Source organism: Trachinotus anak, unplaced genomic scaffold (assembly GCF_046630095.1).
Source record: "Trachinotus anak isolate AG129_WGS33_773 ecotype Australia unplaced genomic scaffold, CSIRO_AGI_Tana_v1 ptg000010l, whole genome shotgun sequence".
NCBI classification, from domain to species: Eukaryota; Metazoa; Chordata; class Actinopteri; order Carangiformes; family Carangidae; genus Trachinotus; species Trachinotus anak.
In genome coordinates this window covers 3298034-3580780 of record NW_027273861.1, presented here as the reverse complement: position 1 = coordinate 3580780, position 282747 = coordinate 3298034, and the positions used below count along the sequence as shown (strand labels likewise).

General features: G+C 41.5%; 19 protein-coding genes and 2 long non-coding RNA genes across 41 annotated transcripts in view; 10 read left to right on the top strand and 11 right to left on the bottom strand.

The window, feature by feature from the left end:
- lama3 (laminin, alpha 3) overlaps window positions 1-1303 on the top strand; it is a 15004-nt gene extending 13701 nt beyond the window's left edge. The window contains exons 35-37 of one of the 2 annotated variants that reach the window (XM_071486965.1): window positions 1-20; window positions 116-180; window positions 285-1303. The exon at window positions 1-20 is cut by the window's left edge and continues 94 nt beyond it. In XM_071486965.1, coding sequence (XP_071343066.1) covers window positions 1-20; window positions 116-180; window positions 285-320 — 121 coding nt within the window. In that variant the 3' untranslated portion in view covers window positions 321-1303. Of the gene's footprint in view, window positions 21-115 lie in introns of both variants that reach the window. The other variant, XM_071486964.1, reaches the window with a different exon arrangement.
- A 3995-nt stretch (window positions 1304-5298) lies between these two features.
- osbpl1a (oxysterol binding protein-like 1A) lies at window positions 5299-32128 on the bottom strand. 3 transcript variants are annotated; one of them, XM_071486931.1, is made up of 29 exons: window positions 31864-32003; window positions 29071-29200; window positions 28912-28997; window positions 28756-28830; window positions 28487-28598; window positions 28227-28312; window positions 27575-27719; window positions 26476-26543; window positions 26333-26377; window positions 23596-23669; window positions 23335-23398; window positions 23139-23240; window positions 20800-20925; window positions 20595-20676; window positions 20291-20397; window positions 16377-16539; window positions 14318-14504; window positions 13443-13518; window positions 11041-11175; window positions 10808-10905; window positions 10513-10695; window positions 10301-10408; window positions 9302-9391; window positions 8298-8424; window positions 7931-8044; window positions 7733-7856; window positions 7552-7642; window positions 6682-6702; window positions 5968-6207 (listed from the first exon to the last, which is right to left on the bottom strand). In XM_071486931.1, the coding sequence occupies exons 2-29, from the start codon at window positions 29192-29194 to the stop codon at window positions 6105-6107; spliced, it is 2916 nt and encodes a 971-aa protein (XP_071343032.1). In that variant the 5' UTR covers window positions 29195-29200; window positions 31864-32003; the 3' UTR covers window positions 5968-6104. The 3 variants fall into 3 exon arrangements, with proteins under 3 accessions (XP_071343033.1, XP_071343032.1, XP_071343034.1); XM_071486932.1 differs by lacking the exon at window positions 6682-6702 and having other exon boundaries at window positions 5299-6207; window positions 31864-32128; XM_071486933.1 differs by lacking the exons at window positions 28487-28598; window positions 28912-28997; window positions 29071-29200; window positions 31864-32003 and having other exon boundaries at window positions 28756-28792.
- A 266-nt stretch (window positions 32129-32394) lies between these two features.
- Window positions 32395-52465, top strand: impact (impact RWD domain protein). 4 transcript variants are annotated; one of them, XM_071486927.1, is made up of 11 exons: window positions 32395-32570; window positions 33800-33928; window positions 34026-34078; window positions 34208-34270; window positions 34421-34506; window positions 38943-39080; window positions 39167-39261; window positions 43631-43704; window positions 44763-44853; window positions 49921-50055; window positions 52106-52465. In XM_071486927.1, the coding sequence occupies exons 1-11, from the start codon at window positions 32523-32525 to the stop codon at window positions 52163-52165; spliced, it is 972 nt and encodes a 323-aa protein (XP_071343028.1). In that variant the 5' UTR covers window positions 32395-32522; the 3' UTR covers window positions 52166-52465. The 4 variants fall into 4 exon arrangements, with proteins under 4 accessions (XP_071343028.1, XP_071343029.1, XP_071343030.1 ...); XM_071486928.1 differs by having other exon boundaries at window positions 49921-50136; XM_071486929.1 differs by lacking the exon at window positions 49921-50055.
- Window positions 52466-53940: 1475 nt separating this feature from the next.
- LOC139626551 (histamine H3 receptor) lies at window positions 53941-59545 on the top strand. Its single transcript, XM_071486926.1, has 3 exons — window positions 53941-55294; window positions 55823-55989; window positions 58586-59545. The coding sequence occupies exons 1-3, from the start codon at window positions 55018-55020 to the stop codon at window positions 59441-59443; spliced, it is 1302 nt and encodes a 433-aa protein (XP_071343027.1). The 5' UTR covers window positions 53941-55017; the 3' UTR covers window positions 59444-59545.
- An 11448-nt stretch (window positions 59546-70993) lies between these two features.
- Window positions 70994-75341, bottom strand: LOC139626552 (uncharacterized). Its single transcript, XR_011692336.1, has 2 exons — window positions 74714-75341; window positions 70994-72266 (listed from the first exon to the last, which is right to left on the bottom strand). It is a non-coding gene; the product is annotated as an uncharacterized lncRNA (long non-coding RNA).
- LOC139626553 (uncharacterized) lies at window positions 72312-74790 on the top strand. The gene is made up of 3 exons (XR_011692337.1): window positions 72312-72507; window positions 72934-73082; window positions 74679-74790. It is a non-coding gene; the product is annotated as an uncharacterized lncRNA (long non-coding RNA).
- Window positions 75342-91176: 15835 nt separating the features above from the next.
- Window positions 91177-107858, bottom strand: LOC139626547 (protein-glutamine gamma-glutamyltransferase K-like). Its single transcript, XM_071486921.1, has 14 exons — window positions 107754-107858; window positions 101111-101400; window positions 100835-101026; window positions 97288-97539; window positions 96081-96199; window positions 95876-95983; window positions 94447-94624; window positions 94220-94358; window positions 93921-94113; window positions 93590-93743; window positions 92624-92908; window positions 92152-92312; window positions 91909-92045; window positions 91177-91800 (listed from the first exon to the last, which is right to left on the bottom strand). Exons 2-14 carry the CDS (start codon window positions 101397-101399, stop codon window positions 91641-91643), a joined length of 2367 nt encoding a protein of 788 aa, XP_071343022.1. The 5' UTR covers window position 101400; window positions 107754-107858; the 3' UTR covers window positions 91177-91640.
- Window positions 107859-110593: 2735 nt separating this feature from the next.
- On the bottom strand, window positions 110594-119412 carry rabggta (Rab geranylgeranyltransferase subunit alpha). The gene is made up of 17 exons (XM_071486922.1): window positions 119313-119412; window positions 118922-118958; window positions 118661-118771; window positions 117857-117981; window positions 117561-117748; window positions 117154-117411; window positions 116891-116974; window positions 116664-116746; window positions 115368-115463; window positions 114286-114391; window positions 114124-114175; window positions 113947-114035; window positions 113737-113825; window positions 113536-113652; window positions 113320-113433; window positions 113088-113175; window positions 110594-111319 (listed from the first exon to the last, which is right to left on the bottom strand). Exons 2-17 carry the CDS (start codon window positions 118922-118924, stop codon window positions 111171-111173), a joined length of 1752 nt encoding a protein of 583 aa, XP_071343023.1. The 5' UTR covers window positions 118925-118958; window positions 119313-119412; the 3' UTR covers window positions 110594-111170.
- A 1161-nt stretch (window positions 119413-120573) lies between these two features.
- LOC139626546 (GTPase IMAP family member 8-like) lies at window positions 120574-129890 on the bottom strand. The gene is made up of 6 exons (XM_071486920.1): window positions 129735-129890; window positions 126792-127511; window positions 124850-125548; window positions 122453-123232; window positions 122193-122339; window positions 120574-122106 (listed from the first exon to the last, which is right to left on the bottom strand). Exons 1-6 carry the CDS (start codon window positions 129748-129750, stop codon window positions 121886-121888), a joined length of 2583 nt encoding a protein of 860 aa, XP_071343021.1. The 5' UTR covers window positions 129751-129890; the 3' UTR covers window positions 120574-121885.
- Window positions 129891-129986: 96 nt separating this feature from the next.
- LOC139626550 (uncharacterized) lies at window positions 129987-139771 on the bottom strand. 3 transcript variants are annotated; one of them, XM_071486925.1, is made up of 8 exons: window positions 138576-139768; window positions 137646-137684; window positions 137251-137544; window positions 135069-135359; window positions 134642-134914; window positions 134497-134538; window positions 132444-132528; window positions 129987-132336 (listed from the first exon to the last, which is right to left on the bottom strand). In XM_071486925.1, the coding sequence occupies exons 1-8, from the start codon at window positions 138604-138606 to the stop codon at window positions 132216-132218; spliced, it is 1176 nt and encodes a 391-aa protein (XP_071343026.1). In that variant the 5' UTR covers window positions 138607-139768; the 3' UTR covers window positions 129987-132215. The 3 variants fall into 3 exon arrangements, with proteins under 3 accessions (XP_071343026.1, XP_071343025.1, XP_071343024.1); XM_071486924.1 differs by having other exon boundaries at window positions 129987-132360; window positions 138576-139762; XM_071486923.1 differs by having other exon boundaries at window positions 129987-132528; window positions 138576-139771.
- A 484-nt stretch (window positions 139772-140255) lies between these two features.
- LOC139626545 (capping protein, Arp2/3 and myosin-I linker protein 3-like) lies at window positions 140256-171319 on the top strand. 2 transcript variants are annotated; one of them, XM_071486918.1, is made up of 40 exons: window positions 140256-140968; window positions 143696-143790; window positions 146520-146570; window positions 146663-146722; window positions 147844-147965; window positions 148096-148190; window positions 148501-148571; window positions 148682-148755; window positions 148833-148908; window positions 148989-149077; window positions 149839-149933; window positions 150665-150751; window positions 151246-151355; window positions 151460-151537; window positions 151657-151733; window positions 152256-152360; window positions 152518-152587; window positions 153718-153862; window positions 153953-154049; window positions 154267-154321; window positions 154790-154962; window positions 155064-155132; window positions 155558-155651; window positions 157167-157265; window positions 157364-157483; window positions 157577-157690; window positions 157766-157941; window positions 158097-158184; window positions 158299-158418; window positions 162335-162401; window positions 162747-162934; window positions 163250-163329; window positions 166437-166613; window positions 167116-167320; window positions 167406-168136; window positions 168279-168381; window positions 168462-168588; window positions 169951-170022; window positions 170208-170315; window positions 170628-171319. In XM_071486918.1, the coding sequence occupies exons 1-40, from the start codon at window positions 140911-140913 to the stop codon at window positions 170666-170668; spliced, it is 4662 nt and encodes a 1553-aa protein (XP_071343019.1). In that variant the 5' UTR covers window positions 140256-140910; the 3' UTR covers window positions 170669-171319. The 2 variants fall into 2 exon arrangements, with proteins under 2 accessions (XP_071343019.1, XP_071343020.1); XM_071486919.1 differs by having other exon boundaries at window positions 140257-140968; window positions 153718-153799.
- Window positions 171320-185976: 14657 nt separating this feature from the next.
- On the top strand, window positions 185977-194811 carry nrl (neural retina leucine zipper). The gene is made up of 5 exons (XM_071486914.1): window positions 185977-186235; window positions 188653-189459; window positions 189568-189846; window positions 191562-191777; window positions 193098-194811. Exons 2-5 carry the CDS (start codon window positions 188842-188844, stop codon window positions 193257-193259), a joined length of 1275 nt encoding a protein of 424 aa, XP_071343015.1. The 5' UTR covers window positions 185977-186235; window positions 188653-188841; the 3' UTR covers window positions 193260-194811.
- A 727-nt stretch (window positions 194812-195538) lies between these two features.
- LOC139626544 (GTP-binding protein REM 2-like) lies at window positions 195539-202414 on the top strand. 3 transcript variants are annotated; one of them, XM_071486917.1, is made up of 6 exons: window positions 195539-195752; window positions 196172-196232; window positions 197479-197788; window positions 197921-197994; window positions 199339-199516; window positions 201775-202414. In XM_071486917.1, the coding sequence occupies exons 2-6, from the start codon at window positions 196179-196181 to the stop codon at window positions 202065-202067; spliced, it is 909 nt and encodes a 302-aa protein (XP_071343018.1). In that variant the 5' UTR covers window positions 195539-195752; window positions 196172-196178; the 3' UTR covers window positions 202068-202414. The 3 variants fall into 3 exon arrangements, with proteins under 3 accessions (XP_071343018.1, XP_071343017.1, XP_071343016.1); XM_071486916.1 differs by lacking the exon at window positions 195539-195752 and adding an exon at window positions 195934-196016; XM_071486915.1 differs by lacking the exon at window positions 195539-195752 and adding an exon at window positions 195953-196057.
- Window positions 202415-204998: 2584 nt separating this feature from the next.
- On the bottom strand, window positions 204999-215727 carry paics (phosphoribosylaminoimidazole carboxylase, phosphoribosylaminoimidazole succinocarboxamide synthetase). Of its 3 annotated transcripts, none has more exons than XM_071486908.1 (15): window positions 215314-215727; window positions 214574-215071; window positions 214427-214486; window positions 212850-213455; window positions 212070-212147; window positions 210562-210719; window positions 208943-208985; window positions 208650-208847; window positions 207157-207335; window positions 206875-207054; window positions 206652-206765; window positions 206452-206535; window positions 205656-205836; window positions 205399-205557; window positions 204999-205308 (listed from the first exon to the last, which is right to left on the bottom strand). In XM_071486908.1, the coding sequence occupies exons 1-15, from the start codon at window positions 215708-215710 to the stop codon at window positions 205142-205144; spliced, it is 3102 nt and encodes a 1033-aa protein (XP_071343009.1). In that variant the 5' UTR covers window positions 215711-215727; the 3' UTR covers window positions 204999-205141. The 3 variants fall into 3 exon arrangements, with proteins under 3 accessions (XP_071343009.1, XP_071343010.1, XP_071343011.1); XM_071486909.1 differs by having other exon boundaries at window positions 212850-213440; XM_071486910.1 differs by lacking the exons at window positions 210562-210719; window positions 212070-212147; window positions 212850-213455; ... (1 more) ...; window positions 214574-215071; window positions 215314-215727 and adding an exon at window positions 209074-209214.
- ppat (phosphoribosyl pyrophosphate amidotransferase) lies at window positions 209599-220499 on the top strand. The gene is made up of 11 exons (XM_071486912.1): window positions 209599-209732; window positions 216171-216237; window positions 216496-216702; window positions 216928-217040; window positions 217627-217772; window positions 218024-218096; window positions 218184-218335; window positions 218460-218587; window positions 218679-218900; window positions 219765-219885; window positions 219991-220499. Exons 1-11 carry the CDS (start codon window positions 209605-209607, stop codon window positions 220164-220166), a joined length of 1533 nt encoding a protein of 510 aa, XP_071343013.1. The 5' UTR covers window positions 209599-209604; the 3' UTR covers window positions 220167-220499.
- LOC139626539 (uncharacterized) lies at window positions 220453-224343 on the bottom strand. The gene is made up of 9 exons (XM_071486911.1): window positions 224156-224343; window positions 223949-224012; window positions 223547-223602; window positions 223415-223448; window positions 223293-223318; window positions 223135-223210; window positions 221455-223011; window positions 221321-221363; window positions 220453-221229 (listed from the first exon to the last, which is right to left on the bottom strand). Exons 1-9 carry the CDS (start codon window positions 224231-224233, stop codon window positions 221217-221219), a joined length of 1947 nt encoding a protein of 648 aa, XP_071343012.1. The 5' UTR covers window positions 224234-224343; the 3' UTR covers window positions 220453-221216.
- A 320-nt stretch (window positions 224344-224663) lies between these two features.
- Window positions 224664-233673, top strand: aasdh (aminoadipate-semialdehyde dehydrogenase). The gene is made up of 14 exons (XM_071486913.1): window positions 224664-225148; window positions 225256-225376; window positions 226107-226402; window positions 226510-226702; window positions 226795-227036; window positions 227112-227209; window positions 227290-227462; window positions 229621-229951; window positions 230040-230158; window positions 230252-230942; window positions 231026-231189; window positions 232028-232153; window positions 232244-232375; window positions 233252-233673. Exons 1-14 carry the CDS (start codon window positions 224910-224912, stop codon window positions 233645-233647), a joined length of 3321 nt encoding a protein of 1106 aa, XP_071343014.1. The 5' UTR covers window positions 224664-224909; the 3' UTR covers window positions 233648-233673.
- A 117-nt stretch (window positions 233674-233790) lies between these two features.
- On the bottom strand, window positions 233791-257317 carry cracd (capping protein inhibiting regulator of actin dynamics). 2 transcript variants are annotated; one of them, XM_071486906.1, is made up of 9 exons: window positions 257117-257317; window positions 244618-244786; window positions 244066-244198; window positions 243833-243988; window positions 243367-243573; window positions 240941-243233; window positions 239953-240143; window positions 239687-239840; window positions 233791-237478 (listed from the first exon to the last, which is right to left on the bottom strand). In XM_071486906.1, the coding sequence occupies exons 3-9, from the start codon at window positions 244105-244107 to the stop codon at window positions 237318-237320; spliced, it is 3204 nt and encodes a 1067-aa protein (XP_071343007.1). In that variant the 5' UTR covers window positions 244108-244198; window positions 244618-244786; window positions 257117-257317; the 3' UTR covers window positions 233791-237317. The 2 variants fall into 2 exon arrangements, with proteins under 2 accessions (XP_071343007.1, XP_071343008.1); XM_071486907.1 differs by having other exon boundaries at window positions 243367-243570.
- Window positions 257318-259890: 2573 nt separating this feature from the next.
- Window positions 259891-262567, top strand: chst14 (carbohydrate (N-acetylgalactosamine 4-0) sulfotransferase 14). The gene is made up of 2 exons (XM_071486905.1): window positions 259891-260501; window positions 261192-262567. Exons 1-2 carry the CDS (start codon window positions 260208-260210, stop codon window positions 262017-262019), a joined length of 1122 nt encoding a protein of 373 aa, XP_071343006.1. The 5' UTR covers window positions 259891-260207; the 3' UTR covers window positions 262020-262567.
- cep135 (centrosomal protein 135) lies at window positions 262560-271754 on the bottom strand. Of its 4 annotated transcripts, none has more exons than XM_071486898.1 (26): window positions 271507-271754; window positions 271029-271156; window positions 270733-270923; window positions 270489-270656; window positions 270176-270317; window positions 269963-270047; window positions 269737-269865; window positions 269354-269569; window positions 269163-269228; window positions 268880-269030; window positions 268551-268780; window positions 268290-268445; window positions 268067-268204; window positions 267346-267423; window positions 267032-267183; window positions 266701-266816; window positions 266453-266607; window positions 266131-266186; window positions 265868-266036; window positions 265643-265753; window positions 265295-265480; window positions 264954-265163; window positions 264599-264801; window positions 264389-264493; window positions 263217-263372; window positions 262560-263019 (listed from the first exon to the last, which is right to left on the bottom strand). In XM_071486898.1, the coding sequence occupies exons 2-26, from the start codon at window positions 271139-271141 to the stop codon at window positions 262998-263000; spliced, it is 3504 nt and encodes a 1167-aa protein (XP_071342999.1). In that variant the 5' UTR covers window positions 271142-271156; window positions 271507-271754; the 3' UTR covers window positions 262560-262997. The 4 variants fall into 4 exon arrangements, 3 of the variants coding, with proteins under 3 accessions (XP_071342999.1, XP_071343000.1, XP_071343001.1); XM_071486899.1 differs by having other exon boundaries at window positions 264954-265154; XM_071486900.1 differs by lacking the exon at window positions 262560-263019 and having other exon boundaries at window positions 263213-263372.
- A 144-nt stretch (window positions 271755-271898) lies between these two features.
- The window catches only part of exoc1 (exocyst complex component 1), a 10978-nt gene continuing 129 nt past the window's right edge, over window positions 271899-282747 (bottom strand). The window contains exons 2-20 of one of the 4 annotated variants that reach the window (XM_071486901.1): window positions 281976-282107; window positions 281759-281889; window positions 281481-281640; window positions 280202-280389; window positions 279845-280072; window positions 278847-278979; window positions 278650-278759; window positions 278031-278099; window positions 277227-277376; window positions 275680-275788; window positions 274961-275005; window positions 274405-274568; window positions 274195-274308; window positions 273822-273901; window positions 273361-273589; window positions 273033-273216; window positions 272749-272948; window positions 272431-272625; window positions 271899-272339 (exon numbers count right to left, since the gene is read on the bottom strand). In XM_071486901.1, coding sequence (XP_071343002.1) covers window positions 272187-272339; window positions 272431-272625; window positions 272749-272948; window positions 273033-273216; window positions 273361-273589; window positions 273822-273901; window positions 274195-274308; window positions 274405-274568; window positions 274961-275005; window positions 275680-275788; window positions 277227-277376; window positions 278031-278099; window positions 278650-278759; window positions 278847-278979; window positions 279845-280072; window positions 280202-280389; window positions 281481-281640; window positions 281759-281889; window positions 281976-282099 — 2766 coding nt within the window. In that variant the 5' untranslated portion in view covers window positions 282100-282107 and the 3' untranslated portion in view covers window positions 271899-272186. The remainder of the gene's footprint in view (window positions 272340-272430; window positions 272626-272748; window positions 272949-273032; window positions 273217-273360; window positions 273590-273821; window positions 273902-274194; window positions 274309-274404; window positions 274569-274960; window positions 275006-275679; window positions 275789-277226; window positions 277377-278030; window positions 278100-278649; window positions 278760-278846; window positions 278980-279844; window positions 280073-280201; window positions 280390-281480; window positions 281641-281758; window positions 281890-281975; window positions 282108-282747) is intronic. The other 3 variants (XM_071486902.1, XM_071486903.1, XM_071486904.1) reach the window with 3 other exon arrangements.

Below are 282747 nucleotides of genomic sequence, written 5' to 3'. Positions count from 1 at the left end.
GGATTCACTTTTCATTGGAGGTAAATCCAACAAACATTTCACTGAATGTCTTTTATAGAATGTCATCTTCCATGAAATAACCCTGATCAGGGTTTTCATCTTTTCTTCCATTAAGGGACAACAAAGTACAGCCAAGTTCCTGTGTCCTCACCTTTTGTGGGCTGCCTGCGAAATGTGAAGGTTAATGAAAGGCCTGTTGCATTTGAGACACACTCCAGGGTGGTTGATCCTGTGAGCGTCAATAGATGCCCTAAACACTAATGACATGTAATTAAACTTCTCAGACCCCACAGATCCAACAAGCCATGAAGCTTTGCTGAAACCAACAAAACCTCATTTAAAATTGTATTCACACAAAGACATCAAAAAATATCAGCTTGAATTGACGAAACAACACTCAGGCAAGAAGTCTTCATTGTCACCAGCTGATGTGGAAGTGTCCATGAGGAAGACACAGAAATAAAGTACTTTTGATCTCATATGGCGTGTTTCATTTTGCAGTGTTTGTGCAGAAAAGGTTATTGCAGTAAAGTAAAAATGGTGATTTAGATTAAACATAGTTCACATCCCCATCTGTTGCTGCAGACACCTTGAAAGAAATTCTAAAAAAATATGCAAAAACTATTAAACCTGTGTCTGTGTAAACATACAGCCTACTCTCTTCAGCCACTCTACAACCTACCAGAGACTGACTTCCTCAAGGCTGTCTGTCATCCATTATTTCCTCATACTATTGTGTCTGATGTACATCTGGTCTTTTCACTTGACCAAACCATGCAGAGCAGAGTGAAATACAAAAAAATCTTTCCTGCTGGGTTTATTTATCTTCCACTTTTACTCATACCAAACAACAAATCTCTTGTCCTACAGATTCACATCAACATGTAGTATCTTCTGAACCACACCTCAGGTGCCAAGTTATGGTGAAAAAAGAAAACCAATCATAGTTGCTCCCTAATCAGATTAAACACAAAATACGTACCTTCTGCCACTATGTGTTTGATATTAGGGAGGGGGAGACACAGGGAAAAAAGAGAAAAGGTAAAAAAAAACTGATGAGCAGCCTGAGGTGCAAGCAGTACCCTGACACAGCACATTGCAGATTAAAACATGGAAAATCAAAACTATTCAAAACATTAAACAAACAAAATTAAGGCAAAATGTAAACAATTCTAACAACAGAAAATCAATAAAACTTATCTCTCTGAGAGATTCAACATGGTGCACATACAAATTTCTCCTCTGTCATTGGCCCTCTAACACACACGGTGGAACCATCTTCTGCAGGCATCACAAGATATATGTAGTGCAAAAACATTTTAACGGTTGTGTCTTAAAATAAACATCAATGTAAATACACCAATATTAGGTAAGAGGATAATGCTGTTTTTTGAGGTACTGTTTCAGCTTGCCACTTGGGGGAATATTTAGAATACAAAAGTATTCACATCCCCACGTTTTTTAAATCTGATTTTCCGGATAAATTTGCAGATTCAATGTACATACAGTTATTAATTTAATACTCTTGTAATTTGTAATTGTTGTTACTGTCACCTGGCTAGCCACAGCAGAAGTCAGGTTCAGTGGTTTGTATTTTAATCTTCACACTGACTTTGAGATGACATGAATTATAATAATTTTAATTCAAATGAACACTTAGTAGCTTTATCTGAGCTCTTCAAATCACCAGCACGTTCTAAAATGTAATATCTGCTGGTGGTAACACTGAACAAAATATTTGTTCAGTGCAGCAGCAGGCCAGACAAGAACACGAGACCAGACAAGCTGGTTAAAAAGGCTGGGTGTGTGCTTGGCAGGAGTCTGGCTGTCTTGGACAACACCGACCATCCTCACCACAACATCCCTGCTGAGAAGCAGCTTCAGCAGCAGCCAACATTTCATCTCTCTGCACGTTTTTGGGGATGGCCCCATCTGTCCCAAACTATCACTTTAGGATCCAGATGTCCAATGACTCAAATCCTTCATCTGATTAAAATATAAATATGAAAACGACCAAGGTGTAAAAAGTGTATCTGACTTTAAAAAAATGCAGACACATAAATGTAGGGGATATGACATCATTGACAGGCAACCAAATGAAATGGAGCGTTACCATGATTAAAATCAGGTGTTTCTCTAGGTTTGCGAATTGATGGAAACATTTGGGATAATGAAAGAACATAAGCATAAAAAATATATATCTAGTCATTTTTAGACATTTCAATGTGGAAAAGTTACATACACTCCTGATCAAAATCTTAAGACCAGTCTAAAAATTGCAAGAATTTGCATTTTGCACTATTGGATCTCAAGTAGGTTCTAAGTAGAGCTTCACAATGCTAAAAGAAGAAATGGGAGCAAGAGACAAAATAGTTAGAGCAGGCAATTTATTGAAAACAACAATTTAACTGAAATAGGCTGTTCAAAAGTTTAAGACCACAGCCTTTAAAAGCCACAAAAATTTGGATCTCATGTTATTTTCTGTCAAGTATTCACACTGTCAAGACCTCCTGATGGCAAAGGCAAAAAAGCTCACTGTCTATGAACGTGGTAGGATTGTTGAGCTGCATAAGCAAGGCCTCTCACAACGTGCCATCGCTGCTGACGTTGGACGCAGTAAGACAGTCATTTTGAATTTCTTAAAAGATCCTGAGGGTTATGGAACAAAGAAGTCTAGTGGTAGACCCAAAAAAATTTCACCAGCACTGAGCCGCAGGATCCGATTAGCTGTCTGTCAAGACACGGGATGATCCTCGACCCAAATTAAGGCCATTACTGGTGCTGACTGCAGCCCAATAACCATCAGACGGCATCTGGGAGGGAAGGGCTTCAAAAACAAAAAACGTCTTCAAAGGCCACATCTCCTTCAACGCCTCAAAATTGCCCGCTTTGACTTTGCAAGGGAGCACCAAACATGGGACATTGAAAGGTGGAAGAAAGTTTTATTCTCTGACGAGAAAAAATTTTACCTTGACGGTCCTGATGGCTTCCAACATTACTGGCATGACAAGGAGAGCCCACCTGAGATGTTTTCTATGCGGCACGGGGGGGGCATCCCTCATGACTGAGGGCCCTCGTCTGTGTGGTAATGACTAGGTTTTTCAACAGGACAAGGCTGCAGTTCACAATGCCCACCTGACAGAGGACTTCTTCCAGGAGAAAAACGTCACTCTTTTGGACCATCCCGCGTGTTCCCCTGATCTAAATCCAACTGAGAACATTTGGGGATGGCTGGCAAGGGAAGTTTACAAAAGTGGACGTCAGTTCCAGACAATGGATGCCCTTCGTGAAGCCATCTTCAACACTTGGAGCAACATTCCCACTAGCCTCCTGGTAACACTTGCATCAATCATGCCTAAACGAATTTTTGAAGTGATCAACAAGAATGGTGGAGCTACTCATTACTGAATCCTTTTTTGACACTTTGATTTCTGTTTTGAGGGGGTTTTCAGGTTTTTTTGAGCTATGGTCTTAAACTTTTGATCATCTGATGAGCAGCCTGTTTCAGTTAAATTGTTGTTTTCAATAAATTGCCTGCTCAAACTATTTTGTCTCTTGCTCCCATTTCTGCTGTTAGCATTGTGAAGCTCTACTTAGAACCTACTTGAGATCCAATAGTGCAAAATGCAAATTCTTGCGATTTTTCAACTGGTCTTAAGATTTTGATCAGGAGTGTATTATAACTTTAATAGAGAGAGCATATGATATAGTATGGGCTAACGATGATGACTCATGGAATCCAAAGGTTATAAATACAATCTGAATGGAGGCTCTTTCATTACCTATGATGCACAGATTCTGTATTTTCTGTGTGATGGATCATTAATAGCAGTAGATTTGACATGCACACCAAAACTCTTGTAACAGGCATTATTACAGAAGTTGTAAGAGGAAGAGGAAGCTCTTATCTCCAGTGTGGCTTTATGGGCCTGTTGACATTTCTCTGAATAGATTACAATCATCCAGCCTAATTTTTCTAAGAATTATACCAGCATCTCATCAAAAAGCAGAACACTGTCTGTGATGGTGCGTCGATCACTACTGTGAGCAACCTACCAGTTAGACCTCTCAGTCTTTCTGTGTTTCCTGCCGTTACTCTAATGTTATTTCACAGCAGGTGAGCCTACCAATCCAGGATCTATCCTTTCTTATTCAATATGTGTTTGGATAGGCTCCAGTCCTCTGCAACCACTACACTGAGTACTTTATTTGGAACACCATGCTAATACTGGGTAGTTCCTCCCTTTGCTCTCAAACAGTCTCTGTTCAAGATGTTGGAAACTTTCCGCTGAGACTCAGCTCCATGTTGACATGATTGCATCACATAATTTCTGCAGATTTATCAGCTGATGCTGCCAGTGTCCTGTTCTACCGCACCCCAAAGGTGTTCGACTGGATCCAGGTCTGGAGACTACGGAGGTCGCTGAAGTTCACTGAACTCACTGTTACGTTCATGTCTGAGACGACCTCTGCTCTGTAACCTGGAGCTTTGTCCTGCTGGAAGTAGCCATTAGAAGATGGTGAACTGTGGCTACATCAACAACACTCTGATAGACTGTGACAGTCAAGCCATGTTTGATTGGTATTAAGGACCCAAAGTGAGAAAACATTCCCACCCCCAGCCTGGACTGTTGACACAAGACAGGTTGGGTCCATTGATTCGTGGATTCTGACCCTACCATCTGCTGCAGAAATTCAGATCCATCAGAGCAGGTTTTCCAGTCTTAATCTGTCCAGTGTTGGTGAGTCTGTCAGATCAGTCTTGACAAAATTAATAAAAAACAAATAAATAAAAAAAAGTTTAGTAATGATAAGGAAGAATAGAGCAGGGGACACTGTGTGATTGAATCATAGAGTAATTTGTGGTGAGGCTAAACTAAAATCTAATACAGTCAGTGCTCACAAGTTCTCCATTTGTTTTCTTTTATATTCAACGAAATTAGAAACATTTGGTTGAGTAGACAGAAGATCATGTTAAAACATTAGCATTAGTTAATATTTGTTTTATTTATTTTATAGCTTTTTTCTCCTATTGTTCCTGGCTGTTTGTTGCTTCTACCTGCACATGAAAGCGTTAATCAATTGATGTAATTTACTACATACCAGACATGTCTCTTATGTGCTCGACTTTTGTTTCAGATGTTGCATCAGAATCTTTTTTGTACATGTTATATAACTAAGTGTGGGAAAAGTGGTCCACAGAAACCATTTGATCAGATCACACTTTATTTTCAGATTCCTCTGAAATGTGTCGTGCATTCCTGCAGACCTGACATAGATGATAAAAACATTCATGAATGCACTGAAGTGTTTTATTTAGGTTTGCAATAAAATACAATAAAAGGAGGCTAAACACGCTACATCATGTGACCCACTTTGGTTCATCTGCCTGACAGATTGTATGATGCACAAATGTTTGCGTTTAATAAACTCAATACTTCTGTGTATGTTATGATGTATAGAGGGAAACAGAGACAGAATGCAGTGAACAAAACGATAAAAACAATCAAACTTGTGCCTGTCAGCTCTTGAAGTCCGTTTACATGCATCATAGTGATTCAGAAAATATACTGTTTTGTAACCCTCATTTTTTCACACGGCAAAATGTATCAGGAGAAATGGCCAACACCCATCAGTTTCATATTAGCTGAACTGCAGGTGGTTTTGCAAGTTTAACACAAGTCCAGAGGAAATGTGAAAGGCATGATGAGGTCAGTGATGGTTGGATTAGTGTGAAGTATGTACACAGATTTACAGTTAGAGTCAAATCACTATCATGAACATGAACAAAAGAAAACAGATGGACACTAAAACCCTCATCAGCCCCTCTCCACTGTGCTAAAAATCCATTATGAAGAGAAACAATCTGGTCTCGGTATAAATACAAATACTACATTTCAAAACATTGTCAAACAACTTTACATTTCAGATCTTTTAAATATTGATTATTGACATATTTATGCACAGTTTTCCATTATAAAGTAGATTAAGGCCACGCAGTTGAAGTACACTGTTTGCATATTGCTTGTAGTTACTGTAGCTGTTCCATTAAAAAAAACAGTTAATGCTGCTCTGCACAGGTGACACCGTACAGGAAGTATCCATTAGTATATGTCTGGCAGCTGGTTGTATTTCCTGTCCCAGTATCCACCAGAAAAGAGCCAGTCCTGGGAGTTGTTGTGGGGATTTTGTCCCTGTTGAAACCACCTGAAAACACAGCACACGCCAGCACACACGCACAAGAAGTCATTCAGTGACACCAGCCAGAAAATCAGATTTCAAACAAATAAGAGGAAGCGAGGAAGGAAGGTCAGGCATGCTTCATCATGGCGTTATGGGAAATCTGCATGGTAGTTGACAGTTTTAGATGTTTGCTTTGACTAAAATTAATTTAGTATTGTTATATCTTTGGTGTTTAAAAGAAAGGAGGGAGATGATTCAGGGAGAGGACTCGTGTGGTGTTTGAGTTATTTCATCTAGTGCCACTAAGTGGAGCTGCCATGCTGGAAGAGTAGATTAATCACATTGTGTCCAATCTGGGATTCTCTTTCATGTCGAAACACAGTCACTGTATGATTCAAGTTTAGAGAGTAAGACGTGTTTGAAACACAGACAGTGCAAGGTCACATGATCACATCACACATTTCAGAAACACCACTGAAAATAGCAAGCAGCTCTAACCTTGGACCCAGGGCAGGACTCCTTAACATCAAAGCGAGGATGCAACAGAAAAAACAGGACAAGTGAAGAGAAAATGGACATTTAGCGCCAACGTTTCAAAGCAACAAAGTATGAAATAGCAAAGAAAAGATGATAAAATTACAGCATTAGGGAAAGAAACTAGATGCAGCCACAATGAAAACTGCATATCAAGTAAATGTAACTTATAGTATATGAAATTCAAAGGTCCAATATTGTATAAGGGTAGATGTGCATGTGTTTCTGATTATAAAGCAGGTCTAGGTTCTATATTATTACTGTGAAAGCATCAAAGCCTCAGTCCACAGAGAAATGCACACAGCCTGTATTCAGAAACTGAGCCTTAAAACCAGCCGTCAGGACTTCTGGAACTTTGTGATGTCACAACAAAGCAGTCACTGCTCTCAGCCACGCGTCAAGCCCCGCCCACCTGGACCCACCATCCAGCCTTGCAGGATTTGGTTTCTCTGAGTGTTTACCTGAAATCTACTATATTTTTATTGGATCACTCAGAAAACAGCCAATCAGAAGAGAGGCTCAGATCCTCTCTTCTGATTGGCTGACTGACCTGATACTAGAGCTCCAGAGAGAAGCCTGAGAGAGGAGATGTAAAACTACACTGAGATGGTTTTTGGTTCTTAAAACCACAAATATATCTTCTGATGGAGATCAACACAGGAGAAGTGTAAAATATGGGACCTTCAAACAAAGGATAATTGGAGCTGACAATATTCACCATTTTTTAATATCAAATATCAATTATTGACATTTTATGGACACAGTTGTTTTAATATTTCTTGGAATTGGTTGGTCCTTACAGTGACAATTACACAGTTTCTCTAACAACCTCACCTTGTCTTCCACTCTTCATCAGATTTGGAGCGGTTTTTGCGAGCAGCTCTCTGTTTTTCCTCAAGCCTCTTCTTCTCCTCACTGGCGAGATCTATTTTATAATCATAATAACAATAATATTCAGATTGCAGTGAGAGCATTATTCTATTTTCAATTGCAGTAGGGTGCTAATAGTTATTACCGATGTCACCGTTCTCCATGGCTCGTATATCTGGCCTCAGTCTGCAGTCCGTCTGAGGAATGACACCCTCCATCTCTTTGTGCAGTTCGTTCAGCTGCATTGCAAACGACGTAAAGCTGTACATCTGGAATTAAAGAGTATTTTGTGTATTAAAAACATTACAACACACTTCTTGTAGTCTACATTGAGCAGTCAGACCTGGGCAGAGTTGGCTGGCCTTGGTGCGATTCTCCACAGCAGCTGGCTGCCAGGAATCCCCTGCACAGTGTCTGCAGCTGGTGAAGGAACCTCCTCCTGATCCTCACTGCAACCCTGCACACAGAAATAATGATGCACTCAGTAAGTTTTCTGCAAGATGCACTATTATACTGTATTACTTCATGTTTATTGCCAGAATGGTGTTGATATGGATGTTGGCAAAGATCTTCTCATAGCATCATTTTACTTGACTTCATGTCATTGGCCTTGATATTTTCCATCAGACGTCAAGCTGCATTATTCACACGGTGACTCATAATAACAAACTGATGTGAGTCCCTGCTGTTCAGGAGAAAACACTTCATACCGCTTTGCTGCCTTTTTTCTCTTCTGCCCCTTTCTTGTCATTTTTCTTATGTGCTTCAAAGGCAGCAGGGTCGACAACATACAGGCACTCTGTCCATTTCCCATAGAGAGCACAGAGCTTCTTTTTGCTGTGGAAAAAGCACATGCACATACAAATAACCTCAGGCCCAAATGATCATAATTTTAGTCAGTTTTTGCCTCAAAAATTCAACAGATAGGAATGCTCCAAAAATCAAAAAAAGCACTTTCCTGCGTGGCTTCACACTGGTAGGCTTTTGAAAATGTCAGCCAAATGAAAATCCCAGTTCAAAAGAGAGTGAAAGAACCCAGGCAACATCAGACATCATTATGCTGAGGGAGCACACTAGATTTTCTCATCTCTGCTTGTTATCAGCATCTCTTGTTTCTACATAACTTCCCTTACTGTCACTTTGTGTATCTGCATATCTCCTTGTGTATCTCTGCACCTCATTGCATATTTACCCTTGTTCTTGTGGTTATGCACTAGGCTTGTGTCCAGTCATTCATTTTGAGTCACTGGCTCTGTTGTGTTACTGCCTTGTTTGACTGATCCATCTGCTCTCCTCTGTCTTTGTTGCTGTGTCTGCTTCAGAGACATGTTAGCTGCCTTCTCCATTAGTTGTCTTTTGATTTTCATTTTTGGACTAAAGCTCCCATCCCTCAAGAGATGGTTTTGATGGCAATGAATTATTAATTGGGTGAATTGTTAATTGATCATTTGCATGATGAGTAGATTTTATAATGGGCTCTGATGTCATACTTACAGAGTTAGAAACTGGCTCAGTGTGATGAACCCGGCCAACCTACTTAACTTTGTATGTCCTGATTTTACAAATGAAGCAGATTTAAGCAGCTTATTCAATCATATTTGCTCCAAAGAGTATGAATGAATATGTTTTGGCGGGCATCAGTTAGATAAACAAATCACCAAAGACTGCTCATATAAATGACTTTTTGAACATCATGCGTTGCTGTAAGCCGTACCTTTTGTCCAGAATATACCCTTCAACTTTGTGCAGTTCTTTGCCAAACAGGCCACATGGTTTGAAATTCAGGAAGCACCTTTCTCCAGTTCTAGGTGAAAAGAAAACAACAGAATGTATCTTCCCACTGTCTGCAGACTAACTGATACCATTAGACTGTAAATAAGATGGATGACGTCACCTGTAGGTTTCTACAAAGTGGTTTTGGGCAAACAGGTGAGGTGTGAGTGGAGCAGAGACTTTGCTCTTTATGCCAGTTTAATAACTGCGGCAAGCATATGCAAGCATCCTGTTAGCATCGCTGGGCAGCTTTCTCAAAGGCTAACCCAAGGCTAATTAATTTGCTGGCTAATTAGCTAGTTAATGAGCTATGCTAACAAGCCAGGTATGGTGAGTGCAGACACCAATACCTGCAATACCTGGCATGACAAATCATCCAAAAGACACAAACATGGCCAGATCAAGTTCATTAACTCAAATTAGTGGAGGTGACTGAGCAGACAGTTAGCCACGAGCTAACTGTGATAGCACCCACCTGTCACTCAAAGCAGGCACGCCCTCAATTATGCAGAACTTTAAGCCTTAATAAAATGTAAACAGGTGAGTTATATAAAAATTCACCCCCATACAGTTGTCATGAAGGAGGAAATTAGCTCTAGAGACTTTTGCACTAGGCTGTAAACATGTTTATTTCTGACATTTTAACATGAGACTCAATGGGGACTGACTCACTTTTGGAGCCAGATTCTAGTGGTCATTTAAAGAACTGCTGTTTTTGGGACTTCAGTGTCGGCTGTAGGTTACTGCAGTATCATACCACTTATCTGTTCTGTCTGTTTTCTTCCTTGTTGATCAGACTTCCTCATAATATTTACATAACATTTATTACATTTACCTGACTTGTTCTACTTAATAAATATATAGATGTATGATCTTTGGATGAGTCCAATAGATATGTGCAAACATTCTATTTACTGACTGCAGAGTTTGGTCTTCTTACCTGTGGTTGATCACCTCTACATTTCCATACTGCTCAATCCACAGCTGGCCCACAATGATGTTGTGAACACAACATGTAGGATTTGTCCATGTGTAGGCTTCATTGTACCTGCAGAGAAAAATAACAACTTGAGGAAAGTGCACAAGTTTATGAAAGATAAACTTTGATGTCAGTGACTTTTTTTTTTTTCTAAATCAGCCAGACGTTCTCACTTGGGCAGCTCCAGTGTGATGATACCCTTTGGCTCAGCTTCCACACTCTTGCCCCAGAACTTGAGTTTGGGGTAGATGGATCCATGAAACACAAAGTCTTTTTTCAGGCCCTCAGCATGGAAGGCGCTGACTGGTGGGTGGTGGCTCACCTGCTCCGATATGAGTCTGAAGCCCAGATCCTCTCTAGGAGACCAGGGAGACAGAGGATCACAGTTATGATGTGAGTCTGGTAGTTTTAGTTAATGCATCTTAATATATAATCAGTGTTGAACATGAGCTGTATTGTCCGACTTACCTGACCAGTTCATAAGTTTCTCCCAGCAGGGGGTTGAAGGGTTTTCCTGTCCGCTCCCACTGGGAGGCCACAGCGGACACAGCAAATGCAGCCACACACTAAACATACAATCACACACAAAACACAAACACATGCACTAAACCACAGAGCTTAAGGTAGAATACGCTAAAATATGGTTTTGCAGTTTAAGTCATTTGCACATGATACATCCAGGATGTTACAGAGTGATCTACCTTCATCCTCTCAATAGAGTCTGATGAGGCGTTGGCCTGGTGTATGAGGTACGTGTGCTCCATGTACTCTGTCAGACGCTGCAGGAAACTGAGCGGCTCGTTGAAAATCACTGGCATTGTAATCTTGGAGAGTTCCTGAAAGACACATGAGGAGGAACTGAAGGATAGTGTTTCATAACAGTCTCTCGAAAGCCTAATATAATAATTAACACTCAACATATTAATATGTGTTGAGTGTTGAAAAGGCACCAGGGAATTTTGTTCTTCAAAGATCCTGTAATTGTGTTCGTGTGTCATTTATATGTAAAAAAAAAAAACATCTGTATGTAAGTGTAGTGTTGTATCTACTGGATCCTTCTTTGCTGTTTTAGAAATATAATGTTCAGATATAACATTAATGAGCCTAACAGGTTTCTGACATTCCTATAAGGATTATGGTGCCTGAACTCTTTCAGCACCTAATCTGGAAACACAGAAACCTACACAATAATGCTTTACACGCTGCTACACAAGCTAAAACACATTTCAGGTTCTGTGAGGCTTAGGTACAGTGGGGCTTTGAAGTAAATGCTAATTTCAGCTGGAGAACATGCTTCCAATGACAATGCTTACACACTGATGTCAGGCAGGTATAACTGGCACCATGTTCTCCATTTAAACCAAGTGGCAACCCACCGTGACGTCACCCATTGGTTTGTGAACTGCTGTAATTTGTGTGTCGCCATCTTGGTTTTTTGAAACCAGAAGAAACCATATTTGGAGGAAAAGGTGGAGCTGAGGAGGAGTGAGGGGTGTATCTGACCTGTTCTGTCCTCTATCCTGATTCTCTAGCAGGTCACCATGTGTGGTGCAGTCTGTCAATCACATGGTAGCCCCCACCCTAATGCATTCCTCTAAATGGAGCATAATTTAAAAAATGAACATCATGTTGTATTGAAGCAGACTTGAAACTAGAGACTGAGACCATAAACTCATCAGGAAAACGTTAACTGAGGTAATAAATCAAGTGAGTTGTCGAGACATTTTCCCATAGATTTCAATACAATCAGACTTCTTTTTACAACCAGTAGATGATAATTGTTAGATAATTATTAGAAAGCAGGTTTAAGGCTCTTCAGCATTGGCTTCACTTTTCAGACCCAGAGTCTACGATTTAAACCTACAGAACTGATTTGTTTGTCCACTTGGGGGCAGCAGAAAAAAGTTATAAACACAATACTGACATATCATCACCTTTTTTTTTTTTTTTAAGATATTTTTTTGGGGCATTTTTGCCTTTAATTGACAGGACAGTGGAGAGTGAGGGAGAGAGGGGGAATGACGTGCAGGAAAGAGTTGGGCTGGTCGGGAGTCAAACCGGCACTCGCCTGCTAAGAGCATCAGTTCATGTGGTACGCGCCCTAACCACTCTGCTATCGGGCCGCCCCCATATCATCACCTTTTATGTTGTTACAATAGAAGTCTGCCAACAGTTGCTTTTTTATGTATCCAACAGTTATGGAGCAATATCCCAGGTAGCATGACTGTCAGATGCTAGTTCAACATCTGGAATAATTATAAATCACACACACAGAAAATCTTCCTGGCTGTCAGCAAACACTGGGGGGTCACAGCTGGAATCAACCCAAATGTGTATTGGTCAAACTCGGGCCAAGGACCCAGGCATGTGTTGGGTCAGAAGTTTCATTTACTACCTGAGATTAGCATTAGCATGATGAATTTAAATCCAATATTCCTTCTATTTTAACTCTGTTTTCGGTATCTGGTTGTTTAGCCGCTAACTGCTCCACTATGTGCATCAGCTGGCCTCTAACTGTGTGAAAACTTGGTGAAAACAGCTGTGACCAAAAGCGACACTATGTTGCAGGCCAAACATCTAAACTGACACTCACTATAAAGCTCTGTAAAGTCGAGAGGAGCTGCACATTCAGGTGATAATTCTCTGTAGGTTCAGCAGTACGAGCAGCTTGTTTCATATGGTCACACTGTGACCACTGTCACAATGTCATTTCATACACTGTTATTATAAAAATAATGATTATTATCTTATTATTATTTTTAGTCCTAACCACAGGGGCCAGGGTTCAAAACTGACCCATGGCCCTTTGCTACACGTCATAGGAAAAAAATGCTGCAAGTTTTGTGATGATTGTGATTGTGAAGTTAAAACATCACCATCAAATTAATTCTGAGGGGAACATGAATATTTCTTTCATTTAATTCCATAGTAATCCATCAAATTGTCAAGACATTTCATTAAAACCCAGAAATGTGACCGTCATAGCGGCCAGTCGGTATTAATCATCCTTTGGGGACTGACTGACTGAGCGACACTGAAATCTGTAGCTATGCTGCGAGCATGGCTAATAAAAATGACACATAATCATTATTATTACTCTCACCATGCCAATGCAGTTCCTCAGGATACTCCAAATGCTGAAGTCATTTCTTGAAAACATCGGTGCGGGTAAGCTGGTCCTGAGATAACACACATTAACACACAGTTGTTTGTATGATAGACTAACTTTGACTTTGTGCTTTTTCTCTACAAATAGACATTTTTCTATGGACTAAATACATCAGACATATAATGGCACTTCTTATTAAAGTGAATATAGAGAATTAAAGCCTTTAATGTATTGTGTGCCATACTGGAACGAAGCCCAGTGAGACAATATCAAAGGTGAATCATCCATCAGTTGCATTTATCTCTTCTTAGTGTAACAGATACAGACGGTGAGCAGGTCAAACTATTGTAAACGAGTTTGGTTAATATACCACAAGAATATGACATATAAACCATGTAAAAATAACAAGAGAGGTTAACTTTAAGATTAAATTTAAAATGCACTCGAGCTGTTTGAGGGATTAGCCAACATGGGATCATACTGCAGACTGATTATTGCATTACACTGTGACCTTATCAATATTTAATGAGTCCAACACAGAGCTCCGTTCTTTCAATGAACCTCTTTCTCCTGCCTTCACCAGGCTGGTCCAGACTCTAAATTATTCACAGAATGAAGTGGAAAAACCTGAGGGAGGGCACAAAAATTAAACACAAAAATCACTGAGCAACCAAAACTTTCACAGCTGTTTGTGAAGTACAACGGCCTCACACAGTTGTATTACAGCAAGATAAATAAAAAAATGCCACAATAACAGTATGACGTGAGGAGACCGGCTTTGTGGTGAGTCTGTTCATCTTTTGATGAGAGGAGGATAAAAGCTCAGGGGGTCAGCGGTCCATTTAGGAGACTGTGGGGGCACAACTGACCTATACTTTGTGATCCCGTTGGGCTGAGTCTCGTCCTTGTCGCCATGGTGATCCTCCTGCAACATGCTGGTGGGGCTGCTGCAATGGCTGCTTAACATGACAGAGCCTTCGTCCTCCTCCTCGTCCTCCTCAAAAGAATGGCTGGCCACCGTCTCAAATCCGCTCAGGGAGTGCTCCGAGTCCGATTCTGACGGAGATGAACACATGGAGACGATTCAGTGCAACCGTAAGAAAAAAAGATGGATTCTGAGTGAATACAGATCTCTGGTTGGATACAATTATCTGTTAAAGAGCATAAACTCAAAAGAGGAATATAGTAAAATGAACTTACTCCAGTACCTGTGGATATTTTTCATAGTTTTATAGTAAAAACAGTGTCACCACATACATTATATCAATTACAGACAGTGTCGGCTTCTTGCAAATATATGTATTATGTAATATATGCATTATGTCAATAGATTAAGAGTGAGAAACTGCAGTGCAGAAATGGCTAAAAATGGGTAAAGTCATTTAGAAACAGCATCACCATTACATAATTTGTGCACCAGAGAGCACTGACAAGTTTTGTTTTTTTTTGTTTAGTGCCGCATTGGCCTGAATATGAGAAAAAACTTATCTCTGGAAATTAGGGTTCAAAAAGTGAGAGTGGTCTTATAGTCAAGGACAAGACAAATGTTCAGATATTCTTTTTGAATGGAGAGAGTATCAGTGTAACATGGTCTACTAGAGAGAGCGTTTAGAGCGAGTCATTCAGACATAGTCAGCTCTCAGTGTTTCAGAGAGGAAAAAAATTCATGACAACACAGCGTCTCCTGACGTCTTTACTGCAGAAATGAACCACAGAGAAAATCTGTCATGGCTGACAAGCTCAAAGATGCGGAAAATGGTAAGTGTCCGACCGAGAAACTTTCCCAACAGAATGACCACACTGTAGAAGTGTTTCCTATCCTCAACTAGAACTAACGTGTCGTTGCAGGACATATGGTCACAGTCTCCCCTTCTGAGTTACAGCGTTAAATAATGGCCACATTTGTTTTTGCAGAACATTATGATGTCACAGTTAAGTTGACCTTTAACCTTTTGGATTTAAAAACATTGTTTCTTCATTATTTTATCAGGTCACAGTGACTTGACCTTTGACCACAAATTTCTAATAATGATGTTTGTACCAGATGTCACAAAATCCTCTCAAAGCATTTCTGATTTATCACATTCACAAGAATGGGACAGATGTGAGGCCACAGTGACATTAACCTTTGACCTGTGACCACCAAAATCTGTCGCTGTTGTCAGCGAAGGCATAAAAAGACTTAGAATCAGTGTCTACATTCTTTAGAAAAAAATGGTGCATGTTATGTTTTAATATAAAAAAAATAAATAATTACACTCTAAGGCAAATGAGTCACTATCATCATCATCATCACCATTTTAATTAAAGCAGAAGACAGAAAAAATATAACAAAAAAATAAATATTTTTCTCACTTCTATTGAGAAAAAGTAGTATTAGCATTAGTATTCAAAGTGTATGTTGGTTCTGTTTCTGTTACACTTTAATTTGATTGTGGGCTGCAAGAAGGAAAACAAATCTAGAAATGATTGTTCACACATAAAAAAGAGAAATTCAGATGCTTATGCTCAGCAACAATGAATGCAGATCTCTCATGCAGCTCTATAGATTTATATCATGTTCATGTTCATCTGAGGTACTGGTTACACAAGGTGTCCACACGTTAGTATCATAAATTAGAGAAAAGTTTTTAGATACAGAATTAATACAAGCGCCTCAAGCATCAGTCAGGCCCATTTTTTAATGCTACTCCACCATGCAGGCTTTTCATACCAAAAACAACATGTGGAAATTTTTTTCTCAACACACCCAGGCAACTCTGGAGCTTACGTCACGCTTGACGAGCGGCAAACATACCACAGACATTCACTGGCAGGAAAAAGTATTCCAGCGTCCTGAAGGTGAATGACAGAGCGGTGAGCGTGACCTGGAGCTCGTCATAGAATCTCCTGCATCTCTTGAGCGTGTTTGATAACTTGTCAACTCACCAGACACGGCGTCGTGGAACTCATCCTCACTGAAGACGCTCCGCGGCGGAGATCCCTTGACGACGGATTGCTCAAGTTCGTGGTGCTCTGTGGCCAGAGTCTGCAGCGCTTCAGAGAGGATCTTATTCTTCTCCACCTCCTGCTCCAATTTCAGACTGCGCACCTGAGCTCGCCACAGACACACAAACAAACACAATCACACACACACACACACACACACACACACACACACAAAGACAAAGAGACTCATCACTCATACGTACATCAAACATAAACCAACATGAATTCTATCTTCCACATTTAATAACAAATAAATATTCTCATCTCTACCAATTTTTTTTCTAACTCTGGTTACAAACAGAAGAAAATGTGCGTGACCAGATGGGTTGTGATGGCTGCAAATAAGCAACATGTTGACTGACTGATCCTCCCCTCTACTTCTGTCCTCTCATTACCAGACTCATGGAGAGAGACAGAGATGGAGCTGAGAGGGACAAGCCATGTTTACCTGCACTGGGGAACAGCTGCCGTCTCAAATGGCCTGTTGGAGAACATGATTCCCGTGGAGGAGATGGGATCAAATGACGGATAATGGACCATCAACCAAACCTCCCCTTTACAGAGGACATTAGTGTTGATAATATGAAGATTCAGCTGCACCTTTCTGAAAAATATCACTCCACTCCAGGAAATTCCTACTGCTTGACCCCTCCACAGGTGCTGCTGGAAGTGCAAACCTGTGCTGCAGGAGCTGGAAGTGACTCAGTATCTTTCCCTCACAGGGAAATGAGAACAGGCCCTGCTGTTTTCTTCAGACTGTGTACCATCTCGTGCAGACTGAGATATGCTGTACATGTCTGGGTTGTTCCTAGTAAACACAGGCATATTCATGCTGAGTTCTGAGATTGTGGGAGCCCTTTATCGACTGCTCTGCCTCCGCAGATCACGGTTCAAAAGGCTGCACAGCTGAGCGATTGAGACCCAGCCCAGGTATGGACCCTGACAGCACTGGACTGGCTGTTAAAGCAGAAACATTCAAATGGTTTTTGGCAGCCTCTCTGCACACCAGCAGAGTCCATTCTCATGGACACAATATCTCAGTAACACCTCGACAGAACTTCTTTAAATTTGTCACAAATGTCCACTTGGACTCAAGGATGAACTGATTAGACTTTGGTAGTCAAAGGTCAAGGTCACAGTGACCTCACAAAATGTGGTTTTGGCCTTCTGAATGGAATATCTCAGTAATGGGGCTGGCACACAGGACGCAATTTGCACTGTGCTCTCCGCTCAGGTCAGCACATGCTTTGTGTGAGCTGCAGAGGACAGAGCAAACATAGGCTGAGTTTTCCAAACTTATGGGACACATCACTACGAAGTGGGAAGCTCCAGCTGTGTGTTAGAGCACAGACTGTGTGCAGTTTTAGAGTCTATCGTTGCCAGCAATACAGATGTATCAAGAAGGGGAGCAGTGAGAAAAGACTGTGGGGTCCTCAGGTACAGAGAGCAGCTTGGAGAATTTAGTCTTGTGAAGGAGCTCTGTTTCCAGGGCAACCAGTTCAGGTCTACTTTCCGTTTACTTTCCACCCTGTCTGGGTGCCTCATTTCTATTGGCTGTGCAGGTGTTCATCACAGCACACAGCAGTCAAAGTCACAGGCAAGCTTGCTGAACTGTGCACTGTGCTGCGCTTGCGCTTTGCTTGGTGCAGTGAGAAGCCATTGCAAAGAATGGGTTTCAGAGCACAGTGGGGCTGTTGCAGCGTCCTGTCTGAAAGACATATGACAATTTCTTCAAATTTGGTACAAATGTTCACTTGAACTTAATGACAAACTCATTAGATTTTGGTAGCCATTACTCAAGATTTCATGCAGCAACTGTGACAAAATTTTCACACAAATGGTTAATATTTTATATGACTCTGATTTAAAGAGTGACAGAGGCATACAATTTTATTTTTTCCAACACCTGGTGAATAATTCAGGCTTTGGTATATAACACTTTTGTCAATGTCTTAGTCTAAGTTAATATGCAAATTTCATGTTTCAGATACAGAAAATGACAGGCGGCAGGCCGACAGAATGGCATGTAAAAAGGCCTGGTTCTGTGCTTTATCATATGATGGTGAACACACCTTTATTTACATATTCAACAACTCAAGTGTGCATTCATAATTCATAACTGCATTCAAACGCAGCGGTGCATCAAATGCAGCAGCTCTATTGCTTATCAGTAAACAGACTAATTCTCATTCTGATGTGACGTCCAGATAGTAATCTGGTTCAGAGAGGTTGCTCACGCTCTCAGATCTTTAGTGGCATGACTGAGAAAGAAGACAAGGATCATGATGAGACATTACCTCTTTGATACATGCTTTACATTCCACACATCATCAGTGCACATTACTTTAAATTCAGGAAATTTTCAAACTTTTTTCAATCTTTCTGCTCATATCCATATGCACATGCACAGATCACTCAGTCCCACTTGTAGGAGCAGCACTGAGCATTAGTGGTGGGCAATATGAAGATGTACTGAGGGACAATACAAATTTGTTATGATGTTACTGTGGCTACATAATAATATAACACATGAGCAGGATTGGTTATGGCAGCAGTTGAGCAATATTCAGCCATGCTAGCAGCATGTCAGCCTGTCTGATGACCACTGTGGTACAGACTGAAATAATCTCAACAACGATTAGATGGATTTTCATGATGTTTTGTACAAACATTCATGGTTCCCAGAGACTAAATCCTACTAACTTTTGTCATCCCCTTTTTTGCCACCATTAAGTTGATATTTGTGGTTTTGAGTGAAATGCTTCAACAACTATACTAATATAGTTAACGTAACTAATAATAATAATAATAATAATAATGATAAATGATAATTATAAAATACTTTATTTATCCCTATAGGGAAATTCACAAATTTTTATGTGTAAATATCTATGAAATTTTTCATTAGCCTCAGCTTTACTTTGTGTTTAGTTTTAATTAGCAACTGCTAGCATAATAACATGCTAAACTAAGATTGTTAAAATGTAATACCTGCAAAATACAAAATACATTATCATATTGGCATTGTGATTGTGAGCATGCTGAAGTTAGCATTTAGCTGAAAACACCACTGGGGCTAAATACAACCAGAGCTGATAGAATGGTTGAGACACTTTTTGCATTAATATAATTAATTATCATAATATCTGTGAGGTATTAAATTTGCAAAAGAAAACTGGCTTTCGTGCTCAGCTGTTTCATCCATTAACACTTTCGAAATTGATTTTCCAGAAAATGTACCATATCACAATTTAATCAATATCATAATGCAAAAAACATAAAAAACAAACAAACCATAAATCGATTTCCTCCATATTCACAGTATATTACTAATGCAACTTGTTCTTTCCTCTGGAGGGATGTAACCTACCCACTGAATCTTCCATTAATCAAATCCATTGAATCACACACAAGATCATAATCACTGCACCAAGCTGCTTTTGTGAGGAGGTGTGAATTGTGCCAACGCTTTCTTATGAAACATCATATCCTTTAAAACAACATGATTATATATCTGAGGGTCAGAGACAGACATGATCTTGTTGATTAAAGTATTTATATATGTTTTTAAATGTTCACTTAAATCACATATTGCTACATTTGAAAAACTCAACATCAGAAACTATGTCCTGTTCACATAATCCAAAGATTCACTGAAATCCATTTCACCGCCATTTTACTGGGCTGGCAAAAGCAAAAGTTTTAGAGCTGGACATTCTCAAATATCAGCAATATCAGAAAACCATTGAGTATAATTTTACTTTATGATTTGAGTGAACTCACATAATAACCTGAAATACTGAACATCAGTTGTGTAGAGGAACAAACTCTGTCCTGGGGAAGCTGACACTTACCCCTTCCTGTCTGGAGAAGAGGCTGAGACAGACACTGAGACTGGAGCTGGTCTCACTGGACAACTCACAGATTTTTTGCATCTTCTGCAGTATGGTTGATGGAAAGCCTGAGGGGGCAAACACAAAACATTTGGCACAAAATAAAGATAATTGAAAAAGTCATCCAAGTTGCTTAAAAAGCAGAAGGACACACTGAAGCAAATGTGAAGTCCACGAAAAGCTACAAACAAAGCTAACCTGTGTGTGTATTTATGTGTGTGTTAAAAAAAGACAACTTAATTGACAAGGAAATACTAGGTCTTACTTTCTGCCAGCCTGTCATTTTTCAGCATGGACAGGAAGGCTGCCACCTCCTTCTCCAGCTTCTTTTGGCTGGCCTCCGCTGCCTGGTTCCAGAGAGATGAGAGGAGATTTGCAGATGAACAAAAAGCATTGGCACCACAGATCCTCATGCTATGGTATGTTATGACATACTAATTACTGATCTTTTCTTTTTTTGTTCACAGCACCTGTAGGGAGTCTGTTAACTCCCCAAGTGACATGACTTCCTCCTCCTCCTCCTCCTCGCTGCCAGGCTCCTGGGAGCAGTAGTGTGTGCTGTAAGCCGAGTGCTCTTCCAGCGCTTCCAGCCATGCCTGGAAGACAAGAACAGATTCTTCTTTGGTTTGTCATGAAAATCAAACAAATTAATGATTTAGTCAACATACTGTGACCTTGGTAAGCGAAGGAGTGGTTCTGAGTTATTTAGAATAAAAGTTTTCACATCCTACACAGCAAATCTTAATTCAAGTAACATGCAATTTCAAGTTATTCTAAATATGTCATATCAAAATCCTATAAAAGCTTTTAATTGGGTGGATACTGAGACTCTTATGGTACAATAAGATAAAATAAATCTATGCAAGCTGCTAAGGTTTTAGAGAAATCAATGATTTTGTACAAAAAAATAAAACAGAAATAAATAAAATTACTTTCTAAAAGGGAGTTACGGTATATAAGATACCTGGGCACTGGCAACAGTTCAGCTATGTTTTAAAGGAAGAGTCTGACATCTGCTTATTTGCTTTTTAGAGATAAGTCAAATGAGAAGATTGATACCACTCTTATATCTGTCCATTAAACATGAAGCTAGAGCAGCCAGCAGCCTGTTAGCTTAGCCTAGCACAAAGACTGTACACAGGGACCTAGCAAAATGCACCAACAACACCTCTTAAGTTTACAAACTGACATGTTACATGTGTTTTGGTTTGATCGGTACAAAAACTGAAGAGTAAAGATGATGAGTTTTCCCCTTTCCAGTTGTTATGCTAAGCTTAACTAAGCTAAGCTAAGCTAAGCGTCTGTTTGCTGAAGCCCATATTAAATGCACTGACATTAGAGTGGTATCAATCTTCTCATCTAACTCTCCACCAGAATAAGCATGTTTCAACATCAGCTGTAAATTTAGACAGGAAACATCACAGCAGCACAACAGATCAACAACACCATTCAAAACAATGAAAAATAAATTTAAAGAATTTGTCTTTTTCTCCTCGCTCTTTATTTCTTTTTTCTTTTCAGTTCTCCTGTCATATAAAAATGGACGTTGACGCCGGCTCTGGAAAATGAAGCCAATGCGGAAGTGCCTTAAACCTGCATTCTATCGAATGACCGTCAGGGGGCGACACCACTGGTTGCAAAAAGAAGTCCAATTGTATGGAAGTCTATGAGAAAATGACCCTACTTCTCACCTGGTTTATGACCCCGGTAAACATTTTCATAACGAGTTTATGGTCTCAATCGCTAGTTTCAAGTCTTCTTCAATACAACATGATGTTCATTTTTAAAATTATAGTCCCATTTAATTTAAAATAGATGATAAAGTAGGGTATGCATTGGGGTGTGGCTAACGTATGATTGACACATTTTGGCTTGTCAATCAAGAGCAGTCCCTTTTCACAGAACCAACGATATTTAAATTTAAATATTTAAAAGTTTACTTTGACTTATGGAAAATGACTTCGGATTCAGCAGCGCTGCGTAGCCGAAAGATTGATGCTGTTGTCAGGTCGACAGTTTCAAAAAATCAGGATGGCTGTGGCCAAATTGCAAACTTGAGGCTTCAAAACGGCAATTCGCAAACCAATGGGTGACGTCACGATGGGTTGCCACTTGGTCAGTACCCAGCTGGAGTTATCCCATCAGTGTCTGGGCTTTGAATATTGTTACTATTGTTATTGTGTCTGCTTGAAGTTATTAACACCTTAATCCAGTCAGGGAGCATTGTAGCGTTAGCACCAGATACTAAAATGTTCAAGAACCAGCAGCTAGAAACAGATGTTATCAGATTACAAATTTAAATTTTGTTCTTTATTTCTGTAACAGCAGTTACTAATAATAACAGTGCTCAATGCTGGCAATCTTAAGCATGAGCTATGTATTTACCTTTAGCAAGCTAGCTGTCTAGCATGGTACCTAATGGTATAAATCAGTTTTTCACCACGTACAGACACAATTAAGTGACTCAACTTATTGTACCATTTACAGTGTTTTTAATAACTCATCAATCTAAGATCTGTCTACATTTCATTATCTTTTCAGGTGCTTTAATGCTTCCTCACAGAGAGGTAAGGTGGCATGGAAAAGAGATGGAAGCTGATTGGTTCCTCTGTGATCATTCTGATCACTGATTGGTGCTTCACAGGTAGAACCTTCCAGAACAAAGTGAGTGAATGACTTTGGAGATAAAACCTTTACTTTTGCCATATATTTGGACCATTAATGCATACCAGTAAAAACAGACACAAAACTGAAAATATCAATAATTTGTCAAAGAAGGTCAGGAGCATTTGAGGTTACTGAAACTTACTTTTCTTGTTGCCTCAGGGTCATTTTTTGGCGATACCTTGAAGTGATGCACACTGTCATCGAAGCACTTGAGAGTAAAAAAGCAGTAATCTTTAGCTCGGATCTGGAAATGAGAACACAAAGAATGATGCCTTGCGAAAAAGTTACACACAGAAATAGGTTTAAAAATTTAGTGCAATTCGTAAATGTTGGCTTACCAAGCAGTGGGCGTTTGTCAGGGACTTGCAGCCTTGACGTTTCACATTAGAAGCTGCATCTGACCTTAATATGAAAAAGAACAATCTGTTTTGTTGAAGGAATGTATTGCAAGAATAAAACAGAGAATCCTTTTATTATTTTTAACTCATTCTGTCACCTCCAGGACCTTCCTAAACAAAAGTGTGCAGTTCTTCCATTTATCTACTGTGGAGTTGTTTCCACATGTCTGATTCAAGGAGCAGGTGAGAGATGCCACCTACTGTTTTGAGTACCAGGATAAAACCCCATCCTGAAGGACGACCCAGTAGGACCGCCAACCAAAAAATCTGGAGCTCTGCAGGATGACACACAGAAGAAGAATAAGCAGTTTGATTTTCAGTGATTTCTAATTTTTGTGCAGTGCTTTTTAAATTTAATGGTGGCTGAGAGAGAGCACAGCAATTTGAGAGAACACATTAAATTGGAAATACTTTAAATGAAATTGACAATACTTGTGCTGCATTTATACACACTTTGCAAATGGCAAAAAAAGTTGATATATAAAAAAAGACACACCAGCAAGCTAAGGTTCTCTCACGGATTAGCTCAGTAGGAAGTAAAAATGAAGTCAGTTTTTAGGGTCTCTCTGTACTGTGATTACTGGAAGCTGCCGTAATCGCCTGTTTCTGACTTTTAAATAGTACTCATGCTGCATCCAAGTGGTAATTACAACTGAGAGTATTCTCAGCTGTGGATTAATACACATTTGGTGCGTTAATATTTCCAGCATCAGGATGGTGTGAATGCAGCTGAGTCAAAATTAACTACAGTGGATGTTTTCATTGTAACGAGATATTTTCACTCAATGAAACAGTGGCTGAAATTATTTGCAAGCAGGATACAGTAAGTTCATTGTTGCTTTTGTATTCTTAAAGCTGCTATAATCAATATTTTTCCGTACACAACGGATCTGATTGTTTTGGTTTTCCATCTGGCAGCTTTACAGCTTTGGTTCACTCACTACTCTTGTAGTAGGGCTGGGCGATATGGCCTATAATAAATATCGCAATATTTTTTGGTTATATTGCAATACGCGATATATATCTCAATATTTTGAGAGCTCCTCTAAAGCACTTCACAAACGCAAAATTTAATCCTTTCATGCATAAGATTACACCAGTATGATGATTGTAGTCCCTGAAACATCTGTCAGCATTAAAACATTCTTGTTTACTGTATATTCATGAGTGGTTTCTATTGGAATAATTTTTAATTTAAATGCAAAAAGTGGGAACTCACAGCCAGTTTGTATGTGACCCTGAACAAGAACAGAGCTCACAACAACAAAAAAAATGCATCAACAAGATTCCCTGGGAAAGACATTTAACCCAGAGCTGTTTCCTTTCTGAACCAATTCGTCTGCCTACATCTTCAATCACCATTTCTGAGGACGTAAAAACACACTTCAACACTTCACCTCTGTCGCTCCCCAGATACAAAACCCACACACACCCAAAGTTAGCAACTAGCTGTCAACATCATGGTGCATTAAGCAGCTAAAGAACCAAATATTTATACATAAGTCGACAGAAACATGACTCCCAATGAATGCTAATGTTGGATGAGTAACAGTTAAAGAAGTAACTGTTGCTAACATGTTAGCCACACCAACTAAAATGTGTCAATATGTCTGTGTATACAGCTTGTCCCCCACTGCCAGAAAAAGAACAAACAAATAAACAAATTACAGGTTATTCCAGGTTTAAACATCCGCTAATGTTGACAACAATGGCGGCTGGTGCTGAAAATGTTTGGGGGCCAGTAATGTGGGAAAACAAGATTGAATGTAAATGAAAAAAAGCCATTTGACCGGTGATATTCACCCTGTAAAGCTGCACTGCACCATTCACCTGGCTGACGATAATACTAATTACCATCTTTGCTAGCTTCGTTTTTTTCTAAATTAAACTTACCAATTATATTCTATACTCTATTGGCTGCAGCTGTGTTTAAGAGGCTCCATTCAAATGCAAATGTAACTATAGGTCTCTTAAAGAGCAGACATTCTGACACGTTATAGCAGGACAGGCACATGTAGCATTAACGACTCTGCTGATGGCTGCATTTGTTGATTAAGGTGATTCGTTACACGTGTGTTTTTCTTGCTCACGTCTAAATGTGTGCAGTGAAAAAGGTGCACTATCACACTGTGTGTGTAACAGTTTGTGCTTTTCTGCTTCTTGCACAACAGCCACCCATCACTCTGTGTCAGCAAGTCCGCAGTGTCTCAGTAGAGTCTGTGCTATCTCACATTGCTGATGTGATGTCATGTCGCATGTCATTGACCCATCATTGACATTCACTGAAGCAATAATGCCCAAATCCAATTCACTGTGGAGACTTACTTCCTACAGAACTGTTTGAGACACATTCCAGCTTTTCTGGGCCCTCCTTTTTTTTTTAATGGTTATTTTTCATAATAAAAGCATTGTTTCTAAAAAACAAAAAAACAAACCTTGGGGACAGGCAGAGTTTTATCCTTGATTCTTTTCACAAACACAAAATAACTAAGACAACATTCACACACACATTGTACAATATCTCATATGATGACGAGGCCCTCAAAATGAGTTAAACTGTTCAATAGTAGTAAATTCACAAAAAGACAAGGTTAATGTGTTAAATTAGATGTTTTAAGGAATATTTTTCCATATCTCTTGTAGAGCAGCAGTAGTGTATAAACTTATAAAGAGCATTTATAGAACATTTACTGCAGCAGTTCTCAGCAACATAAAAGTTCCTGTCATTGGTTTATCAGAGTGATGAAAGGAGTTTTAAAACATTTAAAAATCATTTATAACCTGGTAACACGGGTAATGTGGGACATTACGAAACATATTGCAACATGTTTGTTTTTGCTTAAGTTATCTGTAGAAACAGGTTCTCTAAACGCAGTGCATGATGATAATATCTCTATTTTGTTTGTGCTGCTCTCTCAGCCAATAATTCTGAGTTTACCTTCCACAGGAATCCTTCGTACTTCTTCACATGGTGGGTCATACCCTGCAATGCACAGATGAGAGACATGAAGAAAGTAAGAAAAGTAAATCAAAAACAAATCAAAGTAACTTTAGGGAGTCGACTATCTGCTGAGCACTCACTTGATGAACGCTGCCTTCAAGGACCTGCTTCATTGCTGTATCGCTGGCCAGGTCAAACACTGTCTGGCCTGAGAGTTATGGATACACAAGACAAGTACAACAGAAGACATATATACTGTGAGGAAAAAGTGCTGCTTGGGTAGTGACAACTGTTATAAAAGTCAATGCGTTATTTACATCTAAACCAGCCCCAGCTTGTGCCTCTCACGTAATTACTGTCTTTCCATTTTTTGCATTGATTAGGTTCAAGCATATACAGTCTATGGGTTCAAGTGGCAGAAATAACAGCTTTGTTCTGGCAAAAGTAATTTGAGGTTAAATACAATTCTGCAGAAATGAGAGCTGCTCACGATGTCAGTTGTTATTTTTGTGGGTGGGGGAAAAAGTGGAGACAAACCTTGTGAAATTAGTTAAAACTGTCTTTCACTCAAGACCAGAACTAATATTATTTGGTCTTTTGAGTGTGGAGATGTTTGGTTTATGAAAAGCTAAGGATGGTGTTATTGTATGTTTTTCCTACTGATATTTTTCCTCACAGAATAAATGACTTAAACCCACAACACAGTAGTCTGTCTCTCAGTACTTTCCGTGTCTGTAATGAGGTTCTAAATCTTAAAAGAAAACACAAAACTGGTCACAAATGCATAGTTAAAATTTTAAAACAGTCAATTTCCTGAAACAGCTGGTACAGAAGTATTTATCTAATGTTACTCATACAGGACTAATTAATGCATTTTTATGGGCACTAGTTTCAACTGGGGATGAATACATACTTGGTAACTAGTGAATAGTTACAGCAGCAGAACAGTGTGTGTGTGATTGACTCAAAATAAAATACAGTGTGTGTGTTCATGGTAATCAAAGAGCAGGTCACCCAGTGTGACGGTGTGACTCACTGGTGTGTTTTAAAAGTCGTTGGAAACAATGGAGCTCTGTGGCACAGAAGGATCAGACGCATCAGGTGTTGGCCACGCTTGTTAATAGAATCAAGTCATTGTTTGTTTTGGTCTTTTCATGGGGAAAATGTGGAATCTTGGTGAACTCATCCTTTAAAGACAAGAGTGATTCTTGCCTGTCAGCTCTCACTGATGGTTCTTACCGTTCTTGTTCTTGATGTTGGGGTTGGCTGCACTCTTGAGCAGCTTCAGGGCACACTGTCTCTGGCCCCGATAGGCCGCACAGTGCAGCGGAGTGTTACCCAGCAGGTCTGTGCAGTTGATGTCTGGAGGCTTCTTCCTGCTGAGCTACAGTGCACACACAGGACGTAAACAGCTGGGTTGTCTGGACCCAAGTGTCCTGTGTTTCCTCTCATGAAACTAAGAACTGAAGCATAACTCTTTAATTTCTCACACTGTGGCCAAAGGCTAGAATAATAGAGGCTGCAATTGGCTCTCCAAAGCTTTACTCCCACTGTTCAAAGAGTATTTTTTTTTCTTATTGAGGTTGCCATTTCCAATTCTGTTGTTGTCACTAAAGAGGGCGTAGTCACCTGTAGATTTGTTGTGACTTGTTAATATGCAAAAGCAGTTGAGAGTATAACTGTCATTTCAGATAGAAATAAACCTAAACTAAATTTAACACACAACACTCCCTTTTCTGCACCGCATTAAGTACAGAAATTACCGCGGATGAACACTCAAGACATTCCCCATTATTATTGGTCAAAATGTGAGATTTAAGTGCATGTTTGACTCTGTAACGTCATATCTTTGGGAGCTGTATTTCAGGTTTCAGGCGAGTGTGGCACTAACCAGTTGAGTTAGAGTTGGAAGATCTCCTTCTCGTGCAGCTTCTAAGAGTTTCTCCTCCAGCTTTCTCTCCTCTGTTCTTTCAGCCGCTGGCGTCAGCACAAGGATGAAGCGGCGTATACAAGAAAAAAATGTAGGATTTCAGAATCTATACATTGTATAAAAATTTTGTATGAATAGATATTAAAACATTTAACACTGAGATTTCTAACAATAAAAAAAGCTTTCACAAAATTAAATAGATGACAACGTGTCTCTCTCACCTTCCAACATGCTTCTGATCTCTGCATTTTGAGTGACATCTTTGGGAATCTGTGCTGTCCCATTGATGACAGTAGCGCATGCATCATAGTGCAGCAGCAGCATGACAACCTCCTGATCAATACGTGATTGATTGATTGATTGATTGATTGATTGATTGACTGAATGGATGAATAAATGCATGCACAAAATCATACTATCAACAAAGAGGTGCAAAGATTAGAAGGAAACTTAAAATCTGAAAGGAAGGACTGACAGCTCACTGACGTACCTTTCTTCCTGTGAAGGCGGCTTTGTGCAGCGCTGTGTCTCCAATGTTATTGGGCAAGTTGACGTCCGCCCCTGCCTGCAGAGTGTAACAACACACCCGTTACACATGCACTAATGTAAAACCTACAGAATGGTGGATTTAAAACCTGCACTCTACCTTAAGTAATTCCTCCACTACATCTTTGTGTCCAAAGTAACAAGCCAAGTGAAGAGGTGTCCATCCCAGGTTCGACTTACTCTTGCCTGAGAAAATGTTACACACTGTATTATCACAACAGACTATGACTGATGTTATTCCAATGTGGTAATCATGTACCTTTGCAGTTGATGTTGATCTGTGCTTCTTCCCTGATCTTTGACATGAGGAGCCTCTTAATCCCCGGCAGATCTCCGTTCCGGGCGCAGCGCAGGAACTGCTCCTCTGGTTCCAGCTCCTCCATGGACCCCTGCAGAGGAAATGTTACAAAATGGTACTTTTTAGTGCTGTGACTCAAGCTATATGGGGTTCATGCTGCTTTTAAGTGGCACTTCAGCAATTTTGTATGTGACTTCCACAAAGTTAGGGGTCAGAGGAAAAAGAAAAAAAAAAATCAGTCAAAATTGAAGCAGATATCCTGCCTTTGGTCCAAGCTCCAAAAAAAAAAAAAACAAAAAAAAAAAACAACTGGATTCTTAATTTCCCACAATGCAACTGAATAGCATCTTTCAGCACACCCTCCCTGTCTGGTTAACACCTAAACGTCTTTTAAACTCCACACCCAGTGTTTGTAACACAGGCAAGTCGAAACCTAGTGTACGGCACATTTAGTCAATGTGCAAAACTGAGGGCATTGTGGAATTGCTGTTAACTTTCATTTCAGCCTAATGTCAGCTGGTTTCAGCTCTCTATCTGTTTCCTCCTCCTCTGTGCTCACATATACAGTATGTTAATACAGCCAAATTCACAGTAAAGCTGTTCTCATTTACATGTTTTTCTGATTTTGTTATCAAGTTTGAAATAGTGATTGAAACACAACCCCTTAAGACTACATGTTACATGTCATTCCCAAGCTGCTGCTAAAATCCTGTCTGACAAAATCACCAAACACGCAAGTTAAAGACAAAGACTGTGCTGTGATTTCTTTTATTTTTACATATAAAATGATCACTCAGAGAGACAGACAGAGGTGACAGAATATTTTTCTTCTTTTGTATCTAGCAGAGCACACATGCCCCGCCTCTCTGCCACACACTGCACAGAGCACAGTGTCGCATCACTGGTGACTCTCCTCCAAGGAGCCAGAGTTTGTCCAAAATGTCGCTAGATTTGTCAAAATGGTGCTTTCTTGAAAAAAAAAAGTCTCTAAATCTAGAGACAATTACTCTAAGTTGGCAACACTGCAGGCTGTAAACGCCCCCTAATAGAAACTGTTTGTGCCAAGTCATTTTGAAAGAGCAATGGCCAATGTGGAAACTGCAGCTCAGTCATGTGGTATTCAACTGACCAGTGGTGGAAATACGATCACTCAACTCAGTCAGTCAGTCAGTCAGTCAGTCAGTCACGCCAAAACTGTGTATGTGTGTATGTCTCTAAATAAAAGCAGAAATACCCCTGATGACATGATATCATCGTGACATCATCAGGGTCATTTTCTCAGACATGACACAACAGTTTTTATAGTTTTAAGTGCTCACTGTGATGAGTGAAGTGAACTTGTAAAAGAGAAGTTGCCTAAGTTTAAATTGCTTATCATCCTTCATTTTTCAGGACACATGAGGAAAAAGTCACATGAATTTCTTTTGTCAGGTGGTGAGCAAAAGACAAGAAGGAAATCAGAGTTATTGCAAAAGGTGTCGGTCACCAGAGCAGCCTGAAACAGGAAGGAAACATGTTCTCCCTCCCTCTCCCCTTTATACAGCCTCAGTCCACATGACACTTTAGATTTGTGATCACAATGGTTGGTATGTCAAGAGAAAAAAAACTTGCTTTCTGCATTGTTATGGATGTCACGTGGCATTGAGGAAGGATTAATGACCCACATCGACAAGATAAATCAGACGCTGTGACGTCTGCCGGGCGCAGAGACTGAAACAGGTTTACCTGGGACTATAAAACTTGTGACACTAACGGTTACTCAGCATGTCTTCCTACTGTCCGCTGCAGTCTCAGTAAAAGATGCTCAAACACTCCCTCTACACACTGTAACTGTATGATCAGAGTAGTTTAAAATCTTTCTTCATTTTCCTTTGACTCTTGCATGTTTTATTTTTCAACTGCAAAATGTCCCAATTCTTTAATAACCAAATTTCCTTTACAAATACTTGTTAATGTCATGTGCTTATCTAAAAAAATAATATTGCTATTGGATTTTTACAAACACTACATTATGCATATCAATAGTGGCCATTTGGCTGAAATATTTTAATTAATTGAATTATTCCCCTATATCCCCGAGTACCCAGTTTTACACAAGAAAAGGCTAAGACTGTAAAAAAGTCCAAAACAATACAAACTGTTGAATTTACTCTGTCATTAATCATGGCCCCTCAGATTTGTCTTGTGACCCTTGGAAGGGGGGCCTGAACCCTGATTGGGAACCACTGGAATGAACTACCACACTATATATATAAAAACTTACAACAGTAAAATACTACCTGCACATTGTTACATCAGTATTAACAGTAATTGTATAATAGTATAATATTATTTTATAATAATGTATCAATCACAGCATCTAGTTTCTTGCAGAATGAGTACTTCTACAGAATTAGGATTATGAATGTAGATTAGGATTATTTTCATTTATAATGTAGTGTTTTTTACAGTAGTGTATATTTCAGTAGGCTACCGAACGGATCGGAATACTTACTCCACTGACGCAACTTTATATTTGCTTTTCGAGACTGTGTGGAACAAACATAAAAATGAACATGAACTCTTTAATTATAAAATATATATGTAATGTAACATAATTTCTTGGCCAGCGCAAATCCTCCCATCTGTAGGGTGCATTTGAAATGAAGCCAGGTGTTTGCCTGCAGCAGCTGTGACAGATGACAACATAGTAGAAATACATGAGATAACACATGATGATGAGGAGGCAGGAAAAACAGCCAGCCACACACTTACTGCTTCTACTAGTGCAGTCCTGTGAGGTGAAGTCCGGAGCCGCTCTCACTCAGGCCCCCGGTGAAGCTGCATGTGATGATTTAAGCCCCTCTGAGCCGTTTGCTGCTGCTCTACTGCGGCACCGGCAGCCGACACGCACGGACACACACACACACACACACACACACACACACGTCGTTTACCGTCTCCAATCGACGCTGAGATAACCGATGGCGAAATACAGCTGTCCGTGTCACACACACACGCATACCTCTGTTTTCTGTTTACACTGACATCAGCTGATCTCCCAGAACGGAACTCGCGTGACGAATCATTCGCGACTTTCAAAATAAAAGCTCGGGTAGTTATTTCAAATGCGGAACAACACTAAAATAAAATTCAAGTCGCACACGCTGTTAAATATTATCTTTAGTTTAACAAAAAAAAAAATCATAAACACAGGTAAATTCTTTGTTCTTTGCGCTGCAAAATCCGTACAAATGTTTTGTCCTTTGCTGTGTGAAAATACAGCAGAAACCGGAAGACCAAACACCCGGAAGCAGTTTACACTTCCACAGCACACACAGGTTGGACTCCTACATGTAGCTCATGTGCTTGTGTTTGATCTTTTCCGCTTTTTTCACGTTTTAAGAGCTGACACTTGACGATGAGATGAACAAATGGCCGACATCATAAATCCGGAGAATGAAGGAGATCTTCAGTCTCAAGTAAGATGTCTCTGCTCTGATAGACTGAAGACAGGCTGGAAAGTTGTGTTCACTGCCTGTTTTCTTTTTGAAGTGGCCCTGCAGCAGAGCTCGTCCGTGGGCAGGTGAAACAGAGGTCCAGCAGCAGACGGTTGAATTATAATCACTGACAACAAATCCAGGCTGAGGGCCCTGAAATTAATGGCTCAAACAAACCATTTCAGCACCAGTCTGAGAATCACAATGGTGGTGTAATTAAAATGCGCATGCATGAACTACTGTGCATAGACCATTCAGTAAAGACGGACACACACACGTTTCCCAAGGTGCTTGGATTCATGAACACATATGCCTGTGATGCTTGAAGCTTAGCAGGTGCTGCACAGAGACCACAGAACAAAAATTAACACCATCATAGGAAGACATAGTTAAACCTGTGGCTCTGTGTTAGAACAGGGCTTCTTTTTACCCAGTGTCTCCAGCTTGTGCCTTTTAATGCACTGACATTACATTCAGATCACAGCATCCAATTTACCTGGAACAGGAACTCTTTGAAAAACACAGGATGTTTTTTTTTTTTTTTTTTTTAACAACACTTAGCACTGTTCTGAAGTTATTTACAGAACCATCAAGGACTCTTCTAACCATCTGGATTAAAAATATTTCATGTGCTGCACAGTATGAAAAGCTTTTAAATCCTTTTCCTCAAGACTGCGGATACAGGTAGCCAGAAATGTCATGTCTACTTCATTTGACATCATTTTAACAAAATAATATGAAGATGCTTCTTTGTATGAAAATATTAAATAATATATTACATCAAAATACACTAATAAAACATTTCATTTTTTGTACAAACTGAGCACAAACATATGTTATTTCCTTATTCCACCTTTTTTAGGGGGGTTTAGAGAAAAAGTCAAAACTGAGGGAGTTAGTTAAAAATCTTTTTCTCATGCTGCAGTGGGAATTTTTTTTTTTTATCATCCAGATGGTTAGAAGACTCCTTCAGGATTAGACGGTTTATTTCCATTAGCATTAAAGCTGTGGTGTAGTACTGTGTGCTTTGGATGTGTCTGTGCAGTTGAATTTGGTGATATTATTTCCAAATACATTATTGTAGGTTGGAGTTTGAAGCTTTCAGCACATCACTGGTCCAAATGCTTAAATGACTTTAGGGATTAATTCATACATGAAATCCACAGACTCACTTTGATGCTTTTACTTTGTCATGGCTTCCTCCCTTTCAGATTGAAGAGGTGGAGGCTCTGTCTTCCATATATGGTGACGAATGGTGTGTTATAGATGAAGCATCCAGAATATTTTGCATCAAAATATCCAACAACTTAGAGGAGCCAAAACTGACAGCATGTTTGCAGGTAGAGGAAAAGAAAACCAAGCACATCAGTCACAAGTCTCTCTCCTTGCAGTTTGTTTATAATCCAGTTTATAATTGTTTTTTTTCTTACTGATCAGATAATTCTCCCACCTGATTATCCGAGCGCAGCCCCGCCCATCTACCAGATCAAGTAAGTCAATTTGCCTTTCAAATTTAATCTTGTGGCGATCTGCTGAACTGATAACAAGCAAAACACGCCACTCAAAAACCCACTCCTCGTCCTACTCAATGACCCTCTGTTTGTTCTCGGCTTTTGTAGTGCAGCGTGGTTGCGAGGCCCTGAGAGGGCCAGGTTGGCAAACAGCCTGGAAGACCTCTATGTGTGAGTGCCTCTCATAATTTCTGACTTCACGAGGAGGTACTGTAGGATGACAACAAAGGCCCCTCACGACTGTCTCCAGTGCGGTCCCTCTTCAGATGTGAGGAGAGACAGTCCACCCTCATATATTTAAAAATATTTAAATCTCGACAGGGAGCACATGGGCGAGAGCATCCTCTACCTGTGGGTGGAGAAGATTAGAGAATTCCTGGTGGAGAAATCCCAGAGCTCAGAAACAGGTGAGGTGTGAAAAATGAAATTCATGCTTGAAGGCCACACTTTTCAGAGCAGTTCATAAAAACGGATACTTTAAAAACGGTTATCAGAGTTTGCTGTGGAACAGCGAGTCTAGGCATTTTGGACCGTTTTGTTAAGCCCCACCCCCCTGAGAAAGTGTTGCTACACATGTCCAGCGCACAACATATATACGATGTGACAAATCAGTCATTTTTTAGACATTTGACTTCACACAGGAGCGAACAAAGCGGGCTTCCCATGTTTTAAGAGATAATGAAATGATGTCTTTCTCTAGCACTCTAGCACTATAGCTAGCTAGCATAAACTAATGCCAATGCTAACACTTGATAGAAAACTGTCTCTAGCTGATTGGTTTCTAGTTGATTTGCTTGAAAACAAAGACTCTTACAAAGGGTCTTAAATATACATTTGATGGCTACATGTGAACATGACATCGTGCTAAAACATGGAAAAAGACAACGTCCCCATAACCCTAAAAATCTCTTCAAAACAGAGTATGTAACTTCTGCCGCTAGGTCTCTCTCGCTCAAAACAAATATAAAAGGTGTTGGGTGATGTCATGAAATAGTGTGGGATCATGGGAGTCTTCACCACCATTGGTGTCAGCTTCTCCTGGTTTGGATTCCTTCAGTGTCGTTGAGGATGTTTTTACCTGGAGCTGAATTCTCCACAGAGGTCTCCTCCTCTCCTCAATAAACAGACCAGGGGACTAAAACTGTTAAAAGCACTAAATAAAGCCGTTTCACATTAAAAGTCAGTGTTTCACCAGCGCTCTTCGGCAGACACAGGTCGTCTCTGAGCAGCAGGGAGCTGAACTGTCAATGACCGAGATGTCAAGGAAGGGTTGGGAGCTGGGACTGCTGCTAACCTTTGTTTAGATTGTTTTGACCAACAGCTGAATTATTCACAGAGGTCTGATTTTGTCCATAACAAATTGAAACTGGTAAAAAGACTGAAAAAATCAGTTTCACATTAAAAATCAGTGATTCACCGACATTCTTTGGCAGACACAGGATGTCTCAGAGCAGCAATGAGCTGAACTGTTGATGACTAAAATCCTAAAATATATTGTTGAAAACGATCAAGGTGTAAAAAGTGTATCTTAAAAATGTGACTCAAAACGGGATAAAAGTACATTTTGAGCTTCTGGCAGACAAACACAACACTGACACGTTCATAGGAGATATGATGTCATAGACAGGTGACCAAGGGAAACAGACCATTTCGAATAATTGTACACAACTCAACAAAATATATAACATATATCTAGTTGTTTTTAAACGTTTTATTGTGGAAAAGTTACATATTATAAATTAACATGACCCTTGAATGGTTTGGATGTTTACACAAACCGTGGTTAACAAACTCAATGCTCAGTATCCTGACAGGCCTGCTGTCTCTAGTTATGGTTGTTAAGCTGTGATTGGTCAGTCTCTGCTCAGGGGTGGGGTTTAACAAACAGTCTATTCCACGCTTTCTAACAAGCAAGAGGCAAGATAACATCCACACGTTAACAACCTGTTCATCATCTGGTCAGTTATTAAATGATTTCTTTAAACCAAACAGAATTAAAAGCCCAGATGAATCTATTGCCGTCCATCTATGATGCTGCTATGAAGCAGTGACACAGATATCTGATGTGATCTGAAGCTGTGGTTAGATGAACACAAAGGCCTGTGGGGGCTTTAAAAAAACCCTCTGTGTCAGACTGAGTTAAGATCAATATCTGTGTAATGTCTTTTGTTACCTGGGCAGAATCTGTCGAACAGTAAAAAGAGTGAAAATGTCCCAAAGGTATCAGTGTGAATCTGCTATTCTGGGGTTGGTCTGGTTTTACTTGGTTATCTATAGCCAGAGACCAGCAGTGTCCATTATTGAGGCAGATGGTCTCCTTTGAGCAACACGCCTGAAAAATATTAACTCTCCTCCCTATTGTTGTGGAGCACAAATTGTCCTCTCTCTGCCTTGCATGTGGCAATAAGTGTGACTGTTCGCAGCACTTTAGCTCAGAGGTGTAGGTTTGATGGCTTACTCCCATTCAAATGACACGGACACGGTGGAGAGAGGGAGAAAAGGAAGCGGGGGTGGGGCGGGGAGGGGTGGGGGGGCTTGGGGGGGTGTTGTGATAAGGCAGAAGATGCACTTTTCACAGAAAAGGAAATGAAAAGGGAATAAACATGACTGTGAGGACATGAAGAGTAAAGAGAAATAATGGGCCTGATGACGAAGTTTGGTTGAATGAGACCAGACAGCAAAGGATGAAGGAAAAATATCAGAGCGAATATTTGTTCACATAAATATGATGGCCCACGTACTTTGAATGAGTTTTGGCAGCTTGTGCAGACTAAACAGTACAGACATTGCTCAGCTCTTAGATTTGTAACCAGCTCAACTTTAATCATATCCTGTTTTTATTATGGACGTCTGAGATTGAGCAGGGTCTTTGCTTCTCTACCTGTTATGAAGAACATTAAATCACAGGTCTGGTGATATTCTATATTTCTCTTATAATCAAATCCCATTAAAAAAAATTGAACAACACCAACAATGAACTGATCCTACCATTAAGTAGATTCTATGAAATGCTGTGTAAACCTCTATTTTATTACTGCGGTAATCCTGAATAACTTTTAGTTTATTTTATAAGTACGTTTATGATATTTCTGTCTGTATCTTGGAGCTCTTTTAAGCCAGTGTGTTCAAAATGTAAAACAAACTAGTGACATGTGTCTGCTATTAAACGGTGTGGGTGTTATCTCTGCAGCACAAGCAAAAATACTTTGCTTTAGAAAAATATTGAACATTGGACATTTAGGGTGTAATCTCATACACTACTCATTACTGGGGAAAGTAATAATATTAGAGTGATTTGTTACTGAGTAATGCGATACTGCCCAACATCGGTTACAACTAACCCAGACTCTTGTAGCCATGGTAACAGCTAAAACATTAGCATTGACAACAAGCATGAAAAACATCTACACAGACACACAGTAAAAATGATTTAAGTCCAAAAAGTTTAGCTACAAAGTAGACAGTACTGTCATAAAAATAAATGGAGTAAAAAAAAAAACATTTCTTATCTCAACAGTATTTTTTTCCCTCTAAAATGGTCTGTTTCAGCCACAGGGAGCTACTTCCTCACATGTTTAATAAGAACTAGATTGAGCCTGTATAGAGTGAATCAGCTGATTCCTAACTTGTTGCTGATTGGAGAAATCGGAAGAGTCACACATGACCCTGTTAAAACCATCCCCGGTCTGATTCTTTGTGTTGTATCCGTCAAAAAACACAGTGGTCTAAAAACACTTTTCTTAATAGAAAAAATGGTGGATTTTATTTCATGCTGAGTAGTGTCTGTCAGCCATGTCACCTGAAAAAAAAACATCTGCAAAGCTTTCATCTCATTGCTTTGAGTGCAAGGTAATGACTGAATTGAAACACTTTCATCAACCCAGATCTTGTCTCATGTGGGCTGTGGTGGTTTGACAGTGACAGAATGATATTCAGAGAGAGTTTAGTAAGAAAATTTGCCTGAGGCGGTGAAAACGAGGAGGATGTGACCCTCGTCCCCAGTGGAAATTATGCTCTTGATTGTTTTCCAAAGCTCATCAATGAGCCACGCTGGATGAACATGAGCTCTGAACTTTATTTTCAGATACATGATGGATACCATCCTGCTGCCAGAAATACCCCACACCACCAAATGTGTGTTATTAAGTCACAACTGAAAATAGTCCCCGACAAATTGACTGATCTGAGCCTTTTTTGAAAATGAAAGTAAGGCTGTGTCTGAAATCACTCCCCATTTAGTAGATAGTGCACTGGATTTACCTTCATGTCTGAGCTGGGAGTGTAAATGTGTCCTCTGTACGTCCAGGGCATGTTCACTACTTTCTGCCCACCATCCCACAATGCGGTGCTCCATATTTTCTAGGCATTAGAGCCAGACTTGTGCGACTCGACAGCTGTGGGTGGTGATGCATAATGATGGCCAAAATCTCACATTATTGCTCACTTCTGGGTAATACGGTGGCCCCGAGAGCTCAACGCACTGCAACTTAAGAAAACACATGGAAAACAGACAAAACACAAACAAATTCAGAAAACATCTTCATCAATTTGAAAACACATGCTCCATACATCACTTAACACTTGTATGAAAAATCTAATATTTCTCAACTATTAGTTGCACATACTCGTCAGATTTGTAGGATATGTGCTAAAATGGATGTCAGCATCTGCACTAGTGCGGACAGGTTTTAGTCATTTGTGTCATTATGAATTGTCTGTTGGTCATTTTAGTGTCAGTGTTTAGGTGATTTGGTGATAATTTGCTCAGGTAGCACCAGGGTGGGGATTGAAAAAAAAAACCTGTCCTTTAACAAGGCATACATTTTTTTTTTACCTGCTTCAGTTGATCAATCAGAGAAGGTGAACATGACAGCCGAGGAGGAGGTGGACGGCGATGATGATGATGATGAAGACATACCTGACTTCAGGACTCTCAAACTGAACACAGAAAATGTGCATCTCTTCATGGATCATGCAAATGGTACCACACGTTTTGTTGCGTTGGATTCAGAGGGGAATTTAAACACACAGCTCCCAGGTGTGATGTCATGTGATTTTATCGTGCAGATGAAGAGGTGCCTCCGATAAAACACGGAAATCCGATCACAGACCGACGCAGCACCTTCCAGCCTCACTTAGCACCTGTGGTGACTCCCAGACAGGTACAGCACATGAGTGACTTTTTTAATTTCCAAACAATACAGGAAAAATGACATAGTAATAAAACCATACAGCTCCTACAGTATGTATGTCGCCCTGTCTGGTTTCAGACCTATGCTTAGCACCACCTCTGCTGTTACATTATTGTTTCTAATATGGACTAAAGGAAGCATTGTACTGCTGAAAAGGTGTAGGCTGAAGCTATAGCTTATTACACCCACCCTCTCTCACTACAGGCTGATGTATAGTCAGAGGAGATAGGAACAAGGAGAAGCAAAGATTAGATGCTATACTATTAAAAAGTAATAACTGAACATGAAGCAGGATTAGGAGTTCCAGCATGTCAAACATACGGAGACAAAAAGAAAGAAAAGAAAAAAGTCCCCCCCAAAAAAAAAGAAAAAAGAATTTCACTGCTACATTTGTGCAGTTCTTAATTCATTGTCTCAACTCATCCACAGATATGCACTTTCTTCACATATTTGTCCTTGCCATTGCTTTTTTAAATTAAGCTTTAATTCAACTTATTCCCCGAAGGTCATATGGGCTCTCCCTGGTTACAAACAGCCTCTGAATACAGTTTGCGAGTTAATTATTTTGTGCTTCATACATAATCTGTGTAGTTTTAAAGTCAACCAGATCGTGACATTGTAAGGCATATGAATGAATACATAGTGGGTTAGTTGGTTCATGATAATCCGATTGACTGATGATTCACATAGTTTTCTTCTGCAGCATAAAAACTGAGTTTTTATAAGTGTTTTCCCATATCTCCATACAATAGATAACATAGCCTAGTATATGTAGTGATATCTGGTTTAAAATGTGTTTTGCTATGTGTTGTATGTGGCTTCCAACATAACAACATATACATACATGCATTTCCTCTAGATGGTTTCAAAATTACCTTTCTGAAAGATTTCAGTGTGTCAAGGCTGGAAATCAGACTTTTTACCAGTAACAAAAGGTGTTTCACAAAGATCAGTTCTGGGCTTTATTTACAATCTATTAATTATATTGTCTCTCTTTTCTAACCGACTGTAATGTCCTGCTTTATGCAGATGGCACTATTCTGTATTGCTTTGCACATCCTACTGTTGACAACCTACAACATTCTTTCAGTGCCATTCAGGATGCACCAACTTAAAGCTAGTGCTTAATATAAGCAAAACCAAGTTCATGCGTTTTCCTAGAGCAAGAGATACTGATTTTGTGAGTCTACACCTACCCACAGTCACAGAGTATAAATATGCAGGTATTGTGCTAGATGAATCATTTATATTTAAACATCATATTAAAAATCTCATTGCCAAAAACCTTTACAGAAACAGATCCAGCCTCCCTTTGCATTGCTGAAGCAGTCTTCCTATCAGAACTAGATTATGGTGGCATTACCTACAGTCATGCTGCAGCTTCCACTCTCAAACCTCTAGACTCAGTTTATCAGTCTGCTCAGATTCATTACTGGTATAACAAAGTTGGCTGGTCCTCTCTGGCACAGAGGCTTGTTAAACACCTGTACCTTTTAATTCATAAAGCCCTTATTGGACATCTGCCACCTTGTATGACATCTGTGCTGGACTGGACCACAGGACCAGACCAAACTAGCTCTACTAACTGTCCTGTGCTTCAAGTCCAACCCTTTTACTCTGAACTCGGAAAACATGCCTTTAGTTTTTGTGCCCCAAACACACTCTCAAGATCGACACACTTGCTACCCTGATCTCAAACCAGCTCACCTCAGTGAGCAAATACTTTGACTGAATATTGTCCTCTTTTGAATTTAAACCCAAACGTCTGTGTATCTCGACATCATTGCAAATGAGGGAAACCTCGGTGATCTTTGAGACTGAAAGAAATAAATGAGAAATGAGAAGTTAAACACCTTATTTTTCTTATTTTTTTTAACTGTGAAGAAGACAGCTCATACATGTTTCAGTAGAAATTCTATGATGAGGCTCTTAGAGGAGGAGGAGGATTTTTTTTCCCCCTTATTGAAACATCTGGCTCATTCCTGCGTGTTCATCTCATGCTGGCTGTCCGGTAACACACCGGCTCGTCTTAAAAGCTTCCACCTGTTCCGAAGTGCTGTTTGGACCAAAATATTTACAGATGCAGCCGTCCTCAAGAGAGCAGATGAGCTGAATAAACCGAGGCCCAGGCAGGATTTACATGTTGTCTTCTCATAATCTGGAAGGGTTCATTTGTTTAAGTTTATTTCTCAATTATATCAATTGAGAAATAAACTTAATGTCTGAACTGCTACGTTCGTCACTTGAAACGCTGCGTTCACAGATCCTTGAGGATCAATTAGAGACACAAAACAGTGGGATACAAAAACATGAACAAAATGTGAAATTCATGGTAAATATAGTCATCTTGTAGAAAAGCAGAAATTAAACGAGACAAGTGAAAAACACTGGAGAGGCAGAGGAGGGAGAGTCCAAATCATAGTTTACTGTTAAAATGTATTTTTAGCCTGTTTTATTTGCATGAAATGTGCCTCACTAAACAGTTGACTAATGCTGCTGTGCGTGAGCCAGACAACACGCTGACGTCATCTGCGCAGATACTGCATCATTTTCAATCTCACTTGGTTTCGATGTTGACTTCAACTTCTTTTTTTGTCCCATAAAAAAGTCGGTACAGCAGCAGCATTAGGGTTTGATACAGTGTCTGAGCTAAAGAATACAAAAACATAGCATGCTGCCCACTTCTTCATTTCTTGGTCATGGTCGAACACAAAAGAAATAAAAAAGGTAAACAAAAATCAAGTAAGAAAGAGAAATGAATAAAAGTAAATATAGTAAATGTGTTTCATTGTGACAAACAGATAACCAATGAAAATAAACTGAATTGAATTGATTTGAATTGAACTGAAAGCTTTATCGTAATTGCACAAAATAGTACAACGAGATTTGCTGCGCAAAATCCAAAAAACACTCTGTACATGCATACACACTCATTCACACACATTCTCTACATTTTCAATAAATAGTGAAAGACAAAAAACATCATATTAAGTGCATCTACATCATAAGAGAACATCAATAAGCACTGTCTAAAATATTGCACATAGTGTCCCAAGATTATTGCACAAAGTATGACCACAGTGATTTCACATCAGATGAGCAGATAGTGGTCTAGTCCTGAGAGATTATGAAAGGTTGTAGTGATGCAGAGGTGGTGGCAGCAGGAAGGGAGAGTGTTTACTGAAGATAAAGTAGTAATAATAATAACAATAACTATAACATTCAAAGCAAATAATTTTCATATGATAATTCCCCTCAGGGTTTCATATGAAAGAGGTTTGTATTTAACACTGTGGATATACACTCACCGGCCAGTTTATTAGGTACACCTGTTCAACTGCTTGTTAATGCAAGTTCAAACTGAGCATCAGAACAGGGAGGAAAGGTGATTTAAATAAAAAATATATATAAAAGAGAAAATATCCAGTAAGCAGCAGTTCTCTGGAAGAAAGTGCCTTGTTGATGCCAGAGGTCAGAGGAGAATGGCCAGGCTACTTCGAGCTGATGGGAAGGCAGCAGTAACTCAAATAACCACTCATTATAAATGGGGTATGTAGAAGAGCATCTCTGAATGCACAACATGTTGAACCTTGAAGCAGATGGGCTACAGCAGCAGAAGACCACACCGGGAGCCACTCCTGTCGGCTAAGAACAGGAAACTGAGGCTACAGTTCACACAGGCTCAACAAAGCTGGACAATAAGAGATTGTAAAAATGTTGCCTGGTCTGATGAGTCTCGATTTCTGCTGCGACATTCAGATGGTAGGGTCAGAGGTCAACAACATGAAAGCATGGATCCATCCTGTCTTGTATCAACGGTTCAGGCCACTGGTGGTGGTGTAATGGTATGGGGGATATTTTCTTGCACACTTTGGGCCCTTAGTACCAACTGAGCATCGTTTAAACGCCACAGTCTACCTGAGTATTGTTGCTGACCATGTCCATCCCTTTATGACCACAGTGTACCATCTACTGCTTCCAGCAGGATAACGCAATATGTCAGTTCAAATCATCTCAAACTGGTTTCTTGAACATGACAATGAGTTCACTGTACTCAAATGGCCTCTGCAGTCACCAGATCTCAGTCCAATAGAGCACCTTTGGGATGTGGTGGAACGGGAGATTTGCATCTATTATATCAATATGGAGCAAAATCTCTGAGGAATGTTCCTTTTTGAATCTATGTTCCCTAGTTGAATCTGTGCCACGAAGAATTAAGGCAAAAGGGGTCGACACGGGTTGGTGTACCTAATATAGTGACCAGTGAGTGTAGAAGTGTGTGAGAGTGAAGTGATGAATATGTCATGATGTTTATTGTCCCACCTGTTGTGTGTTGCAGGTGAAAATAGTCCTGGAGAAGCTGTATGAGAACAAAAAGATTGCCAGTGCCACTCATAATATTTATGCATACAGGTCAGTAGTGTCAGTGTTACGGCTGTCGAGCCGTGTGTAGGTGTGGTTGTGTGTTTCCCTCCTCTCATTCCAGGTATCCGCCTTCTTTTTCCCTTCCCCCGTTCTCATGGTAAGTGAACCCACCAGTGTTCACTTGACTAATCAGGTGGCTGGGGTATTAAAAGCTTGAGGAGGAACCTAGTCGGTGCCAGTGGGCCATTCGGCAGCTTGAGTGCTGTGTGTGTGAGCTGTGAGCAGTTGTTGTGTACCGGATTCGGTAGAGTTGTTAACCTAAGTTTAACATAGGTCTTGGTGCTAATTTAATTCTTTGTTATATCTCTGTTTCTGGCAGAACGACCACTTCCTTCCAAAAAAGTCCACTTTTCGTTGATGTTTCTTTGTGCTAGTGATTGTAAATAAATTATCTTTTTCTTGTGAACCTCCGCTTTCCTCCTCTCCTTGTCCCTGGTTTAAATTTGTGTTACTCCCCACATCCCCTGGCCACATAGGGATGTAACAGTCAGATATGTATATGGTGGGGTCCAACAGTCTCAGACCACTTTCCCATTCAATTGAATGGGAAATATCTAAAGAGATATATATTGTTACATCTACCATGGCTTTGTAATGCAAATAACGCTGACACCTTCAGGTTAGTTTCATGCTGTGTCTCATTAGAGGAGAAAACATGAGATAAGTAAAAATGCATGCCCTATCTTTCTTCTCTAAAGGGCACATTACTGCAATTAAAAGTCAAAAAATAGCAGTTTTCTGACAGTATTGTGTATTATGTGAATAGGTGTGTGTATGTGTTTCTCTCTGTGTGTTTTCTTATGCACGCCTGCCTGTGTGGGAAAGGGCTTTTTTTTTTAGCGTGGTCTAATGAAGTGAGTGTCGAGCTGTTGATGCACTGTCTGGGTGGTCATTACTCACAGGGAGGTGTTGACATTTAGACCACTTTAAAAAAAAAAAACTTTTCCAACGAAGAGGCTGCTGGTGTCACGGCATCATTTTCAGACCAAAACGTTTCAATGCTCCTCTCTCCTAATGCCAAGTTGTTGTGATTCTGTCTATTGTAGGATTTACTGCGAGGACAAGCACAGCTTCTTGCAGGACTGTGAGGACGATGGAGAGACAGCTGCTGGGGGGAGATTGCTCCACTTACTGCAGGTTATCATTCAATTAAGGAAACGAACAGATGAATTTTTCAGCTGCTTACTAAACTGAATGTTGCATTTGTTAGACACAAATGACAGGAGAGCTGATGAATATCAGTGCAGTACACACAAAGCTTTTGCCCAGAATTAATATCAGAACCACATGGCAGTATCTGCATCCAACTTGATTTTGGCTTTTGCATCTTTAATTGGTGTCTGTTCCGAGCTGCCTCGCTCATTTTCAGTCTGCATAATTAGATGTCTGCTGTGGCTTTTAAGCTGGTTTGCGCTGCCTCCGACAGCGCACTTCAACCTCATGTTTTCTGTGGTAAAGTTGAACCAACTTCTCTCTCAACTCTGCATTGCAGACTGTATTAGTTTTAGCTTTAGTGTATCTAATAAACTGCCAGCTGAGTGTATACTGTGTACATCCGGTGTGTAGTGTGGACCTAGGACACATTTAAGCACAGTGGTACCTGGAGCTAAATGCTAACATGCTCACAATGACAATGCTAACATGCTGGTGTTAAGCAGGTTTTTTTTTTTTACCAAAGTCTCTGTCTTTGTTTAACATGTTAGCATGCTAGCATTTGAGAGTCAGCACTAAAAGCACAGCCGATTTTGATGGTAATGTCAGGTTTTTCAGGTACCGTAGGTTTTGTTGTAGGTTAAAATTTAACCTAATTATGGTGCTTGACCAACCACCAATATTTCCAGCCCCAGAGACTCGGCTGGTGTGCAGTGACGTCTTCAGATTTCTTGTGTCATCCCACCAATAGTCTAAAACCCCAAATTTACTTTAATTTAATCTGATATCACACAGAGAAAATCAGAGGATGTTTGTATTTGAGAAACTGGATTCAGTAAATGTGAGTAGAAAGTGAATTAGGCAAAACAAATCAAAATAGTTTCCAATTCATGGTTTGATTGACTAAGTGATCATTTGACTAATTGCGGAAAACGTTTTCACATTAGTTGAAAGTCATTATCACATCATGAAAACATCACCAGGAAGCAAACCAGTATGCTCAAAGAAAGGGGGTAATAATCAAAACTACTAGATTTTTTTTATTAGTCGGGTTATTTCATCACATTCATTAGCCATTTATGGTTGATTTTTGTAGCACATCATTATCATTGTGTCTTCTGAAGTCAGAGTCATGATGTGAAAATGTTGAAGTGGCTCAGAGCCAAGTGTTAATTTATGGAAGTGTGCTTCTGCAGAAACTATATAACTACACAGAGTCTTTACAGTTTTACATGGGAAATGACTGCACCACTAGTATTTACATAATGTATACATATCCACTCTGTGCCTCTCCAAGGAAATTTAGTCCCATGATTGTACCTTCACAGTTATTAATCTTTTCATTTCACATATCAAAGAGGCACTTGTCACTGGCTTGTGCTTTCAGATGACACCATGATTCACACACACACGCACACACACCCCCACACACACCCTCACAACACATAAATGTGCAGTTGTCCACGGACTTTTTGTTTCCTCGTAATATTGAGTGAAGGCCAGTGAAAGGTTTGTGACAAAAGAGAAAGTTTGCTGTAATCACAGCTTGCTGATGACTTGTAGTAGTTCTGTCATACTCATTAACGGAGGGTTCAGAGTCGTGTCACAGCTTTTCCAGATGAGATTTATGACTCAAGTTAAAGTTCATACTCATTCATAAGATGAGTGCAGTCGTCTCGCCCGGTGTGACCCTTTCAGAGAGATAAATTGCTGTGAAATACTGCATTGGATTCTTGGTTTGTATGTCACTGTGATCTGTTGCTCTGAATTCAGATGAATCGAATCATCATTGACTAACAGTGTTCCCTGTCTTTGCTCTAATTTGGGAAATATTTTTAACCATTTGCATATGTCATGACTCTTTAGAATAAAGCTGCCCTAAGAAATACTTTTTTATATTAACAATAGGTGAGATGACTGTGTGTAATGTGAACCTTAGACGATTATCACCAACCCTCTGGTTGTCCTCAGCTGTACGTAGTGTTGTAGTGTCTTTCAGCTCATTGTTTTGGTTTTAAGAGCCACTTTACTGTTTTGATTCACTCTCACAGCTCACATTAGTGTTCTTGGCAAACTAGGCAACTGTTTTCCATAAGAAGCTTTGATATGTACAATGCACCCAACAATGACAGACACCGTTAGCAGCTAGCTGGTCAACATAGTGGAACATTTAGTAACTAAACAACCAGATATTTCCATCAGGAGTTGGTAGAGACCAAAAACAGAGCTAAAAGAGAGGGAATATTGGAAACAAGCTCTGAGTCTGCTGGGTGTGTAAAAAGACTTGTTTGCCATCACAGCTGAATCAACTGCACAAAGTGATTATATGTCACTATTGTGTGACTATTGCTTGTTGCAGTGCCCCCAAGTGGCCGAAGAATAAATTAGAGGTTTGTATTAGTACATATCACTATACAGTTAACTCAATCAAAACATTAGTCTAGACAGAAAATGCAAACTCAGACACTTCCCCTCATATATGCTTTTTTTTTTTTTTTTTGGCTGGACTGGCCACAGGCCAACGCTACATCTATGAACTGACTGAGTGATAACTGAGTGATGAAGTTACACCATTGGTCAGTTAAAAGTTGGACTTTTCCCATTGACCATTGCTCTTTCAAAATAATTTGACGCAGTTTCATTTACATCATTATGGGGCGTTTACAGTGGATCCACAACAGTTTTCAATTACTGTATTTCCTCAAAGAGTGACCAGGGCCTTGATTTACCTCAGCCGCAGAAGCTAACCAGCCTTTATTAGAGGGAGGCTTTTATTTCTAATTCCCTCTGTTTGATATATATCAGCAGCGGCTCAGGTCACGTCCTGGAACAGGCATGTGGCACACTCTCAATGAATGACTGACAGACGTAGAGGGCTGGTAAAAACTTTATGTATTTCTATGTCTTTATAGAGTTCTCCTGGTGCTCCTGACTGTGAAACAGTCTATAGTGCAAACAACAATGAAATCATAAATGGACTTTCACTGTCAGTGATCTTCTGTGACAATAACCTGTTTATTTCTATGTTGACCACATTTTCACTGTTGCATTTTCAGATCATTTTCTTTTAAATACTTTACTCTACTTTACAAATTGTTTTGACAGGCCTGGCCATGTGGCTCTGTCCATGGTGCTGAAAGGGGGGTTTAATTCTGCCATAAATTAGCATTTAAGCTTTTGTTTTGTTGAGTATAATTACCTCCCCCATGAGTCCGCGTGAGGAAAGGACAAGGCAGAAGGTCAGACTCGGAAGGAAATTCTGCCCTGAACTTATCCACTGGCACTGGCCCAATGGTGATAGTGGGAGGTTGGGATTTTTTCTCAAATTGCAGCCTGCGCACACCCATAAACAGTTCAGCCATATACTATGTTTTTATTTAGTCTTGGACCACACAAGATGAGGGCAAGAGCAGATTAAAAGACGTACTATCAGGTCACTTCCTGCAGCTGACTGACCTACTGTAACTGGAGTGATAGCATCAGGTCCGCTGTGTTTCTGCTCTTCCTTCTGAGCAACATGCTGATTAATCTTCACACTCTGAGCATGCTGAGCTATTTACATGAAGAGCTTTCTCCTTAATCTATTCTTCTCTGGTCTCTTCGCCCACCACCAGGCTTTCTTCCCATTTCCTCACTGAGATTCTTGCTCTCTGCTAGTGAATGTGGAAGTGTGAGGTGATGAATAAAAGATGAATAGTGATTAATAGTGTCAGCAGGCAGATGTGGATGAGTGTCCTCCACATGACAGATTGTCATTTGAGCCAAATTATCTCTGTGATTTTAAAGGAATAGTCTGGCATTTTGGAGAATTAGCTTGTTTTTTATTTACTTGGAGTTTGATGGGATTAATGTAATAAGATGAGCCCAAGGAAACCAGAGAAGACAGCTAGCTGCTGTTAAAGGTTTTTTTTGTTGTTGTTTTTTTTTTAAATCCTCTCTAACAAATTCTAATTTTATTTGTTGTCAGCTAGCAGACTTAGTCAACAGCACAACCAAGAATCACCTGAGTTTTGATGCCAGGACTTTGAGATGTTGTCAGGTGACACTGTTGTAGGTCAAGTCACCTGGTGAATAGGCCCAATATTCACTTTCCTATTTGCTCTGCTTTTACCTCAGCATCTAAATGCTCCACTCTGCATGTAGCTGGTTCACCAACTGGACATTTAATTGATGAAAACAGCTGGCTGCTGCATCTGGAAGCAACATGAATGTGAATGCTGTGAACTGAAACAGAAATGGTGCTTGCAGGACAATCACTACAGCGAGGCAGAAGATACTGGACCAACCTTTGGAGCTGAGGGTCACTGCAGTGTTTGGTGATAATTATCTGTGGATTCACTGCATGGAGCGAAGCCTTTCACATACACGCAGACATTTGATCCATTGTTAATAGGGTGATTACAAGATTACATTACACATTGCAGCGACAGGTGTGTGGGATCAAAAAAATCTTAAAAACTGACTCTTGATCCATTGTGAATGTAGGAAAATGTAGATTAGAGAAGTTTTATTGTTTTCTTTGCTATTATTTTAATGGTCTTTTTGTGGTGAACTATTTTTAACATGCCTTTTATTGGTTGGAAGATTCTATATCTATATTGTTTGAGTTTAGTTACAGTTATGGTTTTATTTCATATTATTTTGGGTGGATTTATATTTGCTGTAAACAGTGTTGGTTGATTATGATGGAAGGTCTGTGACTGCCGTGATTTTATGGATGAATAAATTAGACCTTGAAGTTTCTCCTCTAATCTAAGATAAACATGTCCTGGAGCTACATACTGAACACACACAGATGAAATAGAAATTAAATTTCTCATCAAACTGTTGGAAACAGTGTCCGGCCTTCAGGCTGAGACTGGCAGCTGAGCCAGGTACATGTAATGAAGACTCACTCACTGTATCACATCTGGTGTGAGATATTTTTGCTGCTTGAATGAAAATGGCGCCGAGGAAATGGTGTTGTGTCACACTTTCAGGTATTTGTCCCTTTCCTTGGCTCTGTCATATTCACACTCATTTCACATATACCACGTTTGTCTCTCACCGCAGATTCTGGACGTGCGTAACGTCGTGGTAGTGGTGTCTCGATGGTATGGAGGTATTTTGTTGGGTCCTGACCGCTTCAAACACATCAACAACTGTGCGAGAAACATCCTGGTGGAGGAGGGATACGCTGCCTCCTCGGTGAGACGCTCTCTGGGACTCATATATTGCTCTGTCATCTTCCTCTGACACATCATCAGTCAGGATACCTGGAACAACCAGGTATCTTGTACCTGGTATCTTGTAGCTAATTTGACTTATAACCCCAATGTTCCTCCAGTTATCTTGCCTTTCTGAAAACCAAAGCAGAGTCAGAAAGTCAGAGTTATTCCAACAGTGTTGGTCAGTATCAGGTTACAGGTTATAGTGAGACACAGATGTATTATAATAATAAAGAGGGTCTGTTTCCACAGTAACTTCTCAGTAGTTGTCATGATAGATGGTTCATTTGAAGTGTCTGGTTGCCACTTGTTCTGGAGATCAAACACTTGCTCTTCGCTTTCACCAGCCTGAACTCAAGGCGCAGTCTGCTTTGAAGCTGTCTTTGTGTTCTGCAAAGTTATTCCATTGATAGCATTATTCACCTTTGAGCCGCTGCCATAGATAGATTAAAGGTACTGCAAACCTATTCTTAAACGTGTCCTACTTCAAAATCCCAACAACTCACTGTGAATTCCATACTTTATTTCATTTCTACCTGACAGCAAAGGCTCTTTGCCTCTGTAATTAGAGGCCACTGTCTGTAGATGGAGGGACTTACAACCTCTTCAGAATGGTTTGTTTCCAGTTCATGAAGTGCTTTTGTTTAGTTGGCTGACTGAACCTTATCTAAGGCTTTGTGGTTGACAGGTTTAAAAATGAAGAGCAATCATTCAGACCTGATCAATCTCTACAGTGGATGTAATCAATGACTGAATCATTCAGCAGATTGAATCTGCTCCTAAGCAGATTAAAAAAGCTCAGAAGACACTGTGATGTGATGTTTAAAGGTTAAGTTGAGATCAGTTGTCACAGACTTCATGACAGTCCATCCCGTCGGGTAGAGGTTGAGTCAGAGGATTACCAAAGTCATTAGGATTCATCAACTGGGAACCACCAATGTCTGTACAAAGGGTCCTGGGAATCCCGGGAATCCATTTATTTTTAATTTCAAAGAAGTTTTTGAGCATTTTGTTTGAATTTATTGACGACAGGAGGAAGATGTGAGAAAATAAGAGGAGAGTTGAACAACACACAACAAAGCTGGACATAAACTGTGGATGTTGTGGTTTTCTGGTCACCGCTGTAAACTCTCGGTCACCAGGGTGCCTCAGTCCGTGCTATAGTTGTCAGGACTTTTAAATATGAACCAAAGTGATGGAGTGACAGGCGGACACTGCCATCTCTAGAGTAATGCTGCCAGCCAGGACTCTTGGAAAGAGGAAGTGTATACAAGGAAGCAGAATAACATCCAGAGTTGACCCTTGAGGTACACCATCTTAAATCTTCGTCTATGATGGGCATAAGGGATTTTCTATCATCCAAGTAAGGAAGAAAACAGTTGAGGTCCGTTCCTGATATTCTGCCTCAGCCTGTCAGTCAGTCCTGTGTACAAAGGTCTACTGTGTCAAAAGCTGGACAACAATTTGTTCCAGTATTTTCAAGATTAATGGCAAATTAGAAACAGGATATTAATTCTGTGGAAGAGTGAGTGAAGACAGTTTTACCAGAGGTAAAAGCTAAATCAGATAAAATCTCTGAACACTTGGACTAGAAGCAGGAGAAAACTGGACTAAGAAAATAAGATCTGAACCACCAGTTTTCCACAGTACTGGAGAGTAAATTCATCTACAGCCACACTGCTAACACCATGTTAGTTATGAAGGAGCTGTATGAATATTAAAAATTTTTACATTTCAGTATTTGTCATCCTGCTGTATGTTAGATAATTATCATTTATGCTTGCTTCAAGTAATCATTTGAATACATTAAAACAGTTTGGAGCGTGCCAATCAGTACATTTTAAATTACACATTTCCGTAAGACAGCGAAACACAACAGGAGTTCAGGCAGAAGGTGTCTGGAAAAAAACTGAGTCAGGGGCTTTAAAACACCGCTCACATATTAAGCATGGAAATAGCTTTGGCACCATTAAGCGCAATGCAGATAATTATGTCTGTTCGTTGTCTAATCCTTTCCTCTTGTTTCACAGGATGAGGCCACCAGATCTGGAGCAAAGACCAAAAGGCCAAAAAGCAAGAAGACAAAATGAATTTCTAGAAAAAAAAAAAGACATTTCTGCAGTTTTTGCTTTTTAATTAAGTGAAAAAGTTGCTTTTATCTGAGTCAGATGTGTTCGCAGAGAGACAAGCAGCAATTCCTTGCAATTAGGGATAAATTCTTCAAGACAACTATGGTATTAAAATGTCTCGGAGTTGTTATTTCAGACAGTCGCTTTAACTCTTTATTTATATCGCACCATTTTGTCAGGAAGCCTTGGAATGAAATGTTTATAGAATAACATTTTTTCATTAAAACAACCAAACCACGGGGATTTGTACAGAAACTGTGACCTTGACATAAGCAGAGTGTGCTGTTTCTTTATATCTCACACAAGGATTATTGAGCCACTTTATCAGAAAACAACATAATCACACACCTGAAGGGATGATTTCGTTCAGGAGACATTTCTCATCATCCATTTTGAATTCTATCGCTCCACTCCCTCTGGATTTTAATAAGGTCCTTGCTCTTATAAGTGCTAATTTGAAATGAAATGAAATTCAGGCACAGTTTTTTCAGCGTTTCCGAAAAATATTATCACACATCGCAGCTCAACAGAATGAAGTTCACGGACACAAACACTCTCACACATGCACTTGCATAATTCACATGTTCATGTCCACAAGTGCATTTAACGTCCACTTGAGACCTGCTAAATATTCAGCTTATCACAGTTGCCTGTCCCCTCGGAGCGTTTACCTCTCGATGGCTCCTCTGGGGTTTACCTCACCTCTTCATTCTGGTGTCACTTGATCCCTGGAAAGAAACAATCTGCATATTAACCACTCCTGCGTTGGCTTCAGGCAGCAGAGGACTGTTGTCTAAAAATATCCAGGGCTCATCTGTACACTTGGCAGTTTGGTTTCCACCGCCACAACTCAACTGCTGCGATATAAAAAACAATGGACTTTTATCTGTGTTCAGTATCTGAAAGGAATAAAACTTAGTGCATGAGCCAATGATCATTTCATTTAATTAATAACGCAGTAGATTCCTGATATTTCCTTCATGTCTGAGCTGCTCATTTCAGCCATTGAGAATAATTTCAGCTACTCCACTCAGCAGAGAGCTGTTTCTCCCTGACAAGGTGTCAACACATTCAACCCATCATATCAGCCCCCAGTCGTATTTTTTAGAAGCTTGTGAAGAACTCATGCAGCTAAGTGCATTCTCCAGGCTGAAGAGAATAGTTATACCACTGAGGAGGTTTCAGATTTCGTTCATGCTGCTGTCGACTGTGACATTACACACCTTGGGAGAACTAGGGCGTATGCCACATGTGCGCATATGCTCGGAGCAGGTGAGTCGCTGGTTGGACTCCCAGTGTCGTTCCCCTCTCTTTCCCCCTCATTTCCTGTCAGTCTACACTGTCCTGTCTCATAAAGGCACAAAAATGCATAGAAAATAACAAAGCTTGGCTTATTAGTAGCAAAGTGCTAATGGCAGAAGCTCATCACACAAAGTCAAAAAACTCTGTCCAAATAAAAGAGCCTCTCGCTGGCTGGCAGTTCAACATATTCAACATAATGTATTTTGAAATTCAGAAAAATATATATATCATGAACAATTTATTTATGAAAATTAGAAAGATTAAAATAGCATTTCATAAATATTTGATAGTTCATTTTTTCCCCAATATTTTCAATTTGGTTCTTTATTTTTAATTTATTTCTATGCTTTTTATTTCATATGTATTTATTTGGTATTGAACACTTTTCAAGTATCCTTGGTATTAATTTGGTATTTAATTTTCTTCTTATATCTCTTTCTTCACTATGTGAAGGTGCACATCAGGATACAGAAGCTGACACACTCAGATTTAAGATGAAGCTTTTTCTGAAATTCAGCTGACTTTTCATTTTGCAGTTCTGATGCCTTTCTTAAAAGCATAGGATACCTCATCATTAGATGTGGCCTATTTGGGGCACTGGGCTAAATGATCTGGAGTAATATCTATATCTGGCCTCATCAGGACTATGACTTCTGAATCACTGCACTGAGGTGTAAATCTGCTGGTGATGACTGATGATGATGATGATGTCTGCTGCCTTGCAGACATCCTGCTGCCTGCAGTCAGCCTGCTTCAGTGTCTGGACCACTTCAGCTACTTTGATCAAAGCCTGAACCTTTGATCAGCGGCTGAGCGACCAAGAGGCAAAACGTCAAATGCGCAGAAATCATCTGATGAGGACCGGAAGTTGCCCGGAATTTGTCTGACCTATTTTATTCTCAGAAAACACGCGTGGCATTTTGAATTTAGTGTTAATTGCACAAACGTACACATTTCAGCTGTTTTAACTCCCTCTTCAGCCACATGTTGACCGTGAATATTATATGTTTTGATAGGTAAGGAGTTTAGAACAGCCACTGTAATTCATAATTTAAAATTTAATTAATTTGACACATTAAAATAGCTTCTTGAATGCATATTTATAAAAATAAAATTGAAAACTATTGCTTATAATAAAGACGCAGAGGTTTATTTTTGAAAATATGACCGGATATAGCACTTCTTATGTATTGGATCAGACTTGACGTGTGTGACAAAAGCAGCTGTGAGCCCCTCGGAGCCCGCACATCCAGCAGCCACCGCTGCGGACAGGGGGGAGAGAGAGAGGAGGGAGCACCCAAAGGGAATACAGTTATTATTCATCATTACACATAATCTCCCGTTTCATAAAGTCGTGTCTCTATAGATCACAGACCTAACACTGGAAAAAACAATGGGAGATTTGGAGAAAGTGTCTTCATTGAATCACAGGTTCTCAGTCCTGTTTGACTCCTTGGTAAAGTGGAGCGGACGGTCTGGGCGCGCAGTGGGACTCGATCCTTGTTCCTGAAATGAAAAGGGTCTACCATGATTGCGGCTGTGCATTAACTATGGGCGCGCATATCCTGGAGTCCAACTCCAGCGGCAACTTGACTCCTGCGGTGTCCGAGGCTGGGACCGTCCTCCCGGGCTACCTGGTGGTGATCTTATCGGTCCTGATGGTGACTCTGGTTGTGGTTGTGGTGGCTGGGAACGCGCTGGTCATCATGGCTTTTGTTGTGGATAAAACCCTGAGGAATCAGAGCAACTACTTCTTTCTGAACCTCGCTATATCTGATTTTCTCGTGGGTGAGTTGGTGCATCTTCATCTTCTTCTTCTTCTTCTTTGTCTCCCGTGGCAGGTCGCTCAAATTCGGCTTTTGTTCCTGCCCATGAATGAAAACCCACAAAAACACTTCTTGTGCACATCCCAAACACGTTGTAATTGTCCTACAATATAATTATAGTGAGTCAGTATTGTTCAGCGGTTTGTTCATGGCGACCTTACATTCCTTTGTGCCTCAGTATTGTGCTATTAGGATTTCTCTATATAATTTTTGTAAGGCTCCCACACCCCTCTTACTGTGCAGCATTAGATAAATCATTGTCTTCTCTCTCTCTAAAATAACCAATGCAGACTGCTTTTGTTTCTAAAACGTCTGTCACTCACTCACTGTGGCGATTTTGTCTTGGTAACATGCAGTGACCAGGTCATTTTTTTATCACATGGTCTCACATCCAGGTTGTCAGGAGAGGTGTCAGTGTTGATGCTGTGTTTGTTATGGGATTGAATCATTATGCACTGTGTGTGTGTGTGTGGTTGTCTATCTGGTCCAGGTGCTTTCTGCATCCCGGTGTACATCCCGTACAACCTGACAGGCCGGTGGATGCTGGGTAAGGGTCTCTGCAAGGTGTGGCTGGTCATGGACTACCTGCTCTGCACTGCCTCAGTCTTCAACATCGTCCTCATTAGTTATGACCGCTTCCTGTCAGTCACAAGGGCTGTAAGTATAGGCTGTGTAGGTGCTTATTATTACACACACACACACACACACACACACACACACACACATGCACAAAACTGACATTCTACCACAGTCAATACTAAAAGGTGTCACATCCAGGGGCAGGTAGCTCTGCAGAGGGAAGTCATTTACATTCACTGCTTTATTCCTTTACAACAGTGTCTAGCTTTAATCTATAATTTTGTCCATTCAATACTTGAACTGTCTGGGTTAATCCGATGAGTAAATATGGTCAACGCACACATTGGCAGTCAACCTCAGTTGTCCCTTCAGATTATTATGAATTATAATTCACTTAAATGGGCACTCCACTGTTTTGACACGTTCGTTTTACTTGAGGAGCTGCTACCCAGGCCGTGACTGAAACACTCCCCGTTCACTATACAGCTCACAGGGATAGCTGTGTCCCAATTCAGGGGCCGCATCCTGCAGAGGCTGCATCTGAAGACTGATTTGGTTGTCCCAATTCAAAGGCTCCTTCACATTTGGCCAAGAAATATGACCCTTTTTTCTTGAGCAACGAAGGCTCCAACAGGTGGATCCTTCATAGCCCAGCCTATCCCACGATTCATTGTGCACCTGTAATGAATGCAAACACCAACAGAGAGCCCGAGGATTACACTTTTAAATGTAAGTATTGGGTTTCAGCTGAGTTAACGGTAAAACTGTTAAAACCAGGGGCCTTAAAACCTTGAGTTTTCATGAAAAAAGTTGCATGTCATCAAGGTTGTTAGGTTACAAAAGCCACACTTTGTGACGCAACAGTAAGGGCGGGCACATCTGGTGACACAAAGTGAAAATCCTCCGTACACCAGATCGTCTCATCTACGATGGCTACAAAGGGCCACACCTTCGTAAACTGCGTCCTCTGGAGCATGTGGCCCCTGAATTGGGACACACAGGGATACACAGGGGAGTAGTGAATAAGTGAACAGCTGGGTATTGATAATTTTATGGACGAACCAAATTGCTTTTATACTATCAAGGATCAAAAAAGGTCTCGTCATTCAACACCAAATGTTGATACCTAAGGAGTAAATGAATGAATTTCATCAGCGTCAGTGAGCCAATAAGAATTCAGCATGTTTGGACTAATGCTGGTGATTGGCTGTTTATTTATACGAACATGTTTGAGAGTGTAAAGAGGCCGAACTTAAAAATAAAACTAAAATAAAACTCAACTTTGTATCCTAATGTGTGTAGTTATTTTTTGTTAAAATAGATTCGATAAAATTGGTATCGAAAAAAGTATCATTAAAAATCGGTATCAAAGGAAAGGGCTGTATCAAAGATTTTTCAACAATACCTTGACTAACCCCGATGATGTCATTGTGATGTCATCATGATCATCTCAGTTTGGGACTGAAGCTTTCATTCTTCAGCATCTTGTAGGAGGTGTAAGGTTTGGAAGAAGTGGGGGTCTAATCAGAATCACTATTGAGTTGCATTTTGGGAAATGTAGGCTGTAGGGATTTGGGAACTTGGCTCATACTACAGACAAATATTTACAATATCTCAGCCTCCACAGGTTTGATTCCGACCACTCTGGTCAACCCCCCAGCATTAAGCAAGTGAAAGAAAAAATAGCGAAAGCATTTCAACCAGAAACAAAAAACAACCAGATATTTATTGCCTCATCAGTGTAAAACCAGATTTAAAATCCAGTCATTTGATTTTTTTTAACATAGTGCCCAACATATAGTATTTATCATCAATTATAAAATTAAAATTAAGAGTAAATCTTCAGGTCTACCAGACAACATGTCAAATTGTGCTTGATTGGGCTAAAACTGAAACATTTTCATGTGCATCATTTTTAAAGTCGCACAGCCTGTGTTATTTCTAATTTACTAAATTTGATAGACCCAACTTTGCTTGTGGCTACTTTTTTTCCTTGTGATTGCTGGTTTGATCTCAGTATCTTAGTATGAAATCTTATCTTTTTTTTTTTTTTTTCTGGCTTTATGTAATTTAAAATGGAAACGTGTATTGCTGTGCCTTTGTAATAAACACTGGAGACTGGGGCCAGAATCAGACAGAAAGTGGATTTGCTCTTTAACCACAGTCACATTAGCAGGATCAATGTCTCACTTTGACATATCCAGCTGTTGCAAACACGGAGACATTTGAGGGCGTCAGGCAAAGAAAAGATGACAAAATACAACAAGAAAAAGGAGAGAGTGGTAAAAAGAGGAGCCCTGCTTAATGACAGAGGTTAGACTGAGAAGAGGTGAAGTGAAAATGGAGCAGGGGAGAAGAGAATGAACGACGGGTGATGAGGGGGGAGGAGTGGATCAGGAGAAACCAGATGTCTCTTTCATACTCTTGTGTTGCATCAGTGAATGTGGCTCTCGTCCTGAATATATATGTAAGACCCTCTCGAGTGGCTTTCACTCACAGCATCTCTCTGCTGCTATACAAACAGGGCTTCATTTGAACAAGACACTCAAGCAAGTGCATTTGTCAGCCTGTTATTACTGTGTGTGAGCAGCTGTGGCTGTGTGAAACGTAACAGTGGAGTTGATGTTCAGGGTGTATCACTCTGAGTTACTCTCGTGCCTCTCTTTTGGCGCAGGTTAAATACAGAGCACAAAGAAACATGACCCGCCAGGCTGTGTTCAAGATGGTGGCAGTGTGGGTGTTGGCCTTCCTCCTCTATGGCCCTGCCATCATCTTCTGGGAGGCAATCGTCGGCCAGAGCATCATCCCGGCCCATGAGTGCTACGCAGAGTTTTACTTCACCTGGTACTTCCTGCTCAGCGCCTCTACCTTCGAGTTCTTCACCCCGTTCGTGTCTGTGGCCTTCTTCAACCTCAGCATTTACTTGAACATCCACCGCAGGAACAAGAGCAGTGGCACCTGTGCCGAGGATGACACCAAGACTCAGAGGAACAATAAGAGGCACAGAGACGGAGGAGTCTGGTCTGTGTTTTTTGTCAAAACTCGGAAGGTGTCGTCCAGCGAGCCCACTGCTATCTCTGCAGTTATCGAGGATGATGACGTCCTGTCCCCTTCCTCCAGCGGGGACCCAAATACCAGTCAGATATTTATGCAGAGAGAGAAGTTCTCTCCTAACAGAAAACACTCCAGGCTGTTTCAGCACACAGCTTCCTGCATGGTGCCTGGCCGTAGGACACATGTGTCGCGCCTTTCCCGAGACAAAAAGATTGCCAAATCTTTGGCCATTATCGTGTGCATTTTTGGGATTTGCTGGGCTCCTTACACTCTACTAATGATTATCCGTGCCGCTTGTAGTGGTGAATGTGTGGCAGACTACTGGTACGAGATCACATTCTGGCTTCTGTGGCTGAACTCTGCCATCAACCCATTCCTGTACCCTCTGTGCCATAGCAGCTTCCGAAGGGCTTTCTCAAAGATACTGTGTCCTAAGAGACAGTCAGTGCAGCCTCACGTCGAAGCTCAGTCTTGTTAGATGAACTCAATTGCACTTCCATGCTTTGACAATGCAGTAACTGTTGTTGGTCAAACACTGTAAAAATCCATATACTGTTCTTCCATCAAAAAAAAAATAAAATAAATACAATAAAATAATAAAATACAGGGGCTAGTTGCACAAAACACCTTAAGTTCTTTTTACGTAAGGTTTTATTTCTCCTTAGATTAAGGGTGTTATCTTTTAAAAGATTGCTTTAGTTAAGGAAAAAAAGTTAAGGCATTCACAGTGAGAGATTTTACAGCGGTAAAATGTAGGTAAGAACATAGCTCAAAAAATACATAAAATAGATCTGGTCATTTTTAGAAATTTTTATGTGGAAAAGTTACATATGATAACTTTAAGTATAAGATTAAGGTAAGGAGAAATTCTTAAATACTTAAGTGAAGAAACCTTAAGGAGAAGACTTAAGGGTGTTTCGTGCAATTGTTTTTATTTTAAGGAAACCTTAACTCAGACTTTAAGGAACATCTTAACTTTAGGTTTTTTGTGCAACTGGCCCCAGTTTTCAAAAATGAGACAAGTGTATTAAAGTGAGTGTTGTACGCATGTTTGACAGTAATTTGACAACACAATGTAGTCATGAAAAGCAGAAATTAAAGTGCCCCAAAGGGTCTGTGTCAGATTTTGCCAGATGATGTGCATCTTCACTAACCTTCACAGGCAGTCTCTGTATGTCGGACAGGAAGTAGTGATGGGATCTGGCTTTCTTACCACTGAGTTCTTTATGTGGTGAGGGCTGTGAACTGATGATTTACACTGATTGACTGTAATTACCAGGATTTAGTCTAAGACAGCGATTCCCAACCTTTTTCAACTCATGACCCATTTGAAAATCTTAAATCTTAATCTTCTTTCCTTTAACTCATCCTTTTGCTAACCAGCTATCCATTTTGAGACTCCAGTTTTTGCCATAGATGTAACCTTTTCGCGCACAATCACACTGAGATAGCAAACAAGCATGCAATGTGATGCAGCATAAAAGTTCCTGTCACTGGAAATGAAAGTTTTTAAACATTTTTAATGTTTTAAATGAGCATTGGAGCATTTTGTTTTAAAACATAAAAAAACATTGTATATATATATATATATATATATATATATATATATATATATATATATATATATATATATATATATATATATATATATATATATATATATAAGATGTCTAAGATGTGTGAAAACTACAGCACACCGAGCTGTGAAACTGTGGTCTGTCTGAATGGAAGCGCAGCAACAGCCTCAGTGATGACCCAATTTTCCACGGGTTTTCCGCAGGTGACTACAAACCCTTTCTACTTTTCCTTAGATCAAATTGACATGAAGGAAGGTTTTTATGGTTTTATAACGTTTTATAACCGCACAAGAAACTCTTTCACTTTGCATTTATATTTACTCATTTGGCTTCAGTGCAGTAGGAGACCTTGGTGTAAGTTGTTTTGAATCCATAGCTGTTCATTTAAAAAAGGTCCTTTGCTCGCATCTTCAGAAAGATACTCAGCAAATTCAAGCTTTTGATTTCAAGCAGCAGAACTCGACACAATGACAAATGTCTGCAAAGTTCAGAGCACCTGGAAAGAAGAGAATAACCTGTATTTGTTTACTGAACACTGAGTGTGCTTTTATCGCAGTGATGTTATTTAACATTTTATCTGAAAAGTAGGCGAGGGGCAGGGTGAATCAGCAGTTACCTGCCAACACTGAAGCACTTCATTTTAAAGCAGCTCTCTTGTTGATGTTCAAACATGTACATGATTTTAAATGAGCAGCATTCAAACTTTTTGTACAATAATCTCTATGGCAAGCTAGAGTGTTGTGTTCTTTAAGTGCAGTATTTATTCAAAGACTTGACTGTACTATCCAAACTACTACTTGACTCTACTTTGTATCATGGCTGTGAATGTGTGTTGGTGTAAGTGGCCAACAAAACAATAAAAAGAAGACTGACAACAGTCTTTGTAACTGTGCATGTTATTGGAAAGTCTGGAGGACAGGTAGTGTTTGACATTTTGGGACATACATTCATTCAGTTTCTTGGAGAGAGTTAGATGGGAAGATGTCTATACGCTAAATATGAAGCTACAACCAGGAGAGAGTTAGCTTAGCATAAAGACTAGAGATGGGAAAACTGGCTCCATCTCAACATAAAAAAAAAAAAATCTTAATCTCTTAAAATGCTTACCGGCTCCTTTAACATTGTCTTCACACAGGCACACAGCTGCTAGGTAGCTTAATTTAATTTAATTCAAGAGAAAGGGAGGGGGAAGAGAGAGACCAGGAACAGCTATACTATAGGTAATGGTGATATCAATAATATTCATAAATAACAGTAATAACAGTAATAATAGTAATAATGAGTGTTGTAGTGGCAGATCTGGATCCTGCTGATCCAGAATCAGAGATACCTGCAGAATGAGGAAAGAAAGACAGAGAGGACAGAGAACAAAGTTAATGACATGAAGTAGTGTGGTGTAAATGTGAAGAGAGAGAGAGAGAGAGAGAGAGAGAGAAACCACTCAGTGTATCATGGGAATGCCGCAGCAGTCGAGGTCTGTAGCAGCATAACTAAGGGATGATTAGGGCTCACCTGAACCAGCTCTAACTATAAGCTTTATCAAAGAGGACAATTTGAAGCCTGATCTTAAAGGTAGAGAAGGGGTCTGCCTCCTGAACCCACACTGGGAGCTGGTTCCACAGGAGAGGAGCCTGACAGCTGAAGGCTCTGCCCCCCATTCTGCTCTTACAAACTCTGGGAACCACAAGTTGACCTGCATTTAGAGTCTTCTGTTAGGATAATAGGGAACTGTGAGCTCTTTAAGATACAATGGGACCTGACCATTAATAGGTGAGAAGGAGGATTTTAAATTCTATTAACTGTTAACTAAAAGCTAATAGACTGTTTGAAGTGAATAAACATGGACTGCACAACTACTTCACTTATTGTCTGGACCAGGTGTCAACCCATTGTGACATCACCCATTGGTTTGTGAGCTGCTGTTTTGAAGCCTCAAGTTTGTAATTTTTCTGTCGCCATCTTGGTTTTCTGAAACCAGAAGAAAGGAGCTGAGGAGGAGTGAGGGGTGGATCTGACCTGCTCTGTCCTCTATCCTGATTATCAGGCAGGTCGCTGTGTGAGGTACAGTCTGTCAATCACACTGTAGCCCCACCCTAATGCATACCCTGTCTAATGGTCTATTTTCCTCTTCATGGAGCATAATTTCAAAAATGAACATCATGTTGTATTGACGAAGACTTGAAACTAGAGACTGAGACCATAAACTCATCAGGAAAACATTTACTGAGGTAATAAATCAAGTGAGAAGTAGAGACATTTTCCCATAGACTTCAATACAATCAGACTTCTTTTTACAACCAGTGGAGTTGCCCCCTGATGGTCATTAGATAGAATTCAGCATTGGCATTCATTTTTATATACAGTCTATTGTCTGAACAAACGTTAAAGCTCACGAGCTGATAGACTCATAAATCCACATAAAACTATCATTTATCATATGTACAACGTATTAACAGATCTAGGGTAGCTGTTTCTCTGTTTCTAATCTTTACGCTAAGCTAACAGGGGCGGCTGTTGGTCAGAAGGTAGACCGCGTCATCCACTAATTGGTGCTTTGATTCCCAGCTCCTCCAGTCCACATTTCAAAGTGTCTTTGAACCTCAAATGTTGTATCATCGGTGTGTGACTGTGTGTGTATGTTGAAAAAGTAGTGGGAAAAAATGCTGTATGAGTGTGTGTGTGAATGGGTGAATGTGGCTGCCATTGTAAAGTGCTTCAAGTGGTTGATAGCACTAGAAAAGGTGTATATCATTTACCAAGTGCAGTCTGCTACCTGTAGCTCGACTGGATAATCACGAGTGGCATCGATCTTTTCAACTCTTGGCAAAAAAGTGATTAAGCTCTTATTCAAATCGTTGAAGGACGAACTCTATGTATTTTGTCTCTGGTTGCTGTGATAAGATAAGACAGATATTAGCTGGTTCAAGCGAGGTGAGTGGGTGGAGGAGAATCGTGTGCTGTGTGGATCGTACTCGACTGTTGTCTGAGTATGATACTTACCTGGCTAATAACTGTTTATTACACAGAAGAAAACTCACATGAGATGTAAAGGATACTGATGTTGTTTTAAAAAAAGATCCTCAAAAACCCAAGTCTTCACAAAAGACAGTGAAAATAAGAAGTTCTTGTTTTGAAGAATGCTTTCAAGCTTTTATTATCTGATAACAAGTACAAGATAAGTGAAAGGCGTGACAGAACTGCAGGGCTTTGACCTTTGCAACATATTTTCAGCACAGATGAACAGAATCTAAATATGTCCAGAAGAGCATCCTCAGGGATTTAAGACCAGGAAACAACACTATCGCTCTGTGCTGTGGGAATGAAGTGGGACATTTAACTTGAGAGATAACACAGACCCCTGGAGATTGTTTAACCCTGGGACACGCACACTGCAGCAGCAAATTCATGGTGCTGAGAGAAGTTGTTCTAACTGGATGATGATGTATTTTATTTTTTCCTTCTCCCAGTCAACAAATTCAACATTAAGTCTCGATAGTCAAGAACAGTAATAAATACTGCACGGAAACAGAAATATAAAGCATGCAGTGTGGGTAAATTGTTTAGATGGTAAGTTCAAAAAGTTCAAAAGTGCATGAGCAGCGTGCCATTTTTAACACAGGAGATCATGACCTTTCAATGCGTTTAATGCCTTCTGTGAGCAGCATCTTACACTCTGGAAACACTCCAATCATCAGATTTTCCATCTTTACTTTAAGTGGCTTTTGTTTTCACAAAGTTCCTTCTATTCAAACTCAATCCAATTTTTTTTAGCTCTCTCTCTGAGAGCTCTTGAGAATAAATGGATTTTTCTGTTGTTCTGCCACTGACCTCATTTTATAATAATGGTTTAAATGTAGAGGTTACTGTGGGTGTGTAGAAGGCGCTTCTCTCAAACAGACCCAAAAACATTAAAAACACATGAGAAATGAATGACATTAGTGATTCTCAACATGCATTTGTTGGAGTGGAAGGATACAAAGAATGTAGGAACACAAACGGGTTATAAAGTCAGTTTGGAGGCATTTTTTATTTCTTTAAAGGTCAGCTGAGTGTGAGATGAATCCACTCTGGTTCAGGAGACCTGTGCAGAGACACAGGTGAACTTGCAAATAGAGAACAATTTGCTCAGAGCGAGTATTGACACTGTTTCTGTGCACTGTGGGACACTTAAGAACCAAATATTCACAGACTTTCACAAAGAAAATTGCAAGCGGTTCACATCCTCCTGGATCACATTGGGATTGCACTGGGATACAAATATGGTGAAAATAATATGATTGTTATTGAACCAAATATCTGGTGAACACAGATGAGATCCTCAAGGACAGGAGTGAATACACAGACCCCTGGCTCTTTTTTGTTGTTGAACAGATGCTATTTGAAGAGAGACGCACAAATGTAGCTTCTGCTCGCCGAACAAGACAACATGTGTTTTGAAGGTGATAAGCTACAAACGCAAAAAGTCAAGTGGAGAAAACAAAAGACATAGAAAACACCATAAGATTGTCTTACCACAAGAGGTAAAACAACCTCTCATCGCTGCATTTGAAGGAGCTTTTGAAATGGGACAACCTGGTTGCGCCACTGTGATGCAATCAGACTTCAAATGCCTTCCGAGGGTGTGGGCCCTGAACTGGGACAACTGTGAGAGTGGTGAATCTACCTTTGTTGCCATTGTTACTATAATAATGGTCATGGCTTTGTTAGGTTTAGGTTAGGTCACTAAAACTACTTGGTTAGTTTTGGGAAAAAATTGGTGATTTCAGTTAAAATAAGTACTTCCTCAACAACAGATGGTGTTTGTTGTCATGGTTACAAAGATAACAACGTGGTTAACTATACTGAGCGGTCATGGATAATAGAAACAACATGAACTGCTACTTTCACATGGGAATCAAACTTTGCTCTTCAGGGTCACACTATGGGTCACAATAACCTGCTGCACAGACAACTTATAGGCTGGTTTTTCATAGGACAGTCTCAGTAAACATGACTTTTTCCATCTTGTTTCTGTTTAAGTAGTTTATTGTTGAAAACCACTTTCCCCCTTTAGGCCATCTTGAATTAATTAAAGTAAAATTGTAGCTGAGGGAAAATGGGAATTTTTTTCAGCCAGATGTTTGTTTTTTATGACTCTGAGTAAACTTGCAGATGCTGCTCTCTAAAGTAAGAGCTGACCTCAGAGCTTTCCCCACCTCAGGGTTTGTGCTCATCTGCAGTTATTGGTGAAGTGGTGTCTGGCTGAGTGACAGCCAGTGAAGGGACACCGACAGGAAACATCCCACTTGTCTCTCCTTTGACACTGGTGGACAGGGCAGACAGGAAATATTTGTTACAAACCATTAACCTCAGTTGTCATTTTATGATCACTGACGTTGGATATAGACTGATGCTCCCTTTTCAAGTTTTCATGTCAAAACAAGAGCCACCAGAGTACTAACATGCCAAAGTTGTTATTTTACAATAACACTGTATGACAGTGTGAAAAGTGCTGCTTGTAGTGATGAACCTACAGCACATTATCATCTGAATCTGCAGCTCCTCTCTGCTTTAAGGAGATTTATACTGAGTTTCAGCCCATCATTCAGCTGCCTGCGATATCACTGTTTTAGTTCACTCTCATGCACTTTCATTTTTTTGTACATAGCAGTCACCGTACACAGCAGAAAGACATAAACTTTAAATGTAGCACCAATTATAACTGGCACTAATCAGAATTAGAAATAACTTTATTGATCCCTGCAGGGATATTGATTTGTTACTCAACACTCAGTGAAGTGAAACATTCAAAGTGTGCAAATGTGCAAAAAGTAAATAACTATGTGCAAGTCATAATCAAAGAGTGGACAAAAGGGCAAAATGGAAACATAAAATAAGTAGATTAACAGTAGTTTAACAGTAAATTAACTGTCATGTGCAAAGGTGGGGGGGGGGGGGGGGGGGGGACTACAACACTGCAGAGGGTGGGAGACATTCCTGAGGGAGAAGAGCTTTGACAACATCCTGCTCTCTGTGGTTCCATGCACAGGGTCCAGCTCCACCCCCACAGGACTGAGCCAGCCCTGATTCAGTTTGTTGAGTCAGTTGGTGTTGGCCGCCCTCAGGCTTCTGTTGATAAGGTTGTTTACCAAATGAAAAAATGTCAACGTCATCGTGGTGCGAGATGTGGGGTTATCAAGTCAGCAAGATTCATCTTCTGTGGTTCACTAACGTCAAAATACCAAATTTCAGTACCGACAAACACTGTAGTTTCTTGAAAGATAGGGAACACAAATAGAGAGCGCATGTGGCAGTTCATGTAGATTGATTGTTGCCCCTTTTTACTGATGATATTATTTAAACATTTCTAAGAAAATTACCTTTCCTGCTGATTCAATAGATTTCGTTGCAGCGGAAAAGGACTGTCCATGGCAGGACACAGAGCCATCTATCTGACTGGAGAAATCAGATTTCAGCTTTAAAAAAGACAGCCTGCTGGATTTCACCTTTTGACAGAACAGAGGAGTGCTAGATGTTCTTGGCACAAAATCTTTTTAATAAATCAAAGTTACAGAGTGTGGCACTGAAATATTGTATTGAAGTATTATAGACAAGCAGAAATAACTGCAAATACCCAGAGTGCTTGTTAAAACCTCTTTTATTTATCCACAAAATGTCATATTCATATATAGCAGCAAATTATATTACACACTTCATTCAATTCATTCTCACCAGCAGTGGTTTGGTGGTTGAGGGCTTCGCTCAAGAAACACAACAGAGAGAGTTCTCTGAATGGTTAAAGGGCAATGCAACTAAATTTCATATTATTAAACTGTACCTCAGTTCACCAAGACAATACCATCTCCAGTAACATCATTACTTTTTCCACCTCCATTATCTCCATCACAGTTTGCATCACCTGGGATTTTGCACTTCAGTGAAAGTCATTTTTCCAGTCAGAAGACAATTTACAGGGGATATGGTTCGATGGGTAATTTTGATTTGAGAGCTAAAGCAAACTGATCCTCTAATACAATGGTCCTAATGTTACCTGCTCTGCTTCAGAGAGATCCTGTTCCCAAATTTAGACTGAACCATCCAGAGCCACAGACACAAGAAAAATGAAATAATGAGTATGATCAGGTTGCCGAACAGTGGGTTTGACAAACAGAGCCTGACACTGTAATACTGCTGCTGATATCTGAGGCATTAATCTTGCATTTTACTCCAGTTTGCTCATGCAAGACGAAAGAAACCCTCTAATACATGAGAAGTGCAGTAGACTGTGCTTCTCTATGTTATTGATTCTTTTTGTGTGTTTATTTTATTCAACCAAAAAACATGGACATCTGACATCTTGATCTGATAACCTATTATTTTTCCAGATCAAGTGTTATTTAAATGGTCAGCCATCTGTTCCTCTCAATTACAGTCTCAACCAAATGTCTGCTGCTCTCTGTCAGTAGAGTCTGAAAATATCAGGCAAACAATTATTTAATTATCTTAAAGGTCCAGTATTTTACACATTTCCTGTGTTTTATCTGAAGTGTTGATCTCCACCAGAAGATCTATTTATGGTTTTAAGAACCAAAAACCATCTCAGTGTAGTTTTACATCTCCTCTCTCAGGCTTCTCTCTGGAGCTCTAGTAACAACAGGTCAGTTGCATGGTGGGTCCAGGTGGGTGGGGCTTGGGGTATGGCTGAGAGTGGGAACAGCTTTGTTGTGACATCACAAAGTTCCAGAAGTCCTGACGGCTGGTTTTAAGGCTCAGTTTCTGAGTACAGGCTGTGTGCATTTCTCTGTGGACTGAGGCTCTGATACTTTCACAGTATTAATATAGAACCTAGACCTGCTTTATCATCAAACACATGGACATCTACCTTTAGACTGTATGGGACCTTTAACTGGTTGTTTATCTCGAACACAGAAGTTTTAAGCTTTACAATTAATTTGCGCCCCCCACATGGGGATTTTTTCTTTGCCAGCATCGTTTCTGTATAAACAACCCTGAGAGGCAAGTGAATTGTCTTCTAGGAAGAAAGAAAGAAAGAAAAACCTTATAAAAATGTTCCCCTGCAAAAAAACACATCAGTAGCAGTTACTGATGTGTTTTTTTGCAGGGGAACATTTAAAAGCCCTTCTTTGTTGGCTTTGCCACTGTTCCCATACAGAGGTGAACTACAATGTTTTGTGCTCTTGTTGCTTTCCATTTGTTGGCTGATTGATCACTTTTGATCTTGTTTTGTGAACGTATCCAGCTCAGAGGTCAGCAGTGAAAAAAAAACATCCAGATGAGAATTCAGAAAAGTAATTCACCTGGCATGAATATGCAGATGTCATTTAAGGTGATGGCACACCTACCACCCCCACCCCCCCACATTGTGGCATCTGTGACTGTGAAACATGACCTGATCATAATCTTCAGCACCAGTCTCTCAGTCTTCTGATTGTCAGGTTTCATTTTCAGATTCCTGCTCATCTGAAGACAAAACATTGATTTTAATCTGCACAGCAAGGTGTTTTTGTCCTATCAGCTTGAGGCCTTCAATCTGTTTGTAAATCAGCAATTAAGTTGACAGCTAAGTATCTACATGAATGCAGCCATTAATGACAACAAAAGTAACCTGAAATATGCACCAATGACACAATGAAAAGCACATGTTGGAGCTTTTTTGTCCAATGTAGTGGCTATTATCAATATTCTCATATTAACAGGATTACTTATATGTATATGGAGGCTTGCGGGGTCTTCTAACTAACTCTTTCGGTTTTCCGGCTTGAAACCTTATGGCTTTGGTTCACTTTCATGGCAGTAGCACTGCTGTCGCACCTGCCGATGCTCCCATTTTTCCCAGAAGTCTTTGTATTTTAAGGTAATCTCCCAGGGCGCTCCTGTTTTGTTGTTTCTCTCAGGAAATGCCAAATTGTGTGTGAAACACAAGCTACACACACAATCCACACACATACATACAATATCAACCCATCTGTTACCACAACCTGGCAACCCACAACCTGATTGAAGTAGTGTGTGCAGCTGCTCTCTGCGCAGGCAGGACATCTGACTGTGGAATTAATGAACTGTTGTTAAATGAACAAGTTTAACCAAACCTGTTAATTTTATGTTGATCTAATGATAAATGTTAATATGGATGAACATATGATGGGATTTTAATCTAAATATGTAAATTAATCTTGTGATGTGTTTATTATACAGTCAATCAATTAATGATCAATCAAACTTTATTTGTATAGCACTTTTCATACAATAAAATGTAGTACAAAGTGCTGCCTCAAGAATAAATGTTGTTTAAAAAAAAAGGTTTGCCTACCTCAGAATATTTTTTTTCCTTCCACAGGATCTAGCTTCACATGTTTAATAAGAACTAGATTGAGCCAGAGACAGTGGAGAAAGGAGATGGTTCATTTACAGTCATTTCCTATATCTGTGTCACAGGCGTTTCTCCACCTCCCGCCCCCTTAGACCAGCAGCAGGTCTGAGTCTGTTCACTCCAATGGGTGAAGTGGACGTCATCACAGATTATGACTGATTCTTTCTCCCCATGGTCACTGAAATAAATAGTGGGCCCATTTTTCACAAACCACAGATTTTCCCAACATTCTGTCACTAAACTGTTTTTTCTCAGACCGACAGATCTGGAGAAAATTTACTTTGTTCGAAACCTGTCTCTGTCTCAGCAACAAATTCTTGCAAGATCTTCTGACATCCTTTTCTGACTGGGTAACCAGATGTTTAAAGGGACCAGAGAAAGTTATCTTTGGACTGACCACATGACACCATGAATAAAAAGTTAAAAGTTAGATCAAACTTGTGTTTCCTCGCTTAACAATTGTATTATTGTCGTTATTATTTAACTGTTTTTAGAGGAGAAAACAGGGAGTATTAGCATATTAAACTGACATGATCTTGTTCTGGTTTGATCAGATGTCAAACTAGCAGACACAAACAAGCTGCAAAAAAGTCGCAAATCAGTGTTGTGTTGTCCATTGTTGTACTCTTTTGGCATGGACGAGCAATCCATTGGTTATTGTTAAAAAAGCTTTGTGCAGCAATACATTGTAATAACAGGAAAAATGCATCTGTCTTGTCTTTCCAAAGGATCCAGACAGGTGAGTCTAGATAAGCTTAGATATTAATATCAGTTGCAGTCACATTTTATGCCAGTTGTCCAGGCCTGAATGAGTCAGCTCCTGTCGTTTTGCAATGGCCTTGCTAGATTTAAAATACACAATGAACATATAAAACACTCAGTACAGAACAAATGCAAATGATGTAAACGATATACTTTACCAAGTCATAATCTGGAACAGGACCACTACGCAAAGACATCAAATCGGCAGAAACAGCAATGATTCTGGGGACAATAACAAGGAAGTAGGACAATAATGTTTAGCTATAGGCACCGCTGGACATTTGGAGTGGTCAAGTAGTAGGACAGCCTATGAGGTGTCTTGAGCATTTAGTCAACAAAAGTGCTTCTTTCATTTTCAAACATGTGAAGCATTTATTTTTCTTTAATGGTGAAAAAATACACATGCACACAGGCGACATGCAAAGTAAGACCAGAGGCATTAGAAGGAGATGGCTGGTCTATGTCAGAGGAGCAGACCTGTCAATCCACCTCCCTCAAGACGCCCTCAGAAAAGGAGGTTACAAGGTCTGTGAGACCCACTTTGAATTTCACAATTTACATCTAAATCACCACATCCTACAATCATCTTTGAGAGACAGGGAATTACACAATAAAGTGTGAGTGTGAAGACAAGAAGTCCTAATGAGAATATATTGTATGTTGCAGCAAGAGAGAAACAACTGATGGGCAACGCTACACCAACGGTAATAAACTGCCTCAATCCCCCTCCATCAGCTGGTGGTAGACATGTGCTCTCTAGAATCGATAACACAGGTGGGTATTTCCCCTCCCTATAGTTGAACAGCACAAAAAACAGGTGACAACATATGCACACCAATTGTTATGGAAGGAATAGACCAGTGTAATTTCATTTTGTTCTTGTCAATTTTTTTGACCCAAACCTTCAATGCATTTTCTCTACTCTAAATACTCTACTCCTGCTCTCTCCCACCCACAGGAGCTCACAACCAGGAAGCCATATGCTCCTATTGCATGCTTTAATCTTTAGAGCTCACAATCACATATTTCCAGCTTTAAATATCACAATGAATTACATGAAAAACAGGGCTTACACCTACTTGTCTGCATTACTTCAAAGGGCCACAAGCTGTATTAATCTATCAATGTACAGTAGTAAACAGAGCAGTGTTGTCCCTGAGCATCTGCATTGCACATTACACTTACACTGGTTCTGTGAAGTCCATGAAAAAGTTCAGGGATTTAAGTGTCCATCACAACAATGAATTACTCTGACAAAAACAACAGTAAATCTCTGTGGCTTATTTTAATCCCTCTATTTGACAGCTCCTTGACTTCTGGATACGAGCTATAATCTGGTGGTACTAGATGGACCATTTTAGTATGAAACCTGCATTGTCGGTTTTTATAGACCATGTTGATGGTAAGAAAAAAAATAAAATGACACTGGCCTTATCTTATAATAATCAGCTACTATTTTCTTTTTTCCTATGAAGTTCTGCACATGTACAAATGGACTGGACAGCCCTTGAGCTACAGGACAATCAGTAGATGAGCTAGTGTTCAGGCTGTATCTTCATTTTCTGGGGACCTGAGGGTTGAAGTGGTCAGACCTGCAACAAAAGACAAACACAGAAAAACAAATAGATTATACCCATGCCATTTTAAAAATGTGCCATTGAACTTGTCGTCTGTATGTACAACAGAACGCTACTGTTCTTAGTTTCAGCAAAATCAATTTATTATCATTATTTTTTAGGGGGAGCACAGAGCAGCAGCAAGAGACAAAAAGCAGAAGAAAGAGCCGAAGTAATAGAAGAAATAGTTGAAGTACACAAGGACACAGTAGTTGAGGTAAGGTGGTTGTAAAAACATTTACCAATTTATAACAAAAAAGAATAAAGAAAGAATACAATTTATACCGATAGAGTTCAGGTAATGAGTTATAATTGTTAAGGATGAACTGAAGAAGGAAAGGGAGAGAAGACTGCAGTCTGAGCAGCGACTTCAGAGGAAGAGTGAGGGAAAAAGAAAGTTTAGCACACAGCTTCATAAACAAAGAACCAGCAAGAAGAGAAAGAAACACGAACTCAAAGCCCAAGTTAAATACCTAAAAGAAAAGTAGACATTTCTTACAACAAAGCTGAGGTGTAACTGCTTTGTGTGTGTGTGTGTGTGTGTGTGTGTGTGTGTGTGTGTGTGCGTTGGGTTTTTTTGTCTTAAGTTCCCTCCTTCCTTTAAAAATAAAACCTTTGTTTTGTATTATCTCACGGCTTAAAGCTGAAGAGGAAAAGAAAAGAATAAGACAGCTGGGTGTGCAGATTTTTCATCACAGCCCTAACGCCTGCAGGACGTTGAGGAGGCATTTAATTCTTCCATCACCATCCACACTTCAGAGCTCCAGCAATACCAACGTAGGCCATTTCCATGTAAGACCAGTTTCAGAATCTTAAGGATCATAACATAATTATAGACCTAGAGTTATGTGCCAGCTGTTTATAATACTGTTAAACGACATTATTTGAGACGTTCTGAACTATTAATATGTTTCTGTTCTATTACAAATCTATGACAATGCAGCAATCACCCTGTTTCACATGTTTTTAAAATCAATTAATCAATCCATTCATTCCACTAACTGGCTATTGCTCCTCCTCCTCGCCACTTACAGCCAGGTTTCCTTGGTTCTATCCTCAACCAGACGGCAGAGCTTACCAAAGCCATCTGAGCTTGTGGTGTCATTAATTATTGATGAGACAGAGATCAAAGAACACCTCGATTATAATCAGGCATTGGACAGAATCAATGGGCTCACAGCTCAAGACAAGGTGGCTAACCAAGCCATGGTAGTGATGGCCTGAGAAATGGCCTCAGAGAGGAAGCAAGTGAGTTAATGGTCATTAGTTTGAGTCTATAACATCACAGATATAGAATACAGTTTAGTTCACTTAAAGGGGTCATATTATTGGAGAGATACATATGGTATGCTATTATAAAGTACCTTGTGTATTTAAGACCAATAACTGTAAACAATGACTTTACGCACTTTCATCTCCTCCCTGCAGAACACAGGAGCAGAAACACTGTCAGAGGCAGTGATGCACCTGAGAGAGATTGGTTTCACAATAAAATCCAATTAGAGGAGCAAACCACATTGTGTGAATACTTAATGGTGATTCTGTAAAACTGTGTCTCTCACAACAGGTCATTTCTGTCGTCTGTGATCTGTGATCATCTTCAAATATTAAGTCACTAATGCTGTTAGTCAGTGGATGGTAAAAAAAATTCCACTTATATTTGATGCGCCTCATGTTGTTAAGTCAGTTTGTAACAACCTTAAAAAACATGACCTGAAGGTTAGTGTCATTATCAAATAGAATATGGCTAGCACACGTCTCAATGTTTGTTCCAGTACAGTCTTCCTCATCACTCAGTGAGAATACAAGATGACTTCCGTCTCGTCTGGCCTGACACATCAGAGCCAGGCAACACTACACAAGCTTGCTCTTCCTTGGGTGTGTCCATATAAAAAAAGTCAACAAATAGCTTCCGAGTGAAAATAGAAATCAATCAAGTATATTCGAATCACCATGGCGATGTGTTGTCTGTCATTCCATAATGAATTCCTGGCACTGTGATCAAATTTAAGTATTGGTAAAACATGTTTATCTGTGTGTTACAAAATCAATGGCGACTGTGCACACAGAGGTTTATAGCTCCACATGTGCAGGACAAAGGAGCAAAGGAGAAAATTAATAAATAAATAAATCTTGTTATCTCTTCAAACCTAACATACTGTCTCTGTCTGATAACGGCACCTTCTTGCTCAGCACTGTACAGAGTAAGACTTCATTCCCTGACCTCGAACTCCAGTCAAACCCCCCAACACTGTCTGCCACCTGTGCACTGACAATTAATGTTTGCTCACTCTTTTATAAACTGTACTTCATTTTATTTATACTAGAAACCTGTAAATTCCAGCAAAATCAGAATTGGTCTAACTCATGCTTATGTGTCATGTGAAGTCTGTTACAGAGTGTGAAGAACTGACTTGACTTACATATCTGGCTGGCTGATCAGAGAAGGCGGACCCACTCCTCTCCTCCTCTTGCAAATGTCAGGAACTGCTGCTTCACGTCAATCACACCGACCATAGCTATGCTGCAACTCAAATATTTTCCCAAGGAGGAAAATATTAACACACGATGCAAATGTAATGAGCCATCCAAGATCTTCCAGGAAACAATCATTAGGATGGAAGCCAAGTTAACAGGGTCACTGAAAGTCCACTGGGCAGAGGGCAGTCTCCACGAAACTCTCTGTCTCCATCCTCACAGAAGCACACCCAGAGCACACATTTGCTCTGCCAGGAAAATAATGTTGAAATATACAATGTGCAGGATAGGAGCAGAGTTAAGGCAGGGCAATAAAAAAATACATACAGACAACACAAGAGCCAAGACAAAACTGAAATGTTTCGCTAGAAAGTTGAAATCATCCAGAAGAAAACACAGTAGCATACTAGATTTTGGTAGGATGAAGGAAATGGTCCTTAGGATTACTGTCCTGATTGATTTGGAGACACCAGCAGTTACTGCAGGTAATAGCTTGTGCGGTTTTAGACCAGAAGTCTAAAGAGAGTCAGCAAAACAAACTACGCCATTCCTCCGTCCTTCTGTGAGTAACCATGACCCCATGCAAACAGCAGGGCAAAGTCAAAGGAGTTGCTTACCTGGCTGAGAAGTTGGAGGTGTGCAGCCTGCTGCCACAGCTGACTGCGGCTGCTCCTTCTTCAATTACTCCCTGAAACATTTCTAACTGATGTTCTCACAGAAAACGCTGAAAATTACTGTTGTCATGTTTTGTTGATGCATTTTAATGAACGATTGCGGTTGGTGTTAATCTCACAGACAAACACATTACATTTCGTGCAATAAAAGATGGCTGACAACACAATATTGACTCTGTGCTTTTCTGTGCTGTTTTTCTATGCACATTTCAAGGTAGCACGTGTTATTTCGATCATAACCAAACGTTACAAGTTTAGCATCATTGTTAGCAAAAATCGAAAAGTTCTGTTACAAATCCTGTTACAACTATTCCTCTGTGCCAGTATGTCTTCGTATAGTTTGAAGACTCAGAAAAATCGCCCATATTTTGAAACCTTATTGTTGGCAGGGATGTGTTGTTTACTGTTACAGCCTCGCTAAACAAACAAAGGCACCGGAGACTGACGCATATAAAAAGGAGGCCAATAACTCTGGTTTACCAAAGAAAAAACAAACAGATTTATTTTAAACAGAATAACATACTTAAAGTGTTAAGAAAAACAAAAAGGGAGTGGAGATCCCAGCCAAAAGAAACAGAAGATGAGGACACGCTGAGCCAGCCACACCATGGGCCATCCTACCCAGCTCATCCCCTCTAAACTATACCTGAAAATGAAATCGAACCCATACTAAAATCAAAACAAAGACCGTAACCTAGACTACCGGTGGTCTCCAACCCAAACTAAAATAACAAACTGACATAATAAAGCCCAGGTCTCCTAACCAAAAAAAAAAAAAAAGTAACTTAGTGACCAGTGAACACAGTGCAGCACTAAGCAGCTGAGGAGCCTGATATTTACTCAGGAGTTGGGAGAGGTCAGAACGGAGCTTTAGAGAGAGAGACATTTGTTACTTCGATGCACACAAACATGACTCTAAATAAATGCTAATGTTGCTCTGTACTTGCAGGATGTGTAAACAGCCAAATGTGAGCTCACACATTACTAACACAAAGTCACTGTTGTGTTTACAGCTTGTTTCTCCTAATCAGCCAAAAAAAAGAGACTTGTGTACTTGTTAGCAAACAGTTGCAGGTGATTTACACATCCAGCAACATTAGCGTTCATTCAGAATCACGTAATCTGCTCCAATACTCTCTTTTAGCTCTGTGTTTGGTCTCTACCAGCCCCTGAGGGAAACATCACAGCTACCCAATGAGCTGAAACTCACTATAATCCTCTGGTAAGCTGAGGGAGCTGCAGATTCGGGTGATGATAATCATCTGTAGGTTAATCACTGCAATTGAAACTGCACATTATGACACACAGTCATTGTTATTGAAAAAAATATATCTAATATAGCTGTTTAAAGTAATTATTATACAAGAGGGAAACATAATCTTTCATATCAATGTGCTGTTAACTTCCAAAAATGAGGCATCCTTTATGTGTGTTCAGAGGTGTTACTAGGATGTCATCTTTGAGTGGGCATTTGGATTATTTGGGTGGGCAACAACAAAAATGAATAATAATGTAAAGGAGAAGCACTGACTAAGCACACCCACACCTTCAAAATGGCCAATAGGAAAGCAGTGAATTTTTTTGATGACCAATGACAAAATTACAGAAAACTATGAACGCTCAAAAAATATTTTTCTATTTTTTTCAGAGTTTTCATTGGATGGGCAGATGATTCCTCTGGGTGGGCAACACCCACCCCAGCCCACCCATAGACACGCCGCTGTGTGTGTTGTCTTCCAGACAGCTGAGAGACACTAAACCTGAAGTGCTGCTTTACAGTTTGTTCAGAATCATTACAAGCTCAGGTTCTCAGCCCTTGTTGACTCCTGTGTGTGTGTCTGTGTGTGTGTCTGCCACTAACAAACAAATCCTCTTCACTGCTACTTGTGGATGATGAAGCTGCAGACTCTGTGTTTACTGTGCAGCAGCCAGGAATCGAATGAAAGTTACCTCTCAGTGATCTCAGAGGATCAGAGATTCTGAAAGAATTTTTTTGTTTTGTTTTTTTGGTTTTTTTGAAACAGGCAAACATGATTTCAACCCTTCTCCTGTCTCCCGTGACACACTGTCAGACCTCAGATGTATTATGTACCTCAACATTGCAGCAGTGTTTACATCAGCCTGCAGGGATCACATCTTGAGACACACAGCTATGTGCACTTTCACACGTGCTCCAACAATACAGACATTTCACATATTATCTGCAGGGACTTCATAATAGGTTGAGTTTAATAAAAAAGTGTCACACAACCAGCAGTGGGTTGTGGCTGCTCTCAGTTCCTGCACTGACAGCCTCTACCCCTGTAACAAAAACATATCCTGTCCTCCTGTGCTCTCTCAGAGAAACATCTGTTCTTGTGCAACAATCTGACAGATTGCAACACAAAATATCATAAATACAAACACTGCTCAAGTCTTCGCTTTCCTGCTTTTCCACACACACAACTCACTGTGACTTCAACTCCTCATTAACTTGTCGCTTAGCACAGCACGTTTGACACACACAGCGAGGCCTGTAGAGATGCTGTAAATCGCTGCTCCGAGTTGTGTTGTAACTGAAATGAAGGAACCTGCAGAGCGAGCCGAGCGAGCATGAATTTTGAAACATCGTCCATGAGCAGGTAGTCTCAAAGGAGGCAAATGCCAACAAAAAAAAACAACCATTTAGCATGAAGAAAGAAAACCAAGAGCCCTGAAGGAGCCGTATTGATTCCACAGCCAGTGGAGGTGTAAATGTTACTCTCTGGGTATGTGTGCACACATTTTATCAGTAAAGAGCATATTACAGTATCGATGGGTGTTCATCCCCCATGTTCATCCCCCAACACAAACAAGAGCGGGCGAATGGCAAAACAACTTTATGTTTCTCATGTACCAAGATTTATGTTGGCTTGAATGTGTATTAAATCAGACTTTGTAGTCCAAGCCAGGAAAACTATACATCAGTGTGACCTTTTCTATTTTCAGAAGTCCCCATCCTCACAGAGATCACAGAGATGCCCATTTTTCACATTCAGGTTTTGACAGAGGTGGACAAAGTGCACAGCTCCATTATTTGAGTCCAAGTATAGATCCTCCTGGTGAAATATCAATCCAATACAAGTGAAAGTTTTTCATTCAAATTTTCACTTGACTTAAAGTACAGGAGTAGATGCTTTTAAAAATACTTGAGTATTCAAAAATATTTTTTTATGTCAACACATTGTTGTTGTATTTTTCCAGAACCTAATGACTCTGAAACAACCTGCCAATCACTAGTCATTCGAATGACTGACTGTAGAGCCTGCAGAATAAAAAGATGGTAGAATATGATATAAAGACTGTGTGTGTGTGTGTGTGTGTGTGTGTGTGTGTCTATGTGTGCATCAAACAGACAGTGGAATTGCTGCAGAAACAAACAAACAAGAGACAACTTAACCTAGTTACACACCTCAATCTTTAAAACTGTGCAAGAGCAACGTGACTGACGCTGTAGGATTCACAACCCCACTAAGACCTGCTAGCATCAGGCTTTTGTCGCCTCTGGAAAAGGGTACAATCAACATTCAGTCAGCACAGCGCCCGGGTGAACCTGCTCCTTTTCTTTCCTCTTTTCCTGCTGCAGCGTCTTTCAGTGCACACAGCACTGCAGACAAACCTGTCACCTGCCCAGCCCGGTGCTGTTCAATCAGAAACACGGCACTGATGAAAGAGTGAGCTGCAGCCCTGGAATTAGTTTGTAAAACACACAATCACCGATTCACGTGTCTCACATGGAGGCTCTGACACTTTTACAGGAGCAACAACTCAGAGATGAGACAGATCCACAGCAGCTGGCAGCTCACTCTTTCACCCCTGAGTGTGTGCATGTGACGACGTCGCTCCCTCAGTTGTGTGTGTTCTCAGTCTGAACATAAATGCAAACTTGACTGGCTGTGGAAAAGGGTTTAATCAGCTTTTATTAGCAGGTTTACCCACATTTATAAAAAAACCTGCTTATACCCACTAACTTTGATGGAAAAAGTGTTTGCGACATCACACTTTGCAAAATAAAAGAAAATGAATTTGCTGAGTAAAACTTAGCTGCAAAGTAATGAGTACTTCATAGTCAAAAGTACAATATTTGTCTTTTAGGTTTAGTAATCATAAGTTTCCAAAAAATAAAAACAATAAAAAAAAACTTAAGTACAGATACTCGAAAGATATACTTAAGTACTGCACTCAAGTAAATGTACTTTGTTACTGTCTACCCCTGGGTTTTGCACATTTGTATCTCAGTCCTCCATCCCCAATTACTCGCCTGGGGCGTCCGTATTATCTCTAGGAGTTGTAAAACAGACAACAAAAACAAACCAGGCTAAAATACAAATTAGTGAAAATAAAAATCACACTTTTGAGTGAAATTTGTGCATAAGAATTGTATTTCAGGTGGAAATCCTTCCACTATCAGCTTATACGCACCTTTTTTTGTTTCACTGTCTCATAAGTGTGAAGACTCCAGAGCTACATCCACACTACTACGATTTCATTTTAAAAGGGCGTTTTAAAATGAAAACAATCTCCGTTTTATCTCCATATCAGACATGATCTACGTCCATACTAACACACCTGAAATCACATACACATGTGCCCATTCACGGACAGTGGGCTTGCACAAGCTGGTGTAAACAGGACATAGATTGTCTACTCTCAGGTGTACTCAGCTGATTAGATGCAGAAAATACTACAAACAAGAAAAGCAAAGGCAGTTGTAGCATTAACATGCAGGAATTCAATGAAAAACACACCAGCTAGCAAAGACAACCAGGTCAGTAACACTACTGTTACTGCATGTTTTCACCACTGGTAGCCGAGGCTGATGAAACCTAATCAGGGAGCATGTGTCTACGTCATTGTTACAATGCAGCCCCAGAGTTTTCAAACTAGCAGCAATGTTTCCAAAACGCTCAGTTTTCATTGCTCAAAAACTCCAGTATGGACAGGAGGTGAAAACAGAGCGAAAGAGATGCATTTTAAAATGAAAACGAGAAGTTTGGATGTAGCCCAAGGTTCAGCACAGCTCTGACGCTGCAGCCTCTTTGACCAACACAAACTTTTCTCTCTTTGTTGCTTCAACAGCAAATCTGTCAAAGTCCTCCTCTCGGTGTGGGTGGGGTATCTTTTCATTAATGCAATCTGATAAATGTGATGTAGAAAAACAACAGTCTTGGCTTCATCTGACTAAGGTTTAACAAAACATATATAGACAGTCCCCTGGCTGAAGCTCCCCACCATGACAGACAAAAGTATGGAGAGTAAATGGAGAGACAAAGACGTCTCTACCATGGAGAAAATCACAGCGAGGTCACAGAGGAGGAGACAGTTTGCAGAACCATTACTATGAGCAAGGCCACAAACCTGCTCACCTCCTTTTTCTTGTCTTACTGTATATTGTTTCACTGTTTTATTTTTTTGTTTTTATTTTTTTCAATTGTGTTTTTACATTAGTACACGGGTTTGTTATATTTTAGGGTTAAGCTCCAATTTATGTTTGGCAAATGCTACAGTTGCAGGAGTGTTAATTTAATGGCGATGTGAGTAGTATTTGATGGATTGATATATAGATTTACTTTGATCATATACTTCTCATTTTGTTGTATCAGGAAATCCCATACAGAAAAATACTACATAATATATTAATATCACATACATACATCCTGTGGATATATAAATATATACATTTATAATATATATGAAACATCCATAGTAAAATTTATATACATAAATATCTATGATGAATGTTTATGGTATAACATGTTGCGACCATATGTGTTAACGATATATACCTTACATCTATATTAAATACAAATATACATGTGCAGAGTGGTTAAACTGTGCTCATGTGGACAAACAGTTTCTGAGAGTTCAGTAGAGAAACAGCTGCAGGGAAGAAGCTGTTCTCTGCTGGTATGGGTTCAGAGGCTTCTCATCGCCTCCTGAGGGCAGTTTTGTGCAACCCCAGTCATATGACAGGGAAGGAGGAGACCGTCGGGATATTGAATTGTTGGCAGTCAGTCTTACACCTTACTATGTACTGAGGGAGTTCTCTCACATTTACATTCAACCATGGGTGGAGCCTGCAGTCGTGTGTGATGTCATTCATGAGACTGTTGCGAGAGTACAGACCCAGCATCCCTCTAAACACTTGTTTATAGTTTTTTTTTTTTTTTTAAATGAGACCAAACAGTACATTAAAACTGTATGAGACCAAACAGTACATTAAAACACTATTTTCAACTTAAAAAATAAGAAAACTGCAAAAACTGTGGATTTAATTTTAATTTTAATTTAATAAAGTGGATGTAATGCCCCCTGGCCGTATAATTGTTGTGTATGTATTATGACTGCGGTTTTTGTATTGTCTCTTTGTCTGTATCAATGCTTTCTCTGCTGTGACATCTATGCTCAACCATGATGTTGATGAAAAAAAACAAACAAAAAAAAAAAACAGACCCAGCACCCTGATGCATTCATTGCAATATCAGGTGATTTTAATCATGTCGCCCTCCCCTCTCACCTGTCTTTGCTCAGTATGTTGACTGTCCCACGAGGGAAATAAGACACTTGATCTGTTGTATGCAAACGTCAAAGAGGCTTACACTTCTTCAGCTCTACCACCACTTGGCAGATCAGATCATAATCTGGTCTTTCTTCAGGCTACATAAAATTACATAAAATTCTGTTTGGACACTATGATACCAACAAGAACTGTATACTGCTTCCTAAACAACAAACCCTGGATCACCAGCAACATCAAGACCCTCCTTAACCATAAAAGGAGGTCTTCAGGGTTGGCGACAGGGAGAAGCGTAGGTGTGTGCATCATGAACTGAAGAGGAGATTAAAGCAGGTGGAGAAGGACGAGAAAAGGAAAGTAGAGAGGAAACTGCAGCACAACAAGAACAACAGAGAAGTGTGGAAGGGGATGAGGACCATCACTGGTTATAAAGAGAAGAACAGCCAGGTAACATCAGGTGATGAGGACAGGGCCAATGAGTTGAAGCTGTTCTACAACAGGTTTGACACAGTCTCACCTGTTCTCTGTCCCACTGCTTCAGCTGCAGCTTCTCCTACAACTGCAACTTCCTCCACACTGGGGTCAAGTCTCCTGTCCCTTACAGTGGATGAGGTGAGGGCGGAGTTTAAGTGGCTACGTCCTGGAAAGGCAGCCGGCCGGGAGGGTGTGTGCCTGAGGCTGCTGCAGGACTGTGCAGCTCAGCTGGCTGAGCCTCTGCAGAGGATCTTCATTTTAAATCTGCAGACAGGGAGGGTCCTGGTCCCAAAACATCATGTCTTTTGCCGGTACCTAAAGTAGGAAGCCCAGCTGAGATAAATGACTATAGATGGGTGACCCTCACGTAAGACATCATTAAGACCCTGGAGCGGCTGCTTCTCCACCTTCTGAGGCCACAGGTTGAACATTAGACCCCCTACAGTTTGTTTATAAGGAGCATATTGGAGTGGATGATCCGTCCTCTACATGCTCCACATGGGCATTCTGTCTCCACAGGGACATTCTTACTTGGATGATTCAGGTGGTTACATGAGGATTACGTTCTTTGATTTTTCAGTTGCCTTTAACACCATCCGACCCCCCATTCAGGAAATCCGTCTCTGTCTAACTGTCTGTCTGTCTGTCTGTCTGTCTGTCTGTGCTATAAAAAAGTAAGGTCTTCACCTTACCCTGTGCAGAGCCTTGGGATAATGTATATTATGTTTTTGTGCTATACAAATAAAATATAATTAAATTGAATTGCATTTTATTGACCCATCCATCCACCTCAACCTCCTCTTGATGTGGACTACGTCACCACCCTTTTCCCTTTGCTCCTGTCATAATTACTACATCCGCTAGATGTTGCCTAGCAACATAACATAACTATGGGTCTATAATAACCTGTTGCACAAACCTATGGGCTCGTTTCTTACTGTGTTGCAGCGACAGGGACAAACCTCAGGCTCCTCTTTGACACTGACACAAATGCTTGGTCGCTGTCTTCTACCACAAATTGTTCTGTCTCCACCTTCACTTGTTACCCCCACCCCTCCAAAGCATACAGTGATGTTCCTGAACCCCACAGAGGTTCAATCAAAATACCCTCAACAATACAGAGGACAAGTTTGAGTGAACTTAATGAACAAAGTGCTTCTGTTACACACAGAACAAATACCAGTGTCATAACTTAATTGGTTTATTACTCAGGGAAAACATCAGACATAGACATCAGCAAACATGCATACAGAAAATGACTGCTGGCACCAAGGTACAAACACAGAATTAAAATATCAGGAGTGAAGGAAGGCAGATTATTCAAGTGGGGTCACTGACGATTTTAATGAGAAGAAAGAGTGGCTTTGTGTCAGCTCGAATCATCGTCTCCCTGTAGACACAGCAATGAATCTGAATATACTGGCAGCATAATGTAATCTATTTCAACTTCCGCCCTGTCTGCCACTGGCCTTTAACAGCACGTCCAATCAGATTACAGCTAACAGAGAAAAGCATCTCCTGTTAGTCCAGTTTTTTTATTTTTTGTAAAATATAGAAATTATATGAAGACATGCTGGCACTGAGCTGAATCATATCGTGATAAAGTGGCCCTGGACTGATTTAGCGATATTTGTAGAGGAGAAAGTCCATTAACTGTTTAGTAAAGTTTTCTTTGTTTTATATCATTATAAATGTAATATTTTAAGTTAGCAAGCAGAGATAAGAAGATATCACCTTAGAGGGTCCTATTTGACATTTTTTGTCAAAATTGAATTATAGACATATTTTTATTCTGTGCCAATCTATTTACATTATGTGATTTGATTTCAGTTAGATAGTTTGGTGCCCCAGAGTAAACATTTCTGATATAAAACAAAAGCCAGTACTGTCTTTTTACTGACCTGCTGCACTTACTCACTGCCTAACCTAAAGGAAAATCTAATTGTCCTCTGCAATCTGACAAAATATTTAGCACTGACCTTTATACCCCACCAGCAATGCTTTGTTCAGTAAGAAAAAGATGATTGATCATAAAACAAGAAATAAATATCATATATATGTCATAGAATGCACTGGATTCAACTTTCTGATACATGTAGACACTTTGTTACAACACTAATGTCGTGTTTTAAAACAAAAATATGAGTAAACTGTTTATGGTCCATGAAATTCGTTGCTTCTCTCCATGTTTTGCAAGGTAGTACCTTACAATTGCAAGAAGTCAGCGAGTTCCCACATGCAAATTTAAACATAAATCTAAAACATATTTGTGAAAATTATATATGAAACCTATAAGAAATTGGAACATTTTCATATCTTGACATATATGTCTCAGCTATACAACCAGAATCAGACTTGTCCCTTCCATAATATATGCTTGAATTCATAGGAGCAGGATATTGTCCTCCTCCGGTCGAGGGGGATATAATATATGATAATGTATCTTATATACGACATATACTATATACCCAAAGCCTGTTAGTATTTGTTGATATTGTATGTGTTAATATCATATACAGTATGTCTGAGATCACTTTCCCAGAATGGGATGATAGACATCTTTAAAATTAATGAGAAATGAATAAGAAAAACATATATGAGCATATAGATATAAATATATATTTATATATATTATATATATGTGTTGCTTTAATAGACTTGCATATATACATTAAATACATATTATTAATATATATGGTCAGAACATGTTATACCATAAAAAATTAATCCTAGATATTTTTAATATATGTGCATATACAAATTTTATTGTCATTTTTAGGTGACATATATGGCAACTTCACTCTTGATATAGAGACATATACATGTCATATATTAAATTTCTGTAGGGGTTATTTACAGGTACAGGTTCTTGGATTAAAAGGACCTGTTAGAAACTAGAATCACTGCCTCACGGTTGTTTGCCTCCACCACTCAGACCAGTTTCATGTTACTTCCCTGTTTATCCAGAGTCAGATAAAATATTAACGATTTGTGTGAAATTTTGTCATAATTGCTGTGTGAAGTCTTGAGTAATGGCTAAAAAGTGTTTTGTGAGGTCACATTGACCTTGACCTTTGACCTTTGAATACCAAAATCTAATCAGTTCATCCTTGAATGTTTGTGCCAAATTTGAAGAAGTTCACTGAGACATCGTGTCCATGAGAACGGAATGGATGGACAACCTGAAAACAATATGCCTCCAGCTCTGACTGTCGCTGGCACAGAGGCATAAAAAACCCGTTTACAAATTTGAGTTCGATATTGTGCCTGTCAGATTCATTTAGTCTGTCTGTCATTTTCATATATGAGAGAGACCAGTTTTCACTTTGGCTATTTCAAATGCAAAAACTTTGAAGCTCAATATTTCAAAACCAGGGGGACAAGAAGATGTCACCTCAGACTCCAATGGACATTTTTCAGTATTTTTACATTTTTTAGACTAAATAGTTAATTAAAAAAAAAACCCTGAGAGACAGATCGATAGAACTTCTACCTTTAAGATCAGGCTTAAAACTGTCCTGTTTAGTAAAGCCTAGTTAGGGCTGGCTCGGGTATGTCCTGACCCATCCTTCCCATGATTCACTGGGCACTCTCTCTCTCTCTCTCTCTCTCTCTCTCTCTCTGTCTCTCTCCCTCTCTCAGTCCTCATTCTGCAGGTATCTCTGCCTCTGGAGCAGCAGGATCCAGATCCACCACGACTCATCATTACTATTAACCACTGTTATCTGTCATTATTATTGATAACACCATTACCTACACAGCTGTTCCTGGTCTTTCTCTCTCTCTTTTCTCCTCTCTCCTCCCCGGCCACCCTGAGCCCGGTTCTGTTGGAGGTTTCTTCCTGTTCCTCCTCCCCCCTGTCGCCAAGCACTTGCTCTTTGTGGGAACTGTTGGGTTTTTCTCTGTAACAACGTAAGGTCTCGATCTTACCCTGTAAAGTGCCTTGAGATAATGTATATTATGATTTGGCGCTATACAAATAAAATTGAATTGTATTGAATTGAACAATGATCATTAAATTCAGCCCTAGACATTTGTTTTATGTACCACACTCACATTCACTCGACAGCTAATTGTGAGTCTGAATTTGTTTCACCTATAAAAGTGATCGATCACAGGCCGCAACACTCTTCACACTCTTCATCATCACACCATCGCTGGAGCCAACTCTCATCAGCTGTTTTCATCAACTTCATTATCTACTTCATTATGTAAAGCATCAAATTCAAATGCACATCTGCAGGGGGCAGGGGGGGGCTGTCACTCACGTTAAGCAGCACACACACCATCAGCAGCATCTGACAGATCCAGGCGCACATTAAAACCAACGTTTAAATAACGACTTTAGAGGGTTTAGCCTTGTCGAAGGCGTTCACTCTAGCTGAATGATATGCAGCACATTTGTTTTTACCTATTAAGCTTCGATGTTCTAGTTTCTCGCCCCTTCTTTTGTGTTGCCCATGTCCTGCCTGACCATCAGGAGTGAAATACTGGTGACTTGTGTTAATGGAGGGTATCCAGTCAGGAGTCAGATATTATATAATGTGGCAGGAGCACGTGAGAAATATGAATACATCAGCAAAGCTGGTGTTGGCCTCACACATACTGACAGACTGCATTTGTGGTACTGAGGCTCTGCACCCTGAAGAGTTGAACTGAACCAGGTCTCCCACACTTTCTCTACCTAAGAGGACTCTAGAAAGATTCTAATAACACGGCTACTGGTGGTGTTCACAGATTAAATCACTCTTTATGCATATTTCTTCACAGGAAAAAGCTTTTAGACATTTAACTCTATGTGCTCTTAATCTACCAGAGAAGAAGAAACACCTGTACAATGGAATATAACAGCTCTGCAATAAAAAATACCTCAATTAAAGTTATGACATTGTATTGAGTTGTATACTTATAATGTCCCAAATGTTTCCATCAGTTCTCAGACCTGTGATTTTAATCATGGTAATGGTCCTTTTCATTTGGTCACCAGCCAGTGATGTCATATGATGTCATACTGAACATCTGGATCAGAAGTTATCACAGAAATAATCAAAACAAACGTAACAGCAGTCTCAGCTCCCAACCCTTCCTTGATGTCTCGTGTCTGCTGTGAAGCGCTGGTGAAACACTGACTTTAATATGAGACCTATAGAAGACCTAAGACATATATGTGAACATTTTATATGAAACTTGTAAAAGATTTGAAATTGGAACAATTTCATACATTGACTTATGTGTCCAGCCCATACAAATATGTATGTCTATAAATGTTGTGTTTACATTGTAGACATAAGTTTAAAATAAATGGGAAATAAATATGAATAAAAATCAATAAGAAATTCATATATAAACATATAGAATTTATATATGTATGTTGATTTAATAAACTTAATACAGTATATAAAATAAATATATATTGTTTTTTTTAATACTTTCTGTATTACTTTTTCAAATAGACACTGCATTACTATAACAATGAATAAGCACAAGACAAATAGAGATCAAATAAAGAAAAGGGGAAAAAAACATATATGTAAACCTACAAGTATTCAAAAACAAAAATAAATCAATAAGTAACTAACAAATGTTTCTCCTATAACTAGCAATTGTCAGTGTCCTACTTCATCCCTCCACACAGACAACATAAAGCGAGATGTGCCAGGCCTAATAGAGGAGCCCATCAATCATCCTTAGTTTCACTCCACTGACTCAGTAAACTCTCCAAGCCTGTGTCTTCAAGATAATTAATAAAATACCCCCACACTTTTTTAAAGAGCTCTTGTTTTCCTTCCATAGAGTAAGTAATTTTTTCTAAGGATATACAGATAGACTTACAAATACTGGGTCTATTTACATTTTTCCATGACAATGCTATCATCTGTTTTGCTTGTAACAAACTTTCTCTTTCTTACTTAAATTGTATTATTTGGGGTAACAACCCCCAAAAAATTGGGCTCTATTGTTAATTGTACAGATAAAATCTCTTCTGTCATATACATATACTGTTATATACTAAGGCAAGTATTTGCTGTTTGAGTTTGAGCTTCTTTACAAGCATCTTCCCACTCAGATATAAGTAAGACATAAAATCCAAATACTATACCTTTTCCTGTACAGTCCTTTAAGATATAACAGTGAATAGAGAACTGTATCTAGTGAAAGTTTTTGTTTTGCTCCAATGAAGCTTCTGATTTGTAAAAATTTGAAAACATTTTTTCAGGGAACGTGAAGTGTAATTGCAAGCTTAAAAAGGTATTCTTAACATATCTGCTCTGAACATGTTATAACATGTCAAAGTTCATCACAGATATTTCTAATAAATGTACACATACATATTTTACTATGGCTACTTCATATATAAAATACATTTCTCTTGTCTTACCATATCTAGAGGATGCATATATGTGATAATAATATATCGCCTTATAGGCGACATATATGGCAACATCACTCTTAATATAAGGACATATGTCGTATATAATATTTTTGTATGGGCAAACTCAGAATGGCAGAAAACACACCAACGTCGGACCTTCATCCCATTATAGAGAAGAACATGTCACAACCCCTGCTCAGTCACTTGTCAACTTGTGTCTGATAATTTTGTCTCCTTGTTAGTTGGAGTGGGATCACATGCTCCATAATGTTGGAGTGTTTCTTTCATGCACCTGTATGATGAAGCTGCACTGCCTCTCGGTTAAACCCCAAACACAGTCACAAAAAAAGATGCAATCCTTTCCTGGGCATCTACTTTCATCCCAAATTAACTACTTCTGAGGTGAGTGGGAAGTAGGAAAATTTGAGTTGAGCTCTCTCAGTGTTCTCTTCATGAATGCAGCATGAGATTCCTTATGGAAACCCTCCACTGCCTGCCTGGCATGTGTTTGAAAGTAAGTAAGATAAACAGAAAAACTCACCTTACTGGCAAAAACAAAATGTGTCAGTCTAAACCAGCAACTGTGACACCTGTGACTTAGTTAAATGGGAGCACTGATGTTCGCCACTTAGCACAGGAGCTATTTACACCCTAATGAAGCTGGATGTTGTAACTGAAGGTTGGACAAACTCAGGTTGAGGTTATATGGAGTCAATGCATGCTGGTTAGAAATGTTTTCTGACTTGACCTGGTGCTATGCAACATCACCATGTCACATGACATGACATAAAGCCTAGTGGGAGGTGGCTGCAGTTTCCGGGTTGTGAAGGCAGAATTTTGTCTGAATTGGCTTAAAGCTTCACTGACACGAGAAATATGTTCTATGTTTTTATTCTAACATGAACTACAGATCCTTATTTTTTATGATTGTCTCTCCTAAAGGGTAAGTTTATATGATCTCCTCCTTCTGGCAGCAACATATGAGCACCAACACTATAGTTTTCAATTCCAGCAGAAAGCTGTAAAAACACTTTGGGTCAGAGTTTGTTATTTTAAAAAAAGTACTGCCCTTATAGGTCATATTCTTTAATTCTTTATTCTTTTAATTTAATTTATTTTCACCCTCCTGGCAACATGCTGCCCCCTTTTTTTATAGTATTCTCATATCTATGGACATAAAACAGAAATAAATAAGAAATTGTATCTGATGTGTGACCTTTACCACAAAAACATGAACTCCTCGCCCTCAATGATGTCGATGTCAACACACTGATGTAAACTTGTGTCTGGCCTGAAAATGTTTTAGAACATTTGGGTGGATAAACAGAGTGTATAGGTTTTGATATTAGGGTCCAGTCTTTTAATCTCCACCCCTACAGTCACCAGCAGTTCATGCTGACAGTCAAGTCAGCTGAAGTCGATGTCAAATGCACCTATAGAGGAATGAGTCCTACAACCTGGAAAAAACTTAGCTTAGTTTGAATGTGTTTTTAGTCAAATTGTTAACACAGGCTGGAGACGTTTTAATGTTTCATTCTATGACGTAAAATACATCAGTAAAACCCCCCAGTCCTGATACATTCAAACTTTTATCTGATGGAGCACATTTCATGGGGGCTTGGTCCTGGCTGTGGCGGCCCGGGTTCAGGTCCAACCTGTGGCCCTTTGCTGTGTGTCATCACCTCTCTCTCTCTCCCTGGCTTTCTTGTCTCTCTCCTGCTGTGTCTGTCAGAATAAAGACAAAATAATAGCCAAAAAAAATAGAAGCTTTTATGTCACTTAAGAAAGGCCTGTTGCTAACAAGTGGCTAAATGACACTACAGAGGTTGTCAAGGATGTTACACGACATCATGCTATGTTTCCTTTCGCGTACTTCCATGCTCACACTTCATATTTTGATTGCACAAGTGCGTTCACACTGAGAAGGACGGCAACATGCAGTGCACTACAGTACATGAAGGTCGCACTGAAAACTTGTGGAAATGGTGCCTGAGCAAGGAGGACACGCCGACGGTGAAGATGGCCACATAATCTCCATGTCACATGACACACAGGACAGTAAAGTAAGTCAGTAAATAACTTTAACTCTGACAACAGTGACCTCACCTTATGAAATGATCAGAGCAGATGCAGATAGAGGTGGCTGTTCTGCTTTGGCTTCAGGTTCCTCCTGAAGAGCAAAGCAGGAGCACTGATTTTATTTATCTTTGCTCTACCCTAGCACTGTTCTGCTGTTTGCCCTCCAACATGGCGGCACAACCCCGTAACTACTGGCAACCACCTGGGATTCCAAGGGAAACAGACACTCTGTGATGCAGGACACGAACACCAAAAACAAACTGGACACATACATTTTGAATTATTTATGTTTTAATAATACAAGAGCATTTGCATTTGACAATTAAATAAAATAATTCTTACACGGCAATGTAAACAAAATAAATACATGGTGTATATAAATATGAAACTTGGTCTCGATGTAGAGTCTATCTTTACAAAGGCACACTTGTGTCATTAGAGCTGCCATGTTGTGTAGACCCTGTGGGACACATGGTTGCACCTTCCTCACCTGCATATTGTAGAACAACGACACAAGATCTTCCACAATAAGATGTAAAAACAATTTAATTTGGGTGAGGGCATAACAGGTTCTGTGTGTTTTGAGAGGACGCCACGTATTTTCTTCATTGGCCAGTGTGAAATTCTCATGCAGAATAAAGCAGTGTCATATCCTCCTTGTATATTTAAATATAAAATTTCCATATACATTACATGGAAAATACTTCACACATTCATTGTCAGAGTGACTCAAATTGCTATAGACCGGCGCTGCTCTTTTCCCCCACAGTAATGTCGGTCACGCCGTGAACCTGAGTGAGCTGCTTGCAGTCCAATGAAGCCAGTAATTTCCTTCGTCCAGACAGTGTGGGGATGAAGTGCTCAGTGAGAGACACGGTGGCATGGCTGCCAATATCTCTGAGGGCAGGACAGGAAATGACAGTGGCAGTCACAAAAGAGAAACACAGACAATGTACTTAAGAAAAAAAAAACAGAGCATGATATAAAATATATTTCTCTCCTCACCCATAATGAATCTTTCGAGCAGTAACGAGGCCGAGTCCTTCCACGTGGAACATCACAGCTCTCAGCACCTGTGGCAGGGGGTTGGTAAACGAAATCTCTACTGCCGTCTTCTTTCCTACCACGGCCTTCCCGATCAGCTGTGTGACAACAAAACCAAGACAGAAAACAAAGTCAGACCTGAAATGATATATATTTTTAATCTTGTTAACAGTATTATTTTCCTATAAGATGTTTAATACTGACCTTTATGATGAGGTCTGGGGTCCTGAGTCGGAAACTGAACTGAGTGGCCAGGACCTGCTTTGTTTCTGTGACCCTGCCAGACAGCGTCAGCATCAGGGCAGCCTGATCTATCAGATGGTCCTTGTAGTCTTTGTAGTTCAGAGCCCACTCCAAAATCTTTTCTGTGTACAGGAAATGACAACAATATATGTTGTTATTTTTTTCTTCATCTGTCATCTTCAGTATTGTCTGATGTTACTGAAAATGTAGGCTATTTAAACATGGTTAGCTTTATATTATTGTATCAAGACAATTAAAGCAGTAGCTTGACATTTAGGGAGGCACACACTACTAAATATATTTCCCAGCATAAAATGTTGAACTCTTCCTTTAAGCAGGTTAAAAAGGCTTTGTTCTCTGTTACTGTTTTCTGCAGTTTGCGTCAGTTACTACCAAGCCCTAAGTGCCTCAACCTCCATCTTCATCCACCCACCCTCGTTGGGCAGCATGTCCATGTTTGCGTTGTCCTTCCTGACCGTGGCCTTGTGGACACCGGTGTAGTACATGACTGATGCCTGGCTGTGCAGGATGACTGTGCGCTGCTCTGAGCTGCTGTTTCGCAACTTAATGGTCAGCTCTGCATCACCTCCCATTGTAGGACCTTCACCCTCCATGGTCACCTCTACGGAGATGTCCTCTGCTGTGGGAGCCGAATAGGCCTCTGCTTTGGTGCCGTAGCGACATGCTGTTTCCACAGCAATGCGTTCCGCCTCTGTGCCTGAAATGACCACAAATGTCAAGTTAAATCAATAAGCGATACAGTAGAAATACTGATATCATAGGTATAGACTGTAAATAAAGATGGACGCAGCCGCTGCGTCGTGACCGACAGGTTCCTGAGGAGTGGTTTTAAAGCTCAGACTGAGCTGCTCCACCGTTGCCACCTTGGCAGTGTCTGACTCCGCCTAACTCTCGGCTAATCCAAAAATGGGCAAAGAGGTGGGGCGTGGGAGGAGCTGAGACTTTGTACATGCCGGTTTGTAGCAAAGATATGCTCACCCACCTGTCACTTAAAGTGGCCACACCCTCAATTATGCATAATGGGGTGAACAGTTGAGTTATATAAAAATTCACCCCCGTACAGTTGTCATGAAGGAGGAAATTATCTCTAGAGACTAAATCATTTTTTTTTTTTTTTAGAAAATGGATGGATGCATGGATGTATCAGGCTGTAAACAACTTTATTTCTGCCATGTCTGGACAGTTTAACACGAGAGTCTATGGGGAATGACTCATTTTTGGAGCCAGGCTCAAGCAGCCGTTTAAAGAACTGCAGTTTTTAGTGCTTCTGTGTTGGCTTTCATCCCCAAAGGCTGCCGCTTGGTCATAGATCGGGGTTTTGTATCCCATGTTGTGTAAGAAGTTAACATTTCAGTGCGTGCATTTTGTTTGATGATACCTTCAGGATGTTTGTAAAGATGTGTGATGTCACTGCGTTCATCAGAGCCAACGGCTTTGGTGCTGATTTTGTGGCCCACAGTCTTTTTCTCACTGTAGATTTGACTGAAGGTCCCATCTGCGTTCCTTTGCCAGTAGATTTTATCACTGTTTACCTGGTGCACAGAGGGGGAGAAAGAGAAATAGAGAGGGAGATAGAAAATAAAGCCCTGAGCAGATAAAAAAAAGTCCTGCTACCATGTGGCTCATATAGTACACAAACAAAACAACAACTAAAGATTAGTTAGTCGTTAATAAGTGCTTTTATAAGGTAAATTATGTACTCCACAAACCTCAGCAAACACGAACGGACTGTCGTGTTTGAGGTAGACCTGACCATTGCGTACAGCAGCAAGAGAAGCGGGGCCACAGCGGAAGGTGCCCTGGCTGGTCTCCTGGGGCGTGGAGTCAACCGCTTGCCAGCCTCCATAGCCAGGAGGCAAGTCTGGACGAGCCATCCAGCAGTCGTTCCACACGTGGAAGTTCCTTCAGGAAAAGACGTGAAGGTCAGGCTTGATAAGTACAGTGTTGTGTAATGTCATGTAAAGTGTGTTGAGTGTTGCAGTATTACAAAAATAGTGATAGAACACACCAGATGGAGTCAGCATTGAGGTGGTCTATAGGCTCCAGCTTCTCGTCCAAGTAAACATCTGTCGTCAAGGAGACGTCTGTGTCATGAGCTGAGCTGTAATTGGTCACAGTTCGACTGGGGACGCCCAAACACCGCAACACTGAGTGACAGGGGATCAGAGGTCAGTGTCTGTGCTGAGAGAGACTTAAACACACGATAAGAAAAAAAAGCCCAAACAATGAACTTACTTGTAGTGGCTACACCTGCAAAGACCCAGCACTGGCCATACCTAACAGGGGTGCCGCCATTTTTATGGTATTGCTTCAGGATTTCCACACTCCCACTCCACACTGTGGGACTATTCCCACTGGAATAATTTCCTGACCAGTTTCCCTGCACGACACCACGGTCATCAAGGGAATTGATCTGCATAAATGAAGACAGTGGTTTTTGGTTTTGTTTCTTTTTTACATATACTTTTGAATCTGAAGCAATAAAAAGAAAAATAGAAGCCCTGTCCCTGCAGAAGGAGGGAGTCCTCATGCTAACAGTCACAGACAAGACTAAGCATATTTTCTTTATTGTCTTTTAGGTGCTTTTTATGCCTTCATTTGACAGTGAAATGAACCTGCCGCTCAGGGCTTTTTATGCCCATGTGGTATGCATGCTGACCATCTGGCCGTCGAATTGGCCTCAATTCTACACTTTCCTCTCTGATGGGAACATGAGCAAGAAACAGAAATTTTGTGCTTTTCCATCTAGTAGACATTGAGATATTTTACAGGATTATTGAAAACTCTGGCCTGCTGGTGGTGCCAGAGGAAGGTCAGAGGATCACCACAGTCATCAGGATTATAGTGACCCAGTCTCTGTACCAAATTTCATGGCAATACATCTAACAGCTGCTGATATATTTCACTAAAAGAAATGCCAATCTTATGGTTACGTGAGGGAAAGCTAAGGAGATAAGCAAAGTTAGTCGGCTTTATTCTCCGTGGACCATGAAAGTCTGTTTCAAATTTTTAATGCCAATAGTTGTAATATTTCAGTCTGGACTGAAGCAGATGCCGGTTTGACAGAGCGACATTGTTTCCCTTCACCCATGCTCCTACCATGGTCAGAAATGGCATGATTAAGGCAGTAGGGCAATTTTAAAGGTCTCATATTGTGTAAAGGTAGATGTCCATGGGTTTTTGATTATAAAGCAAGTCTAGGTTCTATATTAATACTGTGACTGTGCCAGATCCTCTCTTCTGATTGGCTGACTGAGAGAGAAGCCTGAGAGAGGAGATGTAAAACTACACTGATGGTTTTTGGTTCTTAAAACCACAAATAGATCTTCGGATGGAGATCAACTCTTCAGATAAAACACAGGAGGAAAATGTAATATATGAGACCTTTAAACACTGTAGAGACTTTTTGTCTAAATGTCCTATTTTGTACTACTGCTGAAAAAGAACAAAGAAAAATCCATCAGCCTACACCCTATGATGCTGCAGCTATCCCGCTGACCCACTACTGTGATGTGTGGAGGCTGTTATCATGTCCAAAGGTGGTTGAACATAACATACTGAGCAGGGGGCTCTGTTGTGGTGCTCAGTGTACACTGGCACATCAGGAGGAGAAATATAACCGCAGGTAGTTCAGGTGTAAAAAAAAGAGCTAGCGCAGTCTCACCATGGCTGAGATGATTCGCACCACATTAACAGGGTCTCCCCAGCCAGATGGAGGTGTTCCACTCCTTTCCAGCACGAAGAGGCAGGCAGCCAAAATCCCGTCATCAAGCTGAACCCAAGACAGAGAAAAACACAAAGTAGGTGGAGGTGGCCATTTAGTTTCTGCTGCTCAGTTCTGATGTGGGAAGATAACACAGCCCACTCACCTGGCCATAGTTCCAGGTCCTCGCTCCAATTTGATTCTCTGTGCCGTAGTAGATTCGTCCAACATCGTTCAGGACATACTCCTGCCGCTCGTCTTCAGAGTGCATGAACACTGTGTCTTCTAACAGAGAGCAAGAGAGAACAGCTTTAAAATAACATAAAATCACCCTGAGCTGTAGATGATCTGTCTAAATACTAAAATGTGTCTCTTGGCATGCTGACATAAACCTCAGCGTTTCAGTTTTCTTACTTTTGTTCACAGTTTTTATGGGATTTTTTTTTTTGTCATTTGCAGATCTTGTATCAGTAGCATGTCACTAGTTTTACTGTGGTAAAAGCACAGGTAAAACAAGACACCTCACAGCACAGAAGACCTTAATAAAGTTTGACTGTTTGAGACTGTGTCTATTTGACAGTGTGTCTCACAGCATGGGGATTGAATCTGTATTATTAATAAGCAAACGTCTTATCAAAGCTTTATTATGCTTGTTGTTTAAGCATGGCTCTGCCTCCCACACATTTTCTCAGACATGATTGTGGCCTTGTCAGGATTAAAAACTTTTAAGATTGACACAAGATGTACGAGTGATGCTGAAGTTGCCCTATGAGCTATTTGATGGAAAATCACTTTTATTCCCTTTTATTGTGATGTGAACATTAGCACCAGTGTCCGGTCTGTCTGTTATATATGAGGCTGGTTAGCTTAGCTTAGCACAACAAATGAAAACAGAAGGAAACAATTAACCTGGCTGTGTTCAATGATAACAAAACCCACCCGCCAACACCGCTTAAGATCTTTAATTAACATGTTGTGCCTTCTTCAAAAGCTAAACAGCAATTCACTGGAAAATTTCTTGGGTCTGAGCAGTTACTAGGCAACAGGCAGGGACTTTTGGGAAGTTAGTGCTGTTTTCTATACATTAAACAAATTAGATATAACATGTTGGTGCTGGTAGGAGGACATAAGTTAGCTGTCTCCTTCTGTTTCCAGTCTTTGTGCTAAGCTAGCAGGTTCTAGCTGATATATTTAAGGGTTGGGATGAGAGTGATCAATATTCTCATTAACATGTTTGATAACATTGATGTTGTATTGCATATCAACCAGAGATATGAACTTATATGTTTCTTGGAAAGTGTTGCCCAGTGATCCAGCTGAAGCTGTGACAATATCACTTGTATAATATAATATAACTTTCATCCTATGTTTACCTTCACACCAGGGGTTAAACAACACGTAGATGTCATTAGCAGGGTCATGTTTGGAAACAGACTGGCCATTTGTGCTGCTTGTTTCCACTGTGAGTTGATATCGGCCAATGATGGCCGTGGGTGGAGAATTAACTGACAGCTTCATCCTTTTGTCTTCCTGTGACACAACAGCAGCCTCCCAACGATTGTTCTCCAACTTCTCCGCTAGAGGGATGATGACATGGGTTCCCTTTGACACCATTGGCAGAGGTCCTGAGGAGGTGAGAGGAGACACACAAGGAAGCAGGGCACCACACAGTTTAATCACTGTATTAATTTTTCCATAATTGCCACACCTGCATTCCTACCATACGTTTGTTTGAATAAACAGAAACCAAACTGAATGAATAGCACCTGTACTGCCCTGACAAGGTGTGCACACACAGCACACACAGCAGACACACACACACACACACACACACACACACACACACGCTTCTGCATCCTGGGAATAAACAGAGATACCATAATCTTTAGTGAGAACTACAGAAACACAGCTAAAATACTGTGACAGTGGATAACTACAGCCCTCACTGGTTTCAGCCCACTATCCTCAGTGGGTGTCACTTTGTCTTTGTTCGCTGCGTTTACAAGTGACTTAACAGAACCCAGCCACTAAACTGCGATTTCACCATGACATTCATCTGGACAGACGGGCCACTGAGTGTGTAAGAACTGGAACCTGAACCTGCCTCCAAATGAATGAAAAAGAAACAACCATTGTGAGCAGAAACGTATGAGCCACTGCGTTACACCAACCAAGAAACTGAAAATCAATACAGAGACATAACAGTCACCAGCTGACAGCGAAGCAGTGGCTGTGCTTAGTGTCTGATGCCAAGGCCAGGTCAAAAGTTCCTGTTGTACTTTCAGCTTCGTTAGCCATATTGAGGAAGGATCACACCGTTTTCACCTGCTTCACAGCATTTATTGCTGTCTTCACAGCACTGGGAACCACATCAGTTGCCATGGTATATCATACACTTGGCCGCGATTCCTCACTAAGAAAGATTGATTTTTAAAGTAAAATGTCCGTCACACAGAAAGGTAAAGACAGTCCCACAGGAAGTTACTTCACAATAAAACCAGGGCATATAGCTTACAATACAGGTGTGTGCAACATTAACAAAATACATAAGTTGTAAACTTCATCTTGTGTGAACATATAAAAGCAAATAGTCTTCTAATCCTAAATTTAATACAAAATAATATGTCTGATGAGAGCACATAACTTAACAGTTCCCCTTGACACTTTAACAGTGTCTTGAAAACTAAATGTTTAATGTATAGATAGATATTTGCTGTAGCTCCTCAGAGCATGACGCCTGTTTTCTGTCTCGCCAAGAGTTTGATGAGGAGATCAATATCACTCCAGTGACTGCAAGGAAGTTACTGCTCCTGGCCAAGAAATAAGAAATACACATCCTCCCGTACAACCATGAGTAATTATTACACTTTGTGTTTTTGCAGATATGACATGTTAATCAATGAGCTTTGGTTTTCGCATGTATTAAACATGTTAATCAGTGAGCTTTAGAGGTGCTGGTACCTTTAGACAGATCATGGCAAGCTGTTTCCAGTTTTCATGCTAAGCGAGGCTAACCATCAGGATGTGAGTGTGGTATCGATCTTCTGATGTGACTGTTGGCAGCAAAGTGAATAAGCCTATTAATGTGAATGGTTAGACACAACCCTAAAGCCCAAACTGATCACATTAATATTTATAATAATAATCCTTAAAGGGGTAAACCTTCTCTAATCTACTCCCCCGTTAGGCTGGAGACACACTGGCTGTGCAGCGTGTGCACAGCAGCTGCAGAACATCTTGGTTTTCATTTTAGCAAAAATGTAAACAGGTTAGAGCAGACTCCCTGCGTGACAGCGTGATCAAGAGATTTGGCACACACGGCTCACAGCAAAAATAGACGGAGAAAAGACCTGTTGATAGTGATATTGGTATCATACCAGCAAGATTACAGAAAACTGACACTTTTCTGTGTCTCTGCTGAATCTGTATATGTCACAAGCAACTATTTTAGCAGCTGCATGTGGGGACAGTGGCATTTTGGTAACATTTTCTGTCAAAAATAAATCAGAAACTCATTTATAATGAAGAGAAATCCAACATTCAATTATCCTGCAAAAGTAGAAAGATAGAGCTAGCTAGCAGTAGCAGCAACAAAGCAGTGTCAAAATTTCACATTCTCAGCTCTGCAACAGGTAAGTTTGACAGAAACTCTTAGCAAAACTGTGCAGTTCAGCCTGCCCTGCGATTTCATTCTGTGAGGTGCTATGAAAAATGCAGCCCCTTAGCAGAGCTTTGAAACACACAGCAAACCACAAAGTCAGAGCCTTCGCTGACCTTCATCTGAATTTAACAAACTACTCTCTGTGGTGGTAGATTGAGCTGTGATTACTTTCACGCCGCAGGGCTCGTATTTCAGAATAAACTATTTGGACTGAGGACAGGGTTGTGCAGGCACAGCTGAAAATAGTTTGAACTGAGATATGAATGGAAAAATGAAAAATGCCACTTTCCTGTTAGAGTTCGTTTTGAAATGAAATATCCACCATTTGGAGAGCGGTGGCATGATCTTCAAAAGAGTAAAAATTTGCATTATCTGCAGCTGCTATTGTCCTCCTGCTTATTGCTGTGTGACAGATGGCTTTTTAATGTTACTGAATGATTATTCATGACTATTGTAATTTTTGTGGACTAAATAGGATGGAACAACGTGCATTTTTTTTCTCCCTCTCTCTCTCAAAAATAATGATTAAAAAAAATAGCTTTTTTTTTTTTTTTGCACTTAATTTGCAAAACAGCAACCATACATTAAACTGTGCATTTTTCCTCACTCATCAGCAATAAACACAGGTAAGAGACAATGTAATTATTCTCTTCAAGCTTCACTTATCACTTACAGCTGTAATTGTAGGATCTATATTGGTCTGTGTCTTCTCTGCCTCCTTGCACACAACACAAAGGGAGAGGGAGCAGGGAAAGAAATGAACTGTGGGTAAACAGGTGGCGGACTGAGGCTCAGGCAGTTGGTAGTGGCAGTGTTGATGGCAAATTGTCAACAAATGGGATTTTTAGTTAGAGCAGGACTGAGGACTCAGCATCTGTTGAACTCTCTACCTGGAGCATAGCAACCAGAATGGTTACCATAGCAATGGAAGGTACCCATCCATCTTTAAATCTTACACAAGCAGCTGAATGAATGGCATACGGCACATGAGCCCAGAGGCAGAACTTCTAGCTGACCCTGAACCCATCCGTCCTCTGTTTCCCATGACTGTCCAATGAAAAATGAAAATGAAAAGTGTGGACGTAGCCCACACACACCCATCAGCTAGAACTGAAGTAGTCTACTATTTCAGTGCTATGTAAGTCTCTATCATGTTACTCTGATGTCTGTTTAAAACCAAACATGACATAACACTCTTAAATGTATGCATTGAAGATTCAAATTCCAGATTAACAAGCACTGCACAGTTTCTGACTAACCTGTTTTAAGCTCAAGGTGAAGTTTGTCAGTGTTGGCGTTAAAAGGTCGAGACAGTGTGACCCACATCTGGAAGTTCTGCCCTCTGCGGATAATAAAGTTATCACTTTGGTAGAGATTTGTATGGTGCTTCGTGCGATTCTCCCCTGATTTGCTTTTCATCAGGTCCACTGATCGCACTTTGAGAAGGAGTCCTGTGAAGACAAGGACATGAGAGTGGGAGGTCTGTCATATGGTTGGTATTTACTGTGTGTGACAAACAACATGATTGTAATTACCATCAAGCTCGCTGTCATCAGTCTCAGGCTTCTCGCCATTTGTGCCGTCCTCCTTATCTGCGTCATCAACCCCCGTGACCAAAGTGTCTGTGATGTCCTCGTCATTTGTCCTGGGACAGCAGCACGGACACACCTTTCGCAGCCACTGCTGACAGGCGTTTTCTTCCTGAACATTGTTTTCTTCTGGTTGTTCTGTTTCTTCTTCTGTGTCCTCGCCAAATCCAAGAGTGACAGTTGGAAACCGGCCCACTGCAGCTCTGTTTCTCATTGACCACATCTCTATAGGCATCCTGAGAAAAGATAAAAACACAGTGAGGAAATCTGGGGCCCACCACCACTGTTCACGCTCCAGGTGAAAGAGCAGAGTCTATTGAGATGGTTAGTGAGGACACATCAGAGAGACTCAGCATTTTGTTGAGGATGAATGAGGAGTTTTTTGTGACCAAAATCGGCAACTAGAAGATGTAATTGTAAACATAGTTCTTTGTTTATGCTGTTTATTAGCTTGTAACTGCCTGTGGCTGACAGTGTTAGCAGCTGTGCTAATGCAAACTCCTCAGATGAGGAGTCTTTTGTGACCAAAATTGGTGATTAGCAGACATATCAGAATGGTTAGTGTAGTTAGCATCTTTTATTTGTTTATGTTGTTTGTTAACTTGTAACTGGCAGTGGCTGACACAATCTTAGTGGTTGTGCTAATTTAAACTCTCGCTCTCTGTACTGACAAAGAGTGAGTTTCTGGTTTATTTTTCCCGTCCCCCATTCCCGCTCCTCACACGCCCCACCTCTTTGACCATTTTGGATTAGCTATTGGCCATTTTGAGGTACTGCCACGATGACAATGGCGAAGCAGCCCACTCTGAGCTTAAAACCGCTCTTCAGAAACCTGTGGCTGATGTCACAGAGGCAACATCCATCTTTACTTACGGCCTATGCTTTGTATTTGGCAATCCAGGATTTTGTGCTGGCCTGCATAGAACACCCTACATTGACATTTTAGAATATATGTAACGTGAGTAGGGTTGCAATTCATTAATAAGTTAATGTGTATTTTTGTCTGTGTGTAGGTTAAAAAAAGAAGAGCAGGTGCAGTGATGGCATCTGTGGAATCCAGAGGGTGGAGCTGAAAACCACGCACTTACGTAGCCCATAAAGTGTATGAACACAGTTACCAAGTGGTGAAATTAGATAAACAAAACTGGTTCCAGACAGAGGCTGAAGCCAGTGGTTTTCTGTCTCCTGGTCTGAGCTATTTGGCACAAAGTTGCTACAACAGAAGGATCATCCTATTATCTCTAACACTAAATCACAGTGATACACACTCTATAGAGCTGGAATAATAAGTGAATTTTAATTACAGACAAAACAGTTCATTGGACACAATGGAAAAAACCTGGGATTATCTATGTTTTACATTTATTCAATAGCCACTCTAAGCACTTCTTAAGCTTCACCCAAATAGCAGATAAATATAAATTACCACACAATCAGTTCTGGAGGTATGACCACATGCAAAGTGCTTTTTCTAAAAGGTAGGGAAGCCCTCTTAACCGCCCCACGGGCAGCCCGATTAAAGGCCTGCTGATTAGATCATTATCATGTTGAGGCATTGCTCCCAGGATCCATCATTTACTACAGGAACAATTATGTGAAGAAACAGCGACCTGGCTATGGCCATATCTCCTGCAGATTATGACTCATGTTTGAATAGCATTACTAGAATGTATATAGAAATGGACAATAGGTTTATTCAGCTGAAAATAATAGACAGATAGCATCGGACACCACAACAACTATATAAGTAGAACCTAATACCAGTAAATCCTAGCTAGAGATATGAGGGAAATTGTACCTGCAAGGACTAGTGGAATAATATCCAAGAGATTATTTTTTAAATCCTAAACAAAAAAATTCCAAAACTCTGAAAAACGGTTTCTCTTGAGCTCAACCACTGAGCTCCAGGTCTCCAGCTTTTCCTTCTTCAAAAAAAGGTGGATTATTTATCTTACAAGAGCCAAACAGAGACTCTGAAAGAAGGCACGCCTGCCCCATTACCAAGAGTGGTCCACAACAGTGATACAGTTTGCTGCTTATAAGAGAATGATGTACACTGCACTGAATAAGCTTGGTCAGTGCATGTCTATGTTGGGCCCTTTCAATGGGTTATCCAGTGTGTCAATGGACTTGTCATGACTGGCTGTGTGTTTGTATTTTTCTTCCCTCTCTTGTGTTTTCCCTATTGCCCCTGTCCTTGGAGAAAATGTCAGTGCGGTCTATGTTTTGTTTTTTGTTTGTTTTTAAGTTTTATATGATATCTGAGTGAGTGGGTATTTAGTTTTGCTGATTCTCCGATTAAGTGAATCAACCCGCGTCTGTCTTATTTCTGTTAAAGCTTTTCATTACAAAAAAACATTAAATTCTACCTTTAGATAAGATTTCTGTGTGCTGCCTCCAGACAATTATTAACTTGTGCATAATGTCAAAAATCTTGTAATGGAACTATTACAGTGGTTCAGATGTACCACCAGATGTCAATGTAAAGTCAGAAAGATCTTTGACTCCAACCACTTGGACCAATGTTCATCCCTCACTTTTATCTGTTTCAACCATTTATCAATTTAGCTACTTCAACTTTATTATTTTTAGCTGAACTGTTTACTATTTAACCATTTGTCCATTACATTTGACTGTCTATTTTAACCTTTTACTTGTAGCTAGAGTTAGTATTTCCACCACTGGTCAGTTGAACTTAGTTGGAGTTTCCTCATTGGCTGCTGCTCTTTCAAAATGAATTGGCACAAACTGTTTCTATTAGGGGATGTTTACAGCCTGCAAAGTTGCCAACTTAGAGCATTTGTCACTAGATTTGGAGACCTTTTCAAAAAAATCACCCAGTGACAAATCTAAAGACTTTTTGGACAAACCTCAGCTACTTAGAACAGAGTCACCAGTAAAATGACTCTCTACTGTTGTCAGTGAGAGTAAGAGAGGTGGAGCAGACAGAGGTTGTGCTCTGGGTGAGAGACAAAATAAGAAAGATGTTCTGTCACTTCTTTCTCTCTGATCGATCACTTTACATGTACATATAGCTGAAATCACAGCACAGTCTTTGTCTTCAATATATTTTTTGGTGATTTTGTCAGACGACATCATGGTATGAAGTCCGGAAGTTGACATGTAGTATTACATGTCTTACTGTACATGTGAGCACAGAGAGAAGGAGAGAAGCAAACGGATCCACACGTGGTCCAGCCATGTACTAGGCTTTCACCTTGTCTTGTTTACCTTTAGTTATCAATTCCAACCATTTATCAATTACATTTAGCCATTTAAAACCTTAACTGCATCACCATTTATCAATTACTTTCATCTGTTTAAATAAATTAACCTTTACTTTTAGCTATTTAACAATTTATCTGTTATCTAGCAAACTAAATGGTTTACTTAGCAAACCATTTTAACTATAGCTAAGTTTTCACACAAATATTAATAGTAATTTCAACACATAGTGTCCAGGAGACTAAATCGATATATGTGTAACATAGTACAACACAGAACAGTATGTACTGTATTGTGTCACATTCATACTCCTCCTCTCGTCTGTGCAATACTGATACAACTAACACATTAACTGAAATTATTGTTGCCTAAAGACATATTGATGATGTAACTACAAAGAGGAGCTGATCATATGACTTGCATGGTTCTCTTGCATTAAGGGGAACACATTGTTATGCACACTAATTTGCTCCACTAATAATGCTTACAACTTTTTTGAACTGGTCATCCTAGTTCTGTACTCATAAAGAATTATCCCTCATGGCAGGAGAGCAGGAGAGGAGGCATGGAAGCAGGAGGGTGCTTCGACTCTGATACCATCAGGACACATCTGGAGCTGATTCACTGATGCTTAATTACACTGAGTCACCGAAAGCATCCGGGAGATTTTCTGGGGGAAGTGAGCATGTGCTCCAATTTACAACTGTGCTATTAAACTAATTAACTTCTTTGTGCAAAAGCTCAAAGCGCCATGTCAGCTTTGTCAGCTCTTAACTGAGGAGATTAGAGTCACATTTCTCAGGTGAACTGATGCAGAATCAAAGATAAACTTAAGCAGAAGATGCATCAAATCCATCCTATTTCTTTGTCACTTTCTCCCTCCGTCCCTTTTGCCTCTTCTTTGCTGATCACACTCTGATTTGACCTGCTTCTTTCTAGTAGCAATTCCACATTCAAGCAATAACAAGACTGACAAGGAATTCACTCCTTATTCAAATACCGGTGAGGCTGAGGCAGTGAGTACAGACATACTGTAGTAGGTGAGGGAAGTGAACGCCGCCTCACAGATCAGGTCAGGATTATGAGTCATATTCACTGTTGACAGACAAGGCTAAATAGAGCTTAACAAACATGCAACAACAAGGTGCACAACCTGAGAAACATGCTAACTACCACTGTATGTACAATGACAGCTTGATATAATTTATTTTTCTGTGACATGAAAGTGAACAGTACAGAGAACCACAGTTACTTAGCAGCTAACCCTGAGCTTGAATAATATACAGTATACTGTACGTTTTACTGTCAATGTAAGTCAAAAAAGCAGATGAAACATGTTTTTTTTTGTTTTACCAGGTTCACCATGTTAGTTAAGCACGTTAGCATGTTAACATGTGGTCAACATTTGATAACTGATAGCTGCTACAATTAGTCCATTAATTTATTTGCTCATTGACAGAAAATGTATCGGTAATGTAGCAACAGGATTTTCAACTTTTCTTTATGTGTCAAACAAAACAAGCAGTTTGACCTTGGGCTATAGTGACTAATTATATACATATTTTTCTGATATTTTTAAGGACAAAACAATGACCTCATATGCTGCTATTTTGTAAATCTTTGTAAATATTGAATTGCACACATGATATCATTATCTATTATTTATCTTTTTAAGTAATGTTACTGACATCTTGCAGTTTTTCTTTCTTGTACTGTCCACTTTGCTGCTGTGACACTGTAAATTTCCCCATAGTGGGATTAATAAATGACTATTTTCTATCTTTATCTTAATCAATGAATTAATTGAGAAAATAAAAGGTCAACATTTTCTTTATCGTTATTTAATTATTGGATCAATTCAAATTTGGACCTGAAGATGAATCAGTGTTCTTACAACTCATCCTTAGGAGGACATGGATGTTTGAACCAAATTTCATGTTGATCCATCTTATAGTTGTTGGGATATTTCAGTCTGGGCTAATTTTGTGGACTGACTGATGGACATCACCATCCTTAGAGCCATGCTGCCACCAAAACTGTTCAACTAAATGACGCTCTGTTTCAGCCTTAACACTGATGTATTTTCATCTCCAAATCACCACAACTATTACAGTTTGGAAGCCTGAAGTTTACTTCAGTGTCGGCCCTCATGAACTGTCAAATGTGGAAATAAATTCCACCACAGCGCCTGCCTCAGAGCCAAGAATACAAGAAGGGGTCAAGTATACAGCCTGCATAAAACCGCGCTCCATATGGTGGAGATTACAGTCTGTTTGCAGGGTATCTCAGACCCAGAAAAGCAACCCGCCCCCACAGATCAACAACAACAAACCTCCTTGCAGCTGCTTCCAGTAACCTGCTAAATAAAACATAATATGTTTGCACTGCACTGTTAACCAGCACAGTGAGATGAGGAGGTACAACCATGCCTGCACAGCAGTGAGAGTGACAGTGTGTGGCACGTTGTGGACGATAAGACGCCTGAAAATTCTCATCATTTCATCACCTGCTGTGTTACAGAGCAGAGTTTCTCAGGCTCCCGCTGAGCCGTGACACATGTCAGGGTGACTGATGTATGAACCCGTACAACTAAATCATACATGTAGATCTGGTAAATGTGGTCAGATGTCAGATGAAGTTGGTTTGAGTTCACTCCGATGACATCAGCAGCAGATATACCCATGCCTATTCATCAAAGTTGAATATTTCCCTCCAGGAGGGTGATGATCCACTATGCATCCCACAGCTACACTCATGACCCGTTTGCCTCGCGGCCACTCATTTTGGGCCATTAAGAGAGAAACAAAGGGACCTTCACAGAATTAAAGCAGTCACAGGGTTTAATTTATAATGCTGACTTTTTATTAGATCCTCAGGCAAGTAATGTAAATGTGATATCTTTCACATCAATCTGACTACATTGCCTTATCACAGAAATCTCTTCCAAACAAACATACTGTCTATTATACTTCACAGCTGTCTCATGCAGTTGTGAGTGAAGAAAGCAAATCCATTCAAGACACAGATCGACAGTAAGAACAACATTGCACAGTTAGTTAACATGCAAGAGATGGCAGTCATTGACTATTTCAGGGTATGCATTATCATGGCCTGGTAGTTAGACATAATACACAACTTGATTTGTAACCTTTTCCTATAAATCAAGTGAATTACATGGGCATGAAACAGGAACAGGACAGCAATAGGAGAAAAGCTTGAATGTGTTATTACATTAAAATCATTATATTACAATGCATCATTAATCTGAGCTAATTAGATAATCTTAACGACATAAAGTCACAATAATCAGAGGCCTAACTATCAGACTGTATTTAGACAAGCGTTACACGTGAAACAGACTCACTCAGTTCAGTGGCAGAAGACGTGTGACAGTGCTGACTGGAGGAAGAAATCGTCTGTTCACTGCTACATGTTCAGGCCTCCTTTAAATACTTGAATACTTGTGAGCTAAGCCAGACAGGACACGCCTTCAGACAGGAGGCAGGTCAGATATGGTATTTCTCAAAAGACAACAACTTTGGGTAGGGCACAATAAAGAGAGTAGGCTATTTCTTTTTCTCGTCATCCTCACCTCATCCTTGTCTTTTATTGCACACCGTCCCCTACTGTGAACTTTATATTTACTCCATATTAAGAAAAAGTGTGTTATCTCTAATCAACCAATGTCTTGTTATTGTCATTATTTATTACAAGGTATATCTTCATGATCATAGGTGTAAATATCTGACAGATAAACAGACTATTGTTATTGTTATTATAATTATTAATTGTACTAGAGGTATTGGTGTCCAGCCCTGTTTAGGCTTGTCTCTTGTCTTTGTCCTGAATTTATTAATTAATTTATTAATTCATGAAACAACCTCCGTTCCACTCAAGTGTCCCAGTAAGCCATGACAGTGTGACAATTAGGCAGCATGCACAATACCAGGATCCTGAAACAGAGGCAGCTAAATGGATTTCAGAAAATATCATTAGTTATTATAATTCACACCCTGTGCTTCTCCTACTGTGACCTGTCAGAATGTCTTCTAGGGACAAAAAAGCCTACAAATCAGTTTAAGTGGTGAGATTTAGTCAAAGTTGGCCCACTCCGCTGTGTGGGAGGGTCCACACCTTATTCACATAGTTTAATTCTCCATAAGGGAGCGGGTGCCCGCCAGCTTTTGTCTAAACTCTCATGGTTCTGACAGGAGCTGGATAAGAGTTATCCCCTCTGACTGGTTGAGTGGGTTTTCAGCATGTTTCTCAACTGTGTGACAGGTCAGCTCTGAACAAAAGCTGCCTCTCTGTTGCATAATTTAGGGAGATATTGAACAAGTGTCAAGTCTCAAAAGGAGGATTACATCAATATTTTTGTGTTGCCATTAGACATGGACAAATCAGCAGATAGGAATGTGTGTGTTGGGGACAAGTGAACAATATATAATTAAACTAGTAGTTTAACTATGATTTTCAGTACCTTGTTTGCAGTGATTCAGGTAGTTAAATTACTCCTTTTTGGGTTGTTAACGACTGAAACTACAAATGATTTTGGGCCGTAAAAGGAAGACTTTTTATTTTGCCATTACTTCGCTACTGTAACTGAACCCCCTTTACCAGCCCAGACCACTGTGAAGGCAAAAGCCAAGGGCAGGCATTGCTCAATGGTCACACAGCAACAACGTCATCATGGGTGAACTGTCTGATTTCAGCCTGAGGCAGAATCATCATGACCATTTCCTGGACTTTCCCTATGAACAGTGGGGTATTTTTATTTTCTTGGTTTGTGTATGACCTGTGAACAAGTTGGTACTTTTTGCAATATACTCAATTGAGTGGCATTTTTTCTTTGCATTTGACTTCTTAATTATATTAAGTTAGAATTTTGTATCACATATACATTGTCAATTTGATCATTTTTGATCAGATTTCTCCCTGGTGTATCTTTGCTGTAGTTCAGCTTCTTCCAGCGTGAAGTTATTGGTAGCTTTTTAAGCTATGCTTTTAAAGTAGCTTCTGCAACACTGCAGGAATATCATTTGAAAACCTCTACCAGCAAATATCTATAAAATATTACTGGGATAATTTAGCAGGGACAGACTGGTCAGTTGTAGCTCTGCTACAGATGACGCTGTGGGGATGTAAATTTCAGTCCATAAAATTTTGTCCAGACATTAATGGTCCCCACAGAGGCCTACTGACTTTATTGAGTCCTGAATGTTTGCTCTAGCACCAGCAGGAGATTTACATTTGTGGATTCTCTGAATCTCTTGACAGCCATTGGATGAAACCTTGTGCTCATGGTGCTCAGATGATGAATCCTAATGACTTTGCAGATCCCCTGATGTTTCACTGGCGCCACTACAGGTTAATTTTTAAATATTTTTAACAAGTATTTTGTTTGGACTGTCATTAAATTTTCTAACACTCATGATCCCAGGATGAATTAAACCAACTTCGGTGATCACGTGAGTCTTCGTCACTTTGTCATCAGGTCAAAATTTTTATTTGTCCAATGCTTTGGTTTAATAGAATTATGTTGTATTAGCATCAGTTCATACAAAGTTAAGATTATGAACAAATAAATATTCCCTGCTGAACATTAGCAGGTTAGCATGCTGATGTCAGCTGTACATACAGCTGTGTTTGGTCATGAGGATGGTTGTAACTGCAGAATTGGTCACAAGAGGATTATGGGATTATAATGTTGTGCAGTGACAATATAACGCCATAAATAACGTCCATTTTTATTGGTTAGTTTTTTCAGACACTTCTGTATTAGGTTCTAAATTACGGCTTTCAGAAAAATCTTATTATAACTTGCAAGTTGATTTGAATGCTGTTTTTCAAATGACCCAGCACAGGTGCTAGCATGGCTGCTAGCATGGCTGCAGGCTTTTAGTGCTCTTTCTCTATTGTGTAATTTCCCAGTCACTTCAAAGATTTATTATATTTGTCTGTTTTCTTTAGACACTCCCAGTGGACGGTTTTTGCTTAAAGGTTTGCCCGTGTAAAAATGACATCAGAGTAAAGCAAACACCAACCTGTTGACATGCTGGAAAGTCACATCAATTAAAATGAAGAAAGGCAGTGGTATAACTTAGAGCTGAATCAGGTGACACTCCTAGTGGCCCTGTCACACCTTGACAATATTCTATCTATTCATTTTTATTTCACAATCAAAAAAACACAAAGGACGCTTACTGGAAGGCAGTGACACAATGTGTGCTGTTTTATTACTGGATCTGTGACATACTGTGCAACAGTATTTTGTCGTATAATTGCTTTACACAAGCTTTTAAAAAAATGTGCATGAGAACTACACAATGCTCTGATGATCAGTTATAAGCTTTTCTTCTAACTCAACCGTTTTAAAGCTCATAGAAGCAACAGGCCGGCATTGCTGCACGCCAATCCATACAGTCATTTACTCCAATATCAGTGTTTCTGCATGCATTTGGTTGTGTTTTATTGAGGACATCCGTACACACACACAATTAAAGAAGAGCAACATTGGTTATTGAGCATTCACACACAGACAGTTCACTGAAGGTCTTAGAGAGGTTTCTGACATATGAAGCATGAGGCTTTCAGACTCACTGGGGCTGCTGTGACTGACATTCTCTCAAACAAGTGGAACAAACAGAGTTACAAGACATTTGAGAGAGAGAGGAAAAAAAAAAATACACCCACTTGCTCTTTCACAGACAAACATGCTCAGGAAAGTGAGGGACAGGGAATGACAGGACGATGGTGGCACTGATTGCTGCCCTCAGTCTGATCAGAGCAGGAGGTCGGTGACTGACGGCAGCAGCTCGGACAACTCCGACTCGACGTTGGTCATCTGAGTGACGGGGTTGCCACGGAGATCCAGGCGCTTCAGCTTGGGGCAGGAGGCCAGCGGCTGAAGATCTGCCAGTGTAGAGATTTCTGTGCATGTGAGTTAATGAAAAGACCTCGTGGGTGCTGTGGTGAGTGATATTGGTAGCAATGAATAGAAGGAGATATGACTCACACATCCCCATCACTAGTGTCAAAGTAGGATTCAGATGTCAAATGTGACGCTGGGATATGAATTAATTTATTTTAATTAGACAACAAAACTTGAACGTAGCCTCAGTGTGGGAGCCTGCTGACATCATTAACTCCTCATGAGGCAAGAAGGGGAAGGAGTTACTGTCGATGATGTGTTCAGTGTGTCATCCCTTCTCCATTTTCCACTGAACTGAACACAGGAAAACAAACTGAAAAACATTTTAGCTCCAAAGGAGAAAGATTAAAAGTCAGTGGTTACCTTGAATCCATGACACTAAAATCTACATATCAAGCCACAAATCTTGGTGTAGTTACAGACTCTGACCTAAATTTCAACAGCCACATAAAGAAAATTACAAAATCAGCCGACTACCATCTGAAAAATATTGCAAGAATTAAAGGATTTCTGTCTAAATATGATACAGAAACACTTATTCGTGTGTTTATTTTCAGCAGTCTGGATTATTGAAATGGTGTCCTCACAGGTCTTAGTTTAAAAAAAAAAAAAAAAAAAAGAAATCCAATCAGACAGCTGCAGCTCATCCAGAGTCCTCACTCACACCAAGAAAGATCAGCACATCACACCAGTTAAATCACTGCACTGGCCTCCTGTGTGTCAACTGATACATGTCAATAAAGTACTAATCTCTGATCTACTTGTACGATATGGAGCATCCAGGCCCTCAGGTTCACCTAAGACAGGTTTACTCAGTGTTCCCAGAATCAGAACCGAGCCAGGTGAAGCAGCTTTTACTGTAGTTCCCTCTCACCTGTGCAACAAGCTTCCTGAACACCTGAGATCTGCTGAAAGTGTCAGCTCATTTAAATCAGGGCTTGGGGCGCCTCAGTGGCTCACCTGGTAGAGCACGGTAAGCGCAGTGGCCCAGGGTTCGAATCTGACCTGTGGCCCTTTGCTGCATGTCATTCCCTGTCTCTCTATCTCTCACTGTACCTATAAATAAAGGCATAAAAAGTCAGGAAAAAAAAATAAAATAGGGGCTTAAAGCATAAACACTATTTGCTGCAGCTGCACATAAGTGACCCTCTTTTAATCTTGTGCCATGTTTGCATGTGCTTGTTTTTAATGCCTTATTAGTGCAGCACTTCTTTTAAAATGCTGTCCTGAGTTTCTTACTTTTTTTTACGCTATTTTAATATGACCTATTTAAATATTTTATTCAGTCTAATTTGTTTTTAAATCCTATTTATCTAATGTCGTCTTAATGTTCTATTTGCACCATATTTCCATGCCTCTGTAAGGCGCTGTGAATTACCTTGTGTCTGAATGGTGCTGCATACATAACCATGCCTTCCCTAATGATGATATTTGTTCTGTGAAATTGCAACACTGATTTTGTAAAAACAAATTATTCATGCGATGAGCTGAGAGTCTCGTTACCACTGCAATTTTCTAAACTCTATAAACACCGTCCTTGTGCGTCGTGCGTATTTTGCATCACACTCTTCACACTCCATCAGGTGATGGCACCTGTTACTGAGGCTGTTTTGCAGCACTGAGCCTCGCAAGCACATTTCAAGCACTGTGAGAGGAGCATAGGAGGATACAATATAACCGACAGTGGTGCTGCAGGACTGACAGATCCAGAACCAGTCGTTCTCTAACAAACTGACTAATGAATATGAATCTTCGATTGAAGGATACTGTTATTCTTCAAGTCCACTTCCTCCAGTTTGGGAAGCCGATACAGTCCCTCCAGATTTTCTATGCAGTTGTTATCAGCCTCCAAAACCTGCAAGTGTGAAGAAATCATTTAATTGCAAAAAAAAAAAGTAGTCAATATGCATCTTTCCTGCTGTTATTTACTGATTGTTAAACACACAAAAAAAGAGAAAAGAGAAACTGTCCATGTGGATTTGAATTGCAGCTTCATCACCTCTAGACACTGCAACATAGCGAACTGAGGGGGCAATCGCTGCAGCTGATTGGAGGACAGATTGATGTGGGTGACCAATAACAGCTGGTCCAGGTGGCATAAAGTGGTCAGGTTCTGTTGCCAAAAAAAAAACAAACAAAAAAAAAAAAACATAAGATGACTTTTCAGAACATCAAGATAAGCAAATATGATTTCTTGTCATGATTCTGAACCAACCTTGTCAGAGATGCTGAACACACGCACTTCAGCGTACTCCATTTTCAGGATGGTGTTTTCAATCATAAACTTGCTGCACAGGTCGCTGTAATATGCAGAGCGCATGGAGTCGACTTCCTGAGGGAGAAAAGGAGAGTGTCAGTCGGTGATATCTGCCGTCTGTCCGGTCAGGACCACAGACTGTATAATGATGGTTCTCACTTTTAGCGTTTGGAAATGAGCAAGCGTCTCCTTCTCATATCCCAGAGGGTCCAGCGCCCTCATCAGGAGGATAATGGTCAGTAAGCACCCTGCCAAGGCAGTGAGAGTGGTTCACCATCAGCACTAACAAATCCCAATATTGTGTATTTACTCATTTGCTCGGTAAAGAATGTGGAGCCACATGGATGTAATGAATTCAAAAGCACTTACACTTATTGAGCGGCTCCAGTTCTTGTAGCTGATTGCACGACTGTAGCTCTGACTGTAACACTGAGGTCTTCTCTACTGAGAGTTCACTCCTACAGACAAACAGCTCACTCAGTTCTTACTCCTTTAAAAAAAACACTACACTGTGTTGTTGCTGCTGCTGCTGCGCCAAAACAGTACCTGAAAAGTTCCTGATCCGTAGCAGAGTCCCGACAGTAACTCTCAGTTCGACCTGGGGAAGTTAAAACAGAGCAATGAAGCTTGAGGAAATACACATATTTGTAATCCAGATATATGTCAAATCCAGTCAGTGGCTGGATTTGTAATCCAGGTGATGCACACCTGTGTAAAGAGCACAGTCTCTGTGCGTGTGTTTCTCAGTCCAGTGCACGGTCAGATTGTGTTCGTTGGTGATGTCGCTTATCGTTCCAGGAGGAAGATCACAAATCTGAGTCAGTGTTAAGGTTAAAAAAATATATTTCTTATTTATTTAACAAATGAAAGATCATTAATTAGCCACCTTACAAAAATACATAAAATAAAACCCACTCAGGCCTGCAGCATCAGTGTGCATATCAAATCCCTGCTAGAGTATCATGACTAAAAAGATAACATCCATGATGGAGGGCCAAACATTAATTTAGACAACATCGGCTTTAATAATAAACTAATTAAGATTTGTACAAACCAGTAATAAGTCATCAATGGATGATGATCATTTGGATTCTTAAAAAAAAAATAGAATCAAAATATAGTGAAGGTTAAGTCAGACTGCAGGTGGATGTAACTTTCTCAGGTTCCACCTACAGTCACATCTGGAAAACATCCAATTATGAATGATCATAAATCTGGAATGAAATTGTAACAGCTGTTAACAGATCCATCTCCATCACATCTGACAAAGTGATGAAAGCTGTGGAAAAGGCTCGTCAACAGACCTCGAGTTGTGATTGTTTTAGCTAAAATATATAAAACCCACTGACCCACATTAACTGTAGAGTTAGTTTTTTTTTTTTTTAAACAGAATCACAAGTGGAATGACAGCATTTTTCCTGGCTCCTGGCCACAGGAAGCTCCTCCTGTGCGGAGCAGCACTGCTGCAGATGAATTCATCAGAACACTGATGATCAGAACACATTCCTTCTAAAGTCCATCTACATCAACTGTCTCGTCTTTCTGATTAAACCCTAGTCCTCTGAGTCACTGAAACCTGACAGGAAGTCCTGCTTCACTTCTGGAGGCAACAACAACATTCCTCTTCAGCACATTAATCAAAGTTTTGTGATGAAACTCGCTGCACATACCACAGCGGCTTATCATCACATGGTATGTGTGGAGTGATAAGAACACAATGTTAAACTTCAGCTGCACTCAGTGACAGTGAGGTAAACCTCTCATTGCTGAGTCACAAAGGGAAAGGATACCCAGACCGGGCTGTGTTTGAAGCGCGGGTGGACACTCCTCCACTCCACCCTCTGGGGCTGACCATCCAGGACCAGCAGCAGGCCGACCGACTGAGCCTGACAGACAAAAGGCAGAGAGAATTGAAGCAGGGCACCACACAGATATTATATTTATTTTATATGTAAGTTTTTTTATCAATGCCAAGTTTATGTTTTCATAACATACAGTCAGCACACCCTCATACAAGAACGTTTATGTGTCTTTATTCTCTGAATGTTACCTGTTCATGAGCAGGTGTGTGTTCCTCAAATCATTAGTATCATCAACACAACTAAAAAAAACTGCCCTGAAGAGCTACCTGACCAAGTTTCATTCTCAAATTACCAAAGAGTAAAAAGGCTTTGAATGCCCCCCCGCCCCTGAGATAAGACTTTTTTTTCTCCCTGAAACTTCTGTTTTAAAGTGTTTGGTTGGTGCAGTTTAACCTGTAGGAGTGAAAACGAGTTCACAGCATCTCCTGACGTCTTTACTGTAGAAACAAACCTGGGAGAAAATCTGTCACAGATGATGAGCTCAGAAAGACTGAAGTCTGACAAATGTTAATGTCAGAGAAAATAATTCAGCGAGAGGAAAGGACCACAGGGAAAGTGAGCTGTCTGCAGACGTCTGCTGCTCTCTGATTACCATCAATTTAAATATAGTTACTAAATACATAACACCGTTACATGTGTTTGGTTACTCCCCAACACTGGTGACACATACAATACACATGCTCCCAGCTGCTCATGTTATTCATGTTGTTGTGTTGTGAGGGACAAAGTTTTCCTGCTGGGAGACAAATGCAGCCAGTTCTCTGGTACCTCAGATGTGTCTCAAGTGTAGCAGTTGCATTTTAAAATGTCCGAGGAGATAAGGCAGAATTAGTGACTTCTTTCAAATTACTTCTTTAAACTCGTTTTTATACTTGCTTTTATGTGGTGTCGTCTTTTTTATTGTCTCTGTATTGTCCTTTTACTGTTTTACTCTTTTATACTCCTATTGTATCTCTTCCCTTTTAACTTTATTTCAGTCCTGCTTTTGTGGCCTTTTTATATTACCTTTTGAGCCTCTTGCCTGTCATTGCTTGATTTGACTGTCAAAGCACTTTGTAAACTCTGTTTTTAAAGGTGCTATATAAATAAAGTTATTCATTATTATTATTATTAGCATTATTATTATTATCATTATGTTTTGTGCTGAGCTGCAAGTTAGTTGAGCACAATAGAAACGTTACTATTAAAAAAAGCAGTGAGAATGAGAAAGCTAAACAAACTCACATTAACAGGCCTGGAGAAGGCAACAGCTACTCTCTCCTCGTCCCGACTGACATACACACAGCTGATCATCTCCTCACGTTCCGCTGTTAAAAGACAGAAACGTTAGGACTGAGTAAGTTACGTTTGATAAACGAACCTGATCATGTATAGCACATATTAGCATCCACAGGAAAACTGGTATTTTCATACATATTTGTACATATAGACACAATGACAGACAGGCATACCTCTGCCTAACAACCATCGATAGTAGAACCAAGCACTCTGGTCGTTGGGGTCGGTGAAGAAAGCATTCTGTACGAGCTCATATTCTGAAAGAAAAATGGCTATAGTTAGATACTAAATGCGGTGAGTTAAACACACCAGACTTCACTCAGCAAAGTGCTCCCAATTACAGTCATTGTAAAGCCTCAGACTGCCCACTACTGGTGCTGTTGGGTATTGCTGACTACACAACTAGGACATTTATTTGCTGAGTTGTTAAGTTCACCTTTGAGTAGCTGCTCTTCACAGACACGATGAGAGTGAGTTTGCGGAGAGGGTGGAGGGGAAGTCTGGGGAGGCTTGCGGCATGGTGATGGAGGCTCAGGAGACTCTGGGTGGAGAAGCGGCAGCAGGGTGCTGCGGTAGTGCCAGCTGGAGTAGTTGGAAAAGTTGGAGCCAATAAGACGATCAGTGAATGCCAACTCCTGATCAACGGGCACACCAGAGATCTTCACAACCATCCTGCGATAATCCCAGCAGTGGACTGGTGAAACCGGAGAATATGGTGTAATAGAGGTTAATCAAAGCATGGAAATAGGTCAGGGATGTACCATATATCATGATAAACAGACAAGATCACATCTCAACATCCTCCATTTTCTTGCTTTTTCCCTTTTCTACTCCATAACTCACAGTTGCGGTCATCCAGGCTGAGGCAGCGGTCACACAGGCTCAACTCTCTAGCCCAATCCGGTTGTGGCAAACGGGCTGAGACCCAACCACGGTGGTGCCAGCTGCCGTAGGACTTTGGGTTCACCTTCAGGCAAGACTCCAAAAATGACAGCTCGGCCTCGTAAATCTTTTGCACTTCATCCTTGTCCCTGGAGCACACAAGGGGAAACAAGACCATTATTCTTCTGTTACACTGAAAATAATTTACCCATCATAAAGTGTTAAATGTTACACTAAATAAATAGTTATGATTTTACTTCACACTCTCCAGGTGCATAAGAATCTCTCTTCTGTAGTTCCAGAGGGTTGCAAAGTCAGGATTGGATGACAGCAGCTGCTGGGTCAGCTGGAGAGCCTCATCATCCCAAATACCCTCCTTCCTCTGTCACACAGGAGAAAGTGAGGAGTGTAGGGAAATAAACAGACAGACAGACACAGGAAACATAAGAGAAATGAGGGCAAGAAAAAAACAAACAAAGCTGAAACAGGTTCTGCTCAGCCAGTGAGAATGTTCACTAGATGCTGAGTCTGACATGTAGGTGAAACACTGTACTTCAACTATTATGTAAAGGACGGAGTACGGTGTACTTATGTAAAGGGTACAACTTGTGTTGGTATATGTTTTGCTTATGGTAAACAAATCCAAATAAAAGACTGAAACCAACAGTGCCTCTGTATTTGTAATAGTTTTCATTTTTAAAAAGGATCAGTAATTTCCTTAAATAGGACACTGTAGTTTTTTTTGTTTGTTTGTTTGTTTTTTTGCACAGGAGTAAATAATCCACTTATTGGGGACTATTCTTAGTCAGACATTTGGGGCACTACTGAGTATTTACAGCAGCAGGATAACATGTGGGACTGAATCAAAATAAACCACAGTGCCCATGCTCATTGTAATAATGTGGTTCTAAGTTATGTCGGGCTTTAACTATGCAGACATCATAAGATTGCAGGATCAGTTCAACGTTGCTGTTGATCTTCTCACTTGATTTGGGGACAGCAACAAAAATATAGACCAGCACCAGACTTATCATGTAAAAACATGTATCTATCTAACACACCTTAGAAAAACAGGCATCTCGTGCAGCCACGTATATCTTCAGTTTCTTCTCTCGCTCCTTTCTTTTCTCCTCCTCCTGCTGGGCTGTAGATTTAATTTTCACTCGTCCATGCTGTTAAAAGCAAAAAGAGAGGCAGAGCAGGTACAGTTTACTCTGCTGCTAAAAGGTTACTATTAATCATTTATAACGCCCTCTATATAATGTAATGCAGTGGATATACCTACATTCCAAAAGCAAATAAGGAAATGATCAACTTCTTACCATGCTTTCTGTTTGTGAAGGAGATTTCTGCAAAAATCTGGGTATATGGGCACATGAAGGGTGATAATCAGGGTTAGGCCTGGTAGCATTTACATGACAACAGATGCACAGACAGCTGGCACCCTGACACAAAAGTTACGACATGTCAATATCATGAGCTCAGCCGCTAGCTCGTTATCAGTATTCAGCCCTCAGTAAAGTCAAAACAGTGAACACAAGCAGCCTGAGTCTGAAGTTAGCTCGCTAATTAGCTCCGTTGTCAGCAAACAACACTGGGCTGGGCTCATTCACACTTCATTCAAACCAGCGCAGAATAACAATAACCTGATGTACAATATAACATTTCAGATAAACACAGAGCGCAGCGCTACTTATCTTAAAAAGCACGCACCTGGTTTTCTACCTGGCCTGGTGTATGTTTATCAGAGTGCAGTTTGATTTGTCATGTCACTATCAGCATTTCTAATGACTACAATTTTTCTCTTCCGGCTACTGAAAACTACGTCACGGAGAGTTAGGCCGCTGATATGCTGACTCTTTCGAGAGATAACCGCGGTGGTTTGAGGCCCTCTAGTGGACAGAACAGCAAACAGCAGCGCAGACATTTGTAAAACTGCTGTCAAGCTCATAACTAGACACTGTCTGCTGGTACATGGACATATATCTTTCAACTGCAGTTCGTGTTTTAGGAGTGAAATCCAACTAAGACTCCGTGGAAAGATGGAAATGAGGTGACAGGGCTTCATGTCCGCTAGAGAACCCCTGGTAAGAATTAGCTAAAAGCCTGTTTGTCTCCAGCCTCTTCAATATGTTTTGATAGGCTGTAAGTTACACGATTTTTTTGTCATACGGCATCAGAGTTTTCATCTATGTGTTTACAAAATGTTGTGTAAACCTTAAACAGCAAAATTGAATTGGCAGTTTGGTTAAACTGTTTGCAAATGAGGTTTGAAAACATTGGCTTCACTCACCATAGCACAGCAGTGAGTACAGCCAATATCCAAATATCCATATCTGTAGTGCAGTATGGCTCAGGCTCAAAGTCTCTCCCACAGAAAATGACAAATTTAAAACTCTCATCTCTGTCCATAATAATAAACAGGGGTGGGCAGGCTGTTAAACATTGAGAGCAGATTGACAGGTCACTGAAACTGTTCACAACAAGGTCTGGATTATTGTAGAATTATACATAGAGCACAACCATACTATTTGTTTTCCAATGCTATTTTTGTTTTAAACACACAGGCCTTATGCCTCTGAGCCCATGCCAGTAAGGGGAGACCTAAGTTGAACTGAGTTTGATAGTTAACTCTCTCTTTAAAGTTGATACTAAACTACATACTTAATAAAGAAAACAGGAACAGTTAATTGTCCTACATTTGCAAATGGATGATTTATGTATTGCTCTCTAAGATGAAGACATCTGACATGAACAAGTGGTTTTATGGGGATAGCGTAAATCTGTCTTCTGTTGATTTGTTGGATGAGTTGGTATCCTTAACTTCAGGGCATACCCTCTTCTGACAGGTGATAGACACAGACAACATGAGGGGAAAATGGGTTTGTCCTCAGAAACAGAGACATTTACACCTGAGACAAAGGGGCAAGCTTCTCCATCACATCACACTTAGAGTTTAATAAAGCAGCATCAATAAATCAAAAATATATTTTATTTATTGACAACCGTTTGATTGCAACTTTAAACATTTACAAATATAATGAAGTAACATTACCAGAACTGCTGTTCTGGTCTCAAGATGTCAAGACATTAGAGGACCATGATCTTTTTACCATTGAACCTCCAGTGCCCCATGCCCCATTTGCTTATTAATTTAGTGAGGCGTAATTAGTCTGTGGAAGACTCCAAGTGTACTCTGACATTGAAATGAAAAGACTGAATCTTTCCTTTTAAAAAAAAAAACAAACAAAAAAAAAACACATTATATTATATTTTTACCATCTTAGTGGAGATATTATGTATCTTCCACATAAATTGTCTCCCTTCCACACTGAATTACTCTGTGACAGATAAAATAAGACTGTAACAGTAAAGTAAAGTCTCTAAGTCAGATTCACAAATCTGTGTGCATCACAATGGACAATTACAACAAATAACAGACACCATGTTTACATGATAAAGACAATATATAGTGTTAATGTAATTTCATGCAGGTTGGATTTCATAACTACACTGTAGTTTTGTTTTGTTTGTTTTTTTTACTAGGAATCATGGTTGTTTAATGATTGGAAATTGTTATATGTGATATTATACAGTATTCTCCCCCCAAAAAAGAGCACTCCTAATTACAGCCTCCTAAACTACCACTGACTGGGTCACATGCTCGCTGCTCTAACGTTCAGGCCACTGCTACCTACTACTTACTATATCATATTATTAGAGATGAGCCCATAGGTTGTTTGTGTGGCAGGTGATTATGACTCATAGTTATGTTTTTTTGTTAGGTGACTTCTAGTGGCCGTAGTAATTATGACAGGAGCAAAGGGAGAAGTGCAGTGACGTCCACATCAGGAGGAGGTTGTTGTGGATGGAAGGGTCAACAACACAACAAAGATCGTCTATAGTTGAGGAAGTACTTACTTTAACCCAATCACGATCTCTTCCTGAACCTAACCAAGCCATGAACATTGATATAATAACCAAGGTGACGAAGGCAGGTACGGCTCTCTCAGTACAATCTGCGTGTTTATTAACCATGACAGCCAAGGTCCGGTATACCTGCCACTGTAGGGGCACCATTTCAGGAAACACTCCTATGGGTTGTATCAGAGGGTTTTAAAAAAACATAGTTGTTGTATAGTTGTTGGGTTGGTTTGGTTGGAGGACTGCTTGTATTTACATTATATTAATTCTTCCATGATGTTTCACACAGGCCTCCCCTGTTTACACCACTGAAAATTCCCTGAGTGCAGATCAGTATTTGCTAATATGTCTGTTGGGACTATTCATTGAAGAATATCAGCTCCTGCGTCAAAGTCCAAGTTGTCATGTGGCACCACAGATCTGTATCCTGACGACTGAGAGAAGTTGAGGGTCAGGTTGTTCTCTACATTTGTGCCGATCTGAAATGTCGACAGCCAACCCAGAACTTTGTCAAAGTCACTGGTGGACTGTTTCCTGTCTGGCAAAGACTCAGCGATAGACGAAGCTGGACTGTCTCCTTTCACTGGAAATTAAACAAAACACAATTACTGTGACATCTTGCTCAGCTTAATTATGAATGCTAGGGATAATATTATGATTTTTACTTACTGTCAGGAATCAACCAGTCCATGCTGCTGTGAAGAACATGCGTGGATCTCATTATGTCTTTATCCAGCTTTTCAATTTCCTGGCTGATTTTTGCATCTATGTTTTCCTCCTCCTTTCCATCCTTCTTCCTCAGACCAACACCTTTAACTTTCATTTTGGACATGTCACCAACCAAGATTATCAAAAGCAAAGATTATACATAAATTTAAATAATGATGGAAAATAGAAATAATTCATCCCAATCAAAGTTTGATACTCACTCAGTAGTTTGGGTTTAGTGCCGGTTTCTCTTCCCTTGATATCAGCTTGCAGCTCAAGCAGTTTTTCCTTGAAGCCCATCATCAGCTCCTGCTCTCTCCTCCTGTACTCCTGCTCAAATCCTTGCTTCAGCACATGTTTGATCTTCCTCCACCTGAACTTCACATCAATTCTCAGGTGGATGTCCCTCATGTCTGGGCAGAAGAGTTGGCCGCTGTTCCCTGCCACCATTTCCTCTATCTTTGCAAACAGCTCGGTGACCTGGCTCATATCAGCTTTCTTCATATTGTTCATGACGTGGTACCTGTTCTCACACTTGTCTACCAACCAGCGTAGAGCACTGTACTCCCTCTCAATGTGCTCCTCTACAGATTTATCTGCTAGCTTGTCTCCATATGTGAACAGAACCATTGTGTATTTCCAGACGCTGGTATCTAAAAGTTTCATGTGGTCCTCCAGAGAGACCCTCTGAACCTCTCTGAACGCCAGGTCCACGGGAACGACCAGCAGAACAGCATGAACCCCCTGTGGACTCAGTGAAAGACCTCTGACAATTTCTTTGTCCATCTCTTCAGTGCAGTGGATGGACTTACAACACCAGCCTGGGGTGTCAATCACTGTGATCCTCCTGTCAGCAACTTTCCCCTCCTCTGCTTTACAGTGCTCATTCTGATAAGTGGGAAACACTTCATTACGCAGGAGGTTATTTCCAGTTGCACTCTTTCCAGACGTCTTCTCACCAAGCATCACAATCCTCAGCTCCTGTAACTTATGTTTGGAATCTGGGAAGAAAACAAGTGTGTTACAGGGTGACAGACTCACATGCTCTATACATAGCACAAATGAACACTGGTGTGATAATGGTCAGTCTTTGTTGAGACTGTAGGAGGCGTTGGTTCATGCTACACCTAAATCAGATTATCAAAAGCAGCTACAAAAGTGACACCTGTTAGTTGTGTATGTCAAATTAAAGAGGCTAAAAAGTTACTGGTTGAGTTTCTGTTGCCTCAGTCATAGATGCTGCAAACACTATTTCTCAAAATCCTGAAACCAAGGTTGATTTGATAATTGGTGAAAACAGCAAGCGTCTGTTACTCTAGTCTCAGATTTTTGTTCAAAACACCATGTAACTCCATTGCTAGAGGCCACTGATTTGGTCAGTGATTCATTTCACTCTGAAGACGGAGGTAGCCTCTGTGATGTGAAGAGCAGTTTTAAAGCTCAGAGTGAGCTGCTCCACCGTCACCATCTTGGCAGTGCCTGACTCTGCCTAACTCCCAGTTAATCCAAAAATAGGCAAAGTGGTGGAGCGTGTGTGCATGCCAGTTTGTGACAAGCTCACATATCTGTCAGTCAAAGTGGTCACGCCCTCAATTTCGTCTAACTTTAAGCCTTAATAAATTTGTCATGAGAGTCTATGGGGATTGACTCACTTTTGGAGCCAGACTCTAGTGGTCATTAGAGGAACTGCAGTTTTTGGCACTTCAGTTTTGGCTTCATTTTTCAGCCCTGGAGGTTGCCACTTGGTCTTCACCCATATGTTTGTTTGTTGGTTTGTTTGTACTTGCAGTATGGCCAGGACTTTTTCATAACATTTTGTGACTGTCTGTCTGTATATCTAGATTTCACTTGGAGAGTGCAGACCACCACCAAGACAATGTCGAACAACGTACACTAGTCTGAAGAGGAAAAAATTCAAATTCATAGTTAATGATCCGGATCTACCCTAAAATTGATTGGATTTTTCCCTGGTCCATACCTCAACCCTTCCATCAAGTTTGGGGCAAAGCGGTTCAGTGCTTTTTGCGTAATCTTGCTGACAAACAAACAAGCAGACATTGATGAAAATATAACCTCTTTGGTGGAGGCTAAAAGAAACCTGAAAGCTATATTGACCCTTCCTGCTCCTACAGGTGCTGCTATTTATTTAGCATTTGATGAGCTCCACCTCTGCCCCACCTGCTAGCTCTTGAGTGTACATTTGCTGAGGGGGAAGTTCTTATCGTCACTCCCTAATCCCTGCAGTGCTGACCTTGTGTGGAGTATCCAGACAACAAATATCATCGCTGAGCAACCTATTCCACTTCCATGTATTCTGCAGTTTCTTGGTATTTGGTAGGATAAAGTTAGGAGAAAATAGTATAAGGCCAATATATTGGCCAGTTGACTGACATTGAAATTTGATACATACTTAATAGCACAACATGGTATTAATGGTATCAGTCACCTCCAACAGCTTCAACAAAAGCTGAACATTGCTTCACCAGTGCCATATAATATTTCTCTAATTTTGTCCTTGCCTATTATCTATTCAGTGTGTCAATGTGGAGACAGCTTTCATGATGCCAGGGCAATTTACTTGTGACACTAATGCTGGATGACTCTGAACCATACTGTACCTCTGAGAAATTTTCTTTTGGCCTTGGCTCGACTTTCCCTCAGTCTCGCCCTTTCTTCCACGCTTCCTCGTCTTTCTTCAATTGTCTTCAATTTCTGTCCATCAGGGACAAAATGGGTCCAACTATTTCCAGCTACAGTCTCAGTGATTTTCTCCAGCAGCTCTGTGATTTGAGTGCCATCATCAGTATTCTTGTTATCCATGACATGATATCTGTTTCCACACAGGCCAACTAGAGACTGTAAGGCTTCTCCCTCCCCTTCAATATACTCCTCTATGGTACGTTTTCCCAGCCAGTCTCCTCTGGTGAAAACCACCATAGAGTGTCTCCACACTTCCTCTCCAAGAAGCTCTACGTGTGATGTCAAGGCTTCCAAGTGTTTGGTACTGAAGGATGCATCTGCGTCTATCACCACCAGGAAGACGTGGGGCCCAGGGGGGCACACAAACATGCTGCGTACCAGTTCCTCTTTAATTGCCTCAGGGGTGTCACACTCAGGGAAGCCTTTCCACCAACCTGGGGTGTCAACAAGAGTTACTTCAGTTTTACCCACAAAACCCTGTCGGGCCACCGAGTGTGCCGTTCTTCTCCCGTCTTCTTGCTCTTTGATTCCCAAGATGCTGTTTCCCACTGAGGTTTTCCCAACGTTGCGGCTTCCCAAGAGAATCATCTGGAGTTTTGGGATGGACTTTATTTCCTCTGTTATCAGACAGAACAAAACTTGATAAGTCGTTTTTTCAGTTTACAATTTATTTTAAGCAATTGTATCCCCGAACAAGATTTTACAAGTCCACAATGGATAAGCAAAGTTTTGTTGTAATGAGTAAAGTGCAAAAAAAAAAAAAAAAAAAATTTAAATTAAGTCTAAGTAAGTCAAACACAGGCTCCTTCTTAATTTGCCTTTTATAACTTAATGAGTTAAGCTACTGTTTCTCTTCAGGCAAAGTTGTGTTTGCGATGGCTGAACACAGAAGGTGGACTCAAAGGCAAGACGTTAAAGTTCACAGTTTTACCAGGAAAATGAGATCAAATGTGACCTGGAACGAGGTGGGTACCAAAATAAAACAGGAACACAAATAGAAACTTAAGGGAAGAAGACAAAAGGGACTTAACTGACAAGATGTGACAATGTTGTCAAATAATTAAAATCCACAATTTCTTTTTAGGTATTAATTCATCTATTTTAATTAATTATATTATTAGTTATTTGCAAATATATTCATAAATCCCTTTTCTGTTATTGGTGTTTAAATGCATAAGCTTGTAAACCCTATTACTCCTTATTTTGCCACTCTGTTAAATAATTAACAGATTTATTATTTGATCCTCTATTTGATATATTTAAATCTTCATTTATAATGTCTTAAAATCTTTATTATAATTTCTAAGTGAGTGATTACATTTCTGAGAATTTTACAAGATGATTGGTACCAGTCTGAGCTCTGTAATGTAAATATAAAGCTGGAGTTAACAAGTGGTTTAGCCGAGCTTAGCATAAACAATGTTAACAGGAGGAAATAGTTAGCTTGAATGTAAAGTTTAATTTTTTATAGCTCCTTTGAAGCTCTTGGCCAGGACCAGTTGGCAGACAACCAGCAGACCCTTGAGGAAGTCACTGGTCAGGGTGGAACTGTTGTTTGTACAATTCATTTTTTGCACAGATTAATTGAACAAGATGTCAAGCATTAATTTGTGACCTTTTGGAGGGGCTGCTGGATTTTATTACCTGCAGACAGAGCCAGGCTAGCTGTTTCCACATGTTTCCAGTCTTTGTGCTAAGCTAACTGACTGCTGGCTGTAACTTCATATTTAGTGCTTTTTACAGAGAGCGATATCAATCTTCACATCTAGCTCCCAGCAAGGAAACAAGGACGGGCATTTCCCAAAATGTCAAACTATCCTTTTAACCTGGAGGCAGTGACATAGGAAGTGTCGCACTCACCTGGAATGAGGGATCTCATTTGTTCTCTTTGTTCCTCGGCCGTCCTCCGTCTTTTTTCCGCCCTTTCAAGCACCTCTCGTTGCTTCCTTTCAATGATGGTGAAAGTCTGTTCATCTACTTCATAGCAACTGCCGTTGTTGTACTGCACCATTTCATCTATCTTCTCCAGCAGCAGTGTGACCTGAGATGAGTTGCTTTTATCCTTATTATTAAACACGTGGTACCTGTTCCTGCACCTGTCTATTAACCACCTGAGTGCATCCCCCTCACTCTCTATGTGCTGCTCAATTATCTTCTCCCCAAGGAAATCCCCACAGGTGAACAGCACCATGGTGTATCTCCAAACCCGCTCCCCCAGGAGCTTCATGTGCTCCTCCACAGTCCTCCTCTGCTTCACAGAGAAAGCTGAGTCTATAGGGATTACAAGGAGAAAAACCTGTGGTCCAGGCAGACACTTGGACGGGTTGAGTTTAAACCTTTGCTTGTCCCCCTCTGGTATCTCTGTGAGGGAGAGAGAGCTGCTCCATCCTGGAGCATCAACCACGATGAGCTTCCTGCCCTCCACTACTTCATGTCTCACCTCAGACTGACCTGTTCTGGTTCGACCACACTCAAACCTTTCCTTCCTCAGTATGGTGTTGCCAGACGAACTCTTGCCAGCCCATCTCCCACCAATCAGGATGAGTCTGACCTCTGGCGGGGTGATGCTCTGTTTCTCCCCTGAAGTGCAAAGGAAAAACTTGATATGTACAAATAAAGAATGTTTGAACATTTCCCCAAAATATCAAGTTTTCAATAGCTTTGTGAGACAGCTTCCTTGGTTTGATGATAATGCATTTAGTTATGATGAAACTGGAGTAGAAACTTTAATACAAGGAAGTCAGACCTCAAACTGAGGAGGAGAATCTCAGGTGAAGTGAGAAAATCATTGAAACTAAAGTGACAAGGTTATCACATCAGGTGTCTCTGCTGCTTCAGATGACTGACACAAGAGGAATATTCTGCTAAACCTGTGCTTGTGTTGTCCCCTCAGGGCTTTTGCAGCAGTTATTTTTGTCTTTATTAATCCCTTCATTTAGTGGTCTAAGGAATAGCAGTGACGTGAGACAAAACCTGAAATATTTTTAGAACGACCCTGATCCAAAACCAATAATTTTGAGGCACGTAAAAAGAAGCTACAGGGAAGTAAGATCAACAAAATCATGTAACAATGACTCATGACCTTCCATCACTTGTGCTGTGTGATTTGTGATAAAAATATGCAACCGAAACAGAGAATGTAATGAGTGACTGGAAAATCCAATGTCCAGTGCAACACAATTTCCAAATACTTCATTTCTTAGTTGTTTATTTTATTTTATTTCATTTTTTGACAATGAAATATCTCACTTGTGGTGATTCAGTTTTAAGTTTAGAGGCTGTACTTTGTAGTAATATACTGACTACATAATAATGAAAGGAGTTTATAATTTTCTGTCCACCTCTAAAAATACTAGAAAAAATTATTCTACAGTCTCAGACATTACTATAGAGTAAAGTTACAGTGTCCACAAGAATTACAAATGCTGTATTTCACAAAAGTAGTTTTTATCAGACAATAGCCGTGGATGACAAGTATCTGTTTTTGTCATCACTTTACAAGAACTATATGGGGCGGAGTTTTACCAGTAAGGATGGGGATTACCTGATGGGAATCAAACAGGTTCCTGAGGTGCAGGAAAAACAATGCAGTCTAGCTGCTTTTTATTTGCCATCTTTACCATCACACTTGTTCAATAAAAGCATACCACATGCATACCTTCCTGTTGATCTGTTTTTGTGTTCCTTCTTTGCCTTTGTTTTTTATCTTTAACTGCCTTGCATTAACACTAAGAACTTACATAAAACTAAATACAACAGTAGTAGTGAAGTTTTTACACATTGTTCACTGTCACTGGATCGAGCAGATTTTCTCCCAGACCAGATTGCAGATTGCACGGAACATTAGTTACTGCAATCTGAATATTATTAAAGATGCATATAGAAACTAGGTAAAAACCTGTATATGGTTGGACGACCTTTGGTCAAATCCTTTGGTCAAATCCTGTCCCCTTTAGTAATAATGATACATGTAATAAAGTAGTTTATTTGCCGTAATGGAGTCCCATCAACCGGTAAAACCAGAGCAGCTCGGTAGACTGCCTGTAAGAAGAGGTGTAGCCCTAAGTCCTTGGTTGGCATCCATACACTGTCCAGTCATGTACCAGGTTTATACCCAGTTTGTTTAAAAAAAAAAGGCTCTAAATGTAGCAACAATGCGCTAAGTTAGCAACACTACAGGCTGTAAACACAACAAGACTGTATGCAACAAGACAAAAAAAAAAACAAAGCTAACACAGAGGTCTAACTGGTTTGCTCACACTGTACAGCAAAGGGCTTGTTAAAACATGTGAACCCTGTTCACAGCAAGTTCACAGCATATCAATTACAGACAGGTGACAAATTAAAGAAAAACTTTGAGATTGAGTTTTGAAAATCAGCAAAACTAAAGTGACAATAATATCACACCAAATGTTTCTGCTGATGTAGATGAACGGAACAGCTAAACCTATGTTGTGTTTTTCCCTTGGTATTCTGCTACTTATTTTATTCAGTTATTTTACTTTTTGAATCACTTTCATTGAGGAACTGGGTCTGAAGAATTGTTACTTTTTGACCTTATTTGCATTAAATTGTTAGTGAAGGCCAATGTCAAGTAACTGTTTGGTGGAACATTTTGGGACAAAATCTGGTTGATCAAGCAACAATGAATGAATGTGTAAGACCAATGTCAAATGTCAAAATGTTCCTCCAAACATTACATGGTCTGTATATTAGATATATAGATAAATAGATATATTAGATATATTGGTATAGCAATCTTGGTGATAGAATAAGCTTGACAGTAATGCTTAATTAACTTACCTGGATTATTTTCCATTTTTAGTCTGTTTCAATCAGTTTTTCCTCAGTGTCCTCAGTCAGTTAAGACCAACTGAACACCCTTAAGTGCTCTGCAGAGCCTGTTCTCATAGGAAAATATTTTTGAGACAACAAACAGCAGTGACCCAATACAATGAGACACCAACGCAAACAGCAATGCAAGGTGGCCTAATTGGTTTGACTAACTTCTATAAGAGGTGTGTCTGAACATGAACTTGTCTGATTTTTGGACTATTTTGGACCATGTATGGAAATTAGTGAGGAAAAGTCACAATTGTATTATTGAACAAAGCTCTGAGCTGAGAACAATTACAATGGGAGTAACCTTCGTCCTATATTTCTTTGCAGGACAGTTCAAGTTTAACATTTTTTGTAAGGCTGAACTCTCACTGGGTCTCTTTAGTGATGTTTTTGCAGTGGGCAGCAGATTTTCCTTCAGCATGTCTTGTTATGCTGGAAGACTCCTGTATTAATTTTAATAACCGCTGCCGTGTCACCTCTCTTCCAGAGCATATCTTTGGGACACCAAATATCTCCCTCAAACCCATTTTTCTTGCAGGATTTTGGCAGACTGATGCATAATTTAGATGGCATTGGGTGATCTTCTGTTAGTACTTTGTTGCCCATACTTGTGTCTGCACAATGACTTTTACTATTCATCATAAGAGTCTCTCAAGTGAAGCCCTAACAAATGTGCTCACTGACACAACCAACATTTTGAACATTATCAGGAATGAGCACATTTGTTTTTATCTCAGATTTCCTGCTCACTATAATAAAAAGAAAGTGATAAAAATCCACTCTAATCCTTTTCAGCTCCCAAGGAAAAAAAAGTAGAAACACAGTAAAGAAAATTGAATTATATCAAAACCAAAGACATAGTGCACGCAGTATACATATGCATATGTATTTATTTTACAGTAACATGTTTTATTAAAATTATAAAAATATTGTATATTCCAAGATGAGTCATGCAGTTCTTCATGCCATCATAATTATCCTGACAGATACATAATGATTTTTGGTCTCTTCAAAAACAGCATCATTTAAATCCAGAGCCTAAATTAGCATCCAGTGGATTGTGAAATTACGGTCTCTCACTGTCTTTCAGTCTTTCACTCAGCTGAGTGAAATAAATGATTCTGTGCAGAATAGGAATCTGTTGTTGTTGTTGTGTCTCTTTGTAGTTGTTTTATGTCTCTTTGTAGTAGTTTTGTGCGCATTCTTTTTTTGCCTCTGTGTTTTGTTTGTCTGTAGTGGTTTTACACGTCTTTGTACATGTTTTGTTGTGTTGTATCTTTTCGTATTTGTTTTGTCTGTACTTGTTTTTTTGCATCTTTGTAGCTGTTTTGCAACTCTTATAGTTGTTTTGTGTCTCTAAAAGATATTTAAAACAATCCAGTCAAGTAAAATTATAAACATCACATAAGACAAAGCAAACTAAATTAATAAGGGCAGTCAAAAGAAACACACCAGATGGAACTTAAAAGCCGAAACATGAGAAAGATGAATAAAAACAAAAGGTAATTTTGACAGTTTTTTTCTCAGTCTTTAGTCTTTAAGCCATTTAACAAAGCAGATAGCTTCATACTCCATTTCAAACTGTTCCCAAGAGAGGGATCTCTATGTCTAATGAAATATTGATTTTGAGAGGTGCGACAACAGTAAATTGCAATCCCTTCAAGGCCTGGTAAAACATGAATGAAGAGAACTGGATGTGCATCTGAGAATGAGACATTTCTGGAAAATGTCAGGAAGTAAATACATGATAAAATAAATATTAACATAGTGATGACTTAATAAATTAAATTTCACTGGGACAGATGAGTCATCGCTAGTTGAACTGATTATTTCATGAGCATCTTCTGAATTCAAAGTATCTTATTAAAGTAGGATAAGTTCACAGGATAAATTCATATGTAACACACAGTTTAATAACATGAAGGCAGATCAGGGAGCAAATTTTGTAACAACTATTTCACTGAGTGTTAAAAAATATTTTCAATGTGAATTTTACGAGTAAAAGAGTGGGGAAAAAGTGTGTGACTTAAAGACTATTCATAAATATCTGTGCTATTATTAGTATTATTATTATTACTAGCACTAATTCTAATATTAAGGTTTGTTCAACTGAAACAGTTAAAGATTTGCATCAATTCTTTATTAACCTTTTGTATTAGTGAACTAAAATCTTTGTGAGAAGATCAGCAAACAGACACATCTTTATAAATCATAAGCAGCTCATTTACTTTAGTTAAAAAAATAAACAACGGGCCATGAATAGATCCTTGCAGTACCCCTCGAAGAAGCTTGAACCTTTTTGAAACATGACCATCAGAAACTACAAACTGTTCTTACATTGTGCTGAAAGCAGCACTGACTGAACTCCCTCATAGGCTTCACACCATTCAGTATTTCCTCCATGCTTCAGAGGAGCATGATCCTTTCAGTGCCAGGATACAGCTACTTATCCAGCAGGTTGGACATTTCCATCCAGGACAGGTCCCACTGCACTTCTGTCACATCCTGCTTGGTGGCAGGAAACGCCTCTGCAGGTATATCCTGTTTGGAAAGTGGCCAGCAGCTACAAGTGCAAAACTTTTGGTACCTTCAAACAAATACAATAACAAGTGAACAATATCTTTGACTTGTGCAGGAGGCAAAGAGGAATTTATAGATACTGAAACTAACCTGTAGTGATAAACAAGCCAAACTGTTACAGGAATGAGGAGCAGAAGCACAACACCACATGAAACAATGATCCATTTCCAGGCACCTGATGAACACAACAGATATTTGTTAAGAATCAGTCAGTAACAACCAGCTGCGATCAGACCATGAAACCTGTCAAAGTGGTATGCAGTGATCTGATTAAAAGGATAAATGCTTGCTGATGTTATTTCCCACTGCAAACAAAACAAAAAGTGGACACTATAGTTTCTTTTAAAAAAACAGCTTAAAACAACATCTAATTGTCACTTTAGATTTCATTAGTGTAGAATAAACAGACGTCTCAAACCTCAACACCTTTTAGACAAAAACAGCTTCAGCACTTCTGTGTTTTTTGAGTCGACTCTTTATCACTCATACTGAGCACAGTTGCTCTAAAGGGCAAACCACAGAGTTTCTGAACACATTGAAAATGCATAGAGATACAGTATGTACATTAATTTTACAGGTAAGTACATTTCTGTGCTTTATATAGTATTAGTCTTTTAGTTAGGGTTAGTGAAATGAGGAAATCAGTGAGTTTAAACATTTTAGTAAAAGATTTCTGACCCATGAAAGGACCCGTGGGCACAAACCAACTTAACTTCAGCTGAAAACATGTTTTTTTAAGAGTGTCTGTGATTGCAGTGCAGAGTGGAAATACAGTAAGTGTTTATCACAATGGGAAAATAAATGAAAATGTAGCCACAAATCACCAGAGTGGTGGGTTATAAACTGTGAATATCAAACAAGTTGAGGAGCCACAGAGCATATGCACCAAAATCTATTTTATGAGCAACTTACTATTGCACCTTTATCATTATAAAATGATATTTCAATGACTTGTTTACTTGCCCTCTAATAAGCCACTGATCCTGAAACTGTAAATGTTCATAACAGATTTAGATTAAGGACACTTTGCATCACTGGAGGGATTTCCATGATGAATTCAAGACCTGGGGCCAGGCATATACCATATAGGATGCAAGTAAGATATTTCATTGTCAAAAAAAATTTCCAGTCACTCATTACATTCTCTGTCTTGGTTGCATATTTTTATCACAAATACATGATGCGTAGCTTACTCCACTTCCCACACATGAATTGGTATTTATGAACACAGAGAGTGCAGTGAGAGCACCTTACACATTCTTTTAACCATGAGTACACATGTTTTTTTAGAGCAAGCTAAGTTAGATACAGTGAAGTGAAAACGCAGAATAAAGGGTAGTCACAGAGTGAAACATAAAAGAAAACAGCCAACTTCGCAGAGCTTCATTCATTATTCTAAACAATTTGACAATTCTGAAACGGAAATCATTGTGTCTGTGTGCTCAGTGTTTCCTTTAGCATTGTTTAATATTATATCCTCATTGTTTATTGTGAGTCATTCTGTAAACTGTTTTTGGACTATTTTTATATTTATTAATCACAGTTTCAGATGCCAGACGTTTCTAATCCTGACAGATGAAGTTCAGAAGAGTAAAACAGGACTTCACGGTTGGAGTTATTGAACTAAAGTTTGGTCTGATCACAAAGCTCCTGTTTGTGATCAGACCCACTATCAGTGAAGTTGGTTTCTTTCTTGTCTTTTTTTTCTGTGCTGCGCCTGATAACTTGTGGCACAGATGCTGTTTTTGTCTGCAAACTGATGGATTGAGGGAGAGTCTTCATCTATTTATGACTAATTTTAGGAGTGGAGGTGAGGCTCGTGCACATGCAGCCAGTTTCTCGATTAGTGAGATTTATAAAACAGAATCATTTGTCATTATCATTCTGATAAAAAGAATGTGTATGCATATTTCTGGGTTTGTGTGTATACATACTTTTAGTCATCTACACAGAGTTTTATGCATCTGGCCACTGGTTACCAAAAAATATGGATTAATAAATAGCTTATCGCCTATTAAACCCTTGTTAAAGAATGACTTATTAAAAAATGTTACCCTTTGCTTTACACAGTAATTATTGTTACCATCGAGTATTCCTTCAGAAAGTAGTAAATGAATGTGTCAACAATAAGAAATAATTTTACCTCTTGTAGAGGCTGGTTTCCCTTCCGTTGATGTGAAGTTGCCTAAAAGACAAAACAACTGACATCTGTCACTGATCTGTTCTGATATCACACAGAGCAGAATGATGGACATGACCTTCAGATGAATTAAGGCTGTCCAGCTGACCTCTGCTAGGTCTCACTGATAACCAGCTCTCCGGACTCTCCATCTTTCTGTCGGGGGATGCGCACTTGTAGAAGCCTTCATCTTCCTGTGTCACATTCGTAATGGTCATCTGTATCACTCTGTTTGAACTGGAAGAATTGTAAGTGTCAATTTCTGCTCCGTTTTTAAAGAAGGTCGTCATGTTGTGGTTTCCTGTGCGGTACTGACAATACAGCACAACGTCATGTCCTGTAAATACAGGGAAGGCAGGAGTCTTCAAAATGATGTTGCTGTCTGTGGGAGAAAGATAACAGAGAGAAGACAAGATGAACTCCTCACTCCTTCTTATCATGGTACGGTCACACCTGTCTGTCTGGACCGTGTTCTGCTTTCTTTGGTGGTGTCTTCCTCAGTTTGTCCCTCAACATCACTGTTACACAAGACTCACAGCTTACTGTGATGTTGACTGCATTGCTGCGGCCCTCGGGGCGCTCACACCAGTACAGTCCACTGCTCCCATTACCAGCGATGAAGACAGACTTGTTTGCGCTGACACCCCCCCCTGGTGGAGAATAGTGGACACTGATGACTCTGGTCCCCGCTGAACGGTCTGGAGAGAAATGCATCAGCGTCCAACCTGTGGAGTTAGTGTCAGGAGCAGGGCACTGCACAGTGAAACGCTCCCCTCTGAGCATCTGCCTGGTGTTGGGAGTCAGAGACAGAGAGGGAGGCGGCAGCTCTGGAGGAGAGAGGTTCACAAAGAGACAGAGGGAGAAAAGAAGAGGGTTTTTCAGACTGTAGCAGCTGACAAGTGGTTCTTTATTGAAATTTCACCCATGAATCCGATTACTGTAAAAACAGGCCCTTCTATATGTCTAATGGCCACATGGGATCATAGAACTGACATAACCACATATCTTGACAAATACATTATACACTGAGCAGCAACACTGGAAAAGCAGAGCTGGCTGAGGCAGAGATTACACACTGTTTATTTAGACTGTACAGTGCTGCTTGATGTATTTCATTGCAGAGGATGTTATGCCCTTTTCACCTGAAACTCAACTTAATTTTCTTTCACATTTTTTATGCTATGAGTTTTGGTATAGACATGCATGTTCCCTTCAGGATGAACTGTAATAACTTTGGTGATCCCCTCAGTTTCCATCCAGCAGCATCTACAGGTCCAAATTTCAGTTTGTCCAGTACATTGGTTTATACAGTGGCCCTGAGAGCTCAGTGCACTGCAACTTAGACAACACATGCAAATAAACAAAACACTAACACATTCAGAAAACATCTTCATCAATTTAACAACACATGCTGCCAATACTGACACAAATTGATGAAGATGTTTTCTGAATTTGTTTGTGCACAGTGAAGCTCTCACAGATCCAGGTCCAGAACACGGCAGCCTGCCTGGTCTTCAATCAGCCCAAAACGGCACAGGTCACTCTGTTTCTCATCAACCTCCACAAACTACCCATGTCTGCCTGAATCAAATTCAAGTCACTAACACTGCCTTCAGAGTGACTTCTGGGTCTGCACCCATCTACTTGAACTCAATCACCCTTATGCTCCTTCTCAGCCACTGCGTTCCTCCAGGGAATGTCGTCTGGCTCTCCCATCCCTGCACATAACATAATGTCAGTCCAGACTGTTCTGGTCTGCGGTTCCCTGGCGGTGGAACAATCCAGCAGGTTCTACTAGAGCAGGGTCGTCCCTCTCTATCTTCAAGAATCTCTTGAAAACTCATCTCTTCCAAGAGCACCTCCTAAAACTTTAACATATCTAACGAGCACTTACTATGCACTTTTGGTGCATTTCCTAATACAACCTCCTTGAACTTATTAAATAGACTTAACACTTACACCAAGGTTTCCCACTGCACTGAACCTCATTAGTCGCTTTGGATAAAAGCGTCTGCCAAGTGAGTAAATGTGAATGTGTTTTGTCTATTTGCATGTGTTTTCTAAGTTGCAGTGCATTGAGCTCTCAGGGCCACCGTAGGTTAACGGAATACCTACTTAACTAATGACATCCCCATCAGCCTCACCTGTGCACCTAGTCTTGTTTAAACAGACGGGACGATATATTGTTGAAGGAAGATACTGGACTGGCCTAAAGCACAGTTTTGTGTGTGCGGTACAACAAGTTACTGTAAGTTTTGTAAAAGGTTGTTCTGATATGGATTGTTCTCAGGTCGTTGTAATACTGTTTTCAGATTCAGATTATAATGACAACAAGAATTAAAGTAAAACAGTAATAAAGAATAAATTCCCTTAATACTGAATATACAGTATATTTTTACAGTTGTTCAACACAGCACCAATGTCATAAAGGCCTAAAAATGCATAAAATTGATAAACATGATTGAAAAGAACCGGACTCCTGGCAATTTAGAATTAGTATTAACTATAATATAGAATAGATTAACACTATGACTTCAGTGGCTGTTATAAGTTTTGAGTTCAAACTAATATGAAAGTAGCTGCAGGTATGTTACTGTATTAGAGGACAGTCCCAGACTACACAACTGTTTCACCTGCATGCGTTGTTCTGTGCATGTAGCAGAAACCTGATGCCACGCTGCAGAGGTTGCAGCTGCTGCTGCTGCTGCTGCTGCTCACCTGACACATTTAGCGCAACCGGCCTGGCATCAACCACAAACACAGTCTTGTTCTCCCGACACTCGGCTTCGCACCAGTACTTGTCCGCGTCCTCCCTTTTTACTGCAGTGATGAAGTAGCTGTCACCAGAGACCAGGTGCCTCGGGTTCGGATCAGTGTGTCGTTTGGACCTGTACCACCGGTAGTGCTTCACAAAAGTGCAGCGTGACTCCACTGTGCACTGCAGCAGCACACTCTCACCGAGGTAGATGCTTGACCCCGGAGGCCTCACAGACACACTGGCCTCCAGAGACTCTGCAGGAAAGGGAAACGCCATTATGGTCTTTTTCATGTTTGTGTCAAATACACTGTAAGTGTGTGTCAGACAGATGCTCTTTCTTCATGTCTGCCGGTACCTTCAAACGCAGCAACTTGGAGAACCAATGTGGCCACACCTGAAACAGAGAGAAATCATTTTACTCTAACACATATTCTACCACAACTGGTTCCTGTCACATCTGTGGCATTCTGGGTACAGCATGCTCAGGCTGCTGTCTGCCATGTCGATCAGGAGTTAAACACAACACAAACACAACAACTCAGATGGCTTGTTGCAGTTTCAGAATACCAGATAGTCAGTTTGGATTATACAACCAACACAATATAAAGTGACATTTTAAAATGTTTAAAATCTGTAGTGGCAGATTCAAAACATCTAACACCAACAAGCTGGAAAACTGGACTCTCGTACTAAAAAACGTTGCTTTTAAGACACAGACCATCTGAGGCTCATTTCCCACCTGACACACACACACACACACACACATACACAGAGTCATATTACAGTGTGTGTGCCACACAGTGTGACAGAGAGAGGAGCTTCCTATTGCTTAATGAGACTGTTTAGATGGTTATTATCCCCATGGAAACAGAAGGAATGTATACACATTTTCTGTATTTTCCTGTTTCTCACACACACACACACACACACACACACACACAGTAGTGTAACATAGTGCTACAATTGTGCGGTCATACAGTCAATCATTTCCATTAGCCCTGCTCAGATTCTGGCGGGTGCCACGTCAGTTTAGTTTAGATTTTTAAATTTCTGTCTGAAGCTCCCAGCTGCAGACTAACAGCCCAGTAAAATATATAACGCTGCATACCATACAACTGATGGCATCAAGTAATCGAACACAGCTTTGGGTCTAAGTCAGCAGCCTCTGACAGCTAAATGCAGGCGCTTCTTTAAAGTACAAAGACACTGTTTTATCCATCGGTAGATATTTTTTTTAGGCCTGTCTGAAGGTGTATGTCAGTCAGGTTTCATCTGTGATACTCACCCAGCAGTGAGGAGATAAAGGCGGTGTTCATTCTGTTGAAGATTTGATGTCCAAAATTAGATGTGCAACTCCTGTGTTGTTCTTCAACAGAGGAGTTTTTTTTAAAAAAAACAAAAGAGACAAAATGATAATAATTATGATCTTGAGATTTCCACCACTTCAAATAAAGTGTATGTCAGAGGTCCAGTGTTGTTTTCCAGAGCAGGTTTTATTTAGAAGCTACGAGACAGAGAATAATAGTATCCCGTAGGAGGAGTTTTGACTGACTATCACAGCAAATTACAGACAGAGATGTTCATCTTGGTGGAGACTTTTCCTTCCTCTGTTAAGTAGTTAACAGGCGGAGCCACCGGGCAACAGAGTCTAGGGATAGACAGAAGGGTAGGGAGGTGACGATTTCATGCTTTCAATTCACTTTGTGAAAAAAATCACTTGTGAGCTCACAAACTTCCTGCAAATGTAAAGGTATTCAAATTTCTTTCACATTTTTGCTGTTTCATACATCCTGTCATGACTGAAATCAACTTATTTAGGCATTTCTACTTGTTCAGGTTGTCAGTTGACTTTTATCATCCCTTGTTTTGCTCTATTTATATCCTCCTTCTCCTTCCAGTACTTGCTGACGTTGATGCTTAGTTTCTCTTTTGGGAGCATTTCATTTTATTCAGTGTAATCCTATCAGCTCCAATCAAATAAACTTTGGGTAAATTAAATGAGGGGAACGACAAACCCCAGTCAATTTGTTTCTAGACACGCTCGGGGCACAGTCTGCCACTTTGGTCCAGACTGAAATATCAACAGATATGGGATGGATTGCTTTAGAAATCTAGAACACATTCATGTTTCCTTTAGAATGAAGTGTGATAACGTATGTGATAACATATCTGTTGTGTCCAGAAGATGAATCCTTTCATCTAGTGCCACATGAAGGTTAAAGCTTTATTTTGTCACAGCTAGGGAGGAGCAAGAGAATTCGGCTTGACCAGATGTTCAGTTCCAAGCGGACATACAGTATATGCTAATAATGAGCAGAAAAATCAGTTTTTACACACAAAATTAATTTTCATGGGAAATTTGACTGGATGTTCATCATATGCTATTGAAAAACTACATGATTTTGTGTCCAGTGTAAAAGAAATAATTTAGTGTGTAATCCCTCTTTAACTTTGTCAAATACTGTGATTGACATCAGTCCAGCTGAGCACTTGTGATAATTAGAAAATGTTTGCCTGTTGACGCACTAAGTTAGTGAACAGAGTAAATATTATTATTGTCAGCATTTTTATATCAAGCTGCAAGTGAATGGCTGGTATTGTTTTTATCGTGGAAGTGTGTCTGTATGTCATCATGGCAAGATGTAACCCTGGTGACACCTACTGTAGCAGGAAGTACCACAGAGACAGCTTGTAGTACTTTGGTACTGTTAGAAACAGTCACAAAGGTGTGAAGTTGAGATCAAAGTCAAAGCAGAGTTCAAAGATGGATGTGGTCCAACCCATTAGTACTGAGTACTCATGTAATAATGTAGTAGTGATTGCTGAGAAGTAATAACTGCTGAGTAGGCTACTCGTGGAACTACTGAGTCCTCCTGTCATGAGTCAGAACATCAACATGTGCTGGTTGTGCTGGAGTGATGCCATCACAAGATGCTCTCTAGTTGTGAACACGGAGACATACACACTTTGCATTTGGCTCAATGTACAAGCAGAGACAGTTCAGAAAGTTGTAGAGCATCTTTGGTACAACTAACACCAGAGCCTCTGGCATGGCCGTTTACTCACGGGGTTGTTTTATTTAGACTTTATTGATTTTTTTCTGTAGAACAATGAGCAGCACAAGCCTCCGAATTACTATTAGGAAGCAAATATTGATCACTATCATCTAAAGTGGTAAAATCTTTCACAACAGTGTAGTAAAACGGTATCATCTAGTTTGAGGTTTCACTGCACCTCATCAACTTTTTTTTTTTTTTTTTTACAGCCAAACTACACCGTGTTTTCTGTGTTTTTCTTTCCTGGGGTGTGTACTGCGCTCTGACAGGTAACTACAGCTGCCTCATTATCCCTCAATGATCCCCGCCTCCTCCTCCTCCTCCTCCCTCCCTCCACCTCTCTGCCCCTCCCTCCACCTCCCGCCGCTCGCACATCCAGCCTCCCAACATCCACAGGGTTTGTTCCAGGAAGCGCGTCGGGGAGTCGGATGCTCTGCTGGAATGCCAGGGAGAGAGACCATCCTCTCTGTCCGTTTCTGAGAGAGAGAGAGAGAGAGGGGAGGAGGTGGAGGAGAGCAGCAGGAGGAGGTGGAGGAGGGGTGGCGATAGGAGAGAGGAACAGACATGGCTTCTAAAGAGATCACTGCCTCTGGTTTCGTCAGTGTGAACAAGGATATCACAGGTGGGTACAGACCGCCGCTTGGTTCTTCTGCTCCCTGTCTTGTTGCGGGCCGAAGCGCGGTCCCCCGCCGGGCTGTGTGCGCTCAGGCCCGGGAGGCTGCTCCTCCGTGCGTCTGGCGGAGGCTGCGACCGAACAGACGCATTGGATGATTGTCATGAGCTACACCTTTCCATGTTTTGCGGGAAGAGCTTTCCGGGAAGCGTTGTTCCCTCTCAGTGCATGTGAATTAGTTAATGTGCAGAGGAATGATTTACAGTGCAGGGAGACGTACCTTCAAATCTGCCTCCTGGGGAGGATCAGGTAATAAAAAGCCCAGCCTTAGGCCAGAGGAAAAGGGGCGTTGTGTAAATAATGGTGTGTACTGGGGGGGGGGGGTTCCTGGTAGCGTGTTGTTCCTGTCACGTTTTGGCCCACACTCCGCCTTCAGTGTCATTTCCCCCCTCTCTCTCGTTGACCCGGAGCCCTGGAGTGCTTTCTCTTTGTTTTTCTGCAGCCTGATCGCTCCCTGAGTGCGTGCGTGCGTGCGTGAGCGCGAGCGCGTGCACGTGGAAGTGGAGACAGGGACTGGTCACGGCAGATGTTCCAGATGTTCCCCGTCTCTGGCTAGCAAAAATGCATGGGCCGGACAGACCCGGCAGAGCGACGGGGTGCACTAATATTTATCCTGTTTTCCTCCAGCAGCAACAGCTCACACATGTCAAAGTCAGCCGTGAATTCAGTGTAGTGCAGGGGTGCAAATGGACGAGCGCACACACACACACACACACACATGCTCAGGGCAGCAGGGACTCTGCTGCTGTATTAATTACTCCTAATGGCTCTATTAGGCCCACTGTGATGATTAATCCAGTGGAATCCCTGCCTCTCCATTCAGTCACCTGATGGGCGGCTGCTCCGCTTCCTCCTGTCCTGCCTGCACTGACTGACAGGGGGGCCACTGTGGCCCCTGTGGCCTGCAAGCCGTACAAGGTCACCTGAATGAGACTTGAGTCCAGATCTCTTCTCGGAGTAGAGTTACTGTAGGTTGTAGTCAGCTGAGTGTTTCGTCTGCGCCTCAGGCTCTCGCTCTCCTGACGCCAGTTCCACTGATGTAGAGATGATGGTCAAACAGCACCAGTATGAATCATGATAACGCCCCACGCTTCTTTTTAACATGCCAACACTCACATATGACTGCAGTGTACATTTGAACAGTGGTGGAGGAAGTACTAAGAACCTTCATTTAAGTAAAGGAGTATTTATATACTGATAGGTTGTTTAATGTAAACATATGATATGGCAGATCACGATAATGCAGTAAAAGTATAATTTGGTGGAGTAAAAGTATAAAGTTGCATAAAATAGAAATACTCAAGAAAAGTAAGTACAATACTTACTAAGTAAATGTACTTAACTGTACTTGAACTTTGCCTCACAAAGACTTTTGTGCCCCAAAAAATATGAATGGCCACCGCCGCATTAAGAGAAAGACTTACTTCACTATCTGCTGTGACTTTATCAACTCCAGTGTCAAAATCCCACCTTCCCAACTTTGTTAGCTATTTGCTCTTAAACCTGTCAGTGTGGATGCAGTGTGGCCTCAGTTATGGACTGGCTGAATCACGTAACTCCTGCCTGTGACTGCATGTTTCTGTGGCGGCACCCTGTGTTCTCACCCTGTGAGTAAGACGCTTCCTCTGGCGCAGCAGGCAGGTTTACGTGTGATACACAAGTCAGGGGTCACAGCGGCGACAGTGACGCTGCTTGACAGGAACAGTTCGCAGTGAATCAGAGACACTGATGCTCGGGCGCGTCATGGAGGAAGAGATGACACTGAAGCAAACTGTGAAACACTCACATGATGGTTCCCACAAGATGCTCAGTAATTGTATTGTGGTGAACTGAAAAGCAAAATATTTTTCTATTGTCAATCTGTAAATGAACACGTGAAATCCATTAAATGCCGCTGTAGCTCGACCTTAAACCCTGCTGATCATATCATGTTGCATTCAAGAGCTTTGAAACTTATTTATAATCGCTGGGATACAGACAGGCACAGAGTTAGTTGGATTATTTTATTATCTGAAATGCCAGGTTAGGTCTGTTCAAATGAAAGCCTGACGTATCTCTGCTATTAGATGAAGACGTGGACACAGGCCTGTCCAGACATAGGTCAAAGTGGTTTACTGCCAAGTTTGATTTATTTATTTTGCATCTTTTACGGAATTGACTTTGTGCACTTTACATTTGTACTTCATATGCTGTGTTTGGATTTTTTGGTACTGTATGAAAACCAGTGTGTAGAGACAGGTGATGCTGCACAGCGAACACTGTGTCCGACTTTATGTTCGTCAAGGTGTTAGTAATTGTTGTGTGGCAGTGCAGAGCACACTTTTCAAATCAGTGTAGACTTACTCTGCATTTGCGTCACCACCAGCCGATAGCGTAATGTCATATAACAAAAAATAAATGCAGACATGATTTTATCTGTGATGGATTATCTATCTATCTACCTAGGAATAAGTGAGTAAAACCAGTGGCTGCTGGGAAAGTAGGAGCACACATTCAAACATCTAAAAGACAACAGCATGGTTTGCAAAATGTTAGCAGTAATAGGATTCTTATTAAATGCTAGGAAATGTGCAAACATGCTCATTTGGTCCTTTAAAAGACCGAAACAGAGAGAATGAGCTCCCTGTTATTTTTCTAACATCATATACCTCTGTGTTTTGGTTTTTCCCTCCACAGAAAGCATCAGGAAGATTATCGATAAATCATCTATAAAGTTTGTTCGTGGCATCAAGCTCGACACCAAAAATGGCAAAACAGAGGACAGAATACTGGTAAGTTGCTGCTTCCAGCCTGTTCACTGAGGGCCGGGCCCTGCTGTAGTTACTCTGGGCTGCAAGAACAACACCTTAATCCTGCCACATAAGCAGTCTGATGCATGCATCATGTATGTAGAGAGTCTTTGATGTTAACTTCTGCTGCAGCGTTAATGGAGCACTGCCACAGTGGTGATATCCATGACAGCAGAGGCAGAAGCTCTCCGTGATTGAACTTGCTTTCTGCTCTCTCTTGCTAACTGCATTACGACTCTTCTGTGACTGCTGTTGGCGGCTTGGCTGGATGAATATTGGATAGACAGTATCTGTGGGAGCGGCAGCGGATTCCTCTGTGTCTGCAAGCCCCTCTGTGGAGGCAGTGGGGAGCTGAGCGCAGCCTTTGATTCTGGGTGCTTTCATCAGAGAATATGGGACGGAGATATAAAATCTCTATTTGAGTGAGTGAAGCTCAGCCAGCTCCAGCTATCTGGATGAAATCTGGGGTAATAAGCTTTTGCACTATGGGCCAGACCTTAAACTGGACCCTGGATGAATGCCAGTGTTTGGAGAAAGCAGTGGACTTTTGTGTGTGTAGGCAGACGCCACCGGAGCTCATCCACACAGGCAACTTATATATACAGTATAGATCAGGTTTGATCGATCGAGTGCTCCTTTATGTGCAGCAACTAAACCATGTCTGTATGAGGATGCAAGGCTCAGTCCAGCTGCAGTGAAGCCAGTGTAGTTTTTACACTGTTTAAAAGACTAGCGACTCCCGTTGCCCCTCCTGCAATCCCCCGTTGAGCCAATGAGCTTTCATCCCCAGCCGAGCAGTCTTCTTCGCCTTGGCAGAGCAGCCCTTCCACTCAATGGATGCTTTAATGATTCATCGTGTGGCAAGGACGGGCAGTTAGGAGAGTTTCTGCATGTGCAGCCTTTGATATTCAGACACTTTGATATGTCTATCTGCCAGAAACATCTTTCCAATAATCTCTTTCCAATCTGTGTCTCATTTGCTGCTTCCTCTTAAAAAGCTGAACTGGAAAGCTTGAGTTCTCGCTCCCGCTGGGCGCAACACAGAAGACGGGAAAACAGATTGGAGTCTGATCAAACGCACTGGGCTGGCATTTTGGGGGAAAGCAGAGCTTAAAAATGTGTTCAGGTTTTGTGTGCGTCTGTCACAGAGGGATCAGGATTGGAGGGAAGGAGCTGGATGAGTTTTGCTCTGTCACTGCAGGTCACACGAACTTGTCTTGATGGTTTCTCACAGAGGTTTCACCCAAACTGTCAAACAAGAGAAGATTAGAGTGTGTGTCCTGATCTGGCACCCCTGCATAATTGCACGCCACAACAAGCATGATGTATGTGTGGTCTCTCTTTGATGTGGGATACGGCAACAAGTTTCTGTCTCTGTTTCCTGCTGTATCAGCATGATTTACTCCTTTTACTCCAACACTCTTTGTTAACTACCACCCGTAACCCCAGCTCATCACCGTAATGTGATGCAATCTGTTCTTTTTAATCATCTCCTGCACACGGTCTTTGAAGTGAAATGCAGATCCTGCTCTCTCTCCCCATCTCCATCTCTCTCCATCTCACATGCACATTTTGAGTGACTGTGTTTCAGACACCCCACTTGCTGTGTGGGTGTGAGAGGCTGTCAGTGTGTCGAGGCCAGTGTCAAGCTCCTCTCTCCAAAAAACACAACAGCGGAGTGGGAGAGCTGTAATTTAATTACTGCTTTTCACTGGGGAGGGACACGTGGAAGAGGAAGAGGGGGTGGGAGGGGGAGGTTTGTCCACAGGGAGTGTTTTAGCGGGGCAATCAGAGAGAATGGAGTAAATGATTGGGAGCGACGGAGCAGAAGAGGAAAAAGAAAAGGAGCAGAGGGCAGTTCTCAGGGGCTGGCAGAGAGCAGCAAAATGCCAAAGAATCACTGCTCTTTATTTGCTTTGATGGAGAGACTGTCAGTTATAGCTCATGAAGAAGAATCAGGGACAATCAGATTTCTCCAGCGACTGAGTGGCACAAATGTCTCCATGCTGAGAATAAGTGGGCACAGGCACAATTGCCGCGTGTGCCCATTCAGATGGAGACTCACAAATAAGCTCTTGAAATGCTCTCAGATTTCCAGTCACGTCCAAACTCCCATCAACTTTGTACTGCACAAAAAATAATCCCACACATTTTGGACTGCAGACGCCAAACTAGCCACGGTGCCGTGGCGAAAATGCTAAGTCGGCATCCTGACCCAGAATGACCTGCCTTTGCTTTCCCTGGAACAGACGCTGCGACTTTAAATGTAGAGAAAGATGCAGATTTTCACTCACTTCCCTCTAAGTTCTCATTTTAAAGACCTGGGGGAAATGCTGAATGACCAGAAAAGATTGCCTGTTGAGCCCAAAGCCGCGCTGTATATCTCAAATTAAATGTATGAGCCTCTTTCACAGAGGTAATATAATACTAATGAAATTACATCTCAGATTTGTGAGAATGTGATTAAAACGTCGCAACATGCTGTCATTCCTCAGCACGGCAGTATGTTAATCTATTAATGTTAGACAAGTGTCTCTGACATCGAGAGCTTTTAGCTGGATCAATACATGAATATGGAACAGATGCCTTATTTTCCTCTCATCATTACCATGGAAACTCTGGGGACAATTTCCTCCCCGCGGGCAGTGTGACTGTGCAGTGAACTTTACCACAATCTTGGTTCAATCTGCTTTATTCCCTTCTTTTTTCAGGTCCTCACAACATGGCGTCTCTATTTCCTGGCAACAAAGGTTCCCGCCAAGGTACATCAGTACTGCGCTCTCCAGTTCATGTACAGTACGAAGTTTTTTCTTTCATGTCAGCTGAGATTTGTCACCTGTATCTGTCACAACAGGTAGAATCCACATTCAACTTCCTGGAGATTCGAGCTTTGAATTCCCACCCTGAACACCAGGTGAAGTTTCACATTAATGCTGAACTCTGAATACGCTCTGCAGCACTGTTACAGCTGATTGACTGTCTCTACAGGTGTATAATGGAGTGGTTACATCACTTTGGCCTCTAAGAGATTTGGAATAATAAGCCAGTCATCTGTTATTAGTCTTTCTCTTCTCTATTTGATGGTCCTGGCAACAAGATAATTAAGAACTGGACGCAGAAAGAGAAGGTCATAAAAAGAGGAGGGTTTTATCATTTTTTCTTTTATTTATTTATTTAGTTGTTTGTTTATTTGATAGGCAGCTTTAATTCATGTTAATGAACATCAGTATAAAAAGCACATTGTAAACATGCTGGATTGTAGCAAAAATGCTAATTTACACCCGTAGTCTCTGGGCAGGTAACATATATATTTGATTCAACTTTATGATCATTTGATGATTTTAATGAGAAAAAAGCTGAGCTAATGTCAGACAGTTCTGTGTCCACTGAAGAGTGTTGGTGAATCACTGAATTTTAAAGTGAAACTGCTTTATTCTGTGTTTCTACTACAATGATGACCAATTCCTAAATAGCGGGGTCTTCTTGTAATTTCAGCCTCTGAGCTGTAATAGACAAAGAGGACCAAATAATCACAAACAATGGCTTTATTTTGTGCTACAGGTCATGAAGGTGTGCTTGTTTCAGTACGAGACATTTTTCCCATCACCAACATGTCATGAGAAATATTACGAGAAACACAAACATGTGGATCTTCAATTAAATTAGTGATAAAATGTTCTGTCTCGTTTCCTGCGTCTATTGTAACAAAAAAGTTAAATGTGTCACATAAAGTTGGCTCACTTTATAATTTAACTTTAGCCTTTTAGCATCTCTTTAGTCTAAAACAGAGAGTGGTTGGAATATTAATAATTTTGTTATGTTTGCCATAAGTTGGTGTGATATTATTCAGACAATTCAGATATTATTATTAGATCTCACTGTTTTAAACTCTTTTGGTGGTGAAACAAATGAACTCAGGACTGTACTTTGAGCTGTTGTGCAGCAGTTTTCAAAACTCAAAGGGAGGGTCTAAATAAAATGTTAGTTACCTCAATAAGTTTCAACAGAGTCTCTTACAGTTTCATCTCTGTGCAGGTTATCATCGACACTGACAAGTCCAGCTACTCCATGAGGTTTGAATCACGCGAGCAGCTCAATCATGTGGTCAGCCATATTAATTTCGCTCTGTCTCGGATATTCAACAACTCCATTTTTGCGTAAGTGTCACTGCCTCGCAAGAGAAAACCTGAACACAATGTCACACGTGTGCGGTGGTAGATTATCAGACGCTTTAAAGAAGAAGAGAAATGATTCCATACAGTGTCTGTGTCTCTTTTATCTCTGCAGCCCCTCCATCTGTCACTCAGACAGTGACCTTTCTGAGGGAAGCAGGAAGTATTCACCCAGCTCAGAGACGTCAGTGGAAACCCAGAGGGCCTGTGGTAAAAGAGACGTTATCATCAAACATGGGAATTTGCACACATGCATACACACACAGATTGAGGCACATGCACACACCACTTGGCAGACTCAAGAGGAAGTTGGCTCCCACACTTCACAAATGGTCCTCCAGATGTTCTTTTTAAAGTGCTCTGCCACCCAAACAAAAGAATGATAATTTGGACGAATGTTTCTGTGTGCGTTTTCCTCTCTTTTCTCTCCTGTTATCGCTGAATGAAGCAGCTGTTCGCATCATCTAACATTCTTTTTCATTCACATTTGTTTTTTTCCCCTTTCCTGTTTTCCTCTCAGGAGGCTTCTCAGAGACCTATGCCGCTCTGTGCGACTATAATGGCATCAGCTGCAAGGAGGAAGTGCAGTGGGTAAGAGCTGTGGGGCTGTGCATGTGTCACTGTGAGTGTTGCATGCACAAAAATGAAGGGGGGGGGTTAAGTTCTGCAGCATACAGGCTCATGAGTAATGCTGTTCCTAGGATGTGGACACCATCTATCATTCCCAGGACAACCGAGAGTTTAACCTGCTGGACTTCAGCCACCTGGAGAGCAGGTGAGGGACGAAGAGCAGTCAAACACTGTCACCTCCAAAATTCGCCACTTCATTAGCCTGGTTTTTGTCTTTTCCAGGGATTTAGCGGTGATTATGGCGTCGATGGCGTACAACACATGGTTTACCAAGTTGTACTGCAAAGACCTGCGCATAGTACGTGTAAACTTCTCTGGTTCACTTTTTTGTGTGTGTTGAGTGGAAGGTTTAGTTTCAGTGTTTCCTTTTTCCTCCAGGGGTCAGAGGTCACAGAGCAGGTCCTGCATACAGTCAGCAAATCCTCCAGCCTGGAGGAGATCACTCTGGAGAACGCTGGGCTGAAATCGTAAGTTTGGATTCCTCTTAAAGGGCCAGTCCGCCATTTTTACACATGGAGATGAGTTAATTTGTCACGAGGACAACGACTCTGCCTGTTGTGACAGTTGTATAATTCTCTGTGGCTCCTGAAGGGAACTTTCTAAAGTTTTGAAAATAGCCCTGATGATGTCAACAGGTTTATCTCTTCAAATTAACAGAGGCTGCACGGAGCTTCAAAGACAATAGGCATTAACCAGTCAGGGAGGGTGTAGTGACTCTATGGAGTTGTTTTATAGAAACTGTAACATGCAGAGGTAACGACAGAGCTTAAAGGACCCTGTGCAGTTGTGATGTTTCCATACATGTGACTCATTAAAACACACAGTCTTTATCCTTGAGATCCAACAAATGGGTCAAGTGCATTTCTTCCTGATAAACGAACAAAACAGGGAGCCTTTAAAGTCAAGATATCTCAGTCTCCTGTAAATTGCCTTTCTGTTTTAGAGCTGCAGCGATTGGTCACTTAGTTGATCGAGGCAAAATTATTTTAAATCTAGGTGGAATATTAATATGACAAGCATTTAACGGTTCCCTCAGCTGCCATTCCTTGTCTTACACTTTAGTAAATTGGATGTTCTTTGGACAGTAAGGTGAACAAAAGCAGACATTTGAAGACGTTGCTTTGGGCTCTCAGAACTTCTGATGGGTACTGAATAATCTCAAGTGAAAAAAATGTTGGTTGCAGCCCTGATGTGTTTGTATGTGTGAAACTGTACACACACTTCACAGAGACTTCCCACAGAAGATGTCAGCGGCTCTGTCGGAGAACCCTGCCTCTGTCATCCACTCGCTCAACTTGGCCCACAACTCTCTGGACAACCAGGGTACAGTCAAACATCTGCTTCTCTTTGCTTTTTTAATTTACTGCAGCTGCTTTCAGCCTGAGGTTCTGCTCCAGAACTCAGAACCCACCACATTACATCTCAGAGGGTGTAGAAGGAAGATGTTGGAGAGTCCTGCTTTTACTGACTCAGTCTGAATGAAATAACGGTAAAACAAAAAGAAACTCGAAATCAGTTCACATTATCACCAGAAAGTCAAAGTCAACACTTTGTGTTTCAGAGCTACATTAGCAAAGCTGTTCCGCTTGAATGATAAAAGCATCTTGTTTAACCCTGTTTTAAAACATAGAGGGAGAATTTTAGCTCAAGAGTTTAATTTGTTTTGGCTCATGTAGCCAGTTAATGCCCGTTGATGGCTTTGTCCTCTCAGAACAACCAAATACGGTCAAGAACAGATCTGGTTTTATGGCTTTCTAAAGTATCTCAGAATACCATCAGTACTTGAAGCAAGTAATCGCACAAGTCAGGACAAAACCAACATGAACGTTGGAATAGTTTCTCATTTCAACTCTCATGTGGTTTAATTCAGAAGACCAAGCATCTCTATGATAATATGTAGTTACCATAGAAGGGAAGGCTGCAGCAGAATGGGATGAACGAAAAAGATGATACAAAACACAGGTTTTTGGTTTTGAGGGGTCCTGTGGTGAATGTTATGTCTTATTTCATGATTCTGTAACTGCATCTTTATTCCTCTTGTGCACGTGCTGCAGGTGTGTCCAACCTGATACAGCAGGTGTGTCGCCTCAGCAAGGGCCTTCGTCTGCTCAACCTCTCCAAGACCTCACTCACCTCCAAAGGTTTGGGCCCCTCCCCCTTCACTCACTGTAACTCAGTAATGTTAAGAGAGTGTGACCACAGAGCTCCCACAATGCAAGACAGTAACTCACCAACATCCGGCAGAAACGAGTTAAACTCCAGCTGACTGAGCAGCTCGTAATAGAGTGCAGGTTAGAGAAGATAAAAGCTGCAGAGCTCCAGATGATTTTACTACGACTCCACAGTGTCTTGTGCTGCCCAGCAGGCAGCAAGCCTCCTGTTACTGTCTCATCTCACCCTGCACCCGGTGGAGAATTTAAATATTAGATAGAAGCTGGCAGATACTAGACCCATTACATCCACAGATACCTGCTGCTGCTGCTGCAGATGTGCATGAATAATGTAACGACACAAAATGTTTTGAGTGTTCTCTGTCTTTTAATATTGTACAACTTCCTCCTCCATCATGTCCCACTGTCTCTCTTTTTCCCTCCATCTGCAACCCCCCCCCCCTTTCTCTCTCTGTCTGTTTCAGGAGTGGTGTCTCTCTCTCAGGCTCTGTGCTCCACCGACGAGTACTCCAACTCTCTCCTGCATCTGGACCTGAGCAAGAACCCCGGGGTCCTCTCAGGAGAGGATGCGTCGGTCAGGAAGCACAACCCATCTGGGAAAAAAAAAACATTTTATCCCACTTTTCCATCTGAATGCGACGTTCCGCTATTTTCTCTTCTCTCTCTTTCTGTTTGCAGAACTTGTATCTCTTCTTGTCTCAGCCTAACTGCCTGGTCCATTTGGATCTGTCAGGCACAGATTGCTCCGTGGACTCGGTGAGTATTTTAATAGCTCGGGATGATCAAACGTTTACATGCAATGTTAAAAAGAAATGTATTTCTCTCTGTACAATCCTCAGCCCAGCTTAACTCTTTCAACCCTGTGTCTCATGCAGCTATTTGGGGCTCTTCTGAGGGGGTGTTGCGCTGATCTCTCCTTTCTGAATCTTTCCAAAAATTCCTTCTCCCACAGGTTAGTCACATCTTTAAGATTGCCTAAAAAAATAAAGTCTGTGGCCAATCCAAATCTGGGAAGATATCACCCTTATTTCATCTTAAAGGCCTCATCCATTTTCTGCTCCTGCCTCTGTCTTTTTTTGTCAGTCATTATCTTCATCTCTTGCTTAATGGGAAATCAGAAATGAGCTTTGTGGGAATCACGGGAACATTGTGTGTCCTCTCTGTGGGTGTGTCTACTGCCGTTTAAAACCAGAACTCTCGGCGCTGTCTGCATAGATAAGACTCATGAATATTTAAGCAGAGCAATCTATCTTTGACCCCACTCGCTCCCCTCCTCTTACACCAAAGCAATATTCGCGTCATTCCTCATTCTGTGTCAGTTCTCTGTGCTCAGCACTGCACTCATATTTACCCAACATGTCAACAATGTGACTGCATCTCTTCTGTGTGGTCAGGCTCATCCCCATCCAACCCTCTCTTTTATCTCTTCTCTCCTATGTCTCCTCTCTTTCATCTTTTTTTTTTATTTCAACAGGAAAGTGAAGGACACGCTGCCGTTGTTTCGTCAATTCTTCAGCTCGGCCTTCAGCCTCACTCACGTCAGCCTGGCCTCTATGAAGCTGCCTCCTGATGTTCTGAGGTGCTCACCATGTCTCCTCTCATTCTCTATCCAAAATCTGCTCCCTTTCATCCAGTGCAACAAAGGCGTACTTTAAGTGTGCAGCTGAGTCGACAAGGTGGCTATGGCTTCCTGTCTTTTCTCTGACGCTCGCTTTCTCTTCTTCCTGTCTCCACAGGGCTCTTCTCACAGGGTTAACCTCCAATCCTCACATCAATGACCTTCACCTGGACATCAGTGGCTGTGAAGTAAGAGTTCATCTGTATATCTGCAATGCCCTCGAGTTAAAGGGATAGTTTGTTTTTTTTTCTCATCATTAAGAATCGGTTAAATTCATATATATATATATATATATATATATATATATGGCCCCTGAATATTGGTGGCAGTTCAAGGTGGAAATACTCAAGTCATAGTGTTGACTGATTATTTCGCTCATTAAATGTTTTGTATTGTATAAAAAAACAATATATGAACATTAACGAGGTTAAAAACTTGATTTTGATCGGAGGGGGTCTTTAAATAGCTGCTTGTTAACATGTGACTCATTGAACTTGACACTGATCCAAGTGTCCAAAAAAGTCAATGTGTACAGTTTTAAGTGAAATTTATAACACAATATATAAATGCTCAATTTCAAACTGTGGAATTACACAATTTTGCTGATAATACACATGTATTATTATAGTATATTTTAACACAGGGGAAAATGTTATTAAAGTATCACCAGTACTTACTATGTAGAATGGCCCCTGTTAGTGTTATATTATGTAGTATTGGATTATTATTACAGATGTGTAAATGTATAAGTAGCATTTAAATGTTGAAGTTGGTCATTGTGGAGTTGTTTAATATACATCAGTGTAATATATTTTATCATCACATTCTGTATGTAAAACACTAACTAGTAACAGTATCAGTCAAATAAACTGAAACATAATTAAGTATAATTATTGTTGCATAAATAAATTAGCAGCACCTAGCTTTAGTGACAGCACCTGTTGGAAGCTTCTTTAAACCTGTTAGCAGAGGGGACTGGTGTAACTGCCCCATTCTTTTAAATTTACGTTTAAAGTTTAAAGCTGTTTGTATGCCGGAACAGCTCCTCTGAATTTTTAGGCTATGTAATTGCTTGGCTAATAAATCGCAGTAAGCGTTTCCCTACCACTGAGCAGAGCTGCTGCAGATCATAAGCAAAGCAAACCTCACGACTCAACACAGCGTCAGACTGCAGACTGCTTGCAGAGACATAAAAAAGGCATCAATAAATTTGCCTCACTCTGGAAAAATAGAACAAATCCCCAAAGACTGAACTGAAATTGACTCTGATTCATGTCTGTGCACATGTTAGTTTTCCCCTCTGTCTCTCTCACTCCAGCTTAGGTCTGCAGGAGCTGCTGTAATCCAGGAACTCTTCCCCAGAGTCTCCTCCATCGCCACTCTGGATATCTCAGACAACGGTACGGTGGCATGCTGCAGCACATCTCTCCGTGACCTTGACTTGTTGTCCTCGGGCAGGCAAGGTTTGAGTTAGCTGTTCATGGAAGTCATGTTGACCTTTGTGTATATATATATATATATATATATGTGTGTGTGTGTGTGTGTGTCGACAGGTCTCGATACAGACTTGCTCACAGTGCTGCCAGCCCTCTCCAGACACCCCTCCCTCAAACACCTTCATCTGGGCAAGAACTTCAACATCAAAAACAGGTGCTACTAGCTCTGTGCCACGCTTTACTGCACTTTTGTGTGTGTGTGTGTGTGTGTGTGTGCATGTGTAGCACGATTGCGCCGCATGTGCCAGCTCGGATATACATGTCTGTGATTTTTCATAAGCGGGCAGACAGCTCGCTAGCAGCAGGAAATGACTCGTGCCGGCTCATGTAGCCTCATCTCTTGTGTTTGTCTCCACGGTCTGTGTCTGCAGGGTTCTGGATGAGGTCCTGCAGAAGCTGGTTCAAATCATACAGGAGGAGGACTGTGTGAGTGATAATGCAGGAAAAGGAAAATAAAAACATGCTGGAAGATGCAAATTCTTACAGTTTGCAGGCGCTGGTTTTGCTTCATAACAAACCTTCCAAATAAATGTGAAAATATACTGAAGGAAAAGGAAAATGTTTTTTCTGGTTGCATCACATTTGTGTTGTTTCACTGTAGACATGTCTGTGTGTTACTGTTTCTCTGTTACCCTTGTGGACATAGTGTCTTTATCAGTACACAGACATGTAGTAAATAATTCATACATTCAACATGTGAAGTCATGTAGGCGAGCAGTCTCATCACTCTGAGGTAAATCCACCACTGCACTTCATCATCTTGGCTTCCCCCACGTCTCTTCTCTTCTCAGTTTGTTTCTCAGCTTCACTTATTCCTGAATACCCTCCAACACACACACACACACACACACAGTCACTTACACACACATGCTTGTTTCCCGTCTTCCTCTCCAGGCCCTGCAGTCTCTGTTCCTGACAGACTCGCGCCTGCGCTCTCGAGGCACCATGCTGGTCAACGCCCTGGGCAGCAACACCTGCCTGAGAAAAGTGGACCTGAGCGGGAACAACATGGACGACATCGGGGCCAAGATGCTGAGCAAAGCTCTGCAGATCAACACCACGCTCAGGTGAGAGAGAGAGAGAGAGTGGATGCCTGGGTGTTTTTGCCGTGTGACTTGTGCTGTATACCGAGGTTTGTATTAAGTGCAGCTCACTGTTTGCCCGGCAGGAGTGTGACATGGGATCGCAACAACACCTCCGCAGCAGGGTTTCTCGACGTGGCACGAGCACTTGAACAGTAAGAGCACGAAAGAATCACCAGAGTGTATTTTATATATGTCTGCTGACATCTAGGATACTATATGCATCAGCTGCATGAAGCATATTGATTTTAAGGAACTGTTTTAGATTTACCTTCTGTCTTAAAAGATTTAACCAAGTTGAAATGTGCAACTTGAGCTGAGCAAATTGTTGCCTTCCACTTTGCTATCTTAAATGGTCCAAACTTAGCTTTAGGCAAAGGATGACATGGTTACAAAGATCAAAGTATTACTCACACTCGCATGGGGGGGATATTTTGGGATGAGCTCTGTCCAGTGGGGATATTAACCTTAACTAACCCTTGAATCTGTAACCCACTTTATTTTCTCCTTTTAGTCTTTTACTGTCTCCCTCAATAACTCGACCCTTCCTCTGTTCTTCCTTCCTCTTCTTCTCTATCAGTAATTTCACCTTGCAATACATGCCTCTTCCCCTAAGCGACATCAGCCAGGCGTACCGCAGCGCCCCTGAGAGGACAGAGCAGGCACTGACCAAGGTCGGCATCAGAGAGCAGCCATTGTCACATTGTCATTGTCAGGAAGAAAAAAAAAGTTCAAACTGAATCTTGGAGATTAAATCAGAACATTGTCATCAATGTTTTACATCTTCAAAATCAGGCTTTTCTTCTACCATTTGCATTAAAACATGAATTGATCGAGTGCTTTGGGTCATAAAGACAGAGAAACTGTGTTCAAAAAGATAAATGACCTCTGAGGCTCAATGAGATGTGTATCTGCTGGACAAAGACCCAACTTTTATCATAAAGAGTCATTTCATCATAAAAATCCTGCCACTGCAGAACTCAGTACATTTCTACACAGAACAGTGGAAATGTTTGATTTGATGTTTGACTCTGTTTCCCAGAAGCCTGTTGATGACAATCTTAGTCATATTATAAGTCTATGGAAATGACACAGTAGAAATGCTTCACACTCAGAATTGTTCAGCATGAAAAGGAAGAAGTAAAGAGTGAAAACCCAGAGCTCTCTGTCCTTTATGTTTCCCATTACTGAGTGGGAGTAAATCAAAGGAAGATGCATTTGGCTTTAGGTAAAGATCCTTCACTTTGATGCCATTGCATTTAATCAAATAAAAAAATAATAATGATGAGAGGAAAAACAGCTCTCCAGTCACCCACACCTTGTTCCATCCAAGTGCTGCAGTCTTTACTGTAATAATTGCTGCCTGGATGGTGGCAGCCTCACATGACGACAAGAGGTTGGTGGATGTAACGTGGATACACAATAGATGACCAGTTTGGTCCAAATCAATAACTGTTTAGTTAGTTTAGTTCATTTTTTGTACCTTTTTTAGTTAAGTTTTATCTAATTTAAAATCAATCATTCATTTTCACTTCATTAAAGGTTCATATTTTACACTTCTGTGTTGCATTTGAAGTGTTGATATCCATCAGAAGATATACCTATTTGTGGTTTTAAGAACCAAAAACCATCTCAGTGTAGTTTTACATCTCCTCTCTCAGACTTCTCTCTGTCAGCCAATCAGAAGAGAGCATCTGAGTCTCTCTTCTGATTGGTTGACTGTTTTCTGAGTGATCCAATAAAAATATAGTAGATTTCAGGTAAACACTTAGAGAACCCAAATCCTGCAAGGTTTTTTGGTGGGCAGGGCTTGGGGCGTGGCTAAGAGCAGTGACTGTTTAGTTGTGACAACGCAAAGTTCCAGAAGTCCTGACGGCTGGTTTTAAGGCTCAGTTTCTGAATACAGGCTGTGTGCATTTCTCTGTGGACTGAGGCTAAGTATTAATATAGAACCTAGACCTGCTTTATAATCAAAAGTTTCCTAGTTTTAGCCTCCTACAAGTGTCAGGGAGGAACTTATACATCATTTTACAGATGTCTTTTAAACTGAAAGTTTGTTAGATGGATTTATTTGTTGCACTTGCTACAATCTGCCTGCTGCATCGTCATCCTGTCTGTTTTGTCTGTCCTCCTCATGTTTTTCTGCCCATTTCATATTCATGACTCTCTTCCACCTCTCTTGTGCGCAGATCCAGCGCGCTCTGGTGAGGAACAACCAGACCCAGAGCTTCTCTCAGCGACAGGCTCTGCGGCTGCACCAAGGCCTGGTCACGAGCACCGCCGAGCAGGTAGCACCCATCTGTGTACACTTTACCTCTGTGTGTGTTTACGACTGCTTTAGGTGCGTTTGCGCCCATAACCCACCACTGCTTGTTTTGTTTCCAAGGTGATGGAGCGCCTGTGTGTGCGTGTCCAGCAGCAGGTGTGCATGTTACGTGGTGTTGGGGAGATGGAGGAGATTCAAGGTGCTAAACAAGTGCTGAAAGAGGCCAGGAATTCCCGCGCTGTGAGTGGTGTGAAATGTATGAGTGTAGTACTTCATTTATTCATTCACTGTTGCACTGAATTGGAATTAATGCGTCCTCTGTGGTGCTTCAAGCTCTACCCTTCACTGTGCGAGCTGGCTCATGTGCTGTCTGTGGACGGGCCGGTGCGGCAGAGGCTGGACTCTCTGGCTGGGGAACTTGCCAAAGCTGCAGATAAGGAGCTTCAGGTAAGTGTAACAGCCTCTTTTCACTGTGCCATTCAAAGAAATGAGTGAGTCACTGATAACCAGCATTCATTTCAGGTGATCGTCGACTCAATGGTGTCTCTCTGTCGTGAGCTCTGTCCTTTATCATCCTCTGCGGCGGAGAGATTGAGTCCTCCACTCTCATCCGTCTCCGAGCGCGTGTCCATCCCACGTTCTGCCATTCGGACTGCCCTGATGGAAAGAGCGGCACAGGACATTCATCGAGCCTTAGAGTAAGAGAGGGATATGGAGAAGGAGAAGAGGAGAGCGGCAGTGAAGGGTTGCAGCGATAAGTCTGAATTTGATAAGCAGGTTATTGATTTGCTCTCACTTTTACCAAACCGTTTCCCGTCTGTCTCTCCCTCTCCTCTAACCCAATCTCCTGCAGAGAAGTGAAGCTCTCAGTGGTTTCCTATCTTACCAACTCCATCGTGGACCAAATCCTGCAGGAGCTCTACGCCACCCATAAGAACCTGGTAAATACAAAGCACTTACTGTAACAAGGCACTGTGTGTGTGTGTGTGTGAGAGAAAGGTAGATGGAGTGATTTGAGTGTTTGCCAAATGGTTTAAGAGCACTGTCTGTTTCAGACCCGGCAGGTGTCTCACCTTAAACGGTGGGATGGGTCGTGTGAAGACGGGACAGGCTGGAGGTTTAACAGACACAGAGACTCTCTGGACATCACAGACGAGGAGCTCAGCACCAGCATAGTGAGTAGTGGGCACACGGACATGTGTGTTTTCTGGTCTGATAACTCAAACATCTCAGCCACCATCAAACATCGTCCTGAGGTCTCTTTTCTTTTTTTTATTTGGTGAAGCAGGATAAAGACAAAGAAAGCGACATAACATAACATAACATAACATAACATAACATAACATAACATAACATAACATAACATAACATAACAAGATGTACATGGCATAGCATAGAATAGCATAGCATATAACATATAACATGACATATAACATGACATAACATCACGTGACATAGCATAGCATGGCCTAACATGACATAAAATGACAGCATACACTACTGCAATGGGACCAAACAACTGAGAGTTTTTTGTTATTGTTATAGATTTATATTCTGACGTACTGAATTATTGAGAGGGGGAGAGGGAGAAAGAGAGTGCAGAGGACTCTGACGTTTGCTTTCTGACATCACTTTCATTGTACATCTTTTTTAATTTGGGGATTAGCACATTGCGATGAAGTGTTTTCAAGTTATATCAAGATCAACACAATACTTCTTCAGGAACAGGGTCTTTCAGTCACATCTTGTTGTTTTTCATGCAGTGTCAGATAGTCTAAGTCTAAGACACAGGTCGATTTTATTGACAGTTGCAGTCTGGTGGTCTTTTGTGTGATGGTCTTTTTTTTTTTTTTTTTTAAGGAATATTTTAAGGAGATGAAAATGAATATAATCTCTTAGCAGTCTCTTGCAAATATAAAAGAAGTAAGAACAAGCTCAGAAAATATAAAAAAAGTCATACAATTTTTCTTACCACACTGCTTTCTAGCATTTGTTTTATCCCTCAGAGCCCCTGTGTGTAAATTTCCATTTCCATCACAAAACATTGTATTACCCTCTTCCAACTCGTTCCAGCTCCTTTCTCATGTATTATTCCAGACTCCCCCAGGTGTCTCCAGGCATGATTCTCACACTCAAGTAGTTTCTATTGCATAATCATGATATTAGATGTTTACCCGTCATCTTATGTGGAATTAATAGATATATATGGAACTAATGCATATGTTAACTTTAATTAGGTTCACTCTCCTCTCTTAATAAACCTGAGCACCACCACTAACCAAACAGATCAGATTTTTTCTGCTGGCTTCTGGCATTTGAAACATCACCCTGAGTTTTCCTGACAGGATCACTACAGTTAAAGGTCAATATTTGAAAAGTTCCCAACTCCTCCACTGGAGACATTTCACCATCACTTGGAATAATAACGTGTTGTCAGTTCAATTGTGTTTTGGCCTTTTGCAGTTATTCACTGATCAGCTTGACTGAAGCACAATATTTAAAGTCTACATTTCAAACGCCTGTAAGCCTGCTGGCATGAAACCTGCACTGACCAAGCTAACTATAGACATGATACCCACTGATCTACAAGTGATGGTGTAACTGAAGTTAGTATGTATTGATTTGATTAGTCATGTACTCTGTGCTCACATGCAGCACTACACTGATCACCAAAGTTTTCTGATTTCTCTCTATCATTATACCTCAGGCTGATCACATTTTAAGTCTTATGGACCTCAATGTCCATATTCTCTGTTCTTCTGAACCTCTTATGTTTTAGTTTATAATACCTTGTTCAGTTCAAGATTTAATTTTATATACTCAGTTCATATCTTTTTATGTATTGATGCCTCATTCCCCTCTGTCTCCCGGTTTTAGTCCTCAGTTGTAAGCTGTTACCACTTCTACTCATCAGAGTAAATGCTTATTTTTCTGCACTTTTCCACCTTCTCAACTGTTCTTTATCAGGAAATGAAAACTGAACCTAAATCTTATCTGAATGTTACAGCTGTGGCAGGAATTTAGGGAAGCCAAGTCAACCAGAAAAAGAATAAATTGGGAATCTCTGGAGACACACGAAAAGAACAGCTCAATATTTACAAGAACGAAACTGTCGGAGTAAACTGTAACTCTGACATTATCTCAAGAATCTGCCACAAACTCAGGGTCCTTTTCATCACAAACAGCTCAGTCATTACCCTCTTATACAACTCTAGCCTTGATGCCTCCTCTACAACTGCTGAGGAATTTAAAACATTTTTGTCTGTAAAGCTGAATCTGAGCACTTGTTCAGTCCATGGCTCAACACCTCAGTATATTCCAGGATAATAATACTTATAAAAACAAGTTTAAACCTATTTCTCTCTGTAATTTATTAGAAAAAGCCTGTCTGTCTGGATATCATGCCCCCCAGAGTTATTCTGAAATTACATTTTGCACATTGTTGGCTTCAGTGTCCACTGTTGTCACAGCTCTCTCATCATCCAGTTTCGAACAGTCAGCACTGGAACCTATATGTACAAAACAGTCTTAAATAATTTTCATCCAATTGCCAAACTCATTTTTGGGGAAAGTCCTTGATAAACTTGTTCCTTCCCAACTCAGCTAGTTTAGCGACTTCAGGAAACAGACTAAAAATCGGTGAGAGGCTGAGGGTGGGCCTGGTTTGTACATGACCAAAAAGATTCGCTGACAGTCCAAAATATGTTAAATAACTTTGATTAATGAAAATGATCAGCTTATTATAACGTGCCCATCATTGTAATCAGAATAACCACAGCGATCAAATGAAGGTGGTGGTCGACAAAAATCCGGCGACCCACTCACCCTCTCTCCCTCTAAAACACACAGGTGAACAGGTGATTGTATCACCCACATCCGTGTGACCCAGCTCTCAAAAACAATAATATTAATAATAAATGACATGAATAATGAATATATAACAAACACTAATGAATAACAATACCAAAATATAAAATATATTCCTCTGTCAAATCACTCATGGCTCCTACAGCTGTATCTGGGGGAATTAAACCACTCTGAGTCAGTCTTTTGATGGTCTTAAATGGTCTGCGCTTAGCTCTCAATGTTGGTCTCAATTCTACTCTTCACTCACTATTAACATGGGCTCGTATCTCCTGTGGAGCTCCTCAAGGGTCAGTCTTGGGCCCAATCATTTTCTCACTTTACGCCCTCTTTGAATTATTCAGACATATATTTCAGTTTTACGCTGACGACATCCTGTCATATCTCACAGTGAAACCAAAGAAGTGTAACTCAAAGACCCTTACAGACTTGAGGCTCGTAACTTTTTCATTCTACATCATGGTCATTTTTGATCTGTCTGCCTCCAACCAGTGTCCACAGCCATGCTAAAATATCGATTAGGCTTTACCTAGCCACAGAGTTGCTTTGAGCTAAATGCTTACATAAGGATGCTAACATGCTCACAATGACAATGCTAATCTGCTGATGTTAGCATGCTAACATTTGCTGATTAATAGTGCAGCTGAGGTTTACGGGAATCTCATTATAGTTTTTCAGGTATTTGGTCATAAACCAAAGTACTAATTGGAAGAACTAATTGAAATGTGGACCTGATGAGTTCTGTTGCTAGCATGGCTAAAATCCTCAGCTAGCTATCTGCCATAGTGATGAATCCTTCTGCCATGAATCTTCAATCTTTCATACTGAACTTAGCTTTCAGTTGTAACAATTGTTACAGTAGTTTGATTCACTTTCCTACAACTGGGAAGATTTTCTTGTTCAAGCTTTTCTTGCCATCCCATGATTTGGAGGAAGTAATCAACACAGTCAGTTGTTTGCGCTGGTATTCATCCGCACTTTATGTCCCAGTGTGTTTCTGTTATTTTTTTACATGTTCAATTTGTCAGCCTCTGCTCTCTACTCAACATGTGTCGGTTTTATATAATTAAAGTGACTTCATTTGACAAAATTGCACTGACAAAAGCACTGAGTGGGGGTCGTAGTATTTGTCCTGCTTGACATGTTTACTTGTTCCTGCTTGTGCGTCTCACCCTGCTTATGTATCCCTCAGCATGTCAATATACTTGTTTTTATTTTTTCTCCCAGGACACAATAGCCATTAAGAAGCGCAGCTCGAGAACAAGACGAATACGGCCTGTCTCCACCAGGCTGAGTGAGTACTGCTGTATATCCTCTTATCCTCAGCCTCAACTCCCTCCTGTCTAGCTCTGACCCCATCCCATCTCTTTCAGGGCACCATTAGTGACTTTTCTTTTGAGTCTTTTTTTCCCTTTCCCGTTGCTCCATTCAAAGAAGTCTGTTAATGGCTGTTTTAATCTGGCCTGAGTCAAGTCTGAGTCACTACATCTCAGAGCGCTCGCCAATTTTAAACATAACGACTTTGAAGCGGAAATGATGGCTGCCTGTAATTACCCCATCTTGTCTCCCTGACTGTGCCTTCTCGGTCTCTTGCCCTCACATCCTCTATAATCCTTTCACTGCTCTTCACTGCCATCAGGTCTGTGTGACGACTCCAGCTCCTCTCCACCCCCCTCTGTGCCATCGTACTCATCACCGTTGTCCCGCTCAGCATCCTGGGAGGGCCTGTCAGAGCTGCCAACACAGGGCCTGCCTCTCCATCATGTGACGCGGGTTCGGCCGAGACCTCCACGGAGGCACAAAGGAGGGCATGTCGCTGCTGAGACGGTAAGGCAGATGTGATATTGGCTATCGATCTGTCTGTTGATCTATCTATCTATCTGTCTATCTGTCTATCTATCTATGCACAATTCTCCAATTTACTAATGTCATTGCCCACTGGCAGTGATTTGTCAGAGGTAATCTATACCAAGTGGTTGGCTGCAATTGGATTATGTCATCTCGCTGAGGTCATGTAATCCATTTGTTTTCTTGCATACAGAACATTTACAAATGAAATCCACTGTAAGAGTAAGCTGACTACTCTAAGTGTGTGTGTGTGTGTGTGTGTGTGTGTGTGTGTGTGTGTCTGTCTGTGCACAGCACTGCAGTGAAAATGGAGGAATAAGCCCCCTTGATGACGGACTCCCAGACTTCTATACTAAACGAGTGCTCCCTGATAGGTAAGAGTTTATTTACTGCTACCACTAAAATTCTTGTTTTCTGTGCACCTCCTTTCCTCCGACTTCACATATTTTTAACTACAAATCACATTTCTGTGAAAGTGCTGCTGTTTTTCGAAAGCATACCATAACTTTTTAGATTCACTTCCCATTTTCCAGTCGGTCATTTTTTTAGATTTGTTTCACCAGGCTCTGAAAATCTACTTACAGACTTCAAACTTGCTTGAGATAGGTAATCCATCACAGTGAGCCTTTTGTCACCTTTACTGTAGATTATTGTTGCGTCGTTATGCAGCTGTGAGCAGAGACTGTTTTGCAAACTCTCCCTGTTCAAGGATGTCTCAGAGAGTTATCTGTTGAACAGCAACCTCTCACAGTTCACACAATAAGACAGCAGGTTTGCTTATTTCATCTCTCCTGGATTTATTTTTCTAGCACCATTGTTAGTGATGAAATGCTTCTCCACTCCAGCGAACACTTAGATCTGAGCTGTCAGAGCGTCCCTGAATATAAAGGTGGTGAAATGCTGATGTTGGTACTGCACTGAAATGAAAGGTTAAAATGCAATGATAGGAAATCATTCTAAAAATGTGCTTTGGGAAAAGTCAGCTGTGTAGTCAAAACAGATCTCTGCTAAAATGAGGAAATATAAAACTCCAATAAGAGAATTTTACATCCGTCATTGTAGGAATTACTGTGTGAGTGCATTAGAAAAGAGAGGTAGAAAGCCAAGAAACACAGACAACAAGAGACACAATAAAAGACACAATATGAATAGGCAAATTACACTATTATAGTAAGTGAGTGTGAAAATTGCAGCTTCAGTGGAAATATAAATTCCCTGAACAATGCTGACTTGTTCTCACCCCCCCCCCCCCATAACCCCTTGTGAGCAACTGAAATAACAACTGAATAAAGTTACCATGTACATGAGAGCTAACAAAAAAACAATCTGACCACAGCCATTAGCCCACACTAGGATTGCCGTTATATACTCCACATATGCTGTGCTGACAGTTAGCCAGCTAGTGATAGCAACATCTGCTAAACACATTCATAACACATTTGTAACAGCAAGTTAGCTAACGTTATCAGACGTTTTACATTATGTAGCATCAAGTTACTGACACATGGAGGAGAAGAAAACCAGTTCTGAGTCCAGCTGGAGTCTTTAGCAGCCGGTAGGGTTCTCCATCTTGGTAAAACCAGTCGGACTGGTCTTGGACTTTATCCGCGGCTGCATAAATGACAATGAAAGAGCCAGTAAAAACTTTAAAAACTTTTTGGTCTGACAGTCCACCAGCCAACAGGGATTTGAGCCAGTATTATCCCCATGTCCAGTCCACCTGTGCTCTGGTCTCATCTCTTTCTTCGGTGGAGGAAATTCTTGAAAGGTCGCTTTCACCTGAACACTGCGTACTTCACTGTGTCATCTTGTGTGTCTGCCTGTGTGTTTATAAATGTGGGGAGGAGGTTTAACAGGAGGACCTCACATGCATTAACATGCACACATGCATGCACTAACATGCACGCGCTATCAGGCTACCAAAACAAAGATCAGAGATTACAACACACACAGAGGAGGTGTGACTTTATTCCATTATGTCCTTACATATAAAATTGTTGAATATATATATATATATATAGTGTTGTATTATTGTTTAAAATCTCGTTTACAAAACCTTTACATTATGCAATTTCCAATTTGAATCTTAATTTAATAAAGCTTTGCACAACATTAGACTTCTAATGACATCCACACAGTCAAACACATTATAGTCTGACTTAAAGTCACAAAAAAGTGTAAAGATAATGTATTTCAGTCAATATAAATTAATGATTCATTCTCATTTGTTGTCAGAGCCCCGCTGAGTTCTTACACTGTGTGAGTGCTCACAATCTTCCATTATTCAAGAAGGCTATGTTTCTCTCTCTGTCTTTGAAGTAATCCCGTGTTTGTCTTGTTTAGCTCGGCTGCTTGTACATTCAGAGCCAATTCTAATTGTTTCTGTCATCCACCACCTTTTAGATCATCAATTAAAGCATAACCTTTGTCACTCTTGATGATTAGTGGAGGCAGAGCCAGTGGTTTGCAGTTTTCTGGGCATGATTGGTTTGTTGGTGTTTGCATGTTGTTGATCAAAGGAAGATGGGGGGAGGGGTTTCTGTTTTGTTTTTTTTTTCAGATGTGGCTGGGGTCATTAGTAGCTGGGGTTTTTATTAAATGTGTGATCAGTCTGCTTTGGAAATGACTACATAGTTTAAAAATAGCTCAAAATTAAAGGTATATTGATTGATTTCCATGTGTTTTGATTATAAAGCAGGTCAAGGTTCTATATTAATACTGTGAAAGTATCAGAGCCTCAGTCCACAGAGAAATGCACACAGCCTGTATTGAGAAACTGAGCCTTAAAACCAGCCGTCAGGACTTCTGGAACTTTATGATGTCACAACAAAGCAGTCACCACCCTCAGCCATGCCCAAAGCCCCGCCCACCTGGACCAACCATCCAACCTTGCAGAATTTGGTTTCTCTGAGTGTTTAATTGAAATCTGCTTTATTTTTATTGGATCACTCAGAAAACAGTCAGCCAATCAGAAGAGAGGCTCAGATACTAGAGCTCCAGAGAGAAGCCTGAGAGAGGAGATGTAAAACTACACTGAGGTGGCTTTTGCTTCTTAAAACCAAAAACAGACTTCAAATAAAACACTGGAGAAGTGTAAAATATGGACCTTTAATGAGCTAGAACAAGCAGAACCTGCAGTGTGAACCTCTAAAATATAGATGCAGTAGTTTGATGAGCCTTTATTTTTGTGGCCCTGAATTCTTATCAGAATAATGTTGCTGCAGATAACCAGGTTGAATCAGTGTTCTTAATAGGACTATATAGGATTTATAATATAATATAAAAAAGTGCACTTTAGATAAATCACCATGCACTGAGAGATGTAGCCTAGCAACGTGCAAAATGCAAAAAAACACCTGACGTGGACGGCTGTGATGGATAAAACAACATCTGAGTAGAGATGACTCATGTGAGGACAAACAACATGGCTGCTCTGGCCCGGACTGTGTGTTTGACATTCAGCCTCTCTCACCTCTTTCAGTCAGCTGTCCTCTCTGCACAAGGCTCACTCCCTGAGGAGGAAGAAGAGGAGAAACATGCTCGCCATCTTCGGTTTCCGTAAAAACCGCAACCAAACTCTGTCCAGTCAGGGCCCTCAGGAGTCTGAAGCCGAGATTTATGGAGATGGGTGTCACACTGTTGCTACAGCACCCACAGGGTTTGTGTATGCACACACACACAATCCACTATTGTAAAGAAAGGCATGGCCTTGAATGCCCATGTGATGAACCAGATAACAATACTCCATCTGAAAAGACTCATTCACTTTCCCTCCATTGTCTAACTCAGTCTTCACATTTTCTCCGTCTTTTTTCTGAGGACAATCAGCAGCTCTCTGTAACTACCCAGACAAGTATCTCTCTAAATCTCCCTCATTTCTTTGTTGATTAGAGAAATGGCTCCACAGCAAAGGGAGGCTGCTGCCAGAGTGTGCTCACAGATGTCAGTGACAGACTCTGACTTCAACTCTGGATCCAACAATCAGTGAAATGATTAGAGATGAACATGCTGCATGTCAGTTACAGATTAGGACAAAGAGAAAGCTGATTCCTGCCAGAAAAAAGTGACACTGGTTAATAACATTGTTCTCAAAGCTTGTTACATTTTGAATTTGTGGAATTATTAGTACACCAACATCTTCATTGTCATCCAACTTGTAGGACTGCCATGGAGAATGTGTACACATTCCTCCAGCCTCCGAGGTCCACTGCCAGAGTGGGATCTCCTGGTGAAGGGGCTGATGGGAAAATGCTCGGAAACGATCACCAAGGGAAAAATACTCTCGTTCTGAGTCCGCCACCAGTGCCGGGCCTCCCTCACCCAGGCGTGGGAGGAAGTAGACACCCCTTTTATTCTCCCAGAGAGGTACAGTCAGCGTGAGACGCTGCTGTCATTGTCTATGCTGAAAATTTTCACCATCTGCAATCTTTCTTATTTTGTGTTTTGACAGAGAGCTGAGGGAGACGCTGTGTTTGATCAGCCGCTGGAGAGAGACAAGTACTGGGCAGACGACAAACAGAGGACAACAGAGGTGCTGCAAGCAGACAAGCAGTGGATAGAGGCGAGGCAGAGTGATCAGCACATAGAGAGGCAGCAGTTTGACGACAGGCCGCAAGAAAGAACGGTAGCAGATCCGAGAACGACCGACAGACACACAGACAGTCACTGGACTGAGAGCAGACATCCAGACAGACATATGGACAGACAGTGGACTGTTGACAGACACACCCAGCGGCAGATTGACAGAAAGATAGAGAGGCAGTGGATGGGTGGTCGGCAGATAGACAGGTCGTGGTCAGAGAACAGGCCAATGGACATACCGGTGGACAGTCAGTGGACTGAGAGCAGGCATCCAGGCAAAAAGATGGACAGACAAGTGCAGGCGCTTCATTTGGCTCAAAGGCCGTTGCCTCCATACCCATCAGACAGGACGCCTTCGCCAAAACAGGAGGCAGATCCTCTGAAAAGCCCAGAGGCAGCAGCGATAGACTGGCACCAGCAGGACACACAGGCAGACAGTGGGGGGTTTACAGAAGGATGGAGAAGCAGCGCAGGAGGAGGAGGAGGTCGAGCTGCTCCCTCTGCATCCAAACCAGATCCCCCTCCACAAAGCAGTAAACCCAACCTGTCCAAGATGAGACATAGACATCGGCTGGAGAGCTCAGACGCTCTACCAGGTACCTCACTGTCATCCTCGTGACTGTGCTGCCGGTTAGAGAGGAGATTTTAGCTCTGCAGAGGTTTTAACTTCAGTCTTTTCCTCGCTCTGTAAAAAAACCACACACCTATAGGTGACAGCCCCTTCTTTTGAATTTGTAGGTACAGAGGAGGAAAGAGAGACAGAGAGGGAGCCTGGAAAGATGGAAAGGAAAGAAAGAGAAAAAAGAAGAGATTCGGAGAGTCAACCTCCTCCGATTCCAGAAAAGGTATGTTTTATTCACGAGTCAAATCAATTGCTAATGTTCTCTTTGTCCTTGTGGTTTGTTCACATTCTCTGTTTCAACAGCCAAAGACGTCCTCGTATGTGACTTTTCCGAAAGAATCAGCCAATGAGAGGAACTTACCTCCTCCTCCTGTGCCGCCTCCTGTAATCAAGCCATTGCATGGATTACCAGACAGAGCTGCAAGTCAAGGTAGATGCAGTGAAAATACACACCAACAACGAGAAGCAACAGGTTATAATGAGCGTATCGTTACAATTGGAAGTCATGTTGTTGTGCTGACAAGTGTTTACTTAAATAATTAACATTCCCCCTCATGAAAAACAAGGTTCAGATTCTCGCCTCACCTCAATATTAGAGTAAATGTTTACTTTTGATCTTTTGTTAATTGTAATTTAGATTCTGATGATCTCCTCTCTGTGCATCATGATTAGCTTATGTTGCTCAGAGGGCTGTCACTTGGAGCCTGTTTGTGTTGTTGCTGTGGTTTATCTGTGAGCTAAACTGCTTTACTAATGATATCAGGGACACAACATGATATCGAAAGTGCAGATAAGGCTGCTCAACCAGCAGAAAACTTTAAAGGAATAGTTAGTTTTTTTGGAAAATATACTGATTCCGTATTTTTTCAAGAACTAGCTTAGCTTAGGGTAATGACTGGAGGCAGGAGGGAAAAACTCGTACATTGTTGTCTTGATGGGGAGTTAAGTGCTGGACTACTACTTGGCCAGGCACAATGACTTCTTTCCTGTAGTCTTGTTGTCACCTTGGCAGTGGAAACAGCAGGAAGTTATGGCTCCTCAGTCACTAAATAGTCCCGCACATAACTGTTCATAACAGCACTTAAAAAAATAAGACGTAGCATGTTAATTAGTTAACTTTAGAGGTGCTGGTCTAAGGATTTTCTTACATTTGCACAGAGCCGTGCTAGCTGTTTCTCCCCTGTTTCCAGTCTTTGTGCTAAGCTAAGTTAATTGGCTGCCAGCAATTACTTCATGTTTACAGTACAGACATGAGAGTGGGCTCCAGGCAAAAAAGCTAATAGGTGAATTTCCCAAATGTAGAAAACTTCCTTCAAACAAACAATAACCAACAGTTTTAGTAGTCGCTAATAACTTTCTCTCCTCTCCCAAACTCCCCAAAGGTTGTTTTCTAAAACACAACTTAAACTGTGTTATGTGTTATAATCATCCAACCAAATTAACTCTATAAATTAAGGACCTTTTCTAGCCCTTAAAATATCTTGTAACGCTCAATAAAACATTAAATGGATTTTGTGTTCAGTCTCAACCAAATCACACAACAAACACAGCTCATTCTTTTCAGGGACACCATAAACCCAACTCATTTCTGCAGCTAATGTACCTGAACGTACCTGTGCGCACACAGATGTCTGATATTTGGCTCAAATCTGCTTACCATAACACACCATATTTCCCTATATATAAACAATATATCCTGCATGACATAGACAGTAAATGTTAGCACTGAGCATCACAAACACTGTAACCTGTCTTGGAAAATCCTCATTTTCCTTTGACACATGTTGTTCAGGTGAAGAAGGACTGAGACCTCAGGCACCAGTGAAACCACAGAGGAACAGAAAGGCCATGTCCTGTGATGCAGGTACAATTTACATACAGTGTGCACTTACCATTAACCCAACACTATATTGTGACTTCCTGTGTGTGTGTATATATATATATATATATATATATATATATATATATATATATGTATATATGTTGATCTGTGTGAAAAGTGTCTGTATCTAACTGTTGATTTGTGTTTCCTGTCCTCACTGAACTCAGGCACTGACAGGGAAAGCCCTAATAACGTTGAGAAGCCCCCAAATCGCAAACCCCCTGTGAAAAAACCTAGACTACCCCAAAACAGAAATAAGTCACTGGACTTGTCTGGTACATGTCTTTCTGTTTTTATTTATGTTTGTGTGTGTGCAGCAGATGATACAGAGTGTGAGTCATGTGGTAATCAGACATTATGTGTAACTGTTGTGGAATATAATTATGAAATTCCTGTCTAAAATAAAAACAGTACATAATACAGTGGATTCTTTCTCGTATAAAACAACATCCTCCTGTGCTGACACCTTCACAGTAGACAGCTGATATCACAGCTCAATAGATACTAATATTGATCATCTGTTGTGATTTTTTTTACATTTTTTATTATTGTTATTTTTTTTGTAATGGACCTGTTCGATTTTACAGAAAGCCTCAACTCAGCACCTGGTCACAGTGAGCTGTTGTGATTGCCTGAGAAATTCACCTGCCCGCTGTCCAGCCGAAGCGTTGCCATAACAACCGTGGAGCATTTCATCCAACAAGGAGACAACAAAGAACAACATCTTAAGAGAGTGGGGGAGCTGGGGGAGTGGGGGCGGGGGGTGTCTAACAGCATAACACGACAGACATAAAGCATCAGTCACTTGTTTCTGTTGAAACATTCACTTTCCTTAATGTCACTTTGCTGTCCAGCTTCACCCCGACTGTGTCTCTGTCTTTGCTTTCTCTCTCTCTCTCTCACCGTGAAAACTCTGTATTTTTTTGTGGCTACAGTATTTTAACAGTATTTGCTATTTTAGAAAATCCAAACGATCATTGTCTTTTGTGTCGGTGGACGGTGGTCTGAGCACCTGAGCATTGTGGCTTTGCTAGACACAAGAAAGAAGAACGCCTTCATTAGAATGTGATTTCATAAACCTGCAGTGGACTTTTGAATGCTGATACTGTTGATTGCCTTGGTTGACACTTGAAAATGAGTTGCTTCTTATCAAATGAAACTTGATGATTTATATCTAGTTTTTGCTTTCAGGAACTGAAAGGTAATATATTTTATAGAAAAAGTAAATATTATGTATGAGCACCCTCACTGTACGAATAAAACACTAATGGAAAAACAACTGTGGAAGCTTTCTTGCAAATTATTGTTAGCAGATTATTGTACCATTATCTCTGTTAAAATTTCTCAGGTCTAAAGGAGACTTGAAAGAGTTGACAATTTTCAGTCAATTAGCTAATCAGTTAATCATGTAATCGTCATAGCTCTAGTGTTGTTAGCTTAAGGTTTTGTTGCTTATCTGTGCAGTTAGTTTAATAGTATCACATTAAAAGTATTGTTTCGGTTAAAACACAGCTATAAACAACATTTTATATTTTATAATTAATTACATGACAACTTTTGTGTTCACTGGTAGTGACAAACCAACAGAGAATGAAATAAAAGTTAGCAGCTACAGTAGCTTAGCTCATGAACGTGACATAGCATTTAGCAGCTAATGTTAAAGAGCCAGATTTATCATCCTCTGGAGTTGATAGAGACCAAAACAGATCTAAAGGAGAGTAAATATTCTGTGCTCATGTTATCTGCTGAATGTGTGATAAATAGGCAGCTAGTTTGCTAGCAAGTTCACCAATATAAACCTATAAATTTATGTTGTGTTGAGCATGTTTTTGCTAATGTGTTATTGCGGTCCCACACAGTCTCACATTAAAACAGTTGCAATTTGATGCAATTATTATAATTAGTGAAATCATTTCTGCTTGGCTCACCATCATCCCAACCTGTTAAGTCTGACAAAGCTAATAACTGAAGCTGTGATTTGGCAGTTACATGGATCTAAGTACCTGCTTTGATTTCCATGATCACAGGTGGATGCTAAATTTACTTCCTGATATCAGAAATGCCCCTCCTCCCCTCCCCTTGGTTGGCATGACAACCCCACATATTCACAGGTCCAAGAATGTGAGAAACAGCAGGGGGCGACTGATCCCTACAAATGAGGCAGCCACTGAAAGCTGTACAGAAACACGCACACACACACACAGAAAAATGATGTGAGCGGAGCAGCAGTCTTGCAGGTTGTCATTAGCAACCGTGTTGTGACCTTTTATTCTAAAGATGCTGTAAATGAGTCAGATACGAGTTAGAATAAAGCCGTGGACTGAGGAAATCTTTGCTGAAACAGAGATGAAGAGGCTGTTTTTCCACTGTGTCAGTGATTTTTTTAACGAGCAGCCTCCTGGGAAATGCTAAAGAGGCATTCCTGTGACTGAAACTAATTGCTACACTTAATATGTGTTACACATGTATGTTCTGCACAGTTTAGATATGCATCTCTATTTTACCCACTAAATCATATCTCTATTTTTCCCAAATGTTATGGCTGCTTGGAAACAGATGAGGGAGATATTCAATGTATTAACTTAAATTGATCTATTTAATCATTCATCCTCCATATCCTTTATAATTAATCACAGCAGTATTCCAGATAAAATATGATTTAATATCCCGCCTCTTACCTCAGACTCTCCTGAAGCAATTTAACATCTCAAACTTTGATTTATGGTGAGGTTAGAGGCAGCATACTGGCAGTCTGTGCAACAGTGACTTCATAACAGTACAGTGAAATGTAACTGTAGTGGTCGGTTTGAACTATTACTTCTACTCCACCTGAAATGCAGTGTGGCATCCATAGAGGTGGGTCCTCTTGTGTAATTATATTCCCCTAAAATTAATCCGGCTTTTAATATTTCTAATGTTTGTTTTATTTCATTATTATTTATTTTTTGCATTTTTCAAGCAAGATGGTATCTCTTTTTCTGCATAGGCTTCACATTTCACTGTTATGTTCATTCATAGGTTGTTCCCCAGTGCAAAGGTTGTCTGTTTGCTGCTCAGAAATTCATTACTGCCCACATTTTCAATCTAATGCTGCTTTTGTCTCTATTTTCTAATAAAAACACAATTTTCCACTCCCCAGTGACACAAACTAAGTTATATTGTAAGTTTAAGCAGCAAGGACTCAATGTCTTCTGCATCCTCACACCTGAAGTTTCATTCTGCTGTTATTTTGGCCATGTTGCACCGTATTTCTTTACAGCTGGTGTGAAGACACATCACATCACACAGGAAGCTCCCAAACACATCCCACTCTTCTCATCATTCTTGTGCTGTTACCAAGCAACATGATCACATAAAAGCCGAAGGAAGAGAGGAGCTGGAGAGAGAACATGTGTGGGTAGAGGAGAAAGATGCATGAAAATAAAAGGATGCATGCAGTCCAAAGAAATGTGCACGACTCTGTTCACACAATACCCCACAAAGTCCAAATTCAAATCCTCTTCCTTCCGGGTTGAAGGAGGATCCACTCTGTGCCTTTTCTCACTCTGTGTGAGACTTGTGAGACCAGATTCAGTTCATGCAGAATCAAACTTATACATGCCCTAAATCTGCTTCAGTTGCCTGTTAGAACTGTTTTATCCTGAGTGAGCTGGTTTAACGTTGTCCTCCATGCTGTCAGAGCATTAACAAGCTGTGAAAGTCTGTTTGGATGCAGCTCCTCGCAGCAGACCTGCTGGATGATATTCGTGCCACAGCCGCTACATGGGAAATGACTCATGAAAGCACACTATGATAAGATGCAGTGTAATTTAATGTAATTACAACCATACAAAAGGTCATAAGTGAGCTGTTCGGCTAGGTTGTCATGGGAACTGTCTCCCTATTGGGTGACTGTACAGCTAATCAGGATTATGTAGGCTAATTATATTATGTAATTACAGTTAGAACATGTCTTTCATGTGTGTACATTTATGAGAATTACAATATTACTTATGAGTTAGAGACATTATAGTGAGATTATATGTATATTTTTTTTAATATACCATCACCGGTCAGTCAAAGACGTGCATCATTTTATAATACCAAAAACAACATCAACAAAAACTTACAATAAAAAAAAGACAACGGTGTGTAAAAGGTAAATGTGAAAAACTAATCCAAATATATTTCAGTAAGTATTTTTAAAATAGCTGTGATAGCATAGCTGTGTGCTAAATGCTAATGTCAATGTGCTCACAATGCTAACATGCTGCAGTTCAGTAGGTCTGTTGTTTCTCAATCATGTTCACCATGTTAGGTTAAAGGAGGTATTTATGAGTTTTGCTATTGCTATTTAGCCAACATTAGCATCAACAGCTCTTTACTTACCTTCAGCCATCATTGCATTTACAAGACAAGAGGTTATAATACGTCCTTTGAGCAGCTTCTTCTTCAGAGAAGATTGGATGCTTGGTATTAGAAAGTGACCAGGCCAGAGCGAGCTGGTTAGCATGCTAATGTTAGCAGAAGAAAAGAAGTGATAGAAATAGAGGAAAACTGCTGGACACAGATCTGGTGAGTAAAGGAATGAAGTCTGAAGTTGAACATTTCCTCTAGACTGGTAATAAACAGCTGTTAATGCTAACATGGACTATGTAGCACTAGCAAAACTGACAAATAGCTCCTTTAATGTATCTGCATGCTAATGTTTGCTGTTGTGTAATAAGTATTTTTGAAATATCACTGAAGTTTGCAACATATACTGTAGTTGCTGATGTCAATAAGAAACCTCATAGCTCCTGTCTACAAAGAATTACATACAGTTTGACTCTGACTTTAGAATAACTCATTAAATATGCAGCTTTATTTGAATTTAATGAGAAGGAAGAAATACTGATAATATATAAAATGGTTATTATACACTCATAACATAATAATAATAGATATTATTATTATTATATATGTATAAGTTATATCATATTATAATTGATATTATATATAAATATAGATATTAATAGACACATAATAATAATAATAACCCAATAATCAGAATAGTTTAAAGGAATTCTGACTTTGTAGTTTCAGTATTGTTTCACAATCATCCCATTCAGAGATGTAATATATGACATATATGTCCATATATCAAGAGTAATGTTGCCATATATGTCATTTATAATATCACATATATACATCCTCTAGCTATATGAAGATATACAGCAAGTCTATAACTTATATGAAATACCCATAGTAAAATTTGTATCTACATATTTGTATGTAAATGTCTATATGATAAATATTGCCATAGTTCCACATGTTGCAACCCTTTATGTAAACGGTATATATATATTTGATTTATATTTGCAAGTTTATTAAAACAACATACATAGAAAAAATATATATGCTTATATATGTTTTTCTCATTAATTTCAAACATCTTTTCATTCTGGGAAAGTGGTCTCAGACTTTTGAACCCAACTGTATCCCAAAGCCTTTGGGATGGATATATATTTATGTAACACATGTCTACAATATAAGCACACACACAAAAACATACATATTTGCATTGGCTAGACATATACTGTATATCAATATATATAGGAGTTCCTACTTCTAACAGGTTTAATGTGTAATTTTTACATATGTTCTTTTATTTCATATGCACATATATCTCATATATGGAAATTCAGTAAATGTACATATATTACATTTGCATCCTGGTAGACTCACAAAGACACTCGCACTCTCTTACATACGGTTTATATGCACACCTGAACATACAGTGATATGAGCAATACATATGACACAGGTACAGTGAGACAGCAAACATGTAAATAAAGTCTGAATAGCTGCACAGTTCGTCCTCTGTGTGCATTTCAATGTTGCAGCTGCAGTGAACAAAGCTGTAGGAGGCCTGAAGAGGAGTTAACATCTCCTCACCTTTATACCTTTGCTATATCTTTATAATAATAAAATAATAAAAATCTTTTTTTTTTTTTCATTTTCCTGCACTTTTTTCTCCAAAATGTTCTGCAAGTAATTTATTGTTAAATCTGAAGAATAAATTTTGGATGCAGGGTTTGTGTTGGATATGAAGAGCTTATTACAGTAAAACATCATAATCCTACAAGAGGATGAGAAGGAAGAAGAATCACAGCAACAGCACAGTATGTGGGGGAAGAGAGAGGGGTGCAGAGGGGGAATGAATTAACAGATTTAGTGTCATCTCTCAGTCTGGGAGAGGAGCCAAAGTATCGACCACCTTAATCCGTTCATCCCTGTCGTCTTCCTCCTCCTCATCCTCCCTATCTGTCTACTGCCACGCTGAGATTTCCATCTCTGCTCATCTGTGTTTTTTTAAGATTAAAGTCGTCTGATTCTTTATGTTTGTTTGTACGTGTCAGTTGTTGATGTGGGGTTGCACACTTTAAGCCATCTGTCTACATTTAGAGCCTTCCAGCAACAGATTGTAACATTGCTGTTGCTGTACATGAATTATACAAAAAGATGTTTGTGGGCAATGACGATTTATTAGCAACTTTGTGTGATTTGTTATGAATTATTATTTACTAAACAAGCTGTAAGGGAATTTTCCACTAGTGTAATGACAAATAACTGGCATATCTTTTCATATGCATGAACGTCAGTGATGATAACACATTAGAGCAACGATTGAACACCTAAATATCTAAATTAAGCTCCATCACTACATGACATGATCATGACCAAGTGTGTCCATTCATCAGAGGTGGTGATAGACAGTTGAGGCTGGGATGGGTGAGGTAATAGCAGGGGTAATGACAGCTTATGTCTACATTACAGACGGTTTATGGAGGCACGGGTATCTGTTAATCTGACACTAGTTTCAGGGGGAGAATCAGCGCTAATCCCATGACTAGCCTGTTAAGTCCACTCACAATGAGACCCCACATGTGGACAACACAAGTAAACACACTCAAACACAAACAACGCAACGTAAGATGGTCTGGAATGAAAATCAATAAAAGACAGTAAATAGCTTAAGAGGTATGAAATGTGTAATCTTGTAGCTGCACAAACTCAGAGTTGGTCTTAAATGGACAATTTAAAGCTTAACAGTTGAAGTGATGGATTAGAGGATATTACAAAAACACTAAGATTATAGAGGCAGCCATGAGAACAGGGAGCAGGGAAGTTAAATGATAAACAATGTTCCCCAAGGCAGAGTGAATATAGAATAATGGCTTTTGCTAAAGAGATAAAGAGAATAAAACAGTATGTGACTGGTTGTATTTGATCATAATGAACACTTCACAGCCCACCACAGTTGTTTTGTAGTTGAATTCAATCAGGGGGGCAAGACATCACACAGCCATGAGGCATCCTGCTGATATTATAGTAATTTTTTCAAGCCATAGTGGTTTGACAAAATAATAAAATGCCTCAAAAGACTTTAAAGGAATAGTTCAACATTCTAGGGAAATATGCTTACTTTGCTTAGAATCAATAAATATGAACCTGCAGCATGGAGACAGTTAGCTTAGCATAAAAGGCTGGAAGCAGGGGGAAACAGCTAGCCTGGCTCTTTCAGAAGGTTTAAAAAGTACCTACCTACCTGGACAGAGCCAGGCTAGCTGTCCCGCCATCCAAGTCTTTATGCTAATCCAAGTTAACTGACTTCTGACTGTAGTGGTATCACATCATATAAATCTCAGCAAGACAGCAAATAAGTCTATTTCACAAAGTGTCAAACTATCCTTTCATGTGATGAGCCACAGCAGCTAATCAGCGTCCTTTGTTAGCTCGGAAAGAGGTAGTTTTAGACAGTGTTGCCTTCATTAAGTCACTGACAGCATGTAGCTGACAGGAAACCAGGAGAGAGAGAGACAGAGAGAAGTTCTGGATCACACAATAAGGTCATTTAGTTGAACTCAAACTTCAGGTTTTGGAAACAGATGAGCACTTCAGGTTTTCACAGATACACAATGTTCAATGAAGAAAACTGAGTCTAATGTGCAGGAGCAGCCACAACATGCTTGATTCATCAAGGGGAACAATTTGGAAACATATTGAATGCTACACATCAAATACAGTACAGACAATACAGTATATCATAAATGTGTCATATAGGCACGTCAGCAGGGAAATCACAGGTCGCAATAATAAAATCAATAAAACAGCGCTGCTGTTAATGTTATTAATACACCCGTACTTTTACTATGACAAGTCAAAATCTCTGCTATGAAAAGGACTATTACATGCAACCTAATATGACCTAACTGTGTTTGCAGTAGAATGCTGCAGGGATGAATTCAGAATTTTTGTAGGCCAAACCCAATGTTAGCATCACCCTGGTTCCACGTTTATGATCCTGACACTTTTTTTTTCAGCAAGATAATCTTCACTAACAACACCACTTTATGATTTTTGAAGACTAAATACAATAACCAGAAGTCTAAAGCAAATGTTAGACTATAAACCAAATACACCTTGGTCACATGACTTCAACATTACCACCACTACACTTCCAACTTGTAGATTCATTTAGCTCTGAGTTCCTCTACAAAAGCCTTTCCTCTTAAAAGATTAGTGATAAATAAAAACACAATGAGGCTGTAAAGGTGGAGAGTAGATCAGTTTTCGTGTTCGGCATGATGATGTTTAACGTCCCCAACAACCTCTGTAGTCTCATTCAGACACTCATTAGTCCTTTTATAACAGAAGTAAAAGCTTAAAAAATCAGGACTGTGGTGTTTATTGACATATTTTAGAATACATTTACATTTACCTTTACATTCACTCATTTGGCAGACGCTTTTATCCGAAGTAACTTACAGGACAACAGTAAAGCTACAGTGCAGTGGGAAACCTTTGTGTAAGTTTTAGGTACCACATCTATTTAATAAGTGCTGGGAGTTTGTATAAGGAAGTGTGTTAGAAAGTGCTAGTTAGACATGTTCAGGTTTTTAAAGATAGAATAAAACATGAAAATGTTTTGTGTTAACCAGAGACCTTATTTCAGCCATCTTATCAAAAACTCATTAAAAAAAACCCACAGACTTCAGAAAGAGGGAACTGTAAGTGCACCTACAAAGTTAAAGTGCTGTTTCACTCAAATTACTCACCATCAACAGTTTTCATTGGAACAACTTTCTTATTGTCCGTATGAAAACTGTTGACAAGTTGTTCTGGTTTGTTCTACTGATTCTGTAGAGATGATGTTTTTTAATCTTCCAATGTTATGAGAAGCTGCAAACAAATAAAACCATAACGACCTGTCTGTCTTATAAAAACATATGAAAAAAAACATATATGCACATAAAAACATACATACATAAGTGTTTTCTTGATATTTTTTTCTACCTCTCATTACTTAAATGTTGTTAGTATCTTCATTATTGGTTTGTAATATGTGACTAATCTCACTGATGTTTGTGTGTGTGTGTGTGTGTGTGTGTGTGTGTGTGTGTAGAGAGTGAAGGAGACAGGTCCTCAGAGTGAGGCAGGGAGGGAGGGGGCTCCTTGTGAGGTGTAAGCCTGCTGCTTGGAGCAGAGTTAGGCAGGATTAGGACATGTATATGTGGGATAAGGCAGCGTTAGTGGGACCCTACAGGCGTCCACCTCACACCATCTGTCCAAACAGTACAGGTCTGTCCTCAGCTCTGTCACTCTCCCATTCCCCCTGTCCTGTCTGTCTATATGCTCTAATTCTCTTCTTCTTCTTCTTCTTCTCTGGAAACTCTTTCCTTCCCCCAAAACACTCAAGGTTAGCATTTTGTTGCTGTGGTTTCAGCAGCTCCTGTTTCATGACCCCACTTGACCTTTAGAGCCTCTCAGAGGATAAAAGCTGGAGGATATGAAACCGGGTTAATAGGGTGACAGAGGGGTCATCCTCTGTTTGGGCCACTGATAGGAGATGCTCCAGCTTAAAGGGTCAATTCACCCAAATCACCAAAACATATTTTCTCTCTCACCTCTGATGGTGTCCAGAAATGCAGATAGTTTATTTACCCAACACATCAATCTGGGAGATTTTTGCCACAATACAATGATGTGGTTGGAATTTCCTACCTGAGAAAACACTAAACCCTGAGAATGAAGTGACCCTTTAAAAGAACAGTTTATTAATTTGGGAAAAACACTTTGATATTATTATGTACTGATTAAATATGAGGCTGCAACAGCTGGTTAGCTTATACAGACTGGAAACAAGGGGAAACAGTTAGCTTGTTCTGCCCAAATAAAAAAGTTAAATAAAAATAAATCATTTAAAACATTTAGTAGTTTTTTAACCTTTGGACAGAGCCGAGCTGGTTTCCCCTGTTTCTAGTGTTAAACTAAACTAAGCTAATGTTCGGTTTAAACAATATCTTGTTTAAAGGTGTGTGTGTGTAAAATTTTAGATTCAAATGTTAAAGAAAATAAGCTAAAACTATCAACAGTGAGTGAGCCACGGTGATGATGTCTTGACCAAGACCTCCATCTATTGTATTTCAGAGATATCTACAGAAATTAGCATGCTAACCAGCTAGCTCCATCCCGTCCCGTCTTGTAATACCACTTTGTGACACTAGATGTTGTGAGTCAGTGTAGCGTCTCTTCTGCTCTCAGTCCTACATAAGAGGACAAAGAAGAACAGCTTCCTCCAGAGTTTGAAGTTATGCTACAGCTCCTGACAAGCATCACAGAACCGCAGAGATGACTGAAGCTCTTAGAAAGCTGTCAAAGGACTGCTCCAGATAAGAAACTACATTCAATTGCAAAGAAAAGAAGTGATGTAAAAACGAGCAAAACACCAGTAAATCTTGGTGTGGCTGTCCACTGCTGAAGACAGCTCTTGGCAAGTAAAGAGGGGCAGTTTGATGCCAAGCTCACAACTTTTCTTACTCTGGTGAGTAACATCTAATGTTGGCTCTTTAGCAAAACGAATCTGTAGTACCACTAATGACAAACCTGATGTTGTCAACATCACTATGAACACCTGTAAATCTGATATGTTATATCTTGTTTCTTTAATCTATAAAAAAAACATTGGTGTACAAACATCACCTCATGGTATTATAGGGGGCTATATTTCTTTCCTTAAAGTGCAGCTTCCCCCTGAACAGCTCCAGCTTCGATACCCTTCTCTTCACCTCTGATGTTCACTAATTAACTTGTTATATTTCATGAGTTTAATGGGTACAAAACCTGAAGTGTGAAGACAACGGCGGGTTGGCTCAGTCACTTGCTGGAGCCTCCACTGGTTACATGTGGTGAACTCCAGAAACAAGAAAATTAGTCTATTTCCTAAAATGTCAAACTATTCTTGTAAAATCCAGCTGACGACCTCTGGTCAAAGGTCCTAAAACGATGGTTGTAACATGGGTCAGTTTTCAGTTAACACTTCCAGTTTCACTTATAAGGAAAAGTTTCAAACCAGCTGAGTCACGCTATACAGGCTCAATGTAGTCCTAATTCTACACGTGAGGAAGCAGCAGCCTGTGACAGACAAGACCACTTTATTAGGGAAAAACTAATTTTGAGATATGAAATTTTTTTTTTTTGATTACATTTATTTTTGTGACAGTGGTGCCTGCTTTGTAGTTAAACTCTTCAAACTTAAACCATGTTTATTGTGTCTGTATAGAGATCTGTCATGCTAGCTGTCAGTGCTAATGTAGCTGTTAGCTGTAAGGTAAGATAGTTCAAGCTACAAGAGCCTGGGTTGGATACATGGATGTATTATAAAACCTGGACACGGTGCCGCCGCTCAGCCTTGCAGCCAGTTGTTTCCAGTGGCCAGTCGTGGTATTGCAGTGAAAAATCCCCCTGCGGCCCAAAAAGCATTTTTCCCATAGACGGCAATAGTAAAAGAGAGGCCTGACACCTCCAGCTGTGCACACAGCCGAATATCAATCTTTCTAATGTATATCTTTAAGGCATGGGGTTTTAATCTGTGTAAAGGTTTTTCAAAGCTCAGAAAAAGCCCAGAAAAGTCTTTTTTCTCTGAGTGACGTCACCACTGTGTACGTGCACTCTATCCGCGGTCCCGCTGTGTCTCGGGAACGAGCATGGTTGCTAGGTTACTGCTAGCATCGTCAGGACGAGAACAAGTTAGTGTGAAAAGTGAATAAACGACACAAAGGCGAGTTTTCTTCTACACACATCAAGGCTCATTGATTTTGTGATTTTTTTGTCGCATTTATTTGTCACTTCTTACACTTTTTTCAGGAATGTAATTGTTTTTAATCGATTTATTCGCCACATAACTGGATTCACTAAGACGCCGATATGATTTTTCATAACTTCTGCCGTAACAGTTTTCTTCAGGTATTTTAATTGAAGTCATTTAGCTTCTATGTGATAGTTTCTGTGATCTGTGTGCCAGCAGTGTCTCATCCTGACTGCAGTTGGTTGTTCTGTTTTTTTTTTTAAAGAAGGCATGCCGTATAAATCTGCTTCTCAATGAGAGAAAGTAAATGTAATAACTTTATCTGATGAGTTGTAGTTATCTGTCACATGCAGCATCAATATCTTAAAACTGCCTAAAAGGCATATTTTTGCCTGGTTATGATTTTTTTAAATGTTGATTCCAATGTGACTTTAGGCTCTAAAGCTTCAAACTGAATGTTGTTGCCGTTTTAAATCCGTGGTTTAAAGCCCCGGGCCGGTCCTGTATTAGTCTGTTATGCATAATAAAGTCCGCTAGCAGAGCACTCGTGAACGCGCAGAGCTAGATCAAGAACGTTTTTCGCTCGTTCTCATTGCCCAAAGGCATGATGGGAGTGACACTACTGCGCAGTCTCTATGGGCCGCATAACGCGGAAGTAACCCGGAAGCCAGAAACTTTTTCGGCGTATGCGCCAGACGAGCAACTTGTATTGAACTGAATGGGCGCCATTTTTAGATCCGTCATCCAGGTCTTATAATACATACATGGTTGTATATGACAGCGATATACATACACACACACACACACACACACACACACACACACATACATACAAGTGTATGTGTGTGTGCGCAAGTGTATATACATTTGTGTGTATAAGTTCAAAGTGGCACTTTTTGTTCAGTTTTATGTTCAAATGTCTTATCATTACTGTGAACCGCAACTAACATACTTCGTTCACACACACACACACACACACACACACACACACACACACACGCACACACACATACACACACACACCAGTTATTTTAAAAAGTCATGTAAATGTTGAATAAAAAGCTTCAATATCAGGTTTTTGTCATAATCATATCATGATGTTACATTTCACCTCAGGGTCTGTTACAACTAACCTGCACTCTATAATATTTCACTGCTTGTGTTTGAGACTGAACCATGCATGTTCAGTTCATATTGCATTGATAACTCCTGCACCGTTTAATCACAGACACGTGGAACTAGTTTGTTTTACATTTTGAACACACTGGTTTGAAAAAATTCCAAGATACAGACAGAAATGTCACAGATGTCACAACCATCTCCCCTATATGTGAAAAACTGTGCACAGGGGACTTGTGTGAATGGCTGTAAAATTAAACTAACAGTAGAACAGAAATACAAAACATGCAATCTGAACACAACCACTACAGCATCTACTACTACTACCACCTCTACCCATTATGCTAATCACAGTGTTGGATCCCGAAGAGCTAATTACTTAAATATACCTCTGGAAATAAGGCTGCAGGGGAACAGTGAACAGTCTCAGCCTGTGCATTGAACGAGTCTCACCTGAATGTGAAGTGGCTGCAGGACACACACGTGTGTACGGCTGCAGATGTGTGTGTGTGTGTGTTCGTCATGAAGTATGAGGTAAGTTCCTCTGTGTCTCTCCCTCTCTTTGTCCCTCACCCTCACGGGAGGCCCTGTTGGTTTAGCTGCTAAGCTTTTCCCCCCGGAAACGCAAATGATGGACAGATAAAGAGGTTAAACTAGAGAAAGAGGGGAAGAGAAACTGAAAGAAGAGACTAGAAACTGTTATTCTTTATTTATTTCTTTTTAAGATATGGAGCTTTATCTCTAGAATAGCTGTCATGTTTTATTCCTCACTGTGTGCTCTGCTCAACAAAGAGTAAAAAGAAGTAGGCCTACGGTATGAAACTCCTGTTTGTGAGCCTTGTGCTGTTTCCATGAGTCAGCATGTCTGCTTGCCTTAAAGGTTTTGTTTACTGTCCAAATCAGATTTGTGAAGGCACTATTAACTCACTGATTCCTTAACGAGACACAATTAAGACACAGAGAGACTCCGGATTAACAACTTCAGCTTTTAAGGAGCATTGAGAAACGCTTGTTTTGCATTTCTCTGCTTGGTGGATTAAAAAAAAAAAAAAAACTGAATGAATTCACAGATTTTGAGTCTAACAGTGAGAGACAGGGCAGTGTGGAGGCTCAGAGGGCCTCATTTGTCAGAACAAAAACAAAGGCCAAAATCTTTAACGCAGTAATACCCTGAGGTTTTGCTTATGCACAATGTTGGAAGTTTAGCAGATGAAGAAGTTTCACTGCAAAGAAAATGCCAAGTTGAGGCAGCTGTTTATACAGATGCATCTTTGTGTTATTGTTTAAATGTTTTCATCTTTTTTTATGTGTACATTGTTTATGACATTTCATTTTTCCACAACACACACATAAAACAAAAAGAAATAGACACAACAGAGTGGAACAAAATAAAAAACAGACAACAGGCCAGCTCATAGAGAAAGCACACATGTGCATGTCAGTCTGTACAATTATTTAATGTCAGATATGAGGATTGAGGGTCAGAAACAGAGTCCATGAAACCAGGACCAGGTGAGGATGAAGAAGGGCCAGGAGCAGGCCAGGAAGCTGAAATACTGACAGATGAAAACAGTAGAGTACAGACCAATAGTTAGTACACAGGTCGACAACTCTCCTTCCTAATTTGTTCAATAAAGGTTCCCCAAAACTTAAGAAACCTGCATTGGATACAGCACACTGACTTTCTTCAAGGTGCAGACGGGAAACTGTGTCATTCAGCCTCGTAATATTACCAGTATATATATGTTAAAACTTGTCTTCTATTAGGTGTTTTTTTTTCCACTCCTTTGTCACACTGGGTCACCAATATGTTATATGTTAGCATCTGTCTTGTACGTCATATATGTTTTATTTATTTATTTATTCTATTTATGATAAAAGGTTAGGGTTAGGGTTCATGAATAAGAAAATATTGTAATGAATAATCTCAAGTAACTTTCAAGTAATTTTGCTTTTAATCAAATTAATACACAGCAAACCAAGCACAGAAGCAGACCACCGCTCAGCTTCTGGAGCCACAGGCAATAAATAGCCGAGCCTTCACAGAGCGCTCACTTCTGTTTTTCCACATGAATCAGAATTGACTTCATCACGATGACGGTATCTGTGGGGTGAAAGAGGTTTACCTGTGCATTAGTTAAATAATCCTTTTCACTTCAGTTTATAACTGAAGCTTTGCCCTCCTGAATTACATCCTTGTTGATGAACAGGCCCAGCTCAGTAGCTGTGAGCGTCCACTGTGGGGCAGTGCAGAGTCTGCAGCCCAACCGTGGTCCACAGTTCTGTCAAGACACTGTTCAACTCAGCGATCAGACAGGGAACCTTTGTTTCTAACACAAACTGACCCTCACCTCACATCAGGACAGGTTGTGCAGAAGAGTGCGTTAAAACGGCGTGAAAAGAAACACACATACTGATGTATGAGGTAGTCCATGTGTGTGTGTGTGTGTGTGTGTGTGTGAAAGAAAGAAAGAGAGAGAGTCAAGGAAAAAGAAAGCGAAAAACAGAGGAATAAAGCAAGAACAGAAGCTGAACTAAAGAGACAGAGAGAGAGAGACAAAGAGGGAGAGACAGAGAGAGAGAGAGGGGGGGGGGGGGGGGGGGGGGGGGGGGTAGAGACATTGCCAGAGAGTGTGAACATGCCTATGAACCATGAGAGAGGGATATGGGGAGAGAGACAGAGAGAGAGAGGGAGGTGGGGATTGTTGCAAACAGGGATTTGCAGCAGAGGGGAGAGAAAGAAAGGGGGCAGTGGCACTCAGTGACAGAGTGCTATACACACTCACATGCACACACACACACACACACTCACACACACACACACACACCACACACTCTCTGTTTCCTCTGTGTCTCTTTCCAAACGTGTCAGTCACACCAGTCAGTCGATTATTTTTGTGTGCGTGTGTGTGTTTGGTGGGGATGTTGAACAGAGCTCGTAACCACCCTTCATCTCTATGACCGACGGTAAGATCATTTCATTCTGTTTGACTGTCACGTCTCTGCCAGGCCTTCATCTCAGCCTGCTTTCCTTCTACTTTTTTCTCTCTTGTGTGTGTGTGTGTGTGTGTGTGTGTGTGTGTGTGTGTGTTGTCGCTGTTTTTTGGGCTGGCTTTTTGCCGTGGAGCCAGACTGAGGCCTCCATGGAGCCCTGTCACTGTTTGCTTTCTTTCACAATCCATTTTGAACCATGGGGGGTGAAACTAATGAGCTGTGCACCAGAGGCACTAGTCAAAGGTAGATTTTTAATTAGATGTTCATTTTAATAATCACTATTATCTGAAGGCCTGTAATTAGTGATGTTGGAGGAATTAGCTTTGCTCTTCTAAAGCTTTCTTTGATGTAGTTACTTCTGGAGCATGTAGAAAATATTGGACTTTTCTATTGATATTTTGAGGAGATACTTTGTGTCTAGTTGAACAGAATAACCTGAAAACTATTCCTTCACATAACTTTTAGTGCAAAACAAAAGTTTGTGCTGTTGACACTTAGCAGAAAAGATAAAAAAAAGGAACAAGTTCTAACATTGACTCGTAACATTTAAGGTTAACATCAGCTCCAGATAGAAATGAATAGTTTCTCCCCTCTGTCTGTGTGAAAATGTGCTTTTTAATTCATTTTAGAAAGTCTGTGGATTAAAGCCTTGAACCTGCCGATAATTGGATTTGCTCTCTGAGACCTGTGGATCTTTCTGTCAAAAATGATCAAGCCCTTTTGAATTCTTGTGCTTCAGTCGGTTATGTGTTCAATGGACAGATTCTTCTAGAAATATTGCATGTTATATCCATTGTGTGTGTGTGTGTGTGTGTGTGAGTGATCACATTGGAGCATTAACCTGGAATGATTTCCACATAAAGACGAATGAAACATTTGGCAGAAGATGAGGCCGTGTTTTAAATTTGGATAAACACACTATCAGACTGTGTTTTCACCGACTGAATGATGAACTCATTCTGTCACTGAATTATGAGATGAGATCTGGAGTTATTGGATCTTTATTTGTCACTTTTATAAAAAAATAAAAGGACTTGTGCAGCTGTTGAACATGCACAGTTAGGCACAAATGATAAAGTTTCAAGTACAGTGTAAAAGTTTGTTGGAACCGAGATCTCCTGGTTTATCTATACATGTCAGGTAATGCAGGTAAACATGCACGTGTATGTGAACGTGCATGCGTTTATAGTCCTATATGTGTGTGTATAAGATGGTGGGCAGAGGGGGATGTGCTGCAGATTAGTGTCTTAATATAACACACAACTGTACCTGCCACACAGACTCACACAGCCGGACTCCGGCCGTTTGTCAAAGCTTTTATAGTTAAATGATTTTTTTTAATTTGTAGATTTTGTATAATAATTGTATAGTCTAGTATAATATGTTGTATAGTCAATAATTTAATGACAGGAGCAAATATTCACAACAAAAGGTGGGTAACACCTTCTAATGGAGCGTTCGTAAGCTGTAATCAACAGTTTTACTAGTGGTTAATAAATAATTTGCTAATGCTTCACAGATCAGTTAGAAGACCTTAATGAGAACAACTGTCTGGTTGCCAGGTTGTCAAAAATCTATCTCTTACATTATGGAGAACCTGGAAAATGTTTTGTACTTTTAGCATCTATTTAATTCGTCAGGTAATATCCTTTAATGGACTCAATAAATTAACTTAATGCGTCAATAAGTTTCTTATAAATGAGTTTTGGTGCGTGAACAGAGTTAACTAAAGGAACAAAACAAATGTCATGCTGGAGCAGGATTTTCCACAACCTGGCAACCCATAAATTCCTCTTATTAATGGCTGATAAGTGGTCTATAAAAGATGATTAAGGAGAACATCCTCTGTTTCAATGCTTCAAAGTGTGTTTACAGGTCTTGGGTAATAATACTGCACGTGAAAAAGGTAAACCTGATGAATGTCCTCAAGTGATGTCACTTGAGTCAGCATCAGTTGTTTGGGTGTGAATACCACAAATTCGAAAATGAACAAAATCTGGGGATAGAAAGAAGTGAGCTAACCAGACCTCTGCAGCCCACTCCTCAGCTCAGCTCAAGGCTACATTAGCCACTGCTAACATAGCACACCTGAATCTCTGATTAATGTGACGGTAGTCGCAGAAAGCATGGAATGAAAAAGACAAATTCTCCGATTCTGCTGTAGCTATTCTAACACTTTTTAAACCGTCCATCCACTGTGGGGGACTCTTTAAATTTAATGAAACCTCTGATTAAACTATTTATAAAAGGTGTCTGATTAGAAAGTGGTACCGAAGATGCTTTATAAGACGTATTTTTGATAGATTTATACCTGACAAACATGTAACACCATTCTTTTCCCTTGTCCCCGTATCCCACACCCTTCTCTTCTCCTCCCTGCTTTCCTTCAGGACAAGAGAGACAAAGACAAGGACACGGGGACAAACAGTTTCTCACAGAGGAACCTCACCAATCAGTCTACTTCCTGACATCACCGCTGCTGTTGTCTATGAGCTGCACCGAGGCAGAGTGGACCTTCCAACAATCCTGACACACGGAAAACCCCCGTCATAGCTCTACCAGCGGCAGCAGCAGACACCATGTCCTCTCCTTCCCTCCCCATGCCCTCTCTCCCCCCCAGCCCTCTGGCCATGGAGTACCTGAATGACTTTGACCTCCTCAAGTTTGAGGTGAAATCTGACACTCCTCCACTCCCTCCTCCGTGTGCATACCCCAAATCTGGCCTCCCCCACGACCCCTCCAGCTCTCCCTACACCAGCCACCCTCCACAGGACTCCAGCTTGAGCTCCAGCCCTTACAACTCACTGCCCCCCTCGCCAACGCTCAGCGACGCCCACCCGCCTCCTTCGGGCTCTTCTTCCCTCTCTTCGTCATCCTCCTCCATCTCCTTCCCTCTCTCCATCTCCAACAGCTTCACCTCTGGCATCAGCTCCGGCTCTCAGGGGAACGTGGAGAACAGCCCAGTCCACAGCGGGCCTCAGGGTCCCACCCCGGCTTCGCTGGAGGACCTGATCTGGCTGGCAGCGCTGCAGCAACAGTTTGGAGGGGAGGTGACAGGGCCCGCCACTCTGCTGGGAGCCTTGGGAGGGGTACCAGAGAGAGGGGACAGAGAGAGGGGGCCAGTAAACGGCTTTCTAGGCTGTGAGGATGCTGTGGAGGCTTTGCTGAACTCAGCTGCTGCAGCTGTCAGCTCACAGGTAAGACTATGATTCCTTTCTTTTTTACAAGTAGCCAAGAAAGAGCTGATTTACCTCTTCATCCCTCTGCTGCCTCTTCATCATCTTCAGTGCTCCTCCTCTCTCCAGTTTCCAGGTCTTTCTCAGAGCTCCAGCAGCAACCTGGGAGACTCCAGTAGCGACAGCGGCGGCGACATCTCCTGCACCAAGGGGGCAGACATGTGCCATCGCCCGCTCGTCTTCCTCTCATCAGCCCCTGGCTCACTCCCCAACGCCGCCCCCGCCTCGGCTCCCTACCCGCAGCCTATCAGCCCCCAGGGCCGCCTTCATCACCACCATCATCAGCACCACCCGCACCACCCCATGCACGGCAGCCATCACCATCATCACCACCCACAAGTTAATCAGGTACACGAGGAAGCACTCTATGTGAGACTGTAAAAAACAAGCCCATAGCTCGTTTGTGCAGCAGGTTATGAGGATTTGTTGCTAGGCGACATCTAGTGGTCATTGTAATGATGACAGGAGCAAAGGGAAAAGTGTGGTGACGTAGTTTATAGAGCAACAAAAGTCCACGTCAGGAGGAGGTTGGGGTGGATGGATGGGTCAACAAAACACAGGAGAGAGGTATTCAATTCCCATGTGAAATGAGCAGTTAGCAGTTAAGCTAGTTGTTTTTATTGTAACCATGACAACAAAGATCATCAAATGTTAAGGAAGTACTTATTATATCCAAAATCACCTCTATATCTTTTCCAAAACCTATCCAAGCCATGACTGCTTATATAGTAACCATGGCGACGATAGTAGTTTTGCTGCTCTCTGTGCAGTCCATGTGTTTATTACTGTAACCATGACAACCAAAGTGCCATCATAGGAGCACTAGTTCAGGAGACATTTCTCTGGGTTGTTTCAGGGGGTTGAAAAAAACAACCTGTATCTCTATTGACATCAGAGAGAGATGAGAGAGCCTCATTGTGATAATGATTCTCATCATCAGTAAAACACAGGAAGTTACAGGAGGTGAAAGAAGCAACGTGAGGAAACAGAGGCACTTGTAGCATTAGAGGGCTGAGCAGGAGGAGAGAGGGATCGTACAGTGAAGGATTAGGATGAGGACATTAGAACATGGTTATTAATGTCTGTGTCTATCTGAAGTATCACTGTAAGGATCGCTCTCTACAAGCCAACATCAAGTGAAGGGAAATCTTTGTCTCTGCGGGAGCAAAGTCTTGATTTACAATGAAAAAACATATGTCTTAGTATTGGCATGTATAAGCAGTATATAAATACACAGTTTATGACACACTGTAATACAGCTGCATGTGGATATAAGAACATTTTAAGTGTTTTTTGTCAACAATTATTCCTTCTCCTATGAAGACAAATTACTATTATTACAACAGTTTTACTATATTGTCATTCATAATCAATTTATACACTGTTTTTATACACTTTATTATTATTATACACTATGTTCTTTATACAATTATATCTGCTTGCAATTACATCATGGCCTGTTATAAACCATTTTTTCAGTGTTTATAAACTTATCTTTTTATTTTAAGGACATTTTATGATCAGCTTTTTAAATATTCACACAAGAAAGTTTTTGATCTTTAAACCAGTTAAATGGTTAATTTATTACATTATTATCTAAAAACTAAATGACTCAATGTGATTGGAGGGAAAACCGCAGTGTTGAACGCTCTCATCTGGATGTTCAACAGGTAAATAAACGTTGTAATCTGCATTGTGGTTGATCAAGATGTCTGGGTGGCTCTCGATATGGAGCACGATGTGAGCTTATGATAATATCTGCTATTATTGCTGTGCGTAATCCTGATAACTGTCACCCACACTTAGTCAGATTACGTGACAGATTATGGACATGTGGTGCCGAAATGTGCCCCCTGACAGACACACCACACACACACACGCACACACTCCCAGTATGACACATCACATGTTCACCAGTCGTAATGGAGTGATATGTTTAAGTCTGACTCTTGGATGAATCCACCCCACTCTCCTCTCACTGTACGCACTCCAGCATGTGTCTCGTCCCCAGTGAACGCGGAGGAGCAGCGTGTTCTCAGTGTGTGTCTCCGTCTGTCCAGCAGTGCGGGCTGAACGAGCGCTTCTCTGACGAGCAGCTGGTGAGCCTGTCAGTCCGCGAGCTCAACCGCCACCTGCGCGGGGTGAGTAAGGACGAGGTGGTGCGCCTGAAGCAGAAGCGCCGCACGCTGAAGAACCGCGGCTACGCCCAGTCCTGCCGCTACAAGCGCTTACAGCACCGCCACGCTCTGGAGTCAGAGAAACATGTGCTCACACAACAGGTACACCCACATCGGTATTTCAGCCTCACCGAAAAGCTCCCTCAGCGTATGCTTATAAAGACCTAATCTGACCCCAACTTCATCCTAAATCTAATGTCAAACTTTAATTTGGAAATTCTGACACTAAAAAGTCTCTGAAGGAGGAGATGACCTCCAGAAAAATCCACTGTCTGACAGTCTGATATGCCATGAGACTGTCCTGTTAAAAACAAGCCTATAGGTCGTTTGTGCAGCAGGTTATTATGACCCATTGTCTGGTTGTTGGCCACATGTAGTGGACATAACAAAGTGGTGGTGACGTAGTTCGTCGAGCAACAGTCCACGTAAGGACGAAGACAAAGGAATATAACAGGAGAGCGGTGTTCAACCTCCATGTGAAAGTAGCGGTTTATGTTGTTTCTATTATCCATGACCGTTCAACAAGGTTAACCACGTTGTTATTATTGTAACCATGACAACAAAGCTCATCTAATGTTGTGGAAGTTCTTATTTTGACCCAAATCAGCATATTTTCCTAAACCTAACCAAGTAGTTTTAGTGCCTAAACCTAACCAAGCCATGACTGTTATTATAGTAACCATGGTGACAAAAGTAGGTACACCGCTCTCGGTACAGTTCACGCCAGCTGTGCCAGCTGTTGTAGGGGTGATATTTTAGGAGACATTTCCATGGGTCACATCAGAGGGTTGAAAAAACAACCTGCATGGTTGTTCAGGTTGGAGAAATTAAAGGTCCACACAGTCTAAAGGTGGATGTCCATGTGTTTTGATGATAAAGCAGGTCTAGGTTCTATATTAATACTGTGAAAGTATCAAAGCCTCAGTCCACAGAGAAATGCACACAGCCTGTATTCAGAAACTGAGCCTTAAAACCAGCCGTCAGGACTTCTGGAACTTTGTGATGTCACAACAAAGCAGTCACCGCCCTCAGCCACGCCCCACCTGGACCCACCATCCAACCTTACAGGATTTGGTTTCTGTGTTTTGGTTTCTCTGTTTACCTGAAATCTGCTATATTTTTATTGGATCACTCAGAAAATAGTCAGCCAATCAGAAGAGAGGCTCAGGAGAGAGGCTCAGATCCTCTCTTCTGATTGGCTGACTGACCTGTTGTTACTAGAGCTCCAGAGAGAAGCCTGAGAGAGGAGATGTAAAACTACACTGAGATGGTTTTTGGTTCTTAAAACCACAAATAGATCTTCTGATGGAGATCAACACTTCAAATAAAGCACTGTAAAATATGGGACCTTTAAATCAGCATTTTTGCACTGTGTCTCATTAAAGCAAAGAAATGATTATCTCTCTCTTAACTTCCCCTCAGTTGGAACAGCTGCAGTGTGAGCTGACTCGAGTGCTACGGGAGAGAGACGCCTACAAGGCTCGCTATGAGAAGCTCCTCAGCACAAATCACGGCACTGGTGCTGACGCCCCACCAACTCGCACCAGCAACCCACCTTCCCCGCCCCCTGACTACTTCCTCTGAGTTTTACCCACAAAGGGAAGGGGGGGGAAAGAAAATGAGCCCAGCCAACATGGAGCAATCAGTGATGAGTAATCAGACTTGGGGAAACGAAGAAGGATGTGCGTGTGTGTGCGTGTGTGTGTGTATGTGCGTGTGTGCATGTGTGTGTGTTTGTGTGTGTGTGCAAGAGGGAAAGCGAAAGGGAGACCTTGGCAGTTTTTGGGCTGTACAACTGTGAAATCCACCCTTGAATGATTAAAGGGGAATTGACTGTTAATTCGTAGGGTTAGACTTGGCTCTAGGCTGCTTCTTGGACTCAGTTTTACTTCTCTGTGAATGATAGTTGCGCAAAACCTGGCCGAGACCTCTTTTGGATCTACTGCCTGTGATATCTGTGCAACAGTGGAAACATAACCACTCTGAAAATGGAATCTAAAAAGCTTTAAAAACATATCAATAGTCCCTGACACTGCTGAGCATATTATCTATGCAATGTTTTATATTTGCAATGTACTCTCAGAATGAGTGTTTGAGGCTCAAATCGTAGTTTTGTTTTGTATAATAAGCTGCTACAGCTGCAGAGGTCTGAGTAGTGCAGTGGTGCTGGATGTGGAGTGGTATGGGCTTGGATAAAGTATCCACGGCATGCAGTTAAGTATTTGCCAGCTAATTTTTCACAGTTGCCTACCAAAGTGTTTAAGCTCACCAAGACTTGTTATTCTTTGTAAGATGAATAATCCTAGGTTTAAGAATGTACAAGGAAACCTTTCATGGGGAATCTTCCAGTGATTGTGCTAAATGAGTAGTTGGGATATTGCTCTTGTGTTTCTAGTTGGAAATGGTGACGTTCAGCCGTTAACAGTAACAGAGAGGAGTTGCTGCTTGCTCTCAAAAATTGGTTTTTACATTTTTACACACAAATGTGGTGTGCTTGATCAAGCAACTGCATGTGGTGAAAGAGGCAAATAAAACCCATCGCAGCGGGCAACAAAAAAAAATGAGTGTGGCATGATTTGTGTGGTTGTGTCCAGTTCTCCAGACTAGAGATGCTATTTTTGGGCAGACTGAACACCTCTGTAACAGGGACCATCACCACATTACTGCAACATGTGGCACCACAGAGCTGGACACTGTGGACCCGGGTACTGTGGGCTACTCTGGATTCAACAGAAAATTAATGGTGCAGGGATTAAAAAAAAAAAAAATTAATTAATTTAAAAAAAACAAATCAAAAATATCTCGTCATGGAGACACCCTCTTAACTGTCCCATGAAATCATTGCCAGGGTTCATGCATTAGAGCTATTTATTTTGTTTGGGTGTAGGTTAAATAAATTGTTCTTTTATTTATTCACTTATTTATTCAGTATTTATTGTTTATTTATGTACTGATTCTAATTATTATACTGGTTTTATTTCATTAGCGTGTATTTTTACTTTCCTACAGTTCATTATTTTATTCAACTGTGATTAGAATTAACATTATTACAAAAATGATGGCCATTATCACGGTTTCCTGCTCCTGTTGTAGTGTGGTTTCATATGAATATGAAATAAACAAAGTACTTTACCAAGCCTGGCTTGCTGTGGTGTGTTTTGTGCACCTTTCACACAGGTTTTAACCTCATCTCCTCTCCATTCACCTCTGTGATCATCTCCCACTCTCAGTCTTCTGCAGGCCTTTTCTCTGCAGCCCCATCCCCTGCTCCGTCCCTCTCTTTATCTCTGTCCCTCTATAGTGAGGCAGTGACCCTGGGTATTGCACTGTTTGGGATGACCTCATCTTCAGCTCTACCTCTCTCTCTGTGTCTCTCGCTCTCTCTCTGGCCTGTATAATAGGAGCAGGATTAGGGCTATAATAGCGCCCTGGCTGCTCACTGCCGGAGCCTATTGTGTCTTTGTGTGGGAGGGACGCACCACTGCTCATGGCCACACTCACATTCTGACAGAAAACATGTCCAAATACACTCCTTGGTTTGGGGACTAGAAATGACTTAATTTAACACAATGTAAATGAGTCAGTCCAGGAAGAGGACAAGTGTGTCTTTGACAGGACACAAGAGGAAAGAGTTGAGAGACTGATACACCTTGTCATGTCTGTTTCTATTACAGGAACACCCAAATGACACATTTTAAACATAGCCAAGGACACACACACACACACACACACACACACACACACACACACTCACTAACACACACACTAACACACATGCAAAGCCACCTAGTTCGGAGTCTTGTGTTATACTGCCTCCTAGCGGCCGATTCCCGCATCGCCGCCATCTTCCAGAGGTCAATGTGAGTTTCGTGTCACTGAGCATCTCTCCACGCTGCTGCTCCCTGCCTCCCTGCCTCCCTGCCTCCCTGCCTGCATCACCGCTCCAGAGCTGCATGCACCTGCCTCACACAGCCGGAGTCCTCGGGTTGGCGCAGAGTCGTCCCTCCTCTGCACAGGATCCAGACCTGCACAGGATCCAGACCTGCACAGGATCCAGACCTGCAGAACGTCCGCTCAGTGAGTGACAGTCAGTTGAGGCGCGGGGATGAGTGACGGTGCTGACCGCAGACCTGGACCTGGGCCCTAACCTGAGGAGACAGAGAGAGGCAGAGGGAGGGGGCTAGAGAGAGACGCAACTCAAGAAAGTGAGAGAGAGAGGGGGGGGGGGGGTAAAGAGCGCGCGAGGGAGGGAAGAGAGAGAGACAGAGAGAGAGAGAGAGAGAGAGAGAGAGAGGAAGAGAAAGGGTGCTTAATTTGTAGTTGCCGAGAGCCGTGTGACAGGTGAGGGATCCTACCGAGCTGCTCGGGCTGGGGTTCTTAAAGTGAGTGGGGTTGGGGGGTGGGGGGTGAGGAGGAGGGAGGAGAGGGTGGAGGAAGAGGTGGTGGGTTGTGTTCTGTATCTTTTGGAGTCTTTACACCCGATCGCTTCACTTCAGTTTGCAGATGCCGACAGATGTGCCCGAAGACAGGATCAACAACGAAGAGAAGGCGACCACGGTAGGCTGCAAGGGGCTGCACGGAGGTCCGGGCTAACGGCTCCAATAATAATCCATTATTCAATCAGCCAATCAGGTTTTAGGGCAAAGTGATGGAGTGTGATGTTTGATAAGTCAAATGATCAGTTTAGTGGAGAGCTTTATTGAACTGCCAGTGAACCTGTTTGCCTCTGAGTGTGTGTGTGTGTGTGTGTGTGTGTGTGGTTGTGTGTGTGTGTGTGTGTGTGAGAGAGAGAGAGAGAGAGAGAGAGAGAGAGAGAGAGAAGAGAGAGTGTGTTTTATGTAGGTGGTGCAGGGAGGGGGTGTCCTGCATTACAAAATACTGGCAGACTTTCAGCCAGTTTTTTGTGTGAATCTCTAAATCTAACTATTGGGAGACTATTTTGTGTCTTGAGCTGCATTAAATTTTACAAAATGTGGAATATGAAATTTGACAAAATTATCACCTGAGCTCATAAAAGGCTTTTTTGCACCTTTCAGCTCATTGTTTTGGTTTTCCACAGTTTTACTGTTCACTCTCTCCACTCTCATCAGCGTAGTTTCGGCCCCAGTAGGCAGCTTTTTTGTGTTTTAATGAGCTTCAGAAAACCTAAACTGTACGATACCTCCCCAGCAGAAAAACAAAGTTATCAGCTAGCAAACATTTTGCAGCTAGAGAGCCAGATATGTCCCCCAGAAGCTGGTGGAGACCAAAAACAGAGCTAAAAGAGAGGGAATATTTGACTTATATTCATCAAATGGTAGAAAACATGACTCAAATAAATGTTAAGGTCGCCACCATATATATACATATACATATATAAAGTGCCTTGCAAATTAGCTACGACTCTAAACGCTGTTGTGTGTGGCTTTGGTTCATGTTATAAACTTGTCCCTAAGCAAATAAATAATAATGGTGGATACATTATATGGATATATTTTGTATATGGATATTTGGCCATTGGTACATGAAGTTTGGGCGTTTGAGGGGAAGTGAAAGTTAAATGACAGATGCTATTGAGTTGTATGATGGGAATTGTAGGAGTCAGTGTTTTTGAAGCTTGACTCATACAAGCGAGTAAATGTATGAGTCAAGCTGCTGCACAGATTTTCACCATTCATTCTCCTTATTTGCAACCTTGCAAGTCTCCTCATTTTATGGACATAATCTTTCTAGTATCTTTTTTGCTTATCGGAGAAACATCATATCTGAATAGAGACCAGCTTTAATTGTTATATAACACAGAGTCCTGCAATCTCTCCTCCAGTGTGACAGTATGACTCTGTCCAGCACCCCGACTCTTCGCAGAGGAAGCACTCCTCTGCCAATTAAGCACCAGCTGAGACGAGAGGAAGCTGTTCATGATGACTGCGACTGGACGTCCGGTGCAGCCGGGCCCTCTGCCTCACCGATCAGCTTCAGCCCAGCCTTGGACGACACTCTGACAATGGCGGTGGAGGGCAGACCTGATGGGCCTTTAAGGATCGCCCTGCTGGGGCAGAACGGCGTGGGGAAGTCTTCCCTGGCCATCGCCCTCGCTGGGGACATGGACAGGACTGCATCTGTGGATTCTGATGGTACAAAGACTAATTCAGTATTGCAGTGGAAAGGCGGCCTGCAGTGTCGTGTCTTACACAGTGAGCAGGTGGTAAATAAACACAGCACTCATCCCCAGTCTGAGCTCTAACTGCTGCTGTCCCTGTCCTTAGGGGAGGGTTATGTGCGCACGGTCACAGTGGATGATGAGGACAGCACCATCATTATCTATGACAACTGGAGACAGGTGAGCCAAACAACACTTCAGTGTTCCTACACTCCCTGTTCCCTGGTCCCTCATTAGGCCACTGAGCCCTCTCTGCAGCTGTATCCAGTGTGCTGCTGTGACATGGAGGAAAAAAACATATGATGCTTTGCTCTATTAGCAACACACCAGGACTTCTGTCTGAGTGTGAAAGATAGACAGCATCCATCTATTCATACATAAATTGGAATATGAGGGTATCTCAGCATGCCCTGCACTGATGATGTGGTACACCTGGGCCAGGTTGCTAATACAATCAGCATACAGAATATGAAGCACTAAAGAGGTGAACAAAAAAGACAATTAGAGGAACTACAATGCATCAACAGACGCTAACTGTGGAGCACAGCTCATCGTTTATTATACTTGAAAACACTTTAAAAAAACTGATGCCATGCTCAGAGCAAGGCTGTAAATCTGCTGCATCTGCATGTGGTTGAATGAGGAAAGCTCATTATCGGGTTTTTGTGCACACTTTTTCCTCTTTTCCCTTGAGTGCAGCTCAGAGGCTTCTGTGTGTGGAGAGAGAGAGAGTGGAAGCTGCCCACAGAGCAGATGTGCCAAATAACTGAATCCATGTTTTTGATTTAGGTGGATAATTGGTGGAAAATACTGAATACACACTGTTTTTATTGTGCGGGCATTCGTATGTGTTACTCTTTGTATAATGAGTTATATATTTGTAATGGCTGCCTTATAAGGAACGTTCTTATGTAATTGCAGTATCACATCGGTGTCTGTCATTAGAGTGTAAAGGTTGCTTTTGATCTGTGCTCAATTCTGGACTTAATCACAACGAAATGAAAAGCCAGTGGACCGTGGCAGCTTGAACTAACAGCAGGATGAGGTTTCTATGAAGGATTCACCTCAGGGATTTTTTATTTTTAGAGATTTTTTTGTCCCTCTGCTGCTTGGAGAGGATGAGTGCATGCGTGTGTCACTAGGAGTGTGATGTGTGGTGCAGCTAGTGCAATCTACAGCAGTAGTTTCTCACTGAACCACAGTGGATTCTAGACATGGCATTCAATTGTGTGCTGCTTCTCGAGGCTGCATTTAGTCTGTTATTCTGCAAATAAGGCTTTGACAACAGTATTAATGAGAGGAATGGAAAGAACAGAGCGTGTCTCACTGTGTTTACAAGTCAATATGGAATTAAACGTTTCAGTAAACACTAACTGAGCTTTAGTCATTTGTTTTCTTAAGCATAATCATCATCCCACAACTGACTAGCTTTACACTGACTTAGCTCCCACTTTCCTTATAGCATGTTTAAATAGCACCTCATTACAGTATCACACGGTGTGTCTGCCTCTGTCCGTCCCTCAGGACCTGTCGGCTCTGCAGTGTGAGGTGTGTGTCCTGGTGTTTTCTGTAACTGACAGGCGCAGTTTCCACCGCACCGCTCAACTGCGACTCCTCCTGAGAGAGACTCAGCCCCAAACTCCCATCATACTTGTTGGTAATAAGAGTGACCTTGTTCGCACACGTGAGGTCTCCTCTCAAGGTAAGACGTGCCTCCATTTTAACATCTTTCAATTTTTTTACTGCTTCCTTCAGTTGTGGCGTACGTCTTCACGGTCGGTGTTGATGTTTTCTGCCCTTTATCTGGGTCAGTAAACACTAACGTTGGGTGAAATATGTGAAAATGTAAATGACTGTGTTTCAGCGTTATCACATGTGGGAGTGTGAGGGAAGCCACAAGAGAGCATTCACTGGGAATGTGCTGCCTGTTTTTTATGCAGTTTTCCAACACACAGGTGGGCAACTACTATTACAGCCTGTATATGGCGTACCTCCCAACTCAATGCCTGAGAAAACATGGTTTCAAAGCCAAAGTCTTCCTCTACCACATTAATATTCATTAATATATATGCAACAGTTAATGATAAAATTGATTTTGGGTGCACATGGATTTTGATGAAGAAATTAAAGGAACAAGCATGTAAACGTAAAGACTTTGAGTTGAGTTAACTACGACTCCCAAGGTGCATTTTGGCAAGAAACATCCAATTATCTTCCTTAATTTTTAGTTAAAACACACCACTAACAGCCAGTAGTGATTCTGGACTCGGGCGAGGCCCTAAGCAAAACAATGTCAAGCGGCCCCTCCAATCAACGTTCATCGCCATTATGTAATAAATAATGTGACACCAACGAAAAATGTACAAAATCTAAACTATTTTTGTATTCCAAATGTTGATGTTAGTAGGATTTTCAAAATATAAAACCTTGTCATTTTCAAAATAAACTTTATAAAGACAAATAAAACCCTAAATAAATAACTAAACTAACTTAAACATGAGCACATTATATTCTAAATGGGGCCCCTTTAGGGAGGTTTCCTACTAAGATGTCATTGCAAATCGTCCATTGGTTGTTTAAGGGGAGAGAGAGAGCTGCATCTTGAGACATTGCAGTCGAGTAAAGTTTGTCAGCCCTCAAGGGCCCCCTTATAGCCTGGGGCCCAAAGCTTTGCCTGTTCACAAGCAGTGGCTCTGCTAACGGAGGGAGAAAGCCAAAGATTATGGTGCTGAGAAAACTGAGAACATAATATGCAGGCTAAATAAATTTGCTTCTGATTTCTGCGACTTCTTCTCCATAATAACAACAACCGAGGCTTATAGATATCGTAATACTGTATTTGGACCCGTCCGCCATAATGAAACGATGGACACAACATGATTTCTCAGGAACAAAGTTTAAATAATTGAAAGTGGTGGTTATAATATAAACCTGTGACTGTTATATTATCTGTGAGTGTCGTGTGTTTATGAGCTGAGCAACATTCTGGGTATTTAAAGGAGAACTGTAGAGTATTGAACAGGGGAAACACACAACAACCCTGACAGTCCTGACATTCAGATTCAAAGCATGATTGGTGCCTGCAAATATGTGACATCACCATTTTCCAAGAGAGCCACACCCACTTCAAACAAGCGGGAAAAGCAAGAGGGAAAACTGAACTGCAGAAATCTCTAATGCAAAATTACTTAAAGTGTTTTAGCTGTGGCAGATGACAGTATGTTCATGTTGGACCCCGACGCTCATTGCCAGAAGTGCTCCAGAGGCTCATTTAAACTAAACAAAGATGAGGTATCTGCAGTTTGTGGCAGTGTTTCTGTAGATGAAACTGGTGCCGTCATCTTCAGGGTCGTACGGTGGCCCTGAGAGCTCAACACACTCCAGCTTAAGAAAACATATGCAAGGACAAAACATGAACACATTCAGAAAACATTTTCATCAGTTTGACAACACCTGTGCTGCAAATACACACAACACAACAGGAAGTGTTTCAGGGGGTCACAAAAAGTCATGAAACTAGCTGGGATGCACTTGTCAGTATTTGCATCACATGTGTTGTCAAATTGATGAAGATGTTTTCTGAATGTGCTTGTGTTTTGTCTATTTGCATGTGTTTTTTTCAGTTGCAGCTCAGGTTTTTTTTGTTTTTACAGCTGGAAAGCTTTATGAAAAACATATCCTAAAAATGTGGTTATTATGTAATGAGCTGTGTGTTGTTTTTCTGGATGAATTCAATAAAAATTTACTATAAAGAACGATATGACTAATAAATTGGTTTTAACTGCAGTGTAATTGTGTTGTATTGAAAGATGTTTCTGTTATTTTGTCTATTTGCTGAAATATATGTCGGACCTCTGGCTGTTTTTCACCACATGGCTTGTTTAACCCTGTTGTGTCTCACTCTGAAAATAAACGTTAAAGCTCTGACAGTTTCCTCTCTCCTCTCCATCTGTTCCTCAGAGGCCATGTCCAGCGCCGCCCTCTTCAACTGTCTGTATCTGGAGATCTCTGCCTCTCTGGATCACCGCACCCCAGAGCTCCTGGAGTGCGCGGTGCGGCTAGCGAGGGGCCAGTCCCCATGGCCCCCGGGGACCAATGCGGAGGACTTGAGCGGAGCGGGCCAACGTGAAAGCATCACCTCCCGTGCCAAACGTTTCCTGTCCAGCCTGGTGCCCCGCTACCCACGAGAGCGAGAAGTGGGCAAGTTCCTGAGGCAGAAATCCCGCTCGTGCCACGACCTGGGGGCGCTGTGATCGGGCGCCACAGACAGGTGGAGGTGATGTATATACCAACAAAGAGAGGAGGAGGAAGAGCGAGTGATACAGCAATTATAATGAGCAAGAGAGGAAGATGTGAGTGTGAAGGTGCCAGAGCGATGGCAGGACGATGCTGTGAGTGATCGTCATGTGTATCCAGGGAGAATGACAACAACGTTAGTGATGGTGTTTGTATGTAGGATGACACTGAAATTTTGTACACAAGACCAAACAACAAAGAAGAGAAGATTATAATATTGTTGTAGAACACATGTAAATAAACTGTAGTAGTGCCACCCTCAGCTAAATAAATTTCTTTTTTGAGTCTTGACGAAGTGACTGCACGTTCGCCTCGGCCTCCGTTTTTACACCAACTGTCACGTGTGGCTCATTGAAGAAGAAAACAGGGATCACATTTAACAACAGTTCAAGCACAGGATAAAGTCACGAGCACACACATTCATAACTCGTTAGCGGGTTAGACTTGGCTGATGATTCATGTTGTGTTCATTTACTCTCAACTATTCTGGTATCCATGGTGATGGTGATGGTGAAAGAGTGAAAGGCCAGCGAGGAGAGAAGGAAATTAAAGAGATAAAAAGTGGACCTACAGAGCTCAGCATAGCAGTAAGAGAAGGAGTGGAGAGAGACAGGCTGTTTAGTGTATGTAGAGTGATTGTTGCCATGTTACGGTTGTCAAGGCGACCTGGAGAGACGTACACATTACAGCCATTTCAGCTCTGTGGCTTTACCCCTGTTCCCCATGCTGCACATTGACTTAAAGATGGGAGGCCTGAGTACAATGTGCCTTTTAAGCATAAAATTCAATTTGAAAATAAAATGCAGAGGATTTCTGTCAGATAACGGCTTCTCCGCACTCATCTGTGTCGCTCTCTACCCCCAGCACTTCCATCCTCCCACTTCCACCCACGTGTGAGCAAAGATTTAGCACATCACAGGTCATTATACCCATCGCGTATTATCAAAGGGAGAGCTGTGCTATAATAGAAGTAAAAGATAAAATGGTGGCATGACATTCTGACTCATTCCCTTGGCTGCAAACTGCTGGAATGGATTGAAGAATGGTGAAGATTTCGGGTCATCAGCTTGGGCTACCGGCTCCCTCTTGTGGCCAAATTTAGGCCCTGCAACTGAGGGAGTAATGAAGAGAACATGAACATGTTTGTACTGGAACTAATTTTTAATATTTATGAACTGAGGTAGCAGAGCTCCATCGTGTTAGAGTCCTCTGAGTTATTGCAATATGATGGAAAGGGGAGTGGACACCACTGAAATGAACTCTGATTGTCATATGAATTTATAAAACAGTGGAGTTAAAATGCAAATGAAAGCGGTTACAGTCATTTACATTTCAGCTCTAATTAATTGTACCTGTATGCAGTGTACAGGGTGCACCTGAGCCACTAACAATCTCTTCAGTGATGCATATTCACTGAACATGTCTACATCTGATGAGATGCCGTAGACATGTTCAGTGAATATGCATCACTGAGGACATCACTGAGCACTTGCAAGAAAAACTCACTTTGGCCCAAATCTGGGCAACAGCAAATACTGAGGTCCATATTTCTCCACTGTGACGCTCCTCACAGTAGTCATAAATAAAATGTTCCTTGTTTTTTATTTTTTTTTACTTATACTGTTGCTCACTCATACTTATTTTGTACATTTTATCTCCCTACTGGATGATCTACATGCTGTTTCAAAGCTTTGTCCACACTGCCAGGAGTATAATCCTGCAGAAGTAATACTGGGCACTTATCAAAATTGCATTCAGTGTTTGGAAGAAATAATCAAATTAATGTAGAATCGTAAAACATCAAAGTGAGCCTTTGAAAAGCAATCATGGAGTTTCTGGTCATTAAAAAGGAACATTCCCAGGAACAATACTGAGAACATGACCTCCGTCTCCTCATACAGGAGCTTTAATGATTGTTTAATTGATAAAAATTGTGTATAAAACAAGCAGCTTGTTTTCTTACTGCTGCTGCTGCTATTTCTTGATGAAGCTGTTTCTCAATTTCCAACCATTCTGCTAAGTGACTGTATTTTTGAATTCACTGTACATATAAGAGTGGTACTGATCTCTTAGTTTAAAGTCATCCTCAATGAAAATCAACTGTTTAACTTTGTTGTCCACATGATGTTTTTTATATAATACAAGACATATGATGAGTGAAATAATCAGTCAACACCATGACTCCTTGAACTGCAGTGAACCAATGACAGTCTCATAAAAACAGATTCAGACTGTCAGGGGTTCATACGTCATAGAACCTCAGCAACCAATCCTGTCAACTTGTGGGGAGGGGGGGCGGGGCTAAATAAACCTGAAATCATGTCAGTACAGAGCGCCAGAGTTAGCATTAGCACAACCACTAACACTGTGTCAGCCACTGCCAGTTACAAGGTAACAAACAACATAAACTAATAAAAGATGCTAACTATGCTAACTGTTCTGATCCGTCAGCTAGTCTCTGATTCTGGTCTCAACAGACTCCTCATCTGAGTCTGGGTCTGACTGAGGCTCAAACATGAGGCTGAGTCTCTCTGATGTTTCCTCCTCTAACCATCTTCATACTCTCTGCTCTTTCACCTGGACACCTGGAGCCAGCAGGTGGTGGGCGGGGCCAAGGCCTGATCCAGATTTCTCAATGAGGAAGTCAGAGTAGATGAGTTTCCAGACCAGTTTTTTATTTTTTCCTTCTACTTTTTATGTGGGAAAACCAGGTTAAACAAAATATTAGAATCATAGCAGACAAATTTTACATAGTTTAAAAACACATCAGGAGAGGAACTTAAAGGAACTGTATTTGCCAAAAAGTCAAACTACAGCTTTCACTGAAAATTTTGTCTCCATCAATACTGATGCACAGAAATAATGCAATTGAAGCAACCACAGAAACATTTAATTCAGAAGCTTTTATTATTTTTGTCTTTCCATGGAATGATTCATGTTAGTGGGTTTTTAACTGTAAACAAAGACAAGGCATCGACAGACAGCGGAGCCCCAAAGGAGCACACAAGGCTCAAAGAGGTCTTGAGCTACTTCAGAGGCTGCAGGCCTGTAGCTTCTTATCAGCCAGCTTGAGAGACACCCAGGTGTTGAGCATTGAGGCCCTCAGTTTGCACCACACCAGGTGATCGGTCAACCCGAAGATCTGCGCCGCAAACTGAGCAGCGGCGTCGGGGGAGAGGATTGTGGAACAGCCAAGACCTGCAGGGAGGAAACAAACAGAAAGGCTCAGTTACAGTGAAGAATGCACTCACATGATTCAGCAGGGGATACAGTAAGAGCGGCGCTTACCACTTGGCATACGGAGAGAGGACCAGACATCTTGAGCCCCCCAGTCCGGAGTGAGAGGCGGGCAGTTGATGACGGGATAAGCTGTGTTTCCTGACATCACTGGACCGAGACCGTTGCTTCTGCCAGCCACAGCCACAAACACAGTAGGTATTCCATCACCTGAAGAAAATCGTTAGGACATTATGACATGATAGACAACACAGTCGACTTCTCTTGAGAGGAATAGGTCAGAGATTAGGTCAGAGATGAAAGCGCACCTTCATATTCTGCTTTGATGCGCAGTGTCTCATCTGGACCTTTGTGTGCCGAGGTGACTCTGAGGATGCAGGGGATCCCATAGGAGCCACAGGCCTTCTTGATTTTCTCACAGTGGGCCATGTCAGAGACGGAGCCCATCAGAACCACCACCCGTCCACTGGCCTGGGGCTCCAGCAGCAGCTGGGGACACAACACATTGGCACTGATCAGCTCCATGCAGATCTCAGTTTTATTTGTCTGCTTAAAGTGAGACTAAACTAGAAATCACTGGATAATAATAAATGCTACATCACAAGCACAGAAAATCTGACTCATGTCTGTAGTGTTGCATAATGGAGTTAAAGTTTCTAAACTCTGGACTCCACAAGCTACTGGCCACAAGCTACCAGACCAAACAAGGCTGTGGCAGCAGGTTGGTTTGATTAATACTGATTGAGTTGAGCTGAGTAAGGGCATGTTTAATTTCTCATGAATTTAACTTTTCATTTGCAAGAGAGAGAATGTTTAAATAAAAATGTAGTCGTGCTTTTAAAGGTATGTTTCGCGAACAAATCTTGAATATAAAAAAATCTATTATTACATAAAAATCAACCCAGTATCTGTAAGAACAAACAACTAATCAAGAGTTGTGTTAAAGAATTAAAATAAGAAAATAATTAAACTAGGGATCATCAAAGCACATTAGATAATTAGATTATGTTGAATCCTGTTAGTATCAGAGTTGATTTAAGGCAAACAAAACTCAAAGCCTGTCCCGATAACAAAGATTAGCTTAGGAGACCATGTTCAGTGTACCTTGACCCTTTCAGAGACCCACTCAAAGTTCCTCTTCACCATCTGCATGGCCTCAGGGGTGACTTCTTTAAGGTCCCGGTACACCTAGGAAAAAAATAAATAAAAAAAATAAAATAAAATTTAAAGCTTTTATCTAAATCAAGAGTCAAGAGTATCAAAAAAAAAAAAAAAAAAAAAAAAAAATCAAACAAATCCCTGACCTGCTTATCTTTCTGCTGGCTTCGATCTCCGGCTGGCCACAGCCTCCATGAATCGTTGTCGATCACATCAGCAAGGACAATCTCTTGAGTTTTCACATTCACACCAAACTCGATCTGTAAGGGGGGAGGATCACTCTCATTAACTGTGCAGCAGCTCAGCAGAAAAGCGGTCACACTGAGATATTAAATCAACCAGCAGAGGGCAGCGCTGCTCTGCAGATACCTTCATATCCACCAGCGTGCAGTTCTGAGTGGCCCAGGCCTTCTCCAGAATCTCAAAGATGGCCACGGTGCTGCGATTCATGATGTCCACCTCACACTGACCGATAGTGAGCCCAGCCAGGAAGAACTTGGCCTCCAGCAGCTGCTCCTCGGACCACTGAGGATCATTGTTGGCATCGTCCTGCAGCAGAGAACAAGTGTGTTATTGTTGGGTACGATTTGATGTTTGGCCCCTCACAGAGCCCACAGCTACAGCACAATCAAGCTCAGGGCTCAGACTCACTTTAAAGAACATCTCCATCTTCAGAGGAGAGAAGCGGTAGCCTTCTTTGACTCCTGGATTCCTCTTGAGGAAGGATCCGGTCGCCACCCTCCGACACACCCACTCAATGGGAATCATTTCACAGTGGGCAGCGATGAACGCAGTGTCAGAGTGCTGCTTCACAAAGGCAGTCTTAATACCTGGAAAACAGGGTAGATTTAAAAAAAAAAAAAAAATCCAAACCTCTTGATTGTATCAGGGCTGTGAACAAAGAAAAGGAACATATCTGCAACCAAATATTGTAACTTTGACCTTCTGTATAAATTTGGATTACAGAGTTTAAACAAGTTCAAATTAGCACAGTTCAGTTTCAACCTGAAATTTAAGGTTAAGTGATGGGGTGTGGTTATTTAAGGTTAAGTGGGGGGGGAGTGGTTGGTCACGTTCTAGAGAGTTATATGTGGCAATGTCACAAGGCAGCAATTACTACAGCTCGGCTGACCCACACCACAGTCATGAGTGGCAGATGGACCACAGTTACCCAATTACTTCTAAATCAAAACAAGGTGGAGAGTCATTTTGGAATCTGGGGTTTTTTGTTTGTTTTTTTTTAAACTTCCAGTCCAGATGTTAAGGTTTATGCACCAAGCCCCCACACACACACACACACACACACACACACACACACACACACACACACACACACACACACACACACACACACACACCTAACTGTATGGCTCTGTCAGCTCTGGGCAGCCTTCATCGTTTCAAAAGTATTTACTGTGCAAATGCAGAGTGCAGAGATCACACATACACGTATACTGTCATAAATCACAGTTTCACCAGCACATCACAGAAAACAGTGTTTGAAGCTGTTACTGACTTTTTTCATAGAAGAAAAATTGAAAAAAAGAGGTACAACAATTAAGCAATTGACAGAAATTGCAGACTATTTTGATCATTATTAATTTCAGCCATTTTAATAGCAGAAATATCAATATGTTTGCTGGTTCTAGCTTCTCAAATGTGAATATTTGCTGCTTATCTTAAGACTTCTGTGATATTAGACTACAAATTACTGGATTTTGAACTTACAAAACAAGCAAATTGAATTGAGGTAATGTAAATAACAGAGACTGTGGCTGTGGAAACTTTATTTTTTAAAAGCTGAAAGTGGTTGATTTCTGTTCCCAAATGCTTGTAACAGAAAAGGTAAATAGGCCAAGGTTGTCCTCCTGTCACCTCACTGACCTCCTATCTCAAACACCACTGGGGTCAACTGGGTGATGTGTGAAGAAGCCTGCATAAAATATAGTAAAGGAATGTTTAAAATGCTTTATTTCTACAGTAACTAACTTGAATCCACTCTGCACCAAAGCATGTTTCTCCACATGTGGGAAAGTTGCCTGAGGGAGAGTGTGTCCCCGCTGCTGCAGCCCACACATTCACCTGGCATCGTGTCTCTTTATCTTTTCAATGGACCAACTCTATAATAACTTCTACTCATTTACCGGATTCCTGGAGCAGCTTGAACACGCAGCTCGTCGTTTTGTTGGCGATGGCAGCCTTGCCCTCCATTTGGTCTTTCCTCACCGCATTGCCAGCAGTGATCTGGTCTTTGGACTGCACCAGAACCAGTCCGGGCTGGTCCACCAGCTCAAAAATCTGCTTTGTTTTGCCCTCATTCAGCTTCTGGCCGATCTTCAGCTCTGAAAACACGCACACATAAACAGCAAACCCCCCAAAATTAAACGCTGCACATTTCAATTAATTTGTAAAGTATGCGTTCTTCGTCGTACTGTACCTGGTGTGGAGGCCATGATGGAGTTCTTCAAAGACTTACAGCCCTGTAAGACAAATCACAAACGGGCCACTCAACTTTTAAAAGGTGGTGAGTTCACGGGCAAGAGGCGAGGGAAGAGGAGTCGGTCTTACGTGCGCTGACAACCAATCACATCCCTGAACTGATTCATCCAACCAATCACAGCAGCGCATCGGTCACCACGTGGTGGGAAGACGCTCCAACATCAAATATTTAGGAAGACGATGAACTTTTTTCGGGTTTATCCACTAAACTACCCCCATTTCACATTCTCCCTCTCTCAAGAGGATTGATTTATCACAAAACTCAGTCAGCAGAAAACTGTTTCCCTCTCAACCGAATTCATTAGTTGGATTCAGGATCGTTGCTATCTTCCTCATCGCCAAATACCGCGCGTGCTTCGTCAAATCAATATGTTCGATCAGATCTGATCAGTTCCTGTGATGACGGCGCCGTTGGCCTCCTCTGCCCGCTGAAGCTGCTCTCTCGAGCTCAGTCCACTGTTTTTAGCGAGCATCGTTTTACCGCGCGGCGGCACGTGCTCGGCCAACTCTAACAGCGCGCGTACACGCACGCACGCGCCGGCCGCTCAGACGACCGGGCACGAGACTGTCCGCGAGGGTTACCGGGCCGGCGCGGGAGACATGGAGCTCGAGGAGTGCGGTATCGGGGAGGAGTGCGGGGTTTTCGGCTGCGTGGCCGCCGGAGAGTGGCCCACACAGCTGGAGGTGGCGCAGGTCCTGACTCTGGGGCTGGTGGCCTTACAGCACAGGTGAGTGGCGCACAAGTGTGTGCATGTGTGTGTGTGTGTGAGTAAAAGGTCCGTTTAGGTCATTTGCATAAATTATTTTAACTATTTTCATTGAGTCCAAAAAATGGTGATTTTTATGGACTTAAAGTGTCTCGGCTTGTCTTCTGAGTCAAGCTGAAGTTGACAAGTATCGTTGCATTGTCTTGACAAGTCACACAAAAGAAAAACAGACAAGTTAAAGTTTAGTATTTGTGAGGACAGCAGCCCCCTCCCCCCCATTATCACAACTGTTTGTTTGCGTGACAACAAACGCGTGTTAAACGCGTGACTCCAGGCCACATGAGATTAAATGTGACTGAAAATTAAATAAAATTGGAAAAATACATCCATAAATAAATTATTTTCAGGTGCCAATTATTCAGAATTAAATGATTAATCGTTTTGTCTATAAAACATTAGAACATAGAAAAAATAAAGTTAATTAACCACAGCCCAAGATTATGTATTTTGTCACAAACTAAAAGATATTTATTATGTCAACGGAGAGCCGGAGGATGGCATTTTGGCTTGAAAAAAGACTAAATGATTTATTTATTTATTCATTTTTCTTCCCCGTTTATTCCACACAGTGGTCACTTGTCTTCCTGGGGTCCACACAGCAAGTCTGTCACAGTGATGATAAATCTATTGTGTAAATGGTTACTGATTGATTTTCTGTTGATGAGCTCAACGATTAATCAACTAGTCCTCACGGCTCTAATAAGATAACACAGAAATTCTTCTTTCTTTCAGAAATCTTTTCATAGTTTACCTTGGTTGTGTTTCGTACTATGTAGTTAGCAGTTATTACCTGTCTCCCAGGGGATGGATTAGGGGAGGCCATCGAACACACTGAATTGATCCTTATTATTGGGATGTGATCCTGCTCTTCTTTACACTGGGCCTCCGTGTTATCAGCAAAGTTAGAGCCAGTATCCATTTTTTTTGCTGGAGTCTGGAGTTTGGGGTCTGAAAAGAAGAATAAAGACAGGTTTATCTTCAGATGATCATTCATACATCACCTGGATGCCTTTGTTTGTTAAAAAAAAAAAAAATTCTGATTCAATTTTTAAATCTTCATGGGCGAGCAGTTTCTTTTCAGTGGATTTCATCATGTGTTGTACCCATTGGTGGGCAGTAATGGATTATGTATGTACAATATAAAATATGAGTCCACACCACATTAAAAAATATTTCCCAAGATTTTGCCAAAGAGGTTAAGAAGAAGAACCTCACATTGTTTTATTTTCATCATGTTTACTGGTTTTTCACTCTTTACACAATGCAGTGGAAAATAAAAGGTCAAGGAAAAACGTTGTCTTCAGCCTTTTTGCTAGAAAAAACATCACCCTCAGTGACTCCTGGTTTTAGTCAGTGTTGTGTGAATGAGTAACAAAACATGGTATAAATTATATTTAATGGCATTTAGTCTGTAATCTGCAGTGAAATACATTTTTAAAGTCCCATAGTTTAAGCTTTTCCAGTGTTGTATTTTTAGTTATGAAATCCATAAAAAGATATATTTAAGATATATTTTATTTAAGTACCAAAAACCATCTCAATATATTTCTACTTCTCCTCTCTCACGCTACTCTTTGGAGCTCTAGCTCTGTCTCTGAGCCTCTGTTCTCATCGGCCAGGCCAACCACAAGTAATGGACTGTAGCCCATTGTTGTAGCTTGGGAAAACCGACAGTAAATACAAACAGCAATGGTCAAGAAGGCTGTGCAATGATACACTGGCTTCCTGATATCCAATGATCATGCAGTGTTTACTCAATTTTAGTGTATTCAATATTTTTATTTATTTTTTTGTCTTGCAGCTTGCTAGCTCAGCAACAGAATGACCGCTTAATGTTGTGTTGTTGTGTTAATAAAGTTAAAATTACACAAAAAAAACAATGGTTAGATGGTGGGTCCATGTGGGTCATGCTGGATGCATAGCTGAGGGTGGTGACTGTAAGTTGCGACATCACAAAGTTACAGAACTCCTGACGGCTCGTTTTAAGGCTCTGTTTCTGAATACAGGCTGTGTGCATTTCTCTAACAGAGCACTTTGGTACTTCAATAGTATATATATCACATTAACCTGATTTATAATCAAAAAGCACATGGAAATCCCACTTTCTACAATATGGGACCTTTAATAGGAACGCTCCCAACACTGGTTGTGTCTTTTGTTGGCTGTATCCCTAGCCATAATTTCATTATGAGGCTCCACAGCAAATCATGGGACCGAGACAGAAATTACAAAGGCTTCAGTCAGTTGTGAAAATCATGTGAGATTCAGAGTGATTACAGAAAGAGGCACATTTCAAACCTTGATCCACAGCTTTCCTCTTCATTCCTCTGTTTGCTGTGTAGGTATCGTCTTTTTCTACCCTAGTATCTGAAGAGTCTGCAAACAACATACAATATAAAACGGTTACAGGACAACAGGCCATTCTCACAACACAGGAAAATTGATTTCTGAAGTGAAGTGAAGCTGGACAGACAGACTTGTGACTTCTTAAAACAAAAGAAAAAAATCAGAGCTGCTGCAACTGCAAAGAATAAATTGCGGGCCTAAAGTCTGTGACATTACAGTTTTTTGGGGGGATGTGGTTAGATTTTTCTTATTCACAGTGATTATAAAACATTGAGCTAATTAATTTTACTTCAGTGTTTTTACACTACTACTTCACTGAAAGGAAAATAATTAGGGTTTTATTCTTGCTTTTGGAAACATTTTATTTTCACCTAAAATAATTTCCCACTTATTTTAAGAATTTTCTTAAAGTTTAAAGGGTTTGTTCACCCAACTTAAAAATCACTTACATATTTTCACACTTACCCCAAGTGGTATCAGATATAAGTTTTTTTGTTTGTTTGTTTTTGTGAACTGACCCTTTTAAAAGTTTCACCTACTTGGTTGAAGTTTGATTGTAAACTGGACTGAAGTACATAACAATTCAAATATGCACATATGAGTTGATGGCAGCACTTGAGGAGATGTAAAGTCAAAAGAAACCTGCCGCTGCTGATTTCATGGTCACTGATAGTAAAAAACTTAAAGGTCACTTTCACACGAGATGTGAATAAATAATGATCCTGGGCTCACCCACTGATCTGTGCTGTTGATCCAAGCGATGCTCCTTAACCGTGTGCAGCCTCAGATCTTCAGTGCTTGGTGTAACATCGAGGCTTACAGATGAGACGGAGTCAGAGCTACAAGTTCTCTCCTCCATCGCTCCCACTATTGTCGTCACTGTGTTCGCCTTCGTCAAATAGACATCTACGTGATCTCTCTCCTTATAACCCTCCAACGTCAAAAGTCCTGAATTTGCTTGGTGGTCTGCAGCATGTGGTGAGCCATTAGTTGTGCGATTCATAATGGCATCCACCTCATCGTAGAACCTCATAAGGCGTCTCGGGTCAGTTTCATCAGTCTTACCCCTTTGCAGGGACCGGTAAAGGTACTTGAGGTTTTTGTACTTGGTATGGCACTGTTTCCAGTCGCGTTCAATGCCTTGCTGCATAAGCCTGTTGGAGATCTGGACAAAGATGTCTCTCTTCCTGGTCGAGCTCTCCAGCTGCCTGCACACACGCTCATCGGACCAGACTTGAATCAGCGCTCGCACCTCCTGGTCGCTCCAGTTTCGACCCGTGTCCGACACCGTGACCACGTGGAACTGGTCGGAGCTGGATGGATCTGTTAGATGCACATCTGGAGTGAATAAAATTCAATTCAATTCAATTCAATTTTATTTGTATAGCGCCAAAGCATAATATACATTATCTCAAGGCACTTTACAGGGTAAGGTCAAGACCTTACTTTGTTAAAGAGAAAAACCCAACAGTTCCCACAAAGAGCAAGCACTTGGCGACAGGGGGGAGGAAAAACTCCCTTTTAACAGGAAGAAACCTCCAACAGGACCGGGCTCAGGGTGGGTGGCTGTCTGCCTCGACCGGTTGGGTTTAGGAGAAGATAAAAAGGGGGTGGGGGGGGGGAGAGGAGAGAAGAGAGAGAGAGAGAGACCAGGAACAGCTGTGTAGGTAATGGTGTTATCAATAATAATGACAGGTAACAGTGGTTAATAGTAAAGATGAGTAGTGGTGGATCTGGATCCTGCTGCTCCAGAGGCAGAGAGACCTGCAGAATGAGGACAGAGAGAGGGAGAGAGAGGAGAAGCACAAACTACGGGAGAGAAAAAAAATACAAAGTTAATGGCATGAAGTCATCAAGAGAGAGAGAGGGAGAGAGACAGAAATAGAGAGAGAGCGCCCAGTGAATCATGGGAATCCCCCAGCAGTCTAGCTCTATAGCAGCATAACTAAGGGATGGGTCAGGACATACCCGAGCCAGCCCTAACTATAAGCTTTACTAAACAGGACAGTTTTAAGCCTGATCTTAAAGGTAGAGAAGGGGTCTGCCTCCCGAACCCACACTGGGAGCTGGTTCCACAGGAGAGGAGCCTGATAGCTGAAGGCTCTGCCCCCCATTCTGCTCTTACAAACTCTGGGAACCACAAGTTGACCTGCATTTAGAGAGCGAAGTGTCCTATTGGGAAAATAGGGAACTATAAGCTCTCCAAGGTACGATGGTGCCTGACCATTAATGGCTTTGTAGGAAATCAGAAGAAGGAAATAAATAATCACATACAATGTGAACTGTCCTGGTGATTTGATGTGACAAACCTGTTCCTCTCCATTTTGCCTCCATTTCTCCGTCCATATCGTAGTCATCACTGTTGTCATCTGGAAATAAAATAAACAGTCGTAAAGTGATTGTCCTTTTAGCCTTGAATACCAAACTACTATAAGCATCACAGACTGAATACGTACCATCATCAATCTCTATGACGACCTCACTCTCTGAGGTCGACGTCTGTGCTGTGTGGCCTGCTGGTGTTTTTAGCCTCCCTGCTGCCATTTCTCCATCATACAGCCTCTTCTGCATTTCCATTGTCCCATTTTCCAGTCCACGGTCCAGCAGAATGGCCTCCACCTCATCAAAGAACTTCATGTACTTCCCCGGGCCTCCTGCTGTGCTGACCCCAGCAGCGTGAGCGCTTTTGGCAGTCTTGTAGTCATACTTCAAGTTCTTGTATTTTGTCCGACATTGCTTCCAGTTGCGTACCACCCCAAATTTCCTCTGCATCTGACGGGCCATCTCTTGGAAGATGGACTTGTTGCGCAGCGTGCATTTCAAGCGCTCTCGAATACGCCAGTCAGCCCACACGCACAGCAGCGCTCGCACCTCGTCATCTGTCCAGTGGCGGCCCCCCTCTTCAGCCACGCTTGGAGTGTAAGGAAGCGGCCGATGGATGCGACTCTTGACTCCTGTACACATGTGCACACACAGTGTTATCTTTAGATGGGTTAAAAAGATTAAGATGGATCTTGTATAAAATGTTAAATTCAACCTGAATCAAACAAAATTTATATTCCACAATAAGTGTTGTGGTTCAGTTTCAGTCCTAAAAAAGCTCCACTGAAATGCTTTCTTATCCTCTGATGTTAGTTTAAATACTAAAATGTGTTGTGATCATCAGAGCTAGACTTGGGGTTAAACCTACATTTACCTTCCTGCATGGGGATAGTGACTGAGGAAGGGTAGACTCCTCTCTGATTACCCACATCTTCCACCTCTTCCTCCCAGCCCTCCACCGGCCTTCCATCCACTCCTGGGCTGTAGTTTGCTGAAGTGCCCGCTGCTGCGTCAGGCTTCCTGCCCTGAAGTCCCAGGCTCCTGCACTTGGCCTGACACTCCCACCAGCTGCGCACAACACTGAGCCTCCTCAGGCGCTCTGAGATCAACTCAAATGTGGCTCTGCTCTCAGCTACATGCTGAGCTCCAACCTCGTCCCACACAGACATGAGAGCCAGCACCTCTGCCTCCCCCCACTGCCTCTCCACTGAGCCTTTTTCTTCCACCACCTCCATATCACCTCCTCTTTGTCTCTCTGCTCCTTTCTCCATGTTTGAGCTGACCTGGAAACGCTTTCTTTCCCCCAGCCCGTCTGTCTCTGCTGCCCGGTTCCCTAGGCAACCAGGCGGTTAAGCCTGAAAGCAACGCCTCCATGCAGAAAAGCAGCCTCACCACTGGCTTAAGCTGTGTGCTGAGGGGGCGGGACCAACTGTAATCCGAGAAGCAGCTTGGTAAATAGGCTGAAACTGCAGCAAGGCGGCTCTCCCTCTATGGCAGCCACAGCAGAGAAGCAGATGTTTCTGCTTTTCTGCTCCTCATTCCTGCTTTATTTTTTTCCCCTGAGTCAATCCAGTTTGGTTTGCCTGAAGGCTCATATCAAGCTTCACAACAAGTTTATTCATATTCAGACTTGCAGAAAAGAGACTGAGGGATCGCTCATTATAAGATTCACATCTCCCTGATGTATTGACAGTGATGCAATTTTATATGTGACTGTTTGTGTCTGCTCAGGGGACAGGAAAGCGCCGGAATCGTTACAAGTGATGGAGCCAGTCCACCTACATACACAACCCACAAGGTAAACAGGAAAGCATGAGCAGAAGCACTTTCACTAATTATACAGAAGCATGGTTTAACTCACACTGTAAAAGTAACACACGCACACATAAACACAACAATGGTTGTTTTGGTTTGTTTGTTGGTTTGTTTTTTTTACAGCTTTATCACACTTCTACTTCAACAACATGCATTCATATTACCATTCACTTTATTTGTGCAGATTGTGCAAGTGGAAACACGTCTCCCTCCTCTTGTCATTTTTTTTTTTTTTTTTTAGGGAATGGGACTTGTTAGCACTGCTTTTCCGCCCGAGGCTCTTCTCAAACTGCGCTATGGTAACCTTGGCATTTGTCACACACGCTATTCAACCACTGGGATCTCGGAGCTGCAGAACTGCCAGCCCTTTGTGGTGGATACGCTGCATGGCAAGATTGCTGTTGCACACAATGGAGAGCTGGTTAATGCTCATGCCTTGAGGAAAAAGGTGAGGATGACCCTCTGCTCGTCCACACTCAACCTGGTGCATGTAAATGTAAATGTAAATGGCCCTTTCTTCGTACTATGTGTTTATATATTATCACCTCTAGATACAGTAAGCTCTGTCCCTGTGTGTGTGGGAGTGATAATTCATGTCTTCAAACAGAGAGTAAACACATGGATGCACCTTCTGTGTGTACACTAAATCACTTGTCATAACTGTGCCGTGCAGGTAATGCGCCATGGTGTAGGCCTCTCCACCAGCTCAGACAGCGAGCTCATCACCCAGCTACTGGCCTTTACTCCACCTATGGAGGAGCTGGATGCACCGGACTGGGTTGCCAGGTCAGTGTCATGACATAATGCTGTGTATAATGTTAAAGGTCCCATATTGTATAAAGTGAGAAGATAATTATAAAGCAGGTCTAGGTTCTATATTAATACTGTGAAAGTATCAAAGCCTCAGTCCACAGAGAAATGCACACAGCCTGTATTCAGAAACTGAGCCTTAAAACCAGCCATCAGGACTTCTGGAACTTTGTGATGTCACAACAAAACAGTCACTGCTCTCAGCCACGCCCCAAGCCCCGCCCACCTGGACCATCCAACCTTGCAGGATTTGGTTTCTCTGAGTGTTTGCCTGAAATCTGCTATATTTTTATTGGCTCACTCAGAAAACAGTCAGCCAATCAGAAGAGAGACTCAAATCCTCTCTTCTGATTGGCTGACTGAGCTGTTGTTATTAGAGCTCCAGAGAGAAGCCTGAGAGAGGAGATGTAAAACTACACTGAGATGGTTTTTGATTCTTAAAACCACAAATATATCTTCTGATGGATATTAATACTTCAGATAAAACAGAGGAGAAGTGTCAAATATGGACCTTTAACTATTTTCTACACAGTGTTTTAATAATTGCTTTTTTGGGTTGCAGAATTAAAAACCTCATGACTGAGACCCCAACATCCTACTCACTGTTGGTGATGTTCAAAGACGTCATCTATGCAGTGCGTGACCCTTATGGAAATCGACCCCTCTGCATTGGACGGGTTGTTCCCATCTCTAAACTGCACAGTCCAGGTATTCTAAACATGTTTTTTTTCCTTCTTTACATGTGACCTTTGCATCAGAGACATTGTATGTGCTGAACATAGACATGTTTGTCCTTAAAAGACCTGAACTTCCACTATCGGTAAAGAAGAGGCCTCACGAGAGGTTATCAGTGCTGCAGCCAGGACGCTCTTTATGTCACATGCCGGCCTTTGACTTCGTCAGAGGTCAGACATGTGAGCTGGAGGATGATTAACTTCACTCTTTGTCCCTTTGGTCAGGTGCTGGAGAGGAGGACACTGAGGGGTGGGTTGTGTCATCAGAGTCCTGCAGTTTTCAGTCCATCGGTGCCAAGTATGTTTTTACCACCAACGTGATATCTTCTGACTGTTATTGTAGAGCTGTGGGTGATGGCCATTTCATGTGTTTCCTGGTTCTCAGGTATTACAGAGAGGTCTTACCAGGAGAGATAGTCCAGATATCCAAACATGGAGTCAAGTCTCTGAGTGTTGTGCCTCGACCTGAGGGAGACCTCCCTGCCTTCTGCATATTTGAATATGTTTATTTTGCCAGACCAGACTCTATTTTTGAAGGTATGAATACATTCATATGTTTAATTATTTCAGTATTCATAACTAAATGCCAGTTTTATAGAATCATTGAAATACTTAAATTGAAAGGGAGCAGCATCAACAGTATTTTATATTTGTCTTGCAGGACAGATGGTCTATACTGTGAGGCAGCGCTGTGGTCGACAGTTAGCCATCGAGGCTCCGACCAACGCAGACGTTGTCAGCACTGTGCCAGAGTCTGCAACACCTGCTGCACTGGGCTACGCTCAGCAGGTCTGTGTACAACCTGTCTGCTCTGACTCTGTAAAGAAATGCTATCATACACCCTCCTTCTCCTCCTCACGGACCTGTCCTCCTCTCACAGGCTGGGCTGCCATACATCGAAGTTTTGTGCAAGAACCGCTACGTTGGGAGAACATTTATTCAACCAAATACCCGTCTGAGGCAACTTGGGGTGGCCAAGAAGTTTGGGGCACTGACGGACAATTTCACGGGGAAACGAGTGGTGCTAATTGACGATTCCATTGTCAGAGGCAACACCATCTCCCCCATTATAAAACTGCTCAAGGAGGCTGGTGCAACAGAGGTTTGTTGACTAAAGTAAATATGGTGACATGCAGTAGACAGAGTGAGTACTATACTTTTATAAAATCTAATATCAGGCTTATTAACCATCAAGCATGCTGCTACATTGCTCATTAAAGGCAAGCCAACGTGTTTTAACCATCATCTAGTAACTATATTGAGAGTGGGATGAGAAACATCAGGATCTGACTCTGCTCAGCTCAGGAGGCGATTGATTGATCAGATCGAACATTTGCTTTAAAAAAATGGGGACAAAAATCACTCTGGTCCAAATGACAATAACCAAGCACACAGGGAATCAGTCATGATGGTCTCACAAGCTAAAAAAGCTGTGAACCATTTTCATTACGGGAGCAGGGCTACATAAACCTGAAACCTTGTCAGTACAGAGAGCCAGAGTTAGCATTAGCACAACCACTAACACTGTGTCAGCCACTGCCACTTACAAGCTAACAAACAACATAAAGCACATTTTTCTGTGCAAAAACCAGGTTAAACTAAATATTAATCTGATTTTCACATAATTTAAAACACGTCTGGAGAGAAACTTTAATATTTTCTTGTGCTAAAACAGATTTACTTAAGTTAGTTTTGTTTTTGTTTTTTTTTACACAGTGTATTTAAAGTGGGGGAAACCCTCAAAATGTCTGTTTTCTATCTATAGCTCTTATCTCTTAAATAACTAGTTAGTGAATACAACTCTTGTTTCAGATTGTACAACCATCACTGAGACATTCAGGTGTTGGCTTCTGTGGGTGGGAGACTTTAAAACCCCAAACCAGCACAAGAAATGGCACATGCTACGTGTGCCAACCTGAATGTGACACTGATTGATAAACACTGACCTGTATTAACTCTTTGACAGGTTCACATCAGAGTGGCCTCTCCACCAATCAGGTTCCCTTGTTACATGGGCATCAACATCCCAACCAAGGAAGAGCTCATTGCCAACAAGCCAGAGTTTAAGGACATTGCTGGATACATAGGTAACTGCTAACACAGAAGTGCATCACAGTGTCATTGTGGCCTCTTCTCACACACAAAGCGATGTTGAAGCGTGCATCTCAATTAACACATGAACTGTTGTATAGGTGCAGACAGTGTTCAGTATCTGACTGTGGAGGGCCTGGTATCAGCTGTGCAGGAGGGGATCGCCTCCGTCCAGGAGAAGGACAAGATGATCAGCTCCAGTAACAAGTCCAGTAGGAGAGTGGGCCACTGCACTGCCTGTCTGACTGGGAAATATCCAGTGGAGCTGGAGTGGTAACCACTGCACCAACGCCACGGTTACAGCAGCACTGTGGATTCACTGCACGCTCCCACATGTTGATAAAATGTTCCCGATAGACTGGATAAGAAATTGTCAGGCATTTCAGTTTTTTGTAATTACTCTACATGCTTTTTCTGCATAGAGTCGTCCTCCTGCTCAGACCCTTCATCCAACAGCAGATGAAAATGCTGCTTTTGATGACCTCCAGTGGTCATAGTTTCACCTGCAGTGAGATTTACTACATCCTGATTACAGGTGCACATCTGACCACACAAAACTAACCTTTTTGTTTTTTTTTTGAAGATTACTTTGTAAATGTATTTTCAGAAATCTTAAAACTAGTGTCTCAAGTTTTCACATTCCAAGCCTTAACAAACATGAGCATTAGAATTTGTCGTGTCAGAAAAGCGCACAAGGATAGTGACCAAAAAAGTGAAACTCTGTTTTACTTTAATCTAACTAAATCTTAATCGAAAATTTACCACTATGTTCTTTTGTTTTGGGTCTGACTGGAAATGTTGTTTTCTGAACTTTATATGAATATGATAGAACATGAAATAAACAGAAAAACTGCAACAAGAACAAGTGTTTTTTTCAGAAACAGTATTTTCACATTGAAATATAATTTTATTTGAATGTTGAACAGATATTACAAGAAATAAACATGATGCTGTATTAACGTAGACAATGATGCAACACAGCACAAAAAGTCTAAAACTGAGCAACAGAACAAACAAGAATATGAACACATCATTCAAATGAAAGAGTAACCATTAAAATAAGACACAAACAGAGAAAACAACTCAGCAACGACCATGTGGAGCTTTAACGTCTCAACAGTGGCATCACAGTTTAGTAATAAAATGATCTGAGCTCAGACTGAACCAGCAGAGAGATACACACCTCCAGTATCACCCAGTCTGTTACCAGTATTTGTACTGGGACCATCACGCTGCCACAAGATATTCTGACATTTGTTACAAAATATGAATTGTTTTCCATTCTGGGACTTGTTGGGGAACCTCTGTGGGCAGGTGTAGTCTGTGTTCACCACCATTTTCTGTAGATGTTGGGGGAGGAAGAGAGGAGGATTAAGAGAAAGCAGGAACATTGGAGAACACGTACAGTACACAGGAATTTGTGTTAATTACCTGGGGGAGTGGCCAATTGCCATTCTGCTCTCAAGTGAACCTCCTGTTAATATAAATATAATATAATATAATTAATATAACAGCGACAGGGCAGAAATAATAAACTCTGTATGATGCAGTGTTTCATGGCTTACCCAGGCCAGAAAACTCAACTGCAGACACAGGCCGGCCCCGTCTCATCCAGGCTTCCCGATGTGCGTCTGCTGGGCACTGCTGTGTGCTGAATTTGTTACACATGCTGTGTTTACTGGAGCTGCAGGGGAGGTCATCATGAGACACTTCAGACGAGGAGAGACAGCGCCTCAGCATCTCATTCCCATGGTGTCTGGACCCTGGGGAGGATGTGCAGCTCTCCTCCCTGGAGCGCTTGGACTGAGGGTTGCCGCCCCAGCCGAACTCCCTGTGACGTTTCCTCAGGACGGAGCGGTGAGGCGACAAGGCGAGAGCTGCCAAAGCCGAGGAAGAGTGGCTTCTGCTGGCATCAGAGCTTCTAGCGCAGAGACGGCAGGGAAGGCTGTTAAAGAAAGAAGATTTATTCTGGCAGACGAACTTGTGGTAGAGTTTTATAAAGTCCTCGTCAAGCTTCTTTGGGGAGTAGGAGACGTGGATGGATGGCAAGGATGAGTCAAAGGAAAGGTGCCGCCGGAGCCTGAGACGACCTGCTGCTGCTAATGTTGTGCCAGCCGACTGAGGTGAGCGCAGCTGTGGCTGAGGGGAGAGATGGGAGTCCTGAGGACAAAGCATCCTCACTGGCACAAGAGGCCTTCGTGGAGGGGAGGACAGAGAAGTGGACAGCGATCTGGGCCTTGTAGGCTCTCTGGAAAAGCTTTCCACAGAATATTCTTTGGGGCTTCTGGAAAAGGCATGAGGTGATGTATTGAAGCTGGTCATCATCCTTGCTTTTAAGGGACTCTGCCTGACTGGGGAACTGTAGATATCAGGTCTTTCTTTACCAGCAGTGATTTCTGATGCATGCACGGAGCACCCAGCAGCCTGCTCTGAGTGTGCAGAGAGGAAAAGCCTTTTAGACCTAAGAGACAGGTCCAAGGATGCTTTTGCAGGGGGATAGCAGGATCGTGAAGGACTGGCAGTGTAAGAGTAGGGCTGTCCTCCCGGTTGGGACAGTTCAGACACAGTGAAGGTCTCGTTCAGCGAGATCTCTTTTAGATGATAGGTGTCAGCGTGTCCGGAGAGGTCCATGGCGAGGATAGGCTGGTGCTGCTCTCTTCTCAGCGAGCCTCTCTCCCTCCCAGGAGAAGGCTGCTGCGCTTGCAAAGCCTGCGAAAGAGATTGAGGGACAGATTCAATCCTCATGAGCTGCATTTTCCTCGGGTTGTTGGAGTTTTCCCTGAGCAGCGTCTTGCTGGTCATCTTTCTTGGGTTGCTGCTGGAGTGCCTCTGTGTGACATTGAAGGTGCTGTTAAGACTGATTCTGTTTGACTGCTGTCGCCACCTGCGGTACCGCCTCAGCACAGAGTCGGCGGCCTCAGAGACATTCTGCCGGTGCCACGCCCTCTCTATTCGACTGATCATGCTGGGGTAGAGCTCCACAAAAGAGCTGCCGTGACTTCTCAGAGTCATTTCCAGCTGCTCGTCTTGGTCCTCCGGCTGGAACTCAGTTTCAGACAAGTTTCTCTGACTCTCATCCAAAGAGCTCACAGTCAGCTGAGTCGTGTCACTTCTAGCCATCCCTGTAGAACACAAGAAGAGAAAAGAAACATCACCTAAACTGAGACCACAAATAAAACTTGCTTCATGTCAGTGTCTGCCACAACTTGTCCTTCCAAACTGTGTTTAGAAATTAGTCTTCTTACCATCATCATCCCCAGAAAAAAGGCTGGAGGAGACACCACTCTCATCAGTTCCACCATCCTGATGTGTGAGGTCCAACTGATGAAAACAAACATCATGAATTTATGATATACTTTTATACTTTAAGACCGAACTGTTTGATAAATAAAGGCAGGTTTACCTGAGAGTTTCTTGTAATGTCCTGCACTGTGTTGAAGAAATATCAAAGTAATTAGATGAAATAAATGATTCACAGACATCTCTGGAAATGAACTTTTCTCATTTTAGGTAATAGACACTGACCTCTCAATGACTCCTCTCTCAGATCTGTCAGGCTCTGAGAAGAAGATGTATTTTATTATGCAGTGTTCTGTAAATCAGGTGAATGTGCTTGTGTCATGTGTGGCTGCAGAGTGTGTTTATAGCGGCCCATACCTTTGATTCCAGCTTGTTCAGCTCTATTTTTGACAGCTTCATGTAGCGTTCAAGAGCTTCACCGTGCAAGGAGTCAAGACAGAAAAGATACACAATGAGACCAGGCTACATGGCCACTACTGAACTCCACACACAGACACAAATCAGACAAAAACAAAAGATAGGACGGCTGCAACTAAATTCAATTCTATTGATTGATATGTCACAATTCTCGATTAGTAATTTTAGTCTATACAACGTCAGAAAGTTTTAACCAGTGTTATTTGTCGTTTTCAGCCTGTCAGTGGCGTTTCAGTTTTTATTTCTGTCGTCAACTCCGCACCATCAGTACTCCACTGTTTATGTTCAGATACAATGGGTTACAATAGGTTACAGTGTTTAACAGCTTTCTAGTTAACTTACTTCGTGTTTTTGTATTGTCGAGGTCCACCTCTATCGCCCCGTCTTGGTACTGAACCTTTGAATACTGTGGGAAACAACTGCAGAGGTTAGCACGCTCAGTTTTTCCACATTTTTGTAGTTTATATTTCAAGCTAACTTAAGCTAACATTAGCTACTCCACGCTAACGTTAAAGTTACCTCCGACCGATAGCTACAACCACAACGCACCTTGTCTATGATTCGATCCAGCGACCTTTTGTAGTTAAAGCTATTTTCATGCAGTTGTTTATTTAAATAAACGTCCATGTTGCATATAAATTACGTTTTCTTGATCGACTGATAGTTGGTGAAAAGTAGCAGGGTTGAAAAAAAGGGTTCGGGCGCTTTCGGGTTCAAAATTCCTCTGTCACAAAAAGCGAAAGGTGATTGGACAATGGACATGTGATACCTTCACTGTTATTAGGAAATTATGATATCATGTTTATCGAAATAGCGTGTTTGAATATTTCTAATGAACAACGAAAAGTAGTTGAAATACAAATAAAAACTCTGTTTAGCAGTGATGACGTGGTGTGAATGTTTTTTTTTTAATTCTGTGTAACAATAGTTAAAAATAGTTCAAACATTGTTTGGTTAAAAGATCAGAAACACGCACGTTCAAAACACACTCGTGAGCGACAATAACAACAAACTTGTGTTTTATTTATTTATTCATTCATTTATTTATTTGGTATAGGCTATTGTTGTTTACAGTTACTATGGTCATTTAGATTTTCAGTCAGCGGCGTGAACGAACCATTGGTGAGACGCCATTTTCACGTAATGCGTCATCTTCAGTCGACAAACGTGTTTCGTCTGGATATAAACAAAACCTCCTCCGCATGAGCTGAATGACGAACTGTTGGAAATATGCCTTGTAATTTTTTGTCCAGAATCGGCACCCACTGAGAGTGAGCAAGCGGTCCGTGAACCGCTCATCAGTATGGCTGCCGGGACGCTGCAGGAGCTTGTATTCGCCGCTGCCTCTGAGCACCCTGACAGAGTAGCTGTGACATACGACAGCCTGCCGGTGTCGGGGAGCCTAGTGTCTCTGCTGTACAGAGATCTGGTTGAACTGGCCGGTGAACTGTCTCTTATTTTGCGGGAGAACTGTTTTCCCAGTAATGGTGTTATCGGGCTGTACTGCTGTGATGATTTGTTCATACCTGTGTGGATCCTGGGGTGAGTTCGCTGCTCTTTCTGAGCCATGTATATGTTTCTGTGTTTGTGTAGCAAGTTCGGATCACCCTGCCATAATATGATTGATACTCTTGTGTGCTGTTTGCCAGGATCCTGCAGTGTCCTGCTGCCTATGTCCCGCTGGACCCGGAAGCTCCAGGACTTCTCTCTGCCAGAGTCATGAACCAGTGTGGCCTCAAGCACTGTGCTGTGAAAACTGACCTCTTGCAGGTTGAATAGTACATATTTTATTATATGAATACAAATATATAACAGTGCAAATTTGAAACTTAATAATAGTGAGTAAAGACATGCTTAAATTCAGCTAATTAAATTATTGTCTCAGGATTAAGGTATAAAAAAAACTAAACACCTGACAAAATTGTGACTGGATTTGCTTGTTATGGTTAAGATTTTCTCTTGGGCTCAGCCTGACACTCCCACCCCTGCCCTGTGCCCAGCCCCTGCCCCTTGTGCATTGTGTATTTACCCTATTGAATCTAAACAGCTTCATTATGGGCCTGAAATCCAGATCCCCTTTAGTACTCCCGTGCTGAAATAATACAATCCACATTTTCTGTGTGTCAATCAGTCTGTGGGTATTTGATAAACTAGGGCTGAATGATGTGGGGAAAAATAATCATGTTGCAGTTATTTTTACAAATATTGCGACTGCATTATGACACATGTTCATATTGGGAATGGTCATTTTTGCATTTCACTTTCACTGAAAAAAGATATAAAAAAGTTATGACGATGTGATTTTTTTTTCAAAAACCTGAAAGCAGAGTTTGCAAAAGGATTTTTTAAAATACATATTTTACATATTTGCTTTGTATTTATGCTTAATTTATCCTTTCATTTTTTGTTTATTGTACTCTGAGAAGTTTTTAACAGTACCAACTTAAAATTATTCTCCGTCCAAATATTTACATTGATTTTCTTCCCTTTTCCCACCAAGCGTTTCCAGACAGCTGTGGTCAAACACACGTCTGTGGAGGTGTCTGTGGTGTTGCCTAAGTTCAAACTAACCCTGGTACGAGTCGAGCTGCTGCCCGTCGCTGAGCACAGACCAGAAACACAGCAAACTGTAGCTCAGAGGGCGGGCGGTGCTGATCTCTGTGACACAGCTGTGGTGGAGAAGGTGTCTGGGCACATAGACTTGGCATATGTGCTGCATACATCTGGAACAACTGGCCTTCCAAAGATTGTGAGGGTACCACACAAGTGTATTCTCCCAAATATACTACACCTGAGGTCAGTAGTTACACCTGTTTGTCTCCTGTGCTCGCTCTGGAGTGTTAATTGATAAATATCAAATATAAATAAAAAACAAAAATAAAAACGCTCCTTTCTCTGCTCAGATCATTGTTTCAGATGGGTGCAGATGATGTGGTTTTCCTGGCCTCGCCCTTAACCTTTGACCCCTCTGTGGTGGATATTTTCCTGGCCTTGTCATCTGGGGCACAGCTCTTCATTGTCCCCTCTATGATCAAGAAAACACCCAATCGACTGGCTCAGCTACTGTTCAAGGATCACAAGACAACTGTGCTACAGGCAAGAGCCTCTTCATTAGAGAATTCTTTTTCTCTGAACGGCCTCCACAACCTTCTCGGTCACCACAATGTGGTGTTTTCCTGTTTCCACAGGTCACACCCACTCTGCTCAGCCGCTTTGGACATCGCATCCTAAAGCAGGACGTGCTGTCGCATGGCTCCTCGCTGCGGGTGTTGGCTCTGGGTGGAGAGGCCTGTCCCTCCCCAGCTCTGCTGAGGAGCTGGAGGCACAAGGACAACAAAACCCACATCTACAACATCTACGGTATCACTGAGGTGTCCTGCTGGGCCAGCTGCTACGAAATACCACCGGCTCTGCTGCAGTCCAGCGACCCGTGAGTGTGCCTGCTTCAAAATGATTCATTAAATCGGCTTCTGCAGCTTTCACACAACTTGATTTAACATCACAGACCAGTGCCTCTCGGGACTCCTCTGATGGACACGGTGGTGGAGGTCAGAGATGAACATGGCCGCGTTGTTACAGAGGGAGAAGGACAGGTGTTCATAGGTGAGAAAGATCTCACTGGCGCACACACATGCATGAAGACCTTATGTCAGTGAACTAAATCCACATGATGCTCGGTGCAGGTGGAGAGGACAGAGTGTGTCTCCTGGACGAGGAGGAGGCTGTTGTCCCCGGGACGATGAGAGCCACCGGAGACTGGGTGAACGTTAAGGACGCACAGCTGTACTACCTGGGACGGAGAGACCGACTGATAAAACGCCACGGAAAACGGGTGAACCTGGACAGCTTGCAGCAAGTAAGGTGTTTTGTATTTATACACTGTGTTTTTTTGCTAAATTTAAATACTGTAGAAAATGTAATTTTTTACAGTGAGTCAGACAAGGAGTGTGATACATCTAATATACTTTTTATTTAATGTGCACACATCAAAATACACAAATCAAAGGTCTGTCTTAGACTACTGAATGAAGTGCTAATGCAGACTGTACTGGAGGTTTGGCCGTTTACATTTATGTAGATGTTTCTCAGTCTGTGTGATCTTCAGCTGCAGTTAAAACAGTAACAGTTGACTTGTTTGGCCACCTGGGGGCGGTGCAACACACGCTAATATAAGCGTAATCCAGAGCAGGAGCAACATTAGCAATCCACTGGAGTTGTGTTTGCGCCCACACCTCTTTAATTGCTCCAGTGTCCACCAGCTAGTTGCTGACTTTGCTTGTTTGCCGATTAGAGCTGAGCAGATGCCAGAGGTTACTTGCTGCAAAGTTCACACAGTCTCTCTCTCCCTATACACAAATGCAATATATGTACATATATTGAATTTCCATATATGTACATATACAATAAAACATATGAAAAATGATATATGAAATTGGAACTATTTCATTTAATGACAAATGTGTATGTCCAGCCCATACAAATGTGTATGTTTATGTTTGAATGGTTATAATGTATTGATATGTTACATATACATGCATCCCACAGCCTGTCAATATATGTTGACATTATATACAGTTGGGTCCAAAAGTCTGAGACTGCTCATGAAAAATTAAAAAGAAAAACATATATAATTTTTATATGTATGTTCGTTGATAAACCGAAGTACAGTATAAATGAAATATATATATTGTTAACATATATGCTCTCAGCATGTTATAACATGTCAAAGTTCATCATAGATATTTTTAATATATGTACATATACATATTTTACTATGGCTATTTCATATATGTAATAAAATTCTGTCTTACTATATCCAGAGGATGCACATATGTGATGATAATTTTTCTCCTTATAGGTGACATATATGGAAACATCACTCCTCATTTAGGGACATATGTCATATATTACATTTCTGTGTGGATCAACACAGCCAGTCAAGGCAGATGGCTGCCCAACCTGAGTCTGGTTCTGCCCAGTGTTGCTCCTGGTGGGAATTGTTGGGTCTCTGTAGTGACCCAACAATTCAGTGTTATGAGAACGGTCTAGACCTGCTCTGTTTGAAAAATGCCTTGAGATAACTTCTGTTGTGATTTGGCACCATATAAATAAAAATTGACCTGACTTAAAGCTGCAGACCATAAAACCAAAATAGTGACCTTAAAGAAGCTAAAACGCTCTGTATGGTACTGCAGAGTTGGATGATATTTCTCAAGTGACGCTTGATCAAACCTAGTCATCTGATCAATTGTTAATATGAAAATATTGATGGGTGCAGCTTTAAATCCTTTATCAATGTTCAGGTTGAGTTTTTTAAAATAGATTGATTTCTTTAATACAACAAACACATGTAAGATAACATAGTAGACTGATGCTAAAATATAATACACATTGATAAAATAGAGCGCAAGCCATAAAAAAACCAAATACACACATAAGATGACACAGAGGACAAATGCTAGCATATAAGATCAATAATGGGCAAATGTACAGTACAAATAATACTATATACCGTGTGTGAGAAGAGCCAGGACGTGGATTTATTTATTGTGTTTCTGTACAGCATCAGATTAACTGGAAAAATAAATGAAATGGAATGAAATAAGAATGTGAAGGGCAGCGTAGACCTCTGCCAAGGCCAGTGTCAAACTACTTACACCAGACTTCAGAGGGAAAAAAATCAGATTCATAGTAAATGATCCAGATCTAATGATTAATGGGTTCTTGCCTGGCCCGTGCTCCATCCATCCAGCAAGTCTGGTGCAAATCAGTTCAGTACTTTTCTCGTAATCCTGCTGACAATAAACAGACACAGGTGAAAATCTCCTTGGTGGAAGTTGTTAGGAGAAAAGAAGTAAAAACAGGAAAGGATGAGACCAGCTGGACTTCAAAATAACCAAATATATAAATGAGTCTTGAGTCTCTGCATCAGCAAAGGGTCGTGGATCAACATCTACAATATTTAGTTTATCTACAGACTAGTTGATAGAAGTTTTTCTGTTTTCCTCCCCCAGCTCATAGTAAGTCTGCCCCAGGTGGAGGCCTGCGCTGTGGGTTTGTACGAAGGCTTTCGACTGCTCGCCTTTGTCGTGGCATCCACATCTGAAGACCAGAGAGCAGCTTCTCCTCTTCCGTCTGTTCAGTGGCGTGTGGAAAAATCACCTGCAGCTCTCGCCCAGCATCAGGACGACCTCCCTTCTCCTGAAAAACACCACCAGGAGGACACGGGCTGTGCAGACAGAGATCTGTGCAGACTGATTGTGAAGCAGCTGTCGCTGCTGCTGCCGTCATACAGCGTCCCTGACACGCTGCTGCTGGTCCCGGCCTTGTGCCTGACTCCTCATGGTGAGCACTGCACGCAGGTCACTCCAGAGGAGACACAGCAGATCATTCATTCAGCATCTTGAAGATACTCATGTTTGTTTTTGGGCAGGCAAAGTGGACATGGGGGCACTTACGGAAATATACCAAAGACAGAGACAGAGACAGAGTGTAGAGTCTTCACGGGGAGACATCAGCAAACTGAAGCAAACCCTTCAGTCTCTGTGGCAGGTATTTCACCCGTCCTGATGTCACGGCTCCACAATTAAATCCCTTGTTGTCTGCATATGTTCTCACTCAACACTGTGACCCGTCTATCAACAGGAAGCTTTAGGTTTGGCTGAAGATGTGACCATTGACGAGGAATCCAACTTCCTGTTGAGTGGAGGCGACTCCCTGAAGGCGCTGCACCTCTGTGAGGACATCCTCTCTGCCACCGTGGGAGTCCCCTCACCACAACTTTTGGAGGTTATACTTGATGGGGCCTTCTCTGACGTCCTGCGCTGCGTTGCCAGAGCAACACTGATGCTGCCACTGGAGAGCAGCACATCATCACCTTCAGAGGCCAAGAGACGGCACGTTGACGCTCCATCTGTTGTTCCAGCGAAGAGAGAACGCAAAGAGTGTGAGTCTGCAGCAGCAGAGAGGCCGCAGGGGGGGACACGGGCTGTTAAAGTTGTAAGACGAGCAGGTGAGGTGATAGAGATGAACATCAAAAATGAACAGAACAATAAAAACCTCCAGGGTGGGACACAGGGAGCTGGTGCTCTGGGCCTCAGTCTGAGCTGGTCCTCAGACACAGGCAGGTGTGTGGATGCCTCGCCGGTGCTTCTGGTCCATGAAAGAACAGATCAGAGGTCAGATTTGGCTGAAACAACAGTGTTCATCGGCTCACACTCTCACAGGATCCAGGCTTTAGACCTGGACACTGGGAGCCTTCTCTGGGAGCGAGTCCTCGGGGACAGAATCGAGGCATCGGCTGCTGTGTCTCACTGCGGGACTCTGGTGGTTATAGGTCAGCAGCAACTCTCTGAATATCTCGGTTTAATACTCAGCTGCCAGTTATTGTCCTTAAGGTCTATTTTTCTACTTCCCCAGGCTGCTACAACGGCTGTGTGTATTTCCTGTGCACTGCCTCTGGAAAGACGCGGTGGGTGTTTGAGACGGGAGACGCTGTGAAGAGCTGTCCCACTGTGGATCCCCACACTGATCTGGTCATAGTGGGCTCACATGACGGACACGTTTACGCCCTGGACCCAAAGGTGAGTATGTTTGACACAAGCAACAACCTCCAGGGCTGAAAAATAAAGCCAACAGGGATATAACTCTAGTTCCTCTAATGACCACTAGAATCTGGCTCCAACAGTGAGTCAGTCCCCATAGACTCCCATGTTCAAATGTCCAACTTTACAGCAGAAATCAACATGTTTACAGCCTGGTACAAAAACTGTTCTGGTCTCTCTAAATTTTATTAAGAGTTATGCATAATTGAGGGTGTGTCCACTTTAAGTGACAGGTGGGTGAGCGTATGCTTGCTACAAATCACCATGCACCGAAGTCTCAGCTCCACACACGCCCCACCTCTTTGCCCATTTTTGGTGCTAGGCAGGGGTTAAGTGGGGTCAGGCACTGCCAAGATGGCGACAGTGGAGCAGCCCACTCTGAGCTTCAAAACCGCTTTTCAGAAAAACTGAGTGATGTCACTGAGGCTACGTCCATCTAACAATATCAACAACAATAACAAGTCTCTAAAGATACAGAAAACATACAGACTGATAACATGACGTCATGAGTCAGTACAGGTTCAGTACTTTCATTATGTCTCCACGCTGGCGACAGCGTCTGTCTGTCCATCCCATTCTCATGGACACAACATCTCAGTAACACCTTCAGAAAACTTTCACAAACATTCACTCAATGACTCTGTGATGAATGTATTAGAGTTTGGTGGTCAAAGGTCAAGGCCAGTGTGACCTCACAAAACACTTTTTATCCGGCTCCTAGGACCAATGTGTCGCCTGTTGTGACCTTTCTGACTTTTGTATCTTTTGTAAAAGTCGATCCAAGGTTTAATAAAGTTTTGTGTGTTGATGTTTTTAGCTTCAGTGTTGTGTTTGGAAGCGTCACTGCGGTGGCGGGGCGGTGTTCTCCTCCCCCTTCCTCCAGCACTCCCTCAGGCAGCTGTTTGTGGCGTCGCTGGGAGGTCACCTGCTCTGTCTCAACCCTGTGAGTGAAGACACTCCCACACCTCAGTCATGTTGGTGAATGAAGGATATTTTGACAGGGGGGGTTTTCTGATCTGCTTCTCTTTCCCAGGACAGTGGAGACGTCCTGTGGTCTGTCTGTAGAGACGTCCCGTTCTTCTCATCGCCAAACTGCTCCTCTGGTCGTGTTGTGATCGGCTCGGTAGATGGAAACATCTGCTGCTTCAGCGACACGGGGAAACTGGTAAGAGGAAGAACTTTGGTGTATTTCTCCACGAATGCACCGAGTTACAGGATCAGTATCTAAAACCTGTAATGCAGGCAGCCATGATGACTTACTAGGATTTGATCTGCTGAGTAAAAACAAACTTTGTGGCAATTACATAACACATCAGATAGATTATTTTGTCTATTTACCTTAAAGTCCAATTCTATACCTCATTTTCATTTGTATTTACATTAATTCAGAATAATAATAAAGTTTTCATTCATTCATTTTTGCTCTAGATCATTTCAATTATTGACTTTTAGAAGAAAAGCTTTTTCTGTTGATATAATTTTGAGGAAATGAAAATTATCTGCTCTGATTTGATGACAGTTAGTTACTGTTTGACTCTTTTATTTTAAAATGTCACAAAAATTCAGTAATAAACATATAAACAGTTGTGATGCTCTGATAAATCTTCTACATGATGCATCCCCTGAAGATGTTTTCATTGTGTGTGCAATGTGAGATTTTTAAGAATAATACTGAAGATTTTCGTGAAATCAAACCTTTTTGTTAATGCTGTCATTCTCATCAGAAACAGCCATTTAGTGGATTTAAATTCTGTAATTATCTCTGTGTGTAGTACTTTTCATTCTTAGTGTCCAACATCCTTCCTCTGTCTGTGTGTGTGTGTGTGTGTGTGTGTGTGTGTGTGTGTGTGTGTGTGTGTGTGTGTGTGTGTATGTGTCCAGTTTCTGCTGAGGCTAACAAAACGTTTGCTGTCGTGTTAAATCAGTTTGTGTCACCAAATCAACCAAGACTCAGTTCTGATGAATTTCACTTTTCACCTTTCCACATTGAAAACTGTGAAATGTTGTCATACTCAAATGCGACTCTTGTGTTTTTCTGTAGATGTGGCAGTTTTTAACGAAGGGCCCCGTCTTCTCCTCTCCCTGTGTGGCACCAGACCAGCAGAGGCTTCTGTGTGGGTCACATGATGGTCACCTGTACTGTTTGAACTGCACCGACGGCTCCTTACTTTGGACTTTCAGGACGTCGGGCAAGGTGTACTCAACTCCGTGTGTGTTTGATGGCTCTGCTGTGGGCAGGGGGGGAGCTCTGGTGGGTCTGGCCTCTACTGATGGCACAGTCTGGATCCTGGACGCTGAAAACGGACAAATGCTGGCCTCACACACTCTACCCGGGGAGCTGTTTTCATCCCCAGTGGTGTATGGACAGTCTCTCGTAGTCGGGTGCCGCAATGACTACGTGTATTGTTTGAAGCTGACTGTCAAAGAGGAGGCGTAGGAGGATTAAATGTATTTTATAACAAATACTGACGTCTCTGTATCTGTGTCAGAGCGGAGAGGGGACTTTGGGAAAAAAGATTTTAATTAAAGTTCAGAGTTTAGGATCTAGAGCAGGGAAATAATGAGTCTACAGTCCTGCAGTTCAGACATCAGTATTTAATTTACATTATTCATAACATTTTGGATCTCCTTAAGAATTTTCTCATGAATATCTCTAAGTGGGACAAAAAAGTGAAAATAATACCAAACATTTTTTTTGTTAAATATAACACTGCGTACACTACACTATTGTGCACGACCAAAGTAGAAACGAAATGAAAGGTGATTCAGCCATATGAGGCCTCTCTCTGACCGCAGCTCTGATAACGCCTTCGACTGACATACGGTACATACTCACATACATACAGATCATCAAATTGACAGCTCGGGTTATTTGACGTGGGGCTGTGTGAGGTAGTTATCTATGGTCACCTGCAGTAGACAGTAGCCCTGTTCAGACCTGTCCTGAGTGATCCCATCACAAGTGGACAGCTCTAAATTCAGTGTGAACGCACCCAGGACACATTTAAGATCCGACCTCTCAGACCACATTCGGAGGTGGTCTGTACCACATGTGGCCACATTATTTTGTGTGAATGCAAATGCGTCCTGGGTCACATTGAAGGACTGGCTCCTCTACTGACGTCCTCTGACACAGTCTAATGAGTCCTGTCACAGTTTCATAATAAACCAAAATTATTTTACTATTTACTAAACCCTTATTTCACATCCAGGTGTGCTGAACACTTATGAACAGACTTGTGAACGGATCACCAAAGACGCATGTTAACACCAGGTCTGAACAGGGCCTGAGAAGAAGCAGGAGATCCGGCACAGAAGCTGAGTGATGTGCTGTGGATGACGCCAACCCAGAAAACATGGTTTAGCCACTTTGAAAATACCCACAGAAGAAAGCTAATATTGGTTTAAACAATCATCAAATAATCCTTTCCTTTGGAACTACATTTTTTTCAACCTTCGAACTACCGCATCCGTATGCAAAATGCGCCAATGCTTCAGAGTCCATCCCAGTACCAACCCTCACGGACTCACAGACTTTGATGCACGTTAGTGGAGCTTAGGCCTGTCCCACTGTAAAAGCATGAGGGCTCTCTCACAGACATTTTGAGCCCTTCATACAGCTGCAAGAGGCTACGTCCTGGAAAGGCAGCTGGCCTGGAGGGTGTGTGTCCGAGGCTGCTGCAGGACTGTGCAGCTCAGCTGGCTGAGCCTCTGCAGAGGATCTTCAACCTAAGTCTGCAAACAGGGAGGGTCCTGGTCCTGTGGAAAACATAATGTCTTGTTCCGGTACCTACAGTAGGATAAATGACTACAGAGCGGTGGCCCTCACGTCACACATCATGAAGACCCTGGAGCAGCTACTTCTCCACCTTTTGAGGCCACAGGTTGAACATTAGACCCCCTGCAGTTTGTTTATAAGGAGCATATTAGAGTGGATGATCCGTCCCCTACATGCTCCACGTTCTTTGATTTTTCAGTTATATTTAACAGCATCCACAAGGGGACTGTTCTGACTCCACTCCTGTTCCAGACTTTAAATACATCTCTGAGTCTCCACATCCAGAAATACTCAGATGACACAGCTATTGTGGTGTGTATCAGGAATGGGCAGGAAGGAGAGAGCAGGGATCTGACGATGGCCTTCAGTGAAGGGAGCAACAAGACCTGCCTCCTTCTGAACCTCCAAGACCAAGGAGATGGTCACTGACTTTCACAGGTCCAGGTCTTGGTGCTTAGCAGGAGGCTGGAGTCACTGAGGACTGTTGTGGAGAGACATATGCACTGTAAGATGCAGCCCATCTTGGACACTACCAACCACCCTCTCCACAACCTCCTTGCACATGAACGTTAACAAGCATAAAAAGGAACAAACCCAAACATTAACATTACAAGAAAAGGAAGTTTACATGGAAATATAAACAGTGGTGATTCTGAGCCAGAACTGTGTCTAGTTATTTGTCCTATGATGGCATGATGATGAATTCCAAACCTGCGTTCTTCACTGTACAAAACATGTTTTGGCATCTTCAAGGTAACAAGGTGATATGTCACAAAGTGCTGTCCCATTCCTGTTCATACCAGCTCAATAAAGTCTGTGAGGGTTCAGGGTCTAGGCCTTAAGGGGACTGGGTCAAACAGCTGCAGCCTAATGTAGTTGTGCTTCTGTGTAGTAATACAGAAAGGAAAGGGCTGTTTGATAGTGAGATAAAAAGGTGAAAACATTTAAAATATAGCGTAGCTCTTTTCTGTCACTTTTTTTTTAAGTGGTTAAAACACAGCAACCCATCACTCAGCTTCTGTACTGGTGCTCCTGAACTGGGACCGCACTGACCTGAATCTACGGCAGGTAACACTGACTAAATAAGTACCTCACATAACCCCCCGTCAAATAACCCGTACTATCACTTTAAGTCAGTGGCAAGAAATGAGAATGCAGGATGAGTTTGTTTTGTTTTTTTTGTCACAGAGGAAATGCTTATGTTATGTAAGATCGTATCACATTAACGAGGAAGTGGTGGCGTAAGCCTACAAACACCAGTGTGTTACAGGAGGACAGCTACAAGAGTCGTATGTTACAGCAAGCAGGTGTCGTGTCTGTCTCCATTAGTGAAGCAAACAAATCCAAATCACACCGTCACACAGCTGTGAGGATAATGTGCAGCTCACTGTTAAAATGCCCAGTAACACGTGGTCTTCAGTGCTATGTTTAGGTCGACCCACCGCGTGATCAGGAGAGCTTCTGTTACTTCGTAATGGCAGAATTGTACAATAGCTTTGTTGACAGCTATCACAGTAATCACGGACACAGTGAGAGTTGTTACGCTAAGGTTTCCAAGTATGAGTTTAAAAAAAAAAACAAAAAGAGAAGAAGAAGAGGGAGGCTTCTTGTGTACATGACAAACAAAGGCTCAGAGAAGAGACACAGTATCATTTCAACACAGATAAATCCGCTGCTTTACATGAATGTCACCTGTAACACTTCCATCAGCTGCCCATAAGCAGATTCAACGGGGTCATATCGAGTTATTATTAGTACTGGTAGCCCTTAAAGCACGATTCAGACAGTTACCCTCTGTCGATCAAACACTGTCATATGTCAGAGCTTCACCTCTCTAATACACATGTGTTATATTGTGTTGAGCAAGTGGTTTATTTACAACCATAGTGACACAGTTGCCTACAAAATCCAAAATAAAAATGGGGTTGGCTATTGCAATGGTCAGCCATGGTTGTGATTGGCTGCTGAGGACTGTGCTCTCAGGACATATACTTTGTGTGTTTGTATACATGTGCATGCTCGCAACAATTGTTTACATATATCTGTGCAATTGTATTGGAATATTTGAATGTGAAGCGCACTTTAACATGATAATAGTACCAGCCAGTGTGTGTGTGTGTGTGTGTGTGTGTGTGGTTACGAGGTGATGGAGGGCTCTACTTGTTTCACAGTCAGCAGGGTTTTCGTGGTGAGAGATGGGAGCTGGAGTTTTGGGAGGGGGAGGGGGAGGGAGGGACAGGTTATGCCGACTCTGGCGGTGCCTCAGAGTCCAAGGGCAGTGTGCAGTCTCAATGCAGGCCGGAGCCTAGAGCAAAGCCGGGACGAGGTGTTATTTGATGATCTGAGGACAGTCACTCCAGGCTTTGGCCTTTCGCTTGGCCAGAGCCAGCCAGGCCGGCTCGGTGGACACCTGCGGGGAGTCACTGGAGGGGAAGCGCTTTGACACCTCTTTGACAGCAGGTGGCGATGGTGTAGAATCAGCGATCTCGACTGAAACAACAAAGCACAGAAAAAATTAGGTACAAATCTCTGTTGAACCCTTTCGGCCTCTTCAGACAGATTTTAAGACGGAAGTTTAACAAAACTGATTTAGGCTTTACTCTAACTGATGATAATGATCATTTTCATTCGCAGTTTTGGCTTTGTGAACATAATATCTCTGTAATGCTTTGAGGGACTTTCTCCAAATTTAGTAAAAATGTCGTTGGTGGCTAAATGTCGAAGGTCAAGATCAGTGTGACCTCACATAACACTTTTTAGCCATTACTCAAGACTTCACACAGCAATTATGACAAAATTTCACACAAATGGTTCATATTTTATCTGACTCTGGATAAACAGGGATATAATCTGAAACTAGTCTTAGTGGTGGAGGCAAACAACCGTGAGGTGGTAATTCTAGTTTCTTTTTTTGATTGTTTATTGTCAGACACATTGAAAGTACAGATGTACATTCAAATGTAATGAAATTTATGTAATTATTCATTTGCTACTGCTTAGAGTATAGGGAAAGAAGAAATCAGTAGAGGACAGCAGGTAATAATAAACAGATAAATAATCAATCATACATAACATAACACAATAGTAAGATAGTGGCGCTAAATCTCATTAGCAATATGGAAAATGATTTTAGGAATAGGTTTAGAAGGAGTTAGAAATAATCAATGAGTAAACATCCAACCAGTAAACATCTGAAGTTAACATTCATTATTCTAACTGCCTGGAGGTAGAAACCGTCTTTAAGGCCGCTGGTCTGTGCTCTGATAACCTGACCCTGATGGAAGGAGGGAGAATGAGCTATGTGCTGGGTGGCTGCTGTCCTCCATGATGCTCTGTGCCATCCTCCTGGATCTGTGGCAGTGCTGCTCCTATGATTTCTGATGCCAGTTTTACTATCCCTCTGAGATGTTTGTGGTCCTGTTCAGTCAGGCATCTGGTAGAAGCTAACCAGTGTTTTTTCAGAGAGTCCATGATTTTTAAGGAAACACAGGAAGTCAAGTCTCTGTTGCGCCTTCTTAATGGTGCTGTTTGTACTCAGAGACCAGGAGAGAGAGTCTGTGATCTGAATGTCTAAGACTCTGAAATTAGTCCACATGTGAGCATTGTTGATGTAAACTGTTGGATTAACAGAACTAGACTAAAATCAACAATCACCTCATTATTTTTCTGAACATTTAGGGAGAGATTGTTGTCACAGCCAGGCCCATCCCCTCCTCCACACTTCTTCATTGTTCAGGTCCAGTGACTGTGGTGTCATTTGCAGATTTCACTATGTTGTTGTTTTGATGTTTGGCCACATAGTCAGATGTGAACAGGCTGTGAAGTAACAACCCTGCGGTGCTCCTGTGTTGACAGTTATAGTAGAGGAGTAGCTGGTATCTACTCTCACTGTCCGACAGTCAGACAACCACTTACAGATGAAGTTACCCAGACCACAGTCCCTAAGCTTTAACACCCATTTAGATGATGGATATGAGAGTAATTTACTGTGTGACAGCGTCTGTGTTATTAAATCTGTCAGAACACACAAAGCTGCTGGCCCAGACTGTATTCAACTGTGTGTCCTTAAAACCTGCTCAAATCCAGTATCGTTTATTTTTACAGACATTTAAAAACAATGTTTTACTCTTAAAGGTGCAATTCTGCAATAACAAGTACTTTTACTTTTAATACGTTAAGTACATTTTACAGTTAATTCCGCTTAAAGGTCCATACAGTCTAAACGTAGATGTCCATGTGTTTTGATTATAAAGCAGGTCTAGGTTCTATATTAATACTGTGAAAGTATCAAAGCCTCAGTCCACAGAGAAATGCACACAGCCTGTATTCAGAAACTGAGCCTTAAAACCAGCCGTCAGGACTTTGTGATGTCACAACAAAACAGTCACCGCTCTCCATCACACCCCAAGCCCCGCCCACCTGGAGTGTTTACCTGATGGACATGGGACCTTTAAGTAAAATTTTGAAAGCAGCGGTATTACTACTTAAGGATGGCATATTCAAAGGGTTTGTTTTGTGTGACCAAAGGTCCAGACAAAGTTTTCATATTACATGAAACCAAAGAAAAGCAACTCATCCTCACATTTCAGAAGCTGGAACCAGCATTTTTGCTTGAAGAATAACTTAAATCATTAACTGATTATAGAGACTGATTATCAGCAATATATTGTCTTTACTGGGGTGCGTGCAGGTTCTTACCAGTGACAGAACTGGGTAAAGTGTTGGCCTTTTTCAGGTTCTCTCTGCGCTCCAGCCGTCCCAGAAGGCTGTCGGGTCTCTTGGGCTCCTCTGGGGTCTGAGGTTTAGAAGAAGGACTGGTGCTCCCACTGCCTTTGCTCTCTGTGGGGCTAACCTGCAAAACAGATTTGTGAATCTTTGTGAGGAAAGAAACCACATTAAGGAGATTTATGTGAGATCAGAAGAAATATTAGAAAGTGGGTGAATAGGCCGTCTGGCACACATACACTGTCTCTCTCTCTGGTGTGTTTTTCAGCCAGCTTGGCCTCTCTTTGGCTGCGTCGCTCCTCTCGGTTCTGCTGCTGCTCCCTGAAGCCCTTCTGCTTCTGCAGAGCCAGTGTGATCCATAAGGGCCCAGCCTCCTTCTCCTGGACCCTCGCACTGTCCAGCGAGTGCCTGCTCTGTAGGGATGGTTTTTCTGCAGAGGAGCACATTATTATTTGCATATTACTAGGACAAGATATAATTTAAAATGTTTTGTTTCTGGTTCTGAAAAAACCCTATAATAACTGTGTCTCGGCGCTCTCTGATCTGTTCCTTACTTTGAGAAATGTAAGGATGTTTTTCAACCAAATTCCATTTTTCATTTAACAAAACAAGCCAAAGTTCTCAGATACTAAAGGAAATGTTCACATTTTTTTCAAGCCTATAGCAATACAACACTCACATGTTAATTTTTAGATTGAATAAAGTTGTAATCATTCCTCTAGTCCATACTGGGCATCAAGAGATCCCTTACTTGTGCAATTTCAATGTAGTTAATGGGAAACAAAATCAACAGCCCTTACTCTGTAAAAAAAAATACTTGAAGCTAATATTACACTTTGGGAAACTTTCAAAGCCTAACTAAACAGATGTGTGAAGTGAGAATTCAAACAAGGAACTTTTAAAATAAGTAAATATGATTACCAATGTGACTGTATATTTGAAACTAACTTTTTGTACTTTGGTTTTACAGTACTACAGATACATTTCAGTCGCTACCAAAAAAGCTTCAATATCCAGCCCAACATGTTTAGCCATGCAGAGTTGCTGCAGGTTGGAGGATTTTACTCCTGCAGCCAAGATTTCAAGTTTTTCATGCTAAAATAAATCGAATCAATTTCTGTCTGTCTCTGAAGATGAAATTTTACTAAATGACAGAAAAAACTTATGGGAGCTCCTGTCATCTTTAGGCTTCCTTTTTAAGTAGTCCCTGGATGAAGAGACACTGACCTCTCCTGATGAGCTCTGTCTTCCTGTCAACCTTCTCTCTCCAAGGGATGTTGATGGAGGGGAAGAATGACCTCTTCTCCTTTGGCTCCTCTTCTCCTTGGACCTGGCCTTGGCTGCTCCGGTGCAAGTGGGCCACTGCTGAGGGTTCCTCGGTCCTGCTCGTCTGCTCCTGGCTGGATGAATCTGTGGCCCCTGTTCTCTGGATGACGGTGTCACTGGGAGGCCCGTGCACCGCTTTAGGTAGCGGCGATGGGGGAGGCGTTGGGACTGCTCCAGTAGGTTTGGGTGACGTAGTTGGTCTTCGGTAGAGCGGTGGTTTTGACAGCACTTTCTCACCTTCAATGTGTGCGGTTGAGCTGGTAGACTTAACTGGTTTAGCCCGAGGGATGGCAGGGGAGGCGGCTGCATGCAAGTACTTGCCAATCACGCCTTCTTTGTGGGGTGAAGCAGGACTTGATTTATCAGAAAAGACAGAGGAAGTATCAGAGTCTGGCTCAATGGGGGTAAGAGGTGAAGGGACGCCGTCGAAGCTGTCTCCAGCGCTATAGCGTTTCTTCCTTTTCTCAGTGGACTGTTCGCTGTGGAAACGCAGGGAGTAGTTGGTCCTCCGCAGCTTTATGCCAAAAGGTGAGGGCTTCTCCTCGCTGTACGGGCCCCGCTCCTCTCCCTCCTCTCTGCTTTCAGACACCCCCGTCTCACTCTGAGCCCTGCTCTTCAGCTCTGCCCCGTCAGGTTTGGCTCCGGGGCTGGGAACCAAGAAAGAGGGGAGGTCTTTGGCAAACATACACTCCTCTGACCCTCTGTCTACGATGCGGACAGTTTTACTTGTCCTGCTCGGAGGTTTACTGGTTGGAGCTGGCGAGGTTACAGTGGGGCTGTCAGACGGAGGAGCTTCCTCTCCGACTTCCTTGTCGTCCACACTGAACACCTCAGAGTTCCTGTTTGAGTCTCCAAACTTCTTCTTTGCAGGGGTGATGGAGAACTTGGCGCTGGCAGACATGGTCTTCCTGAGGTTCGTGTGGGAGAACGCATGCTGGTCTTCACTGCTGGGTTGAGGCTGATTCCTGTTTGGGTCTGGGTACTCATCATACTTGCCCTCTTCTACCCCCTTGAATATCTTTGATCTGATACTTGCCCACTCTGCCAGGATGGCTGCACTGGACTGGTCGGTGGAGAGCGCGGACTCGTTGAGTGATTTGGTTTTGCCAGACTTGCGGTCTGGTGATGTCTTGCTCTTGGGCGGTGGTGTTCCCTGGGCCTTTCTATCCTCTCCCAGACCCAGCAGAGACTTACAGGCGGTGTCTTTGATCTGGTCTAAATTGACGGCTGTCCCACAGAGCTGAGCGCCTGTCACTAAGATGGCCGTGTGGGGGACATATGGAGATGTGGGAAGGTTGGGGGAGTCTGGTTCCTCAGAGGACGAAGCCTTAGCTCCCTCCCTTTGTTCAGCTGTAGCGCCGCTCTGGTGGCTGGAGGCTGGTGTAACGGGCGTCAGGTTGACCTTCTGGAACAGAATCTGCTTTTCTCCAGAGGAAACCTTAAAAGAGAAAGGTCTCTGTCTCTCCTCCATCTCCCTCCAGCGCAGCTCCTCAGCTCTTCTCTTCCTCTCCTGTGGGTCTGAGCTGCCATCAGCCTCCTCTCCTGACATCCTCCTCTGCTCCTCCTCCTTTCTCATCCTCTCCTCTGCTTCCACTTTTTCCTTTTGCTCCTCTTCCTCTTTCAGCTTCCTCTTCCTCTCAGCCTCAAGCTCCTCCTGCCTTCTCGCCTCCTCCTCCTGCTCCCGCTTCATCCTCTCCTCTTCCTCTTCTTTCCTCCTCTGCTCCTCCAGTCGCCTCCTCTCCTCCTCCTCCTCACGTTGTCGACGCTCCTCCTCTTCTCGCATCCTCCTTTCCTCTTCCTCCATCTGCATCCTCTCTTCCTCCTCTCTCATCCTCCTTTCTTCCTCCTCTCTAATCCTCCTCTCCTCCTCTTCCCTCATCCTTCTCTCTGCCTCTTCTCGAAGCCTTCTCTCTTCCTCCTCCCACTGTTTACGACACCTTTCCTTTTCCTCCTCTATTTCACGCAGCCTCACCTCTTCTGCCCTCTTCCTCCTCTCCTCTTCCTCCTGTCTGAGCCTCTGCTCCTCCAGCTCTCTCCTCCTCCTTGTCTCCTGTCTTTCCTCTTCATGGAGTCTCTGTTTCTTGAAGCTTTCCAGGGACTCTTCGAGAGATGCCCTGCCCTGCTCGTCGCTGGAGACCCCTGCTGCCTGTAGGTCCTCTTGCACCACACCAGGGATGGATACCTCGTGGAGGTCCTGTGGAGGGATGTGGAAACATGATTTGTTTCTTCACCAGAAAAAAAAACGGAGGTAAAAGTCACAGAATGAATCAACAACATGCTAAGACCCGTTTGTTGCAACTCATATCTCGACTACAGCTCTGGCTCACCTGTGTGAACCGCCGGTGCTTGCGGGAAACTCTCTGGTTTTTTGGTTTGATGGACAGTTTATGCTTGGCGGCAGTGTTGTCTAAGCGAGGAACAGACTGTGGGACGGCATCCAGGTTGATGGACTCGATCGTGCCAGTGGGTGGAAGAACTCGTTTGGATCTCGGGGACTTCACTGGGGTGCTGTGTGTGTGGGCCCCCGGGGCCTGCTTTTGTCAAAAAAACAGAGCATTTTTTTTAAATCTGAGCTTTCACTGATTTGACAATTTAATCAAAATCACTGCAGCAGAACTAGAGATATCCCATGTGTCATCAACAATGCCACAGTTCTGTTGATGAGGAGCATTCAGCTCCCTCTGGAGCCACAAAAGGTTTCTCAAATACAGTTGCACAGACTTTCACTTAAATCTGTGGAGTTTCCTTTTATAATGAAAGTAAACTCTCATCTGAATAATGATGACTTGTTACCTTTGGCTCTGTTTTTGGTGGCTCAGCTTCCACCTGGGCCAGCACCTTCAGAGGGCTCCGGGGAACCTCTTCCTCATCTGAACTTCCCTCATCTCCCTCACTCTGCCTCAGTGAAGACGGCCTCTGGCCAAACTTTATACCTTGCGCTATCTGCCTCTGTGTGAAAAAAAGATTATACACATGCCCAGAAGATAAAGGATCAGTAACCGAGCAGACCTCTCTACATGGCCTACCTGCAGATTCCGAACTTTATCCGACACGTTTTCTTGGGACATGCTGTGATCCAGACCGGGCTCTGTCGCCGGCTCCTCTGGGATAAAGATGCTGTCGTGCGAGAGAGCTCGAGATCCAATGGGATTCACCTCCCTGCAGGAGAGAGAGAGGGCATCTTCAGTGTTGCAGTGTGTTATCACTGTCATTCATTCTTTGATCACGCGGGCTCTGTGGCATTTTTCTATGTAAATTATTTTGCAGAGTGAAATGAATGACCTCTATTCACGCCAGCAGTTTAAGGCTCAGATCAGGCTTGTATAAACTGTATTTGAGCTGAGCCTCTTTTATCTACAGATTGTAAAACTGTAACTTGCAGTATTTCATCTTTCTGAAAGTGAAACCATCTGATAAGAAGTTTAACTGTTTCTTAAATTAAAATCTGAATACCCTCACCGTCTGAATGGAGGAGGCAAGTCATAAATGATGGGCAGGACCTGTGGTTGTAGCTGTAACCACAAGAGTAAAAGCTCAGACAAATATATGTGAAAATTAAACTGGATCTACGTACTGACCTCAGATTTTGACTGGACTCCTCGTCATCAGACACAACTCCATTGCACACTTCCCCAGTAGAAAAACTCGCCTTTAGCTCTGCTCCATCAAAGCACCCTTTCGCTTCCCGCTTCTTCTTCTTCCCAAACAGCCGTCTGAAGGGCTGGAATTTGCCCTGTCGCCTTCTCTCTGTCGGAGGAAGAAAACGGATGATAACCACAGCTACATGCAATCAGATCGTCAATCTTTATATCGCACCCTCTTGCTAGATAACGAGCAGGACTGTGCCTATGGGCGTGTTTTGTATGTGAGTGTGTGTGTAGATGATGAAATGCAATTGATTGAAGAAAAGGAAAATGAATCAAAACAGCAGATGGAATGAAGAGAAAACCTCGGCTCCTTGGTTCATACTTACTTGTATTTACAGGAAGTGTAAAAGATAAACAACATGACAACAGAGCACCCACAGCCAGAGCAGCTTTAGCAAAACAGAGACCAAATCTTTGACTGAAAACAGGCAAATTCAAGTCCACGATTTATCCTGAGAGAAAGGAAGACATTAAAAACCCACAAAGACGCCCTAACTACCAACAGGCCTTCAAGGTTTAAAGGTCCCATATCTTCTCCTGTGTTTTATCTGAAGTGTTGATCTCCATCAGAAGATATATTTGTGGTTTTAAGAACCAAAAACCATCTCAGTGTAGTTTTACATCTCCTCTCTCAGGCTTCTCACTGGAGCTCTAGTAACGACAGGTCAGTCAGCCAATCAGAAGAGAGGATCTGAGCCTCTCTTCTGATTGGCTGACTGTTTTCTGAATGATCCAATAAAAATATAACAGATTTCAGGTAAACACCAAACACCAAACCCTCCAAGGTTGGATGGTGGGTCCAGGTGGGCGGGGCTTGGGGTGTGGCTGAGAGCGGTGACTGCTTTGTTGTGACATCACAAAGTCCTGACGGCTGGTTTTAAGGCTCAGTTTCTGAATACAGGCTGTGTGCATTTCTCTGTGGACTGAGGCTTTGATACTTTCACAGTATTAATATAGAACCTTGACCTGCTTTATAATCAAAAAATACAATCTCACTTTGCACAATATGAGACCTTTAATGTCAAATGTGTCACTCATATTATATTTGACCTGCAACGTTTCAATAGATAACAACACTCATTGCTACTTAATGACACACATTTCACAGCTAATCACTGTGGAAGATTCCCTTATCCAACAATCCCCGCAACCATCTATTAGCGCGATAAAAGCCAGAGATAAAAATGTGTCGACTGATGCAATAAAACAGAAAAGATGTAATAAACCCTGATGGAGCTGGTTCATGAGGAAGTCAAGAAGCAAAGTTAAGAAACTAACTTTGGACTTTGATTGTTATCTTTATTTGCTCATCATCCCTCCTTCCTGAAAGTTGTAAACTCTTACACACAGGCTAAACTTTACCATGTATAAAAAGATAAAATGTTGCTCTGCTGACATGAAGTCATCTGAAAATATAAACTGTAGAACAGTTCTGTCTTCTTACATAAGTCTGTGTGTTTTGTTTCTGTGTCTCAGTAGAAACTTGTAGAGGTCCACTGGATAAACTAAGTGGGTGAGGTTACAGAGCCACAAAGCTACTCTACACCACTGTGCAGACAGGCGTCCTCAGGGCTCAGTGAGGATCCCTTTCAGAGCTATAAGTAGCAACTGGTGTGGGATTTCAGTCAGCCAGAGGCATCATGGGAAATGATACAGTAAAGTAATTTCTCCTGTTAGATCCATGACCCTGATGTGTGTGTCTTTTTTGCGTGGGAGAGTAAAGACAAGTTTAATTGGTGTGTATGTATTTAAAGGCCTATTTATATAGCCTACTTTAAATACTGACAAAGATATGTTTATATTGCCTATAGAGTGTGGGAGGTATTTTTATATTATCTAAGTACAGAATGTGTACTGAAAACAGACACTGTCCAGGTTTAACCAAAAGGGAAAACTTCCTGTAAGAGTCAATGTGTCGCTCATCACCATGTAAACTGCTGTGATATAGTCGCACAGAAATGGGCAGAATATTGAATTTGATGTGGTTGGATATTTCCTCTCACTTCCTGTATTTGGACTGAAGATATGATTTGTTTTTTCACTGAAACTGAGAAAATCAAATTTTCTGTGAAAGGTTTACCGGAGTGTCAGAGTGTGTCAAACTTTTTAGAACTGATGTGAACAGTTTATGAACCACTCCCTCCAGATAAAATGTACTTATATCTTCATTACTACACAATCGACCCCTCACACCCACTTTTTAAAACAAATTTTGACATTATGGGAAATACATTTGTTTTATTACCAATAGTTAGAAGAGATTGATACCACTCTTCACTAGAAACTTGTTATCTTGGTTTAGCATGAACACTGGAAAAGCAACTCACCTGTTTGACCATTAAAATGGATAGAGCTCTAATATAAATTAAGATAGGAAATGCTATTTATCTCTATAGGGAAATTCACAAAATTATATATCTTGTTTGTTTAATCCATACAGGTATGTGCTGCACTAAACCAGTAGAGCCTTCACTGCTCTTGAATAGGTCAGCACATGAACACCCTTAAAAACCTTGATTTTACACCTTGTTTTTGGACAGATTAGAGGTTTGGGAGGCTCCTGTAGAGGATTTTATTACTGTTCAACAGAGCCAAGGCTCCCCCCTTCCCCCTTTATGCCATGCTAAGCTAACTGGATGCTGGTCGTAGCTTCATTTTTCCTGTAGAGACATGTGAGCGCATCAATCTTTTCATCCAAATCAATCCAAAGCAGATTTGCCAAAATGTCAAATCAAAAAAAAATATATATTGTAGGTTTTACGATGTGCCAAGTGCAAGTTCCCTATGCTGTACGTCACTGAACTCACATTCAGAGGAAAAGGCCTTAAAGCATATTCTTACATTTGAGGGACTGAAACTGGAATATATTTACATTTTTCTCTTAAAGATGTATCAACAAACTGTTTGGTCGACTAATCACTGAATAAGCTAATCATTTAAACTCTCCGCTATTTGGATGTTATTAGGCTTCACTTTGTTTTCTTCTTGGTTTTTGCAATTTTGCAACTTTCTTTTCTTTTTTTCTGTCGCCAGTTTTTGTCTTATAATGTTTTATGTATTTATTTATCTCTTCTTCAATAAGAATATATTGGAAAAAAATAAATAAATAAACTTTTGAGACTTTCTCAATGGTTTTGCTCATCATCTGTCAATCACAATAAACAAATCTAATCCTTATTTGAATAGAGATACTTGGTGTTTAAACAGAGCGCCACTGAAATTGATGAAGTGCTCAATACTCTGTCAGACACACTGCTCCTTAGTGCACCGAGTGATATGAAGGTGCAGCACCGATGTTCTGTTTCCCTGCAGCATCCTCTCCCAGCATCAGGGCTCATCCACTGTCTCTACTCTGGTATAAATCCCATAATGCACCGCCGTGGGCACGCTCACACACTCATGCGTGAAACGAGAAAGGACATTTTTTTTCTGCAGCGTAGATGATGCAGTGGTGCTCCACAGAGTGGCCACCAAGCTAACGCTAAGGTTAACTCCTGCTTCCTGTGGCTGAGCGCAGTCTGTTTTGACCCAGGTCCTCTGGACTCAGACCCTTGCTGGTTTTTTACTCTAGCCATGTGAACAGGGAATATTTCACATCTGGTGGAGGCTAATTAACTGGCTGACAGCACAGTAAACCCGCAGGAGGCTGGCTGAGAGGGGCTGCTGTTGGATTTAATAAAGATAAGATAAAACGCAGCCCATTATTCTAACAACAATGAAGTAAAATTCATGGTTTTATATCATAGATTTATATATTCTCTATGTCATTAAAGAAACAATTGCACATTTAGGGAAAAATGCATATTTGCTTTGAGTGATATAAATCAAAACGTGAATAACACCCTCTGCCAGCAGCCTCTTAGCTTAGCTTAGCACAAAGACTGGAAACAGGAGTTAACAGCTAGCCTGGCTCTGTCAGGTTACAAAAGCTGCCTAATTAAAACTTGTGATAATAATTATAATTAACATTGTATACCTTGTTTGTTTGATTCATACAAAAATGGGGTTGCCAGCCTCTATGTGAAGAAATAAATGGACTTACAGTTATATAGCGCTTTTCTAGATTTACTGACCACTCAAAGCGCTTTACATCTGCCACATAATAGGGTGATGCCACTGCCCCTAGCTGTGAAATTGTCTGGAACATAAAAAGGCAAATTGTCTCTTTTTAAACTTTGGTTTGGATTAAACTAATGTGTTAATTATTGAGTTTTAGAGGTGCTGGTAGGTGGATATGGTTACCTTTGGGCAGACCCTGGTTAGCTGTTCCTCCATTTCCAGTCTTCATGCTAGGCTAAGCTAACCAGCTGCTGCCTGTAGCTTCATATGTACCATACAGGCATGACATCTGCATCAATTTCTCCTATTCCTTTAACACTGAATTTTCAGATTTTATCTTCTGTAGAATGTCTGTCACAAATCCTGCACCTAAATGTAGCCTCTTTTTTTATGAATGCTACTTTTCCCCACTGATCTAATACTGTATATCTAATATCTTCTCAGATTCTGTCTTAAAACTGTTTAAAGAGATCAAATAAGAGCAGATGAAGTAGGTGATCCACGAAGCCATAAATCACAGAAGTGGACACAGCACACCACAAGCATAAGTAAAGGTTTCTGCAAAATCTAATCCATCAGGTCAAACCCATCCCCACACCATGCAGTTCTTAAGGAGACAGTGGAAACACAGTCACACTGAGGTTATTTCATTTAATTTAATACACTGTCTCTTTAAGATGTCACTGAAAGCACTCATTTTTTTTCCTATTTACCTGGGCCTTTGGATTCAGTTACCTCTAAAAGCATGTCATGCTTAGTTTCCACGGCGTCCGTTGCCATGGCCACTGCACACCTTGGCTGTGGTGAAAGAACAAGGAAGTGATCACTGGGATGTTGTTATCTGCTTTAAAGGAGAAAGTGTGAGCTGAGGGGAAACAGAGGTGATCAGCTCTGGGTCACGATGAAGCCGTTTTTGAAAGCAAGAAGTCTGAAGCCGCTCTGTTGTGACTTGATGTTGCAACTAAAAATACACAGAACAGTTAAAAATATTCTTGTAGCATTTGATTTGAACACGTTCCTTCTCAGCAGATGACCGTTCGCTGTGTCTAATGATTAGAGATCCTCCATAAAGTTACAACAGAAACACTTACACATGAACCACCTCATAAACTGACAAGAACAAACAAAGCACAGCCTGCTCCTGAACCCTGAACCCTACATCCTCACAGCCAACACCTATCTGCAGAGCAGAGCCAGAGGTTTTCTGATGTACTGCAGAAATGTGTGTTGTGTTTAAAACCACAAGCGCCCAGGCTGGCAGTATAGAACCAGAGAGAGTGAGAGACAGTACTGAGAGAGCTGGAGAGCAGCCCGCTGTCTCCAGTGGGATCAGCATGCCGTGGGCTTCCTTCCTGAGGCTGACAGAGCTGGACTGACTCTCTCAGAAATGTCTCGCTCCAAAAAAAAAAAAAAGGCTCTTTGTCCTGTCTGACTCCAGCCAGCGCAGAACAAGGAACGAACAAGCATGTTTGGTAGTAGGGGGTGTGTGAACACAGACAGAGCGCGTGTGATTTGGAGAGAGACTGTGTGTGATTGTGTCTGCTGGTGTGAAGAGAGATATTGTGGATTTTCTTTTTTTATTGTAGTCTGTTTGGCTGCCACTCCTAATGTTGAGCAAATGTCTGTGTTTCTTGGTGTGTTGTTGTAGACCCACTGCTGCAGAGGACAGATTGGGGAGCAGATAGAGATGGGATGAGGGAAGCACGAGGAGCAGCCATGTGCTCTACAGAAGCAGAGAAATGCCTTTGACAGGGATACAGCTGCATCATAGTATGGCAGTGGCATAACACGATGCTGCATCTCAGCGCTCTCCAACGACCCAGCAGCTCAACATCGTTTGATGGTGACACAGCTCTGCACCAGAGCGGGCCAGACAACTGCCAAAGTCCGGATGGCGTGGCTTAGTGCTGCTGTAGCGGCCAAGTGCCATAACCTTACAGCACAAGTAGCTTGCTGACAAAGCAGACAGACGAACGTGGCGGAGCCATGGAACAGTTTACCTATTTCAGCTGCACAGCTCGAGATGGCTGCGCACCACTGCAGTAAAACCTTAGGGAACATCGATCTGCCCTTTTGCACAAAGCTCGTTTTACCCAGACGAACGACGCCGCTGCCTCCGCTGTGGCTTTGGGATAAAACGGTAAAATAATAAAAATACAGAAAAGAGACAGAAGAGCAGGTTTGGTGTTTGTTAGGTCTGTTATAGCATCAGGTGCACTCAGAGTGAGGAACATGGTGGAGGAACATGACCGTGGCATGGAGGATGACATGGGAGAGGATGGATGAGGAAGCACAGAACATGACGTGTGATGCAGGTTTTCACTATCACTGTTATCAGGTTGGCGTCTAGACCCATGTCATCAACTCTTTGTCCAAATCTCATCCTCTGAAGTTTGAGCAGCCTCTGGTTTCCACGGCAACATGTTTGCAACAGCCGGAGCCAGAGGAGCCAGACGAACTCGCACAACAAATCCTTATCACTGCAAACAGACGGATATAGTTTACATGGCACACACCTGCACGTGCACAAACACTGCTCCTGCTTCTCCTGACGTGGTTGTTTTAACAGCAGCTGCACTGAGCAGCACAAAGCGCCAGGCACAGAGACGACGAGGGGGTAACCAAGTGCACACCCTGAGAGCAGAAGGGTTATGTGGAGAGGTGTGAGCTGTGTGGTGATTTATCATCATCTGCTCAGTCAGACACAATACTGCTGCCAAAACTGTCTGTAACACCATGTTTAACCATAAGAATCCTCCATTAATCCACAGCTCGGAACAAACGGCTTCACTGGCTGTCCTGCTACAGTCACAATAAACATTTATCTCTGATGCCAATCTAAATGTACAAATGCATCGCTCCAATCAAAGTGTTCATTCACACTATTCAGCATTATTATATAACTGCTGCACATTTTCCATCATGCATTTCCTCAGACATCTATTTTAGGACAACATCAAAGATAATGTTCTGCTTCATTTTCATGCAAATCCCAGCTCCTCTCACCTTTGTTCCATACACACTGTAATGGGTCTGTGCAATCACGATTGCATCAATCTTCATGTTGCTATGAAAACAGCGTCCCACATGTGTCATGAAACAAGTTCAGTTCAGCACGTCTGACCCAAATCTGCATCGGCCTCAGTGAGAGCTGAGGCTGAGCGTGTTCAGGACTCAGCCACACAGCTGCAGCTCTGTGAGGCAGCACAGGAGCACTCTGAGCTAAACGCTAACATGCTCATGCTAATCAGGTATGTATATTATATATATGATGTACAGAAATCCATACAATAGTTTCAGCCTGGACTAAAATCGTGGATCATCTAACTGAGAACTGCCATCCCTGCTGGAGGGCGCCGGTCGCACAAAACACCTTAAGTTTTCTACTTAAGGTTTAATTTCTACGTAGCTGAGGGAGTTACTTCAGGGTGCTGCATATAATCTCTTAAAAGGTTTCCTCAGTTAAGGCAAAAAGTTAAGTAATTTACAGCAGTGAAAGATTTTACAGCAGTAAAATTGTGTTTGTTGCATTTGTTTACTGGCATTAGCTTGTTATACCTGTTCTCACTTCTAGAGTATGCTGCTATCTCATCCTCCTCTTACTTTGACAGAACCTTCACATTGTACCTTAAACTTGGTTACGTTGAATTAAGATAAGAGTCAGAGGTACCTTTGGTTTTTTTTGGTCGCTAAGGTCTTTTGTGCAACAGTTTAACTGGCTTTAAGTGAATCCTTAAGTATAAGACCAAGATAAGTAGAAAACCTGAAATACTTAAGTGAACATTTTAAGGAAACCTTAAGGAGAAGAGTTATGGGTGTTTTGAGCAACTGTTTCTATTGAAGGAAACCTCAGCTCAGACTTTAAGGAAAATCTTAACTGAAGGTGTTTTGTGCAACTGGCCCATTAAACAACAACTAAACAAACAGCAGTGGTTTATCAGTACATTGCACAAAATACATTCCAGTCCAGCAGCCAATCAACACTGCCTTTGTGAATTATATAATATTCAGTGTTTGTGTTTTCGGACACAGTGCTGTGAGGTGTTGTCGGCATTTGTCTACTCTCGATGTCCACAGGCTGCATGTGGAGACACAATGGAGTACAGAGTGACACGCAACATGTATCACATGACCATCGGTTATATTTTCCATGCTAGCTAGTGGTTATCTAACAAAACTGACGTGTAAACAAACAACAAACAGGCCTTCTGATCCCGCCTGAGCATCTCGAACACAAACACTTTGACTAGTGCTACGTTCAGACAGACACCAACATGTCAGACGTACAGTAGAGAGGTATTGAAACACTTCACTGAGTCACCAACATGAGCTGGTCCTGAACACAGAGAACCAGTACGGACACAGACAGCGCAAATGTTCAAAGACCTAAAGCTGATATTTCATCATCTCTCTGTATGAGAATGTCTTCTTACCGTCCTGTAGTCGCTCCGTGTGAGAGGGGTATCTGTGAGTGTGTGGCCGTTCCACCTGCCTGCTGTCACTGTGGATCTGGGGCATTACCTGGAGTCAGGTGTCAGATGCTGTGAGGGCTTAGTTGTGTGTGTGTGTGTGTGTGTGTGTGTGTGTGTGTCTGTATATGTATGTGTGGAGAATGGTGGGGTAAACATCCCTTGATATTCTCACATTAATGAACGTCTGATTTCCTCTCTAAGGCGCAGTCACAACCTCTGGACTGAGGACCCCTGTCAGTGTGGGCTCACATGAGAGCAGATGTGTGTTGGAGTGGAGCACATGTAGAGTCTGAAGAAAGGGGAGGGGGGGCGTGTCAGCGGGGATCAGGGTAGTGTGAGCGGCCAGCGAAGAGAGATGGGCGTTCTCCTGTGTCTGTTAGTGCTGCTGTGCTGAGGAGGCACAAAGTGACACTTTGTTCCCCCTCCAGAAAGCCAGTGCAGGGGAACAGAGTGGCATTCATCACTTCCACTGGCTGATGCACACAAAGGCTTTCATTGTGGGTTAACAGTAACCGTGTATGCACATGTGTGATTATAATGGCTTGTAATGTGGCGCACCACAACCGCTTAATAACATCATGGTCATAAATGTCTGCTCTGTTTTGTGGAGCTCGTGGAGCTGACAGGTGGACAGGTCAAACTATTTATCGGTTAGGTCCATGAATCTGGTAGCTTCAGTGCATTAGATCCTCATTTTATGGTTATATTACTCTGATCTGGACTCATAACAGCCGTGTATATAAGCATAGCATTAGTGTGTAATAAGGCCAGCTCCCCCCACTCTCCAGGCTTGGCAGCATCACACTGCAGCCTCACAGAGATATGGTAATGATGGGGCTTTACTAACCTGGATGCTGCCTATATTACAGCAGCATAGCACTTCAAAGACAAACTGCTCTCTGACCGGCTCTGTGCAGAAATAGAAACCCCCAAGTAAAGCCGTGCAAACATGCTCTCTCTCTCTCACACACACACACAAACACACACACACACACACACACACACACACACACACACACACACACACACACACACACACACACACACGAGACGAGCAGAGAGTCTTAATGACTCCACTTCATGTGAGAAGAGGCCGGGATCAACCACCCTCAGCTACTCTCAGTGAGACGGGAGCAGCCACAGCACTTGACATGTGGTAAAGCAGTTATTCTGAATTTTCATGGAAGTGAGAACATGAACAAGTGAGAACAAAAATCTGAATATTTTTGTGTTTCTGCCGGCTGGAGCCTTCCTGTGTGGAGTTACCATGTTCCTCCTGTGCCTGTGTGGGATTCCTCTGGCTTCCTCCCACACTCCACAGACATGCAGGTTAATTGGTGACTCTAAATGCCGGCAGCTGTGAATGTGAGTGTGACTGGTTGTTTGTCTCTACATGTCAGCCCTGTGATAGACTGGTGACCTGTCTGGGGTGTACCCCACTCTCACTCAGTGTCAGCTGGGATTGGTTCGAGCCCCCCATCACCCTAAAAGGATAAGCAGTATGCCTAATGAATGAATGAATGTTGACATTTTACCTGCCATTCAAATTATGTAAGTATCTGTGTGTGAAGTAATGTTACATAAGCTAGTGGATGATAAGGATTGCCTAGAGGAGAGAAGAGAATCAAAAACCTAATTTCAAACGTATTATTTCCATTGTGCACATTAGGGCTGCACAATTAATCAAAATATAATCAAAAGTGCAATATTGCCAAGTGCAACATCCTAATCGCAGGAGCTGCAATTTTGTTGACGAAGGTAAAATGTGATGTGCATTGTTATCATTATGAGTGTTGTGGTGCCTCAACCTACAAATCATATTCCAGACATGAAATAACATGCTTGTTTGGTACAAGCCCCAACAAAAATCACATCCTCATCATTTTAATTAATTTATTTTTTTTTGTGAAACGATTGCATCAAGTGCAAAAACAATAATTCCAACTGAAATTGTGACTCATATCACAATCACAATATCTGCCAAAAATAATTGCAAAATGATTTTTTGTCTTATTGTGCAGCCCTAGTGCAAATACATGAAAATATACAAACCTACATATCATATGTGTCAATGCATCAGAACAACCAGTTTGATTCTGGGTTGATTTACAGCCTACTGAATTTTTTTGTCATTTTACAGTAAACAGTGACATTTCTGTGGTTACTTAAATGCCTCAGACATGTCAGTAAACTTATATCATTAACAGTTTTAACAGAATACAAACTGGCGGTGTATCATTTGGAGCAGAGATGTGTTACATGAACATGTACAACCTCATCAGGGAGCTGATGATAACTCGCACCACACAGGACTGAATAATTGGGACAGACCACCTCATAAGGAACCGACTGGGGTGTAATTACAATTTTGTGCTTTAGATAAAGGCAGCTGTGATATCAATACAAATGTCTGTATGATACACTTTAAACAGACAATACTGTACTTACTATTGATGGGCTTAAAATCTTTACCCCGCACTGACTAATACCACTATCAACCCTTTATTCTGCCTTGCTTCCTTTGTACCTGCACCGGTGACAGGCTAATACTTGTAAATTCATTTTGAACGCAGGTGTTTTATTTTTTAACATGCTGGGTGTTTCCAGTTCTGTGTGCTTAATGTGCGGCTATTGGACTGCAAATCAAATGGCATTTAAATGCTGAGAAAACAGTCAGACTCTCTTTGTCTGCCTGGCAGGGATTAAATATAAATCCATAGTTGCAACTTTATCTGCGGTCAAAAGGTGATACATGACTATAGAAATGGACACTACTTCTCACTCCACAGATGTCTCTGAATGATGTTTGCTGGTGACACTTTTGGAGGTGGTGACATGATAACTGAGTCTTTACTGCATCAGGTTGGTTGTGAAACTGGAACATTGCAGGACTTAAAATCTTAAATCAGTGATAGTGATGTCGTCTCCACTATAACACCTCTTCCCCATTTCTCCTGCAAAACACAGAGCTGGGGGGCACAATATCTCATCATTCAGCCATTATCTGTGTATTATTTATAGCTTCCAGATGACACTACACACTCTGATCCATACTGTCAATCAGATGCTGAAGCAGCCACCCAAAAACCAGACCAGTTTACTCAAACCAGCACCATAAATCCAACACCAGCTGCCTGTGATTTCATCTCTGGCAATCTGCCATCTATTCTCCCTGTCGCTAATGTCTCAGCACCAAAGTCCACTGACGATGACAGCAATGATTTAAAGGCCTTTAAACGGTGCGTGGAAATATAAATCCTGATTTTATTTATTTATTTATTTATTTTTGCACATGTAGGCCCACGCCATAGTCTCTGGCCTGTGCATGGTTTTCCAGCTGACTCAAATACCCTGACATCTCTACGGGGCTGTATCGTGTGCATGGCTTGGAGAAAGCCACGGATGGCTGTAGTGAAAGATTACATCAACACAGACCCAAAGGCTCGGATCGATACGCTACCGTTAACGGCAGATTAGCGAATGCTGCCGCACTGGGATTACAGTCTATTAATTGCAGACTAAAAGGCGGATGGAGAACAAAGAATCCGGCCTCTGCTTTTCTCACATAGCACCACACATGAAATCCAAATGTGGGTGAACTGATTAGCGTTATTTGGATTCAATAAAATAATCATTTACGACAATTTGGCCTGCTGACATCGGCGTTTGCGCATTTCAAGTCCGATCAAATTCCAAGTCCCAGCCCATTTACAGCACACACACACACACACACACACACACACACACACACACCTGCGAAGGATGGAGCAGAAGATCTGAGCAGGTCAATGAGGAATGAGAGGTGGGATACAGTGACAAGGTCATCAGCGTCGTGAAAATGGAAAACAATCACCTAGACACACACAACAGGGAAGAAAAGCAGAGGAACAATCCAGCACCTTATTGTTTAAACGCGAGTCCTCCTCCTCCCGATCAGTGCTGAGCTGCGCCCGGCTCCGGCTCCGGCTCCGGCTCCGGCTCCGGCTCCGGCTGCGGCTGCGGCTGCGGCTCCGGCTCCGGCTGCGGCTCCGGCGCTTTTGTGTTGCTGATGCTGCGGGTGCCCGACAGGGACACGCACACACCGACCGTCAGCCCCGCACAGCTGCACGCGTGCGAGATGGAGATGGGAGGGTGTGGCTGCGAGAGACGGGGGTGGGGGGGGGGGGGGGGGGGGGTGGGGCAGCGCCGCCGACACGCCAGCTCCTGTCACCATGCGAGTACGTTACCGTAACGTAAACTCGTGCCTTTCGGAAGTATAGACACGAGGGGACACTGGGATGTGCTGTGGTTTACTGTATGGGGAGTGTGCCGTGAACTAATCATTCTACTGTAGGTCTATTTATAACACTCTGTTTCAGCTGATATAACAGAAATAATAACCCTCCAGAATAAAGGCTCCCCAGTGAAAATATTAGTTTAAATTCATATTTATGAGCCTATAATTATAGGAGCATAACTACAGAGAGCCAGTGTGTCTTCATACTGCCCATAGATAACTCTAGTGTTCTTCAATAAAATGTTAGGGACTGTACAAAGAGTATTAGGGGGGAATGAGGTTAGCAAAGGGGGAAGGTTTTGTGTTTTTATTGTTGCTGAAGGGAAGATGACTTTTCACAGTTTCTCATCCAGAATACCTTTTGTGAAAATTATTGTAAAGAAATAAATGATAAATAGACAAAGATGGCTTTTGGTTTAATATTTAACATATTTAGCTTTTTTTAAAAAACAAAACAAAACAAAACACACCCAATCAAGCATTATGTCACCGATTTAAGGGACAGTCAACTCTCATAAATATCAGGCTGTATCTTGGTGAATGTGATCTAATACTCTGTTCACTTGCTGTGGATTTTTCGAGTAGCTCGTTATACAAAAATATTATTTTCAAATAGTGGGGGCATCTGCATTTTTTTTTTTTTTTTTTTTTTTTTGAGGTCAAGGTGAGGGTCCAGAGAAAATATTAAGAATGATCAGGAGGTTCGTTTACAAAATTAAATCTAAGATTTAACCCCCTCCCCATCCCAATAATTTTTGAACAGTTCCTTATCAAAAACAAAACTGTTTTTAATGTGTGATTAATGATTAATGTGTGTCATACTGTATGTTGCATTGTATCATCTTTCTTGTTCATTTTAAACTCTTAAAGACAGTAAAGCATCTTTGAGTACAATGAAAAGCACTCTATAAATAAAATGTATTATTATTATTATTATTATTAATAATAATAAACCATACAGTGGTCATCATTTAGGGATCCCTGGCATGAAAGGGCTGAAGAACAAGCTCTAAACATCAGACTTTAACCTGCAAACAATACATTTCACCAAGGCTGAAAAGCTTGTTTTAGCTGTCCAGTCTCAAAAAATTAACAAAGAAATATGTTTTAACTAATATTTAAACAATTTTACTCATATAAATTACATTATGCAGGAAGTATGAAAAGGGTTATTATAATCTATTTTATCTGTGTTAATATAAGTTTTACAACCTGAAGGAGTAAATATAACCCTGTATCTAGATCTAATATAACAAAGTTGATATAACCAAGAAAAAAAATATGGTTAACAAAAGTACATTCTTTGCATTATCATGTTAATCACACTGGATGAAAAGTTAACTCCTGGTCTCACAACTGCACATTGATTAGAAATGCAGATACGTTTTTTGTGTTTGTAAAAGATTGTGTAGGCCTTGTTTGCCTTTTAGGTAGAAAGTGATGAGCTTCAGAGTCATTTGGAGCTGAAGGTGATTTTGTTAAGAGTTTGGGCTCTGGGAAAAGACTGGGAGTAAATAACAGACCTAATCTGAAAGGTTCATGTGTTTTAGCATCTGGTTCAAGACTTTAAATACACAGGATTTATTGGTGATTATGCACAGTGATTTTCTGATTAGGTTTTGAATCAGACTATTATAGTAAAAAGTGATGTGATTATGATTGAGTGGATTGACGGGTGGATGTGACTGAGTCAGCTCGTCAGCTCGCCGTTCCTCCATATTGAGAGGAGGGAGTTGATGTGGCAAATTTCAACAACTTGTTTGTGACAAACAATTCTGTTAATTCACTGGGTTGCAGACTTGAAACTAACAGCACCAGCCCTGTGAAACACTGCTATATGATGGTTATTTCTGATTGGGAGCATAAACCACTTGGAGAAAGTGAATGCAGCAGAGAATCGGCACCAAGAAGTGTAAACTATGGATATGTGTGACCAGTGATAAACACTAGAATCAAGTGGGCTATTATAATTCAAGTGCTGCGGCTATAAAGTGGAGTGAAAGTCAAATTTCTGAAAAACTTTGAAGTTATGGTTCAAGGGTTCTTTGAGGGTCTCCAAAGCTTTAGCTAAGCGAGGCAAAGCCAGCATACAGAAACTGAACTACATCTCCCAGATGGCCCGAGGGTACTTCAGGATCCCCTAAGAGGAGGTGCTGGGGACTGTGTTCAGGGCACCTCCCTCTGCAAGGCCCCTTAAGCACAAAGTTCACACATCTTTCTAGTTACAAATATGCCTACATTAATGTATTCTGACAAAATAAAATCATTTGGAGTTTTCTACATATTAATCCTTGTAAATGTTTACATCCTCTGTAGTAAAAAAAAAAAAAAACCGCCAGAGAGGACTTTATTTTGAAAATGTTAACCGGATATCTTTTTTTTATTAATTGTTCTGATATTAGCGTCCCCAGATGAAAACGCCCTGGGAGAGGAAACTAATAGGAAACAAAAACATTAACATCGTCCAGATAAAGGACGTTTTTACACTGTAGACATTTGTTTAAGACAAAGGATTTCCAATATCCAACATGTCAAACGAGTTTTATTTTGACGGTTCATACAGGAATTATATATATTAACGCTCGCTGACTTCACGCAGTTTAAAAGTTAGGTATGGGTACGTGGTAGATAACCAGCGGTCCCCTCTCACGTAGTAGTTGTCTGTAAACTTTAAAAGGCCGATAGGTATCGAGCACCGCAGCCGGACACGCAGCATGGTTCCTCGCAGGCAGGACTACGGGATGAAACGGGCCGGGGCAGCGCGGAGCGGCTCGGTTATGAACTTCAGGACGACGGTGAGCCCGGGCTCTGTCCGCCGCAGCTCCGCCGTGCTGCCGTCGGTGCTAACGTTCCTGGTGATCGTCGCATCCGGAGGCCTGCTGCTCATGATAGAGAAAGGAATGCTGAACAGCATGGATACGCCTCCACCCCGGGGTGACGGCAAGCGGCTGGACTTCATCCGACAGGCTGGGAAACACAGCTCGGCTGCCGTGGACGTGGAGTCCCAGGTAGAGTCTTGTAGCTCACCGTGAAGCTCTGCTGGAGGTTTACCAGGCTCAGTGTAGCCTGCAGAGATTTTGCTTTGTCTCCTGGTATTTCACAATATTAGTCGATCTGTCGAAAACAGGAATAAAAGCTGTAAAGCCATTTCCTCAGTGACATACATTTGGCAGGAAACCATAGCTGTCAACTGATAACAGCTACTAAACACGTTTATTTGTCAATTCTGTCTTTTTAAACCGGACTTAATATGCTGATCAGAAACATTCCTGCAAGGTTTAGGGGTTGGTTCAAGTGGCAGCTATGTGGATTTGCCTTCCATGGCCAACTCCAATGATAAATGTCTTAATCTGAGTGTGCATGTTGTTCATTTCTAACTTTGATCTACTTCCATACATCTGCTCTCAGCAGGGGTACTCCATCAATTTAGTAACATACTTCCATCAAGTTGGGGGGCAGATGTAAAAGATGAATGATCAAAACTGAAGCTGTAGAGGCTCAGATATCCTAACTTTTATTTCCAACAGTGGGTCAGTTTAAAAGAAAAGACAAAAAACACTGGACTTCACTTCCCATAATCCTCTTAAACCTTAAGAAAGTCTTCCAACACATTATACAGCTGTTTTGAGTTATACTAGTAAACTGGTTTAAAATGGGTCAAATGCTCCTTCAACTCTCTGATTTGTGTTCACATGTAGATCCTCCAGGAGATCCGCAACCGGACCATCAGGACCATGTGCAGCCAGAAGAACATGCCCCACAGCATTTGGTCCCTGAGCCCCCTGCAGAGGAAGACGCTGCTGCAGCACATCCTGGTGAATGACAAGTACCACTTCCTCTACTGCTACGTCCCCAAGGTGGCCTGCTCCAACTGGAAGCGGGTCCTGAAGGTCCTGAGCGGAGCGCTGGAGAGTGTGGACGTCAACATCAAGATGGACCACCGCAGCGACCTGGTCTTCCTGTCCTCCCTGAAACCCGAGGAGATCCGCTACCGCCTCAAGCACTACTTCAAATTCATGTTTGTGCGGGAGCCCATGGAGCGGCTGCTGTCTGCGTACAGGAACAAGTTCGGAGAGATCGAGTCTTACCAGAAGAAGTACGGCGTTGAGATCGTGAAGCGATACAGAAAGGGTCGCGCCAAGGACGCATCCGTAACAGGAGATGATGTGACCTTTGCAGAGTTTGTCCGTTACCTGCTGGATGAGGACGTGGAGCGCATGAACGAGCACTGGATGCCGGTGTACAACCTATGCCAACCTTGTGCTGTGTCTTATGACTTCATCGGCTCCTACGAACACCTGGAGGGCGATGCAGAGTTTGTGCTCCAGCGCATCGGAGCGCCTCCGTTTGTTCACTTCCCAGAGAGGCAAACGTGGTACAAGCCCGTCACCACGGAGACGCTGCACTATTACCTGTGCAGCCTACCACAGAAGCTCCTGAGGGAACTCCTGCCCAAGTACATTTTAGACTTTTCCCTCTTCACCTATCCGCTCCCCAACACAACCACTGAACACTGCCGGCATTAAATGTGCAATGTCTGATAGTTTGGAGATTATTTTTTATAAAGAATCATTTGTAATATTTTTATGCGTAGGGAACGATGACAGCTGTTACACTTTTACTTGAGATGTCCTCACATCATTGCAAAAATGTTGATTATTGGATGAGATGGAGACTTGACTTCAAAACCACTAAAGCTTGAAATCAGCTGCAGACAAAGGAAAGAGTTGCTGAGATGTATGTTACATGCACTGTTACAGTAAATGAATCAATTCAATATATATATGAATGCAAATTTTAAATAAGGTTGCAAGACCAGACTTTGTATTTTGCTTGTTTCTTCATGTAGATATTGGAGGAGGTCAGGGGTTAATGGCTTCAGTGGGCATCCAGTGGTTTAGCAGGCTAAAACACAAACCACATACTCAAGAGGGTTGTGGGGTTTAAATCAAGCTTGTGTGTTTTTTGTTTTTTTGTATGTCACAGCCTCTCTTTCCTATCTTTTCTATTTACTTTGGACTATACACCATCAAATAAAAGCAGAAGTCCAAGTTTTGTGACGTAAATCACTGTAGTATCTGTGCTTTTGTATCATTTTATTTTCTGAATAATTTAATAATTTAGACATCAATAAAAAAAAAAAAAAAAAAAAAAACAGGAATATGAAGCATAATACACAGAACCACAGAACCTGAACGAACACTTCTCTTGCTACATGTGTAAAGTTATAGTTGCTGAAAACAAAAGTACCACATACTGACAGGGAGGATGCTCCGGTTATGTAACAATTTGATCAAAAGTTAGCACTGTCTTTAGCTTTAGTGAGCATGATTTCATCCTGGGAGCTTCAGGACAGACGGGGATTTAAAGTGGCACCGAGGGATGATACAGGCTAATTAATGCCGAGGCTTATAACAGCGTTCACAGTTCATGTCGACACTTCAAGTACAGGCTTCTAGTGGTTTGTGACTCACTCATCAGCACCTTCATTTGTCTGTCTGCTCTTAATCCTTGAAGCTCACACTTCTGAAAAGAGGAAGGAAAGAAAGTTCAGTGAAATGAGAAGTAATAGTTAAAAATAGTTTCTATTTATTTTTATATATATTTATATTTTTTCATCATCAAAGGACATGATTTGGTTTATAACCCAGATTTTATTCCCCCACACATCCAAAAATAATGAGCCCTAAAAACAGCTTCATCACTCATGTTCACAGTCTTACTTGTCTGCTGACTTGTCAGAGGAGCGCTCCAGACTTCGGAGGATGGAGCGCTCTGGGGAGGTGTGATGAGAACTGGTGGAGATGCTGAGGGGTGACGAGCTCTGGAGGGATGAGAACGACAACCCCTGTCTGCGCAGCTCCTGGATGGCCCTCTCTCTGAGGACAGAGAGAGTGAGAGGATCAGAATGTACTGCATCTCCACCCTGTAATACGTCCATTAAAGCTTTTGAAGTACATTCCGACTCAGGTAATCACTGTGTAAGTAACACTTTTCTATAACTATATGTAGAGATTAAATCAAAAATAATCCCAGAGTAACTAGGAGGGTGATGAATGGCAACTACAAAGTACCACATTCTAGATCTACATTTAGACAATCAGCTCTGTCCACACAGGGCTGTGAACTTTGGAACACATTAACAACTGAAATCAAATCAACCCCAGATATAAATTCCTTTAGAACAAAGGTTGAGTGTCGGCTAAAAGATAACCAAAGCTCTGTCTGACTATTGGTCTGCTTGTGGTGCCGTTGCTGTCTCTTTTTAGCATGTACATCTGTACATTTTTAGCTAACTGTGTCATTTGTCTGTTTTGTGTTGTTTATTCTTCTGAGGCCTAACCTCATAATCTATGCATTTCAATATATTATTAAGCTCTCCTTTCATACCTGTAGTGCATTGTGGTCTTACGATAATGAAGACTAAAAACCCAACTAGGGACAAGAGTTGAAAATTAAATTAGCAACAGCTATAAAGTTTCCTGCTTTGTATTTGAACTACGGTTAACTGCATTGTCGTTTCTGCTACAGGACCACTTTTTACCATGATCTCACACAGACTCACAAGGTGAAAACAGCACCAGCCACTCAGCCCAGCTGAAGACCAATGGGAGATTCTGGAGCGACATGTTAGACAGTGCTCTGCACCACCGTCATCTAAACACCACGGGGACTCAGAAGCTTGGAGAGTCAGAATCAAGGAGCAGTGAAGCTGTTCAGGCAGATGGAGGCTGACAACTGACTAAGACACTTCATGTTGGTTTTTCCTTTCATTTATCACCCATCTGTAGACTTCCTTTCATGTCATTAAATCATCAAGTGATTCCTGTCCTGTGGGGGTGGGGGTAGTGGAAAAGTCAGTTTCAGTGTGAAGACCAACAGTTGTCGACCTCACCGTTCAAAGCGTTCAGTGGTTAACTGTCTTTTCAGAACGTCCATCTCCGTCTGCAGCTGAGACACTTTACCACGGAGCTGCAACACCTCCCGGGCATGCTCCGCACTGAGTGTACGTACACACACAAATTATATTCAACATCTTTAAAACATTCAATATTCTACTCAGTTGTAAGAAGTCCAAGCAGTTTTATTGAGGGGGTTTGTTTACGTTTTGCTGTCAGCCAGCGTGAGCCTGTCACGAAGGACTTTCAGCTCTGACTCCCTCTCGCTGGCCGTCAGGTGAGTTTGGAACTCCTTGTGCCGATTGGTTGAGAGCAGTGTTTCCAGGTTACGGACAGTCAACCTCTCACTGGCCAGTTGCTTCTTAAGTAGCTCGGCCTCTGACCGAACATCCTCCAGCTCTCCTGTGACCTAAAAACCACGCACACATTGACAGAAAGCACAAGTGTCTCAAGACAGATAACTGCTGCTGGTGAGGCAGCGTGCACGCGTAGTGGAACGTGCCAACACTTCACAGCCCGCACCCATGTTTAAACCTGAGTCACAGCCACAGTAAAGCTCACCCTCTCCAGGTCCATGCTCTTGGAGGTGAGCTGACGTGCAGTGAGCTCCTTGCCAGAGTCCAGTTTGACACAGAGCTCCCTGACAGAAGCCAGATCTGAGAGGAGAGCTGCCTTCTCCTCCTGAGCTTTGTGTAGCTCCTCCTCCAGTCGGGACATCCCACGAACCAGCGAGGATACCTGGGCCTCATAAGCTTGCAGGGCCTGCATGTGCTTAGGAAAACAGCAGGGTGAAAGGTACATTTATCTCACATGGGTTAAAAAAAAAAAGACAAAAAAAAAAAAAAGGAAAAATCTTCCTCCCTAGTATGAATGTATCAGCTGCTTGTTCCAGCACGTCTCACCTGTTGGATTTCTCTTTCCTGGTGGCCGACAGTATCGCGGAGGTGCCTGCGTTCTGTGTCTGAAGAGAGCAGCTCCAGGCGGATGGAGTTGTTGAGGCCCTCAGCCTGCTGCAGCTTCTGCTGGTGCTCCTCCACCTCAGAGTGAGCCATTCTGAACCTCTCCAGCAAGTCCCTGTTCTCCTGCTCCTGTGGGTCAAACACCTAGCTTGGTGAGACTGAGTGGACACCTATAGGATGTCCAGATACTGAATGGAAAAAAAAAAGATTCTTCCATCCCAGAGTATCACACAGACATTATCTACTACAAAGAGTCTTGAACAGCTGTAGGAGTGAACAGTCCTCTCTTGCCTTTGTGGCCATCAGTTTCTCGATTCTGGACACCTCAGAAATGTAAGAGTGGACTCTCAGCTTCAGCTCATCCTTCTCGTGCAACGCCTCTTCCATCTCCATATGTACAGCCTGGACAAACACCAGAAGAGCTGCTGTTATTTCTTCCTCGATTTCCTTTATTTTCCTTCTCTTTCTCTGCACACGACACAGCAGGAACAACTGAATACAAGCTTTATTACGTACTTGGTTCTCTCTGGTCATTGTGGCCAGGTCATCCTGCAGCCTCCTGTTCTCTCTGACTGTGACTTCTTTGTCTCTCCTGAGCCCAGCGAGCTCCTCCTGAGCAGCATCCAGCTGTCTCCTCAGGCTGGTTATCTCCCTCTCCCGGCTGTTTAACGCCCCCTGCAGCTGACTGCAAGGATCATGCATTATTTGTGTGAGAATTTATCATGACGCTCTGTTGTATTGAAAACTGACCCTGTCAGCTTGAAGTCCAAGACACTCACGCTATTGAGTTATCCATTTTGGTAACTGTGAGTCTCAGGCCTTCAAGGGTGTTTTCCTGTGGAAATACAACAAAAACTGAGCTTCATTTGTTTTCAACTTATGACACAGAAAGAGTCACCACCTTCACTTACTGTACAGTGGAACTGAGGACGGGACCTTTTCATAGCCAGTATGGACAGGAGAAATGATTACAGGGATCAATACCTTTTCATTGTGCATAAAGGGATGTCAGTGCTGTTTTCAAGACAGGCTTGAAATAAATGTGAACTTGTACTTTAATAAAAGCTCATACTCTTGATGGTATTCGTTTGTGACACATACCTTCTTGGACAGCTCCTCCTGGAGAGCAACCAGCTTCTCCGTCTTTTGATCGACTTCATCCTGCAGAGCATCTTTCTCTCTGTCCAGGGCAGAGACCGACTTCTGAAGAACAGCCACGTCTTGCTTGTGCTTGGAGCCCCGCTGACTCAGCTCCCCTGGCAGACAAACCCACATCACGAAAACAACTGAGCAACCACAGAGAAGAGACTGCAGCAGAACAACGCAACACTGATCAAACAAATACTCACCTAGCCTCTCCTCCAGTTTCTCTATCTGCTCATGGGCAGCGCGCAGCTCATTCATCTTCACAGACAGCCTGTGCTGGGTGTCAGACAGTGACTGCTCCATCTGCTCCTGCAGCAGCCTACAGACAGACAGGCAGGGAAAAGCCAGTCAGTCCATCTCTAATACACTGGCAATAAACACGACAAACCCCTGACAATTAGCAGTTTGTTGACAGGAACACAAAGTGTAGTGTGAAGACACTGACAACATCATACATTTTTAAAAGCGTATCACCATCAGATCCATGGTTCTGTTATGAACATTTCATCTTTTATTCCACATTTCAAAACAAACCTCAGAGCGTTGGACTCTGCCCTCTGCTGGGCCGCCTCCTCTGCATTCTGGACCAGAGCAGCAGACCGAACCTTCAGCTCCTCCTGCACAGCTTCCCTGCTCTCCTTCAGCAGACACACCTGTGACTGCAGGTCCAGCTTCTCCTCCTCCAGCTGCACCATGATACACACAACGAGCCGGGTGAAAACACAGCAACACAAAGCTACTTAGGAGCAAAGTGACAGTGCTGAACATTATGATGATTCTTTGCTGGGACTTTTGAAGAAGCTGTGGTGAAGAAGCAGAGTTTCTACTGAAGCATCCGGCAGGCTTACACTCTGAACAGCATCTTCCAGGTCAAGAACCCTCCTCTCCTCTCCCTGTCTGTCTGTGAGAGCTGAGGTCTGGGCAACCTGCAACATGTTTGAATGTTAGTGTGGGACATTTTCAAATGGAGTTGTGAATAAAGATTATTTTCATTTTCAAGATTTTTGATATAAAATGTCAGAAAACACTGAGAAATGTTCACAACAAGTCCAAGGTGATGTCTGCAAATGTACTGTAAAAGACTGTAAAAGAAAACTAAGGAAACCAGCAAATATTCACAATGAAAAGCTTGGAAACAATTCTTCCTTAAAGAAAAAACAACAAACAAACAAAAAAAAAATGACTGAAACAACTGATCACTTATTAAAAGTGTTGCTGAACAATTGTCTGTTGATCATCTCATTGATTTATTGACTAATGGTTTAAGCTGCAACATTCCAGATGAGCTTAACTGTGCAGGAACTTGTGACATTACTAAAGTAACCATGTTAACAAAAGCTGACGACAGACAGAATCAACAGCTGCAACTGGCTAAAAATTTCAGTCTGACCAATGGTAGATACAGATCACAGTATGTACTGCAGAAATCCTGTTTCACTGCTGATTTATTAACTTATCTATACATCATTACATGGTAATATAGAGAGTATACCATATATTATATACACTGTACCATAAGTCTATGGTGCAGCAGAATCACGTGCAGGAAGTCATTGCTCTGGGACTAACCTTTAATCTCTCCATCAGTGTGTCTCTTTCAATGCTCATCTGCTCCATTTTGATTTCTGCCTGTTTAAGCTCCTCCTGCAGGTTCAAGATGTCAGCTGACTTATCTGAGCTACGGGCCAGCTTCAAATCCTCTTGAGCCTGAGCGAACAACATCAGGTCTTTAGCAGTGTGACATACGTCCTGTCAAGCACATACCTAATGATACGTTGTATTTAAAACTCACCTGTCTATACAGGGCTTTGAAGTGGTCTCTCTCAGTGCAGACGGCCTTCACATTGTTTTGGATGTCCTCCATGTGCTTCTCAAAGTCCAGCAGAGCAGCCTTCAGCTCGTCTCTTTCCTTCACTACACGAAGCAGTTCTGCTTCTGCAAAACCTCCCTGAAAATATGGAGCCATTCAACTGTGGACTTCTTGCGACAGTTCTATAAGAAATTATTAAAGACTCCACTTAAAAAAAAATCCTCAAATTTAAAACTTTCTTACCCTCGTTACTTTGGACCTCGGACTACTGCCTCTGCGTGGACTGCAGCTGGGGCTTAAGTCCAGACCACCAGCCCCTCTGACTCTTTTGTAGCGCTCAGCCTCCTGCCGATAGTAATCTCTCTCCTCCTCTAGACTCTTGACAAATGCGTCTAGACGAGATGGTGAGCGCTCCCTTCCACAGACACCGTGTTTAGCCCGCAGTGTCTCCAGCTCCAGCACCAGGTCTTTGTCTAGGAAACGGTAAAAAGTCAGTAATATTTCATGTCAACAATGTAAAGCTGCTAAAAGAAGAGTGTTCAACAGCTGAGGTACACCACGAGGCTGCTTACCGGCTGCCATCATTCTCTCCACTTTGTCCTGCAGCCTGATTTTCTCCTGCTCCAGGAAATTCACCAGTCCCTCCATTTTCTCATTCTGCTCTTTGAGCTCCACCAGCTGATCTCTCAGACGGTCTCTTTCAAAGTCGCCTTCAGACTGCTCCTGAATTCAATCATTTCCAACATTTTTGGCAAAGAATGGTGGTGTTTGTTCACTCAGGAATTACTCACTTTAGTCCAGGAGTATTCTCAATATGAAAATACAGAATCAGAACAGAACATTTACTGAAAATACCTTTCTTGTTTTTGTGATTATATCCTCCAAGTCTTTTATGATTTTCTGTTGCCTTTGAATTTCTTTCTGTTGAGAAAACACATTTCAGTTTTGTAGGTTGTCATTATTTTAACACTTTGTAACCTTGTGTACTTTTAACTGATGCCTGTAAATCATTTCATGTCTTTCTTCCTGAATTTTCATATTCTCACATTAGTTTCCTGTAGTTCCATGTCAGCGGTTTCCAACACCCGCTCTTTGTCCATCTCCAGGCGCTTTGCGAGGTCGTCTATGTGTGTAAGCTCTTCACACAGTTCCAGGTTCTTTAAAGACAGATTAGCCACTTCAGTCGAGGCATCTTTCTTCCTCTGTTGCAGTCCCTCTACCTTCTCCTCCAGTGTCCTATTGGTCTCCTGTAGGTACTCAATCTGTGCAACACAAAGTAGCAGCTGACAGTCAACAGACAGGGGGTGGATAACAACCAAGCAGACCTCTTTCCTTCCAGAGGAACTAGGCTCAAGACCGTCGTGCATCAAAAATATTCCATATGCACTGATAAAGGACAGTGAATATCCTCTATAACAACTACACTCGCCTGAAGGTTGAGATGGGAAATCAGTTTCTCATTGCTGATGTTTTGAGCCTCGAGAGAAATTACATCATGAGGTCGTCCTCCGTGGAGAACACAATTCAGACGCTCGATCTCTTTGTCCCTCTCCTCCACCTAATAGAGGTAAACAAGAATAAAACAGCACCTAAAGCTCTCATAATAACAGTTAATGCCTCAGAATTTTATAATCTTCTAGATTATTATTTTTTACCTGTGTGTTTAAGTGTTTTATATATTCTTGAGCATTTTCCAGGTCCAGTTTGACCTTTATGATGTCTTCCTGTAGCTCATGAATTCTACGAATCAAAATTACAGTGAGTCACACAGAAATTATGCAAATACAAGCATCTGCAATCATCACATCCATCAAGTGACAACCGCTTCTCTAAATAATACGATTCAGCTGTTAGAAAAGAAAACCAACCTTGAGTCTGCTAACTGCAGTAGGTCAGCTACGTACGGGTCATCAGGCTGTGACACAGGGTAAGCTGATGTGGAGGACGGAGGTATGAGCTCATCAATCTGCATCCTCTGACGTCTGAAAGGAATACTGCGCTTCTTTCCACCTGTGAATGTCACGGTTAACACCAGATTTTTGACTGCTCAGGTCAAATATAATCTGATCCTTTCTTTCAAGAAACACAAGATTTGATTCAACTGAAAAGAAATGTATCAAAATATCAAATATAACTTTCAGTGTGTACTCAAAGGGCTCAGTGCAGACTCCTGGAGTTTACCTGGTGTTTGCACCACAGCTTGCATATTCTTCTCCTGCAGCTGCTGGATGCGCTCAGCTTTCGCCTTGCTATCCTTCTCCAGGCAACGAACTTTGTGCACATACTGATTATTTAAAAACTTAAGGTCTGATGTCTCATGGTCCAGTTTTCTGATGTGGGTCTTGAGCTCTGAAACGAGACAAGATTGTGAGTCTTTTGTGGATTTGTGTGTCAGTAAAGGGGGTGGCTGGTTATCACGGCTCACCTCTGGTGACACGATCCTTGTCCTCCTTCAGCTTCAGGACTTCAAGGTGCAGCTCATTGTTCTCCCTCACCAGTCGGGCATTCTCTGTCCTGTACGGCTCCAGAAGAGCATCGCAGTTTCGGGTTTCTTTCTCGATCTTACCTGCTGACAGTTTGGCATTGCGCAGGCTCTCAGTGGTGTGGACTAGGTCACTGTAACACAGAGGAAGATCTGTCTCAAATACATTTAATCCACAGTGAGTGGTTGGCTGATAGGAGGGTTCCGGCGAGGAGGAGCAGAGAGGCTAAAGGTTTTACCTGAACAGCTTCTCCACTAGTGGCAGTGACTCTATTCCCAGTGGCTGTCGGTAGCCCAGCTGATCCAATCGCTTCCTCAGGTTTACGAACTTCCTCTCTGCGCTGCTGTTCATGGCTGCGATGTGGCGCTGAAGTTACAGTGGCACAACATCGCAGCGTTTACATTGGTTAGCAAGTTAGCTAAACTAAGAAGACACATGAAACAACCTTAATTGTTGAGAACTGTGTCAGGTTAAGAGTAACGGACAGTGGCTAGTTAAGCTTGCTACCGTTAGCCAGGCGTCTGATGTTGGCTAACATTGGCTAGCTATCTTAACGCTAAGTAGCTAATAAATCAATATTAGTATTCTGCGTGCTAATCTATTGAGCTATCGGCTTTTCAATGATAACATGTAGCATTAGCCCGCTGCTCGGCACCGTTTGACTACCGTTAACCACTTCAATGGCCTTAAATCCCAGGAAGTTTGCCTCAACCTACCTTGTTTGGAAGGACACTAGTTTCCTGACAGCTAACGTTAGCTTAACCTACGCAAACTTATTTCTACATCACTGACATAAATGTCTCGCTCGAACGAATTAAATACATAAGATTCATTGTTGCATCTTGTTCTCCGTTAGTTTAATAATCAAAAGCTCTTCCGTTGACATGTTTCCGCGGTAAAGGGGTTTGAAAAGAGCGCCGCTGATCTCTGGTTTGGATTCGTCACCATGGAAGTTAGACACGCTGCTGAGTGTCTGGGGCGGCTTGTTTTGTGAACCGGCCCTGTCCGCGCATTAGGCGGAGGGGCGGGGTCCTGATTGAGCACAAGCACATAACCGATATTCAATACTATGTGATTAATAAAATAGATACAACGATATGATAAAGCATTGGAGGGTTGGCGGATGCAAATTTATTATGTACATATGACATAAAGACATAAAAATAGTATTTAGAGCAGAGTCGTTGAATCTCAAAGAAACAGGCACGCAAACAATGCGGAGACATCTGCACCACTCTCCAAGGTAGAAGTCTCCTTCATCAAAACGCACAGACACACATAGAGGAAATGTTTCATCATCCAAAAAGCAATACAGGGTAGTTTGTGAATATCTAGTGTATGTTCAGCCAGTGTGAGGCAGTAATGAATCTCTATTTAACAGTGCATAGCAGCTGGACTAATGAGACTGAGCAATGCTTGAGAAGTACTCCAACATGTCCTGAATAGTAAACTCCATAGTGATCCCAGATCCAGGATAGCATCTGCCGATCAAATCTTCAAAGTGCTTGTACTGACGGATGAACTCGTCTTGCATGGAGTGCCACACCACCTGGTGGAGAAAATCAGGAACAGCAACATTGAGGAACGACACCTCTGACCAGGTGAGCAGCTTCACCCCTTAAAAACTCTGAATTTCTCACCTGTAGCAGACTTTCCTCTTCACACAGGTGTTTATCCACCTTTTTGTAAAGGTTGTCGAGTCCCTTTTTCACCTCTTTGCCTGGGTATTCTTTGATAACTTTGCGCAGCTCTTGTTTGTTGAAGGCCAGCTGGTAGCTCACCTCCTCCTCGCGAACACCCTGGGCTACACGAGCTTCAACTCCTTCAAAGAAATGCTACAAGAGAGAGATAACGGTTTACCTATGATGCAATTAATACAAGTCAGGATTTTTATATCCTACATATTCCTACTAACGAATAAGTTTTGTGATTTTGTGATAAATGATATTCCCTCTTACATTGAGTTTTTCTAGAGGCTGGCCCAGGGAGTTGATTACATAGGACTGCAGGTGGTCTGTGTATTTGTGCTTGGCTTCTCGTCTCTCTGCGTCCAGGCAGGAGATCTTTAGTCGTGACAGTGTAGAAAAGATGTGGTGGAAATTTTCCATCATCACAACGTCCCTGGGCGTCTTCTGGCTTTCACTGGCTACTTTCTCCACTGGAAAGACAATCGATGTTCACAACTTAGTTTCTGGGCCAATCAGCTAATCAGTGTTTGATTTTAGAGGACCGTTGGTCTCACCATTCATGAAGACGGCCCTGATGAGTTTGACATAAGCTTTATCCAAATCCCCTCGACGTTCTGCGTTACGGAAGATTGTTTCAGCCAGCTCAGCAAAGTCCTCAAACGTATTAACAAAAGATAGGATACCAACTTTGCTTTTCTTCGAGATCTTCACTTCCTCCATCTGTCTGATCTGACCAGACTGTAAGAAAACATTGGATTATTAGTTCAAAAAATGTATAAGCCCTTTGTCACTGAAATAAACCATACTTTCATTTAGGGATGTGCTGACATAAACTGGAGAAAAGAACGCACAAGTTCTCCCTGTCATACAGACTCCACTCACAATGCATTTGTCAAAGTTCCTCTTGACAGTGACCAGCACATTTCCCAAAGTAGTGCTGAGGTACGAGGCCGGATCAACGTTCTCAGCTGTCCACACGTGGTGACTCATCTTCACCAGCATGTAGAGAGAGTTGAAGCTGTCAATCTTGTCACCCAGAGCAATGAGACTGTTGAGCTCTGTCTCGATGCTCTGGAAGATTTTATTCATCATCAGCCGCACCATGTCTTTCCTTTGGTCAAGAAAGTTTGGGAAAAACAGCAGTCAGAGGTAAGAGAAGGAGAAGAGAGCGCTACATAGAAAATATGATATAATTTGGTTTCATATATATATATATATATATATATATATATATATATATATATATATATATATATATATATATATATATAAGAACGTTTCTGGCTGTGAAGATGGGTGATATTTGCAGCAGAGCTGTTTGCAAACGATGTGCAACTACTCACTCTGATGACAAGGAGTGTCTGTGTTCTGCCTGAGGAGGCACTCTTGACGGCGTGCCTCCATCTGATTCCTCTGTCTCAGGCTGCCAGGACAATGAACAATAAACATGACAAATGCAAACAATGCTGTATGCTGTGATACTGTAACTAAAAACATGCCAGCGTCTGTTATTGCTGTATTATTTCACGTTTTCAGAGGAGAAAAGATTTTCCACTTTCAGGCAGCACCACATGAGTAGAGCTACTGATGTAAAGTGAAACAGCAATATTATTTTGGATTGGGCGATTTCATGTTACTAAAGGATACACATCAGTAGGTGGCACGCTGATTGATCCTCCTGTCACAGTTATTTCCCGTATGTGATCACAGATTTACCTGAGCAAGTGGGGGTGCAACTGTTGGGTGCTGCTGCAGCTTAAAGAACTTGCTGATGAAATCTTGCTCTGCAAGACACAGAGGCTCCAGCTCACTGAGGACCTGCTCAAATATCTGCAGAGAGAAAAAAACTGTTTAATCTCCCACTACAGAGCAACATAGGAACACACGGCTGATTTGATTAAATCTGTGCATCTGTGGCAGCGTCACCTTGTCAAACTTGGTCCTGTCTGCCACGTCCAGGTCGGAGGCAGACATGTTGCCCATGTCCAGCAGCGAGGACGACTGGGAACGCCGGCTGTTGGAGCCCTGCACTGTCAGCTTGTTCAGGCTCGAGGTAGAGCCTGTCAGCTTCCCAGAGCTGCCATGAAGGCCTACGACAGCACAACAAATGCAGTGTGATTTAATCCCTTTAGTGCAATGAGCTCAAGTTTTGGGAACATCAGTCAAACTGCAGGCTCATGTCTGTCAATTATGACACTATTAAAAATATTCAAATCATCAAAAAATAATATGGTTATCAGAGGTTAGCTTTTGTAGGCATTTATCACAGAATCAGATTATGTGATAATGCATTAAGCAGCATTGTGAACATTTAGCACAAACCAACCAGGTACATGGCGAGATGATGGTTTGTTGGGCTTTAAGTGTTTTGGCGGTAGCGAAGGAGTTTGGGCAACTTTTAGTGCAGTTATGTAAGGCACAGTGGTAAGAAGCAGACTAGGTAATTAACAGTGGAATAGCTCTATCCAGGTGGCATACTTACTTTCTGTTTCCTGTTTGAGTGCACTTTCTTTCCGCGGAAGCGTGGCTGCAGCCAGTTAAAAAGGCAGGCATCAAAGACAGAGACAGGTTAGGCTTAAAACATGCAGCATGGGAGGAGTGAGGCCAGACGTTAGATGTACAAAGTTACACATATGCTGACGTGCATTGCAGTGGCTGAAGTACATGTGCTTGTAGCATTGGACAAACCTTTGGAAAACAAATTCTTTTTTTTTGTTTTCAGAAGGGAAAGCTAATACGGAGTGCAGAAAGCAGACTTCTATAATCCTGCCAAAACCAAAGCTCAACCAAGGACCCTATTTATATTTTAAAGATTAAAAAGAGTACAGAATTGAGCATGGGAGGTCCCCGTGCAAAGGGAAGAGGAGACGTTATCAAAAGATAAAACAAGGAGCAGGACTATTACACTTTGGAAGCAAACATTAGTTAGGTGATGTAGAAAAGGCTGGAAAGAAATGAGACCTTGTTTCCATATTTAGACATGAATTTTCCATTCATTTCTCTGTCACAGCACAATACAAATATAGGACAAAATACTCAAGATGCAGTGAAATTCACATTGTCTTTGAGTAAACTACATGTTGCAGAAGGGAGAAAAAAAACAGAGAAGTTACTCAAAAAAAATCCTAAATCACACGTAACAGCATCAAGTGCAGAAGACAAACATGCTCCATTCCAGGTCTCTGAATCATCAGCTCTTACCAAACTTGCTCTTCGCCTCCTTGGTCGTACCCGCCATCTTTATCTTGGCGACCTCAAAGAAGTCTTTGATTTCTCGTTCATATAGTCTGCTCATATAGTCAACATAGGTCTGAAAAAGAGAGAGAGAACATTTGTTTAGATGCTTGGGAGCAAAACACCACATCTCGAGTACATCTCGAGCTTAGCATCAAGGATGGAAATGTGGAAACAACTAGCCTGAAAGGTAAATAAAATCTGTACACATGCACATTTAAAGGTCACTACTTAAAAGTGTTCCTCATTAAAATCTCTGAGAATGAACAGACCTATGTTCTATATGTTGTTGAGTCGTGTTTCTCCTAAATGTTTCCATCAATTGTCAAACCATAGAAATCTGTGATTTTAATCATAGTAATGGTCCATTTCATTTGGTCGCCTGTCAATGCACTGGTGCTGTGTTTTTCTGCCAGATCTCAAAACTGACTTTTATCCAGTTTTAAGTCACGTTTTTATGACACTTTTACACCTTGCTTGTTTTAAACTATATATTTTAACTGGATGAAGGATCGACGTCATCAGACGTCTGGATCTTAAATTATCAGAGAAAAAAGCTGAGTAAATGTTAGACAGCTCAGCTCCCAGCTGCACAGACATCCTGTGTCTGCTGAAGACCATTGGTGAATCACTGATTTTTAACGTGCAACTACTTTATTTTTTTAAAACATCTGGTGGGTTTGTTATGGAGAGATGGAGACCTCTGCAGATAAAGCGGCTGTCAGTAAAAACCTCCTGAACGCCTGCAGTCTCAGTTTCCAGCCACTCTGAGATGCCCTGTGTCACTGATTTTTAAAGTGAAACTGCTTTATTTGTTTTTCTACCGGTTTTAATCCCCTGGTCTGTGGATAATTCAGCTCCTGGTAAAAAAAAAAACCTCCTGAGCCACTGACACTGAAGGAATCCAAACCAGGAGAAGCTGAGAGCAATGGTGGTGAAGACCACAACTCCCACGATCCCACGCTAGTTCACGTCTTTTGTTTTTTTATGATTGAGAGACCCCTAGCAGCAGAAGTTACATACTGTGTGTCTAAGTGTAATTGTTCTCTTTGTTATGGTTACAGACTCTCTCCACCTCCCTACACATTTGAGTCAAATTCATTTGTTAAGAAGTAATAAAACACACAATGCATAAAGTTAAAGATGAATTTGACTGATTTCTTTTTTAGATTTTCTGTAGATCTCGTGATAATATCATTCTCATTAATTCTTTTGGCCACAATTATCCTGTAGTGAAAATCTGGTATCATGACAGCCTCAATTCTATTACAACTCTTTTATGGCTAATATTGTTGTGTTTATGACAAAGTAGGAGTAAAGGAGAGTTTGCTATAAACTGCACTTGTCTTCACCAAATCAGCAGTATTGAAATCATGACGATTACAACTTCCAGATACAGATGTAAGTGTGGTATTGATCCTCTTATCTAACTCTCTGCAAAAAAGTTAATAAGCATATTTTCCAAAATGTGGAACAATTCCTTTAAGGGATTTTTGTAGGATAATACCACTGACCCTTGACAGGCCCTCGTACTTCTCCCTGTGGGTGTTCTTCAGCCACTCCATGAGCTTGGAGTAGCGCAGCAGGTCCCTGTGGAGGGGGCTGTGTTTGGGCAGGGTCAGCTCTGCAGTGTGCTGGGACAGGGTGGAGCTCTGGTCGTGACCCTGGATGACGGAGCGAGAGGTAAGAGACAATTTGAAATATATTCAATAGAAGAGTAAAACAAACACTCTGCTATTGAGTCTCATGTCATCTGTCTGTGTACACACAAACACACCACACGTTAAGGAGGATTTATATTTTGCTTCATATTGTCTCCTCAAATCACCATGAAACCAGATGTTTTTAAAAGATGAACAACAAATTGTTCAACTCAAAAATCCAACACCTTTTCAACTGAACTTAATGATGAGCTTATTGAAAAGCAGAACTCTTACTGCCATACTGATGGTCTCCTCACTCCCCCTCAGTGTTAGCTTGTTCAGTCTCTAGTGCTTTTACCACAAGACATGCACGCAGAGCAGACAGGCGCAGGATTTTATGATACGAGACCTTTTGCAACAAAGCCATGTTAGCACCCAAACATAATAAAGCCCTTAGCTGAGTGCAGACAGTTGGTGAAGGAGACAGATGGGCGGTGCCTCTTCAGCTCTGAGCTCAGATGAGAGATGTTGAAGTAGTTAGAAACATATCCCATGCAAGAAGTAATGGAGGGCCTGGAGGGCGTCTAAAGTAATGATATGTAAGTTGGAGTGAGGTATGCCAGGTCAAACATTAGCAAAGAGGGGGGAGGTGGGTGTTGCTGTGAGGGTACTCACTGGAAGTGACAGACAGGAGGACCTATAGAACTGAGGGATGGTCATTTTGAAGTGACTGAAGTGGTTGAACTGACACAGAGACAGAGAGCAGAGTGGGATGTTTCAAAGTCAGCAAAACAGAGAGTCAAGAATAGGAGGGACACAACAGGAAGGAAACGACACAAGGAAGCCGAGAGAGAGAGAGAGAGAGCCTGGAGAAGAACAGGAGAGACTGCAGCCCTCCATGGCACAGCAGACTCACAATAGCAAGGGTGAGGACAACACAAAGTCTATCCCCTACTTTGTTTCCTTTACTCTGCTTTAATATTCAGATAAAAAAAGGTGCCAGAAATAAACATGTGTCTGTTTCATTCCACAGCTCTATATTGCAAAGCATTCAAAGGTTATTTAAACTGTAGATACTTTAATGAGGATGGTTATTGTACTAGTGACCAATAATCTGACATGCTGAATTTCTATGTAATTTTAGACCTAGAAAAGGCACAAAGACAACATCAGACAGTCATAAAATTTATCAGAATATTGCCAAATAATCAACCAGCTAAAACTCCAACATAACAGTTTTCTGTACTTGTGCTCAAACAATACATATTCCTTGTCATATCAGTATGTCTGTTACCTGGTGGACAAACACATTGTTGAGATGATTGGTGAGGCGGCGAGCAAAGGTGTCTCTCAGTTCAGCAAACAGGAGCTGCTGCTGCGTCACAGCCATCAGCTTTTCATGGCCTATGACCAAAGAAGGAGAACTTTAATTTGATCAGCTACTTCAAAAGCAGCTACGAGTAATCGATAACACTTCATTTGTAAACCAACCTGGTCGGAGGGCCACGTTCATGCACTGCAGAAGAGCCTCAGAGGCGTTGATGCAGGCCTCAATACCTTTAGGGGAGGTCAGGTCTCCATCCTGCAAGGCCCTGATGTGTCCCTTTGACAGGTCCATGTAGTTCTACGTGAGGAGGACACATCACAGGTCATTGAAGTCCAATAATGAAGTGATAAATTTAGTCTTCAAACACAGAACTGTAAGGGTTTCAAAATTAAAATATCTATGTTCTAAAACTGTTTTAAGCACAGTAAAACACTTTTTAAAAATCGAGCTAGCAGCTACTGTTTTTGAGCAAACTGCCCTCTGATAACTGTATTTAGATCAAATTATGTCTTAAATACAGTACTCAGACTACATCCACACTGCTACACTTTTTGTTTTAAAACAGCTTTTTAAAATGAAAACAATCCCTCCAGATGACCCTTTTAGCTCTGTATGAGAAACGATCTGCGCCACACAACCACACCTGAAAACACATACATACATGAACATTCACGTACAGTGGGCATGTGCGAGCCGGTGTAAACAGGAAGCAGATTGTCTACTCTGCAGTTGTACTTAGCTGCGGAAAATATTACGAACAAGGAAAGCAAAGGCAGTCATAGCGTGCACAACTTCACTGCACAACAGCTGCTAGCAAAGACAATAAGGTTGTTCTTGTTATTCATTGTTCATGTTGCTTTCACCGCTGGCAGTCAAGGTTGATAAGACCCTAACAGGGAGCGACCAGGTTTGGCTACATCATCATTTTAACAAGTCTCCATTTTTGTCCTTCCAGACTACAACACAAGAATTTTCAAACTAACACAAATCCAGCTGTGTTCCCAAAACGCTATGTTTTCAGGGCATGAAAACTCCAGAGTAGTGTGGACGGGAGGTGAAAATGTAGCAAGAGAGAGGCGTTTTAAAACAAAAAAAAATAGTAGCGTGGACGTAGCCTTAATTTCATGCATTAACAATTGAAAACATTGAGCGAGTTCCTCACCACTAAGAACTGGATCTCATCCAGCAGTTTGCCATTGTTGGTATTGCTGATCTGGATGAGGCGGTTGCTCTGGGAGATCTGGTCCATCTGCTCCTTGACACTCTGGAGCATCTCCTCATAGCTGCTCAGCTTTCCCTCAATGGTGTCCACCTCTGCCAGTGCCTCATCCAGCAGCTGCATCAGGATATTGACCTGCTTCTCCGATGCCATGATGGACTGGATGTTGGCCTTAAAGTACGAAACAATGAAGAGGGTATTAATGTTTCTGTTCAGTGAATATTTATGTCCACACTCACAGGGGAAATAATAAATAAATAAATTACGAACAACACTTCTCATTCTGGGTGCTTCACTCACCCCGTCTAAAACCTGCAGCTCCTTGGAGAGCTGCTCTGCAAAAGCCTCAGCGTTAGAGATGGCGTACTCGCACATCTCCACCATGCTCTCGATGTCCTGCTCCTCGCGGGTACTAAGCTCCTGGTAGTCATCCAAAGCGTCCTCGTCGCCCCCAGTGACACTCTGGCTCTCGCCACTTGGCACAGACTCTAAACCCGTGAAAACAGATGAGAAAGCATGTACAGACCATGAGCACAAATACAAAGTCCAAGACTTTCTTCCAACACAGCAGGCTTCACACTCTTCTTGTATGCATAAATCACTCAGTAATAGGGACGGACATTTTTAATCAATTTAACCGAACTGACTGTTGATACATAACTAATAACTGATATTAACTCTCAAAACACATTTTAAATAAGTTATAAAATAGTATTCATTTACTACCACAGTTGAAAATGTAATGTGAATTTAAACCATACTAAGTCCAACTGCAGGTTATGTAACTCCTTAAAACCACAAACAGAAGCATGACTACAGTCTTTTATCAGCTAAATGTACTTCTCTATATTTGTTCTGCTGGGTAAAATAACTGCTCTGTAAAACAAATTAAAGCACAACTGAACGAACAACCACACTTTGCTCTGGACCAATTAGAAAAAATAAGGGCAACAACTTTGGGTCAAGTTAATTACAGAGTACATTAATAAACACATGTCAGTAAATAGTCTTATGAATTAAGGTGATATGGACAAGTAAAAAAGATAAAAGTGAAGTAAAAACATGACCTAGATGCATGTTATGATTATTGAAAAAAAAATTTAAAAAAAGGAATCATGCCCATCCTTATTTACAAACGATTCAAACAGCAGGAGCTTTAAGAAGGGGGAGAGTTTCTAATGAGGAGGGTGGTTTTGAGGTCATGATCATAAAATGGAGAGGAGTGAGGAGAGGGGGGAAGTTAAGTCCTACCAACCTTCCGCTTTAGGAAGTTCTGGCCAGAGAAAGTTTAAGAGAGAAAAGTGAGAATAAAGGAGAATTTAACACAGAAAGCCATACCACAAACCAGGACACAGAGAAGAAGATAACTCTGAACATGCTATTAATAAATCAAATCAACCAAAAGTCAACAAAGTTCCTCATTTCTGGTCAAAATTAGAATACCTCAAACATGACCAATACACACTAGGGTCAGCACTATCGGTTTAAGAGAAAAAGACACGCCTTTAAGCAAATGTAATCAAATCATGAAAAGAGGCATGCGGTCACAGGGATGGCTAAGGATAGAGTGTTTCCACACCTTCCAGCAGCTGAGAACTGACATTCACAAACTCCACCTTCTTCCTCAGATAACGCTGGTTCAGCTTCCAGATGCAGGAGATGAAGGAGTTTTTTTCAGCTGTGCTGCTGGCCAGCCAGCGATACACCTTCTCAAAATGTAGGTCGAATTCAGGATTTTCCTAAAAGACAACAGTAAAACAGAGAGTATTTAAGATATGAATGAGGGAGAAAAATAACTTCTTGATGGTTATAGGTGCAATAAAGAAAAAATGACAGACCAATTATTATTTTTCTGACCTTGCTTGCATCTTTGGCATCTACTTCTGTCAGATCTCGGAGCTCCCAGGTCTGCTGGCGCTTGTAAAAGTCCCCTTTGTCAGATTTCTTCACCTTCACCACTTTAACCTGAACAGGCCTCTCTGTGGTAACTGAAAGGAAAAAAAACACATTATTATGATTCCAAAATCATTTACTTTGTAAGATTAATAGTTATTTACAGCTGCGTCTGTGGTACCTGTCGCACACAAGAAGCAGTTCTTCTTCTTCTTCCCTGCCTTGCAGACATTGACGATGCCGAGGAGCCGCTCATCGTTGGGTGTGAAGATGTCCCTCTGGAGGGCATGCTTGATGGCTGTCATGGTGGATACTGTAACACAGAACACAGCAGCTACTGTAGCATCATTTCTCTGACATATTGCTAATTCACTGTACAGTTTTTGCAAATGTATGAAAGCAGAGATCCAGTCCTGCTAATGACAAGAGTGCACATATATCAACCTAACATTTAGTTTATTATATTTCACATACATTACAACCATTGTTCTTTATGTTTCCCTCATTTATGACTTATTGGACAATATTGTCAGACGTTATCTTAACGCTTGTGATCGCAGGTTTGTGTCTATCAGACTGTCAAACACTGCTCTAACGGCATCTAGCTTACAGACTTTCAGAGGCTGTTGATGTAAAAGCCACAAGGTGTTAAAACCGCATTTTAAAAGTCAGCTTCCAGTGTTAGCCACGGAAACACTAGACTAAAAGTAGTGCTGCACCCAAAGGCCCTTCCCAAAGTGAATGCACCGATGTCCTCTCTGTCTGTTAGCTTGCTGGCTGCTAACGTTGTTGCTAGCTTGGAAGAGCTAGCTACTGTTAGCTCATTTGCAGTTCCGGAACACGTAAGGTCCGACACTACACTACAGGGGAATAACCTAAAATACACCGCTGTGGATTTTTAGTCAAAATGCTCTCTCTTCGTATCTTGACAGAGGTATGTATCATTAGTTGGC

Excerpts from the sequence above, each read along its gene's own strand:
- osbpl1a (XM_071486931.1), bottom strand. The coding sequence starts at position 29,194 with ATGGAGGAGCTGGAACCAGAGGAGCAGTTCCTGCGCTGCGCCCGGAAC. Across the intron at positions 11,176-13,442 it reads TGAGGAACTGCATTGGCATG|GAACTCTCCAAGATTACAAT; the intron begins GTGAGAGTAATA and ends TGTGTCTTTCAG. Across the intron at positions 7,857-7,930 it reads GGCCAGCCAACTCTGCCCAG|ATGTACAGCTTTACGTCGTT; the intron begins GTCTGACTGCTC and ends CTTTAATTCCAG.
- impact (XM_071486927.1), top strand. The coding sequence starts at position 32,523 with ATGGCCGACATCATAAATCCGGAGAATGAAGGAGATCTTCAGTCTCAA. Across the intron at positions 34,079-34,207 it reads CCGCCCATCTACCAGATCAA|TGCAGCGTGGTTGCGAGGCC; the intron begins GTAAGTCAATTT and ends CGGCTTTTGTAG. Across the intron at positions 34,271-34,420 it reads AGCCTGGAAGACCTCTATGT|GGAGCACATGGGCGAGAGCA; the intron begins GTGAGTGCCTCT and ends AAATCTCGACAG.
- LOC139626551 (XM_071486926.1), top strand. The coding sequence starts at position 55,018 with ATGAAAAGGGTCTACCATGATTGCGGCTGTGCATTAACTATGGGCGCG. Across the intron at positions 55,295-55,822 it reads TATATCTGATTTTCTCGTGG|GTGCTTTCTGCATCCCGGTG; the intron begins GTGAGTTGGTGC and ends TATCTGGTCCAG. Across the intron at positions 55,990-58,585 it reads TCCTGTCAGTCACAAGGGCT|GTTAAATACAGAGCACAAAG; the intron begins GTAAGTATAGGC and ends CTTTTGGCGCAG.
- LOC139626547 (XM_071486921.1), bottom strand. The coding sequence starts at position 101,399 with ATGCCTATAGAGATGTGGTCAATGAGAAACAGAGCTGCAGTGGGCCGG. Across the intron at positions 101,027-101,110 it reads TGATGACAGCGAGCTTGATG|GACTCCTTCTCAAAGTGCGA; the intron begins GTAATTACAATC and ends TTGTCTTCACAG. Across the intron at positions 94,625-95,875 it reads TGCGAATCATCTCAGCCATG|ATCAATTCCCTTGATGACCG; the intron begins GTGAGACTGCGC and ends TCATTTATGCAG.
- rabggta (XM_071486922.1), bottom strand. Across the intron at positions 113,826-113,946 it reads ACTGGAGCCGCTCAATAAGT|GGTGCTTACTGACCATTATC; the intron begins GTAAGTGCTTTT and ends CTGCCTTGGCAG. Across the intron at positions 113,653-113,736 it reads CTCATTTCCAAACGCTAAAA|GAAGTCGACTCCATGCGCTC; the intron begins GTGAGAACCATC and ends TTTCTCCCTCAG.
- LOC139626546 (XM_071486920.1), bottom strand. Across the intron at positions 123,233-124,849 it reads CAAAAGAAAATTTCTCAGAG|ATTCCAAACATAAGTTACAG; the intron begins GTACAGTATGGT and ends TTTTCTTCCCAG. Across the intron at positions 122,107-122,192 it reads GGACTGGTTGATTCCTGACA|TGAAAGGAGACAGTCCAGCT; the intron begins GTAAGTAAAAAT and ends TTTAATTTCCAG.
- LOC139626550 (XM_071486923.1), bottom strand. The coding sequence starts at position 138,606 with ATGAACACCGCCTTTATCTCCTCACTGCTGG. Across the intron at positions 135,360-137,250 it reads GGTTGCGCTAAATGTGTCAG|AGCTGCCGCCTCCCTCTCTG; the intron begins GTGAGCAGCAGC and ends TCTCTCCTCCAG. Across the intron at positions 134,539-134,641 it reads ATCAGTGAGACCTAGCAGAG|GCAACTTCACATCAACGGAA; the intron begins GTCAGCTGGACA and ends TTTGTCTTTTAG.
- LOC139626545 (XM_071486918.1), top strand. The coding sequence starts at position 140,911 with ATGGCTTCTAAAGAGATCACTGCCTCTGGTTTCGTCAGTGTGAACAAG. Across the intron at positions 155,133-155,557 it reads GTGGCACGAGCACTTGAACA|TAATTTCACCTTGCAATACA; the intron begins GTAAGAGCACGA and ends CTTCTCTATCAG. Across the intron at positions 157,266-157,363 it reads TCACGAGCACCGCCGAGCAG|GTGATGGAGCGCCTGTGTGT; the intron begins GTAGCACCCATC and ends TTTGTTTCCAAG.
- nrl (XM_071486914.1), top strand. The coding sequence starts at position 188,842 with ATGTCCTCTCCTTCCCTCCCCATGCCCTCTCTCCCCCCCAGCCCTCTG. Across the intron at positions 189,460-189,567 it reads CTGCAGCTGTCAGCTCACAG|TTTCCAGGTCTTTCTCAGAG; the intron begins GTAAGACTATGA and ends TCCTCTCTCCAG. Across the intron at positions 189,847-191,561 it reads ACCACCCACAAGTTAATCAG|TGCGGGCTGAACGAGCGCTT; the intron begins GTACACGAGGAA and ends TCTGTCCAGCAG.
- LOC139626544 (XM_071486917.1), top strand. The coding sequence starts at position 196,179 with ATGCCGACAGATGTGCCCGAAGACAGGATCAACAACGAAGAGAAGGCG. Across the intron at positions 197,789-197,920 it reads TGCATCTGTGGATTCTGATG|GGGAGGGTTATGTGCGCACG; the intron begins GTACAAAGACTA and ends CCCTGTCCTTAG. Across the intron at positions 199,517-201,774 it reads ACGTGAGGTCTCCTCTCAAG|AGGCCATGTCCAGCGCCGCC; the intron begins GTAAGACGTGCC and ends TCTGTTCCTCAG.
- ppat (XM_071486912.1), top strand. The coding sequence starts at position 209,605 with ATGGAGCTCGAGGAGTGCGGTATCGGGGAGGAGTGCGGGGTTTTCGGC. Across the intron at positions 217,773-218,023 it reads CTCTAAACTGCACAGTCCAG|GTGCTGGAGAGGAGGACACT; the intron begins GTATTCTAAACA and ends CCCTTTGGTCAG. Across the intron at positions 219,886-219,990 it reads GGACATTGCTGGATACATAG|GTGCAGACAGTGTTCAGTAT; the intron begins GTAACTGCTAAC and ends ACTGTTGTATAG.
- paics (XM_071486908.1), bottom strand. The coding sequence starts at position 215,710 with ATGGAGAAAGGAGCAGAGAGACAAAGAGGAGGTGATATGGAGGTGGTG. Across the intron at positions 214,487-214,573 it reads CGTCATAGAGATTGATGATG|ATGACAACAGTGATGACTAC; the intron begins GTACGTATTCAG and ends TTTTATTTCCAG. Across the intron at positions 208,986-210,561 it reads ATCCATCCCCTGGGAGACAG|GGCTGTAAGTCTTTGAAGAA; the intron begins GTAATAACTGCT and ends TTTGTCTTACAG.
- LOC139626539 (XM_071486911.1), bottom strand. The coding sequence starts at position 224,233 with ATGGACGTTTATTTAAATAAACAACTGCATGAAAATAGCTTTAACTAC. Across the intron at positions 224,013-224,155 it reads TGGATCGAATCATAGACAAG|TATTCAAAGGTTCAGTACCA; the intron begins GTGCGTTGTGGT and ends TGTTTCCCACAG. Across the intron at positions 223,449-223,546 it reads TGAACAAGCTGGAATCAAAG|AGCCTGACAGATCTGAGAGA; the intron begins GTATGGGCCGCT and ends TCTTCTTCTCAG.
- aasdh (XM_071486913.1), top strand. The coding sequence starts at position 224,910 with ATGGCTGCCGGGACGCTGCAGGAGCTTGTATTCGCCGCTGCCTCTGAG. Across the intron at positions 226,703-226,794 it reads ACAAGACAACTGTGCTACAG|GTCACACCCACTCTGCTCAG; the intron begins GCAAGAGCCTCT and ends CTGTTTCCACAG. Across the intron at positions 227,037-227,111 it reads CTGCTGCAGTCCAGCGACCC|ACCAGTGCCTCTCGGGACTC; the intron begins GTGAGTGTGCCT and ends TTAACATCACAG.
- cracd (XM_071486906.1), bottom strand. The coding sequence starts at position 244,107 with ATGTCCCAAGAAAACGTGTCGGATAAAGTTCGGAATCTGCAG. Across the intron at positions 243,989-244,065 it reads ATAAAGTTCGGAATCTGCAG|AGGCAGATAGCGCAAGGTAT; the intron begins GTAGGCCATGTA and ends TTTTTCACACAG. Across the intron at positions 243,574-243,832 it reads CACCAAAAACAGAGCCAAAG|CAGGCCCCGGGGGCCCACAC; the intron begins GTAACAAGTCAT and ends TTTTGACAAAAG.
- chst14 (XM_071486905.1), top strand. The coding sequence starts at position 260,208 with ATGGTTCCTCGCAGGCAGGACTACGGGATGAAACGGGCCGGGGCAGCG. Across the intron at positions 260,502-261,191 it reads CCGTGGACGTGGAGTCCCAG|ATCCTCCAGGAGATCCGCAA; the intron begins GTAGAGTCTTGT and ends GTTCACATGTAG.
- cep135 (XM_071486898.1), bottom strand. The coding sequence starts at position 271,141 with ATGAACAGCAGCGCAGAGAGGAAGTTCGTAAACCTGAGGAAGCGATTG. Across the intron at positions 270,048-270,175 it reads CTGCAGTTAGCAGACTCAAG|AATTCATGAGCTACAGGAAG; the intron begins GTTGGTTTTCTT and ends TTTGATTCGTAG. Across the intron at positions 263,020-263,216 it reads TCTGACAAGTCAGCAGACAA|AAGTGTGAGCTTCAAGGATT; the intron begins GTAAGACTGTGA and ends TCCTCTTTTCAG.